This window comes from Lissotriton vulgaris, chromosome 2_1 (assembly GCF_964263255.1).
Source record: "Lissotriton vulgaris chromosome 2_1, aLisVul1.2, whole genome shotgun sequence".
NCBI lineage: Eukaryota > Metazoa > Chordata > Amphibia > Caudata > Salamandridae > Lissotriton > Lissotriton vulgaris.
The window spans coordinates 89309001-89597358 of record NC_141687.1 but is presented as its reverse complement, the minus strand read 5'-3'; the positions used below and the strand labels follow the sequence as shown (position 1 = coordinate 89597358).

Sequence of the window (288358 nt, the reverse complement as noted above, 5' to 3'; positions counted from 1 at the left end):
GCGTGCTTCCAGCTCTCCGGGAAGGTAGCCGTGTCGAAGGAGGTGTTGATGATGTCCCGCAGGTGGGGTGCGATGACAGCGTCGGCTTTGTTGAAGATGTGGTGAGGGCAGGGGTCGGTAGGAGATCCGGAGTGGATGGAGTTCATAGTGCGGACGGTGTCTTCGGTGCTGATCGGGGTACAGGCGCGGAGGGTGGTGGTGGGGGGCGGTGGTTCGGTCGTGGCGTGCGCCGGTTGAGTGCTGAAGCTGTTGTGTATGTCCGCGATCTTGTTGTGGAAGTAGGAGGCGAAGCAGTTGCAGAGGTCTTGCGAAGGGGTGATGTTGTTGTTTCCGGGGTTTTTGGGTTTGGGGAGCTCTTTAACGATGTTGAAGAGTTCCTTGCTGTTGTGTGCGTTGTTGTCCAGTCGTTCCTTGAATGCGGTTTTCTTGGTGGCGTGGATGAGTTGGTGGTGTTTTCGGGTGGCGAGCTTGAGGGCAGTCATGTTGTCCGGTGTTGGGTCTGCGCCAGGTTCTCTCGAGGGCTCGGCAGTTCTTCTTGGAGCTCTTGAGTTCGTCGGTGAAGCTTTCTTGCTACCGGGTCTGCTTTCTTGCTACCGGGTCTGCTAGGCGGGGTCTTCAGAGGGGCGAGGTCGTCTGCGCAGTTGCTGATCCACTTTGCGAGGTTGGTGGCCGCCTGGCTTGGGTTCGTTGCGCTGGTGGGAGGGTTCATGCTCAGGGAGGTCGCGAGCTGGTCGGCTGTGATCTTGTTCCAGCTTCTGCGTGCAACCTGTTGCTGGTGGTGGTGGATCGTGGTCCTTCTGAAGCTGAAGTGGACGCAGCTGTGGTCCGTCCAGTGGAGTCCGGTGGCGTGGCTGAAGGCGATGTCCTTGCTGGATGAGAAAACGGGGTCGAGTGTGTGTCCGGCGTAGTGGGTGGGGGTGGTGACCAGCTGCTTTAGTCCCAGGTTTGCAAGGTTGTCCAGCAGGGTGGTGGTGTTGCGGTCGTTGTTGTTCTCCAGGTGGAAGTTGAGGTCCCCGAGGAAGATGTAGTCAGCGGAGAGGAGGGCGTGCGGGCTGATGAAGTCGGCGAAGTCTTCGCTGAATTGTGTGTGTGGTGGTCCCTGGGGTCTTTAGGTGAGGGTGCCTCTGAGGGTGGTCTTGGGGTTGATGTGGACCTGGAAGTGCAGGTGCTCGGCGGGTGCGAGGGTGTCGTCGGTGTTGGTCGTGATGCGGATGGTGTTCCTGTGGATGATGGCGATGCCTCCTCCGGTCTGGTTGATGCGGTCCCTTCGGATGATCTTGTAGCCGTCTGGGATGGCGATGGCGATGTCGGGCGCTGAAGAGGCGTTCATCCAGGTTTCCGTGAGGAAGGCGATGTCTGGTGAGGTAGTGTCGAGCAGGTTCCAGAGCTCGACGGCGTGTCTGTGGACGGAGCGGGTGTTGAGCAGGATGCATTTCAGGTGGCTGCTGCTGTTGCTCGGTTGGTGCTGGAGTAGTGCAGGTCCGGATGCAGGTGAACTTGCAGGAGTTGCAGCAGAAGGGTCCGTGGGTGCGTCTCGTTGTGGCTCGGTAGCATCCTGGGATTCGGCCGGCGTTGAGTGCGATGAGGGTGGCGGCGTCGTACGTCCGGCGGGTGGGCTGGGGTACTCCGGGGGCCAGGGGTCCTGGCACTGGGCGCGGTCCAGGCCGGACGGGCGCAGACGGGCTTACGTTTGGCGCACCTTCGGCGCTCAGTCGGCGCTCCCGCTACGCGCGTCCAAAACATAGCATAACAAAACACAACACAAAAAGCATAACAAAACATAGAAAAACACAACACAACAAAACATAGCATAGCTTAACAAAACACAACAAAACATAGCATAGCAAAACAAAACATATAATAGCATAGCATACCAAACACAACAAAACATAGCATATCATAACAAAACCTAGCATAACACAGCATAGCATATAATAACAAATCAAAGCATAGAATAGCAAAACATAGCATAGCATAACAAAACAAAACATAGCATAGCATACAGCATCACTCATCACTCAGCACCACCACAGCATCACTCAGGGGCACCACAACATCACCACAGCATCACTGAACGCCACAGCATCACTCGTTAGCCATCACAACATCACTCAGTGCCACCACAGCATCAATCTGTGCAACCATTCAACCACAACTAGTTCAAAAAGGTTCTCTCAATGTTTCAAGCTTTATTACAAATGTAACAAAAAGATGTTAATATTTCACTTCTGTTCTTGGATTTTCGTCACAATACAATACACTGAACATAATCTACACAAAAGTTATTTACAAAAGTTTAAGCTATTGCCATTATAAATTACAATAACTTTTATTTAAGTATTCATTATTAAAAAAAATTCAAAGCCATTGTTATTTGTAATATCAATCCGTGTAAGTCACATAAATACAACACATATTGCATTACAAATGCTATAGGTGTCACATTTGCAAAAGTTATAACCACAAAGCCACACACACCCACACACACAACTACACACACAACTACACACACAACCACACACACAGCCACACACACAACCATACACACACACACAACCACACCCAACCCCACACACAACCAAACCCAACCACACACACAACCACACCCACACACAACCACACACACACAACCACACACACACACACAACCACACACATCTATCTATCTATCGCCCTCACTCTATCTATCGCCCTCACTCTATCGCCCTCACTCTATCTATCTATTTATCGCCCTCACTCTCTATCTATCTATCAATCTATCTATCGGCCTCACTCTATCACCTTCGCTCTATCTATCGCCCTCACTCTATCGCCCTTACTCTATCGCCCTCACTCTATCTATCTATCTATCTATCTATCTATCTATCTATCTATCTATCTATCTATCTATCTATCTATCTATGTATCTATCTATCTATCACCCTTACTCTCGATCTATCTATCATTCTATCTATCTATCGGCCTCACTCTATCTATCACCCTCGCTCTATCTGTCGCCCTTTATCTATCTATCTATCGCTCGCCCTCACTCTATTGCCCTCACTCTATCTAGCTATCTATCTATCTATCTATCGCCCTCACTCTGTCTATCACCCTCACTCTGTCTATTCATCTCCCTCACTCTTATCTGTCTATCTATCACCCTCACTCTATCTATCTAGCTATCTATCGCCCTCACTCTATCTATCTATCTATCACCCTCACTCTATCTATCGCCCTCACTCTATCTATCGCCCTCACTCTATCGCCCTCACTCTATCGCCCTCACTCTATCGGCCTCACTCTATCGCCCTCACTCTATCGCCCTCTATCTATCGCCCTCTATCTATCGCCCTCATTTTATCTGTCAATCTATCGCCCTCCCTCTATCACCCTCCCTCTATCTGTCTATCTATTGCACTCACTCTATCTATCGCCTTCACTCTATCTATCGCCCTCTATATATCTCTCGCCATCCCTCTATCTATCGCCCTCCCTCTATTTATCTATTGCCCTCTGTCAGAACCCAATTGTCTTTGCAGGAGCAGTGGCCGCTGATCCCAACGCCCACCCACCGGTGAAGCCGTGCTTCTGACAGAGCAACGTCACCAACAGGGGGGAAAGGGGAATTGGAAGAGAAAAGAAGAGACACTCCTGGTAAACTGGCTTCCTCTGCTGCTGGCAAAGCTCTTTTCTATGTAGCGTCCTACTTCTGCCACAAAGGGGAAGCCTAATGCACACAGGGAGGAAACCTTAACACCACAACATTGCAATACAGCTACTTGGAATACTCTAAATTAGACTCTTCCTACCAGGCTCTTGTGGGAGTATTGCCTCTCTTCTGAATATTGTATAACCTCAACAGTGTATTGTAGTATTAATCACTATCTGCAATAGAGAGAGAATACTTTAACGAATTATACTCTAGTCGGTTGACTATCACAGAAGACTTTCTCTTGTTAATACCTGTTAACACTGAAGAGGGTCTTTGGGTCGTTTTTCCTTCTATAAAGTAATAAGTCTATCTGCAAGTTTTTACTTAGTTGGTTCCGTGAGAACTGCAGACTTAGTCTATCTGAATCTTCCTTTCTTTGCAAACGCGCAAAAGGGGAACAAGGGAGGTATGAGAGGTAAGGAAAGGAAAGGAAAGGTAAAGCGCAAAGGAAGGACAGAGCTGGTTTTAACGGATAAATTGCTGCGTAGCTTCCATAGAGGAATCTTACTTGAGAACTGCTGAACAGAGTCCGACTCAGCCACCTCACGAACCTTCAGCTTGACTGAACTTGCTATCTCTGCTTCCAAGAATTATATTCTCAAGATGCGGCAACTGAAATTTCGGCGGACTTCGCTGAACGCTGCAAACGTTGAACTTCTTAAATCTTCGAATTGTCGCTCTGAAGAGTCAGGAGATTTACTGACTCTAAATGGTACTCTGAAACTAAACGGGTACACTCACTAAGGGAAACTGAGTGTCACCAAATCACTAACTGAGAAGTCTGAGGAAAACCGAATTCTCACGCACTTCACAAATGCGGAGAAACGGTTTTAACATGCATTCACTAACAAGGCTAAATTGAAGTGCGCATTTAAGTCTGCGCGCGATGCTCTTAAAGACTGGACCGCTCAAGAAACACTAGCCAGGCGAGAACTCTCAGCCACTGCGGCGGCCATCTTAATACGGTTGATTAACATTAAAGGTCGAACCAAGTGTTGACCAGACTTGGTTTTACAATGACCTGGGTCCTTTTCTTGTGAGGCAAAGGTTGGGACTTAATCCTTATCGTAGCCACGGTAAGATTCCTGACAGTACCCCTCCTTAACGACCGATTTATCGGTCCTGGTTTAGATGGGTGTTGAGAATGAAATCATCTCTTTAACAAAGGGGAATGGACATTGTCAGATGGTTCCCACAATCTGTCCTCGGGGGCCATAACCTGACCAGTCAATCAAATAGAAAAGCTTCCCTCTGGAAAGTTTAAAATCTAGAATCTCTTTCACCTCATACTCAGGATGTCCCTCAATCTCTAAGGGGTCTGGGGGCCTGGAGATTCTGACGTGGGAAGCAGCCTTTTTTAAAAGAGAAACATGAAAGACTGGGTGAATACCTAATTTGGGAGGTAATTTAAATTTTACTGTGACTGGTCCCAGAACTTGTTCTATTTTGTAAGGACCTACAAAACGAGGCTGAAACTTCCAAATGTAAATTTTTAGAAGATAGCCAAACTAAATCTCCCACTAGGTACTTTGGTGCAGGTTTCCTACGCCTATCTGCGCATGCCTTATAGGTCTCCTTTGCTTTAATCAAATTGGTCTTTGCAGATTGATGGAGAACTGTCAAATCCCTCACTAATTCCTTCACTGCCGGAATCTCCAGATCCAATGGAGTGTGGAAAGGATTAGGATGATACCCATAGTTCAAATAAAAGGGAGAGTAGCCAGTGGACACACTCTTGGCATTATTAAATGCAAATTCTGCCATCCATAACTAGTCAGACCAATCTCCACCCCGATCCATAAGGTACAGACGGAGATACTGTTCCAATTCTTGATTAATGCGCTCCGTCTGACCATCTGTTTCCGGGTGATAACTGGTGGAGTACCTAGGTTCCACTCCCAACCCCTGTAGGAAGGTCTTCCAAAAATGGGATACAAATTGAGGTCCTCGATCAGAAATGACCAACTTAGGAACCCCATGCACTTTCACAATGTTTTCGCTAAACACTTGGGCTAATTTCTGAGCAGTGGGCACCCCAGTGAGTGGAATGAAATGGGACATCTTAGTGAAGGTGTCGACAACAACTAAAATAGTGTCAAATCCCTGACTCAAGGGTAGGTCCACTATCAAATCCATGGAGATGGTATGCCATGTCGGCTAGACTTACGTCGAGTACACAGTTCACAAGTTTGCACATATTGCTTAACATGTGAAGATAACACAGGCCACCAAAAATAGTATTGTATTAGATCCAGGGTTTTAGTCATTCCTTTATGTCCTGCTAAAGGTTGTTCGTGACACTCTCAAAGGGCCTTTTCTTGTAGGACTTTAGTTGGGAGATATAGGGCATCTTTGTAATATGGCAACTGATTGTGGGTCTTTCTTTCTGTTTCTTGAGATGCCCATTTTTCCAGTTCCTCAGAGGATAAACTATTCATAACTTCCTCATGAAAATGATCCAAAGAGAGGGTACAAATATTCTTGGCTTCCGGAATGATTGGCTGGGGCTCGACCGAATGTTCAACCTCATCAGTATATAGTCATGATAATGCATCAGCTTTGCCATTCTTGGAGCCTGGACGAAAGGTGATGACAAAGTCAAAGTCTGCAAAGTACAAGGACCAGCGAAGCTGTCTCGGAGTCAACGTCTTTGCAGGTTTCAAGAATAGTAGGTTCTTGTGATCCGAGTAGACCGTGACTGTGTGCTTAGCTCCTAATAGGTAGTGTCTCCAGTCTTCAAAAGCGTCCTTAACAGTCAGAAGTTCTTTCTCTGTGATGGTATAATTAACCTCCGCAGGACTCAACTTTCATGAGCGGAACGCAACGGGATGTAACTGCCCAGTGTTGTGATGTCGTTGGGAAAGCACACCCCCAATTGCTTGGTCAGACGCATCGGCCTCTACAAAGAAAGGTTCATTAGGGTCCGTGTGCAAGAGGATCGGAGCTGAAGTGAAACTTTCCTTTAATCTGGAGAATGCTTGTTCTGCTTCTGACGTCCATAGAATCTTGACTCCTTTTCTTAGAAGACGGGTGATGGGTACAATCAATTGAGAAAAGCCTTGAATGAACCGTCGATAGAAATTCGCGAATCCCCAAAACCTCTGGATTTCTTTTACGTTCGTAGGTGACGGCCACTCAGATACCGCTTGCACTTTTCTTGGATCCATGGTGATACCTTGTGAAGATAGAAGGAAACCTAAAGAGGGGGCGTGGTTTGGACGCCGATGGCGGAGGTCGCCTGAGAGCTCGGCTCCGCGATCGAGCCAATCGGCTCCGCGATCGAGCTGATAGGCGCCTGCCGAGCCCTGACCCACAGGAAGGCGTGTAGGAAGGGACACGCAGCTGGCGGCAGACGGTGGAGCTCCCTGGCGAGGCCCGGGGGCACGGGGAGAAGCCGAGCGGGTTCCGACGCCCCAGGATGGAGTGGCGCTTAAAATGGCGGCCCGGCACCATGGAGTCACTACGGACGCCCAGCAGGTACTTGGAGCCTAAGCCCTGCTCCGGACCCCCCAGCCCACCGAAGCGGAGTGCGGAGGCTGCCCGGACACCGGGAAGAGGATCGGTGACCCCGGCGCGACGGCTGTCCCACAAGCCCACAGCGCGATTCGCGCTGAGAGCTGCGCTCCGGGACTGGGGCCCGATAGGACGGGCCGCTGAGGTCCTGTGACGCCGACCCGGACCCCCGACACACGCTGATGGCGGCGGGGCCTTCCCCCCTCCCTCCCCACCTGAAGTGAATTTTGGCAGAGCGGCCCGCCTCCGGGGCTGTACAGACGGTGCGGGGCTCCAGTGAGCCGACTTGCGGTCCCCCGGGGGGACGACCAGCGAGGAGACCGTTGCGGGGAACTGCCGCTATCGGGGCTGAGGTCGGAGCCGGGTGCTGCCGACACACGGGCGGCTGCCGGCCGGGCCCCCCCCCCCCTCCTCGATTGCGGAGCCGGACGAGGCGTGTGGGAGCTAGGGAAGCTCTACAGCCTATATAATGAACTGGGGGCCGTGGTAGAACAAAATGGCGGAGGTGAGCAATCGGCACCCGGTGCCTCATTGAGACCCAGGAGATCGGAGGAGAGAGCCCGAGGTCGAGCGCGGGGTGGAGCGGAGGAGACGGCCCCGAAACTGCACAGTTGAACTCGGCTTGATAAAATTGAAGGCGCTGGATGGGCCCCTGATCAATAGCTGAGCCATGCGTACCTGATGAGAACTATCAACTAGTTTGCTGGTGGCAGTGTCTGGAACGGGGGTGAAAGACACGAGGGTTATAGCAGGTTGAAATCAGCTGGGAGGCCTAGCGCGGTCACTACTGCTGCCTGGCCAACCGCCCTGGGTGGAGATCCCCTGCTGATCGGAGACCTTGACTATTACTGCCCGACCCGGCGCGCTTGTTGAACAAAGTTGATGACTGGGCAGGGGAGCCCTTGTAGTGGATCCCAGCAACTGGAGTAGAACGCGAACGAGAGGTGCCCACACCGGAGAGTGGTGACCCATTGTATGAGGAGAAGCCTGCTGGAATACGCCTGTTTGGTGGCTTTTCCCTTTGCCGGCCGGGAACAACGCTGGGCGCCACATCTGAGATGGGGAAACCGAAAGGCACCAAGGGCAGCACACAATCTACATCTGACGCGGAGATGCCGAACAAGGGGGACCAACCAGACCACGAGTCACCTAGAGACCCGCACCTCCAGCACCAGCTGGACAAGATCTTGACGGCGATAACGGACACGCGAGCGGCTCTTCAACAGGACATAGCACAAGTCGCAACGGGCCTCGGATTGCTCAGGGCTGACCATGGCAAGCACTCTGATAAAGTCAAGGAGGTCGAAAGTGCGGTTCGAACCCGGGAGCCGGCGCAGAAGTCACTCTCGGCCACCATGACGGATGTGCTGGCCTGAATGGACGCTCTGGAGAAAAGGGCAGAGGACTCCGAAGGGCGTAATTGCCGGAACAACATCCGAATAGTGGGGCTACCAGAAAAAATTGAAGGGGGAGATATGGTCCGCTATTTGGAAGAATGGCTTCAGACGGTGGTAGCGCCAGAGGGGCTGTCTTCTTTTTACACGCTTGAACGAGCACATAGGGTCCCATCTAGGCCGTGGCAACAGGGCTGGCCCCTCGCCCGGTGGTTGCGAGGTTGCTGCACTACCGAGACAGAGGCTTGCTGTTACATAATGCCCGGCTGAATGGTCCCTTCCAGTTGGAAAACAGTAAAGTCAACATCTTCCCAGACTATACTTACGACACGCAACGCAAACGAGCTTCCTTCTTGGCAATTAAGCGAGAGTTGAGAAGCGAGAGTATACAGTACTCCCTATTGTTCCCAGCCAGACTCCGAATAATAGTGGATGGCACCACAAAATTCTTTGACACACCAGACGAGGTCTGTAACTGGCTGGAACTGTACAGAGCTGGAAAGGACGGCCCTGGTTCGCTGTTTCCAACTGTCACAGAAGAACGACCACAGCGGAAGTCCAAACGGATACGCAATGGCCGTAGAGGTGTTGGGCGTCCCTCGATACTGGAGGCAGCAGCGGGGAGGAGAGGAGTGTTGGAGGTGGTGTCCAGTATATCGGCCTCACAAGAGACGCCCTTAACGGAGGGCACAGAGTCAGGCAGAGGCGATGACCGCTCGGACACAGAGTACTCCGAAACTGACAGTGTCCACGATCACGCCGGAGACGGCTGAAGGAATAATCGATGGACAATGAAGACTCTTGATGAGCTGTTATTTTCAAGAGGAAAAGACTATTGCGGGAGATTAACTGTGCATTACAAGGGGGGATTGTTGACCGGCTAATAGTTGGGTGGAGGGCGAAGCATCGCGCTGACCATAAGTCAACAGAGCTCGATCGCACACAGGAGACTCGAGCGGAGGGAGGCTTCGCGTCGGCGCCAGACCCCCCACATTGCCCCTAAGGCACACCTGCGGTGCCTACTGTCAGGTTTTCTTGATTGTTTTTGGGTGAATTTGGATGGGAACTAGATTGCGATCTTTAGGTCCTGTTCTGGTGGGGGTGGGGGGAATTGGAAATGTTGTTTTGTTAGAGGGTGGGCACGCCATCGGTGCAAGGGGTTTTACATGTTTAAACCAAATGGAAGTAGAATCGAGAAGCGAGCACAGGGCATCGTGGGACAATGGGTGAAATATCTAACTTAAAATGCATTACCTGGAATGTGTGGGGACTACACACTATGACAAGACGACACAAAGTGCATGCCTACCTGGTACGCAGGGGAGTCCAGATAGCGTTTTTACAGGAAACACATTTAACAAAGACGGAAGGACTAGCATTACAACGCTGATGGAGAGGACAGGTTTACAACACTACATATTCAGCTTACGCTAGGGGAGCGCTGATTTGGATTAGAGCTGGAGTCCCTTTTCAGGTGACCAGACACACAGTAGACCCTGAGGGTCGGTTCGTGGCCATTGCTGGGAAATTGGGAGGCAGGGAAATAAACATTTGCAGCATCTACGCACCTAATGTGGACCAGTTGGCCTTTTTCGCGTCGCTGTCTGGTTCTTTGACCCACTACTTAGTGGGGCCACTACTGATGGGTGGTGACTTTAATTCAGTGGCGGATGTTGCCCTCGATAGATCACACCCCCCATTGGCAGATTCCCCAACACACAGAATAGCTAAGGGCAGACTGGAATGGCAAACAAAGTGGGGACTAACTGACATTTGGCGGGCCCAACATCCGCATACGCGGGATTACTCCTACTTCTCGGGAATGCACGAGCTCCATGTGAGATTGGATGCGCTCTTATGCTCCACAACGATGACGCCCATAGTCACCAACACCGAATACTTGACGAGGACGATATCAGATCACAATCCTCTCTTGATCGAGGTGCGGTGGTTTCCGGGCACCTCTTGTGTTCCTACTTGGAGATTACGCCCCGAAATGCTAGAGGATCCACTATTCCACAAGGATCTGGGGGAGAGGATCACTAATTACTTTGCAGAGAATGATGGTACGACTAGGGAAAGGGCGACGTAGTGGGATGCCTTTAAGGTAGTGGTGAGAGGATATTGTATAGCCAAAAAGGTAGGCATGCGTAGAGTGCTGTTGGATGACCTCAGTAAGGCTGATAAAAAACTCCGAGAGGTGGAGATATTGCGGCCGGGGCACCCTGAGCTTCAACAACAGTGCACAGCAAGAAAGAAGCGGTGGCAGTTGAGGTGGAAAGGCTGCGCAGTTTCGACCATAAGACTTATATAACCAGGTCCCTTGCGGAGGGATACAAATCGGGAGCCTTACTGGCCTGGCTGGCCAACCCCATGAAACGTAGCTCGCCCACAGTCTCGATGTGCACGCCTGAGGGCACCGAAGTACACACCCAACCGGAAATTCTTCACTGCTTTACGAGTTACTATTCAACGCTATATCAGAGTAGATTGACAGCTGATACCTCGGCCATAGATGACTTCTTAGAAGGACTCCCTTTCCCGCAGTTGGAACCCGAGCAAGCGCAAGATTTGGGCAAGGACATCGAACTGGGGGAAATCCAATGTGCCATAAAACGGATGGCACGAAATAAAACCCCAGGGTTAGATGGACTACCCATCGAATTCTACGCTAAATACATAGATTTGTTGGCCCCTCGACTTACGATAATATACAAGGAGGCGAGACAACTGGGTTGCCTACCGCGCACTATGCGCGAGGCATTAGTAATCCCCCTGCTTAGATCCTGATAAAGATAGCAATGACACGGCGTCCTACCGACCGTTGTCGATGCTTACAACGGATTATAAAATTTTAAGCTGTATTTTAGCCTCCAGATTGCTGGAGCACATGCCCATGCTGGTTCATGGGGATCAAGCGGGCTTCATTCCTAAGCGAAACACCACTATGAACATTCGCCGCCTGATTCGTTTGCTAGAGGAGAAACATGGGGAGGCCCCCCCAGCCCATGATACTATCGGTAGACTTGGAAAAGGCGTTTGATAGCCTAGAATGGGAGTACCTCCACAGAGCACTTAGGTGCTATGGGGTGGGAGAGGGATATCTTCAGTGGGCCTCTGTGCTATATACATCAGCATTGGCGCGAGTTAGATCGGGAGGGCTGATATCCCAGCAATATCCAGTGGAAAGAGGTACGAGACAGGGATGCTCACTATCCCCGCTGCTATTTGCACTGGCAGTTGAACCCCTTGCGATGATGATACGCATGGGAGCCCACTGTAAAGGGTTACGATCCTTCTCAGGGCAGCAGTACATCTCCCTATATGCAGATGACCTTTTGCTCTTTTTGGAAGACGCAGATGGAGCTCTAAAGGGAGCCGACACCGTTCTGACCACCTTTGGCGAGATATCGGGCCTACGGGTGAACTGGTCCAAGACGTGATTATTTCCAATGCGCAAGGGTGAAATCCAGCCCACTATGACCAGGGCGATCAGATGGGAACCTAACTGTCTGAAATGCTTGGGGGTAAATATGTATCACACCCCGGCGGACGTCTTGGAGGGTAACATCTCTCGTAGCATCAGAGCGCTCAAGGGCAATATGACCTTTTGGACCACCCTCCCACTATCGGTGGCGGGTCGTATAGTGCTGCTCAAGATGGTGGCGCTACCTCGTCTGCTATATTATTTCAGGACGCTCCCGATTTGTATCCCTCCGGCTGTGTTTCGGCACCTGAAATCATTGATAGTGTCCTTTCTCTGGGGGACGGGCTGCCGTAGAGTGGCACTTGCAACTTTGATGAGACCTAAATCAGAAGGGGGGCTGGCGGTACCCGACTTCGAAGCGTATTACCTAGCAGCGCAGTTACAGATATACACACAAGAAATAGCGCAGGAGTTTCGAGGACCTGAAGAAACTCGGGGCCTGGGAATTCCTAGACATGTGCTCTCCTACATAGCAATGCAGCAGAGATTAGATCTCAGAGACCTCACGCAAGAGGAACGTACACTTAGGCTATGCTGGAACCGAACACAGCGCAAAGCGGGGGTGAACCACCCTTACGCCCCTGAAATTCCGCTGGGAATGCTCACAGCTTTACCGCATGGTGGGGACTGGTCACAACTGCAGAACTGGGAAGAAGCAGGGGTCCAAGTCCTAGGTGACCTTTACGAAGACGGGCTGCTACTGTCGTTTCCAGCGCTAATAGATCGCTTTGACATTCCCAAAGGCGACTTCCTACTCCACGCGGCGATCACACGGGCAATACAGGCACACTGGAAGGGAGGGCTTGAAGAACCAAAGACAACAATGGTATGCCGATATACTATCATGGCGGCTGGGACGGTTAAGGCAGTCACATGCCTGTACACCAGAATGCTTAATGAAGGACTTCCTCCGTTGGAGGCGCTTAGAAGTAAATGGGAAGCAGATATAGGAAAAGAAATCCCTGAAACCACATTGGCTAAGCTGATGCACCGGGCCTGGAAGAGTGCACGTAACGCGCTGTTTCAATTAATACACTTCTATATTTTGCCCGGAGCGTACCTGACCCCGGGAAAAATACAAAAATACTTTGCCATAGACACGGCGGCTTGCCCTAGATGTCAAGCTACTGGAGTGGAGCTTGGCCACATGTTATGGACCTGCCCAAGTCTGACCCTCTACTGGAACTCGGTGGGAAGTACCTTGAATGGGGTGACAGAGCGGGCGCTACAGTTTGATATGACAGTTGGGATACTCCACTGGTTCCCGCATACCCCCAAAAACAAAATCACGAGCAAATTTATAGATATGGGTCTTATCCTAGCGAAACGTGAAATCACGCGGAACTGGAAGGCACGAACGGGTCCAGTAGATGCTAGATGGCGCAACGAATTCCTTAAATGGGCTGGGGGGAGAGCACTCTGAGATTTCAACTAGCGCGGCGACAACAGAATGTTAAAGCTCTGGAGTCTGCGCAGGTGTGGGAGGCCTTAGTACAATCGCTGCAAGATTTTGACATAGGAAGTGACTCAGAGGACGGGGGTAATGACCAGACTGTCTCCCCGTAACACGACAGGTTCAATGCATGATCGCCTAGCTGATAACCCCAGTGCTCCAGACCCACAATGATTATCCTAACAACTATGCACCAATGGCAGAGTCCGGGAGGGAGGGAGGGGGGGGGGGAGGGGAGGTTAATTTTCGTTCACTATTCCTATACGCAGCAAGATACAGTGGACTGGATAACGAAGCCCACCTCTGATTAGTATCCAATTGTCCAGGGGCACCCCATAAGGCACATAAGGGTCCGAGCGAGAGGGGGGAGCAAGTGAGCACAGCTATGTAGATATCTTACTGTTAGACTATAGGGATAGAATGGTTTGCTTGTTGGGGATCCGGGGGGAACAGAAAAGCAGATGCAAAATCCTTAACTGCCAGTTGTAGCAATGATAATATGAAGTACGTGGACATACTACATTCCTGATTATTGCCGCCCGACCTCCGGGTTGTGGGCTAAATGGCTGTGTACACCAAATTTCCTTATGTCGTTGAATCTAAATGACGGTAATGTAAAACCTGACCGGCTTAAATGTGTAACGATCATCTGCAATAAAAATATATTAAAAAAAAAAATAGAAGGAAACCTAAAAATTCTACCCTGGAAGAACTGAACACACATTTTTCAAGCTTCACGTAGAGATGATGATTGCGTAAGCGTTTAAACACAGTTCGTACATGCTCTGGATGATCTTGCGGGTCATTGGAGAAAATCAAGATGTCATCTAAATAGATTACTGCGATCTTATCCAGTAAATCTCCCATCACATAATTTATGAAATGTTGAAAGACTGCGGGGGCATTGCAGAGTCCAAAGGGCTTTACACAATATTCAAACAATCCAAATTTTGTTCGAAATGCCATCTTCCATTCATGCCCTTCTTTCATGCGAACCAGATGGTAAGCCCCACATAAGTCTAACTTCGTAAAAATCTTAGCCTCTTTGATTTGGTCCAACTGGACAGAAATCAGTGGGAGAGGATAGCGATTCTTGACGGTGACCCGATTCAAAGCCTGATAATCTATGCAAGTTCTAAAGGTTCCTTTTTTTTTTAAATGAAAAATAACGGTGAAGAAACTGGAGACTGAGAAGGTCTTATAAACCCATTGGTAAGGTAATGGTTCAAGTATTCTTTGAGATGTTGATTTTTAGCCTCAGTTAATGCATAAATTCGACTACAAGGGAGTACTGCTCCTGGTTCCAAATCAATTGTGCAATCATAGGAGCGATGAGGAGGTAATTGCTCTGCTTCCTTTTCACTAAAAACCTCTTCATATTCCAGATATTCTTGGGGAATTTCAATGGAATCAATCACTCCAATAGATTATCCTCCAAATACAACAGACTCGCTTGAGTTTGTTCAAGGGCAGATTCATCGGAATGATAACAATGTTCCTGACAAAAGGCAGATTGCATTTGAACCGTTCTATTTTCCCAGTCAATAGTTGGATTGTGTACTGCCAGCCACGGTAGCCCTAAAATAAGCTGAAATTGGGGCGCGTCAATCAAGTTGAACTGTAGTACTTCATGATGACCATCAGATTGAGTCAATTCTAGAGGCTCCGTGTGACTGGTGATTGGACCCGAAGATAGATTGGTCCCATCTACTGCCCGAACTGGCTCACTTTTTTCTTTCCGGATTGCTTGTATTCCAATTCGCTGAGCATATTTTATGTCACAGAAATTTCCTGTGGCTCCTGAATCCAACATAATTGCTACTCCTGGGATCTCTTGGTGGCGAAACTTAAGTGTCATATGTACAATTACGTGAGGAGTAAAAGTTTGCAAGGTGTTCATGATAACGTGGGAATCTGGAATCGTCTTTTCTACTTTCGCCATCAGAGCGACCCCTTCTACTGATGGTTCAAGGCGTTTCCCTTCATCGGAGTCTTGGGCCTCTTTGCACATTCTTTAACAAAATGTCCTGATGCTCCACAATATAAACACAATTTCTTAAGTCGCCGTTGTTCTTTTTCTTCTTCACTCAAGGGGCCGCGAACTGCCCCTATCTGCATTGGTTCCACTTCAGAGCTCGATCCTGAAAATTTTCCTTCTTCAGTACAGATTCGATCGAAACGAGGGAAATTCACCTTAAATTCTCTTTTCTTTTCACCTTTTCTTTCAGAATTACGAAAGTCCAGCTCCAAAACAAGATCTACCAGAGCGGACAGCTCAGTAGGACGACTTGGAATCTGAGCGAGGGAGTCCTTTAGTTCATCACGTAATCCTCGATAAAAGAGAGCTGCTCTCTTTTCTCCGTGCCAATTAGTTTCTACTATGAGTTTGTTAAACTGCGTCAGATAGGTGATAAAATCTCTTGAACCTTGACGGACTTCGAGCAATTCATTATAAGTGGCCTGGGATATTCTTCGCCTGTCAAATATGTGAAGAAATTCAGCTTTAAACAAATCTAAATCCGATAGAGAAGGATCATCCCTCTGGACCAAGGGCATTGCCCAATTTGCTGCGTCCCCTCCTAAATAGGATAAAATAAAGGCTACCTTGGACTGTGCGTCGGGAAATAAGGTAGGGCGACACATAAAGTGTAATGAGCATTGGGTCAAAAACAATTGGGTCTTTTGCGGATCTCCTTGAAATCTCTCGGGAGCTGCTAAAGGGATTAACGGGGAAACTGAATGAATTACTTGTGCCACTGTACGGGAATCTTGAACTGGAGTAGACTTACTGGCAATGGAGGAAGAAGTTGCAGGGTACCCCATAGCTAACCCATCCACCTTGTGAGAGAGGAGCATAGTTTCCTGGCGGGAAGCTACCAACTCGAGTTTCAAATTCTTGTTTTCTTCTCTAACTGCTTCAATATCTCTCTGAATTCCCTCTAGCATCTCACCTAACGCCTTTAAATTTAACCCCTCAGCTATATTGCTCAGGCGAAGTAACTACGTGGGCACTTCAATCTGTCAGAACCCAATTGTCTTCGCAGGAGCAATGGCCGCTGATCCCAACGCCCACCCGCCGGTGACGCCGCGCTTCTGACAGAGCAGGAGAAGGCACTGGAATGGATCATTTCCTTCCTCGACGGAAGAACACAGAGAGTCCGCCTACCACCGTACAAGTCAGAGCCTAGCCTAGCGCCTTGAGACCCTACGGGTAAGTAGTGCGCTCTATAAATGTCTTTGATTGATTGATTGATTGAGCAACGTCACCAACAGGGGGAAAGGGGAATTGGAAGAGACACTCCTGGTAAACTGGCTTCCTCTGCTGCTGGCGAAGCTCTTTTCTATGTAGCGTCCTTCTTCTGCCACAAAGGGGAAACCTAATGCACACAGGTAGGAAACCTTAACACCACAACATTGCAATACAGCTACTTGGAATATCCTAAAATAGACTCTTCCTACCAGGCTCTTGTGGGAGTATTGCCTCTCTTCTGAATATTGTATAACCTCTACAGTGTATTGTAGTATTAATCACTATCTGCAATAGAGAGAGAATACTTAAACGAATTATACTCTAGTCGGTGGACTATCACAGAAGTCTTTCTCTTGTTAATACCTGTTAACACTGAAGAGGGTCTTTGGGTCGTTTTTCCTTCTATACAGTAATAAGTCTATATGCAAGTTTTTACTTAGTTGGTTCCGTGAGAACTGCAGACTTAGTCTATCTGAATCTTCCTTTCTTTGCAAACTAGCAAAAGGGGAACAAGGGGGGGCATGAGAGGTAAGGAAAGGAAAGGTAAAGCGCAAAGGAAGGACAGAGCTGGTTTTAATGGATAAATCGCTGCGTAGCTTCCATGGAGGAACCTTACTTGAGAACTGCTGAACAGAGTCCGACTTCGCCACCTCACGAACCTTCAGCTTGACTGAACTTGCTATCTCCGCTTCCAGGAATTATTTTCTCAAGATGCGGCAACTGAATTTCCGGTGGACTTCGCTGAACGCTGCAAACGTTGAACTTCTTAAATCTTCGAACTGTTGCTCTGAAGAGTCAGGAGATTTACTTACTCTAAATTCTACTCTGAAACTAAACGGGTACAATCACTAAGGGAAACTGAGTGTCACCAAATCACTAACTGAGAAGTCTGAGGAAAACCGAATTCTCACACACTTCACAAATGTGGAGAAACGGTTCGAACATGCATTCACTAACAAAGCTAAATTGAAGTGCGCAGTTAAGTCTGCGCGCGATGCTCTTAAAGACTAGACCGCTCAAGAAACACTAGCCAGGCGAGAACTCTCAGCCACTGCGGCGGCCATCTTAATACGGTTGATTAACATTAAAGGTCGAACCAAGTGTTGACCAGACTTGGTTTTACAATGACTCCGGTCCTTTTCTTGTGAGGCAAAAGTAGGGACTTAATCCCTATCGTAGCCACGGTAAGATTCCTGACACCCTCACTCTATGTTTCGCACCACCACAGCATCACTCAGGGGCACCACAACATCACTATGCGCTACCACAGCATCACTGAACGCCACAGCATCACTCGTCGCCACCACAACATCACTCAGCGCCACCACAGCATCAATCTGTGCAACCATTCAACAACAACTGGTTCAAATATGTTCTCTCAATGTTTCAAGCTTTATTACAAATGTCACAAAAAGATGTTAATATTTCTCTTCTGTTCGTGGATTTTCATCACAATAAAATACGCTGAACATAATCTTCACAAAAGTTATTTACAAAAGTTTAAGCTATTGCCATTATAAATTACAATAACTTTTATTTAAGTATTAATTATTTAAAAAAAATAAAAGCGATTGTTATTTGTAATATCAATACATCTAAGGCACATAAAAACAAAACATGTTGCATTACAAATGCTATAGGTGTCACATTTGCAAAAGTTAAAAGTATTGGCATTGTACATGACAAAGCTATTAATTTCGCTATTTTCAAAACCAACACATAAAAAATTTGTCATTTACAAGACCAAAAGCTCAAACTTTGCTAATGCGAGACCTATTGTATTGCAAATGCGTGTTCAAGGTTATTTTGATAGCTGAAGATTTCCAAGTACTGTATTGTGGATTTGTATCGTTTTTGGTCTTTTCTTAAGTAGATACAAATATTGGATATTTTTTTTAACTGGTGTGGTGTCCTTTTCTAGTGCTTACACTCTAGTACTGTTGGTTATGTGCAACTGCTTTACACACTACCTCTAAGATAAGCCTGACTGCTCATGCCAAGCTACCAAGGGGGTGAGCAGGGGTTATTTTAGGAGTGTAACTCGCTTATCATGACTAGAGTGGTGGTTTCTGCTGGCTTTGGCACATGCCTTAGCCTACCAAAAATCCCATTTCTAACAGGGAGGTCCAGGATAAGTCTGGCTGCCGCATTCTGTATGATCTAGAGTCTTCTGAGGAGCAGGGTAGAGATGCCGGTGTAGAGAGCATTGTCCTAGTTGAGGGGGCTGTTCATAAGGGGCTGAGTAACGGTTTTTCTGGTGTTTGTTGAGATCCATCTGAAGCGTCTGCCGAGCATGCGCAGTGTTTGGATGCAGAAGGAGGCGACTGTGTTGCCTAGTCAGTTGGCCATCGAGGATGATGCCAAGGTTGAGTGCATGGTCAGTCGGTGTGGGTCTGCGTTCTGAAGGCCACCAGCTGTGGTCCCATGTGAAGGTGCTCTTCCCGAAGATCAGTACTTCAGGTTTGTCAGAGTTGAGTTGGAGACAGTCGTCTCACATCCATTTGGCTACGATGGTCATGGTGTAGCAGAAGTTGGGTTTGGTATTGGAGTGGTGACGGTCCTCAATGAGCGAGAGGATCAGTTGAGTGTTGTCTCTGTAAGATATTATGTTGAGTCCATGGGATCTGATGATGTCTGCGAGGGTCATGTAGATGTTAAACAGGGTGAGGCTTTGGGATGAACCTTGTGGTGCACCGCATATGATGTCTTTGGGTGCAGAGGTGAAGGGAGGCAGTCCGATACTCTATGTGGGTCTTGTAAGGAAGGAGACGATCCAATTGAGGGTGTCTTGCTGTATGCCTATTTTGTGGTGGCTGTTACTGAGGGTGTTGTGGGAGACTGTCTTGAATGCCACAGAGAGGTTGAGGAGGATCAGGGCCACTGTTTCTCCACAGTCGAGGAGTGTTCTGGTGTCTGTGGCGGCAATCCGTGCTGATTGTGAGGTGTCCAGTAGGTGGTTTTGTTCCAGAAATTTGGTGAGCTACTGGTTGATAGCTTTCTCGAGTACTTTAGCTGGGTAGGGGAGCATGGAGGATCGGACAATCATTTTTGAGATCATTGTGGTCGACGTAGACTTTCTTTAGGCAGGGTCTGACATCTGTGTTTTTCCATCTTTTTGGGAAGGTTGCTGTGGAGATGGCAATTTTGAGGATTATGGTGAGTTTCATGCTGATTGGGTTTATTGCGAGGTTGCAGAGGTGGTGGGGGTAGGGGTTAGTGGGTGCCCCAGAGTGGATGGAAAACATGATGGCTGAAGTGGTCAGGGCGGTGAGCAGTCACCAGATTGTAATGGTTTGGCTGGTGTTCGCTGGTTGATTGAGGTCGCTGGGGTTGAGGGTGGTAGGTTGGAGGTTGAAATGGTCGAAGATGTAGGTGATCTTTCTGTATAATTAGTCCAAGATGGTGTCTATGGCAGTCAGGTGGGAGAATTCTTGGACTAATTTGATGAGTTCCTTTGTGTGGTTCGCCGTGAAGTCGATGCCCATAGTGATGGCTGTTTTCTTGGCTTCTTTGATATGCTGATGATAGTTGCTGGGGACTGTTTTGTGAGCTGCTCTGTCAGCAGGGTTCAAGGTGGCATGTCATTGTTTCTCCAGTTTGTGGCAGTTGTGCATGATGGTCCTGAGTTCTATAGTGTACCAGCTACCATGTTTGGAGGTGATGGCTGTTTTCTTGGCTTCTTTGATATGCTGATGATAGTTGCTGGGGACTGTTTTGTGAGCTGCTCTGTCAGCAGGGTTCAAGGTGGCATGTCATTGTTTCTCCAGTTTGTGGCAGTTGTGCATGATGGTCCTGAGTTCTATAGTGTACCAGCTACCATGTTTGGAGGTCATGTTGATTTTGCAGATTTCAATGGGGCGACTTTGTCGGCACCTTTGATGATTCAGGTGGCAAAGTTCAGGACAGCATGGTTAAGTCTGTTCAGGCCTTGGGTTAGGAAGTGGTGTGGGCCTGTGACCACTGTGAGAAGCTTGCCTGGTTTATGATGTCTACTAATGTAAATGTGCACCTTGCACCAGTCCAGACAACCCTTATAGTGATTTAAGAGGTCTCAGACAACCTTAGAAATCTCTCTAAGTGATAGTTTTGGAGAGCAGCCTTCAGGCTTAGTCCAGAAGGCGTGAAGAGCAACTTGTTTTACCAGAATGCAAACTTATAGTATAGATTAAGTGAACCACACAAGGTATTCATAAAAATATGTATTTATTATATAATAATTTTGAACACGTTTAGATATCACCTACACAGAGATAAACACAATGCACACAATACTTTGCATAGAAATACAGTAAATAGCACAGAATACACAGTGGATCCCAGGGGAGACCAAACCATATACTAAGAAAATTATATAAGAACCACGACTCGGGTCAAGACCATGTCGAGAGTACGTAGAAGTGCTGGGGACCCAAGGAACCACCCAAGGTGAGTGACTAGGAACCCCACGGAGAGTGTGTGCAGTATGGGAACACGACTGCGTGCTCCGTACAACTCTACGTGTAAGTCTCGGCTGGATTTGTAAAACTTAAGGACCCTTCCCAGTGGACCCTGGAGAAACCTTGTGGAAGACAGAAGTTTGGAGAGCCACTCCATCTGTGGATACCTTAGTATCCATGTGGATACCTCTGTGGATACCTTAGTATCCATGTTACTAATTGTGTTGTATGTATTTTTAATTAAATTGCACCCGCTTTTAATTCCTGCACTGTTTTCCCGGTTCCCCTGTGCCCTGTTCCACCGCGGCTGCTCTGTGCCCATTGTAGTGGAGGGCCAGGTCGGGCGGCGCCATCTTGAGTGAGGCCCGGTCCCTGGCTGGTCGGGAGGTAGCGGTCCAGCTCGGGGAGGGGCTTGGGTGTTAAATAGATCCTTTGCTCTCCTGACCCTCGTGGCTGATCATTGTGGTGGCAGCACTTTGAAACGCTGCTGGAGAAAGACGGGCAGACTGCGAGATTGTCTCTTCTGCCCACTCGCTTTTCTGCACTGTTGCTGTAGCGCTTTAAAAAAAATATAATTTGCTCTTTTACACTCAATTGAATTTACTAATTGTGTTGTATGTATTTTTAATTAAATTGCACCCGCTTTTAATTCCTGCACTGTTTTCCCGGTTCCCCTGTGCCCTGTTCCACCCCGGCTGCTCTGTGCCGAGTGTAGTGGAGGGCCAGGTCGGGCGGCGCCATCTTGAGTGAGGCCCGGTCCCTGGCTGGTCGGGAGGTAGCGGTCCAGCTCGGGGAGGGGCTTGGGTGTTAAATAATGGTCCCTCACAGGGCGCGCAGCGGGCGCGCCGTCTGCGCACCGAAGGAGCGCCAAAGGAGGGCCCGTCTGTGCCCGTCCGTGCCCCGGACGGGCCCAGGGCCAGCCACTCTGCTCGGCGACCTTCGGGGATGGCCATGTTAGAGAAACGCAAGTACTCACATAACGATCTTCGGAGACTTGCTCCCCCCGTCAAGGGTTTGCCTTGCCCACGCGCGGTTCCAGACGGTGTTCTGGCCAAATGCCCCAACTGTGGTTTTCACCCCCAACCATCCCTCCCCCCACCTTTAGTCAATAACGCCACTGTTACCAACATTAGGGCGGGATTGATTAATGCTAGATCTGCGGTGAGGCATGCCGCTGATGTTTATGAACTACTGGTGGATGGCCAGTTGGAGGTACTGTTCCTCACGGAGACGTGGATGACCAGTACTTCCGCTCCCAGTGTGGAACTTGCTGTCCCCAGGGGCTTTAAGATAGCTAGGGTAGATCGACCCCTGGGCAGAGGGGGTGGATTAGCAGTTGTTTTTAGGGATGGGTGGAGCTTCGCCTCTGAGCCTCCGATTGCGGATGTAGGGGGTGAGGTTCTTCACTTTTCTATAAAAACTTCCCCCCATTTCACCTTAGGTGGATCTCTGATTTATAGGCCCCCGGGCCAGGCTAATCACTTTCTGGACTCCCTAGAAGAATATATAGTGCCACGGGCCTTAGGCTTCCCCAAGTTTTTGCTGGTCGGCGACCTAAACATTCATATGGACGTTCCTGATTCCCCTGAAGCCCGCAAACTTGGTGAAATCCTCGAGCTTGCTCAGCTCAAACAATGGGTGACTGCCCCGACTCATGCGGGTGGTCATCTGCTCGATTTGGTTTGCTCCAACTTCCCCATTCAGTCCGTGATTGTTGAAAAAACAACCTGGTCCGACCATGATCTGGTCAGGTTTACGTGGGAAATGGCAGAACCCAGCCTCCCTCCTCCCATCTGTCATCCTCAAAAGATTAACTTGCCCGCGTTTAGACAGGCTTTGTCCAGAACTCGCCCAAAACTTAAGACGCTTCTGGACGCTGCGACTTGCGAGTTTAATGAGTGGATTCGGCAGGCGGCTACTGCCTCTACTAAGCAAACCACCCTGACTAGAGTCAGGCGCTCTCCCTCTCAACCCTGGTTCTCCCCTGAACTGAGAGAGATGAAACTGGGGTGCAAAAAATTAGAACGAGCGTGGAGATGTGGATATAGCTCTGAGGCTAAATCCGCTCTACGGCTCGCCCAGAAAGACTATTATGCAGCCATTAAGGTAGCTAAGGGGAACTACTATGCAGGGCGCATCGCTAGGGCGGATAACAATAGCAGAGAGATCTTTGCTATTGTTAAAAGCTTTGTGTCACCTGTTGCTGATGCTGTTTCCCTCCCGTCCTCTGCGCGATGGTGCGAGGAGTTGTCCACCTTTTTTATTACTAAAATAGCGAGGATTCAGCAGGACCTTCTAGCGGCTCTTCCCGCCGACTGCCTTGCAGCTGACTTGGGTCCTTCATTATGTCTATGTCCGGGACAGCAGCTTACGAACTTCGCGCAAATTGCAGAGTGTACTGTTCTCCCTCTCCTCCAGTCTCTGAAGTCTGGCTCTCCAGCCGATCCGTGCCCGGCCCGGGTGCTTTCGGAAGTGGCGGAAACAGTCTGCGCTGAGATCACGCAGATAGTTAATCTCTCCCTGGCCGCTGGCGAGGTGCCTTCAGTTTGGAAACAGGCCAAGCTGCTGCCGCTTCTGAAAAAAACAGGACTGGATGCGTCGGTTCCCGGAAACTACCGGCCCATTTCCCTTTTACCGGCACTCACGAAAATTTGTGAGAAGGTAGTTCTTCAACAACTGGAGAGCTTTGTTGAAGCCTCCAATGCCCTCCACCCTGCCCAATCAGGCTTCAGGGCTGCATACAGCACTGAGACGGCGCTGGTGGAGATGACCGAGGCAATCCGGGACTGCCTAGACGGAGGCGGCAGAGCGGTCCTAATTTTATTGGACCTCTCTGCTGCGTTCAATACCGTCCCTTATGAGCTTCTCCTCCGCCGGCTGTCGGCCATTGGCATTGGTGGGGTTGTTTTAGACTGGCTATCCTCTTTTCTATCTGACAGGACCCAGCAGGTCTGGATGCCTCCTCACGCCTCTGAGCCTAAACCACTGCTCACAGGGGTCCCGCAGGGGTCCACTCTTAGCCCCTTACTGTTCAATGTCTATATTACCCCCCTGGTTTATTTGGCAGAACAGTTTGGGGCTAAGATCATAGGGTATGCAGATGATACCCAACTGCTGTTCACCTGGCCAGATGATAATTTGGATACGTCGGCAGTTCATCTGTGTTTGTCCTCTGTATTTCGCTGGCTAACGCAGGCCCAGTTGAAATGCAACGAGGAAAAATCTGAAGTGCTTTTCTATGGTTCCTTCCCCCCCTCGTTCAAAAACACACTGTGGCCTCCAAACATTCCCAGCCCGAAAGAGATGGGGAGACCTGCCAAAAACCTTGCCATCTGGTTCACAGAGGATCTCAGATTCGAGGACCATATTAAAAAACTTACAGGCACCTGCTTTGCCACTCTGAGAATGCTCCGCAAATTTTTCCCCTTGCTCCCTAGGGATGCTAAGGAGACGGTTGCTCGGGCACTTATACTGGCAAGGCTGGACTATGCGAATGCACTGTTCAATGGCATTCCAGCCTATCTGGTGAAACGCCTGCAAATTATCCAGAATGCGGCTGTCCGTCTATTATTTAACATCCCTAGATGGAAGAGCGTCCGTGCAGAGATACGCACGCTCCACTGGCTTCCTGTTGCACAACGCATTTTGTTTAAATCCCTGGTGCTTGCGTTTCGGCTACTCACGATCAAGGCCCCTTGTATCTGAGAAAGAGATTTACCAGCTATGTCCCTGCACGCACCCTCAGATCTTCCACTCTGTTCAAATTGTACCTTCCCCGTTTCAAACGAGCAAGACTCGGTGGCCAATCGATCTCTGTGATCGGGGCACGGGCCTGGAACGCTCTCCCTCTCCATCTGCGCTCTATGCCTTCAGTGGCTGAATTCAAAAAACACCTGAAAACACATTTGTTCAAGAGTGTAAGCTAAGATGCCTTCTTTTTGTTCTGCTGTTTGCCTCTCCTGTACCCGCGCCAGGATACTCTCAAGTAACGGAGCGCGCTATAAAATGGTTTATACATACATACATACACCAGGGAATTTGAGTGCATAGGTGTGAAGTGGTGTCGGAAACCGCCGTTGGACCCAGTGGAGGACTTCAGGAAAGTGCCCCTGCTGACAAAGGAGAAAGTGTCCGGTGGAATCCGAAGGTGGATTCTTGTTGAAAGTTATCTGCAAGCAGATGGGACAAAGTCTATGTCACTCAAGAGTGACCAGGAAACTTAGAAGATGAATGCCCTCCAATGTCTGGTGTTTCGAGAGAGATGACCATGACCTTGACTCTGCAGGTGTGAGGACCAGGTGATGCTGAGGAAGACCAGGAGCTGTCCAACGAAGGATGTCAAGTGCTGAGGGGTCAGAGTCCAGCAGGAGCACCAACAAGCCTGGGGAAATGCAACCAACGCAGGAGATGATGAAAGAGCAACGTCGGGACCAGCAAGGTCCAGGGGGCTTACCACAAGCAGGGGAGTAAGGGCAGGCCCTGAGCAATCAGGGAAGCCCAAAAGAAGTATAGCTGAACCCTCAAATGGATCCACAGGCCAGAGGCACTAGAGTTGCAAGAGGACCTCACACAGCTCACCAAAAGATACAGCCCACGGTGCAAACGATGCAATGTGACTTTGGTCACTGGAGGAACTTGAGGTTGGGGCTACTTGGAGCCCAAAGATCTTCTTGGAAGGAAGCCAACAAGCTTTTTCACCTGCAAGTTGACTCTGTGCACAGGGGTTCGGTTAGTGCAGCCCCCATGAGGGATACTGGCCTCACTTGGTGCGAGGGCAGGCAGTCCTTGAGAGCTGTGGAAAACCACCACCTGTGTTGCAGAACCTTACAGAGCTCAGGATCAGCAGACCGCTCGACTTAGTTGTGGTGCCTGCGAATGCAGGTAAGTTTTTTTTTTTTTATTTGCGTGTTTATATAGCGCTAGAATCACTCCCGGGGGAGTATCTCCGCGCTTCGACCGCTGCGAAACCCTTCCTGGCTTCCCTGAGAGATGGTCCCTTAATGGGTATCTCCAGGGTGAGACCAGGCATCCCCGGCGGTCTGGTGGGGCCGTTCGTGAAGATGAGGCAAGCTAATGCCCAGAGTTGCCGAGTGTGATCGCTGATCAGAGTGGGCACCGAGGCGAGAGAATTATCAAGTCCGTTGACCCTGGTCCAGAAACCTGCCGCGCCGGGAATCGAACCCTGGTCCCGGGCCGTCCTCTGCTCTCGGGTCTGCCGCCTCTAACCAGTGAGCCACACTACTTCACTTGGTGCGAGGGCACTTCAATGGAGATTCATTCAGTTGTCTTTGATGGCCTTGGAAGGTTCCTGCATGGTGCACAGGCACAGTCGATGCAGCAGACTGGAATGGAGACTAAGTTGAGCCCAAACGAAGTCCAGCGAAGTCCAGAGTCCCCAGACAGTAGAAGAAGTGGTGTCTGATCTGAATTTTGTCCCATGACGAATCTAGGGACCTACACCCAGGTAAGCCCTTAAGTACTGTAAGGAAAGGGTTAGGACGATTCAGGGGACCCTCCCAGGGGAGGGTCTGGACATGGGGGAGGTTACTCCCATGTCCTTTTTCCAGTTTCGTGCCAGAGCGGGAGCCAACGGCTCCCAGGACAGGTTTGAACTGGCCTATGCACGGGGACACCAAATGTGTCCCTTCAAGCCAAATTAGTGGCACTGGCAAGCGCACCCACTTGGTCCTAATACACTAAATCCTGTCTGGGAGGTGGTCTCACCTCCTTATGACAGGATGCCTATTGTTCTGCCTTCCCCTGCTCGAGCTTGGCTCTGCAGCAGGGGGTCAGAATCGTGTCTCTGTTCGGCAGCAACCATTTTTGCTGTCCAGGTCTAGAAAGCTGTCACCGAGAACACTGAGAGGCTAACAGGGTTTTTCCAGTGCTTGGAATCATACCTCCCACACCGTTTAGGGTGAGGGAGGGGATTCCAACATGTTTGATACCAAACATGATAAGATTTGTTGCAGCCAGTTTCGAGATTGTCATCATAATTACGCGGTGCCCCTCTATTTGGTAAATGGCTGCTTTACTGACAACCCGGGAGAATAGACTCCGTAGGCAGTAGGGGTGTCCTACTCATGCAGGGGCCCCCTCCCACTTGTAACCATGCACCCTGCCTTCAGGATTGCAAAGGCCTGCTGGAGAGGTGACATAGGTTTTAAGTGAAGTGAGCCTAGATATAGGAAACATGTATTTTTTAAGTGGTGCTAGCACCAGCTTCCACAGGCTGCAATGGCAGGCCTGTAGTTGTAGTTCGAATGGTCTCCCATGGGTGGCATAATGAATGCTTCAGCCCATGGGGGATCCCTGAGGTACCTATGCCCTGGGTACCTTAGTACCATATACTAGGGACTGATAAGGGTACCCCAGTATTCAATCTGGGATGTACCTAAGCACTAACCACAACAATTTAAGGGAGAAAGCAGATAGACTGGGGTCTTGATTAGCAGGATCCCAGTCAGACTAGTCAATAACAGCTTAGCACCAGGCAAAAGTGGGGGTAACCATGCAGAAGGATCCTACCTTCCTACAACCACTGAGTTTCAATGACCTTGCTCCAGCTGCATTGGGAGAGTTCTGACGTTGGTAATGTTATACTGGGAGTCAGTGATGGTGAAGTGTACGATGGTGTGGTAAGTCCAGGTGAGTATTGTGGTGTGGCTGAATTTGATTCTGTCACTAGAGATGAAAATTGGGTAGTGTGTGTGTCTGGCTTTGTGTGTGGGTACGGTGACCAATTGGGTGAGGCCAATGTTGTTCAGGTTCTCCAGGAAAGCATGGAGATGGCATCAAGGTAGTTGATGTGGAAGTTGAGGACACCGAGTAGAACGTAGAGTTGAGAGTTGATTGCTAGGCGGGCGATGAGGTTGGAGATGGTGTCATAGAATGTTGCTCGGGGTCTGTAGGTGAGGGTACCTCTTATTGTGGTCACAGCGTCAATTTGTAGTAGGAAGTTTAGGTGTTCCATGAGAAGTGTGCGGTAGTCATCGGTGATGGTCCATCTGATGGTTGTCTTGAAGATGATGGCAATACCTCTGCTTTGTTTGTTGGCGCGGTCTCAGTGACTCATTTTGCAGCCTTCGGGAATGGCGATGGTGATGTTGTGGTTCGAGGAGGAGCTGAACCACGTTTCAGTGATGAAGTCAGCATCCATGGAGAGGGTGGGGATGGTGTCCCAGATTTCCGTGGCGTGTTTGCAGAGTGAGCAGGATACAATTGAGAGGTTTGCAGGGTGTTCTTGGTGTTTTAGGCAGGAGTGGTGAGGGATCTTTCGTAGGTTGTGTCGCACGGGAAGTGGTAATGTCAGCAGGTGAAGGGTCATTTGGTGGATTGTGGGGAGGAAGAGATGCAGCTGTTTTGGCATCCGGGGTCCAGGTCCAGGAGTTCCTTGGCAGCGGAGGCACTGGTTTGTGCATTGGCGGTGTGCCCGGTGCGTGCATCCACTGCATGGACAAGCCTCCATTAGAGGTCCTGGTAAGTGGTCCTAGTGGTCCTGGGTGCCAGGAAAGAACCTCGAACTGGAAGTGCTGGGGCAGGGACTGCAGGCAGTGCAGGAACAGTATGCAGCACGAGGGCAGGCAGCGCGAGGGCAGCAGGGAACATAGGTACAGGAACCACGGGCAGCAGGCAGCGCAGCGACTGCAGGTAAGGTGCTGAATTTTCATGCCTGCAAGGACCCCCATTGCGGACCTGCTTGTTATATTGCCAGAATTCTAAACGAGGGCATCTTCCCTGTTGATTTATTTGAGTCAATTCTTGGATTTTCCCATTGAATACAGTTGTATATTGAGTTTCGGGCTGAATCCTTTTCAGCTTCACCCCACCGTGGGGACAACTGTGAATGTTAACTCTTTAGGCAATTATTCTTTGTCCTGAGGATGAACCAATATTGTTTATGGTTCGAAACGTCGTCGACCTAAATGCACTAAATGCATAGTTGATACAAATTTTTCATGCTTATGTGTATGTTTTGAATTATCTGTTTTATGATTTACAATATCCAGATGACCTGCTATTGCCTACTACTTCCCCTTTGTTTGTGCTCCCTCAGTGTGTTAGTCGGACATCGGCTGGTGTCCCGCTTCCATCACACTCTGTGGTTCATTGTTTTGTGATCATTTCTATCAAGTTAATAAATTGTCCGGCTGGACACTTTCTTAAAAATATAGTTCCATTTGGTCTATATTCATTCTCCTTTAATCTTCCCTTGTCTAAGGCCCACTGTCTTTAAAAATAGGTAAGGCAGGAGTGGCAACTACAGGCAATACAAGGGCGGGGGCTGCGGGCAACGCAGAGTCAGGGACTGCAGGCAACGCTGGGGCAGGGACCGCAGGCGGCGCAGGCGCGGGGATCGCAGGCACCGGGACTACAGGGGCGGGGAATGCAGGCAACGCGGGGGTGGGGACTGTAGGCAGCTGAGGGGCAGGGATCGCAGGCAGCGCTGGGGCAGGGATGACAGGGAGGGATTGCAGGCAGGGGCAGCAAGCAGTGCAGGAGCAGCAGACAGCATAGGGACCAGAGGCAGTCCAGGGTAGAGTACAGTACCTTAAGTTGGGGGGTCAGGCGACAGAGCTGGGGACCCAGTGCGCGTCCCGCAATGCAGAAGCTGGAGGTGACTTTTATTCGGTGCAGGGATGTGTGAAAATGTGGATACCAGCTGGCCCCGCCTCCGAGGCTTCTGTGAAATTAAGTCTGGTCCAGACTGCGGTGGTAGGAGGTCTGAGGTGCTCTCATGCTGTAGGCAAGTAGGCTGCACCAGGAGGTGAGACACCTGCAGGGACGACCCGGCGCATTCAGCCATTCTACCTGTGGAGAAGTTTAAGCAGGAAGGAATTCAGTCTTTTGTGGATTTCCTCTAGAAATTAAAATAAAAAAATCTTGAGGTAGTGGTGTGTTTAGTGTTAATAAATTAATGGCAATACTGGATTGTGAGGATGACTTTCAGCATTTTAGTATCCTTTATTTGTATGTAGCATGTGTAAAGGGGTGTGCTGGTCTATCAGAGGAAAACGCAGCATCCTTCAAAGGTGGTTAATACCAGACTTCATAACTGAGGAAGAAGACATAACATACATGATGTACACTCCTGTCCCATCGGCGCTCCACGCTCAGGTTTACCTATGGACATAGTACAAAGAGCAACAGTAAATAACCACATACGCTTGGTTTTAATTTTTTTTTAAACTTCAGGCACAGCAAGCTAACCGACCACTGCCTACCTGGGCTAACAGAAGGGCTAAAACACTTGAAAGTATTATTCCTACAGCCAGCAGTAATGACAGCTGTAAATAGACTTGTTCGGTAAACCCTCTCAGGATCCATCTTTGCTTAAGGGGTGTCATGTGCCAGCTAGTCAGTCAAAAGGATGGTAAAGAGGCGATGCCCCAGGGAAGGGACAAATACAATAAGCAAAAGGCATGCAATCAAAGAACAAGCATTGAAAATGCAATAGGTCTCAACTTTGATTAACTTCAAGCCATTTGCTTTGCTATACAATACCATTAGAAAAACGTAATCAAAGGCGAGGCTTATTGCATTTTCAATGATTGTTTTAAATTGTAACGGGTGTAAACAAAGCTGTGCTCCACAAATAGTCAGCATCCACCGAGAGATCCCTCTGAAGAGAAATCTCATGCAGGATTGTAGACTCGGTATCCTGATGATTTCAACATGAAAGAAGGATAATTAATATACTTAGTTATCCAACAAGGAGTAAAATAGAAGTCTGGGGCATTGTAGTATATTCCTCTTGTGTCCTCGTGCTGTACTCAGCACGAGGGCACACTTCTTATGTAATGAGTTATGTTCTGATTCTAATGGCTCCGTTCTGTTCTAGTACTCTGGTCAACGAAAGTCAGTTGCCTGTGTGTTCTCTCCCTGAGACCCACTGTCCTAAGACAGCACCTAAGCCAGTCAAACTAGCATCAACCATTATGAAACATCTGGCAGAATCTTGGCAAAAGATGTGTTTTATGCAAAAAAATAGGACATTTTCAGGGTCTATGCAGATCTGTCAAAAAAACAGTCAGACCTTCTGTTAATAACATTGAATGTTCTGAAATTGATGATTGCATAGATGAATTTCAAGATATGGTTGTTTCTATTCAGTGCAATTATATTCACGCTCCAAAATTAGTTAAAGGTCCATTCTGCTCTGCACTTTTTGGTGACACAGAAATTTTAGTAATGGCAGATTCTGGATCTCCAATAACCATTTTGAATGAAGTAATGTTTCATGAAAAATGGAACAACTCCATTTCTTTAATTGAATCCGACCTCAGTCCTAAGGCATTCGGTGAATTTGACATTATCATGCTTGGCTATTTTAACTATAGGTTAGAGTGCTTTGGGAGATCAATTGTTACAAAAATGTATGTTGCGATTAATGGTCGCAATATTGTTGGATGGCAAGATCTCACCAAAATGGGTCTTTACTTAATGCCTGGTTCTGACAATCCGATAAGAGTAGGTGACCCTCCTGAGGATTACTCTCCTGCTCCACCTTTTGTGTCTGAATGCCTTCTTGTCAATGATCACGAGTCTGATATTAAACAAATTTTGGATACATTTCCAAAAGTTTTTTCCAATCAGCCAGGTACTGTCAAAGGTTTTCGACATGAGATCAAATTGAAAACATCTGCTCATCCCATAGTCCATAAAGTTCGCCCGGTCCCTATTAGCGCAAGGGATGAACTTAAGTCTGTTCTCACTTCTCTTAAAAATGATGGTATCATTGCATCTTCAGACTCTTCGAATGGGTTTCGCCCATCGTTATCGTACGCAAAAAGAATGGCGAGGTCAGGCTATGTGCCGACTTACGCTCATTAAACAAAAATATTTTGGTTGACTGCCATCCCCTCCCCAAAATTCATGATCTCCTGGCCAATCTGGGTGGTGCAAAATATTTTTCTTTAATTGATTTGCGTTCAGCATACCATCAGGTTCCCCTCACTGAGGCCTCCCAAGATCTTACCACATTTGTGACCCCATTTGGAGTTTACAAATACTTGAAACTTCCTTTTGGACTAGCTAGTGCAGCTAGTGTTTTTCAAAAAATAATGGATCATCTTTTTCAGTCTATGTCTGGTGTACAGGCCTATCAGGATGATATTTTGGTTTTTTCTCCTGATTGGGAATCTCATTTGTCACATCTGACTTCTGTTTTGAGTAAACTCAATGAATCTGGCATGACAGTCAGAGCTGATAAATGTAAATGTGGTTCTCAATCTTTGGAATACTTAGGTCATACCTTGACTCCTGAAGGCATAAAACCCAAGTCCTCTCTTATTGGGGCTATTACTCATGCCTCCCCTCCCAAAGACAAAGATGCACTTCGCTCCTTTCTTGGTTTAGCAGAATATTATGCCCGTTTTGTAAAAGGCTATGCACTAATTGTTGAACCTCTTCGTTCCTTGTTACGCAAAGGTTCAACATTTGAGTGGTCAGAAGAAATTAATGCATCTTTTATTCGCATCAAGAACATGATTGTTGGAGCACCTGCATTACATCCTTTTCAAGATTCTGCCAGATGTTTCATAATGGTTGATGCTAGTTTGACTGGCTTAGGTGCTGTCTTAGGACAGTGGGTCTCAGGGAGAGAACACACAATTGCTTTTTCTTCCAGGAGACTTAAGGATTCTGAAACACACTATAGCACTATTGAGCGAGAGTCCTTGGCTTGTGTATGGGCCATTGAAAAATTCAAAAATTATATATGGGGACGTGAATTTGATTTATTCACTGACCACAAGCCTCTCACTCAACTTCTTAATGGTGATGGTCTGGGGAGAGCCTCTTCAAGACTTGTCAGGCTTTTATCAAAATTACATGAGTTTCACTTTAACATCAAACATATATCTGGTGGTAAGAATTTTCGAGCTGACTGTTTATCTCTCATGTCGCTTAATGATTCATCTGATTTCGAAGAAATTGGTGACATCGAGTGTGTAGTCGCCACTCTTGATGCCACAAAGTTGTGTCCATGTATCACAGAAGAGTCTTCGTTCAAAGCATATGAGAATGATCATAATTTAAAATTAGTTGCACAGTATATTTCTAAAGGCTGGCCAGAGAATAGGAAACTGTCTAATGAATTAAAAGCGTTTGCTATGATCTCTTCTGAACTGTCCCTGGTTAACAATTTGATAATGAGACATGATGTTTTTGTTCCTCCCTCAGATATCAGGCTTGATATCATTAAATTCGCACATCAAGGCCATCTAGGCATTACAAAAACATCTCAACTTATCAAATCCCATTATCGGTGGCCTTCCATTGAGTCTCAGGTAAAGTTTTTTATAGATTCTTGCAATGAATGCTTACTTTCGGATAAGAAATGGAAACTCATGAATACCCCTCTTCATCCCGTTCCTTTTCCAGATAAACCATGGGAAAAGGTCGGTTTAGATTTTTCCGGCCCATTTGATGTCCTTTCTCACGAGATAAAATATGTCATTGTACTAATTGACTATCACTCGAAGTGGGTGTATCACATGTTTTGTGACTCTCCAACTTCTGCCAATGCCATTACATTTTTAAAGAAACTGTTTATTATGGAAGGCTGTCCATCTGTTGTAGTTACTGATAATGGTTCCCATTTCATATCCGAAAAATTTACTTCATTTTTACTTGAACATGATGTTGTTCATTTTAAAGTGGCTCTTTACTCGCCCACTTCAAACGGCTTGGTTGAGCGAGCTAATAGACTTCTCAAAGACGCTGTTCAAACAGCTATTTCTTCTCACAATGACGTCAAGGATTTTCTTGAGGATAAGTTTTGGTCATATAATATCTCTCCTCATAGTACCACTGGTATGCCTCCTTTTTCATTGTTAAGGAATAGGAATGTTCATACTAAGTTATGCCCCAAGTGGTTATCTCAGAAGAATGTCAAGACTAAAGTTAATGAATGTCGTGATGATCATTTGTCGAATAGAGTTTTACAAAAACAGAGTGTCATGAAGGACAAACATGATTTGGGTAAATGTTTCAGTTCAGTTGAGTTAAAGATCGGTGATTGGGTTCTTATTAAAAACCCGAAAAGTGTTTCTAAAGGTCTCTCCAAATTCTCTACTCCAGTTCAAGTAACTTCTGTTTGTAAAGCTTCTGCTTTACTTGGTAGTAGAGGATGGTGGAATAAGAGAGCTTTAGTTCACTTGACCAATTCTCAAGCACGCTCTTTGTTAAATTTGACTAGAGAACAATTTGATCAGTGTGACTGGTCTTTTTGGTTAGATGTACCTATTTCTAGCAATCCTTCCTCTTTGTGTTCTTTTTCTGATCAAACAGATCCGCTGACAGGTTCTTCTCCTCCCTCCATTGCTTCTGAAGTTGGTGGGGAGGTTCTTCATCAAACTTCTGGTTCATCTGTTCGATGTAGGAAGTTACCTGTCAGGTTTAATGATTATGTTTTAGGTTGAAATGTACTTGTTTTTCTTTTTGTTGCTTCCATTTATTCTTTTGGTCTCACTTTTGAAATATTGTGAAGAGGGAGAAGTTGTAGTATATTCCTATTGTGTCCTCGTGCTGTACTCAGCACGAGGGCACACTTCTTATGTTATGAGTTATGTTCTGATTCTAATGGCTCCGTTCTGTTCTAGTACTCTGGTCAACGAAAGTCAGTTGCCCGGAGTCCTGGAGTCGAGCGGCAGCACTTACCTGTGGGTGTCAAGTATTATGCAATAAAGAAGACTTCAAACCACTCATTCTTTCTACGGAGTCTCTTTACAACAGGCATTTCCAAGCTGATTATTTGGTTTTCCACGTGTTAGGATATGCTGTAACCTAGCAGGTCAGTGCTTTCTGGAACAGACAAGCCGGCGTCTAGGTTGCTACGTCCAAGCCACACAAAAACACCAATCTCTTCGAAAAGGTTTTACATGTGTGCAGGGGCCGCCTTTTAGGCAAACCTAAGTCATGCAAATTTTCAAATGTTAAGAGCCCACACTGTGTACTCCATCCCTCAGATATCCGGGAAGAGATGTTGCAATTGCAAGAGAGTGTTTGTTAACTCTTCAGATGAATTCCTCTAAGTTGTGATGCAGCTGTTCGAAGTTTCTTTCCCTTCCCCCTCCCATTTAGGACCTGGGAAGAGCCGTCCAATACAGGTTGAGCAGTAACAATGCGGGGGTGTCCCACGTGTTGCCAGACAGTGACTGCTCACAATTCAGGTCCCAATTCCCTCCTCCTCAGCTAGACCATGATCGTCCAGCCGCGGTCGGCAGTAGGAGTTCCTACAGGGCGGTGACGTGGGGAGGGGGAGGAGCAGGGCGGGGGGTAGTAATGTATGGATTACGGAGTTTAACAAGTAAATTAACAGATAAATAAAACGAATTTCGTTGCGTGCACTGCATCACCAAATGCGATGCAGTAGTCGCAACAAAATTCGTTTTATTTATTTATATGTTTACTTACCTGTTAAACTCCGTAATCCATACATTACTACCCCCCACCCTGCCCCTCCCCCTCCTCACGTCACCGCCCTGCAGGAACTCCTACTCCGACCGCAGCTGTGTACGTCATGCAGGAATCTGTGGTGTGGGCAGGGCACCACAGCACTGGCGAGCTGGGCGTTATTCCTGGGCTCTGGGACGTGTCCGGGGGTGTGAGTCGTGGGTTACCACCAGAAGACAGTAATAGCCGGCGGGCGCCGCACATGACCGCAGTGAGAATTTATCTGCTGTCGGCTATGCAGCAGGAGGCAGAGACTGCAGGAGGCGCGAAACACCTGCTGCTGCCACTGCATCTGGAGGCAGGCACCTGACATCCCATGTGGGGAGTGGGAGGGAAAGGGAGACTAAAGACTCAGAGGATAGAGAACGAAGAAACCTAAAACTGAAGGAAGCAGGGGAGGGGAAGGACATAAGAAGGGAACGAGGTAGGTACGAAGGAGGGAATAATTTGTAGGAAATTTAAAAAAATCTGGTACCTAAAATTTAATAAATCAGGGATAGGAAGGGGAAATGATGTAACGAATGAAAGGTACAAGAAGAAGGAGCTAATCAAAAACTGTTTTGAGGAAGAGGAGGAAAGATTGAGTGACCAAAGTGAAAATGAATGGACTTAAAGAAACGAACAAAAGTCAAAGAAAAACAGGGAAAGAGATAAAGAGAAATGAAGACAAAGCACAACAACGATGACGTAGGGAAATAGGTATTGAATAAAAGAAGAAAAGAGGAAAGTAGAAATATGAAAATGGTATGAAAATCTGAGACAAAAAAAAGAAAAAAATATATATTTATAGAGGGAGGAAGTATAAAAAATGCTAGGAAGGTAAATAACAGAAGTGCGAAAACAGGACGGTGAAAAGAAAAAAATCTCCAGGGAGTATACTAAGTGGCAAGAAAGCACAATCTATAATAATTGAAGCAAAACCATGTAAACAGACAAGAGGCGGTGCAGGAAAACAGCATATCTATACAAGGGAAACAAGCACTGTCAAATAAAGAAAAGAACAGTGGAAACATTAAATTAAGTAAAGTAAAAGTCCTCATTGGATGTAGAGGAAAGAAAGCTAGAAACATTATAGCTCAAAAAAGCAAGTGCTCGGCTTTGGCAAAGGCAGCAGCTTGTTTATAATTGCATTGCGCTTTCACTTTAAGTGAAAGTGTGATACAAAAATACACATGTGGCTGCCTTTGCCAAAACCGAATGATAAAAAAAAGTGCATAGAGGTTAATTAGGAGACACTGTCTCCCGCTGCCAGTAAAAGATGCAATCCCGGGTGGGCAGGGCCAAAAGGAGACAAGGTGGTAACGAGGAGGGACTAAAAACCCTCCTGGACAATCAGAACACCCGGTTTTGCATAATTGGTGATGCAAAATGACTCGCACCAATGCAAATACGGGCGGAGCAGAAAGCGAGCTTCTGGAATTGTATTGATTCCAAGAAGCCCTTGTATGACGAAAGCAGTGCATACGCTGCTTTCGTCAGGCCGAGACCTAAAAAGCGAGTACATGCGAGTAACAATAAAGCCAACCAATTGAAAGCAAGTGCTTGTTGTGGTCCACAAGAGGTTTTCACCAACAGACAATTTAGAGTTACCAGATAGGCGAGACTTAAAAATTGTACCACAAACATTCAGTAACAAAAACGTTGTGAATGGAACAGATACATCTAAGTGATTGTGGGTTAGGTAAACAATTCTAAAGGAACAGCTAGGAAAAAAGTGTTCGGGTTTAATTCAGCAAAGGGGATACATTAAAAAAGGGGGAATAACAAAAAATATAGATCTATGTCTTGAGAGCAAGGGCAATTAAAAAAACAAAAAAATTAAGAGGGAGTGGGTAAATGAATCATCACGACTCGGTAGATGATGCAACATTGCCATCTGGTGGGTAAGTATACAACTACATTGGTTTTGGACCAAACTTTAGCTGATTAAAGCCAAACAAGTATTGAAAATGCAAAAGGTCTCGCCCTTGTGTTTTAAAGCAATTCTGTTTGTAATTTCATGTATATTAACATGCATATGTATGCATATGTGTATATGTATTTGTATGCATGTATTTATATAGATATGCAAATGTATATATATGTATGTATATATTCAGCTCCGAGGGGGATGTCCAAGATTAGGCAGCACTCAAGCATAGCAGAGCTTTCCCCAAAATCGCTTTATTTGGTACAACGTACACGTTATCCAGTACATTAAAACCGGCAGACCACAGCCCTGACGCGTTTCAAATGGCTTTCTTTTTTTAAAGGGATGATTGCAGTCCTATGCTAAGGAGTTGTTTTCTGTGTTTAAGGAAGTATCCTCCCTGTCCAGTTCCGCCGCACCTGTGAAAGGATCAGTGGAATCCTGTGATCGTGTGGCACAGTTCTTTGCGGATAAAGTGGGAACAATTTATTCCTCGTTCCCGGCGGAGGCCAGAGTGTGCGATGGGACAGAAGAAGCCACTATAAAGCATAATGGAACTGAGTCACTTACATCCTTTAGCACTCCCCGCAGGATATCCTAATTGATATAGCGTCTAAAATCAAATCGGGTTCCCCTAATAACCCAGCGCCTGCAAGAATACTAAGGGAAAGTATAAAAATTCTGGAACCCCACATACCCCATCTGTTAGAACTCTCCTTTGGGTGGGGTATTGTTCCGATAGCTTGGAAGGAGGCTGTGGTGCTTAAAAAAACCAACCTGATATTAGCGCAGAGCAACTGGACAATTTGCGCCCAATTTCCCTTCTCCCATACTTTGCTAAAATCGAGGAGAAAGTTGTCAATATGCAATTGACAGAGTATATTGAAACTTGTAAACTACTCCACCCCACCCAATCAGGCTTTCGGGCGTCCTACTCTACTGAATCTGCCTTGCACCTATCAACGGAAATCATACGGAAGTTGGTGGATGAAGGTCAGACAGCAGCACTTATCCTTCTGGATTTAAGTGCTGCCTTTGACACTGTAGCACATCACACCTTGCTGCAGTGTCTAAAAAAAGGGGGAGTGGCAGGTAGAGCTTTGGAGTGGTTTGAGTCGTTCCTCCAGAATCGTAGCTTCCAAGTAGCTCAAGGACCTTAGCGGTCGAAGAACACTAGGCCGAAACAGGGGGTCCCTCGGGGGTCCAGCTTGAGCCCCACCCTTTTTAATCTCTACGTAACTCCAGTAGCAGAGATCACTGAAAGGTTTGGGGTGCAAGTGGTATCCTACGCTGACGACACCCAACTTGTTGTGTCTCTCGCTCAATCAGATGAGGCAGCAGCCAGTAACATTTCGACGTGCCTACAGGAAGTAGCGGCCTGGATGGCTAATAACGGTTTTAAATTAAACAGAAGTAAGCTGGAAGTACTGGTTGTGGGGAAAGCACGGTCTGTGTGGACATTGGCATGGTGGCCGCAGGTGCTGGGGCCTCAACCTACTCCCAGTGAACAAGTCAGAAATTTGGGTATCTGGCTAGACAATAAAATCTCCTTTGAGTATCACACAAGGCGCGTGGCAGGACAGTGCTTTGGTATTCTGAGAAGTATGCGGAAGACACTTGATCTACTTCCCACGTTGGCCAGGAAAACCCATGTCCATGCCCTTATCACATCTAGGCTGAACTATGGGAATGCCCTGTACCTGGGAGCGAATATCAGGTGTATCACTCAGCTACAGCGTATACAAAATGCGGCTGCCCGTATGGTCTTGATGATGCCCAAAAGAGCGTCATCTAAGAAAGCCCTTGAATCACTGCATTGACTTCCTATCAAAGAACGGGTGTTATTTAAAACCCTGTTGATTAGTCATCGCATTAGCCAGGGGAAAGGGCCCTCTTATCTTCTTGACTTGCTGTCCCCTTATACTCCTGCACGCCAATTGAGATCTGCTGGGACAAGGCTGGCTAAGGTCCCTAAGATCAGAAGAGCCTGGATGGTGGGCACTCTTTCCATGTTCGGTACAAAAGGGGGTGGTGATGGACGGATCATCTGAATCAATCAAACACTCACACCCAGTCAAAAGATCTGGGTTTAATCCATCACTGTTCTTTAGCCCACTCTCCCACCCCAGTTCAGACATGGCTATATGCAAATCAGTCTGACCCGGTGCCTCACGGGAACAGTCCAGCCCGAACTGCCAAGCCATGTCTTCCCTGGACCGGAAACAAGCTTCTGAGGACCAGTTTCTGGCATTCCAGCTGTCTTCAGCCCGGCTTGCTTGAATCCAGTGGCAAAGTGAGCAAGGAACTCACGTCTGAGCATACCCGGCCACACTTATGCCCGCCAAAAGCGGTACTAAAGGGGGTGGTGATGGACGGAGCATCTGAATCAATCAAACACTCACACCCAGTCAAAAGATCTGGGTTTAATCCATCACCGTTCTTTAGCCCACTCTGCCATGTTCAGGCGGCTCAACACTGGAACAGACTCCCACCTAGAATGCCACTGGAGACCTCTGAACGTATGTTTCGGAAACAATTGAAAACCCATCTCTTCCCCTCAGGTTAGAGGGGGAGGAGGTCCGTCTCTGAGGATCTGGAGAGAGGGACTTGTTCGCTTAACTGTTGCTAGCCGCACCACAGCGCGGGGACACACTGGCCTTACTGTAACCAGGCGCTCTATACATTTTAATATTATTATTATTATAATATATTTACATGCATTCTATCCACTTCTCCGGTTGTGAGCACACATGAAGTTATCTATTAATTTCACTTTATCAGTCACTGTATCACTTTACTTCTACACACATATACTAAATTACACTTACCCCTTTGGGGCAGAAACATACTTTGGAGTGGAGTCTGTGTTCTAGTGCATTGTGGGTTTCAGGGCAGGTATTACGTGTTAACTCAAAACTGAATTCCTTTCTTTGAAAGATAACAACTGGTAGGATTCTGAGCCCAACACTAGATTGCACTAGTGTGCCAATAAAATAATCCTTAGTACTACAAGCTGCAAACAAAGTTTAAGGTTTCTATGGCAACTGTACCTTTGTAGATTTCAAAAAGCTAGTTGCTAGTCAGCTCATCAACTAAATTCCTGTTGATGTGGGCTCGCACTTCAAAACTGGTCCTTGTCGATCAGAATCTAGCTTGTAACCTTGTTCAACCAAATTCTAATCGAGTCAACCACTTTCAATTAAAACCATGATTTCTACATGAATTAAATATTTGCTTGTGACTATCTTATTAGCAGTGACAATCAAAACCCCCTTTCACCAACCTACTGTCAAAGTATCCACTGTAAACGTATTTCTTGTTGATGACAGAAACCATGCAGGCTACAGAAAGTTTTACTATGTTTATACTAAAGCAATTTTCACAAACGGAAGGACTGACAGATCTGAAACTTTAAGAGCACCAGTAGGAAGACATTCCCCCCTTCACTTTGCTTTCCCGACAACCACATCAAGAAGATTCTGAATAAGGGCGAAAATGCTTCTCTTATCTAGAGACACCTCTTGTTCCTGTTAGATTTTCCTGATTGACTGAGAAAGTTGATGGATGCAGCTAATAATGGATACCCTGAGGCCTGTGTGCTTCCTACAACATGACGTGGCCATTCTGTCTATAGGAAATTCAGTCTAGGATCATCTAGATTTCGGAAACTGTAAATTCCCATGGACCTGGAAGCCACGGTGTCCATGTTGTCTTACCGGCGCAGTCTCCTCCGCTGAGTGCACTGAGTCTTCCATGATGGCCATGCGAATACTGCTTGGCGTTATGGGGCAGGACTAGTTCTGCGACAGCATCACAGCAATGTTCCATACCCGGAAGTAAAATGTCTACAGCTTCTCAGTAACACTACAGGCAATTTTTTTTTTTTTTTAAATTTTTGGAAAACCTTTATTGGAGATAAGGGCAGGTACAATCCATACAAAGCAGAACATCATAATCAGCCATCGGAACAGAGTAAAACAGAGCAAAGCAATTATACCATGGCAGTGCAAGGCTCCGTCCCGCATATGCTCGGTTGCAACCCCGGAGAGCAGTGTTGTGAAGAAACAACAGGAGTGATGAAGGTTTAATTTTAAAATAATAAAAGGAGCAGGATCTGTGGCAATATAAATAGATCAAAACAAATCAGGGAAAACTCAATAAACAGGATAATCACAAATCAGGTGAACTGGCAGCGGGAGACAACGATTTCACACGGTAGCAGGATAGTCAAGTTGATAAAGAATCCCGCAGCCCGCCCACCAACTAGCTCTCGATCGCCGTAACAAAGCAGTCAAAAACTTCCTTAATAATTGAGATAGGACAAGTGTACTAAGAACTACCACCACAGAAACCCGAAGAAGGAAGAATAGAGTTAGCCGGGAACAAAGAATAAGAAGGCCATAGAAACGAAGGAAAAAGAAACCAAAAAGAAGACTGCAAAACCCCTCCCCCCACCCTGCACCCCTGCATGTGGCCATGGCCTACCCCCCAGCAGCGTGCCTGTCGCCCAATATGAACCCGAAATATAGACAAGAGGACAAGAGAAATAAGGAGAAAGAAAGAAAGGAAAGGCAATAACCAGAAAGCCCACGATAGGGAAGGAAACGTGGGGGAGAATCCCAGTACGGGAACCTCAACCCCCCCCCCTTTCACCCACCCTAAAAAACAATCAGAGAGCTATCATACAATATTGAGAGCGCCCACGTAAACAGAATAGAGAAATCGCTACGCAGTCCAAGTCCCGCGGGGGGCATAGTGCACCCCGCCGCCGCAGAAATGGCGCTCTAAGCACATACGACTCAAACAGGTAATCAGGATCAGTGGTGCAGGTCCCACCCGCCCCAAAATGCCGGACCAGGGCCAAAGTCCCAAAGGGAAGAGTCATGGAAGTTCAGGAGCAATCAAAACCTCCCCAGAGTCACTTGAATAAGCACTCAGCCACCTCCGATCTTGATCCACAAAGTACTCTGTCCTGTATCCAATCCACCATTAGCCTTCTGCAAGCCGTCCCAGGGAGCAGGTACGCTGTGCCGCCATCAACAAGTCACCTCCGCATTGAGTCCCAGCTCCGCCGCAATAGGATTAGCCATCACCACAATGGAAGTGACGAGAAAAGTAGGAGCCGGACACAATAGAGCATTGGCGCAATGACAATCGGGACCATGCCTCTCCAGCACCAGACTGTGGGGCCACGACGCCCTAGGGAAAGTCGGTCACCATTTCACGGTCTCCAGCGTATCCAACCGCCCTCCCATAGTGTAGTCCTCAGGATCGCTACTGTGCCATCAAGCAGCGCCACAGCGTGGTATAGGCAAAATTAAAGGTCTTCAGACTCTTCCACTTCAAAATGGCGAATTGCCTATGAGTCACCAATGGGCAAAGCAGGGAGCTCTCTCCCCCCCGCCACTGAATGTCGTTTGCGGGCCCCCCAAGCCCAGTAAGACACATTGATATCGTGCTCACCCCAGCGCCCATGAGCTGGAGACATAACGGCAATGCAAGTCGCAGACATGCAGCTGGCTCCAGATGAACAAAGAGCAGTGCTCGGAGTCCGGCAGTCGACGAGAATTGCTGGGGGGGAAAGGAGGGTGGGGGGGGGAGAAGCAAGCCGCTCAGGAGAAGCGTCCATATCACCTGAAAAAGCATAGCGGCATCGAGGGTCTTCTCAGGCTCCCCAGCGGGGGCCGGCGCTTCACGCGTCGATGTGTCCGCTGTTGTTGTGCTGGTGGCCGGGTGCAGCGAGACGCGAGGTCCCGGTCGCCGGCATCGGGCAGGCCGTCCTGCGCTGGTGAGCGGATCTCCGTCCCCGTAGTCGGAAATTTCGCCGGAGTCGGACGCCTCACCTCGGCGCCCGCTCCGACGCAAGGAAGCACCGCGCTCTCACGGGACAATGCAGCAGATCAGGCGGTGAGGAGAGAAGGTCGGCGGAGCCGGGACTCAGTGCGGCCATCTTGGCCGCCGGCCCGGCTCCGCCCCCCTACAGGCAATTTTTTTAACCTGTAATTAGGATGTTGGTTATTCCATGTCAGGTTTTTGTCATTGGGGAAGGTTTTGCCCTCATCCCTTGTCAATTGAAACTTCCAAAGTAAGATGGCGGGCGACTAATTCCTGATTCCAGGTTCGCTTACTCCTTGGGAGCTATAAAAGGAGATCAGACCGGTTCCAACTTGTTGTATTTACTCTTGTTTGCCTATTGCTCACTTGTTGGCTCCATGGTTATCCTTGTTTCTAGCCTCTGTTCCTTCTTTTGTTCCCCCTGCTGATTGGCCTGACTAGCTAGATGGGAGGTTGTTTCACAGCTACAGTTTATTCCCCTTCAATCTCTTTTCTAATTTTCGTTACACTTTCTGACACCCTGTTACAATCTGGAGCCAGAGGTCGCATCAGGAAGTGGTTGTTTTTTCCTTCACTCCAAGAAGCGACTGCAGCTGTCACCAAGAGACCTGCCATTGATAGAAACTCACTACTAACACACAGATGGGGGAGAGGATGGGGGGAGTCGTGCAGGCAAAAGGATTAATTTTCATCCACAAAGAGTTTTCAGCCTAGATAAACTTAATAGCAAGTCACACCTTCAGACTTCCAACTCCTCAAACACTGCTTGCACATCATCCAAACCTGGATGTTCACCGCCTACCTGAAGCTCAACCCAACCAAGACAGAATCCATGTTGTTTGCCAAGAAAAACATACAAGAAGCAGTACACACCTGGCTCCAAAGCCTATGTCTTGGCGGCTTCCAGCTCCACCTTTCACAGAATGCCACAAAGATTGTGCATTAGCTCCACCTAGAGGAGTTTTTCCGTCACCTCTTGCTTTTATCTGTTTCGTGTATCATTCTGCCTCCTATATGGCACTGCATGAGGCACTATTTTAGATCTGTGGTCCCCGAGGGGCACTTTGAGGCTGAAGAGTTGCACAAACAACTGTAATGTCCTGTGCCTGCTTTGAACCACAGGTAATGCCTATGGGCCTGCAGGACAGGAATGTGAAAATAGACATCCAGCAGGTCCAGTGCTACCATCCAGTCTCCTGGATCTAGAGATAGAACTTGGGTCAATGTGAGCAACATCTTGAATCTGTCAAACATCTGCTTCTGAAAGTCCCTGCAAGGTTTAAAACCTATTGTTTGTTTGTGTGGGACATTTCACTTGCATACTGTGATAACATTTTGAAGATGGAATTGGTCAGAGGATGAGCAAACGTTTTGGGAGCGAACTCTGGATCCATGTCCGAAGATATGGAAAGAAAAGAACTATTGTCAGCATGCAGAGGTGGTGCTTATATGCAGCTCTGATGTTGTTTAAGAGCGGGATGAAGCTGATGCAGCACTACACAATGCCATGCACCAGTGTGTGGGAGCAATGCTATGGAAAATCTCTGGATTCAGTCTGGCACCTGAGGGTATTCAGAAGTTGAGGAATCTGTGGTTAGAAGTATTCATCAGAAATTTGCATTTCAGTGCATAATGCAGAATACTGCAGAGGTGCTCATTTGGAATTAAAAATGGCAGAAGGAACATCTCTTACTAATTAATTCTTAGGAAAACGTCTGGGTGAAAATAATTTTAACTGGCATTAATTTAGTGTGTTGGTTTCTCATTGTGACCCTCATGATAGATCAAGTGAACACCTACTTGTTGATAGTGTAATTTTTTGTAGATAATGAATTTCATTGTTCCCTCCTAATGCTGTTTGCAAAAAATTCCTTGGAAGGGAGGAGCTGTAACAGAGAAAATATGCAGCACCAGTTTAGAGATGCTAATGATCAAAGGCCCTAAACGAGCAGTACACATAACTGTAACAGAATCGCGCTCCCCTGTCCCCCCACCGAAGACAAGTAGCTTGATACCATTATAAGAAAACCTAATTACGTTGTGGTTAAAAACTCACAGAGAAAGTACTTATATGATAGATATGGCAATGCTGCCATCCAGTGGGAAATCTTAGGTTTACAGTTTAAACTGAGTAATGAAAGATTTCAAGCCGGAATATTTCTACCATTTGAAATCGGTAAAAACCGATAACCGGACATTCGATATATAGCCCACTGTTGTGTTAACAATTGAAATGTCATTTTCTATATCTGCTCAAAACCCATTAAAGTCTTAGCATTATTGCACATTTACATGTATTTTAAATGCAGTGCCTTTTTGTTGTCCCTTGCCAGGCGCAATGTTGTCCATTGGGGCGCGGGGGCGTAGCCCCCCTGCCCGCAGCTCCCTCAGCGTTTCTGAAGTTAAGTAAACTGAATCAGTTTACTTATGTTCAAAGACGCCGAGGGAGAACTAGAACTGACAATCATGTCAGTCAGCATGAGGTCAGACCACCCACCCCCTTCAGAGTCTGAAGGGAGTGGGCGGTCTGGCGTCATGTTGACTGACATGATTGTCACCAGGGCAACAAGCAGCAACACAAGTGCGCATGAATGGCGACGGAAGGTGATTTTTTTACCCGTGCCCACTCATGCGCACTTGTGTTTGCGCTTTTTTGCGCATGCCCATTAGGAGCCCTTCGGTCTCCTAATCGGCGTGCGGGGGCGAAGAGTAACCTGTGCCCCAAGCCAATCCTGGCACTGCAGCAGCGCCAGGATTGGCTGAGAGGGGCTGCCAGTCCACACTTCAGTGCCATTCCTGACGTGAAGGCGCCAAGGGGAGCAGAGGTGGCCAGGACCGGCGGTGAGGTAAATTTTGCTTTTGTTTTATATTTAATTCTCCCCCCATGCGACACCCCACCTCTAATCCCCCCCCTGCGAGCCGCGACTGACAATACCTGGTCGTGCTGCACCATGAATCACGTGGTACAAAAGGGATTGCTGATGGACGGATCATCTGAACCAATCAAACACTCACACCCAGTCAACAGATCTGGGTTTAATCCATCACCGTTCTTTAGCCCACTCTGCCACCCCAGTTCAGACATGGCCATATGCAAATCAGTCTGACCCTGTGCATCATAGGAACAGTCCAGCCCGAACTGCCAAGCCATGCCTTCCCTGGACCGGAAACAAGCTTCCGAGGACCGGTTTCTGGCATTTCAGCCGTCTTCAGCCCGGCTTGCTTGAATCCAATGGCAAAGTGAGCAAGGGACTCACGTCTGAGCATACCCTGCCAACTTATGGCGAACAAAGCGGTACAAAAGGGGGTGGTGATGGACGGATCATCTGAACCAATCAAACACTCACACCCAGTCAACAGATCTGGGTTTAATCCATCACCGTTCTTTAGCCCACTCTGCCACCCCAGTTCAGACATGGCCATATGCAAATCAGTCTGACCCTGTGCCTCATGGGAACAGTCCAGCCCGAACTGCCAAGCCATACCTTCCCTGAAATGAAATTTTTTCCGGTCCAGGGGGGCAAAGCTCTGATCCATTGATTTGGCTTGTGATCTTTGCTTATTTTGATACTTTCTGGCTAGTTTTGCATTAAATATTTGTTAGATGTCTGTGTGCTATCACAAGTGTCTGTTTTCTTTTACAAAACCTAGTGCATTACCTGCCCACCTGCCCACATCCCCTCCAGCAAGCGCCATCTTTATTGTGGTCCATTTCATGTATTCGTTCAGGGGTGTAATACCAGTAAGTTGAGATCTTGGTCAATGTTTCAGTGAGCCCCATATGGTATGCTGAATGCCTTGCCCTGTATGATATCTGCTCCCATTCCTTGTGGCTCAGTGACCTGCCTAGCTCCCTCTCCCAACGCTCCCTCCCAGGATTGTAGAAGTGCAAAGAGGGCAGTTGCAATAGTTTATAGAGATCTGTAATTAGTTTCGCATCCGACATGCGGGATAAGAGCCACTTCTCATAAGAGAGCAATGGTCTGTCAGTTGCCTCTCGTACCTGTGGATGTACCGCCCAGTGGCGAACCTGCATGTACCGGAGCCTTTCAGTTTCCGGGAATGAATACACCTGTCTAAAGTGTGTAAAAGGAATGACCCCCTCCGTGTCGTATATATGGCACAGTGCTCAGCATCCGGCCTCCCGCCAGTGGGTGAAGTCCACTTTTTCCATCCCTGGTGTGAAGTCCGGGTTGTCGACCAACGGTGTGAGTGGCGACGGAAATGTAGTAAGACCATGAACTATGCTGGTGGCATCCCAAACCCTCAGAGGCACTCTGGTGATGAAGGAAGCATATAAATTTGCTGGACGGTGAGCTCGGCGCAGGAACGGCACCTCCTGTAGGGGCTGACCCGCCACCGCCTGGTCCTGGAAGAGCCAGTGTTTGTCCGATTCCCACCTACTCCACTCCACCAGATAGCGCGGCTGTGCTGCCTGAAAGTACTTACGGAGGTCCGGTATTCCCAGGCCTCCCGGGCCAGCATGGAGAGCATCATCTTCATTCTAGGTTTTTTGCCCTGCCAGATGAATCGCGCTAAATCTGTCTGCGTTTGTTGAATCCTGGCTGAAGTGGTAAGGCCCGAAATAGATACAGAATCTGGGGCAGGACCGTCATTTTGACTGCAGCTATTCTGCCCAGCCACGAAAGAGTGCTACGTGTCCATCGTCCAAGTTCCTCTCGGATCTTTGTGCTCAGGGTGGTGTAATTAGCCGCCACCATGGCCGGTAAGGTGGGGGCCAGTTGGATCCCTAAATAGGGCACCAGGTCCGATGACCAAAGCATCGGGAACAGGCCTTGCAGATAAGCTCTAGTAGCTGATGTAAGAGACAAGTCCAAGGCTACAGACTTCCCCATGTTCATTTTGAAGCCCGCTACTGCGGCAAAGGCATCCATCTCTTCCATGCATGCCGGAAGCGAGCTCCGGGGATTGTCCAGTGACAGAATAACGTCATCCGCGTAGAGGCTTATGGTGTGCGTGAAGCCCCCAAACCGCACCCCTGTGGCCGCTGTGTTGGTACGGATCCGTTGGGCAAATGACTCCATATAAAGGGCGAATAACAAGGGCTAGAGCGGACATCCCTGCCTAGTGCCCCTTTCGATTGTGAAACTGCGTGAACTGTAACCGTTCACCCGTACTATTGCCGTCGGAAATTTATAGCAATTGAAAATCATGGAGCGGAATTTCTCCCCTATGCCTACCTTCTGTAAGACCTTTTCTAGATAGGGCCAGTGCACTCGGTCAAACGCCAACATCATCCTCTCTCTGGGGACCCGGGAGGCCTTCTCAATGAGATGAACTATCCTCTTCGTGTTATCCACCGTCTGCCGCCCGGGGACGAATCCCGCCTGATCTGGTTCTATAAGACCCGGCAGGTGAGGGGCCAGTCGGGCCGCGAGGATCCCGGTATATTGCTTAAGATCTACATTCCAAAGGGATATCGGTCTGTACGAACCGCATAGTGTTGGATCCTTCCCGGGCTTAGGAATAACCATAAGAGAGGCCTGCAGGAGGTCTGGTGGGATGGCACCGGGGTCCGCGAACGAATTGAACAGACTGGTAAGGAGTGGGGCCAAAGACGTGCAGAATGTCTTATAGAAAAGAGAGGTATAACCGTCCGGCCCCGGGGCCTTACCATGCTTAAGCTTGGCAATGGCGGAGACCACCTCTTCAATCCAGATATCTCTGTCCAGATGTTCTGCCTGTGAGGGGGCTAAGGAGGGAAGGTCAACCGAGGCCAGGTACGCTTCTGTCGCCTGCTCGTCCTGGGGGTCCCCGGCATAAAGATTTGCATATAACTTGCGAAAAAGCAATTTAGGCATCCTCCGTGGCCATTGTCCCCGTGGGGTCAGTGACCCCTTTCACCATCTGTCGTTGGTGCGCCACCCTGAGTCGACTCGCCAACAGCCGACCACAACGGTCCCCCCCAGTATAGTAGGTATGGCGAAGTCGTAGCGCGGCATACTCGGCGCGGTCCATATCCAGGGCCGCTAGGAGTTTCCTCGCCGCAGTGAGTTGCCTCCAGATTCGGGGAGCCCCGGTCCGGTGGTGTATGTGTTCCAGCTCGCGGACCCGTTGAGTAAGTTCATCTCTCTTGCTTTGCCGTTCTTTATTTTCAGCCGAGGAGATGGACAGGAACTCCCCCCTAAGTACAGCCTTAAGAGCCGCCTATTGTGTTGGTAGGGAGGTGTCGCTGAACTAGATTTAGGAGAAGTCTAAAATTGTTTATCTTCTTGTGTTTGATCGATGAGATAATAGACAGGTTGGGTAGGCATAAATGGAAAGAGTCCTATAACAAAAACGGTGTTTGTATACAGTTCATAGTTTGGAGCAAACAAGCTCTAGCAATAGCATGGAAACAGGGAAGAGAGTTACAGACCCTTAAATGATGTGTGTTTTAGAAAGGGGCTCTCGGATCCAGCCACCTGGGGTGCACAACCGAAGGTCATCCGAATATAAGCGGATCTTTGGGAGTGAGTGTACTATACCTTTGCCTCAACCCCACCGACCTTCACAGAATCAGTAAGAAATATATTTCTTTCCCACTCCCCTCCATGGGATGAGCTATGAGTGAAATGCGCTTTCCTGTTTTCCATTCATGGATGAGAGAGCAGGGATGGGGCCAGTAAAATCTAAACAAAGTGAACACTCACTGAAAGGGACTCCTGCCCACATTTTACACCACCAGTGCACAAAGGCAACTTTGAAATGTCTGAAACACTGGCTGGGACTGACTAACAAGGATGGGAAGAAAAACATTCCTGTACATGGTACCTTGGATCTAGAAAGATTGGGGAACATACAGAACAAGTAGAAAGATATTAAAAACAGGAGAGAGGCTGTAGAATGGCCACTCTTTTTACAGTGGCACAAGACCAACAAAGGCAAACATGAATCCCAAGTCCATGGTGTGACACAGACCCAGTAGAAACAAGAATACCAAATAAGCCACCTTATGGTTAGAGTTAGGGTTTGGGCTTCTCCTGCTCTGCCTCCTTCCTATTTATTCCCCCAGATCACTGAACCAAAAGATAAAGAGAAGGAGAGCAAGGAACCATGAGAGGAAGATCTGCTGCATGTAACCACAAGCTGGCTGACGGGTCTGGAGTACAAGGAGGTACCTCATAACCGAGTGCTGCAATGTGAGCCACCAACAGGCAGAAGTGTGCAAATAACTAGACAAGTTTCTACTGTTGAGTGGTCTAGACCTAGAATATGGTCAGTTCCAGCTGGACACACAGATCACCATGCACATAGCCCCACCATTGCCAAAGACTGAACTTTGCTCCTAGCCCGTCAGTTAGCAGTCGTCCTTACAGAGAGATAGAGAGGGGGGTGGAGGTGGTACAGGTACAGACCTCTGCTCACTCCAGCGAGTGCTGTTGTGAATATGTGCCCAATGGAAACAATTGGACTAAAACATTTTTATTTAAAATTACAAACAAAATAATGTATCAGCAGCAGCAGATTATCCTGACAGGCTTATGGTTGTGTTTAAGGGAAAATCGGGCATTGCCCATTCGACGGAGGTGGAGCAGGAAGACAAGGGTGCTGTCGTTGTGCAGGGAATGTTACTCAATGTGAGAAGAAAATGTATGTCAATTTATATTGGAATTCAAAGGAAGACACTGGCTGAGTTTGTGACTGCTTTTAGTCAAAGTAACTTTATTTAGGCACTATTTGAATAGGCCATAAAAGTACATAATACAGATAAAATATCATACAATTAAAAACAACCAATTAATACCCTTTAAAACATTCCTGCCATCAAGACGTTATATCCATGTAGTGGGGAAAAAAGTACAATAAAAAAGTTTTAAAATATGCCACATTTCCATTAATAATAATAATAATAATAATATGAAACTTATAATGCGCTCAGCTTACCCTGGGGCATCCCGGCGCAGACAGACCAAAAGGAGAGACTCAACTAATCCCTACTGTGGAAACAGGTAGGTCTTAAGAAGTTTCCTAAATAGTAGGATCTTGTGCTCTGAGCGAATCTTGAGGGGCAGAGAGTTCCACAGAGTCGCCACCTGCACAGAGAAACGCCTGCCCCCAGATCGAACTCTCCTTACTCTCGCTGACTGCAGCAGATGTTTTTGGTCCGAGCGTAAGAGACGTGGGGGCTTATACGGACGGGCCATGTTAGAAAGGATGGGGGGGCCTTTGCCATGCAGAATTTTGTGGGCCGTGCATAGCGCTTTAAACTTCACCCGCTCCTTCACGGGGAGCCAATGAAGCGTCTTAAGGGCCGGGGCAGCAGACTGTCTTCTAGGAACATCCATAAGAAGTCTAGCCGCTGCGTTTTGCACCTGTTGGAGGGTTTTAAAGGTCGCTTCGGGAGCGCCGAGGAACAGCGCATTTCCATAGTCGAGCCTCGATAGGATTAAACCACGTACCAGAAGCTTCTTTGCTGGATCAGGAAGCAGTGGTAACACCTTTCGGGCTGACCTCAGTAGACCGAAGCAAACCCCCGCGGTCTTCTTGGCGTGGGTCCTGAAGGACAGATCTTCCTCCAACCATACTCCCAAGGACTTGATCTCCTTCTTGGGGGATGGTGGCTCACCAAGAGACCGGGGCCAACAGCTAGCAATAATGGAGGGACTGGAATTACCCAGGAGCATCAGCTCAGTTTTTCCTCTATTAAGCTTTAAGGCAGAGTTAGACATCCAGCGATAGACATTGGCAAGGCAGTCGTGTAACACCTCAGGTTGTTCCGCCAGCTGAGTGAGGCCCACCACCAGCTGAGTATCATCAGCATAGCTGATGATCTTCACCCCCGAAGGGGCGACCACTCTTTCAAGTGGAGTCATATATATATTAAATAAGGTAGGGCTCAGCGATGAGCCCTGCGGGACTCCACATTGAAGGGGAAATAGGGCAGACTGCTCTGCTCCTTCCCAGACTTGGTAGAAACGGTTGGAGAGAAAAGATCCCAACCATTTCAGGGCCGTCCCTGAGACACCTACCTCTGACAGACGTTGGAGGAGCACCTGATGACTCACGGTGTCAAAGGCAGCACTCAAGTCCAGGAGGATCACTGCCACTGACCCTCCTGTATCTAGAGTGCTCCTAGCTTCCTCCACTACTGCCAACAAGGCTGTGTCTGTTCCCTGGCCGGGACGGAAACCAGTCTGGGAGTCTCCCAACAGGTGGTTGGACTCTAGATGGTGAGAGAGCTGGCGGTTAACCAGTTTCTCTGCAACTTTAGAGAACCCAGGCAGAAGTGAAATTGGCCTGAAGTTGGACAAGTTGGATGGGTCCAATCCTGGCTTCTTCAATAAGGCTTTTACCACTGCCTTTTTCCATCGCTGGGGCACTGTGCCATGAACAAGTGACAGATTTAGGAGGTCGGTCAGCGGGGTAGACAGAGTATTGGCCACAAGCTTGAGGTATTTTATGGGCACTGGGTCACTTGGAGATCCACTCTGCAGCTCTAGCAGGACTTTTATCACCTCCTCTTCTGAAAAAGGACCAAAGTGGGCTAGCTCAATTGGGCATGATATTTGACAAGCAGCCGGCTCCGGGATTTGAGGGATATCGGGCAAGGAGGATAATATTTTCTCTATTTTTGAATGGAAGAAGCTAGCCAATTCCTCACATTTTTCTTTGGGATTATCATGCACAACTGGCGGGACCGGGGCTTTCAGAAGTTCCTTAAAAATTTTGAACGATTCTCCTGAAGAATTATTTGCCCTCTCAATCCTATCGCTAAAAAAGTTCTTTTTAGCAACCTTCAGTGCACTTTTATATTTCCTCATCTCTCTTTTATAGTTGGCCCGGCTTCCTTCCGTCTGCTCTCTCGTCCAGGCACGTTCAAGCCTTTTACAGGAGGTTCTAAAACTCCTAAGTTCGGAGGTATACCAAGGGGCAGAACCAATTCTTCTCTCCCTGACAAGCCTCCTTTTATTAGGAATCAATAAGTCCAGAGAGTTAGTAAGCCATTCACCCAAATGCTGATCAGCGATATTGGGGTCATCTACAAGGTAAGGGCAGGTTCTAGCAAGCTCTTCCGCCCAACTGTCCACCGGCAGCTTCGACCAGAGTCGTTCTACAGTATGTTGTCTAGGTGCGGAGTCTCTCCGGTTCCCCAGCAGCCAACTAAATGGAATAAGATGGTGATCCGTCCAGGGGAGAGCCAACATCTGGAGAGCTTGCAGGTTCGCAGAATTAGCAAGAACCGCATCAAGCTGATGACCTCTATTATGAGTAGCTCCCACATTAGCAAGGTGTAAGTCTAGTGCACCAAGTGAGCTTAGCACATCTCTTGCTACTACATCATTGGGGTCATCAAAACTGCTCAGTCTGACAGGGGGCGTGGCCATCCGGTTAGCATGGCGGACGCGATCTGATAGCGCTCCGCTGCACAACCCATAATTATCCTGGCGTTCCACTGACAGAGGGGCCTCCCGCGATCGCAAATAGTGAGAGAGGTGGAGGAAAGCAGCGGAGAGCACGTGGAGTCTGGCGGTTGTCGCCTGGAAGGCTTGGGTGAGGAGGCAGAGGTCTGGCTCGAGCGCAGCGGCGCCGGGGACAAAAGGCGCGAAAGTGCCCCGGGACCTAATGGCTACTAGAGAAACTTGCAGGAGAGCTGGGGCACCCCTAAAGTCACTGCGACCTACCCCTGTGCTGCCTTGAAGATCTGTGACGCCCTGGAGGTGAGACTCATGTGGGGGTTGACGGTCCCGTAATCCCCGGACACCTGTAAGGAGAAGCGCGGCCCGGGACAGAGGCGGGAGCGCGCGGGTGGTGGGACACCAACCTGGGGGCCCTGCACTGCGGCCCACAGATGGATCTGAAAACCCTGATGCCTGAGAGAAGTGACAAAGCGGAGACTGGTGGAGCGGGGTTCTGGCCGGGGCGGTGCAGTGAGCCTGGTGCTGTCGGAAGGGGTCCTGCGGTCCGGGCCCTGCGCTGCCTAAAAGCAGAGGCCTGCGAAGTGCTGCGAGGCCCCGTCTCATCGGCCGCTGGGATCAACGAGGTGAGGAGTGAGACCTGAGGCTCGAGAGTGGTGCAGGTGGCGGCAAGCTGCGTGGAGGGCTCACGGAGGCATCAAAACATAAGACCGGCACTGTGGTGGGGCCCGCATCGCAAGGACTGCAGAGCTGCGGCCTAGGAAGAACTGTGCACAGAGAGGGGAGGGGCCCTGAAGCTGGTGCTGTCCTGAGCCCCACGGAACTGACTCGCTTGGTGGGCAGTGCGGCAGCCCCCGCAGCGTGAGGCCTGGCGGGAGACCCGGGCTAAGACATTCCTGCACAGTGAAGGCGCCCACGCTGTGTCAAAGAGGGGAGGAGTGTGGCGCAAGTGGCGAAAACCCCCTGCCGGTGAATAGGAGGGGAACTGCACTGCATCTGAGGACATTGCCGGGGTGCAAGCCTTTGGTGAGGGGCTTGGGCGCCCATCATGACTAGACCATACCTGTTTGTCTGAGTGGAGGCTGCGGCTGGCGGCGCTGGGACCTGGGAGCCATCTTGGGAGCTACGCCATCTTGAACGGGACTGAGGCGGAGGTGGTGTGCCCTTGGAGCTGGAGCGCAGGGGGGGACAAGCGTGGCGGGAGGTGTCGTTGGAATGCTGCGCCTCCCCTGAGGCGGCGCTGCGAAGGTCCTTGGCCGGAGGAGTCAAGTGGAGCCCAGCGATGTCTGGCGGAGGTGCGTAAATGGCAGTGTGGCACCTGGCGCAATAGACAGAAGCAGGCCCTGGAGCTGTGCTGGGAAGGTGTGCTGCACGCTGAACGGGTCACAGAGCCGGTGGGAAACACAACGCGGCTGGCTCCCTGGCAGAGGCGGAGGCCCATCAGGTGGGGGTCCCTCACTGGCGGACGGCGCTGCGAAGGGACAGTCGCGGTAGAACCTCTTCTAGGCACGGACATTAAAGAGGATCTGGGCTCTGGAGGATTGCAGCTACCCAGGCTCACCCAACTCAACGACTGCGGATGCCAACGGTGCAGCAACTAGTCATGGGTCAGCTGCGAGACAAGGCGCAAAATGGGCAGCCGAGTGCTGATAGCTTGGGACCTCCACTAGAACGCCAGAGTGGAAGCATGGAGCCCCAAATGGTGACGCGCACGGCCAAAATGGACACAGTGCTGGCAGCGGTGGAACGGATTGGCACCACCCTGGAGCAAACAAAGGAATACTTAGAGTCAAGGATCGACAAGGTCACGTCGGACTTCACCCTCCTACATGCTGATCACCGTAAGCTTGCGGAGTCGTTCGCCATGCAGAGCCAGACACTCCAGGAGATCCAGCCTGTGGTACAAAATCACACCATAGCGCTCCAAGATATGATTGACCGGGTCCATGCGCTGGAAGACCGCATAGAGGATTCACTTAAATATTTGTACAGCGCACTTGTTCCCCGGTCCACCGCCAAAAGTTTGGTTTGAGTGGAGGGACGGCGCCACGCCCACCACGGAGGAAGTGATTGCTACTTCCTGTACCCAACCAATCAGCGATCTGCAGCTGACTCCGCCCCTGTCCATTTAACCCATGTGTCCTCGCAGCCTGCGTGCAGATGTCGCGCCGAAGTCAAGCCAAAGTCCTGCCCGTCTGCGCCCGTCCGCGACCAGACGCGGCCAGGGGACACTACCCTTGGATCATCCAACTACACCCCCATTACGTACTCCAAAGAGGCTCTTCTGGCATGTATTCCTCCTATATGCTCTAAAGGCAAATTCATTAATTGCATGTATACCCCTTTCACATGCCCTGACTGCAACCTTTGTCTTCATACCCTACCCTCTGAAATTGATCTGGAAATCGCCGACTTCCCACCGGCACGGCACATAACTCCTACCCCACCCTTAATTGACCTCTCTTTTATCAGTCTGAATTGCAGGTCTCTACCTAAACATAAAAGGGACATCTTTGATTTACTCACTTCGTCACAACCAGCTGCACTTTTCCTCACGGAGACCTGGCTGACTAATAGCTCGGGTCCAGACATAGCAGCTGTGTTACCCGCTAATTACAGCTACATTAGCAAAATCAGAACCCATAAAGAGGGAGGTGGAATCGCTATAATTTTTCAAAACATATATACATGTCAATGGATAGAACTTGACATCCCTAACTGTGAAGCCGGATCCTTTAAGCTCTTGTTATCTCCAAACTTCACGTTATCTGGTGCTTTAATATATCGAGCTCCTGGCACAGCCAGCACTTGGGCAGCCTCTTTTCCGGAACTCATTGCACCGTTTCTGTTAGATGCAACTAACTTTCTGATAGTCGGTGACTTAAACATCCATCTAAATGACACCTCTAGTCACACCAGTACTAATTTTATAGCGGATCTATCTGCCCTAAACCTCACCCTCCACAACGCGGGTCTGACCCATAAGGCGGGCAACCTTCTTGATCCAATTTTCTTCAACCAAGACAACATTGTTTGTAAACCACCGACACCTATCCCCTGGTCTGACCACTACCTAGTGGAATTTACAATAGAAGTGCCGCGACCGGCCATCTTTCATAAGGCTCCACCCGGGCCTAGGATATTAAGGAACTGGAAAAAGCTGGACACTACCAAACGGAATACGCATCTTAACGACACCAGGCCCCTTACAAATATAACAAACATAGAGGAAGCTACAACCATTCACAACTGGCTCAGCTCTGCCATCAACATATGCCTCCCACAGAAAAATAAAAAACAAATTCCACTTCATCCCCCGGCCCCCAGGTATACAGATGCACTTAGACTTGAGAAAACGGCCTGCAAAAATCTAGAGCGTAGATGGCGTGTCCACTATGACCCTGCACAAAAATCATTATATAAAGCAGCCCTTTTGAAATATCATGCTAACTGTGCATCAGCTAGAGCTGAATTTGCCAAAACAACTATTGAGAATGCTCAAAATCGGCCCAAAGCACTTTTCAAAATAGTCCGGGAACTCTCTGGCTCATCCTGCCAACCGAAAGCACCCTCCCTGGACTCTGCACAGTGCAATGCTCTGGCTGAATTCTTCATAAACAAAATTGACAAAATATATGAAGAGTTCAAAGATTCAACCTCTTCCCCATCACTCCCAAATCCCCCAGTAAGCTTATCCAACTGTGAAAATGCTAGTACACACCCTTCCTTAGGACGTTCTGTTCCCCCTCAGCATCTAGCAAACTGGGAGCCCCTCAACCTGTCTTCATTGTACGAAATCATAAAAACTATTAAATCTGGCTCTCCCCTTGACCCCTTTCCCCCCCAAATCCTCCTTTCACTCGACACCCCCTCCCTTACGCTCATTTTAGAGCTCCTGAATTCCTCTTTAAGAGAGGCCAAAGTCCCTAAGGCATGGAAACATGCTATGGTCTCATCTCTTCTGAAGAAAGCCACAGCAGATCCAAAGGACCCTTCTAATTTCCGTCCAATTTCGCTGCTACCCTTATTCTCCAAAATCTTGGAGAAACATATTGTCACCCAACTCACCCACTTCATAGAAACCAATAACCTCCTTCACACATCCCAGTCGGGATTCAGGGCAGGTTTTTCAACGGAATCTACCCTACTTGGGGTTTCCGAAACTATACGCCGGAGAGTTGATGATGGGGAGACCGTGGCACTCATCTTACTCGACCTAAGTGCCGCATTTGACATGGTCTCCCATACCATCCTCCTTAACACCTTGCAAACCTGTGGCATTACTGGACCGGCCCTGGCATGGCTAAAAAGTTTCCTCTCCGATAGAACTTTTCAAGTCTTCTCCTCCACATCCTCTTCCAAACCTCACAACTCACTATTTGGGGTTCCTCAGGGCTCAATACTCAGCCCCATACTATTTAACTTATACATCAGTCCCCTTGCCACCTTAGCCGAAAAATCTGGGTTGACGATCTATTCATACGTTGACGACACCCAGATTGTCTATTCACTTTCGGCGAATGCACACTCCAACCCGTCCTCCCTCCATTCGGGCCTTAACAACATTGCCAATTGGATGTTTGAGAACAAACTAAAACTCAATGGAGGAAAGACTGAACTACTTCTGTTTGGAAAACACACTACCCTATGGGGCCCACAACATTGGCCTCCTCAGATGGGAGAAACACCCACCCCCTCCAAACCCGCTCGCAACTTGGGCATCATCTTTGATGAACACCTGTCCATGAAACAACAAGCGGTCAGAGTAGCAGCCACTTGTTTCAACATACTCAAGTGGCTCAAGAAAATCAGGTGGATGCTCCTCCACAATACACTAAAAACTGTAGTCCAAGCTCTAATTACATCTAGACTGGACTACGGCAACATCTTATATCTGGGGGCATGTAAAGAGGTCACTAAGAAACTGCAAACAGTGCAAAACGAAGCAGTGAGGCTGATATGCATGCTACCAAAAAAATCCCCAACTTCATCTGGTCTTCGGAGTCTCCATTGGCTCCGTATTGAACAACGAGCAAAATTTAAAGCTCTATGTTTCATGCATAGAATCAAGGCTGGCAAGGCCCCTGCCTATCTGAGCTCTCTTGTCCATCAATACGCCCCTCCAAGAATCCTACGTTCCTCGACCCAACACAAGTTCCAGATACCCAGGATCAATCGAGTTAGACAGGGTGGCCGCTCTTTTTCCTATCTGGCCCTCTCCCTATGGAACTCCCTCCCAATTCAGCTTCGCACGAACGACTGTTATCTTCAATTTCGTAAGAACCTAAAAACATGGTTGTTCAACCAATAACTCTGCTCTCAATAACTCATTATTCCCCTCTTTGTTATTTCGCTCATTTTCATCCTCAGCGCCGGGAAACCTTAGGGTAGCTGTGCGCTCTACAAAAATAAATATAATAATAATAATAATAATAATAGAGGATGCAGAAGGATGCTCTTGATGCAATAATGTCCTCATGGTGGGCCTTCCAGAGGGAGAGGAGGGCAGAAGTCCGGAGCAATACGTGAGACCTGGTTGTGTGACCTCCTACCCCAGGGGGTGCTGTCGCCGCAGTTTGTGGTCGAAAGGGCGCACAGAGTGCCAGCACAGAAACCCAGGCCGGGAGCCCGTCCCCGCCCGTTCCTTTTCAAGCTTCTTAATTATCGTGACAGGGACGTGGTGCTTCGCGAAACCAGGACGCTGGGCGATCTCTAGGTGGGAAATAGTCAAGTGATGTTCTTCCCTGACTACACAGCAGAGGTTCAGAAGCGGAGGAGCTCTCACATGGCAGTGAAGCGCCAACTGAGGGAGTTGGAGTTGCCTTACTCCCTGTTGTTCCCGTCGGGAAGTCTCGAAGGAGGGGACCCGCTTCTTCGATGCCCCGTCAAACGTCTGGGATTGGTTGGAAGAGACTGGGCAATGGAGGGGGCCGAGGCCCTCAGGCCCGGAAGATGGCGGCTGGCAGGAGAGAAGATCGAGGAGGCGCAGGCGGAGAGGGGTCCACCGAGGCGCAGGGCCTGGGCCGGCTGCACCCAGCCCGGAGAAGATGAGGCTGGAGCGTCAGGAAGCTTTGGAGGCGGTGGCGACCCTGGGAACAGTGAGCAACCATGGGCGCATGGAGGCTCACGGACGCAGTGACTCGGGAACTAGTGGGCCATCATCCCCATCTACTGTGTTCTCTGAGGAATAAAGTATGCCAGTGGTGACGCCTCAGACGGCGGACCAGATCATGTGATCAAATGATGCTGAGTTGTACCTCTCCATGACTCTCCACTACGTGTATGCTGCACACTGCTATTCATCCCTCTCACCAAAAACACCTCCCCTGCCTGTATGCCTGCATGCATGCTACTGAAATATGATGTGTTAGCGGTGTTCTGCCATCTGTTGTTAACTGGGCGCGCGCCCGCGAGATGCTGTGCTAGTCAGGGGTGCGTTACGCAGGGATCGTGGTTGCCAGGCTATGTTAAGGTGTCCCGCGCCGCTCCTGCGAGACTGGCTAGCCTAAGACTCACCGCACACCACTTACTGGGATGGGAAGCCCGAGAACGGGTCATAGAGCAGACTCAATGCTGACGCACCACACACCCCACTAGCCACTTCACTAGACTAGCTCTTTAGCATAAATGTTTCGTTCAAAGTTTGGACGTATGCCCTTTCGGGGATTCGCTCCCACAGTTACATTGTTTGAGATTGTTACTATGTTTAAGTTGCAGCACACCGACACAACCCCCCTGCAACACGACTCTGGCCCACCCGAAGCGACCCCATTGTTCTGCGCTGCGATGACTTACCCAGCCACATGACACACACTAATGTTGTGACCTGGAACATTCGTGGCATGCACACACCATCAAAACGCTACTCCGTCTTCTACTACCTGCAGAGACAAGCTGTGGGGATCGCCCTTCTGCAAGAGACCCACATGACCCAGACAGAGCTTGACAAATTGCGTAGGCACTGGAGGGGGCGCATTTATGGCACAGTATACTCGGCGCACGAGCGAGGAACACTGGTCTGGGTGAGGGCGGGTACCCCTTTCATATGTGAAGAGGCAAAGGTGGATCGAGAGGGTAGGTACTCCCTAGTGCGGGGAAAACTGAACGGTCAGGAGATATTATTTGGATCCATATATGCCCCAAATGTTGATCAGCCATCCTTTTTAGTGAAGATGTCCCAGGTCCTCCACCCCTATGCTGGGCTCCCTTGGCTGCTTGGTGGGGATTTTAACATGGTATTAGACGTGCACCTGGACAGGTCATTCCCCCCACTGCGAGCTGCGGCGGTAGCATCCAACGCGCAGGTGTTCAGAGTCTGGCTCTCACACTGGGCTCTGCAGGACCTGTGGCGCACGTCGTATCCGGAAGACAAACTCTACTCTTAATACTCCACGGTCCACGACTTACATGTTCGGTTGGACAGGATAGTGGGCTCCCAGTCCCTGCTCCCACTCATTGCACAATCAGAATACCTGGGGAGAACACACTCCGATCATAATCCCCTGTGGCTCCAAATCAGCTGGGAGGTGCAACGCCCGCCCGTCCCTATGTGGAGGTTGCAGCCCGCTGCACTAGAGGACTCAGAGTTTCCCTTGTCTCTGGGAAAGGCCATTCTCGCGTACTTTGATGCCAATGAAGGGACGGAGAGTAACGCCATAGTGGAATGGGATGCACACAAGGTGGCTGTCCGGGGGCACTGCATGGGAGCCACATGGAACATACGCAGGACGCTCTCTGTCTCCCTGACGCGGCTGGAGGCTGAACTCCGCGCTATGAGCGGGAGGGAGAGGGGGGAGGTAGGCACGCATGCAAGCTAGGAGACCTCCGCACTCAGCACGCAGAGGTTCTGGAGAAGCTGCGATGCCACAACTACGCTACACACACGGCCAGAACACACGCCAGGGCAGACAAAGCGGGCTGATTGTTGGCCTGGTTAATCAAGCAAGAAGGGCGGGCGCCCCGATAGGATCTCTCCGCACAGCGGGGGGATGGGGGGGAGAGAAGGTATACACGCAGTGTGAAATCCACCGTGCCCTTACAGACCACTACGCGCAGCTATACAGGGCTCAGGGTATAGGCTCAGGGCGCGCCTTGGAGGGGTTCCTGGATTCTGTTCAATTGCCCACGGCCTCTGAGGGGCAGAAGGAGACGCTTAATGCTCCCCTCTCGCTGGAGGAAATAGGGGAAGCAATCCAGTCCATGGCAACTGGGAAAACTCCAGGGCCGGACGGCCTGCCCGCCGAATACTATAAAGCATACGTGACACTCTGACGCCACTGCTGCATAAGTTATATACCACAGCGGTGAAGGATGGGTCTCTGCCCTCCTCTATGCTAGAGGCATTCCTGGTCTCTCTGCCTAAGCCGGACAGAGACCCCACGACCCTGGGTTCCCAGAGGTCTCTGGCGATGCTCAACGTGGACTATAAGGTCCTCGCTAAGGTGCTAGCAGAAAGATTGCCACAGGTGGTCCCTCATTTAATCCATGCAGACCAGAACGGGTTTGTCCCAGCGAGATCCACGTCATTGAACCTCCGGAGATATTTTAGAGTGGTGGCAGGAGCCGCGCAGGAGTGGCCCAGGGCAGGCTGCCTCATGCTGGATCTGGAGAAGGCGTTTGATTGCCTGGAATGGGGATACTTGTCGGCGGTGTTAGTGAGGTACGGGCTGGACATGGGATTCCTGCACATGGTCGGCTTGCTATACAAGAACCCCGTAGTTCGGGTGCGACTGGACCCCTACATTTCAGAACCAGTGGCGGTGGCGATGGGCCAGGGCACCAGACAAAGGTGTCCTCTGTCCCCGTTACTATTCGCGCTAGGAATCGAGCCCCTGGCCGTAGCGATTCGCGAGACCCTAGGCGATGGTATCCCGATGGGAGATGCGACTCACCAGGTGTAGCTCTATGCTAACGACTTGTTGGTGTTTGTGCGGGACGTGAGCCGCTTGCCCATGCAGCTGGCACAGCTACTGCACACCTTCGCTGACGTCTCGGGGCTCCGTGTAAACGCGGGTAAATCCTGCCTTTATGCTTTCAGGGAAGGAACTGAAGACCCGGGATACCATCTGGAGGGTACAAGGTCCAATGGAAAGAGGACACCTTTCGTTACCTGGCGATACAGATTTACCGTCGCCCAGCTGACCTATTCGATGGGAACCTGGGGAGGGCGGTTACGGCCATTAGATCGCAGATACGCTTCTGGAGTGCGCTCCCGCTGACCATCACCAGTGGAGTGGCACTTGCTAAGATGGTCATGCTTCCCCGCCTCCTGTACTATTTTGTCAACCTACCGTTATTTATTCCGGCTTTCTTCTTTGCCATGCTTAACAAGTTGTTGCGGGACTTCGTTTGGGGCATCGACTGGAGCTGGCGAAGTTGTTCTTGCCGACGGATGGGGGGGTTTGGCTGCCTCTTGTTTTGAGCACTACTATCTGGCCACGCAGTTGCAATGGTTTGCTCGCTGGCTGGCGGATAGAGGTAGAGAAGACACGCCACAGCACGGCCGCCATACTCCCTAGAGCGTATCACCAAACTCTTCCACCCCATGGCAAAGGTCGAACGTCAGTCAGGGCCCGCTCCTCTTGGAGGTGGCGTGCCGGTGCTACAGACAAGCCTTAAACCTTACCCGTGGCACGGTCCCTTATGCGCCTGCAATACCCTTGGAGGGCTCGCCTAGTGGTGAGGGGGTGCTCACGTCCTCCATTCTCGCAGAGTGGCGTGAGGCCGACATTTGCATGCTTGGCGACCTATACAGGGACGGGGAGCTCATGGCATATGAGACTTTGGTAACTGAGGAAGGGCTTCCCCCTGGGGGGTTCTTGATGCACAGATCCTTGATAGCGCAACAGTCGGCTAGACGGGGTGATTTAGCCACGGAGCCCCGGCAGCACTTAACAATGCAGTACCTCCATGTCATGGGGAGGGGTAGACATCTGGTCCGATGGTTTGCGGCGACCATACGGGAGCATGCGGCACTTAGTCTGGACACCCTTAGAGGCAAGTGGGAACTAGATCTAGGCTGGTCACTAACGGATAAGGAATGGGAAAGGGTGCTTAAAAGTCCGGTGCGAATTCTAAGAAACATGCGATTCCGCCAGATACAGCTCTTCATTGTCCATAGAGCCTACCTCACACCCGAGCTGATCAAAAAGTACTTCTGTCGTTTGAAGGCACTTTGCCCCAGGTGTGGTGAGCAGGGGGCGGGATTCTTACACATGGGCTGGAGTTGCCCGGGGCTAGGTACCTATTGGCGGGCAGTCAGCGAGATGTTGCGGAGCTGCACGGGTCGAACCATACCCTTTGAATGGCCCGAGTACATCCTCCATCACTTTAAGAGATCCCCAAAGACAAGGTGGCTTCCCACTTTCTAGACCTGGGGCTGGTAGTGGCAAAGCGCCTCCTCACAAGGCGGTGGAAGGCACACAACCCACCATGCGCACGTGCATGGACTTCCTCATTCCAGTAGTGGGCAAGGGCAGAGTGGACCGCCATACGCAGGGAGGAAACAATGGGGCTCAGGAAGGAACCCATAGCGACACACTGGGAGCGCATGCTTGGAGCACTACAACAAACTAATGGGGAAGGGAACACAGGAGATGCGGAATGGTTGAGAGCGCACGTGAGGGCGGGTGCATGTCGTAAGTAGTTCTCCTACTGGGATAGTCTGGCATGTTCAATTCCTGCTCCTCTGAGACATAAAGATAGGCACACCAGGGTAGCCGTAGTTGAGGAGCGCTCGCAAAAATCGGGCGGGGGCTGAGGGTTGGGAGGGGGAGGGAGGGTACAAGTAGGGGGTTGGAGTCTTTGTGAGGTTTCTGCTGCCAAGTTAATGTTTACTGTTTCATATATAAGACATATGTTTCCAAGCTCAGGATGTCCAACCTGTATGGACTATGGAGTGGCCTACACTCCGATACTCGAAAGGCCTTCTGATGTATAATCTAGTATAGAGCTGGTATACTTGTTTCGCAATATGTCAAATGCCAATGTACCTATGTCAGTTGTATGTCTGCCATCCAATTTCTATGAGAGAAGTTTATACTGTAATACGTGATTCTTAAATAATAATAAAACCAGATTTGACACAAAAAAAACTGTTCAGTCTGGCACAGCCTTTTCCTGATATGGATTGGTTTGCAGATAAAGAAGGCAACACTAAAGCAAAAGTTATTTCTTAAATCACCATAAAACTGACAGAAAAGCATGATATGCAAAGTGTGTTATTTGGAAATGGCGTCACACGGGCAGGGGGGTAGCGGTTTAGTCCAACTGAATTAATCTGGGTATAGAAACGAGGTAATGTACAATACTCAATCCTAATCTGGTCCGGACATAGCGATGTTGATGGCTTGTCACCCAGGATAGATAGGGTTGAAACCCTTCCTGGAAGGTAGAAACTATTTAGGATTTAACCGTGTGTTTCTGTTGTGCATCATTGCATAGCTTCACAGCAACGAAAATGTTGAATCTAAAGGGAAGCCTTTGAAATTGCAGAACATTCAACAGACTGCAAAGGAGAGAAGGTGGGAAGCCTCATAAGGAAGGATCAGAAGAGGAGACAAGGAGGACAGCAAAGAGGGGAAATGATAGAGACAGGGGAGAAGCCCCGGGTGCAGGAGGGTCTTGTTTTGCCTGCAGTTGGGGCATTTGAAATGAGATTGCCCCAACACAGCATCTAATATACAGGGTCTGGCCGATCTGCCAGAGTTTAGACATATCACGCAAAACCTTTATCTTTAATTTTAGGACAGCACGAGAGCCTGTGCCCAGAATACTCTGATTCCTGTAGATCAGATCGGTCTAAATGCTGATTGCATGATAGATGGTAAACTCACCACTTGCCTTATGACACCGGCACCAGTCACTCTGCCTCTGAATTCCCTTCATTACCTCTCTCGGGCTGGTCATTAGATTCCATAGCTCCTTGAGACCCTCACGGGCGAGTAGCGCGCTTTATAAATCCCTGATTGATAGCTATTACAATCCAGCAGTTTCCCCACCAGATTCCTTGGCCCCAATACAGCTAAACATACTTGCTAAGCCCTACCTCAGCAGCCAATCTACCGGGTCGGGCATTTTGTGCAAACTCAACTGCACTGTGTTCTGTACACCCAATGGAGTCTACCCCAACGAGGAGACAACAAGATGCCGGCTACACTGTGTGAAACGACTGTCAACATGCTGCATATAGTATGTAAATAATCCAAGTATTACCGATTTACCTTCTCTGGTGCCCTCCAAGACATGGTCCACAGGGACCTAAAATGTCGGGTACGTCAATTCTATGCACCCAGTCAAAATAAAGATCGACCCGATGCAGCCCCTGCCTGGAATCCCTCAGGACCCTCTAAACCCCGAAACTGAGGCAGAGATTCAACCTGTCATGGCTCTCTTAATTCAGCAGAGGGTTTTGTACCACGCTCATTCCCCCATAAAAAGGCTGGAAAAAACACTGCATACAGTTTTGTTCAGGATTTCCGCACCATTGACAATCTATTTATCCCTAGTTTCCTTGTTGTCCCGATCAAGCCACTGTCTTTTCTTGCATCTGCAAATGCTCAAAGGTTACTGTAGTTGATTTATGCTCTGATTTTTTTTCCACACCCGTACACGAAGAGACTAATTCCTCTTTGCATTTTTATTCAGCAGATCTCCGCTATTGAGGTGAAGGGTCCCTCTAGAATTTACGGAATCTCAGTCTTTTCCCAAGCTTCAAAGAAGGACACTTGGTCTTTCCGGATGGCTCTACTTCGGTGTAGTTCACTGATGATTTATTGTTGGCCTCTGTGACTTTAGAGCACTGAAAAGTTGACCATGCCCATCTCCTCACTGAAATAGCAAAGAAAGGGCATAAGGCTTCAGAAGAGAAACTGCAATTTGGCCTCCGTCAATGTGTCATTTTGGTCATGAAATATCTGCCGTGGTAAACATCCTTTACAACGCATGTGTTACAACGCATGCCATTACCCCACATTTTTTACTCCACAAAATCGTTTACAGCACAGGGCTTTACAACGCAAACCATTCCAATGCATTCCCCAAAGTAACGCCCTGGTGGAGTTGGAATAGTAAATTACATTGTAATGAGGAATGAATTGTAATGGATTGCGTTGTAAAGCCCATGCGTTCTAAAAGCGTGCTGGGTAAAGTGTCCTATTCATCTGCCGCTTGTCAGAACAGAAGGAAGCCATTTGTAAGCCACCTTGTCTAGTGGCATTTTCCCATGTCCACACTTTGTTGGGTGTGGCTGGGTCTTGTAGACGGTGGATACTGGGGTGCACCATGGTGGTAAAGCTCCTGCAAGATTATGTAAGAAAAGGTACCCCCAAACTATTGTCGTGGTCTAGAGAAGCCAAACATGATTTTGTTCAAAAGAAAGAAGCCCTTGTCTTAGCATCCACTTTTGGGGCGCCCGGACTATGCCACACCCAGACGATGCCACACATTTTACTCTGGATTGTCATGAAAGCAATGGCTTTGCCCTTTGGGCGTTGATACAAGACCAGGGGGGCTAAATGTAGGGTCAAACCGTGTTTACCCTGTTGTGCTTGCTTGCTTTGCATGTATTGTTTCTATTTGTTTGTAAAGTGTTAAAGTGCGCTTTAGGTGATGTCCGAGTAGGAGACAACAGAATAATAGAGTGGGTTAAGTGGGCAGAAATGTATCAGACTCTATACAGTATCGCAACTGTCTGTTTTCTTTTACTTTACACATCATGCTACAAAACTCTTTATGAACACAATTCAAATCCACAACACACTAAGAGATGCTTTCTCACAGTCTACTTCTCCACTCCACTTGCATCTATTCAACATCACCCACCAGTACACAACACCAAGGGCACACCACATACCTGCACAGAATACCTCTTCATGCACCTTGCTCCCATACAACATAGGCTAAAAGCCTGTTTGCCTCCATGATACCGTGCAATGCACCACCCCATCCAGCACAGCCTGTCATGCAACATACAGTACTACCCCATCACACCGCCCTTCACAACTCCACACCAGATACAAGCATCCCAACTCGTGAACCCACAATACCCTCAACCCGGCCAGATTAGAAAGTAAATCCCAAATCAACACTTTGGTGACAGTTCACCGTAGCAAAGATGGGATAAACCTGCCCAGAGGCTCCCTCTTCTGTGCTGAAGGAGATGAATCCATATCAAAGGGACTTCTAGGAGCCATTTATGCACATATAATTGGTCCCAGTCTACATTACATTACATCCCTTGAAAACCTTTCAACAAATACAGGTGGTGTACAGCTGAACTACAATAGAAATGACATTGAGCTTGTATGATGTGATGGAATGCCCAGGATGAAGGCTGTGTTACCTCTGAATACAGATGGTTGGCCTTTATTGTACTGCACTTATTTGTACAGTCATGTACAGAGTATTTTAACCTTCCCCTTGCCCATGAGGTGATGTTATTTTTGGGATGTTTAATGCCTGAACTAGTTCTGTGCCATGACTTCTACTTGTCTCATTATATGCAATTCTGATCTGTCTTTGTCTCGCCCTGTTCTTAATGTTTAAGTGTCTTGTCTCGCTGTTGTGTTGTTATAGTTTGGTGCCACCGTCTCCCTTCCTGTTTTCTACTCTCTGACTGTTTACTTCTCCACATGTTCCTTGTCCCTAATTTTATAGAGTCGGATTCAAAATCCAGGGCCACATTTTGATTGCTGCGAAGATATGAGTTTTTGCAGTAATGACGGATTGCTGCTTTTAGCAAAAATGGGAGGAACATAGAAGAAGATCGTTTGGAAGAAGTGAAGAAAAGCTAAGAGTACTCATTTTAATCAAGTTCACATGGCCCAGAGTACACAGTGGTACGTTGCCTAATTTTTAGGGTCTTTGAACAGAGTTTCACAGCTGATGTCAAAAACACAGAAAAATAATTCCTTTGAATATAGTGGGAAATGTACAAGAAGGGAAATTCATGGCAGTAGTTTGTATTTTGGAAATGTTCTATAGCCAACAGTGTTTTAGTTGGGTAAGGCGTTAATAGCTACGTGATCCTCAAATGCCAAGGTTCTGAATGGTTTGCTAGTAACACTGAACGGAATAACCTGTAGATTCGATGTACTTCTCTGGTTCAGAGGTTACAGATACACAGCAAACACGTTACTTACCTTCAGTAGCGCTCTTACTGGCGCATAATCGATCTAACTGCAGATTAATCCCTTTTAGACTATTCCCCATGATTGGATCCGAAAGATTTAAACACCATTGTGCTGTGCACCTTCGTATTGACTTACTTCTGCCACAGAAGTTGTGCTGTAGCCACATTTAAGAACCAGCTTTGCATGCCAATGTCAATTTCTTTCTTAACTCTGTCCGTGCCCCCAGACACTAAGCCCAACTATTATCAGAGGTGCCAGTGTGCCTGGGACCTTTTTGGATGGAAGAAGAGAATATTCCACAGAATGGGCATGAGGCAGTACGGTGAGGAATCTGCGGTTAGATAGAGTTTTCACCATTAAGAGCTTTACAGAAGGTAAGTAACTTGTTTTTCCGATGGATACTTCTAACTGCAGATTTCTCACCTTTAAATTGGACCCAAGATGGTGGGTCTGTGGAACGGCTCAGACCAAAACGTCCTGCAGGACCGAACAGGTGAAAAGCCTTTCCCACTGGTCCTGGTTGTCAAGTAGTAGTGCTTTGTGGATGGGTGGCCTGACACCCAAGTCGTAGGCAGACAGATGTCGAGGACAGGCACTCTGTGTGGCAGGGCACTGGTAGCAGCCTTGCCCCTGGCAGAATGAGCCATACGTCCTCCTGGAGGCAGCTTCTTGGCAACTGCATAGTTGCCGAGGACTATCCACCTGGACTGTCTTGCCTTTTTTCACCCCCAAAAACCCCACACAGAGCTGATTGTCCACCCGATGGTCTTTGGTGTGAGCAGTGTAAAAGCTTAAAGCTCTTTTAGGGTCCAGATGATGGAGTTTTTCCTCTTTCAAAGAATGAGGCAGAGCAAAGAACTTTGGGAGATGGATGGGCCAACGTGAAAAACAGTCACAAGTTTTGGCATAAAAGTTACCTTGATACTCAACACCACGTTATCTGGAAAACAAGTGGTCTTTGGAGGCTTCACCGAGAGAGCTTGGAGGTCACTTAAATGAAGAGATGTAGTTCACGTGACCAAGAACACAGTCTTCTATGTCAGGAGACCTTGTGGATAGCTGTGCATTGGTTCTAAATGGAATGCCCATGAAGTAAGTAAGCACCAAAATTAGATCCTATTGTGGCATTACAAAGTGTTTGCGAGGAAACAAACGAGTCAACCCTTTCAGAAACCTTAACACAACAGGTAATTTGAACAAAGGCAGCAACATAAAAAGACTAGCAAATAAGCTTCCACTGTACCCACTGGAACTCCTAGCTGGCTCAGAGATAAACCAATACAGCACTTTTGCCTGCAACATATCTGTTTTGAGAGTGTCTCACCAGGCTACAAACTTACTCCAGTACCCAGCATAAACAGACTTTGTAGCTAGATGCCTGGCAGCAAGGTTGACATCCACAACTTTAGGAGAAAGATTAAATGCAGGCTGAGGGACAATCTCCATACATGGAGGTGCAGATTGCGCACGTCTGGGTGTAGGAGTCTGTCCTGCTGCTGTGACTGGAGATCCTCTCGAAGCCTTATTGGAGGAGATGCTCATGGCCAAAAGTTCCAGGTACCAGACTCCCCTTGCCCAAACCGTAGCTACTAGGATGGCTTAAGTCCATTTCTGCCTGATCTTCTTCAGAACTCAGGGCAAGGAAGTCGGAGGCGGAAAGGGGAACTGGTGCCCCGTGCTCCACTCTATCTGAAAAGAAGAGCCTTCTTTGAAACACCGCGGAACAAAAGGGGGTGTTGATGGACGGAGCATCTGAATCAAACACTCACACCCAGTCAAAAGATCTGGGTTTAATCCATCACCTTTCTTTAGTCCACTTTGCCACCCCAGTTCAGACATGGCCATATGCAAATCAGTCTGACCCTGTGCCCCATGGGAACAGTCCAGCCCGAACTGCCAAGCCAGGCCTTCCCTGGACTGGAAACAAGCTTCCTAGGATCGGTTTCTGGCATTTCAGGCATCTTCAGCCGCAAGCTTCCTAGGACCGGTTTCTGGCATTTCAGGCATCTTCAGCCGCAAGCTTCCTAGGACCGGTTTCTGGCATTTCAGCCGTCTTCAGCTGTACAGCTTCTTTGAAACTCCAGCGCACAAACATTTTGACACTGCACATTCTCAGCAGTGGCGAAAAGATTTAACCAGGGTTTTCCCAATTGTTAGAAGATGTCCTGTGACACCTGTAATGGCCATTTGAGATTTGCCAGGTGCTGTCAGCTAATTGTATCCACATTAGTGTTCAAAGATTGCGCCTGGTGGTTTAAGACCAGGGAAATGCCCTGACGCTCCAGCCAACTCCAAAAATGGCACAGAACCCAGGAGCACACTCAGCCCTGCTTGCTGCAATACCACATGGCAGTGGTGTCATCTGTGAGAACCTCAACCAGTCTCCCTTGGATGGTTAGTAGGAAGGCTTTCAGCGCCAAATGGTCGACACCTCGAACAGGCTGATGAGTAAACCTCGGATCTCCAACTCTCCCAGATGACCTCATCAACCCAGTAGTGATGCTTCTTCACCAATGTCAGCTATAGGTGGAGTTGTGTGAGGTGTATAATGCTGGTCCAATTGCGGTTGAGCAGCCACCACTTAAGGTCTTGTGCAGTCTCTTCCGCAAAGGATAGATGCCGACAGGTTCCCCTGGTGCTGAGCCCACTGATACCAGGTTCTACTCGAGAGATTTGTAACATAGCATAGTCGATGAGCAGGATGAAGGAGGCTAAGAATTACAGAAGCCTCAAAGCCACTCTCACCAAAACCCACGTCTGAGCTTGAAACATCAGAATCATAACCCAAACGTTCTGGACTTGTTGTGATGAAGGAAAGGCCTTAAACTGCACTATATCCAGGATGTGTCCAATGAAAGGGGGTCTCTGAGGTGTAAGGTGTGACATTGATAGTGAACACAAATGATGTCAGGAGGTTTGCTGTTGTCTAGAGGTGGTCCATGACTGACTGTGGTGAACCAGCCTTCAACCGACTGTCGTTGAGGTAGGGGAAAACGGGTATATCTGCCTCTGAATGTGGGCTGCGACCACTGCAATCACATTTTTATTAAACCCAAAGGGACATTGGTGAGGCAGAAGGGTGAGCATAGCAAACTGAAAGTGCCCTTGACCCACCTTAAACTGCAAGAACCGTCTGTGGGATTGCAGGACGGGCACAGGAAAGAATGCATCCTGCAGGTCCAAAACCACCATCCAGTTGACTAGATAAAGGTCAGATAGAACCTTGGCCAATGTGATCATCTACTAGCGGAAAGACAGAGGGTGGAGATGTTTGGCATAGGGAATTAGCGAGAGTAACAGCCAATTCCAATTTTCGTCTCAGACCCTCTCTAAGGCTCCTTTGTCTAAAAGAGCCTGCACTTCTTGGAGCATGATGTATAGGTGCTCTCTGAAAGATGCTATGCTGTAGGCAGAAGAAGGTGGTGGGTCTAAAAGAATCCCAGGGTGTAGCCTAATTGAACGAACTGAAGGATCCAACTCATGGATGTTATATTTTGCCATCCTTGAAGGAAATGACTCACCCTGCCTCCCACCGAGTGGTTGTGTGCCATGTAGGGCAAACAAAAGTGGCTTGGAAGCTAACGGAAAGTGTGCTGCTCAAGGAGGCCTGGATGCTGCCTCGTTCATCCCTGCTCCTGAAAAACTGGGGTGCCTGTTGCGGGGTAGGTGGGCCTTGATGTTGCCGGTATGCCAACCCCCTGTAGTAATCTCAAGAGGCACAAAACTGCAGAGGGTGCTGTCTTTCAGGGGGTAGGAAGGCCTAAGTAATGTGCTGTGGCTTTCTTTGAAGTGTTCCAACACTGAATCTACTCTCTCATCAAAACGGCGAGTACCATCTAAAGGCATATCCATCAAAGAGGCCTGCACATCACCAGACAAGCTATGAATCTCTTCCAAGTGTGGTGTTGAAGCACCTCTGCCTCAGCAGTCAGTAGTTTCTGCCCAGAGTGGATCCTGTATTTTGTGGCATCCTGACCATTGGGGATGGTATGAAAAGCAGGTTGGCCCTAAATTTCATGGAATCTACCGACAAGATAGAGAAGGTACCGGATGGTAGCTGGGAGCAGACCTCTGCTGTGGGAAATAGTTTATTAATCAATTTGTACATTGCCTTTTGCACAAGCTGTTATTTTGTATTTTTATTTAGCCACGGTTCCACTGTCTGTTTTAAATTTCATAAATGCTTTTAAGTTGAACAGTTAGCCCGGCTTTGCTCACCTGCTTTCTGGGACCGCAGCTTTTCGGGCTGTTTGTGTGGAGGGAAGACCGGCTAGGCTTAGCATTAGGGCACTTTCGTTTGTGGCCCTTTCACTGCGGCCATTACGGAGAGGCGACGCTCTAATTGTTTTCTTGGGCTGTCTTTCTTCCCGCACTTAAACTGGCGATGGCGCCGACGTGCCCGTGATAGAAAAGGTACCGGATGGTAGTTGGGAGCAGACCCCTGCTGTGGGGAATCGTTTATTAATCAATTTGCACATTGCCTTTTGCACAAGCTGTTATTTTTTATTTTTATTTAGCTGCGGTTCACTTTCTGTTTTAAATTTTATAAATGCTTTTAACTTGAACAGTTAGCCTGGCTTGGCTCACCTGCTTTCTGGGACCTCTCCTCCCTGTTCCACCGCAGCTTTTCTGGCTGTTTGTGTGGAGGGCTAGGCTAAGCATCAGCGCACTTCCGTTTGTGGCCATTTCACGGCGGCCATTACTGAGAGGTGACGCTCTGGTTGTTTTCTTGGGTTGTCCTTCTTTCCGCATTTAAACTGGTGATGGCGCCGACGCGCAGCGGACGCGCGCCGAAGGTAAGCTCATCTGCGCCTGTCCGCACTGGGACGCCGCCAGGAACCAGGAACCCTGCCCGTTTGTCCTCAGAGAGTGCCTCTAGGCACTTTTATACATCCTCTCAACTTCTGCAGGTGAGAAACTGTTTAACATCTTGCCCATATGCCTCTACATTTGCTAATCTTGAAGGTCCCTTTGCCTGCTTATACTGCCACTTCCATAGTTGTGATCCTACTCGTATCTCACCTGTCTCACAGGACAATAATAACAGTAGTGAGAGATTGGCAGGGGTTAGTAGGGTGTCCTACAGTCAAGTTAGACCCCATACTTCTAACTGGTTGTGTTCTTGGAAGGGGATCTTAGCAAATATACGCTCGCTACCTAAACATGCCATGGAACTCTGTGATCTGGTGAGCTTTGATTTTCCAGATTTAGGTTTCCTAACGACAACATTGCTTAAACCCACCTCAATCCCAGATATTGCCCTGGCCCTTCCGGAGAATAATATGTTTCTCAGACTTGACCAAGAAGGGAAAGTGGGCGGTGATTTTGCTATAATATACAAAGATTCGCTGAAAGTTTCAATTATTACCTCTAAACATGGTTTACTACTAAGGGATTTTAATATTCATAGGGAAGATAGTGAGAACACAGATGCTGTTAACTTCCTGGCCGATAGAGCCTCCCTGGGCTCGGTGAAGGTCAATTCTGGTCCTACACACTCGGCAGGTCATACCCTGGACATCATACTCACAAATTGATCCTTCATACTTTCGGATCCCCCTTGTCCTCTGATATAGTCGGATCATTTTCTGATTCCATTTCGGATCAATAGTTGCCTTAGAAACCAAACTGACGTATGTCCTCTGAATAGTCTCCGTAGGCGATGGCATAAGGTCACCTATGACTCTTTTAGCAAAATATTTGTTCCTCCTGTTTTTAATGAACAAATGGACAGAACAAAGAAGCTTAGGGTTTTTAATGATGCCATCACATCATTGATAGACATTTTGGCTTTGATGAAACATCAACATAGCAATACTCTAAAAGAAAGTGCAGATTGGTATACTGCCGAGTTACTCGGTGAAAATTCCAGATGTAAACACCTGGAAAAAATTTGGTGCAAATCCCATTCGAAAACTGAGAAGCTTAACTATAAAGCAGCCCTCACCGCTTATCATAAGAACTTTAAAAAGGCACGGAAAGATCATGTGATAATTAAACTCAACCAGGCAGGAAACGCAACTAAAAAACGTTATAAAATTCTTAACTCCTTCACCAATCGCACAGCTTGCTCTCATCAGATTCCCCTCCCAGGGAATATGTGACAGTATAGCTGTGTATTTTGATTATGAAATTAATTTAATCTACAATCAATTCCCTAAAAATTTGTGTCACTCCGAGCCTTCTAATTTTGGAACCTCAACTCTAAGAAATTTGAGTGAAGGCCTTATACATTTCATTGCCATCCAGGTCTCTCAGGTCGAAGCCATGCTTCCAGTAGCAAAATCTGGATCACCTATAGATGTGATTGCACCTCTCCTGGCCCCCTCAAATTGTGAGATTCTCAACTCTTCTTTACATGAAGGAGACATGCCACTTGAGTGGAAAGCCGCTCAAGCGCTACCAAATAAGAAGAAAGCTCAGTTACCTGCAGAAGTGCTCTTTAATTATCGCCCCATCTCACTTCTGCCTCTTATGAGTAAAATGGCGGAGGGTTATGTCAATACTCAGTTAATGGGTTTTCTCAAATCTCAAGGCATCCTTGACCCCTCCCAGTCTGAGTTTAGACCCAATCATTGTACAGAGACTACCCTCATTGGGGTTATGGGTCATATTAAAATGGATCTGCATAATAACAAAGCAGTGCTGCTGGTCTTATTGGATCTGACAGCAGCCTTCAACACGGTCTCTCCTCAGAAATTGTTTTTCCAACTGAGAGAGGCCGGTCTGTAGGGACAGGCACTTAATTGGCTCGTCAGCTTTTTAGACCAGCAACCCAGACTATCAATCTGGGTCCCTACCGTTCCCAAACCTTGAAGCTGGCCAAAGGGATACCCCAGGGCTCTTGCTTGCCCCCGGCCTAGATCATAAGGGAGTACGACTTTACTCCATTTTCCTACGCTGATGATACACAACTACTAATGTCTTTTGATAAGGATACAGAGTTAATCGATCAGCGCTTTGCAAAGGGTATGCTAGCCATTTCGGCGTGGATGACAGAACATTTTCTCCAGCTGAACGCGGACAAGAACGAAATCCTGCTGTTTGGCACGGCTCAAGCATCGTGGTCCCCCAAGTGGTGGCCTGCTATGTTAGGCCCCGTACCTTCTCCTTCTACTGTGGTGAAAAATCTAGGGGTCCGTTTGGATGTTATGCTATCAATGAGGGATCAAATCATGACTACTGCAGGGACTTGCTACCATACTCTGAGGCTATTACGCAGAGTGTTCCAGTGGTTGCCTCTGTCTGTCCGTAGAACTTTGATTCAGGCTTTGATCATTGGGCGCCTGGACTACTGTAATCTACTAGAATCTGCTAATGAATCCCTTCTGAGCAGGTTACACATTGTACAGAATGTTGCTGCACTCTTAGCTCTCAAAAAGCTGCCTCACACCTCCTCGGGCCCTCTGTTAAAATTACTCCACTGGCTCCCTATCCGCCAGAGAATTAAATTCAAGCTCTGCTGTCTCGCCCATAAAGCGCTTTATAGTACGAGCCCTAGCTCCTGGTGGACAAGTTTAAAGGCTACTGCCCGAACCGTCTACTTAGATCTGAAGGTAAAGGGCTGCTAGTGGTGCCCCGCTTCAGGAAAATACGAACAGGCGGCAAAACGGTCACCTACCTTGCCCCGAAATGCTGGAAAACCTTGCCAGAGGATTTGCGCAAATGCCCCAGTTTTCAGCGCTTCAGGAAACTCCTGAACACAGAATTATTCAGGGTCTGATCTTTGCATCTCCTGTACCCTCCCTACGATAGCGCTGAGATACCCCTATGGGGGTTATTCCAGCACTTTACAAATCCCTTACTCACAAGATATCGCCAACCATATCTCATAAAGCATGGAAGTATCTCCCCAGCAAACAGCTGAAATGGCTGACAGAAGGGCTAGGCTGCCCAAGGAAAACAAATGCCTTGATTACTTTTGACTCTCTGTCTAGGGGAGTTGTACTGAAAGAATTGGGGTTGACTCTACTGGTGGGAGCCTGAACCACCAAACATTTTGGTGTAGAGGGCTATGCCAAGAAATCTGGGTTGTCTGGCGCCACCTGGTGCCTGGCATGCCTGGTAACCTGCCTGTCCACTGGTGGACAGGAACAGCGCGTAGACCAGGTGCTCATTAGTGTGCCAGTCAGTGCTTCGAGTGGAAGTAAGAGCTCAGAGAAAGTCTGTCCACGTTACAAAATGTCTGTCAAACCTTAGTTTTGACTTCCATAGTTGGTAGTTGTAAATCCAATACCTCGCTGCACATCTCATTGCTGTGACAAAGGAGGTGCTCTCTACCATTGAAGGTCCAGGGAGAGAACACAAGCTAGTTCCTGGGGAAGTGTCTATCCAATTGGCCTCCTGCAAGTGCAACTTCAAACGGTCATCATCATGGTGTGAAGGAAAATAATCCCGCTCATCTCCATTGGCATCTTCAAAGGCTAGTTGACTCTGATAAGAGTCATATCCAAAAAGTTCTTGGATGTCTGGGTGCGGCTCCAAGGCAAAGGCATGATTCTGTGTGAAGGACTGGGTGCTTCGATTCAAGTTTGCCGGGCATACTCAGACATGAGTCCCTTGCTCACTGCCCCACCAGGATTCAAGCAAGCCGGGCAGACGACGGCTGAAATGCCAGAAACCGGTCCCCGGAAGCTTGTCTCCTTTCCGGTGAAGAATTGGCTTGGTAGTTTGGTCTGCCCTGTTCCCATGAGGCACTGGGTCAGACTAATTTGCATATAGCCAGGTTCTGAACTGGGGTGATGCAGTGAGCTAAATAACGGTGATGGATCAAGCCCTGATCTCTTGACTGGGTAAGAGTGGTCTGCTTAATTCAGACACTCTATTCATCACCACCCCCTTTTTGAATCGATTCAAGTTTGTGGCATGACCTCGGTTAGTGAATGTACTCAGCAACACAGGGTTAATTAGTTCTCAGAGAAGTGACTAGGCGCTCTGCCTCAAGTCTACATGTGTGATTTTAAGAGGTGCAACTGGCGAGCGGGAATACCCTACGACCGCTCAAAAGTATGTCTGTCAAACAGACACACAAATAACTCGTACCATAAATTGCCTATGCACACACTAACACTGATTATTTACATTCGTATCTGTACAAGAAAAATGCAAATTTGTAGAACCAAAGACAACAACATTAATAGATTTCTTGACACTAAGTTTCCATGATGTTCAAGATTTTAATTGTTCCACGACCAGGCGACACGTGTTTCGTCGCGTTAGGAACAGAGTGTTCGCGACTCCTCAGGGCTTACGTATGCAGCGTATACCAATACGTGGACCAATACGTGGACCAATACATGGAACACGGTGACCCCGGGAAACCAGACGCGGCTCACGCAGCATTTTATCGAATTGGGTATTGGCTGACGGTTATCCGCTCCAGCCATATGAGAGGTTTCTTCGAATAGAACCACTAGTTTTAAAGAGCGACATTCACTTTTAGTCGCCCCTAGACTATCGATCCACGAAGTCTCAACTTTTTTCCAGATTGCACTGAGGACACATACATACTGTGAGTGTTATATTTACAATTACCAACGTTTTTCATCGACTAAGGATGGTCACGGGCCCCGCCGGATCGTAAATATCACCGGGGGAGCGACCTATATCGGGTTCACGCTGCATACGTAAGCCCTGAGGAGTCGCGAACACTCTGTTCCTAACGCGACGAAACACGTGTTGGCTGGTTGTGGAACGATTAAAATCTTGAAAATCATGGAAACTTGGTGTCAAGGAATCTATTAATGTTGTTGTCTTTGGTTCTACAAATTTGCATTGTTCTTGTACAGATACAAATGTAAATAATCAGTGTTAGTGTGTGCATAGGCAATTTTTGGTATGACCTCGGTTAGTGGCCAAGATGAATTTGGCTAAGTCAGATAAGACGATAGGGGCAGGGTCTTCCTCTGGCGGTGGCAATGGAGCTGATGTTGATGCCTAAGGGACCTGTTTGGATTGTGGTGCCGGGCTGGAAGGCGGCTCCAGTGTTGAAGCAAAGATGGCATACAGTGCTTGGAGTGGTCGCCCTCCTCAGCAGGGATAATTCCATTGCTTGACGATTAAACTATAGGGCTAACACCTGCTTCCTACAAGTATTTAGTTCCGGGTCACTTTTTATATTGTTTGAGGTGTTGAGTATGTGGTGTACAGTGCTGTTACAAATTCTGAGAGACAGGGTCTAGACAGATTTTGGAATTAAAAGAAATTAAAGGAAGCCTTTCTCATGTAAGCGAAGTCCTCAAGTCAAAGACCATGTCTTTGTGAGAATTGAAAAGTACGCAGATTTGAGAATGGAGAGAAGCAGTGGTAGAGAATAGAAATAGAAAATGAAAAACAACACAGTCCAAATTTACCAATATATAGTTGTCCTCTTTGGTTTATAGGCCTTTCTGTCCAACATGCTCAAATTCAATGGTAGGTGTGCTTGGCAAGAATGGTGGTAGTGAATGAGTGCCGCTGAGGGGCCCAAAAACCTGGCACTGTTCAGCAGATTTTTCTCTGGTACGTTAAGTGTTATAATTGAGGGCAGGGCTGTTTCTGACCTGGCTCCCTTGTTTCCTTATCTCACACCCCCTCTGCTTGTTCTAAAAGAGCCTTTGAGAGAGATTAGGACCTCTATTCCTAATTCATTGGAGGTACCAATGTCAGGTCCTGAATAAAAGTCAGAAAAACCTGCTATTTCGGGGGGAAAGGGGAGGAAGGTGATGTTTATGTTTTTGGGATTTTTATTGCGCGCAACTACCCTGGGGTGTCTCGGCACATATCGGACTTCCTGGGACAGAGAGCAGCCAGATGATCATTGATTAAATAACCAGGTTTTCAGACGTTTACGGAAGATGAGGAGAGTGGGACTGGTTTTGATGGACAAAGGTAGAGAATTCCATAGCCTGGGGGGTTGCTACTAAGAAACGTCTGTCTCCCCAGGTAGTGGTTCTGGTACGTGGGACAGAGAGAAGATGGGTGCAGGATGAGCGAAGTGATCTTATAGGAGCATAGATCCGAAAAGCATCCTTAAGGAATCTGGGTCCTGGGTCATGGATGGCCTTGTAGGCGATACAGAGTGCTTTAAACTTTATCCGACTCTTGACCCCTAGCCAATGCAGGTGACGTATGGCCGAGGAGGTGGGGCAGTGACTAGGGATGCCGAGCAGGATTCTGGCTGCAGCATTTTGGACTGATTGTTGTTTGGTTAAAACCTGTTCTTGCGTGCTGAAGAAGAGAGCGTTGCCATAATCCATCTTGGAAAAAACGAGGGTGGTGATCAGTGTTTTTCCTGCAGCTAGAGGGAGATATGGCAACAGCTTCTTAATCTTCCTCAGCATATAGGAGGAGGATGCGACCACTGCATTCACATGGTCTTGAATAACAGCTTGTCATCGAACATGACACCGAGGTTTCTGACCTTGGCAACCGGAGTGGGAGGTGAACCCATTTCAATGGGCAACCAAATGAAAAACCATTCCGGTGAAAGGTTGCCGAAGGTCATCACCTCGGTCTTGTCCGAATTTAATTTCAAGCAGTTACTCGACATCCATGAGCTAATGGCCGACATCCCCTCCTGGAATCTTGCAGCAGCGGCTGATCCATCCTTAAGTACCGCCATCACCAATTGGGTGTCATCCGCATAGGTGGTTAAGCGCAGCCCGTGTGCTTTTATGACCCTCGCCAAATCCGCCACATATATATTAAATAATGTGGGGCTTAGCGAGGAGCCCTGGGGCACCCCGCACGGAAGGGTGAAGGTAGGCGAGTAGAAAGTGCCCAGTTTCACAGCCTGCGTGCTGTTGGCCAGAAACGAAGCAATGAGGTCCCTGGCAAGATGGGTCACCCCCAAGGATGTGACACGGTCGATCAAGATGGAGTGATCGACCGTGTCAAAGGCAGCGGACAGATCTAGGAGTATAAGGACCGCCGCCCCACCCTGGTCCATTGTAGTCCTAATCTCGTCAGAGGCCTTTATCAAAGCGGTTTCTGTGCTGTGGCCCTTCCTAAACCCGAACTGGGTATCATCTAAAAGTTGGTGACAGTCAATGAACCCTCAAAGCTGTTTGTTCATGACTGCTTCAAATATTTTGGCCGGGAATGGGAGGCAGGCAATGAGTCTGTAACTAGCTGAGTCAGCTGGGTCCAGGGACGTTTTTTTTAACAGGGGCTTAATGACTGCCTTTTTCCAAATTTCAGGATAAATGCCTGTCTGGAAGATGGAATTACATAAGTCCGTGAGCGGGAAAGTAATAACCTCAGTGAGAGCGCTCAGTATGGATGGGGGGCAAGGGTCTAAAGGAGACCCAGATTTAATAGAAGTGATAAGCTTGCTGATCTGGTCTGTCGAGACCAATTGAAAGTTGGAGAAGATAGGTGTAAGTGAAGGGGACAGAGGAAGGGGGTCAGGGAAATCCGAGCATTTAGGGAAGGAGAAAGATGAATAGATATTAGTGACCTTGGTGGAAAAGAAAGTTGCTACCGCGTTACAAAGATCTTGAGATGGCTCAATGGGAGGTCCTGTCGGAGGGTTAGAGAGAGAATCGACTACTTGAAATAGCTTTCTTGCAGAGTTCTGGGCAGATTCAATCTGGGCCTGAAAAAAAGCGTTTTTTTTGTTTAATAATAGATCTCTTGTATAGCGCTAGCGCATCTTTGTAGGTTTGCTTGTCCGAAGACTGTAGTGCTTGCGCCAGCGCCTTTCTAAATTCCTACAATACTGCCGTTGTAGTCGAAGATCCTCTGTGAACCATTGGGCAGATGGCGTGGCCCGGTTAGAAGTGATGGATTTGGCCGGGGCTACTTGATTAATTGCATCCAGAATCCATTTCTGGTACCTGCTAGACAGAAGACTGGGGTGAGGTGATGCCTCGTAAGGAGATCCAGCCAAGATATTGGACAATAAAGGGTAGTCCAGGTTTTTCCAGGCTCTGGTACTAATGGCGGTACGAGATGTGGACTGAGGAGGGTTGGGGTTATGAGCCAAAATGGTGAAAATGACTGCAAGGTGGTCCGACCATACTACGGGAAGAACAGTGGAGAGTGAAATGTTGGGGTTGTTGGTGAACAAACAATCAAGCGTGTGACCTGCTGATGAGTAGGGGCTGCCAGTAACTGCTGTAAACCTACCGCGAGTAGATCGGCAATGTCCCCTGCGACTTCAGATGAAAAGTGAAGTCCCCCAAGATGGTATAGTCTGAAGCACTACGAGGCCTCCGGGTAGCATAGGCGCTATATAAAAATTCTTTCAATTCAATAGTCAGAATGGGCTAAGGAGAGCTCCGTAAATTCATCAAGAGCCGAGAGGAAACAAGTATGTGGGCCAGGGGGACGGTATAAAAGAATTCCTTTAAAAACTTGATTGTGATTAAGTGTGATGGAAAAGGCACAGGCTTCACAATCCATTCGATGAATAGGTTCGATCTTGGAGTGAAAAACCGCTTTATGGATAATGGCTAAACCACCTCCTCTCCCTGTAGTTATGTCCTGTCTTACCACACAAAAACCCTCCGGTGTGGCCGAACAGAAATCCAGGCGGGAGGCAGCATCGCCCCAAGATTCAGTTACAAACAAGATGTCCAGCTCCTGGCTTACTATGAATTCCCTAATGTCCAAGCTATGTTTCGGGAGGGAGCGGGCGTTAATAAGCGCCGAGCGAAAATAGCGCTTAGGTGTGGGGCTGATACCATAAGCAGAAGGCATAGGACATGGGAGAGTGTAGTTACAGCCTGGACATGAGGCAGGAGCGGACACAAGGCAGCTAGGAGTGGGCAAGTGTCGACACCGCGTGTTAATGGTGGGTGTATTGAGTTCCCACAACTGAAAAGAGGAATAGCGCAAAGGGGCACTGTGGGTATCAATGTGCCAGGGGGAGTGGCCCTGGTCCCGGTACAGGCACGGACGGGCACAGACTGGCTTGCCTCTGGCACGCCCGCCCGCTGCGCGGACAGGAAGAGGAATTCCTTTTATCGTGTGTGGGCCCCCAATCGGCCAAACACTAGAGCGCTGTCCTCGTCCTCACCTAAGATGGCGCCCGCAGTTTGTGCCGCAAGGGATCGAGGGCGGAGGTCAGCAGAGCCCCAAATCGGCTCCCTGAGGCCCCGGTAATCCCTAGAGAGAAGCCCCACAGGTAGGGAAATGTGGCGAGGGGTGTGGGGACAGATTAAATTATCAGATGTGCAAAATACAAAAGTTTTAAAATATCAGATGTGCTAAATGCAAGAGCATTTAAAATAGTGCTGGCAGGTAATCAATTTGAATTTTTAAAATCTTAGCCCTAAACTCCCGGCTTCCGCCTCAGGAGTCCTTGTTCAAATGAAGAACGAGGAATCAGCTGCTCTTTTATCGTGTGTGGGCCCCCAATCGGCCGAACACTAGAGTGCTGTCCTCGTCCTCACCTAAGATGGCGCCCGCAGTTTGTGCCACGAGGGATCGGGGGCGGTGCTCAGCAGAAGACCCAAATCGGCTCCCCGAGGCCCTGGTAATCCCTAGAGAGAAGCCCCACAGGTAGGGAAATGCAGCGAGCGGGGGGGGGGGGGTGGGGACAGATTAAATTATCAGATGTGACGTGGTGTCTGACAGGGGTGCTGGCTTTGGAGGTCCCACTGGTTCCCAAAATGGTTCTTATCCATAGCACGGAGGGGACTGCTATGAAAGACACCTACTATTCCTAGGATTTACATTGGCAAAGAGAGACATTACTCAGATGTTGAAATATACTACACCTCCAGCCTTAAAGGCATGGAAGCAGGCGATGGGCCATTGCATGGGTTTTGAGAGAAGTGTTTTTTAAGCCAATTTGCTGTGAAGAATGCAGGTAACTGTGGTGGAGAAATATCTCCTTGCACCTGCAGAGGTACGGAAAGCAGTCCTAGCTTCTGTTCAGCATCGTGCCTTAGTCCCTTCCTTATGCGTGAACAATCAGTGGGAAACATGCACTTTGCAGGACTTTGTAAGAGTCCATGGAATGCAGAGGTTGACTCAGTCTGTCCAAATGCGGGCAATAACTACTACAGCTTGCCTTCCTTCGGAGTGCGTGGTTGTGATATGAAATGCACACACAGCCAGTACATGTGTTTATGTGGATGAGTTTAGTGGGTTTAGAGCACCAGGTGTTAACAGTGTCATCACCTACTTGCTGTGGGGAGTTAGCTGCAGTTAATTGTCCCTTCCTTCATTATTCACCCTCACAATGGGTTATAATTGATGGCCAGGCAATTAACAGGAGTTAAAAACGTACACAGAGAGCATTCCTCACTGTTAATGCCCTAAGCAGAAGGCAGTAATGCGTAATTAATGGATTGTCAATTGTCAACTCAGTGGGTTGCACAATACAAATGATACAGACTTTTTAACATTCAATAAATGCCCAGTGACCACTCAACGCCCAACAGCAGTAGTTATTATTAAACCGGTTTTACACAAAAAGCTTTATAAAATAATGAACACAAACAACACACCTAGAGTAACAAGAATAATTTATTCTCTGACTGCATCAAAAAAGTACTGTACACTTCAAACAGATGGAAGGGGCCTATGAGCAACGTACAGGCCAGAAGCCCCGCATACTTCGGTCCCAAAAATGTACTTTAGAAAAAGACTTTGAAAAGAATGAGAGAGTGAAGTATTTCCAGCTGGGAGATGACAGCAGGTATTGTGCCTCACCAGGATGTCAGTCTCCAGACCCCAGACTGAAATGTTACTGTAGCCTTTCTGCATTTGAAGGTGAACCCAGCTGTATATAAAACTGTATTTAAAATGTTGCCAACATATTTGTGGTTGACTTTGGGCACAACACCCGAGTTAAAGCCTCCATGTTATGTACCCCCTGCGTTAGCAACACAACCCAGCCAGAATTTGAAAAGTAAAGGAAGCTAAGGGAACTTAATGAGTTGTCACACCTCCATTTTGAGGCTGCGAAGCACACTTGCAATCCACAATCACGCCTGCAACAGATTAGCAGCTACAACCTAAAACGCAAACGAAGTATAAAGTAATCTAAAGTTATTTAATAAAAAGCACACTCAAGCTGCAAACACCTGGAATATAAAGAACCTAGCAAGATAGAGTGAAGTTTAATTCGAGCAACTCCAAATACATAAAGGTTCTTTGCGTAATGTTCAAGTACCGGACTGGAATTCAAACTGGCTGCACCAGTTCTACTAAATGGAGATAACTACTAGACTTGTGTTCATTTTTGGTCCTAGAGGAATGGTTTTATTTTCCCTTTTTTTCCAGTAAGGCCATATTATTTAGCAAAAATTGGAAGATAGGCGCCTAGTCATGGAGCCCACTGACTGACATGTTCACTTCTCAAGGCCTGTGCTTGGTGATCCAGAAATGACATTCCAGGTCCAGCAGATGCACTGAAGGTAAAAAGAGCCACTCGTGCGGGCACAGGATCCAGAGGGAGTTGGCCTGCCACACATCCCTGTGAAGTCTTGTATGGAAATGTTCTCGGTCCTCTATGTCCATGTCATTCTACTATTTCTGAAGAATGAACTGGTCGATAAACTCATTCTGCTCGGCTTCTACTTTACACAATGCTTCATACTCGATGCGATACCTGAAAAACAGACAGAAGGATCCTTAAGAGAAGAAAACAGATGCCTGTTCCCATCAGGACCACACCCAAAGACAAAAGCCAGCCATTTTACAACACTAACAGTTACACGAATTTCTTGGGAAGACCACAATTTCAAGAAACGTCAATGCCTCTGAAACTCCAGAAAGAATAGCATTACATAGACCATCCAGAGGTATTGGCACAGCGGTTTCTATGATTCCCATTTGGGACTCATATTTCAGTACAGAAGACACTTACACGCCATATATATCACACTGCGACTCTTTACCATAGGTGGTCACTGCCGAGGCAAAGCAGAAGGTCTACCTTTACACATGCTCAAAGGGCACCGTTGCAAGTGATATCTGTGTCTGAAGGCAAAATCCTGATGCAAGGGTAGCTCACTATCAGGATGCCAAAATAATATACATTTACATACAGTGGATCTGAATGGAATCACTTCTATACTAAGGGACTCATTTATGAGATTTTGGTGCAGGGCAGTCGTGCCGCAAGGAATCTAGCAGCGCAGCCCTGTATCAAAAGAAAAGGGCAGGAATGCACCGTATCTGAGATACAGCACAATGCATCACACATAGAAATTGAAATAAACGAATCAGACGCATTCCCAGGTTTACGATTCCATGAGTTTTGCATAGGAACACCCTCAGCAACACCCATGGAACGCCCCTTTCATGCAGTGTGCGGTGTGAAAGGGGCACATATTTACAACGCCATGGAAAGCCACGCTAAATCGCTTTGTGTGGCCTTGTAAATATGCGGCAGCACTTTGTGCTACTGGAGCGTCAAAAAGTGTGATGCTCCGGCGGCGCAGAAGTGCCGCTACGGTCTCGTAAATAAGGCCCTAAGTCTTGATCCTAAAATTTTACCTTGCTCCGTCCCGTGTTGACCAAACGTGGAAAACCTTGCTGTACATTACTCTGAACTTTTCCTAAGACAAACAAATGCTAAAAGTTGTTTTCTAGAGAACAAAACAAAAGCTTCTGTTCAAACCTCAGTTTCACGGGCTGTGTAGGACCTTGATTTATCGCAAGGTACGTTTCTCCTCTACTACAAATTGCAGTGCTTGCTTTTTCACACATTTCAGTCACAAGATTAAAATTGATTGGTGCATGCATTTCAAAAGTATATAGCAGAGATGTAGGGATGGTGCCTCCACCACAGCTGTGGATTTACTGTGGTGGGCACATTTTGATTTTTGTTCGTAAGCCACATACAGAGTTCAGGATATTGCATCGTGCAGCTCTGAGGATAGTTGTCCAAGAAATGAACAATGATTAGCTCAAGGGCTAGGTTTGTGTTCATACATTTTTGGATACAAATTTTGCAATTTAAAAGGGTATAACATCCTCTTAGATCTGTAGAGTCTGCCTCCTGACAGTCCTAGCACGCAAGGAGAGAATATGACAATCCCATCAACACATGGAACAGTGGGATGCAGTTATTCACCCCTTATCTCTGGGACAAGGAAGGCTGATAAACCACACAGTGCAACGGTCCATGAGTCTGGGATTATTTGTGTATTGTGAATTCTACCCTCTCACAAAGAAGGGGTATGGAGGAGGGGAACCTCAGTTATAGGAGTACAAATAGGATACAGACTACCCTTATTGCACTCTCTACCCCTGGTGGAGACCAGGGGAGAGATGCCTACTGACACCAGCAGATACTCAGGTTAAACATCCTACAAAAGCACCTCGGTTCCTCTGCACATTCTGGACTCAACCCACCTTTCTAGCTGCACTTTCTTTTCTGCTATTAAAGCTTGGAGCTGCTGTTGTTGTGCTTCTCTTTGCTTTGCTATAGACTTCAGAAGATTTCTAGCACCGATTGCCTGCAAAAGCATAAATGGGTCAGAAGCTAGACACAAGTTCAGAAATACATTTTCATAACATGCCTTTGCAGTGGTGTACAGTTACAGTTTCGATAGGTCTCTTGCAACATATACATATTTCCTTACCTCAGTATTTTGTAAAACAATTGAAAACCAGAAAATGTATCAGTCAAATGGAGCCTCAGGTTATCAACATGGCAAATAAACAGTGATAAGTAATATCATAGAACAGAGTACTTCTGGAACCACAGGTGCTTTCGCTTTATCTAAAAACTTATCACAACTCGCATAGTCAGTCCAAAGTGGAAGTAAACAGTAATTACAAAATGGAACCAGATTGTAGCTTTCCAAGTAACACTGTTTCCTAATTCACAAATGATTTCTTCATATTTTTTCTGAAGGATATTGAAAGGACTCCAGGCGAATACATAAATAAGAATAAAAGGGATAAAGAAATAACATATGGAACAATGTTATGCGATCAGAGACGAGTTCCATTTCCTGGATTCTGTCCAACGGGACATTACAAGATGCATTTTCAGAGACCGTGATGGCTGACTAGGACCACCTGGTCCATACATTTTGGTCATTTCCTTGCACTTGTGACATTCTAGATTCTACTAGACACCCCAGCTCAGTATCCCCTCCAACACTGATAACAGGTTCCACGCTCTTCTGAATTCTGCCACTTATTTTCTCCTCCTAGTCCTGAAGAAGGGACTAGGAGTACATTGACCATCCTGTGTTATGTAATCTGTAAGACTCACTCCGGCAGCACATCTGACTTTAGCATTAACTGTGCTAGAGTTGCACATCTGATAGAGCATCCTTAGATCATCTAGTACAGGGTTCTCCAAAGCCAGTCTTGGAGGGCCGGATCCATGCCACATTTATTTGCATATCTCCATTTAGATAAATGTAGTTATCTTAAAAATCTGGCATGGTTCTCGATCTCCAGGAGTGACTTTGGAGAACACTGATCCAATACATGTGAAGCCAATTTAGGATCTTTCGCGTCTGGCCTAAGTCCTAATATTTCCACTCATAACATGTCTGCTGCAGACATTGTACTAACTCAGTAGATTTCCCCTCAACTGTCTGTGGTCTAGCTTTATTTATTTATTTTCTTGGAAGTTTGGCTTGACTGTTTCTTTTCTGCTTGTTAAAGCTTGCGTAAAAAATGATGTTGTCCACACATTTGTTTAAATCTTTTTATTAAGATTTTGCACATTTTAAGCATACAAACAAAGCAGTGCTCGTGCGTCAAGAAAAGGTGGGTTGCCAGCAGTGCAGTGTCTAGTACCCAACAGCACAGCAAGAGACAGATGAGTGTATCACAGTGACCATAAGAGGTCGTAGAGCAGTGTCTAAAGACAAGGTGTATCGATGTCGATGAGTCTTACCACCGGAAATGATGTTGTCCACACATGGAATGACTGGTGCTTCATACAGGAGCGTACCGCGCGATAAGGCATGTCCTGCATCAATTCGTTGTTTTTTTTAATCCTTTAGTACTAATACAGGACCATAACTTCTTTAACCAAACATCCTTTCAGAGCATATAGCATGTTTTGGTAATTGATGCTACACAAATAATAGTTATTTCCAAACGTATAATTTACAGCTATGATGTGCTACTGGTACAATATGTTATAGAATTCATGTTAATTACTTGCAGAAGTTTTAAATTTCAATCAATGAGAAGCCTAGGAATGTTTTGGACTACATGCAATGCAAACAAATAAAATGGATAATGTGTATTCTGGTCCAAGACAGGCCATAGAATCCTTGTTTATCTACATATGGCCTCCTTAAAAAGTAATTTATTTGAGAGTGTTCTGTTTTATATTCCAACAGGGTTTCATTACCTACTCTGCTATAGATGCATTGAGAAGCCAGAAATAACCATGCCAAGCTTGGTACATGAGCAACCTGATTTATCTCCAGGGACCAGAAGCACAAACATTGCTTGCCCTTTTACAGCCAGTGCCTCCTCTGTGTATGTCACATTAGTATTTAGAATACCAGCCTCCTATCTAGGAACCCTTGCTGCTATTCCGATAACTGTGCGAAGCACTCTACTGGGCCACTAGGACACAGTTGAATGTCATCAGTGTAGGTCTGGAAGACAAGTCAAGAGATCTAGCAGCAGCCTAGAGACAGGAGGCATTTAACAATAATCACATGTTTCTAAGTGGCGCTTTATAACACAATTTTTGTAATATCTCAGCAGAATATAAACACGTTTTGCTGGCCCCCAATTTAATGGTACTTAATTTTGCATTCCTAAAAGGCTAAAAGTCTGAGTTAGCCTTGCCAGGATTCACATGTGTGACCCCAAAGACCAAGCAGAGGTCAGCCTCAGCAATGGGAAGTTCTGAGGACTCCTAAAGAGCCTAAGGTACAGGTGAGAGTAAAGAATGTGTATCCCTGTCACTATACGCGAATGGATAGGAATAATGTGAACCACTCCAGGGAGTTGGTGCCAAGCAGTGTTCCACCAGGCACCTAAACATATTTCTGAATAATAATGAAAGCCCAAAGTGCACCAGGTTTCTAAGTGAAAGTGGCCACTGCCCCCTCAACTCAGGCTATGACTTGAGGGGCAGTACCCAGTAGTCAGTGGTTGCAGCTTGATTTTAATGGAGAGGGAGATGCCTCTTTACATGTACCCCTGAGGGGAGAAGGCCAACCAATTGTTCCCCATAAAAGGTGTTCCCAGTCCGACATAGTCGTGTCTGATAACATTTTTAAAGTATGTATGTTGTTATGTGGGATGTGAAGTTCCCAGGTGGACAAGTGTATAGTGGGCCCATTTTGAGGCCTGGTACATGTGGGGGTCCACTTTGTGCAAGCTAGCCATGTTCATCCCTCAAATACTGGCCTGTATGAACTGAATGTTCCCCACCCTGGAGATGTGGTAGGTGGGAGACTCCTATGTCCAGGGTTGGTGTCTCTTGCCTTGAATGAGGCTCACCCATGCACAATTTCCAGTGTTGTGGCCTTATGTCACGGTAACTGAAGCAGATGCACAGTAAAGCCTGAGCCCAGAACACTTCAGTTCCAGGCCCAGTGATGGTCTGACTTGGGACTATGGGCTCAGAATCTAGCCAATGATGACAGAATGTCAATGCCAGACTAGAATAGCAACGTTTACATGTTTTAAATGTTGCAGAACTTCCAGAGGGCTAGGACAGCCGCTATAGATACCATTAGAGCATCAGTAGTATTGTGTTTGTCTTTGTTATCTTGGTACTAGGACACCTGTACACCAGTGCAGGAGAAGGGACGCCAGATGGGAAGTGGAACCTATGAATGTCTGCAATTCTCCTTCCAGGCTTTGCCTAAGAATAGGAAGCTTGCAGCGTTGCATTACTGCTGCGACTGGTGGAGAGAAGGTTAACTTAGCTGCCTGAAAGGAGCTATCCTGCACCTGCCAGAAAATCCCATCCTGATCCACGAGAAGGCAATCCAAATAACTTCTCAATAGGCCAAGACTATTTAGGTTGACACAGCCAAGCTGGCAGAAATAAAAAGAATGATCAAGAGCAGCATTTGGGTTGAGAAAACCCACTGTCTTCTAATATCCAAAGGATGGGCATGAGCGCCCCATGTTGAGGTAGGTCCAGACCAGAGGTGGTTCCAGAGTGCCTTCATCTGCATCCTATGCCAACCTTTTAGACACGTCTGCAAAGGAAACGCTCCATCTAATAACTAAGGGCACAACGACTCCAGAAGACCTGCACCAACCTCCTAGGATAACAATGGCCATGGGATGAATGCTATCCAAAAGTCTAGCAGTTAGAGCCTGATGTACGAAAAGGCTTTATCCAAACGTTTGTGGGGATATGTGTTGATACAATAGGGCCTTAGTGCTACAATGCTGATGTTTGGGATCCTATGCCAAGCCGAGAAAATCCCAACAGTGGAATTAGTGTGGTGTTTGAGTACAATACCTTATTAACAGATCTTCCAATGTAAAATAGGACAAGGGTCGGACTGTGGAGAATAAGCCGTTTAAGAGGGTGCAATAGCTTGATTTTGTGCAAAGGACTACTTTGGAACAGAGCTACTTAACTTCTCGTCTCACATGACTGTTGAAAGGAATGTTTGAATCATTATAAAAGTAAGGGATTTTTGCAAAGCACAGTGCAAAGTGAGAAGCTATCCAGATACATATTGAGGTATAGTTGAAGACCATCCGTATACTGACGAAGAACATGTCAGTTATATTTTGTATAATAAATAATATTCTTGATAAAGCAGTTATTTATAGGGATAACTACACAAAAAGCTTGCCATCTCATAAATGGATAATATTCATGAGAATATTTCACACAGCCCACTTGTAAATGTAAATGTGTTTGTATTTATATAGCGCCTTCAACCCAGAGGTCTCGTAGCGCTGTATTCATACCGCTGTGGAACCCTTCCTGGCTTTCCTGTGAGATATCCACTCCTGTGCACCCCCAAGGTGAAGCCAGGCATCCAAGCGCTGCTGGGGTCGTTGTGGAGATTATGCAAGCTATTGCCCAAAGTCACAGAGTGGGGCTCATGATCAGAATAGGCACAGAGGCGAGAATTATCAGGTCCGGGGAGATTGAGTCCAAGAGCCGCCGAGGCGGGAATTGAACCCTGTTCCCGGGCCAGACCTCTGCATCAGGGTCTGCCGCTCTAACCATTGAGCCACGCTTCTCCACAGGTAGGAAGGTAGGATCCTTCTGCATGGTTACCCCCCACATTTTGTCTGGTGTTTGAATGTTTTTCTGACTAGTCTGTCGAGGATCCTACTAATCAGGACCCCAGTCTCTGTGCTTCTTCCCTGAATTGGACTTGGTGAGTACTTGTGTACCCCTCAGATTGGCTACTGGTGTACTCTTGAAAGCCCTAGTATACGGTAGTAAGGTACTCAGCGCATAGGTACACAAGGGGTCTCCCATGGGCATGTATTATGCCACCTATGAGAGACCACCCAAATTCTGACTACAGGCCTGCCATTGCAGTCTGTGTGAGCTGGTGCTAGCACCACCTACAACAGATATAAGTTTCCTTATATCTGAGGTCACTGCACTTAAAACCTATAAGTCACCCCTAAGGCAGGCCTTTCAATCCTGATGGCGGAGTGCTCCGTTCTAAGTGTGAGGGTGCCCCTGCACTAGCAGGACACCACTGCAACCTTCGGAGTCCATTCTCCCAGGTTGTAAGTGCATCAGCCATTAAGATACATAGAGTGGCCATCTGTCATTACGCAATGTTATCTCCAAACTGGCTGTAACTAACCCTATTGTGTTTGGTATCAAACATATTGGAATCATACCCTCACACCTTAAACGGTGTGAGAGGTATGATTCCATGCACTGTAAAGCTTCTCCAGGAAGCTCTCAGTACTCCCGGTACTAGACTTCTAGACCCGAGAAGCAAACTATAGCTGCTGCCGATCAGAGACACAATTCTGCCCTCCTGGTGCTGAGCCAAGCTCGAGCAGGTGAAGGCATAACAATAGGTTTACTGTCACAAGGAGGTGAGACCACCTCCCAGACAGGACTTAGTGTATTGTGACAGGATGGGGTGCTTGCCAGCGCCATAGAGACTGCTTGAAGAGCACATTTGGTGCCCTCATTGTATACTCCAGTTGAAATCAGTTTGGGGAGCCGTTGGCCTCCGCTCTGACGTGAAACTGGACAAAGGACATGGGAGTATCCTCCCCACTGTCTGACCCCTCCTGTGAGAGGGACCCCTGAATCGTTCCAACCCTTTTCTTAGGGTACTTAAGGGTTTACAAGTGGGTGAGTCACTGGATTCTAAGGGAGGGCAGAAAATTCCGCTCCGCTCGCGGAACTTGCAAAATTTCGGCAATTCTGCGTTCTGAGCGGAACTGCCAAAAATTCCACGATCCGCGGCATAGCGGAATTTGTGAGCATGGTGAGAGTAGAGGTATTGAACAAAACGGTGGTATCTTCTTGAATAAATATGCAGGGCAGGATTCATTCTGGGACGATGCTCCGGTCACAAAAATTAACACTCAACAGGAAGCACTTACAGATATAAATAAAGCAGGTGCCCGGGCCGAGTTGAAGCTCAAATTCAGTAACTCATTAATCAGCCCAAAAAATTGGTGCGCACGGTTGAGGCTAGGCAGGTGTGCTTTCTCCCCATATCTACCGTCAACAATTTTCTGTAATCCTTGATGGGTCTTTGCATCCATGAGTTTCTCGAGCGCAATCCCTGTGTAGTTCCTGGGAGCAGGAGGTTCTTTCTCCTCATCTGCTGCTCTGATTGGTCTCTGACCCTTTATAAACAGGAGGCATGTGAACTCGCATAGAAGCCCCGCCACAAACACACTAGCGGTATACAACGTCTTCCCGCCCTTTCCCCACTATGATGGACAGCTCACTCAAAGGACCAGGGTGCCTTTCAGCGAGGTGGCAAAGTTACAGACACACAGGGTCACTGGAGACAACTTTTCTGGCCCGCAGCTGTAGTGTAGGAAAGGCACTATACATTTACCCAACGAGGTAGCACTTACTGATTAGCCAGGAGTACTCCAGTTCAGTAGAGGTATTGCACAAAACGGTGGCATCTTCTTGTATAAATATATGCTGGGCAGGATTCATTCTGGCATGATGCTCCCGTCACAAAAATGTATTCGGCGCGCTCGTTGAATTACGCCAAGATCTTCGCCTGCACCGAATCCTTTGCCGCTTGGGCCTTCATCTTTTGGTGAGCTGCCCTAGGTCCTCTTGCGACTCCTGTGCTTTCGGCCTGTGGGTCCTCTTGAGGGTCTTCTTTGGCTCCAGAGGGCTCCCCTGCTTACTCAGGGCCTGCTCTGACTTACCAGCTCGTGGTGAGTCACTTGGCCCTTGCTGGTCCTGACACTGCACCTTTTTTTACAACTCCGTTAATTGCCGTTCCCAAGGCTTGTTGGTGCCCCTGCCAGACACTGACCCCTTGGCTCTTGACATCCGATGTGGGACAGCTCGTGAATGGATCCTGGTCTTCCACAGCATCGCCTGGTCCGCACAGCTGCAATTTCAAGGGCACTGTCAACTCTCCTGCATCTCCAACATCAGTGGGCATTCGTTTCCTGTGCCTCTTGGTCACTCCTAAGTGGCAAGACTCGGTCCCCTCTGCATTCAGGTACCTCTCATCTTGAATCCACCTTTTGGTTCCACCAGACACTTTCACCTTCTTCGCCAGCGGCCTCTTTTAGGAAGCCCTACATTGTGGTCTTTGGTGATTTCTGACGTCTTTTCTAACCTATGCACCGGCTTCTCTGGTGTAGGGATCTTGGTTCCTGGGGTATCCATGGGTGGGGTGACTCTCCAACCTACCTTCCATCGTCCACGGGGTACTTCAGGGTCTACTGGGAAGGGTCCTTTTTTTTCAAAACTGCAAACATAATTTACATATTGACAAACATTGAGCACATAACCTTCGTGGGGTTTCTAGATACTCACCTTGGGTGGTTTCTATGTCTTCTAGGTCCATTTTCGACTAGGTCGTGTTTCGCATTCCACTGTTTTAGCATATGGTTTGTTCTCCTCCGGAAGACCACTATGTATTCTGTGCTACTTACATATTCTATTGACAAAGTTTTGTGTGTGTTGTGTTTATATCACTGGTTAGGAAATGATACATTGTGTTAGTGAGTGTTAATAATAAATACCTAAAACGGTGTTGTTTGTTTTCACTTAACCCATACCATAAGATTAAGTACTGGTAAAACAAGCTGCTTTACACTCCTTCTGGACTAAGCCTGAAGGCTGCTCTCCACAGCTACCACTTAGAGAGCTTTCTAAGGTTGTCTAAGACCTCTAAATCACCATAAGGGTTGTCTGGATTAGTGCAATGTGCTACACTTACATAGGTGAGCACCATACACTAAGTAAGCCTTCTACACCACTGGTATCAAGGAAGCAGTGGAAAATATATGGATAATAGCTATGGTGCTTTTTACAGATGTGTCGCCACATCAACCCATCTGTACTGTGGTTCTTCAAATATGCCATTGTTCAACTCCATGCTTGTAAAAGGTAGGTGGATTACTGACTGTATACTAGCACATAGAGTGGTGAGGATACTTTGGTGCATGTAAATAGAATTGTACTATACTTTTAGATACTTTATCAGGTCACCACCCTGATCACAACAGTCAATACATTGTGCTATGCATTTTACCAGTCAGCAACCCATCATCAAAAGCAGCTGCATCACCTACCAAGCTATCATGACTGGCAACCCTGCCTACATGGCTGATAAACTCACCATCTCTGGCGCCTATTTTCACACCTGTTGGCTTTATGCCATTAGAGTGGGGCAAAGAAGCACAAAAAGAAAGAACTAGGTAACAGGCCTCCATCCATGCACCATGGATCTGGAAAGACATCCTGATATCCATCAGAGCCAGCTCAACTCAATTTAGGAAATAGCTAGAGACACATCTACTCAAAGAAAACTACATCACAATGCAGAAACAGTCCACCTCCTCGCTACTCTTCCAGTTGTTCACTGACTTTAGTTTTCCTTTAACCCTACACAGTGCTGCCCTGCATTTTGGATAAGTTTATTCCATACAAATACTGCACACACATATGCAATATTGGCAAAGGTGGTTGAATGTTCGGTGGTAAATAGAAAGAAGTGGCCTTTGGTGAAAGGCAAAGAAAGCAGTGACTCTTCGACACTGCTGTTTGCCATTTGTCTTCGACAGAGGATTTCAGAGGAAAGAGTTCTTGAAAAGTTATCTTTCAGGTTTAGGATGAAAGGGAAAATATTCTTTAATACTAGTTCGAGCAAAAGATGCAGCATACCTCAGGAAGGAGAACTGAAGAGATTAAACTATGGCATAAAAGCAGGGAGCAACAGGATGGAGACTATCTGTGACAACATATGGTGGAGATGCAGCAACAACCAACAAGCACTGGCGTTGCCAATAGGTCTCGCAGTAGGAAAATTGGAGCTATTGGTTTTGTAAATGACATTTTATATTTATATATCGTTATTGGCATTGTCAATAACAATATATAAATTTAAAAAGTCATTTACAAAACCAATAGCTCCAACTTTCCTACTGCGAGACCTATTGGCAACGCCAGTGCTTGTTTTCCCTTTCACCATTCGAAAAATAAAAGATAGCTTTGGTTGGTGGTAGTAATGATGGTACATGAATCCGATTTGTTGAGGTGCGCAGCAAGAAAAATGCCGGATGATGCCCATTGGCTGGGAACCGCGGGAGCTTGTGTGTCCCCTCCTCCCCTCTTTGTGTTCACCCCCCCTGTTCTTAACCCTGATTGGTGGGTTTCCCCTGTTGCCATTGTCCTCTTCTGCTCCCGAGATGCTACTAGGTCCATAGAGCTTACTTTGGGACGGTGAAATCTCTGGTGGGGGATGGGGGTCCAAATAACCCTGCCCTTCAGGTTTCCAAATGGAATGTCAGATTCGCACGGTATCCCATCTTGTTCCACCCAGACACAGACCTCGTACTGAGCTTTGTCATTTTTGGTACATCGTCATAGCAGTAAAACAGAATTGTATCCACTGGTTATGTGACTATTTGATGTGACAAGAAGAATGTGCACTGAGTTGCCCTCTGCGGATGGATATAAAACTATCTACAGAAAGGTGCTTGTAGAGCGCTAGATTCTTCTGAAGTGGGAGTCATGTTGATGCCCACAGAAAGGGATGGATTTTAGCCAGACATTCCCATGCATGTTCTCTGCTCATAATTTTTTCTACAATAATCTGATCGCACTTCCTCGTTAATGTCTAACGTCCTTCCAGTATGAAATTGTAGTAGAAAATGGTTGTGTGTGGCGCCTTCTGCCCATAGACAAAAAGTGGTACCGTTCTAGTGTTCCAAACGGCGTGTCTCCGACACTGGCATTTTATCGAAATTGTATTTTATGACCTGTTCGTAACAAAATGAGATTCTGGAATCTGTGTATACCCTTGACTCGTGTTCAATGTGGGTGGTTATTTTCCCCATTCTGGTATTAGGAGGTCCAGCCCGTATTAAATCACCAGGGCATGTACTGCATGTGAGTTTATTTCCGACGCACCCACCATTTTGTCTTTCTCGTATTAAAAATAAATGCATTGCGGGTTACCATGTTTGTTCTTTTGCAATTTTGTGTAGGTCTGTGCACCCCCCCCCCCTCCCCCTCCGTTTATAAGGCTGAAAGTGCAGGTGCCTCGTTTTCAAGTTGAAGATTAGTAAACACCAAGATGATTTGATGTGCTCCTGCGGCCATCGCTGATCCACAGAATAAACCAAAGGGGTCTGTTCTCATTTTCATTGTCGTCTTGGGAGAGGTGTGGGAGGGAAGCCGGTTGGGGGCGGGAGAGCCTGGGAATGCGAGCGAGGGGAGGAGTGCAGAGGGTGCAGAGGCTGTCTTGTGAGAAGTGTGGAAGGGAAGCCGGATGGGGGCGGGAGAGCCTGGGAATGCGAGCAAGGGGAGGAGTGCAGAGGGTGCAGAGGCTGGGCTTCCATGCGACATGTCGGGCAGGGGAGGGGGCCGAGCGGCAATGAGGGTGTGAAGCAGCAGGGGCCTGGGGGAAGCTGGCTGGGGAGGGGGAGGAGAAATGAACAGATGTCCGTGAGGTGTGGGAGGAGTGCCTGATGCCGGATGGGGGTGGGAGAGCCAGGGAATGCGAGCGAGGGGAGGGGTGCAAAGGCTGGGCTTGCATGCGATGCGCGTGCTTGTTTGTTCACGTGATTCACGTGAACTTCAAGAAAACCGCGGCTGAAAGCCCTTGGTTTGACTTGCATTTGCCGACATGAATTCTCGCTCCGCTCAATGCGCTTGCGCGCATTGATATGTCGCGAGACCTAAAAAGAGTGTACTTTATAAAGTCTCTGGGTGCTACTCATGGCGGCAGGAGTATGTGCAAAACCGTGCTATGTGACTTGAATTTCAGGAGGGAGCCTCTAAAGCTTTGGTAAGCAGATAAATCCATCTACCGACAACTATCTTTACCAGGCATTCATCCCCACTATCCACCTCTCCAACACCTTCCGAACAGGTGTTCCCCGACAGGCCTCGAAGAAGGTCTGCCTGTATGGCAAGTGTACAAGTACATGATACTACTGCAAAAAAAAAAAAAAAAAAGACATGATAGGTTTTGTTAGTAAATTATAGAATGTTATTTAGAAGCGTTTTTTGTGTATGCAAGTAACAGATATGCGCATTCCTATTGTTTAATATACGTTTTGTGTGATATTTCCATTTTTAGAAATGTCATACATTTTTCACACAAATCAATCAATGTTTTCAAGTGCTTATTAATTTAGAAGCATTTACAAATAGGTTTGACTTATTTCTTAGAGCTGTATATTTATTGTAATTTAAATTATAATACATGTACAGCATATTAAAATGTAATATTGAATATATAATTAATTTAAACTTAAACTCTTTTCAAAACATTAATCTTTTATATAATAATATTACAACATGTGTTTATAGTTCTAACCTTATGTAAGAAACTATTAAAGCACCTGCTCTGGGAAAAGGGCTAATTTAGATGCTATTTCCACATGAGGAAAAGGTTACCTAATTGCCTTATAACTTGTGATAGTATAATTGTGTTTCCTCATGCAATTTTCCAGCATGTAAAAATTGCATGCGCTTTTTCTTCACGCGGTTTTACCACAAGGTAAAACAGCACGCAGAAAAACTACACAGGAAATTTGGAATCAGACGAGGAAAATTAATGCATTAAAAACATAGTAATTTTGTTCCCTCTGGCTCGTAATCAGGGCCTTGGTGTTTAACTGCAAGGCTTGCATAGGTATCTTAGTATTGGATAATCTGGAATCCCTTGATATGCTTCTGGAAAGCTCCAGGGAAAATATCAAATGAGATTCCCCTATGTCACAGTGTTGCACACATTTGATGTGTTAGAAGAGAATAGTGATGTCCTCTGGTGAGAACTGCTTGGCCAATGAATAACAGTAAACTGTTGGCTGCTGTCCTCTGACTATTTCAGATATTACCGCTAATTTTCTACTCTGCTCAGGACCAATCCATTCATCTTCATCCAGTGCTCAATGTTGTCGCGGCATCGGTAAGAGCAGCAGATCACACTGGGAGCACGGTTGGGTCAGATGGATGCAAACCTAATTCAAAGGTATCATCAATATGCATAAGCAGGGCCACAAAATGATTACATGGGTGTCCCTGGAATACATGGAACTGCCAGATACTTCGTCCCTGCAGATGAGGCGGCTCCCCCACACATTGCAATAATTGCAATATTGCGCAATACACCTCAAGAATGTTGTTGGTACACACATAAATACCCAGCACGCCTCAAGGATAGTGTGGGCACACAGGGGACGTGTACACTGCGCACCTTGGGGGTAGCACTTTAAAGTATAAGATGGATTCCCAGGACATCTTCAGAATAATAATGGACTATAGGGCAGAATCCACAGCGCTTCACAGGGATGTCTTTGGCAAGCATGAGTAGAGATCTCGAGTGTATGGTATACCAGACATATCTTTTGCAAGCACAAGACTGACCCCAAACTACTACATACGAGACAAAACACCCACACTTTTCAAGGATTGCACAATGTTACCTTTATCTTTTCATTTTCCGCTTCTTTTGCTAGTTGATCCACAAGTTCTATTAAACCTCCAACAATTTTTTGAAACTGTCCTATTTCTGAAGGAAAAATATATTTTGTTAGTGCAAACCGATAAAGCCTTTTTAAATTAAATGAGAACAGAAAAAAACACATTTTTATATCACATTTTCACATATCAGTAATTACAATTCCTACCTATCAAGACCATTGACGGACTAGGGATTCCTGCAGCATTTCATTTGTGTAGAAAATTTATATTTTTGCATGGTGTCCTCAAATATGTTTTGATTTTGGGGACTGTGGATAATTTGTGTTTTGTCATCTGAGCACTTAGATCCTGCACATCAGCTCACAGCTGTACATGTTATTTCCGAAAAATTAATTTGTAATTAAATCGGCATATTTGATATTTTGGCCAGCTGTAATGTGGCACATGCTGCACAATATCACATTCCAGATGTAAGAGAAAGTTTACCCCACTCGTACTTGGAGAAAATGGCATCAACTGCTTTAGCACAGCCAATTGGCAACACTGACTACAACTGTGTGATAAAAGAAAAAAGCAAACCCGTTGTTTTCCTCTTAAAACGCAGGAGCGAAACTCTAGTTAAATCAGCTATGCCAGGGCCCTGATCCGGGCCCTGGCACTTATCATCACTGCAGCTGGCACCACCCATCGCCCCCAGTCATCGCTGCCAAAACAACTACTAACCATCTATCTCTCCTGCAAGTGTGACAGTGGAGATTATTCCATGTCCCCAAAGCTAAAGGAATAGCCGGGGAGGCAGGTATTTGTATTTTTTTTTTGTATTCAGAAACAATAGTTGTTCTGCTCATCTCTAAATTAGATGAGTGGCGCCACCATGTGTCAGACTGTCATTAGTGCAGTGTTGACAATTAAGTGCCGGTGCAGAGCACAGGAAACAACCAGCTCAAATTAAGCACTTCCAGGGATACGTCTTAAACGCTGCAAAATTTGGCAAATACAACACATTATGCACTTGACTCTCAGTGATGTGAACGTATTTTGCAGTTTTCTAATGACAGACCAACCACCATGTTGAATAATCTGCAGCCATTCTCTGTGCCTATGTTATACTAATGTGCTCGAGTTCTCTTGCCGCTGAAAACTCTGCCTCGTTTCAATGCCTGGCACTATGAAGTGAGAATTCCCAATTATGCTAGGTCAGCATCTGAGATATCCATTTCTATATCTCTTTTCAAAGTCCTTTTTCATTGTTCTCACTAGGAACTAAGGCACCCATTCGTATTATTATCTAACGTTTCTGATTAGTGCATGCTGCTTCAATCGCTTATTTGAAGAAAATGTATTGAAGTTGGGGGAAATTAGGGGTGGGATTTGCATTAGATGCTCATTTGTTGGTGAGGTGAAGTTCTGTCTTGCTGGGTAGCAATACAGTATTTTTGCTTATTTTTCCAAAATAAACATGTTTTAGACTTCAAGTATTCTCGGAGAGATACTTTTCATTCACAGTGGTAGAGATGGCAAGCAGTCACAGGCTTCTCAGGGAGACCGTGTAAAGGTGTTCTAGCTCAGAGCTCAAAAATTCAATGAAGGAACGTCCAGCCCAGGGCTTATATTTACTTTTATATGTACTTTATTACACACTAAAATGCAACATTAAACACTACTGTCAACATAAAACATCTGGGTGCTACTCAGGTCGGTGCTGCGCTTCTTCCCTGTTCTCACTTCAATCCACGCATTCTCCCGGCTTGTGTGTTCCTTACTTTTTGTGGGAAATGCAACAGTGGCGTTACATATAGCTCAGGTGATATTAGTCACATCAAATATGTATGTGCAGTCTCAGTTCAAATTTTTACCGCAATGGAAAGGTATCGGCCCTCACAAGTTGGCCTTGCTGCCCAGTGTTTAAACAGGAGAGGCTCGTACATTCGAGCGGAGGCGCGTTGACCCACTAAAAAATGTCCCCAGAAAAGCGACAGAGCTGGAAAAAAATTATAATAAAGTTTATTTATTACTATTTTATTTTTCACCAAGCCATCCCGAACCTAGTGTCAGGACAGGGCCATTGTCGCTGAGTGGCAGCAGCGAGCTGAGCACTTGCGACTGCCAGCTGAACTTGCGCATTTTAAACCTCTCTAACCCAGCTGTCTAAGACAGGACGATCTTCCATGTCTGAGTCATCACAAAACCCCCTCAATGCATGGCGGGAGCCCAATCATGTAGCACAGGCAACGCTCTCCCGGCTTACTCCACCAATGTTTGCCATGTCGACCCTTGCCATCTGTGAAAACACATCTACTCTTAGTTTTTAAAGACAATGGACTTTGCATTCTGGGTCTTAAGTTTCACTTTTACAGTTATAGGTAGGAGCCAAAAAAATACCACTATTCCACGGCTTCTGGTTTAAGACCCAGACCAGACTGAAATGACATGGGGTCACTTAGCAGCCTTGTCCACAAAAACATCAACAGGCGCAGCTGCAGATTTACAGTTGCACATTACTAAGTGGTTCTCTATTCAAATATTACACTACTTATTCCACCAATATATCACCACCTGTACAAGGTGTGTCCAAAACGTTGGGTCACAATGTGTCACCAGCAAAAACAAAATGGGCCTCCATAATAACATTCACAACGGGGTCCCTAGTTAAACATGGTGTGTCTCTAACAAAAAGTAAGGATGTGTAACCATCTGAACAACAGATCTTTAGAATGGCTCAGATGTAGACAGTCGCTGAAGATTAACTTTGAACCAAAGGAGCCCCAGTGCTGTGCATGGCTCTGGCAAGGTTTGAGTGCGGCTTGGCAACACACAGTGGAGGTTTCCTGTGCGACCCAGATGTGATGTTTCTTCGTGTGAATTGAGACATGGAGCCTTATGTTTTCAAGAGTAATTACTGCAGACGATAAACAATAAATAAAAAAAGATTGATAATTGGCAATGAATGCAGATGTCACAGAAGGTTTTGTAAAGAGAAGAAAATGCAGAGAAGAAAGTGCACTGTGGAAGGGACACTCAAAGAGGTAAACGTGTTCCGAATGAGTTAGCCTAGACACAAATAGAATGCAGTGCAATAATTGCAAAGAAGAGCAGAATGACTTTCTCAAATACAGAGGAATATGTATGTTCAAAGAATGATTTGGATTAAGAGCACAAGACGATTTGTAGGGGAACGAGATATGATTCGCGAGAGAGCAAAATTAAACAGAAGGTAGAAGTCTACTCTGTACTGAATGTGACACGTGGGGTACTTCAAAACATTATCAATAGATTCATGCAAAACTTTCCATTCTGCTAATGAGACTAACTCGGCCTAGGTGACAAGCAACACGTGCAAGCTCTAGGTGTCAGGCATTGACTGACCTGCAAGATTTGACAGATGGCTATCACCCCCAGCCAAGTTCTGGTTCACATGCCATATGCTAAGGTGTGTCCCTAAAATGACGTGTCAGTAGCTGTACAAAATGTTCTCATATTGTGGTGTCAAAGTTTGGCCAGCTAAATGATGTATCCGGATTAATGTTTAATGAACTGCAGTCACCCTATACCATCATCATTTGCATTTGTGTTCTACCATCCTTACTATTGAGAGCATGATCCATAAATCAATTTTATACTTCCAATTTATCTTCCAACTAAAACAGACTATTTATTAGTGGTGGGTGAGCCAACCAATTAACAAGAAGATGTGCATCAGAGCTGAGCCAAGGGTTGGCTCTGGCTCTTAAAGCCAGTGCAGGAGCCAAATCCTGAAAATATTTGGCATGTAAATCCTGCCACAAACATGTCAGAATATGGCCTCACCTAGAGGACGATAATTTGTCTTCAAATTTCCAAAAAGTGTATTTCTTTAACATGCGAAAGCATTTCACCTTAGTATATCTGATTCTAACACTGCAGAGTATCTCTTAAACTCGAGTTTTTAAACATGAACTAAGAAACATTCCTGCTACCGCCATGATGACAATACTATTAGTGAACTAAGAGCAAAGTCAGTTGTCCTGTGTACCCTCTATGGGACCTCGATTCTTATTACACACGAGGTAACACTATACTATCAAATCAAACACAGGAGAGGTTTTGTACAGCGCTCATTCTGGACTCACTTGAACTCTGTGGGTTGTGCCGGGTGCTCCTCCATTGGCACTCCATGCCTGAAGTAAGCTTGAGGGCAACAAATCAACACTTACTTCCCGGTGTTGCAATCCAAGTACAAGTGAATTTCTAGTATGGACCCTTCTAACATTTTCCCAATTTGGACCATTTCATCCTGAAAATCGTAGCTTTTATATTCAAACATTAGAGGGCGAATTGTCAGCTCAAACTCTCACATTGTTCTTTATCACGAAGTGTCCCTCAAGGGTTCATCTGAACACCGTCCCTTTTTAACATTTAAATGGAGCCACCTATGACGTTATTTTGAAAGGGGTGACGTCATAATTTATCAATATACATATGATACTCTATTGTACCTGATAAGGTACAATTCATAACACAATGCCTTTCCACATTATACACACAGTTCATGCGGCCAGAGCAACACTAAGCGAACGTCTTTCCTACAACCTTTGGATTTTACGTTAGTTGTTCACTTCCTTGTGGTGTCACACTGATTATGGAAACTCCACTCTGACTGAAGCATCTAAGGGCAACTGAATCCATTAAAAGCAGTTGTTCACTCAGCGGCCAGGTTTGTCTCTGGTACAAAAATGTTTGGTCGAATCACCCGAATATTATGAGAACTGCTCTGGCTCCCATTGGAAGTGAAGATTAAATTCAAACCTGCCTGCATTATTTTCAGGATACTCTCTGAAAAACAACCAGAATATCTAACCAACACACTATAATTATGGGGTGGTCAGGAAGCTCTGAGGAGCAAAGATACTTTCTGGCTGGATTCAAAATAATTTTTGCACCCTGCTGCTGCAAAGCAATATTTCTCACCTGTTGCTCACACACTCGGGTACTCACTATCAGAAGAAATCTGTTAATTTTATTTGCAAAAAAAGCTTAAAACTCATCTGAATTACATCAGCTTTCTTTATAATTCACTTGTAACGTTATTTTCTTCTCAATAGTCCCGTGATGGACCAACCTTTGATACATACCTTACTTATAGTTTTCGTACAAACTTTAAACCTTCATGACTTTGCCAGCTGAACTTAACTAACTACAAACTTGCATGATCAAAGAAACGTGTAATGCCTTAGACAATTCTAGCTGAACCGCTCTCTTTTTAGGTCTCGGCTAAGCGCGCGGAAGCGCGCTCTCGCCGAGAACCTATTGTTGCTGTCTCTGCTTTCCAGGAGACAATCCTCGCCGCGCGCATCGCCTTGGAGGCGATTTGAAACTGCCACGCGCACGCGAACGCGCGCTGTGGCAAGTCGCTGTCTCCTGGGAAGCTCGATACACCACACATGCATGCGCATACACACAGACACACACACGAGCGCCCATGCACGCACACACATACATACAGAGACACACCCCCCCGCACACATACACACACGCGCGCACACACACACACACACACACACACACACACACACACACACACACGAGTGCACCCAGCCCCCCCCCCGCCGTCGCACACATGCATACACACACAATCACACACAAACGCATACACACACAAGCACACACACACAAGTACACCGAGACCCCCCCCAGCCCTTTTCAACTTACCAGGCCAATTTTGGGGGACTCAGCTCTCCGCACGCGGCAGGCACCGGGCATGTGCAACACTTGCGCAACCTCCTTCTGGCGGCCCCGGGGCTCTCCATCGCTCACAGGAGCCCCGGGCCGCGAGACGCTTTCACTCCGCCTGCCTCCTCTTCTGGTCTGGACGCGGCCCCGCCCCCGTCACAGGCGACTTTGCCTGACTTCCGGTGAGGCTGTGCAGAAAATAATGCTGGGCTCGTGAGTGAGTAACAGTGACTTACTTGTTTTAGTAGTTGATAATGTTAATAAACAAATAAGTATATTTGTAATCATAGAACATTTTTCCAAACTCAGTAATGGTAGTTGTGTGCCCCCTGGTGGCACTGTACGGTGCTGCTGCTGGTACGCCTCGATTACAGGAGCAGTAGTGACGGAAGAAGGCCTCAGACCCGTCCATAGTTACAATTTCGTAGTTGTCAGGAATCATTTCTTCGGATTCGGCTTCGTATTGAGGCGGTACAAGTGGCTGTAATCTTCTGTGGTGAAAAAACATCCAATCCCATTTCATTTCACGGCGTGGTGGCGCGCGCAGCTACCAGTCCTGAAGATTAGCATGCTTTCCATGGCTTGCGTCTTCTCACTGGCTGCGTCCTCTGCCTTATCTTCCACGTTTGTTTTCTTTCTGTTTCCTTTATTCGTCTCTGGAGAGGACAATCTTTCATGACCAAAGCTTTGTGTTTACAAAACTTTAGGAAAGAGAGAGTGTGTGTGTGTGTGTGTGGGTGGGTGTGTGTGTGTGTGTGGGTGGGTGTGTGTGTGTGTGTGTGTGTGTGTGTGATATGTGTGTGTGTGTGTGTGATATGGGTGTGTGTGCGTGTGATATGGGTGTGTGTGTGTGTGTGATATGGGTGGCTGTAATTTTCTGTGGTGAAAAAACATATCCAATCCCATTTCATTTCACGGCGTGGTGGGGCGCGCAGCTACCAGTCCTGAAGATTAGCATGCTTTCCATGGCTTGCGTCTTCTCACCGGCTGCGTCCTCTGCCTTATCTTCCACCATCTCCACGTTTGTTTTCTTTCGGTTTCCTTTATTCGTCTCTGGAGAGGACAATCTTTCATGACCAAAGCTTTGTTTTTACAAAACTTTAGGAAAGAGAGAGAGTGTGTGTGTGTGTGATGTGTGTATGTGGGTGTGTGTGTGTGATATGTGTGTGTGTGTGTTTGTGTGTGATATGTGTGTGTGTGTGATATGGGTGTGTGTGTGATATGGGTGTGTGTGATATGTTTTCTATGTGATTCGTTTTGAAGCTGTTAATTTGTGTGGGTGCAAATGCAATAGGTCTCGCATTTGCCAGAGATTAAGTTATTGGCATTGTAAATGACAATGCCATTTATTTATATGTTTTAAAGACAAAAACATGAATAAAAATAATGTCATGAGCAATGCCAATAACTCTAACTTTAACAATGCCAAGACCATTGCATTGTAAATGCTTGTTTTACATCATATGGTCATCCTACACGTGGTACTCCGCTAGATTACATGTAATCAGTTCCACTTCTTCCACTTCCTTGCTCTCTACTAAATCTTCTCACTAACGAACACGTCCACACACTTTTAAAACCTACAGGATTTCTAGGCACTCTTTCTACTAATCCCTCTATTCAACCTTACCTTGCTCTAGCCTCTATTTCAACGCACTCATTCACCAATTATATTTATAAAGAATTCAGCATTTAGTTATTTCTCCTTAAGCCAACAATGATTTTGGATCGGTCTGTACTACAGCATCTCATTCTTTGTATGCGAGAACGTCTCACCATTCGTTATGAGTAAAGCCTGCAGACAGAATTTGGTCTTGCTATGCTATATAAAAATGTAAATAACTGAAATTAATAAATGTTTGGTGCTAGAAACGCCATTTCCAAACATCGCTTATCCATGCTCCATGCATCCCTGCGTTCAGTCAGCACTTAGCTCCTCTGCAGAATGGCTTCAGCACTGCGGAAGACATTCATGGATATACTGTGCACACTTAAGCGAGGGTCAGGCGTGACGCTTCATTGCCGATCTTACCGATAGAGGTTTGATTTCCTTCTCTGCCTACGTGATATATAGCTCAGGAAAAAGTTACCATCCCCAGCCTCACATGGTCACACTCCCTACAATATGCAACAAACCCAGAGCTCTTTCTGAACACAAAAGACGAATGAAAACCATTTCTGCAGTAAACATATCCAAAAATATGCTAACCCATGCTCGGGGCATCGGACTTGCATGGGAGTCAAATCAACATCCTGTGGGCATGAATGGCCTCCTGCCAGAGAATATCTGGATATCTCGGCATCTCTCCCCCCTGAGAATCTGTATTTTCCCCATTAGTTGGGGCCTGTTCTTCACCTTCATTAGTGGAGGGGTCACATTTTCTCTCTACTTTGCATGGATTGAGTTATAATTTTTAAACCTACCATCCCAACTTGTTTGGGCCCAACGTCCAAAGGTTTTTATAAAAGCTGGCCACCAAGATGGTATTTCTATAGACCTTTGGAGACATTCTGCTGCACCGGCACACAGTCATGTCTGATTAAATCCAGGGCAATGGAAGCTACTCTTTTTGTCCCCCAGGGATGCAACAAGACTAGGATACTGGGTAAATCCCTTCTGTGGTGATCTGCCTTGGAATAAAAGGAGGAAGTACTGCCTGATGCATGGAGCAGAGGGTCTCCTGACCAGAAGGATAAAGATCACGAACCAGCTGAATGAACCCCAGTCTAGAGAGTGTCTCATGGAAGTGAGCTGCCCAGAAGCCTAAGCTCTTTCCAATTTAATGTGCCGTCCAGGGCACAACTGAAGACATCAGCTTTGAAAAAGAGCTGGTGACCTGTTGGAGATATGTCAGGACTGCAATTGTGATGAGGCTTGCTGGTACAATTTCATTACAAGACCGGAGGCTACCATTATGCTTACAACTTTTAATGCAGACCCAAGCAGCCGCATATGTCACAAAGTAAAAGTTCTATACTAGAACACAACAGACCAAACAATAGCAGTAATCACTAGGCAATCAGCCTCTTTTAAATGCGGCTCCAAGCAGATAAGTCATGCTTTTCTTATCCTCCTTAACTTTACTGATTTTGCTACTGATTTTGCTTATTGTTCATTTGAATATTTACTTCTAATGTAACCTATGTTAATTAGCAGCCTATTGCCTACAATTGATTTACCTAACAAGCGTTTTACTTTTCAGTGACACTTAATTTAGTTATGGACTTTGTTTCCTCCCCCCTTCCCTGATTCGGGCACCTGTCCTCCAATTTACGGAGGTCGGCTTCCTTTCATGTCGTGTCCTTTCCCCTTACTCTGGCTGCCAATCGCGTTTTCCTCGCCTTTTGCGTGCATCATTCTTTTATTTCTGATTTTACGATTTACTGCCGAATTTATCCTTACTGTGCCCTTTTCGTGAAGCGTTCCTCGCTTCGGCGTACCTCCGATCTTCTTTCAGGATTTCCTTTTACCGGCACTCTGGACTAGAGGAAAGACCGTTAGCGACACACGCGCTGCGTGTTTCGCTTACCCATGGACTTTCCTCAGTCCCCATACACACAATGGGCGTTTCCAGGCAACCAAGTGATCGCGCTCGAGGAGACAGGCAGTTCCCCGACGTGATCGGCTGTTTTGGACCACGATTACCGTTTTTTATTAACGCTGCTGCCAGATTCACCCTTTTGCCTAATAATCCTCTAAAACCATTGATTAACCCGCCCAACCTTCACATTTTAACAGTTTTAACACTGTTTTGTATCCTTTGGGATATATATTAATTTTTAATCAAGAGTCTCTTCGTCCTACTGGACCCTCCCCACCCAATCCCACCATATTAATATATTAAAAAAAAAAAAAAAAAAAAGAGTACTGAATTATAATAAACTATTTAAGCACTATATTTAAAAAAAATAAAAAAAAAATATTATAATTATTATCCCTGAAAACATCAAGGCATCACATATTTATTATTATAATTTTACTCATGTCTGATTCCGACTCAGATCAAGCCAACGCAGCTGAATCTGATTTTAATGATGAATCTATAAGGAATCTTATACATAAAGAAATGAGATCTTGCATGTTCTCTACTCTCTCTCAGGTCATGTCCTCCAAGAGACCATTCCCTCCCGATAGGGATGACCTTAATAACGATGACCTTGACAACGAGAACACAGAAATAAGGGGTAAGAGGCATAAAAAATCTAACAATATTAACTTTACCCCAGAGAGCACGGGAGGTCCTAGCACCTCAAATTCTACAAGAGGTAATCTCACCTCACTTGCCTCAGGTGTCCTTAGCGGCACAAATTCAAGAGGTGTCCTTAGCGGCACGAAAGTTTTGGGTGTCCCCCGCGACACATACTACCAAAGTGCTCAAAATGATACCAATGATCTCAATGATGATGCCTCAGATATTCAAGATGAATATATCCTTGATCTAGATGAAAATGACGAAGATTTTGACTCACTTCTCTTTGGTGGTGGTGATGACCTTCCGTCATCTTCTAAGCATAGTATTTTAGACCCCTTGGGAGAAGAAATGTTTTCCCCTCTTAATATTAAGCACCCTAGAAGTTCTGAATGGACTCCCCATGACCACATTTGTAAGTTTATTACTAAGTGGATCAGGAATCCTTTGGAGAGGGAGACTCGAAACCTTTTGAGAGCCGAATGCTCCAGACCCTCTATAGAGGGTAAGGTTTGCCAAACCCCAAATCTCGACCCCGAGCTAATCACTTATCTGTTCAAGCTCGGCAGGGACCCTCGTAAAGGACTGGAAAGATCCCTAAAAATATGCCAAGATAAAGTTTTAGATATCCTGGGTCCCTTGACTAAAATAATTAACGCAGCTGAGGAAAGCTACCTCACCGACTCCCCTCTTGACACTCTTTCAATCCGTGGTTGGAGTCAAAGAGCTCTAGTCTTGTTAGGCAATGCTAACGCAGGACTCAATTCCGAGAGGAGAAGAGTGGTCTTAACTAAAATTAGCCCAAAACTAACCGATTTGGCCGACAAAGAGCCCTCCCTTAATCCCAAAGGCCTTCTCTTCGGTGAAGATTTGATTAAAAGCCTTGGTAAATATGTCAATACCTTTACCGCCTTGGATAAGGCCCATCAAAACATGAAGAAAGTGTTTAATTCTAATAACCTTTTTGGAAGGGCCGGAAGAAGGGGCCAATCTTTCGGCCGCTTCAACCGACGGCCCTTTTCTAGATCCAGGGGTTATGGCGGAAGAGGATACCAACCCCCCAGCCAACCTCCCTTCTATCCCCCCAGAGGAAGAGGCTTTCGTTCCAGAGGTTTCAGAGCAAGAGGAGCTCCTGCCGACACCAACCCTCAAAGTGAGTACTCCTTCTCTTCCCCTTTCTTCGAATCCAAAAGTGGGAGGCAGGCTGAAGTTCTTTTACCACAACTGGAAACTTATCACACAGGATCCTTGGGTTCTAGATACCGTAGTTGGTTTCCATGTAGATTTCTTTCAAACCCCAGTTCAGAATTCAATTCCGAAAGCAATTCCACTTACTCTGGACCAAGAAAAAATAATAGAGGAAGAAATTTCCTCAATGCTTCGAAAAGGTGCAATCATAGAAGTCCCTATGGAATTTCTGAGGTTTGTAAGCACTCTTTTTCTTGTAGAAAAGAAGGACAAAGGTTGGAGACCCGTTATAAATCTCAGGGAACTCAACAAATACCTTGTTTACAGACATTTCAAGATGGAGGGAATCCATCTTCTCAGGGACCTCTTATTAGAGGGAGACTGGCTAGTCAAGTTGGATCTGAAAGATGCCTACTTTACAATCCCCATGGCCAAGGTTCATCAACCTTTTCTTCAATTCATTTGGAAAAACCATCTTTACCAATTCCAGGCCCTTCCTTTCGGCCTCTCCTCAGCCCCTTGGTGTTTCACCAAGGTGATGAGGGCAGTGACCTCCTCCTTAAGAGAAAAAGGTATTCGTCTCATCATTTATCTAGACGACATCCTTATTCTTTCTCAAGATTACGATCAGATCATTCAAGATCTCAAAACTGTTGTAGACCTTCTAGAAAGTTTGGGTTTTATCATAAACAAGGAGAAATCCATTCTTTCCCCCTCCAAAACGATGGAATTCCTCGGTTTCACAGTAGACACAGAGAATTGTCTTCTTCTCCTTCCTCAAAAGAAAATCTCAAAAATAAGGAAAGAGATAAAACATGTCCTGAAACAACAATATCTTTCCTTGAGAGAACTAGCCAGACTCTTGGGCCTTCTCTCTTCTTCCATTCAGGCTATCTTTCCGGGCCCCTTGAATTATCGAGCCCTTCAAAGAATAAAGACCAAAGCTCTCCGATCAGGTCTCTGGTATGGCGACCGGGTTTCTTTGAACCAAGAAGCGGTCTCAGAACTGAATTGGTGGTTAGACAATTTGGACGCATGGAATGGCAGAGCCATCTTTGGTTCAGCTCCAGACTTTATTTTGGAATCAGACGCGAGCCTTCATGGCTGGGGTGCCTGTCTCCAAGATCAAAACACTGGTGGGACCTGGTCTCAAGAAGAATCCTTTCAACACATCAATTATCTGGAATTGACTGCAGGGCTATATGCTCTAATGAGTTTCAAACACTATCTTCAAGGCAGATCAGTCATTCTCAAAATGGACAACATGTCCGCAGTTGCCTACATAAACCGCTTAGGTGGCACCAAATCGGAAGATCTTTCAAACCTAGCCAAGAAACTTTGGATATTCTGTCTGGAACACAAGATCTCTCTCAGAGCAGAATACCTTCCAGGGAAATCCAACCTCTGTGCAGATTGGAACTCGAGGTTCCTCATAGATTACAGCGATTGGAAACTCAACATTTCTGTCTTCAATTCCCTCAATCACTTCTGGGGTCCTTTCCAAATAGACCTTTTTGCCAGCAGACTAACTTTCCAACTGGAAAATTATTACAGCTGGATGCCCGACCCGGGTGCTCTAGCGGTGAACGCCTTTCTCCAATCCTGGGAAGGGATCATCGGTTATGCTTTCCCTCCTTTTGCAATGATCCAGAGAGTACTTCAAAAAGTGAGACAACAACGCTCCTCAATAATTCTGATAACTCAGTTTTGGCCTTCCCAGGCATGGTTTCCCACTACTCTGGAACTAACTTACGATCTACCGTTCCTGATTCCCTCACTCTTAGACCTCCTTACAGACGTAGACGGTCGAATTCACCCTCTCGTTCAGACAGGGAGTTTGAACCTTCTTGCCTGGAAGGTGTCAGGAGATCTAACCATCTCGCAGGACTTTCGTCAACAGCTTCTACTCTCCTCGGAGAATCTTGGGCACCCGGTACACATTACCGGTACAACAACATCTGGAAGATATGGTTATGTTGGTGCTTGGAAAGGCACCTGGATCCCGTGGAGGCACCTATCGTTGATATAGTTAATTTTCTGGGAGAACAATTTGATAGAGGTCTGAGTTACAGATCTATCAACTGCTATAGGTCTGCAATTTCTGCTGGTCATTCCCTTGTCAACAATAAGACGGTAGGTAAAAATCCTATTATTTGTAGTATTCTTAAAAGTGTAAGAATCAGAAGACCTCCCAAACCAAGATATCAATCGCTTTGGGATGTTAAATTAGTCCTTGACCTTTTCTGCTCCTGGCCTGAGAACTCTCTTTTAAGTAGAAAGAATCTCTCTTTAAAATTGGCAACTCTTCTTTGTTTAATTTCATGTCGAAGAGTTTCTGATGTTAAGGCTCTTGACATTTCTTATAGGTGCTATGATATGTTTGGGGTCAAATTTGAACTACATAGGAGAACCAAAACTATGTCTGATAGTATCTTTTATCCACGTTTTGACATGTGTAATAAACTTTGTGTTGTTCACTGCATGAAAGAATATGATTTAAGGATGAATTCTCTTCGTCCTCTGGGTGTTGATCAATTACTTATCTCCTTTGTTAAACCTCATAAAGGTATTTCTTCCAGTTCTATAGCAAGATGGGTTAAAATTGTTATGGGACTTGCTGGCGTCAATCTGGATCTTTTTAAACCACATTCCATTAGAGGTGCTATGGCAAGTAAGTCTTTCTGGTGTGGTGGTAAGTTAGAAGACATTCTTAAATCTGCTGATTGGTCAAATTCTAGGACTTTTGCTCATCATTATTGCAAACGTATTACTCATATGTCTGATGCTGTTTTACATGACTACCAACAAGCATAATGGTAGCCTCCGGTCTTGTAATGAAATTGCGATTCTCCTATTAACATGACCAGAGAATCTGGATTTCATTAAAGACACGGAGGCTAACATTATCCCTCCCACCCATCCCTTGGGTGGTTGTGTTTAATTTCATGGTTGTATTTAATTCATTTTCTATTGCATTTGTATTTCATTCTCATGTTATACTCACATGCTTGCTTTATCCTGTTTTACAGGTTTTATCTTCAATTGCTCTATGATTTACTGCATTAAATTGTTCATACTTCTGAATTCATTTATACCTTTCTTCTTTTCAGATAACCTCTCATGAGTTTTCTTTATGGCTCCTGTTCTACATCCTTTGGATTTGCTTCCTGTTTTTCGGATTTTCAAGTTCTTCTATCTTCATTCAAGCTGTACTTCGTGGATGCTCCTTGGACTTCCTTTGCTCCACATTTAAAAGAGGCTGATTGCCTAGTGATTACTGCTATTGTTTGGTCTGTTGTGTTCTAGTATAGAACTTTTACTTTGTGACATATGCGGCTGCTTGGGTCTGCATTAAAAGTTGTAAGCATAATGTTAGCCTCCGTGTCTTTAATGAAATCCAGATTCTCTGGTCATGTTAATAGGAGAATCGCAATTCCCTCTCATTATGTTAGCCACTATCTCACCCATACGCAATTGAACTAGAGATATACTCCTTTCATAGTAATCTTTAGGTTGGTATCTGGATGGCAGACACCAGTTGCCCCTTACAGATCCAAAGACATTACATTTTAAAGAAGTGACTGGATCTTAACTACATTTCATGTCCGAAGTTCTTACTCCGTACTACTGGATCCAGTGGGTGTCAAAGAGCGATGTGTCCCCAGCCACCTCAAAAATTATTTATCAAAGTCAGTCGATAACTAGAGAAAACATCAACGCCCAAGAAACAAAATCTTGAAGTAGTCGTCCTCCTGCACAAGACATGTCGACTTAGGACAAAGGAGGCCTTCAAAGAGCCAGAGGTACTACCACACTGTGGGTTATGTTTCATACTGAGCCAGAGTTATGGAATGTGTCCTGACAGATAAAAATTGTTAAGATGGAGATGTGTGACTAGAAGTCTGCGTGCAATGTGATATGTTGCACAGACACTTCTCCAAGCGGGAAGATTAATTTTAGCATGGGAAACCCGATTTACATCTGATACACAGACAATTCACGGACGAGAAATAGCTGTAACTTATGTCACATTTTGTTGCCATGTTTAATCATTCTTCACCCATTGTCTTTATTTCTATCATCACAGGATATTTTAGATAATTAATATAATTCATTTGGGTTCACTAAATAAGTGTTTATGTTGGTGAATATTGCATCTTTTCAATTAATTTCCACAAAAAGTCCTTTAAATTAACATTTAAAATATTACACTAAGAAAATAAATGCTTTGCTTCCATTTATACCCCTCATCTACCTCCTTTCAATAAGCCAATAACCTCATTCATGCCAATGCATAATATAATGCATATGTAGGCACTTGAAAAATAAACTTTTTCACACGTGAGAAACTGACCCTGGATGTTCTATCCACATATTATGTTATTACTGAGAGAATATCTTGTGCTTCTCACCCACAAGAACCAATTTACTTTAACATGCTATTGTCCACATTGTAAACTTTGTTTCAGCAATCCTGCTTGTGCTCTATTAAGAACAGTCTTGTTTTATTTAATTCTTAATCGTATCTTCTGGTCTGTATAAAAGTTATTCAAACACAGGGAAGCAGAAAACTATCTTGGGTAATTGCTGTCCTATTTTACATATATCCGCTTTGATCTAAAGGCATCCTTTCTCTGTCTGAATCAGTTCGATATTTCTTCTTTATTTTTGAAAATCATCGGCTCTCTTATCATTGTACACTCTGCTTAGGCAAACGTGCCTTACCGACCACAAATCCATACTAGAATAAATAAGGGAATGGATTGCCTACAGCCCAACAAAATTCGGCCATAACCTACTAGAAAAAAAACACTGCATAAACGTGATCAGATTCCATTCATAAAGTTATCACAAGAAGAAATTATGCATTTAGTATTAAGAAACCCATGAAAGGTAGTCAAACAAATAGCTGTGCAATCAAGTCTCCTTAATGGTGGCTCGAGAGGTCTATAGGTTTCAGATTAAAGAAGTATTTAATTAACAGAAACATTTTGAATTATATTATTAGATTATCTGAAAATGGCGTGTAGAAAGTCATTCTATGCATATGAAGCATTAGTATGCTTAGAAAACCCTGAGGGAACAGCCCCGTGGATGCTGCAGATACTGAGCCTGTGCACTAACTGGTCTAAATTACGATTATTTCCTGTTGGAGCTTTGACCAAAGTGCAGTTGATGAACTGTAGCGGCTGGGTATGAAATAGCAACCCATATCTCTGAAGTACCTAGATATACATTACACACGATCAGTGGGATGGTATCACATAAAGATTAAATGCTGGTAAGGTATTGGAGGGTGTGCACTGTTCCCTCCTCTCTGCTCTTAATGTGAAGAGTATTGGTAGTGTAGGTATTGATGTTGCCACAATGCCTATGTACTTCAGGAGAGAGTGAGATGGGGGAGGGGAGGGAGCAGTGTTTGCTGGCAAGATCAATATTCACTGATGAAGTTCTTAATGTGGACTAGAACACACCTGGCGATAAAGATCTCCATCCTTAACCCTACATGGTGGACTAGTTCTGCCAGACTTTGGGTGCTTTTTGGTCCTCACTGATGCAACACCTGATGTGTTTTGAAGACTAGTCCATCTGGAAGAGATCCCTGCTAGCTGGGTGTGACGGAGCTGAGCCTTTGGAGTCCCCGTTTGTTTCCTAATAGGTAAGCTGGTGGTCCCGTATTTAAAATCCTTGATGTTCATGGTAAGGGATATGGCAGTAAAGAGCGCACATGCCAACATTGTAGAAGAGGAAAGTGGGAGATATTTAAAAATAAAATAAAAAAGAAGAATGTATTTCCCGCGTTGAGTTCTATTGCAGCCTGCGTCGGAGCTATTGGCATGAATGGAGCTTGCAAGTGCGCTGTTGCAGGATCAGATATCAGAAATACAGATATGCGTGTTTTTTCATAACCTATCAGGAGGATGGAGAAAGCACTAGGGCAGACAGAGAGAGCGTGACAATAACGTGGTCCACTGGCCTACAGGGCATAGTAGGAGCCTCACTAGACCAGTCGCCGTCGGCTGAAACCCGCAGCAATCGAGAGATATGAGACTGGCCTTGAAATAGACAGTCTCCGGTGAGGAATTGAAAGGGTTGGCATGTACACATGTCAGAACAGTCAGGAGGGTGCCTTTTCCATCTGAGACCACTTTCTGCAAATTACCTCACTTTTTTAGGATGAGAGGCTTAAGGTAGATAGAGGGGGTTGATGAGCAATGGGTGAACTGTATAACAGAGATGCTTTTGCAACATTTGTGGAGGCTAAAGCTACATTTGGAGGGCAAAGGAAGAATTTCTGGTGCATGCTAGGCCGAACTAAGAGCACACCCCACATTGGAAGGAATCCCTGGGAGGCCATCCAACTCTACTACCCTGAATGAGCTTCACGTGTTGTTTGAGAGGACAGAGCAATTCCAAAATTTTACAGAGCAGGCTATGCTGATCGTCCTCAGATGCCAGTTCAGGTTACAGCAAAATGGGAGGAAGATATTGGGGAATGGATTCCTGACGTGGACAGTCATAACATATTTGCGTCTAATGATGTGACTAGGAATGCTGTATTCGTGTATACACGATATCAGGATATCTTACCCCTTAGAACATTCTTAGAATCTATCCCTCTCCAGACAGATGAATGTCAGAGTGGAGGAGAACATTTCATACATACGACAGGGACATGCCCAATCATAACAGAATTTTGGAAACATGCTGTAGCAGAAATACGTGTGTTGGTGGGAGAGGGGACACCTTATAGAAATGTACTTGTTTATCTGGGTTCTAAACAATAAAAATAGTTTTAAGAATAAAACATGCAGCTTGTGAGAATGTATGGGTTGATATATGGCAGGGGCATTTAAATTTCTAACAAGAATACACACGTATAAACATACACACACAAAAGTGATAAACTGTTTTCAGCTAAGAGGAATCATACATCTGGACATCACAATATGAAACCTTAGAGTGGACATGAGGGCGCTGGATGACAAATAACATTCAAATTCTCTATGTTTCACATATTCAGGAGTAAATGCATGGATAAGCTTCACAATAGAAGTATTGATACTGTGGACAAAAACATGGATGGAGAGCAGACTAGATGAATTTACTTGTGCCTCTGTTTTATATACTCTGTATGTTTGCCCTAGTTGTGTAGCGCAAATCTAGACAAATGGCAGCAGAGAGCTGTGCAGTGTTATAGGCAAATATACAATTATCTAATTGGACGAGGTGGAATCTGGGAGCAGAAACGTACAGTTACTGAACTGTCATTGCAATGGGGAGCAGCTGGTGTAGGTTAACCCTCACACACATTTTTCTGGGGTGTTGAAAAACTTTGGTTCAGGTCAGTTCAGACTTTACATTTATGTCCTAAGACACTCATAATATGCTTAGGTCATTTCTCACCATTTTTTCCTTTTCTAATAGATCTTGGTTGATGCAGATTCTCATCCAAGTGTACTGCTCTGAACTGCTGGGCACACATCTGGAGAAACTCAAAGTAATTCTCTGCCTAAGGAGAGGGGCCATTTGCTAACTAACTTTTTTTTACAGATTGGGCTTTGATCCAGCTGAATGCATATCCCTTTTCATTTCTGATAGCAGGAATACTGGCGTGAGTTGCATATCTGTATTGTTGTGTTTTTGCGCTGAAACATTAACATAAGCTAATATTAACCCAACGTTGTTTCTGGTCAGTGAATAATTAACTAGGTATGTTATCATTAACAAGGAGCATTCCCTGCCCTCCCTCGTATTAAGAAAACAACTGTAGAAGGGCTGCAGATTTTTCACAGGCCCTGCCACATTGGATACTTTTACTTTGAACAAAGTAGGCCAGCTAAATCCTCCTGAGAAGGGGGGGGGGGGGATCGGATGGTGGCACCTAACCAAAACAGTGAAAGGTAAGTTCGGCACTCACCCCCAATACCTTTTGGGTACTAAAGAAAAAGATGGCAGAATGTTAAGTACACAAAGGAGAGGAACGGATCATTCAAAGATACACGGCTTCAACCATGTGAGACTGATCCATGCACACTTGGCACCCCTGGCTCTGGTGCAGCCTGTCTTTAGTGACAGCGCAGCTCGGTTAGTTCCCCCCCCCCCCCCCCCCCCCCCTCTATAGAAAGCTGCTTGGTGCTGAAGAAAGCACTTACATGAAAAGTACATACACAAGTGCTCAGTATTAGGGAATGTGTTCGCCTCCGCTGTGCACATTAACGGCATGTTGCTCCTCTTTTCTGGGCTGATATTACGTTAGCATATCTTATTGTCGCAGAAGTGCTTTAGATCCTCAATACTGCCCAGTCGGGTGCTGTTAACTGGAGCACTCCACAGAGAATTACGTGCAATTCTTTTCCATTACATTTCAGCAGGCAGACTTTTGGCGATTCTATCAAACACCACGAAGGGAGACCATTCCTTCCTTTACCAGAGACTTCACCATCATTCTGAACAAGCTGTTAGGAATCAATTGTGTCACAAACCAACCAGATCCCCACCAACCCATGAATGGCAGTGTTCTTACTGCGCAGCAACAAAGGCTGAACTCAGTGCTGCGAAGCGGCCAGAAGCAGATATGGTGGCACTATATCAAACAACACAGTCAAATAAAGTAAACACGAGTCTCTGACAAAGAGAAGCTATACAAGGGAAACACTCACTGTCCACAAAATCTCGGCACTCCTCCTTCAGTTCCGTTGTTTGCTGTGCGACTTCTGGGTCCAAAATTCGTAGCTTATTTAACTCATCGAAGTGCAGGCCCGCATCGCCGAGGGTGTCTTTGGCCATAGCTACGCCACAGCAGAGAGAAAAGCAGTAAAAGAAAAAGTGTCATTGTTACCAGAGAGAAGGCCTGGTGCAGCCACACACTACAGGCACAATACATGTGCCACTCTGAACCATACCAAAGAAAAGGGTAAACAGGATGCCCTGCATGTCTCCGGGGGTGCATAAAGAGATGAATAGGATAGCTAAACAAAGAAGAAATAAAAACTATCCCTTGCTTTATAGTCTACAAAACTAAATAGCACAATAATCTTCAATGGCTTCTCATCTGCTTTCACTTCCTACAGGGAAGCCGCTCTCGTACTGCATATTAACGCCAATAATCGTTACTGTGCTTAGTAAAACACCTTTTCTGATTTGTTATCACGAGGTTGGAGATATTTGCAGAGCACCATGGGAGGAGGAGAGCTAAAGCTTTTACTACTATAGCAACCCAGACATCCAAGAGTGCCTTCCCAGATTGATTTATGAATGCTATGAGCAGTGCAAACACTCACAGGACTGAACGGCCTTACTCGATCAGTAAATAGGATTCCATGTGTTTTTAAAGCATAGCCAAAATGTACAAAATAACCAGCCTGCTCTGTTTGAATAGAGAAACCACTGTCAGTGGGCTAATGGACACTCCAGATTCCTGTCCTGTGGAATAATGTCCCCTCCGCAGCCAGTACCTACTGTCTTTGGCTAGCCACCACTCATCCTGATGAAGCGCTTGTACCATTCACCCATTCACCCCATCTTCACAGAGGTAATATATCCCAGTACAAGGGGTATTCAGACTGTAGAGTTCAGGATAAAGGATAAAAAGGCACACCCTTTGATCCGGCTGCTTGTTACTAAATGAGTCAATCAGGAGGAACGTGCTCACGAGTTGTCTCAGTTGTAGTTTTGCATACTCTACGTTGCTACTGGACATGTTGCTAACATGACCTATTGTATTCAAGGTAACATGAATTATTGTGATTCGCTTCAAGTTATCTTATGATCATATTATTAGTACAAAACATGCCAAGGGCCTGCCCACCAAAACTATGATCACCACCCTGTTAAGAGCACATGCTGTATGTCGCTCCCTTTTAAGAGCCACCTTGGATCCCACACTGAGCAAACAATGCAGAGCAGTTCGGGCTGTTGTGAGGAGCAAAAGTGCTGCTGTCACAAGGTGCATCTTAGAACGCAAAAATCAAATATGCCACTTTGATATTTGTTGTAACCTGTCTCTGCCCCTTTAACTCAGATGTAACTTGTAGAGCCTTGGGGGCATCATATGGAACTGTAGGGTATCCTAGACAATGTTGTACCTGCTGTTCAGCCAGTGTGAATGTGGTGTGGAATGTTGGCGCGTGATGATGCTGTGGAATGTTGGATGAGTGAGTATGGGCTGAGCAGCAGGAAGGCTGCTCCTGGTGAGGCTCTCTGTACCTTTTATCTTGAACTTACCATCTTAATAAATACTACCTTAAGCTACCCTGAAGTCGGATCTTCCTTTGCTTACAACAGACAACCAGTGATCAGTTGGTTGGTTGCTTGTCCGGAGGAGGCTGTGCTATCTATGGTGGATGCAATAAAGAGATTTAGTACAAATTCACAGTGTGTGTGTGCTCCCTTCATACTGGCGACTGGTGCATCCACCAAGTAACCCTGCGCACAGTATCTACAGGATCCAGATTTAAGCACGGATCTGACCGCATATATGGATCTGGCCTTCGTCTACATTTTAAAGGAATAACGGGCAGTGAGTGAATTGTTGTGGGCACTCGACAGGCCTAGTTTCAACATAATTTGTTCTGGTGTCATAATTTGTTTCTGGTGTTATATCAATTAGCCATAACATTATTGTTCTTGGTCTTTACCCCATGCAGAGGCTGTTAGAAGTGCAAGCATTCAGATGCACTGTATTTTAAGCGACCCACTAGACAGGTGGGCACTCCAACAAGGAATTGCAGGCATGCAGTGTATATTCTAGCGAAGAACGCAAGCCCTAAGCGTGTGTGCAGTATGCATGTGCAATCTACGGGGTTACGTCACAACTGGAGAAAGGTTGAAATGCGACCGGCATTGTTTGAAGTGGACACTGGCGGCAAGACATGCACAAACATGTAAATCAGGAAGTGCTCACGCAGCGAGAAGCGTGTCAAAGCAGTGCATTCTGTGAGGTCAGAAGGAACTGCATTTGAGACGCGGGTGTAGCAGCGAGCAAATTTACTTCCTCAAACTAAGCCGCATGTGAGACACCCTCTTAACGCTTTGATTAATTGAGGACTTCTCCCCACGCACCAGCAAACTTTGAAATAAAGGAATATTTTGGGGTAAGGTGCAGACTTTGTTGCCTCATTCAATATATTGGATGTTGAAACATTGTACAGAATAGCACAGCAAACCACCACATCCTCTAATGAGAGTACAGAGGATCAGGAATTGAAGATTTAATACTGGAGAATTCATCATTTTAATTTCTTATTTTGCCTTGTCTAGATTTGTTATTTTGAATTGTTGTATTAGTTTATTAATTTATTTTGAGTTTCATGATTGGCAGCCAGCATATGTCAACCTCCTTAATTCTTGTCAAAATGAGCTGAACCGTTATTGCCTTGGAAGCGCCCTTTTGACTCTTACCCAATGGCGATCACAGGGGAAATATTTTCCCCAGCCAGAAAACAAGGAGTCTTTCTCCATAATCTGGGCATAGAGGGATGTAATATCCATAAAAGCTTTGATCCTGTGATGGTTGGAAATGGTAAAAGTGAGGTTAGAGACTTTAAGAGATGTCAGTGATCATGCTGTAAGCACACTTTAGGCCACGCATCAATGTGGTTATGGAAAGAGATATATTTTTCATGAGGCTTCAGGCTAAGGGACAAAGGGTAGGGAATTACGTAGCAGCATTAAAGTCCCTTGCCCAAATGTGTGATTTTGTTGACCTCACTGATTCACTCATCAGGGACAAACTGGTGTGATGTACGAACGATACTAAGACACAAGAGCCTGCTGGCTACAAATCTTTCCTTGAAGGAAGCCATCAACATCGTAGAGAGCATGGAGACCACACCAAGCTGGGTCAAAGAAATGTGCGATACCTCCACTGTTGTTTCCACTACCCGTGTTTCGAAAGTAACTAAATTATTACCTGAATGTAAAAGGTTTGAAGCTTACCCAATGTCAGTACAGGTGACAGAAGTCCAAATCAAAGTTGGGAGTGACAAAGGATTGCAAGCTCAAATGTTGCAATGTGGCAGCACAACCACATGTCGAGATACCCAAATTGTTATGCCCAAAATGGCAATTGCAGAAACTGTGGAAAAAGAGGGCATTTTGCACAGGTTTATTAATCAACATGCAATATTACATGTGACAAACCATAATTATATGGCTAAACAAGTGGGGGATCTAGATGGTGATAGCATAGTCATGTCAAAATGCGATATTGTCATTGGTGGTAGGCTGGTGCCTGTCTTAGCTGACTCCGGGTCTCCATTTACCTTGATAGGTGACAAGAATTGGGATCAAATTTTCGGTAAGGAAGCTATTACCTTATGTCCACTGTAGGAATGTGGCTCTATATATACTGGACCAAAGTAAGGTACAGTGTGTATAGAGTCCCCAGTCCCCAGAGGTTTGGCAGAGGCTAAAGTTAGATATAACCTTACTCTCTAAAGTGGTAGCTTGGTCGAGCAGGTAGGCAGTATCAGAGGACAGTGTAAAGCATTTGTTGCACAGCAGTCAGCAAATGGTCTCACACACTCAAGAACTGAACTCTGGGCCAATTGTTTTCTATCAAAAGATTGCGTTGTTTTATTTTAGAACCATAAAGGTATCAAAATATACTTTCTCAGGATGAGTTACTTTAGTTAAATAGTTTTCAAATAGGCAATAGACTTTTTGAATGCAATAGTTACAATTTTTTTGCAATAGGCAACACAATTTCAAACACAATGCAACATTGAGCTCAATGGGAATTTCTGGCTAAATGCAATTATTTGCTTTGTAGATTACTTTTCTAACAACAGGACTGGATCCTAGATTCAGTCCCGGGACATGAGCTGTAAACAGTTAAGTAAACGCGTTTTGGTTACAGTAGTAATTTTTAAGGAATATTATAATATTTTAAAAGTTGACACAGAAACTTTTTCAGTTGAAATTACCAATGTTATCCTATGGTAGGAAATTCAAGTTGCAGGTAAAGTATGTTCACGTTACTTTTGTAATCCAGTACTAGACTCCTAAGTTCAGCACTGGGACCTCTATCTAAAACAGGTAAGTAATTACGTTTTGGTAGTTGGTACGATTTTTAAAGAATATTTGTAGTTTTCAAGAATCGACATTTTTGGAAAAAATTTCACAGAAAAACAGTCAATGGTTTCCTATGGAAGAAAATTCAATTTACAGGTAAAATATGTTCACGTTACTTTTGTAATGCAGTACTGGACTCCTAGGTTCAGCACTGGGACCTCTATCTAAAACAGGTAAGTAATTACGTTTTGGTAGTTGGCACGATTTTTAAAGAATATTTGTAGTTTTCAAAAATCGACATTTTTGGAAAAATTTCACAGAAAAACAGTCAATGGTTTCCTATGGAAGAAAATTCAGGTTACTGGTAAGCACGGTTAAAATTACTTACCAGGGTTTGTGCTGGGCTAAAAGGTGCAGCACTGAGGTCTCTCCTGATAACCGGTGAGTAAATCGGAATTCGTGGTTCGGCTGATTTTAGATAACTATTTTAAAGTTCCAAACTTAAAAGAATTTCCAAGTGAAAGCAGTCAATGTTAGCCTATGGAAGAAAAGTGAGTTATCAGCTTTTAGGTAAGTACTCGAAAGGCAGAGTTAAGGTTCTGGGCATAGACTTGGGGGGTCTCCCAGGGTCAGGTAGGTACAGTTGGTACGCCCTAAGCGGCACAGTGGCAGCTGGGTGCAGAGGTAGTTAAGCCCAATGTTATCCAATGAGAGGTAGGGAGCCTTCGGTTGGTGGCTGCTGGCTAGCAGGCCACGCGGCTGTGGGAGCTGGGCTCCTGGTCACTTGCTCAGAGCAAATGGGGAAGTAGGATAGGACAAAGGTTGCACTGCCAGGGGCACTCAGGCGGCTGGGTGCAGGGTGCTTTTGAGCCGTCGGGCACTCAATGTTATTCAATGGAGATCTTTAAAAGGGAACAAAGGCTGCAGGCTCGGGGACGGTGGATCTTCTGGAGCGACCAACACTTCAAGGGGTAAGTTGGGACCTTGGAGGGTAGGTAGGCACCACGGAGTTGGGTACAGGAGGCCGGGGGGCGCCGGGTGCAGGGGTGTCTTTGGACGTCGGGAAATCTTACCCTCTGTTGGTCGCGGGTGGAGGGGTCCCTGGTTCTGAGTCTGCAGGCGTCATCTGGGTCGTCGAGGAAGGTCCTTGGGCACTGGATTCCAGGTCAGAATTGCCGGGAGGACGTCCTCAGGGTCTGTGTCCACTCGGGCACAGGCCGGGCTCAGCGGGGGCAGAGTGGGCTGTATTTGAGGTTCCTGACTGGCACCAGGGGTATTGCTGTTTGAGAAGAGCCACTGCTCGTGGGAGTCGCAGTCTCTAAGAGGGTCAAGGCAGGCAGGTCCTCCAGGATCCTTGAGGTTGCTGTCCGCAGGAGACTCCAGGATTTAGCAGGAGCAGGTTAAAGGACCAACAGGCCTGTAGGGCTGGGGCCAAGTCAGTTGGTGTTGTCCTCTTGTTAGCAGCTACACAGCAGGTCTTCTTCTTCTTGGTCTTCTTTCTTGTTTCGAAATTGGGATATGAGGAAGGAAGGTTCAGGGTGCCCCTAAATACTAAGTTTAGGGACGTTACAAGTAGGGGAAGGGCAGGGACCAATAGGTCCCTGTCCTGGGGGGAGGGAGTACCTTTCCTGCTCCTCTCCTGTGGGAGGGGGGCAGTAGCCTATCTCTGATTGGGCAGGGCTCCCTATCCTCAAGATGGCCGGAGCCGCGGAGTTGTCCTTCACCTCGCCTTTTCCACCTGAGGGGTGGAGTTGGCACACCCCCTTTCCTCACATAGGGTTTCCTGCCAGTCTTCCCGCCAGAGTGGGGGTCAGAACCGGTGGGGGCCAGTTGCTGATTACAGCAAGTGGTCAGTAGAAGTTCATAAAGGCGGTATGCCTTGGAAGCTTCTCCCTGCCCATCCTGGGGGAGGAGGCCTAGCACCTCACCCAGGATGTGCATTGTTGCAGAGCCAGGAGAGCGGAGGCTCTCCACCCAGGGGTCCAGCAACATGTCTGCTGTGTGGCAGCGTAGGCAGCCTCTCAGACAAGATGTGGATTGTAGGTTAGGTTTCAGGGGGCATCTCTAAGATGCCCTCTGTAGTGCATTTTACATTAAAACCCACACTGGCATCAGTGGGGGTTTAATGCGCTGAGAAGTTTGATATCAAACTTGTCAGTGTAGCCATTATGGTGTTGTGGAGTTCGTAATGACAACCTCCCAGCACCATATACTATTAATGGCATCACTGCACTCACAGTGCCCAGGAATGGCCCTGGGTACTGTAGGGGCACAGGGCTCATGCACCTGTGCCCACACCACTGGCATAGGGCACCCAGCTAGAGGGGTGACTGATGTATGCCAGGGCAGTGGGTTTGTGGGCATGGCACACAGGGATGTGTGCCATGTCGACTCTTTGTTTAGTTCTGCACCAGGACACTGAGTCTGCAAAGGCAGTGTGTGAGTGTCAGGGTGCAGGGCCCCCAAGGGTGGCACAATAAGTGCTGCAGCCCATAGGGGTCACAATGCCCTGGGTACCTAGGGTACCATTTACAAGGGGCTGACATGTGGCCAGAGATGCCAATTGGGTTTTAGCTTCAATACAGTTTTAGGGAAGGAACACAGGCCCTGGGCACCCGATTGGCTGGAGCCCAGGGCACACTCAGTCAAAATACATCAGCAAGTCATAAAAAAAGTGTGGGCATACCATGCAAGAAAGATGGCACTTTCTCACATCCACCTGACAACAATCCAATAGGCTAGAGGGGGCAATTGAGGTGGTTCATTACACCATTTTGACTATAAATTTCAAGGGACGAGAGACCATAGGTAAGGTGTATAATGCCAAACGGGGGGACAACCTCCTGAGTTGGCCTAACCAGAGAGCTCTAGGGATACTTTAAATCCTAATTCACCTAATCAGGTTATGTTAGTGTCATACATCCGTAACGATTCAGACATAGTGGAGGAATTATGTTTTTAAAGAGGATTTGGACTCGCTGAAGGGTTCAAGCATCAGATCATCTTGAAAGCAAAGGCCAAACCAGTAGTATACAAGGTGAGAAGAGTACCATCCCTAAATCTTGGAAACATGCTAAGGTAGTCCCTCTTCTAAAAATAAACACGTTGGACCCCGCCAGGCCGGATAGCTTCAGACCTATCTCCCTACTTCCGTACCTTGCTAAGGTGGCGGAAGCTCATGTGAATTCCATTCTGACCACCTACCTGGAGTCCAAAGGAATTCTGGACGAGTCCCGAAACGGATTCTGTGCTAAACATAGCACGGAGTCTGCCTTACTGGCCGTCACGGAACACCTAAGGGAGGTGCAGGACCAGGGCGGGACCTCGTTTTTGATTCTACTGGACTTGAGCGCGGCCTTTGACACAGTCTCCCACAGGATCTTGCTTAAGAGACTGTGGGAGATCGGAGTCAGAGAGAGTGCCTTGGATTGGTTCGCGTCATTTCTATCCGACCGTTCCTTCCAGATGCACGCCCCGCCATACTCGTCCAGCAGGCACCCTCTGGAATGTGGGGTTCCGCAGGGTTCTGCACTTAGCCCCACATTGTTCAATGTGTATGTTCGCCCCCTGGCTATGTTGGCCAGAGATCGTAAGAATAAATTAATATCGTATGCGGATGATACACAACCCATTTTCACCTTCTCCAAAAACACTGTGGTGGACCAAACCAAATTCCAAGAAGATATTCTGGCCATATCAAACTGGTTGTCTCAGAACTGTCTTCAGTTAAATTCTTCCAAAACGGAGGTACTTTTAATAGGCAATGAAACTCAGAAATGGGACAAACACTGGTGGCCCCCCACACTAGGACCTCCCCCTATTCCTAAGGAGGTAGTTAAAAATTTGGGTGTGATGTTGGATAACTCACTTTCTCTAGAGACTCATGCCAAAAGAGTGGCAGGCACCTGTTATGGTCGCTTACGCTCCCGTAAACCCATTCTTGGCTTCTTTGAGCCTCCCACTTGTCAGATCATAGTCCAGGCTCTAGTCTTATCCCATCTAGACTACTGTAATGCCCTTATGCTTGGCTCTAACCTGACAGTGATAAATAGGCTACAAAGAGCTCAGAATGCTGACGCTCGTATTTTGTTTGCACTACCTAAAACTTGTCATACCTCCCCGATTCTTCGACGCCTGCATTGGCTGCCGATCAAACAACGCATTCAATTTAAAACCCTATGCCTAACCCATAGAATTCTGTATGGCGCTGGACCCCAAATTTTGCAGGGACTTTGTTTCCTTTATGCCCCCACGCGCGCCCTCCGCTCGGCGGATCTATCTCTTGCCCACACAATTAAGATCCCGAGGAGTAGAGCCGGTGGCCGCTTCTTCAGGTATCTGGCCCCGAAGCTTTGGAATTCAATCCCCCTAAGGGATCAGGCCACCACTAACCACATGCTCATCCGAAAACAGATTAAAACCTGGTTGTTTTCTTCCATTTAACATACTTTCACTGGCTGCGCTGTTGTACCTTCTGGCATGTCCACAAGCGCTGGGACGGCCCGTTGCTGGGGTAGCCTTGCGCTATATATGCAGAATTAACATAACATAACATAACCTAAGCCGTGTGCTGAAACCGCTAAAAGAAGAGTTAGACAGGATTACAACTCTTAGGTGTAATAGAGGAAATAGAGTCCTTAGAGTGGTTGTTCCCCATAGTTTTAGGCCCTAAAGACAACTAAAACAAAATAAGGATGTGTGTAGACTTAAGAGAACTCACCCAATGTATTTGGGTTGACCGCCAACCCTTACCAAACATTAATGAGGCATTGACAATCCTGGTTGGGACAACCATTTTCAGTGTAATGGACCCGTCAGCTGCCTATCGCCAGGTGATGCTGTATGAGGAATCCAGGGCATTAGAAGTTCCTTTGTTACACCTCTGAGAGCATTTAGATTTCTCAGGATGCCATTAGGGTTGCTTCCAGAGGTTGACAAAGGAAGTTTTATATGGGATCAGCTCGGTCATGTACTTCCAGGGCGACATCTTGGTATATGGTAAAGACAGATCAAGTTACGGTGCAATACTAAAGGAGGTACTGTCCAGTTTAACCCCTTCGATGCTGATGACGAGCTCAGCTCGTCATCACCCACGGGTGGCGTGTGCTGATGACGAGCTCAGCTCGTCATGTAACGCGGAAAAGTGAAAAAAGACGTGCAGCGCAAAAATCGCCGCAGCAGCGATGCGGTTAAAGGAATAGCGGCTCACTCTCAAGAGGTTCATTTGCACATTTAGGGTAAAAACAATCTCATACCTAAGACACACCATCTCAGGAGATGGTATTAGCCCTTAGTTCGAGTTGGCAAATGTTATATCATGTTTTATCACAGATGACCGCCTGTGAGAAGGTGGCCTGATATGCAGTGGTCACTATTCTAGTGAACACTATGTATCAGTCCAGCAACCCTTATTGATGATTGGTTGTAAGTCAACCTTATAGACCAGCTATCCTAGTAGCGTGGATACGAGCAGTCTAAGGCTAAAGACTCGAGAGGGCGTGTTAAGCCAGCTGTTATACCACATATACCCCTTGAACACCAAGTGAAAGGACACCACACAAGTGTTATGAAAATAAACAGTTATTTATTAAGAATCACAACAGCCCTGTACTCTTTATGAGGACAGGGTACTAAGCACAAACCAAAACTCTTACAAAAATACTTATGTTAGCACAGTATATACAAATGCCCGAGGGGCACGGAAAACCATATACTTGAAAAGTGGAATGCGAAATTACTAGCAGGTAAGTACAGTACTAATAGGCTTTGGAATCGCTAGGACTTGACTATAGAATCGTTAGATTACTTCTAGGAGACCCAGGGGACTCGGTGCAGTGTGTGCACTCTCACGCGAGATGCGGGACAAAGTCTATGGTAGCTAGAATTTGCAAAGTTAGTGTTCTCGGGCGAACCCGACCTGGTAGGGAGAAAACGAAAGTAGATTCTGACCCTTGGATAGTGAGGCTATGCTGGGGCACCGAAATGCCGAAGTTACCTAGCCCAGGGGCTGCAGCTGCATAGGACTCAAAAGACGTCGGGAATCCTCGTTGACGGACCAGGAGCCTGGAAGAAAGAAGTTGCTGGCAGGCGACCAGTGAAGAAAGTTCGGTGGATCCAAAGCCTGGATCGATGGAAGATGACACCTGAAAGCAGAGGGGACCAAGTTCGAGACTACTAGCCAGTAGTCAGTGGGCACCAGGAGGGCACCGGATGGTAGCCACCTCGACAAGGCATGTGGGTGACGCTGGGCTCGGAGATCTCACGGACCAGGAGGCGTTGTCGGCGACCAGGAAGGAGGATCGAGCTGTCCCACGAAGATAGAAGCTGTCGGCGTCGCTGGACCCAGGATTGGGCAACAAAGCCTTGGCAAATTCAAGCCCACGCGGTGGACCTAAAATGGCGTCTGGAGTGGACCAGGAGGGTCCGGGGTGCCTCTCTTCAAGAAGGAAGCAAGGGCCAGTCTGGAGCAACCAGACCAGCAGCAGTGATGTCGTCGGGCGTCGTTCAGAAGGCCACAAGCCAGCCGGCTAGTAGCCAAACAACGCGGTGCACAGCAAACAGCAGAAGGGCCCCACGCAGATCGTGGAGATGCAGGGAGGTTGACCTTGGGTGCTGGAGCTGCGCAGGGTCGGGGCTTCTCGGACCCCAAAGCACTCACCCGTGGAGGACACGGTGGGCTTGTTGTAAAGATGTCGTGCAGTCTTGGCGATCGTCGGTCCCTCGAGGTCTCGTCGCACTCACGGTTCTCAGCTTGGCTGTAGAGGTGAGTAGAGGTCAGAGGTGCCAGGGAAGCCGGGTCTCGTCGAGCTGGGTCGTCGGATTCGTGATGAAGGACTTGCAGCAGACCGCAGTGTTCTTTAGGATGGTGCCTGCGGATGCAGGGTGACTACTCCTTAGCCACAAGGGAGAATCTTGATGAAGAAATCGTGAAGTCCTTTCGCAGAAAGTCGTGTCTTGATTCCAAAGATGATCTAATTTGAACAGTGGGCCCGCTCCCATCTTTATACTAAAAAAGGGGGCTGACCCGGTGACTAGGTCCTGCCTATGGGTGGGACTAGGAGGGGGGTGGTTACACCCCTCTGCCATGCCGGACTTCCCCAGGCCAGGGGCTGGTGTGCCCCTGGAACTGGTTCAGACCGGCCTATGCGTAGTGAGCACCGGGGTGCCACTCAGCAGTCACCTTCCTGTAAAGCCCTGCCTACCCAGGATACACAAAACCATGTCTGGGATGGTGCTAGCACCGCCCCGGACAGGAAACCCTTTGTCCAGGCCTCCCTCGCTGGAAGGACTCCCAGCAGCAGGAGGTCAGACTCGTGTCTGTGGTGGCAGCATCCATTTTGTGGAGCTGAGGCTTCAGTTAACTTTAACCGGGGTTCGCAGTTACATACATGTCGTGTCCCTCTAGAAGGGTGGAATGCTAACCCCGCCGCCAGAAATGGCGAGGGGTTAGTATTCCAATTCGTATGACACCTTACTCGACACGTTTTGATAAAGCAATACCAAAGTTAGCATTTAACCGCGAGGATTATAATGCACTTAAGAGTATATGGTATGCGATATCATGGAACAGCTATTAGGACTTGGTTTCGCAAGCTGCAGACAGGCTCAGCTCATGCCAGAGCACCATCTCACACGATTCCAAGCACTCTGCCTTCAGGATTGTCAAGGCCTGCCATAGGAGTGACTGATAGGAATCTGTGTGTCCATTTTAGGGTTAGGTATAGGTATACTACACCTACAGCAAAGGGTGATTACACGACTTTGCCCCAGCTGTCATGCAGCCAGTTGTGTCAAATTTAGGAGGCCAGCCAGGGGTGGCATAATACATGCTGCAGCCCCTGGCAGCCCTGGGTACACCTATGCCCTGAGTTACAGGGTCTGATAAGGTGGCCCAGTACCAATTGGTAAATGCACCTAGGGTACATGTCGTAATTTAGAATGAGAACAGCCAGGCTGTGGGTCTGATTAGCAGGCCCACAGCCAGAGAAAGTCGTAAACCAGTGAAATAAAAGCAAAAAATCTGGGTGATCATAGGATTGCAGACCCTACTCTCCTACACCGCCCAGGTGACAAAGACCAAGTTAGATAATTTTTGGGTCTGTTACACAAAGTTTATTTGTTACTTTGGCAGTGCGGTGCAAGCTTTGAGAAGGTTACTCAAGAAAGAAGTGGAGTTTTCATGGTCCCCAGAATTGTGAGGAGGCTGCTAACAAAGTAAAAAACGTAATAGCTTGGATGCCTACCCTAGACGTGACTAGGAAAACGGCCATAACCACAGATACCAGCATGAAGGGATTAGGTGTAGTACTTTCTCAAATGGGTGAAAGTAAGGAGAAGGTTGTAGCGTTGGCCTCACGTTCACTGAAGAAGGCTACTCAGTGATCGAGCATGAGGCATTAACCTGCATCTGGGCCATAAACCACTTTAAATTATTTTTATATGGTTAACCATTTACGAGAAAAGCAGATCACAGGCCTCAAGTCCAGATATTTGCATGCAGGCATGTAGGAAACACCACCTCCAAAATTAAAAGATGGGTGTAGGGATTCATGGAGTTCAATTTTAAGTACTAGCCTGGGGTACTAGCCTGGTGCAAGAAATATACCTGCTAACTATCTGTCTACGATGCCCTTGGACAAAGAGGTGGTTTCCATTGTTGTGCCTTCTGTGATGTGGATCAAACAACGAGTCCTGAACAAACCAGATTGGGACACTGAGGTGTCCAACTATGATACAAACAAGCAAGTATTGGAATTTGTAGTGAAAGGTTGGCCGATCGTCAGTAGTGTACCTGAAGGGGCAGGGGCATTTAGGAATGTGTTTGATGAATTGAGTATTGTCAGTAATGAACTTTATCAAGGAAAGAGGTTGGTTTCCCCAGTGGGGCTACGAGATAAAATCATCAATCTTTCCCATGAAGGTCATCTAGGCTGGAACCTAGCCAAAGCGCGAGAATTGTACTGGTGGCTGGGAGCGGATTAACAAGTGGAGGAGTTGGTCAAAGATTGCATACATTGTGCTGGCAATTATAAATTCAGGTCGGTCAGAACAATTCCTTTATCTCCTGTGGAAGTTCCTGATGAACCATGGTGCAAGCTGACACTAGTTAAGACGATTCATCGCAGTGGGGGATGCACACCAGTTTTAACCAACATTTTTAATTCATCCAGTTAATCCATCCTTCGTTTGAATTGCGTGCAAATGAGATTTATAGGCATGCCCTGCTGCCATCAGTTAAGAAACATATGAGAAGAGGGACTGCGTTGCCCCATATCCAAATGCAAAAAGTTTACCTAGAGGAAATAGTCTTGTTGTAATGGAAGGCGTTAGGACCACGGGGGAATTGGGAGGGAGAACACAGGGGTGGAGGACTTTAAATAGCGTGGGCGGGAAACGATCTGTTATACCGGTTCGAGTAATCAGGATGAGGACGGGAGACGTTAGCAGTTCGTTGAAATGGGTAAGCGTCAGGGAGAAAGAGCACTTGTTTTACGTGGCAATCTGAGTAATATGCAACAGTAAAAATCGACTTTACAATTTTCAGCATGTTGTTGATAGTGAAGCATAGCTCACGTTGAACAGTTAAAACCTTGGCATCAAGCAGCGCGTAAAGTTTCATTAACGGAGGCATCGCTTTTGCAAACAGAGGGGCAAAGGAGGGTTTCTGTTTGTGCGCACGTCAGATGGGAGAGACAAGAACTGGCATAACCAGCAGGAGAACTATTATGGTGGACATTTGGTTTCACACCCCGCACATTGATAATCAAGCACATGATGACTAAGGTATAAGAAGGGTAAACACAGGAACGCAGCGCATCAGGGAGAAATGTTACAATTATTGTGAGTTAAGTGCAGTGTTATAAGTGCATTGTAACATGAAGTATTTTAGATACTCAATGTGATTAATCTGTTTGTATTGTTATTGATTTGTAGTGACCCCCGAAGAAGGGCACATGGAGGCCCGAAATGCATTGGGTTTTTGAACTACAAAATAAACGACCATTTGTGAAGGACTTCTTGCATTTATCGCATTCTTTCATGAAGGCCTGGAATGGCACAGTTTGAATGTTAAAGATTGAAAATTAGTACCTTACCCGATCGGTGGATTGAAACAATGAATCAAAATGTCACATAAAAGAGTCAAGATATGGATGAAAATGGTTTAAAAATTTAGAATGGACTAAGGAGTGTGAATACAAAGTGCACGCAAATTCAGCGGCACATAGCTGTGCATTTGGATATGGGGCTGCGTAGTCCCTCTTCTCATATGCAAGCTGACACTAGACATAGTGGGCCCATTTGAGGTATTGTCACCAAGCGAGAGGTTTGTATTAGTGCTGATGGACTACACTTCTAAATAGGTCTCAGCATGTTGTGTGAGTTCTATTGTGACACAAAATGTATTAGAATTCCTCGGGCATGTCTTTGCATGCGACGGTATCTCTAAATCAATTTGAGGATTTGTCAATCATGAATCATCACACTGCACTATATGCGCCGAACAGTTTGGTGAGAGCATGTGTGCAAACTGCAGTAGAAAGCGCTGTACCATTAAGAGGAATCTTGCATGTGACGTTGTGGGCACATCACAATATATATCTACTAGTGTGATAGGAATCTCTTCTTTCTAGAAACTTAAAGGTAGAATTACCAGATCCAAAGTAAACGTGGCATGGTTAAATGGTAACAAGGGTTGGAGAGCATGTCATCACATAAGGTTAAGAAATATCAAAAGACATATAAGAGGAGTTTTGATGAAAAACATGGTGAGGCAAAATAAATGTTAGGTAAGCGAAATGGTTTATGTGAAGAGACCAGTTTGGACTCTAAAGGAAGAAACAAAGTTCATGGTGCTCAAGCAAATAATTGAGGTCAAGAAAAATGTTGTTGTGCTAAGTAGGGGAGAGGTGTGGAGGATGTCAAGGTTATCTAAATGCAATCACAACACTGGCATGATCAATGTAAAAGGGAGTCATGACCCAAGCCATCACAAGGATAGGGGTTCAAGTTGTCAACGGAAAACCCTAGACTCAAGAAGCTACCCGCTTACCTCAAGAATTATGCTTTATATTTGTATCCCCATGTATGCACCTTTTATGCTGTAGGTGTATTCTATTTTCCATTACTGAAACCCAATATAGTATTATAAGTAAACTCTTAACTTTTTATGTGTCGTTTATCTCCTAAAAACATTATAGCCTTTGACTTCTAACCACAATGAGTTTTGTAAGTCATATTTTCTGTTATATTTTTGTAACTTTAACTTTTCTTTCATTATTACATTTGGCTAGTTAGTGTATGATGGGGTGTGGGGGGGGGGAGATGTGTTGTGACCTGCCTCTGCCCCTTTAACTCTGATGTAACGTGTAGAGTCTTGAGGACACCAGATGGAACTCTGGGGTGCTCAGGACAACCAGTGATCAATTGTTGGTGGCTTGTCCAGAGGAGGCTGTGCCGTCTGTGGTGGATGCAATTTCATAGTGTGAGTGGACTCTCTTAACAACATTTCAGTTTAAAATGATGTGGTAGCAAAAGTATCAATATTTTATTTTCACCTAAAAAGCTCTCTATCGCTGTGGAGCACACAAATCAGAGCCCTTGTCCAGTACACACTCGCAAAAGTAGCTACAATTGGTGACCACAAAGTCCATCAGAGATGGGCGATTAGCAGGCTCTAGGCCATCTGAAATAAGTAAATTGGCAGTAAGAACTGAGCACTCTTTCAAACCAATGGTCCCCTCACAAGCACTTTTCCACAAGTAACTCATTTGTTACCAACTGTCTTGCTACGTTAATGGCCACCTCATTTACCAGATCTTGTCCTCCCCACCACTGCACAGCCATTCTTTGTCCTCTTTCCACAAACCTATATCTGATTTATGTCTCTTGATTCACTCCATGCCCCCAAACTACTAATTGTCTGATTTAGCTGTTAGTCCCTTGCTTCATTCTGCTCTTCCCTGCCCATACAATCATACTGTTAAGGCCTCTGAAATTATGCGATCACTAGTGTCTTCACCCTACCCGAGGTCAGGCCACTCTAGTGTGCTTCTTGATGTCCTTACTTACGTCTCCCCTGATTGTTGCTTTACTGATGCCTTCCCTGACCACTTTCCCTAATCCTGCTTTTAGCCGCACTCATCTGTTCCTTGTCCTTGCAATACTTCATTTATGGTGTCCACACCCCTCCTTTCTAAAGCCTAGTACTTGCCGCCCTCCCACCGCATCCCCGATTCTTCTTCTCTGTCATAGTACCTTTGCTTAGTCTTTTCCCCTGCTCAGTTAGTTGCCATCCTAACGTGCTTCGCTTACCTGCTTCTTGCCACCCGAACTGTTATCCTAACTGCTTAGTGGCACCCTCGCTTGATCCCGTCTTTGCACTCTTATCTTTTCCCTAATCCCTTCATCCTTATTTATCGCGAAGGTACCCGTGGGATCAAATTAAAATGTTAACATGTTTATCCCGTTTAGAACGAGTGCCTCTACAGCCCTCTGATGAGATGCACTTTTTTGAGCTGTTAAAAATGTGTGTATAATGAGACCAGCGTAACATACTGCCTGATAATGTACAGCATGCTTGCCAGCTCATTCCCATATGGGGCTTGTCGAAATGTTCTCATTTATGTTCATCATCCATACATTTGAATGAGATCACGATTTTTTTAAAACCAATATGGCTCTCCAGTGAACTATTCTTCCTCCACTCGCCCTCTTATACTTCTTAGTGCTTCCATTCTGACAGGTATGCCGGCACCCTCCGAATGACAGCTCATGTTGTGGCCGCTATGCCTCATTTACGGAGACAACGGACACTTTCGAATGCAGCATTAGGGTGGGGGTATTTGCATGATTCGATTGTACACGTTAATAAGAAGGCTGTGGCCCCGCTTCCCGCAGCTCTAGCTCTGCCCCTCTGCCCCTGCCCCTCATCTCACCTGTCTCTTGCCGGCTCCTCGGCTCCCACTTCGGTCCGGCTCAGGCCGCTGCCACGGAGACAGCTTGTTTACTGACGTCACTTCCGAAGGCACAAGAACTGACTGACGTACACGGAAGCAAAAAAAAAAAGAGAGAAAGGACTCTAAGGAGGCGGCATTGTGGAAAATGTTCACGTTTTTAGGTGCCGTGTCAGAAGCACGTGTCCGCCCTCTATTTCCGCGATTCATAGTCCGCTCTCTATAACTATTTCCCCTAGTCCGCCCTCCATGTCCATGGCACCTGAAGCTGATGCTGAAGCGAGAAGCAGGAAATGAGCTCATGCGATCGGGATGAGAGTCTAGAGAATGACCGACAGGTACTACGCCCCCCTCCGAAGTTAGATAGGATCCCTCCCCTCGGCCCCCACCTCACCGGATTGAGTCAGTCGCGGGGGGCTGTGTAAAGAGTAGAGGGGGGTAAACCTAAGCTCTATAAGTGAATCTGGCCACTCATCAGAGTTGTCCGGTGCTCCCCGCCCATATGTTTAGGGTTCCCCAGAGGTGGATGCGGCCAGTCTAGGGGGGCCCCCGCAGAGCGGGTACAGTCTGTTTTAAGTGTAATCGCTTGTCCGGGTTCTAAGCTTGTATCTCTTCCTTGTGTGACTCTACGATTTATACATTTGCACATTTTTTTTCTGTTTCTATCTCTTCCTTGTGTCACTTTACAACTTGTACATTTACAATTTTTGTATGTTTTATGTAACTCATGTCATACTAAGTCCTTATGTATCGCAACTGGTTCTTAAGTAAAGGTCACTGACACCTTCGGGTAATGTTCGCGCTATAGAACATCGCATTAAATAAAAGGAGTGGGCTCAACATAGGTGAAAACATACTCTCTGCGGTATCTGTGTGTGTGAGGTCCAGGGGCTGCGTAGGCACTCTGGTCCGAGCCGTAGCATGGGGTGCCCGGTGGCCCTCAGGTTGGGCTCATCGAAGCTGAACAGGTATTTCTCTTCTGCAAGGTGTGGGGGCTTCTGAGGCGGAGCAGCCACACTACGACAGATCGATAGCACAAGGAAGTCTTGACCGTTGTGTGGAGTAGAGTAGGCGACACCCTCCCTGCGTGTCAGGGCGCAGCACACAGAGTTTCTCCAAATACTTCCTTTTTGCCAAAATGTAGAGATTGGTCAGGCTGACTAGGCTCCCTGCTCCGTAGTAAGGGGGCTTTTCAGTCATAATATTTCTATGCAGAGGGATTTCTGATGCGACAGCTGGGTGGTCCCCAGAGATGAATAGTAGCCCCTTCTCGTGTATTGTGCGGGATTGTCCCCTGAAAATCCGCTTCCGGCACTAAGGTGTCTCTTCCTAGAGAAGGGATGGATACTCTCCTCCTGCCCGTGTACTGCGCATTTCACACCAGGTGCAGTGTACAATGTACAGTCTCCCCATTTGTCGCACTGACCTTGATACTGAGTAGAAACGCAACCATCACGGTGTCTCTCTTTCCCTTTTGTTTAGAGTTCTTAGTCTTTGGTGTGGGCACGTGTCTGTCTGGGTGTAGGTAGGCAGCCCTGTGTTAGTTGCTTTGATTTGGCAGTGCTAAATCGAGTCCTGTATCATGGCTTTACTAGTGTCTGGACCATTTTCTCCTGATTTTGGCCGTGTCTAGACCCGCATCCCTGATTTTCACAATTAATGGACTTGCTTGCTCTATTGCTTTTGGCGCAGCTCTATACTTATCTCTGCAAACATGGAAAAGTGCTACTGCTAGTTTGGTGTTGTCTCCTTGTTTGTAGCCGGTTTACTTATTTCATTCCTATAGTTGTCATGAAACAGTTTCCTTTCATGGCAGTCTTTTAATCATAAGGAAATGATAACACTTTTCCAGACAAGGTGATGCACACGCCTATTTCCTTTTTGTGTAAACAGCAGAAATTGTTAGGCTAATACTACAATATATTTTGCAAAAAGCTTTTAAAGATTTGTTCTAGACCTGTATTAACAACATACATTTAAAACAGTTATAAGCGGGCGAGTCATGTGCTATCTTGAATATAAGCTCCATAAGAAAGCTCTTTTATCCAGAAATTACTAAGCAGGGTCAAAGCTCTACGTGAAAAAATGTTGGCACAGAGAATCCAGGTTGTGTGACTTTGGGTTGGTTGGGAACACTCTTGCAATTTATTGAGTTGTGTGACTTGACCCGTTTCCTGCCAGTCCACTGTCATGCGTTACAGAAGACATTGTGCATAGTATTCTGTAGAGCAACTTATGCAATCCAGCAGATAAGTAATGGTAAGCTGGAAAACCTATTTTTACAACAATTTATCTAGCAATACAATCTAAGCGAGAATTATTAATTGTGTATCTCGTCTTTTGTTGTGTGGATCCCAAACCAGCTTGGTGGACCACGAGCAGACTTTTATTGGAGTTCTTGTAATTGCTGCTGCTGAGGTAATCATCTGCAGACTAGTACTAGGGTAGCCTGCTTACACCATGTATCTCATCTTGAAACAACCTTTCCCAAACTGCAGTGGGGGAACTCTTGCTCTCTACTAGAAAACGCACAAATCTGCCCCGACCCGTCCAATGTGATTGCTGCTTCTATAGGAAACGCCTGCTGACAGCACTGTTGCTGCAAGGGGTATTGTTTACAAATGGGGGCTTGGGCCCCACCCATTGCTTACTATTCGTTGCCTGTCTTATTTGTTGGTTTCTAATTAGCCAGTGCTTGCTGATGTCACCTCCCGTTATTTCTTTTGGAGCTTGAACCAAGTGCTGATTGATTTTGATTAATTAGTTTCCTTCCGCTATTCATCCACTGCTTGTGTTGTGAATCCGGTAATTTTTTTAATTCTTTTGTTTTCTTTATTCTTTCTCTGTTGCTTCTGGTTGCTATCCTGTCCCCGCTTGCTCCTACTCATTGCTTACGCCCACCCACCTCCCATCTTGTTTTTTCCCTTCGTCTCACCATCCATCATTACAGCAGACACTAAAACACCTGTGCTTCGACTCAGTGAAAATGATTTTAAAAAATGATAGAATTACACTGTTTATGTTTACTGTTAGCAGACGCGAGTTAAAACTGTGTAATGAAAATAGAGTACATTGTTAAAAGATATCATGTATATTGACACGATATTTCAAATTTTAATCCAAAACTGAGTTTTTTAATAACCTAAAATAACACGTAGACATACTTTTATATGCATGTTATCTTTTGCATAATTTTAGTATGGAAATTAAAAATTATTCTAATAATTTGTCTGTACAATCACATATGCATTGTTTCTATGTAGTACGCTCGCTGATCGGCTTAGAATTTCTTCCTTTCAAATGTGCCGTCCGGTTTTGTGTGAGCCATGAGACGGTGTCACACAGGGCCTTAAGATCTCTGTCTCCTCCATGTTAGTGGCTTGTCCCCAGTGGGTTCCATGTACAACTGTCTGCAAGTTGACAGTTTCCCATTCTGTGCAAGGGGACTGTGCTGCAAGGTATGCTCTAACCCTGTAAATGGACTGTTCTATTTTTAGGTGTCGCTTAGAGCAGTGCTTGCGCTGTCTCTTCGAGGCATGCAGTATTCAGTATATGTGCATTAAGCTCCGCCCGCGTTCCGCCCATCTTTACAATTAGCTCCCCTTCCATTGTATTGTATTGTATTGCGATTTATATAGCGCACGTATCACCCGAAAGCATCAAGGCGCTTGCCTTGGGAACCCGTCCTGGCTTTTCCCTGTGAGATAACCCCTACTGGGCATCCCCAAGGTGAAAGCCAGGCATCCCGCAGCGGGTGGGCCGACGTAGTGGAGATTAAGCAACTATTGCCCAGAGTTGCAGCGTGGGACCCCATGATTAGAATCGGCACCGAGGCGAGAATTATCGAGTCCGTGGACATTTTGGGCTCAGGACCCTGCCGCGTCGAGAATTGAACCCTAGTCCCGGGCCAGACCTCTGCATCAGGGTCTGCCGCTCTAATCAGTGAGCCACACTCCTCCATTCCTTTGGAAATTATGGCTTTTTATTCTTCATTAGGCCTAGTAGTCACTCCTTAGTACCTACTTGTCTCTCTTTGTAACCTCCCATGAGGACTGGCCCTCTTACTGTGGTGTTACTCTGTATGTTTTATTTACGGTCTGTGGGCACTGTTTTCATAAATGGCTTTCTCCTATCACACGCACAACATGCTTTCCTTTAATCTGAAACGGGTTGTTTACAATTTACAACTGACAGAGGCTCCCTCCTTCTCTTCGGCTCCCTCTCTTCGGCTGCCTCCTCCTCCCTCCTGCTTCATTAATCGATGCTGTCTGCTGCTAGTTTTACATTGACACCCCCCACCCCGCTCTAATTAGAACCAACATCCCTCCGTCTTGCTACTTGTTTAAATTGCCCTGTAGAAATGCGAGCTGTAAACTGAGTGTTTAGTAATACATGAGGGCAGAGAAGGATTAAATGTGAAAAAATCACTTTTTTGTCCAAGCCACATTAAATGTAGTTTTCCCCACAGTCGCCTTTTCTTTCTCAAAAAGGAGAGTTTTGCATCCATTCCGATGTTAAAAACAACTTCCACAAAGGTGCAGTGTGGCACTTTTCAAAGAACAAGATTATTTATGAATTGCCCTCCATCTTCCAATGTCCACAGAGATAGTTTAGCAGTACATTAAAGTCACATTGTGTCCAAAGTGCGCTGTCTCTGTGGACATAGGAGGAAGGAGGGCACTTTATATGTAATCCTGTTAAAGTAACATTCAGCGTACTTTCGGAACACATGTTCACCCCACAGGATTTATTTGTCCTAAACATAAATTAACAGGAAGGATTGCTGTTTCGCTTTTAAATACAATCGAAAAACTCTGTAAAAATGCAATCCATGTACCGACATAAAATGCATTTTTACAAAGCATCTAAAATGTTTCCTTTACAGTGAAACAATCTTTCCTGTTAGTTGACAGATTATGTATGAAGTGACCTCCCCCCATTTCTACAGAGAGAGTTTTGCAATGCATTAAAGATGCATAGTGTCCAAAACGCGCTGTGCCTGCGGACATAGGAGGAAGGCGGGCACTTTATAAACAATTTTGTTATGCTTATATGTGCAGTAACAGCCACTTGAATCTTTCATTATTTACTGTCACTTAATGCAGTTATCTGGCTTTAATGCAAAACGTAGTGTTTTTCTTTAGGGCACATTTTAGTTGCTAAAACACAAAGCTTTAGAAAATGAAAATGTCACTGCTCTGTGAGAGACAGTCTTTTGTTATTCTTAAGTAGCGTTTGTTGCTAAGTGTTCACACTGCTACTGCAAGCTTTTTATGGGTGCTCCAGGAAGGAGACAGCCCTGATAAGATATGGCTCAGCAATCAAAAGCTATGTCTGTTTAGGTCGAGCTGGTGAAAGCTATGCGAAGCATTGCGTCCAGCGAAGTATCTATTGTTGGCCACTTTCTGGGAATTTGAGACAGGGGATGGGCACACGCTCTGCTGTCTGAGATTTGATCGTGTGTGCGCGCTTTTGCTGCTGGCTGCTCGCGTTGGCCTGTCGGAGATTTCATTGTGTGGGCCGCTTTTGCTTTTTCTTATGTATTTCGCATCACGTGCACTGCTGGGCGCTGGCGTTCTGCTGTTCGGAGCGCGCTTGTGAAAACATACAAAATGCTTAATACAAAATGCTTACAGTTCGTGAAAAAAACATATGCAAATTAAATGCTTACACTTTTAGACTTGTCTCGAAAATGCGTGTGGCGCCATGTTACGTTCATTCTTTTGTTTGTTATTCATAGTGGACAGCGAAGTACGGTCACATCACTCACCCCGGCCCCTGTCGACCCCACACATCTCTGGTCGCGGCTTGGCTGACGGCTGCGACGGCCATTCATCTACGGCGACGCTTTGTCTCCCCCCCTCGCGGGTCCCGCACTCTCCCAGAAGCAGTGGGGCCGTTTGTGCACTATTGTCTCGTGAACGCATGCGTATGATTGTACTATCCATTTCTGAGCTTCCAGCACGGCAGCAGTGTACTATGATTGGGCCCCGGTCGTGCGTCAGCAATGTCAGAGCTGGACGCAGGGTTTACAGCGACAGGCGTAGCCGGGTGAAGGGTGCCACGTGGAGGTAAGAGAAGAGCCCATATATGAGGGAGTGAGAGTTGGTGTTCAGCGCCCCTTTTCTCTCATCAGCGGCGGTAGGTATCCCTTATGATTTGTTGCGTGTAGGACCAGGGGATGTCGTAGGAGCAGTTGTGCTTTCCGGTACTGTGTCCGCAGTATGGGCACCTTCTGTGTTCCCCTGACTGCCGCTCCTACCAGAGGCCCCGCACCCCTCAGGCTCACAGAGTCCTGCAGTCTCAGGCTTCCAAAGCCAGCCTGATGCCTCTCGCAGCGTAGCTCTCTGACCAGTTCCTTCAGACGTCTGCAGTATGGAGACCTGACCCTGTTGACTCTGGGGAGCATTACTGGAAGAGGTTTGTAAAATATGAAGTGACTCTGGATGGGGTGCATCTGTACAGTACAGCTTCACCCTCGGAAACGCGCACCACCTAGAAAAATATTGTGTGAGGAATTCAGCTCACTAAGGTTTCATTTTGCAAATATGTATCGCTTTTCTTTGAAGTGCCTCCAGTTGCGAGGTAAATTAGAGCTGGAAAGACCTCCTTTAACCCCTCCCCCTATCCTTGCAGCTGCGGCAGGATGGTAAGTTCATTAGTCCTCGGCCTGGAATCCTGGGTGTAAACAGCTCAGTGGCTGCCTCAGCCCAAGGTAGACCCTGGAAACTGCTGGTTCAGGCGATGCAGTCTATTTTCTATCTATTTAGTGTTGTAGCAATGGCGGCAGGTCACACTTTAGCTTCAGATGTTTAAAGTTAAAGCGTGATGTGCCGCGATTGCAACAAAAGTAAAAAGCATTTGCAATGCAATAGGTCTCGTTTCTGAATCTGAAAGTTAACATAGATTTACAACTGATTTCACATGGTTTTTGATTTAGAGGCTCGTACAGCATTTCCCCTTGCTGCAGTTTCCTTTGTCTAGGAATTTAAAAGAAACTTCTGGCAACAGCAGCATTTGTATCACAGGAGCATTGAGCCTTGTGTTTTGCCAGAGAATAGCATTTTGCACCCTTTATATCTCATTAGATAATTCAGGGGAAGGCCTGACTATCTGCCAGTATCTCCTCTTAGAGGGATTCGCTCATTCACCTCCAATTCTGGAAAACATTGATTATGATCCTTACAACTTGATAGGTTTGTATGTAAGGCTGTGCCTCCTCACACTCCTTATAACACTTTATGCGTATCCACTGACATGTACCCCGCACCTCTTGAGTAGGTCTTTGAACTTCAGACACCTCACCCAGCATCTCCCATATAGATCATTGTACATCCAACACCCTTCACCCACACACATCTGAAAGGGCGCTAAAGTACTTCATCTGCAGTGTAACACACTATATTAAAGTTCCAATACAGTAAGCTGAGCCAACACTTGGAAATAACCAAAAAATTGTGTCCAGCCTACCGAAGACTTCTGGTAAAAAAAATACCTCTTATTGCCAACAGAATTAGGCAGAGGTTTTCGGTGGCCCTCGACACCAAGCCCTGCCCAGAAATAAATTTCTAATAAATGTCATCATTGGCAAACTAGCATGACAAAACCCCAAAAGTCCTTTTCCTTTAACAGGTTTAACTAGCCAATCATCACGTACACCACCACCATCTCCACCACCACCATGTCTACCATGTCCACCACCACCATGTCTATCTCTGGCAGACTCCTGCAGGATTACAACCACACCTACCTCCACGACGTCCACGCCAACCACCACCATGTCGTCCACCACGTCCACCACCACCACGTCCACCACCACGTCCACCACCACGTCCACCACCATCACCACGTCCACCACCACCACAGCCTCACTCAGGGGCACCACAAAATCACTACGCAACCACAGCATCACTGAATGCCACAGCATCACTCAGCGCGACCACAGCATCACTCAGCGCCACCACAGCATCACTCGGCGCCACCACAGCATCACTCAGCGTCACCACAGCATCAATCTGTGAAACCATTCAACAACAACTGGTTCAAATACATTCTCTCAATGTTTCAAGCTTCATTACAAATGTCACAAACAGATGCTAATATTTAACTTCTGTTCTTGGATTTTCGTCACAATAAAATACACTGATCATAATCTTCACAGAAGTTACAAAAGTTTAAGCTATTGCCATTATAAATTACAATAGCTTTGATTTAAGTATTAATTATTAATGAAAAAAATAAAAAAACTATTGTTATTTGTAATATCAATACATCTAAGTCACGCAAATACAACACGTATTGCATTACAAATGCTATAGGTGTCACATTTGCGAAAGTTAAAACTATTGGCATTGTAAAAGAGAAAGCTATTAATTTCTCTATTTTCAAAACCAACACAAATAAAAAATGTCATTTACAATACCAATAGCTCAAACTTTCCTAATGCGAGACCTATTTCATTGCAAATGCTTGTTTTGTGAAATGTGCTGCTCTTCTGTTACTTTTCAATTTATAAACTTTATTCGGTTCTTAAAAAGACACCATAAAAGCACAGATACAACATACACAGGTAAAAATGCAATGTTAAAAATATTTAGTCTAAAAAAAATATAAATGTTTAAGATTTTATGTACTTGATGGGAGGGCCAGGATAGTTTTGGTAAATTTAAATGTCCAATGCAATTTTTTAAGGGACAATGTCTCTGGTAGTCCTCAGTCTTGTTGCGATCCGAATGAAATTTATCGTGCAGAATAATGTGTGAGCGTCCTCTGCTTCCATTAGGAATCTCAACGCCAGTTTCGCTTGCTTAAATCTTTGCTCCTTCAGGATACCCACCAGGAACTTGCGTCTTGGCATCGCGTAGAGTGGGCACAGTAGGACAAAATGAAGGGTATCCTGCGGAGATCTATGATCGCAGCCGCAGGTACCCTTCTCCTCCACTGTGCGGGTAAATCCAGATGGTACTGCAAGGATGTGATGTAACATATTGATTCTAAATCGGGTTATGAGGTAGCGATCCTGCGCATTGTACATAACCCTTAGATAAGGTTCCATACCTTGCTTCGGGGTGAGATTGTTGTAAGAGAGATTGGTAGATTTGAGCCTCTCTTTTTCTGCCCTTGTCAATTTCAGCTGTGCGAGCAAAAGTTTTTTGACCGAGGTTTTACACTCCGGGGTTAAAGAGTTGGGGGCTAAAAAATATTCAGAGCAACCAATCTCTGTTAGCGAATCTTTAACAAATTTCAGCCAGGGGATTGCATGGCCCTTGTCTCTTTTGAGGCAATCCTCGATAATTTGTCTGGTTAGGGCCGCCTCGGGGTTGGTCCATACCTTCATCCAAGCCAGAAGGGGTTTAATTTTAATTTTATCCTCCAGGAAGGGTTCTCCCAGCTCTTCGTGTATGATGTGGGCTGAAACACTCTGTGGGACTTTTAGTATTCTTCGTAGAGATTTATTTTCTTCCGTCTGGAGTGGCTGGGTTTTTTTCCCAAAAAGCCCCACACTTCCGCTCCATAACTTACTTTTGCACAGCAAATGGATCTATATAAGGTCAAGATTTGTTCCGGGGACCATTTCCCTAGTCTCTGCCCGAACCCCATGATTGCTCCTACTGCGGCCGCCAGTTTGGTCGAGTGTTTTTCAATCAGGGGTTTAAACGATAGGTTGTGGTCGAATAATACCCCCAGATATGAGAAGGACTTGACCTGGTCTATTTTATGTGACCCGATGTTATAAGAGAAAGATCCTTTTGTAGGTTTCCCTGATGTCATAATAAAGGACTTTTCCAGGTTTGTTGCCAGGTCCAATTTGTCCATGAATTTGACGAACCCATCGATTAATCTTTGTAGACCCAGGGGTGTTCTCGAGAGCAAAACCGCGTCATCGGCATAAAGTAGTACGGGTACAGCTCGATGACCGATTTGGGGTGAGTCAACTTTAAGTTTAAGAAGGTCCTGTTCCAATGCGTTGATATAAATGGAGAAAAGGAATGGGGCGAGGATACACCCCTGTCTTACTCCACTATTGCAACTAAAGGGGTCGGTCTTTTTTCCTTCCTGACTGTATCTCACGCATGCTGAGGTGTTACGATGTAGATTTTGTAGGGTGTCAACTAGGGAGTGATCCACGCCTAGATCCATTAGCATAGCCCAGAGTTTTTTCCTGTTTACGCGGTCGAAAGCCGCAGAGAGGTCCATGAACCCCATATGTATTGACCCCCTCCCGGCGATGGTATATTTTGCGATCAGGAGATATAAATTTAGGCATTGGTCGGTGGTAGATCTGCCTTTCCTGAAGCCATATTGGGTTTCAGATAGGATTTGGTGCTCCTCTGCCCAATCTTGCAATCTTGATAGGATGACTCGACCCAGGACCTTAGCTGTTACATCAATGAGTGAGATGGGTCGATAGCATTGGGGGTCATCCCGATTGCCTTTTTTATAGATAGGGACTATGGTCGCCGTTGACCAGGACTGGGGGAGGCCTACCTCCGCTGCCTCATTTAGCACCCTCGTGAGTAACGGAGCCCATAGCTCTGGTTTGCTTAGGAATAAGTCTGGTGGTATTCCGTCCGGACCCGGCGCCTTGTTTTTGCTTAGTCCGGTTATTCCCAATTCGACCTCCTTTAAGGTGAAATTTGGTTTAGTGGGCTGATGGACCTTCAGAAACTCCTCTTGGGGTGCATGATTTGAATGGTTATACAGACTGTGGAAGTGTTTCTGCCATTGCTCCGGCAAGATGGTATTCAAAATTTTTGGGGCTCCTTGGTCCTGAAAACATGGGGCATTGATCACTTTCCAGAAGGCAGTAGAGTCCTTTCTTTCTGCAGCGTCCCTTAGATCTACCCAGGCCTGGTTTTGTATACTCTGTTTTCGTGCCTTCACGGCTTTTTTGTATTCGGCTCTGTTCCTTATCACCTTTATTTTGTCCCTTGGTTGGGCATGTAGACTGTCCTTCAGGTTTTTCAGCGCCTTTGTGCAATTGGAGTCGAACCAGCGGGGATTTGTGGAGATGTTGTTATTCACTCCCTTGGTTCGAAGGGCGTTATTTACTACCTGCGCGATTTCTTCAAATGCTTTCACCACCGCACCTCCAGTTACGCAGGGGTCGAGACATTTGTCGATCGCTGCTGAGGCTTCACATAACAGTTTTTTATAGAAGCAGCTCCCATCAATTTTGGCCCATTTGATTCTTCTACCCTGGTCTACCACTCTTTCCAATGTGACCTTTCCCTTTACCGCTTCAAAGAAAAATCCTTCCATTTTAATGATCACCGGGTTGTGATCGCTGAAGCTACTGGCCTCTATAAAATTTGTGCTGATAAGTCTTTTTAGATGAGCAGAGACTAATGCGAAGTCAATATAAGAATGACAGCCCCTGCCTTTGAATGTTGGGGTAAGTTCTCCTCTCTCATTTAAAATGGCAAGATCCATGGTGTGGGCGAGATTGTTCCTTTTCATTAGTCTCTCTAGGTCCCAGCCCTCTGGTGAGTGGGTGAAGTGTGGGCCTTTCATGATTGTGCAATTTGACCAGTCATTATTGGCAGGTAACAGATTTTCACAGAGGTGACAATTAAAATCTCCCATTAAAATTAAATTCATGGGCTCTGGTGTCTTAGATAAAAAGTTCAAGCAAGTCTCAAGTTCTTTTATAGCTACTCCCTTCTCCGTTATGGCCGGTGTGTTATACCAATTCATTAACAAGAAGGTTAGGCTTGACGAAGTGAACCTTAGTACCTGAAGGTTCCGTGTGACCCATTTGGTGTTGGACCAGGTGCCATCAATGTCTAGATGGACATAAATCGCGAGCCCCCCGCTCGCTCTTCCTGAGGTAGTTTTTTTTGCAGGTACAAAAAAGCTTTTATAGCCCTCCATGCTATATTCGTGCGGTTCAGTGGCCCAGGTCTCTTGGAGGCATAGGATGTGGAATTTCCTTATGTAGCTGAGCCAGTCCTGAGATGTGAACTTTGTCGCTAGCCCTGCGATGTTCCAGGTAGCTATAAGTAGGTTATCATTAGTTATTGCCTTGAGTGTCCCTCTACCTTCGCCTTTCGGTGGACTTAGTTGTTTGTCCTTAGCGGGTACGACGGCCCTGCTTGGTTGCGGCCCGGGGGGATTAACGATTTTATTCTCGTAGTGTGTCCCCTCCCCTGTGCCCTGGGTACTGGGTGGTGGTATACTCCTACCTTCTGTGGTGTACACAGGGTCCATAAAGTCCAGTTGTCCGTGGATTGCTCCCTCTTTATCCCCTAATGGAGTAAGGCTTGGCTCGTTCCTGCTTTGGTTTAATGATGGGAAGCAAGTCATTCTCTGTCAGTCCACCCCTTCGAGTGTACTGAACCTGTTCCAATGGTTGTACTGCATCAATGAGGAATCATAAGTAGGAAATACTGGGAATACAGGGTTTGGCCTTTGCCATTGGGGGGGGCCATATTGGAAACCCGGGTGTGGTGTTCTGTTCTGAATGAAATTCTGCCTAGGCCTTTGAGGTGCCAGGGGATAAAAATAAGATAGGTGGACCGGGTGGATTTGTGAGCGGGTATAACTCTGGGGGGCATTGCAGATGAAGTTGACTGCTGTCATGTCTCTAAAATTCACCGTAATAATGTCTCCTGCGATGGTCTTGGTGCCTTTGCCAATCCACTCGCCCCTTCTCACTGAGAGGATTTCCCCATAGATGTTTGGGGGTAAGGGCCTATGTATTTGCAGCCACTGAGCACATTTGTTTTTTAGTTCAATTTGTGATTCCCTTTGGCCCTCCTTTAATGGGGGCACTCCTGTAAGGACAACCACAAATGGCAATGCCTCAGGGGGGAGATTAATTGTCCGGAAGCGTGTGGCTGTTTTCTTGTCGTTGTTAGTTGCCACGGTAGGAGTGGGGAGGGTCTTGGGGTCTGCCTTCGGAGTTTGGGCCTTGTTTTCTTCAAGTGTTAGTGAAGAGCTAGGTAAAGGTTTATTGTTACCGATTAATGATTGATTTTTGTTTTTATTTTTACCTGCTTGTGGGGTGGAGGCGGCCTTCTGTATTTCCTTGGCTCCTTTCTGCATGACACTGGTATTATTAGCATTATTGGGTTTGGGGGCACCATTTTGCACTAAGGAGGCCTTATCTTTCGGTAGGTTTGTTGTAGCGGGGGCCTTGGGATTTGTCACATCTCGTTCTTGCACGGGATGAGATTTCGGGTTTATCCCCTTGTTATTGACCAATGATGTTAATCTGTCTATTTTTGCTATCAGGGGCTTTAACAGTACCGTGATGGAGTGCTCTAGGTCAGATTTCAAATCCGCCACCATGTTGGTTATCCAGCATGGTATGCCCGGTGTGGGCGGAGTAATGGGTGTGACCAAATTATGGTTGCTGGACTTTACATGACCCTTTTTCTTCCCTTGTTTGCGGCCATCCCTATGCGACGTTTTCTCCTCCGTATGTGCATCTAGGTCCTTTATAGTTGTTTGACTGCTTACTTGTGCACCAGGACTGTCCCTGCTGGTTTCAGTGACCGCCTGGGCACAAGGAAGGTCGGCGAAAGATGGTGGAGTTATGGGCCGGCTGGTGTAAGTCTCCTCTACCGAGTTCTCTGTTGCTTCTGACAAGTTGAAGAGTGATTCCTGAGTGTCTTGGATGATGGTAACAGGTGGTAAAGACAATCTTCTCTCAGTATTAGCTATGGCATCGGAAACCGCCCCTATGGTCTGTTTAAGCCTTTTATCAATGGCAGTTAGGGTCGGTAGGGATGGTGGATGATCCGATTTAGCTTTCGTGCTCGATCTTAGAGTGGGCATCCTGGTCTTCTTCGCAGTTTTCCTCATTGCATGGGGTGCTGTGTTAGATGGTAGTAGCCGGTTGTGAGGTATTTGGGGGCGCAATTTTTAGGGGACTGGCCCAGCCCGGCCTCTTCTGGCCCCTGAGGGCCACAGAGGGCCCGCCCTTTGCCCGGGCTTCGCTCCGGGCGTCCCGCTCGCGTCCCGCTAAGCGGTGTTGTGCTATTCTTAAGAGGGGCGTTGCGGCTGGGGGCGTGTCTTGCTGTGGGCGCGGCCGTGCACACCTGTGCAACGCGGGGACTCCTGGTCTTTGGAGTCCCTGCACCACGCGCTCACAGTCGCCTCCCGCTGTTCTCTCTTCCTCCCGGGTGTAGTTGTCTGGTGTGCCTGCAGCCTCAACCCCACACCAGTCGCCGCGCAGCGGCACCCGCGAAGCGGGTGCTGCAAGTTGTGAATTGGCGAACTGGCGGTCAATCCCTCCTGGGACACAGGGAGGCTGCAGGGCTAGAAGGCGCTTACCCGCTCTGCTTCTTGTTGTGATGGCGATGTCCGGAATAACGTTCTGGTAAGGGTCTTTTGCAAACTGAGTCCCACTGCCCTCTGGACGTGTGTGCTTTTACCACTGATTGGCCGGCTGGGGGCGTGTCTTGCTGTGGGCGCGGCCGTGCACACCTGTGCAACGCGGGGACTCCTGGTCTTTGGAGTCCCTGCACCACGCGCTCACAGTCGCCTCCCGCTGTTCTCTCTTCCTCCCGGGTGTAGTTGTCTGGTGTGCCTGCAGCCTCAACCCCACACCAGTCGCCGCGCAGCGGCACCCGCGAAGCGGGTGCTGCAAGTTGTGAATTGGCGAACTGGCGGTCAATCCCTCCTGGGACACAGGGAGGCTGCAGGGCTAGAAGGCGCTTACCCGCTCTGCTTCTTGTTGTGATGGCGATGTCCGGAATAACGTTCTGGTAAGGGTCTTTTGCAAACTGAGTCTTCTGTTACTATAATATGATACAGCTTGAAATTTGTGTCAAAATCGTCCATTTCTTTTTATTTTTTTAACACACATTTACACGATAATCACAACACTACTAGCCTATCATAAAATATTTTTGATATCTTTGTTGGAAAGTGGGTTATTGGTAGGGGCAAATGTAGGTCTGCCACTGGCAATAAGGCCACTAACCCATGACAGGACTCAGCATAGGTCTTCCTTTGCTCAACACTTGGTAACGTGGCTGCGAGCAGACAGGCTGAACTTCAAAAACAGGTATGTAAAGCATTTAAAAACACAATTTCAGTAAATAATTAAGACACAACACAAAATAAAAATCCAACACCAATTTATAAAAATAGGTAATATTTTTATCTTGAAATGACACCAAAACGAAAATAATCCACTGTAGGGAACATGATATATGAATTTTTAAAGATTAGTCACTTTCTAGTGCTTAGAAACCAACAGTGCCCCTTTAAGTCTTTTTGTTTTCTCTATCAGGGACATACCTTTATAATATAAATTGTTCTGAAGAATTCACACCACTGTAGTGGGCCGCCTTCTTCAGCAAGCGGGGTCCAGTAAGAACACCTTTCTGGCATTCTGCTTGCAGGTCCCAAAGTATCCAACACACAATCCAAGGTTCTGGAATTTCCAAGAGGGTCCTTGAAAGTGTGAAACTTCAATGCCGCAATCCACTTGAACAAAACCCTTTCAAAAATCCACTGTACTCCAGGCTTGAAATTCTTTGTGGGGCTGTCCAGGTGAGCTCTGTTAACCTGTAGCTTGCAGGGAGTCCACTCTTAGTCCTTTGGCAGCAAGGTAATCCACAGGGCTGTAGTTTTACTTGGTGCAGTCTTCAGAGGTCAGGCCTTAGAAATCTTTGCACAGCAAACTTCGCAGCAGGGCACTTCTTGCTTCAGTAAGTTTCAAGCAGCAGATCTGGAGGGCTCTGCCCCACTCAGATACTTATTCAAAATTCTCTGGGTCAAGCACCAGGTCACTTCTGACCAATGAGAGCAGGGCAACTCCTGATAGTTATGACCACATCCTGTGAAGTGTGGCATTAGTTTGTCCCAGAGTGCATCATCCTTCCAAATCCATAATGGCTGATTTTCCAGCAAGGAGGTAAGAGCTGGCTAAACGCACCCCCTGGGATATCTCATTTCCATGGACCATCCCGTACCATCTGCACATACCTTTCTTAAGCCTAGCCCTGACTCTGGGTCAGGGCTGTCGTAGTGGACTGAAACCCAGGCTTCCCCTCTTGCCTTTGAAGAGAGTAGTTTACGACGCCACCTCCTGGCCTGGCATTCCTATAGAACAGCACACTGGCCTCCCAGCAACCTGGCTAATCCACTTAACTCTGACCAATCGGGGCAGACCACTTAAAGGGTGAATTTGGACTTACAAACAAGAAAGTCTCATAACTTATTGTATGTACACTTTAGGAGAAATTCAACAATATAATATTGTTGGATTTACTACTACCATTTTGGGAAGTCTTTGAATGGTCCGGCTAGTCCTCTCCTATCAATATTTATTAATCAATCACTTCCTGCCATGTTAACCTATGGGCCATGGGGTTTGCAATAGGGAAAATGACCTGGGCCACTTTTCAAGAACCAGGGCTTATGAAACCATATTTAATAAGTATTTCCCTAATTTCTACAAGACCCCCCCCCCTGTGCAACTAGGGGAGACTTCAGGGGTTCTGAATCTGCAGAAATATTGCAGATCATCCTTACCCAATCCTTCTAGCATCAAAGTCGAATTTGAGCAGGTCTTTAATACAATGTGGGGAGTGAAATGTAAAATTTCACTTTACCCAGGCACATAAAACTTCGTTTTATAAGGGCGCTCCTTATAGATAACTGAACCCCCACCCCTGGGATATCTAGGGGGGACCCTGGGGGTCCCTAATATGCAAAAACATGGTAGGTTTTTCATTTGTAAGTGCCCCTACCCCCAAAGTCGAGTTTGAGCACAATTTGAGGTTTAAAAGCTGTCCTGGCCACCAGTTCTGCTTTTAAACTGACCTCAGGCTTCAGCAGTGCACACATGCAAGTGCAGAAAATCTGATGGCCTCTAAACTGCCATGCCCCAGGATACTGGAGACTTCTAGGTAGTTTCAATCCCCTGCCCGATTACATACTAGGGGCTTATGGGGTAGGTCATGCCAATTACAGGGGGTACCATACCATAGTGTACCCTAGTATATGTTGGGTGTCTTAACTGTATTCTAATGTGTTCCTTTTGGCTTGGCACTGGCCCTGGGCCTGGTTAAACAGAGCCCAGGGTCAGTCAGAGTCAGTTACCACCAGTTCCAGGCATCAAAAAGTTGGGGGGTGCCCAGGGCACAGGATGACTTTGCAACAATCTTCAAAGGCCTTTTTTCTTTCTTTAATATGAGATAGCGTGCTGCTTTTGTAAACCTGTTCCTTTTGTAATTTCTTTATTTTCTAAAGCATCTACAATATAATCCAAGGGAATTCAAGGACTGTAAACAGGGTATATTAGATGTAACCAATACATCTGGGCTATTTGTAATAAGCAAACAACCGTAACCCACAGGTTTCTACAAAAGGACACCTCCTTTACGTGCATAAAAAAAGTCTGCTCACTCAGGAACTTTAAACAGGGCAGCTTTCTTTCTAGAAATTGTAGGAATGTAATCACTGTTTCTTTAGAGCTTTTGGGTGATGTTTACACTGTTTTTAAAGCAAAGGCTTTTTTATGTACTCAGTCAGCACTGCTGTAGGTAGACAACAAGCATTCAGCGCCACATAAATCAACACAATGCCACACAATTCCACACAACATAATTTCAATCTACATAATACCACTCAACATCACATAATTCAACTCCACACAATTGCATGCTAATTAATACTACATAAATACACTCCACAAAAATCCGCTCTATGCCACTTAACAATCCACCTAAATACACTCCACTCATGCCACATAATTCCATTCAACATATTTTCCCTCAACACCACCCTGTTCCATGCCACACCATTCAACTCCACACCACATAATTCAACCCCAAACCACATTATTCCACTCCACAGCACAATTCCACTGCACACCACATATATTAAATTTAGAACACAGATTTCAACGTCATATCACAAAATTCAACAGCACACCAAATATTTAAACTCCGCTACATAACAATCCACAAAACAAAATGCCATTCCACACAATTCCAATACAGTAAAAAGCACAAAATTACTATTCACATAATACAACTGCACACCATGCTACATAATTCCTCTACACAAATCCACGCCACACAACAATGCCTCAACTAACAATTCCAATCCAACCCACATAAATACCACTACACACCCATACATCCACTCAATCCATAACATATAGGTAAAATATTTACAATACCAATAACTCAAACTCTTTCTTTTTTTTAAAACACCCAAACACGTGCATCTGGAGCTTAGCTCCTACCTATTTTTATTTTTCTTCACCAAAAACACAACGCTATCAACACAGTTCTACGCCACACAATTCAACTTTACACATTTCCAATCCACACCACATAATTCAACACCAAACCACATTATTCCAGGCCACTATCACTACAACTCAACAACAGTTACACAACATACCAAGTATATACAATACACACCACACAAATCCAATCCACACCACACAATATCGTGCCACAGAATTCAACGGCGCACCACATAATTAAACTCCTCTACATACCAGTCCACAAAATACCAATCTACATATTAACGCTCCATAACACAGAATCCTTCACCACATGATTCCAGTACACTAAATACCACATCATTACTATCCACAAAATTATACAGTATGCCATGCTGCATGCATAATTCCACTACACAAATCCAATCCACATCACACAATTCCACAACTAAGCAATCCAGTACAATTCACATAATTCCACTACAGCCCATACATACACTCCATAACACATAGTTAAAAAACATTGTCATTTACAATGCCAATAGCTCTATCTCAAACTAATGCGAGACCGATTGCATTTTTTGGTAAAGAAATACGTCCACAGTAGCATAAGTAAGGGTGCATTACCTTATATGGCTAATGGAGGTCCCTTTACTACTCCACAAAAACACCTAGTAACAGCCTGTGATACTGCACAATTTTCTTGCTTCGTGGTTTTTCTTGTATTACTTATGCTACTGCTGGGATATTTTTTAACAAAGTAAAATCTATCAAACCTCATTTGCTACACGAATAGCTGAAACTTTCAGTAAGACGAGACCTATTGCTTTGCAAATGCTTGTTCTCCAAGTTGCTTTGTCTGATGTATACCTCTCCCGGAAGGCATGATACTCAATCTTTGCAGTGCACAGAAATGCTTGTTGGCGGTGTTTAGGTTATATTATTGCATAATTCAGTAGAACAGTAAGGATGAATGCCTAAATCAATTCAAGCAGGTTTGAACGTGTGGCTATTGCTTTCAAGAGGCCCCATGTTATGTGTGACACAATAGGTGAGGAGCACTTTGAATTAGGAAATTTTGTAGTTTTCGGTTCTCACCTTAAATATGGACTCGCACGTACCCGTAATCGAGGGCTGTTTACTTGGGGGAGGAAAAAACAGTGCACCTATTCCTCCATTATCAGTGTAGTAAGGTGTCCTGCATAATAGACTACAATACTTGTGACGGGCAAATTCAATATAGATTTCTGCAGCCGGCACTTAACTCCATGACATATTAAAAAATAAAAAAAGATCTTATATGGTGTAATGTAACTAGTTCTTAAAGCACGCCACTACCCCGGCCGAGTTCACGCCTTTTAAAGCGGCAAACATCTAGCTTGCCTACAGCAGTGACCTTAAGACTTGTGCCAGATAGCAGTAACTTCTGATTAGGTCTCACCTGCCGACAGCTCATGTGCTGTCACTGCAAGTGGTAAATTCTTTACAATAAGGGCTTGCGAGTGGGCCATTGCTTTCTGTACGTTGGCTTCACTGTCACCCTTAGTTGCTGTCTCCAAATTTAGGCGGTGCTTACCGACGTTGTTTACTGTTCTTTTCTTTGGCGAATGGACCAAGCACTGATTAGTTTAGTTTGATAAGTGTCTGCTTGCCTTCCATCCACTGCTTGTGCTGTAACTCGGGTATTGTTTTCTTTATTCTTCCTGTGTTGCTTCTGGTTGCTACCCTGTCCTTGCATACTCCTAGTCGTCGCCTGCCTACCTCCTGTTTTATTTTTGCGATCCCTCCTACCTCCAGGCCTTTTTTTTTAAACTATTAGAAAGATTAAAATTCATCAATTATGCTTCCTCGTAGCTTGAAAGGTTTTGTTTGTTCCTTCAGGTGCGGTGCTTTGGCTCGACTTAAACCCTTAAACAGGGTGGCAAGGAAATGCACGTCCTGTCGGTGTGAGAGGTGGGTTAGACGTGCACATTTCGTATAGCATTACAGTGGCCTGCAGTACATTTAACTTAATTCTTTAGCAGTGCATAAGGCCTGCTTTGTTTGGGAGGATCTCTCTAATATTATTTTCATGTACCAGGGCCCGTTATATTTGATGGTAGGAGAGGGTTGTGTTTGATTTCAGTACACATCTAGTCTTGTTTAAGCATTCATTTGGCATATTACTAAATATATGTAGATAATTCTACTTAACTTTCCTTTTTTGTTTGAATCGCTGACTGTTGTTTCCGAGTTCATACCAGTCACAATTATCACTTTTATTTTTATTTCTTGATCAGAGGAAACAGTCTGCATAAAACATATATACATATTATGAAAGCCATCAGGTCTTGCCTATGCTAGGACTGTTGGCTTTGTCAATGGGTTTTCGCCATGTTGTATAGCAGCACAGTTGCTGTGTAACATGGCTAAAAATACATTTTTTTTTTTAAAGTGCTAGGATGTGTCCAGTGCAAACTGCATCACAGCGTTTTTTTTGTTTACATTCACCCATTCTTCAAAGCAGCTTTGCTACTATACAACATGGCTAAAACACATTGAAAAAGCCAACAGCGCTCACATATGCGAGACCTATTGACTTTGCCAGTGCTTGTCATATGGTCTAGCTAGTAGCCTGATACACCAGTGTTTGCTATAGTATGATTTCACGGTTCCATTACACCTTCATTCTCTCTTAATTTTGGCTTCTTTAATTATTTTCCACATACAACCTCTAAAAGCCATTTGACAACCAGAATCCAACCTGCCAGTTAGCCAGTGATCTTTGACCTCATAATATTTTGGTAACTTTTTAATATAAAAGAGTCTTAAGGGACTATTTACGTCACTGTAGAAGCCCACCATAACATATTGATGAGTGAGGGAATGTGGTCATCACGAGAGTGTGGTAATATCCTTCTTCTCTTTCTCTGTTGGAATTTTAATATGTCACTTCTGGAATTGTCTTATCTTTAGAGTGTTACCTATGTAATGGAGAATGTGTTGTGAGCTGTGTTCAAAATCAGAGAAGCGGTTGAAGCTGATCTGATTTAGACGCTTTGCTCTGTGCTCCAGTGGGTCCTTGGATTTTACTTAAAATAAATCCTACTTTAAACTTCTCTTGCCTCCTCCGCTCTTTACAGAGAGGATCACACAATTGAAAGAAAAGCCCTTCAGTGCAGAAACCTTTTATTCTCTTCTGCCTCTATAGGTTTTATGTTTGTAGTGAATAGACACCCGTTAAAAAGTGAGTATTTCCAGATGCAATGATGAGCTGACTTCATGTAAGTTGAAAGTAGAATTTATTCTTGTAAAATAAGCAGGATACAACAGCTCACCCAGCCAACTGTCACAAGCTCTTCCGAGATCTCCACATTAGAACCTCAGCTAAATTCTACACCCTCAATTCTGTCCCAGAACAGAACTACATCACAGGCAGAGCTTGGCTAAGCAAATAAATATATAAATAAGCACATAACAATATATAAATAAGCACATAACATATCTCCCTCCTTTGTGAAATAAAAACATAAATATTTGACTGTACATGTACTAAGTAGTATAATTCTATAAATATGAAGGACTACGGATAACCCTAGAAGATTTTCTTCCTGCAGGTACATTTTTATCAATAAGAACTTTATATGAATTATTAGGAACATTATTATACGGAGCAGGGGCATTTTGTCAATAAAAGGGTTAGAAGAAATGTTAGGAACCATTTCCCCTTTATATAAAGCAACACAGTTCAGATTTCAAATCCTATGATCAGAGGTTTTTACAGCATTGCTAAAAACTTTGATGACTTTACACGGTTTAGAAAATTTAGAACCGGTAACACAAAAACCGGGTTTCTTAATCATCACAAAGTCACCAACATTAACTTTGGTAGTTTTCACAGCATGCCTTAAATCATAATAATGTTTACTCTTTAAACACTTCAAATCTTCTTTTTTTTTTCCATGAGTCAGACTCTATTATGTCATTTCTTTGAGAAAGAAATTTATTAACCCAGGGAGGATCAAGAAAAGTGTCAGCTTGTCTTCCACGAAACAAAAAAAAAGGAGCCTTACCAGTAATCGAGTGAGGTGTAAAACGATATATGCCAACTCTTTTAGAAACCTCTTCTTTCCAATTAAACCCATTTTGTTTCGCTAAAGATATTGTTTCTTTTAGCACTCAATTAAATCTCTCCACTGTGCCATTAGACTCAGGATGATATAATGCACATTTCTTATGAACAATCACACAATTATCCAGAAAATTCTCCATCTCATTTGAGACAAGCTGTACCCCATTATCAGTGAGTAACTTCTGAGGTATCCCTTCCCCTGAAAAGAGTGTTTTGAGAAACTCTATGGCAGTATTAGTATTGTTTCGCTAAAGATATTGTTTCTTTTAGCACTCAATTAAATCTCTCCACTGTGCCATTAGACTCATGATGATATAATGCACATTTCTTATGAACAATCCCACAATTATCCAGAAAATTCTCCATCTCATTTGAGACAAGCTGTACCCCATTATCAGTGAGTAACTTCTGAGGTATCCCTTCCCTTGAAAAGAGTGTTTTGAGAAACTCTATGGCAGTATTAGTATTGTTTCGCTAAAGATATTGTTTCTTTTAGCACTCAATTAAATCTCTCCACTGTGCCATTAGACTCAGGATGATATAATGCACATTTCTTATGAACAATCCCACAATTATCCAGAAAATTCTCCATCTCATTTGAGACAAGCTGTACCCCATTATCAGTGAGTAACTTCTGAGGTATCCCTTCCCTTGAAAAGAGTGTTTTGAGAAACTCTATGGCAATATTAGTATTTACATTCTTTGTGAACAAAATCTCAGGCCATCTGGAATACAGATCCATTGTTACAATTATATAGGTCTCAGAACCGTCACCATGAATGGGTCCCAAAATATCCAGTGCAATGTCCTTCCAAGGACCACTAGGACGAGATCTCTTTTCCATAGGTTGTATCCTTATTTTAAGACTTATTTCACTCAAAGAACACTGGATGCACTCCCTGACCAATCTTTCAATTTGTAAATCTAGACTAGGCCACCAATAGCTGGGACGAATCCTCTCCTTGGTTTTCGAAATTCCCAAATGAGCCTCATGAGCCAAATCTAGTAAATCCTGCCTTAAAGACAAGGGAGGAACTAGCTTATGTCCCCTTAAAAGTAGCCCTTCACAGCAAGAGAGTTGATCTTGAACACCCCAAAAGTCTTTTAAATCTGAATCAGATTGATCTTCGTAATTCCAACCAGCGTGAATGCGTTTAAAAATGTTTTGAATGACCGTATCTTCACTACATGCATCCAACCATCTTTTATGAGAAACAACTTTATAATCTATTTCACACACAAAGTCATGAGAATCATTAGAAATTGTATCTGATGGGGAGTATGAGCCATCAAGAGGAACTAATCTCGAAAGTGTGTCTGCCACGAAATTATCAGAACCAGGAACATGTTTCACATTAAAATCATAACCCTGCAAACCAATGATCCATTTAGAGATCCTAAGAGAAATAGCATCAATTCCTTTATTAACTAAAATCTCACACAGAGCTTTGTGGTCTGTTCGGATACTAAAGGAAGTTCCCCACAGAATTTTTTTTTAGTTTCTTGACCGCCCAAAACACAGCAAGGGCCTCCCTCTCAATCACAGAATATCTGGATTCAGCTCCCTTCAGACTTCTCGAGATGTATTATAGTATTGTCAGGGGCAGTCCCACCTTGATACAAAACCACTCCAAGCCCCTTTTCACTTGCATCAGTTGCGACAATTGAACTTTTTGTGGGATCAAAGTTTCTCAAATTAGGTGCATTTTCCAATTTCCTTTTAATCTCCACAACCTCTTTTTCACATAACTCATCCCATAAGAATTTGTTACCCTTCTTCAACAAACTTCTCATCTGAAAAGTTGCCTCTGCAAAATGTTTAATGAATTTATTATAATACTCGGCCATACCCAAGAAACGCATAAGTTCTTCCTTTGAGATGGGAGTATTCAAGTTTGCTATGGTGTCTACCAAATCAAGTTTTGGAACTACACCTTGAGCTGTTATTGTGTGACCCAAATAATCAATTCTGTCTAATCCAAATTTACATTTCTCACGTTTAATAGTGAGATTGTGAGAGGTAAGTCTCCTCAAGACTTGTCTAACTCTGTCTCCATATTCAATTTCATCACACCCATATACCAAAATGTCATCTTGATATACAGAGACACCCTCAATCTTTGCTAATACCTTCTCCGTAACTCTTTGAACAATGGAGGCTGCGGAAACCAACCCAAACGGAAGCCTAACAAACCTAAAAGTACCAAAAGGTGTGACAAATGCCGTCAAATCTTTGGAAGACTCCTCTAACAGAATCTGATGATATGCGGAGGTCAAGTCGATGGTGCGGAGAAGTCTTGCACTCCGCACCATGATTACAATCGCAGAAATATTTGGAAGAGGATACTTGTCAACCAAAACGCATTTATTTAGTTACCGAAGGTCCACACAGAGCCTCCGGGACCCATCAGTCTTTTTGGCTGCCACAACCGGGCTAACCAAGAAGTCCCTTCAACCTCCTCTATAATTCCTTGGGATTTCAATCTATCCAGTTCTTTCAACATCTCATCCCTTACAGTAAAAGGAACATTGCACACTTTGCTGGAAACAGGAATCGACCCAGGGATTAACTTTATCTTATGACTGTAGCCCTTGAGTCATCCTAGCTTCTCACCATACTTGAGGAAATTCCTTCATTAACTGTGTTTGTAACAACATTTGTTTTTCTGTAACTAATGACTTGTTTATTGATTCCACAGAGTCTTTAGAAGGAGTAAGAGAATGTAAGGATTCCTTTAGTATGATGGGTGGTCTGCTATTGGGCTCTAGCATGACACCCAGATCTTTAGAACTAATAATGCTATCACCCTTCTTGGAGACATAGATTTTACCTGAAGCATAACGTCCACCATATTCAATTAGACCCTCAAAATAACAACTAATTTCTATCTGGTCACCACCATATGCAGTAGGTCTAATGTCAGGTTTCAAAAGTTTTATTTTGGAGCATAAGTGGTCACTAAAGAATTTGTTAGAAACAATAGTAATTTTGGCCCAGAGTCAAAAAGAACTTTAGTCTTGTGACCCTCTACAAGAATAAAATCTAGAGGACCATCGCCACCAACTTGAACGACAATTTGTTCCCACTCAAAATCATGTGGAGTATTTTCCCCATCATGTGAAATGTTCTAACACTTAGCATTGAAGCCTTGATTCTACATGCACTTACAAAGTGACCCTTTTTGTTGCAAAATGAGCATGTGACATTCAAAGCTGGACAGTTCTCGTCATTGGCCCAATGTCCTGACTTGTTGCACCTGAAGCATCTATTCTCTCTTTCAAATTTAATATTAGATCTATTAACAACCTTCTTTTTTGCATAACTCTTAACTAGAGGTTCTTTATGCTTGGATGACATACTTGCATTAACAAAAGACACATCTTTAGATGCATCCTTATTTGTCTTTTTTGATTTCCTTAACACATTCTAAAGCATGTTCAATCCTTTTGGCTATAACCAAACCTCATCTAAAGGTGGTTCATCCTTAAGCCAAAGTTTATCACGTATCTTTTCAGAAACACATCAAGCATAAATTGGTCGCGAATCCTTTCTTCAATTAAAGTATCAAACTTGCATGTAGAAGCAAGACGTCTAAGATCCGTCACATAGTTCTCAATGCTCTCCCCTTCTTTTTGCAAACGTCTACCAAAGTGATAGCGTTCTAAAATTGTTCTGACTTTTGGTAAATAGTGAGCATCAAGTTTATAAATGCATAGCTCAAATTTGTTTAAAGTTGTTGCTACGCTATCCGGAACATCAGCAAGATGATCAAACACGCCCTGCCCCTCTGAGCCCAATCAGTGCATGAGTAACGCAGTCTACCTTTCAACACTAAGTGAAGGGCTACAGACACGTGCATAGTATTCAAAGACTTTCTTCCACTTGGACCATTTTATTGGAGGATCTCCAGATGATTGAAGGAAGAAAGGAGCAGCTGTTACATTGTGCATGTTTAATAAAAAAAATAAAAATCTAACTGTGTAGTTCAAAAATGCACAACAGAGCGTGTATGGAAATAAAAACAAGTGAATTTTGTTTAAGAAGTATGTGAGTTTTTAATTACTACCTTAATGGAATCTGACACCTCTGAAGAATGTGTGCACATCACAGAAAACATGCACTATACGATCACTATAATCACAAAATTATGTGCGCTTAATGTAACAATGTGAGCGAATCACAGCTGAAGTATGCGGTACCTTTGATGTAGTGAACATAAACTTAATATGTGCACATCACAGACGATGTGCACTAACAATAAAAGCAGAATTTCGTCGTAGTCCATATGTGTGTGCATCACAGACTATGTGCTTGCACTTAAAATGTGTGCACATCACAGAAGTGGTTTATTCAATTGACCGGTGGCTCGTGTGTAATGCTAATGCAGAAGAGTATCGAGCATAAATATGTGTGCGCATCACAGAAGATGTGCATGTATTTATCATAAATATGCAAACATCAGCCTCAATGTAGTGGATCCTTGGCCGCGATCATTAAAATGTCAAGTAAGCAGCGCCGCAATCGCTGAACTGGTAACTAAAGACGTGATCGCGTAGTGATGTTAATCTATCAAAGATAGCCGCTGAAACGTCTTTATACATGAAGCCGTCAAAAATGCTTTACTTAAGCAGCACAAGCACCCCCAAGATGGCCGCTGAAAACGTGCTAGCGCGTGGTGACATCACATAACAAAGTCAATGAAAATTGCCGTAGGGTGAAGTTGACGTTATACTCTTCATCTGCCTCACAAAACAGAACAATGGCTTCACGAGGCAAAGCGTTTGAATTCCAACGAACAGTAAGTAAAAATGCGACAACTTTAATAATGATTATAGCGCACTCATCAATGTATCTTAACCCATTTAGCGCGTCGAACATTCCGCCCCAGTGCGGACGTTCGATTGCGCTAACGGGATTCGGACGTCCAACGGTCATGCACAGCACTAGCGAGGTAGTGCACGCGACGACCGTTGGACGTTCGCAGCACTGAAAGGGTTAATATTAGTTCCAAGAAACATGAGATTATTTATCCAGTCACAGTTTTACCGTTTCCAAGCACTTTGGTGTAGCCGGTGTTTACAGTTTCAGAGCAATTTTTTAAATGGTCGGCACGATTTGACTTAAAGTCTTACGACACTTGTCTCTTAATCGAAGTTTAACAAGTAGCAGAAGAGCTAGTATCAAAGTTAAGTTTATTGTAATAACTCAATGAAGGAACAATTTTACTTGATGAGAGAAGGCTCGAGTGTAGAATTCTTCTTGAGTGTTGTTGTTGAGCTGCTGGACCAAGACCCAATCGTCGCCAGTGTTAAAAGTGAGTATTTCCAGATGCAATGATGCGCTGACTTCATGTAAGTTGAAAGTAGAATTTATTCTTGTAAAATAAGCAGGATACAACGGCTCACCCAGCCAGCTGTCACAAGCTCTTCCAAGATCTCTACATTAGAACATCAGCTAAATTCTACACCCTCAATTCTCTTCCAGAACAGTACTACATCACTGGTAGAGCTTGGCTAAGCAAATAAATATATAAATAAGCACATTACAACAACACCTGATGCCCAAAAGAACTGGAGGGTAGTAACTGCTCACTATAAGTAAAACTCTCCCATTAGAGGTAGGTCTCATTATTCAGGTAATTTTAAATATTTGCTGGCATTTAGATGGGGTTTGTTTGTCTACAGGTGAGTTTCAGTCCACGTATTATGCTTTTGTATGTTGAGCTGTTCATAGAGTAGGATGCATTATCCACAAACACTCCTTCAGTCAGTCAGAAGGAGTTTGACCTGACTGTCATTGGAATTTGCAATACATTTTGTATCATCCACTAACTGCAGGAGAGCTACCATCCGATTCAAAATGGTAGTTGCCTGCAAGTGCTTGTGCTATCCTGCCTTTGACAATGCTGGGACTGATTTTCATGTATCCTGGGATGAACTCCCTCCACTGTCAACAACATTACGGTTTTTCCAGAGTGGCATAATCGTCTCTTCTATCAGCATATTAATCCTCTTCCCCCCTGCCCTGTCAGACTGTTTTTTTACGCCTGTGATCATTCTTAAGATGTTTGGTACATCTACATGTGTAACAATCCCATTCCATGTTTCTTGACTGAGAGGCCACTGACCTTTTTAGGTCGAAGCCTGCATTGCAGGGCATGCCCTGCTGCATGCAAAGAGATATTGTGAGCAGGGGATTTCAGTATGGCGTGAAGTCACGCCCCTTTTTTCCATTGGCCGGCATCTGGAAACGGAGGCCTGCCATTGGAAAAAGCTCCTGTTTAGCAGATTTGTCTGCTCTGGATCCCGCCTCTCGAGGACTCCATGACCTGCCTTACGGTAGCACAACAATATTTTTAGAAATATTGCCTTGGCAACCATGAGGCAGGTCAGGGAGTCCTGGAGGGGCGGGATTCAGTATCCTGTTCCCGCCCCTTTTTTTTTTTGTGTGCGTGTGCTTTTCGTCATTGTTGCATCTTTCTCCTTGGTGGAAGGAGGCATTGCAGTGTACGCAAATGAGGGCTTTCACGGCCGCGCAGCGTTACTGCTGCACGGCCAATGCTTATTGCATCTTGTTTTTTGATCAAGTCTCTAGGGTCATTGATCACGGTTTGTCACCCGTCTGATGAGGTTTGGACAAATTATTGTTTTCCTTTTCTGTACACAACTACATGAGTGCAGCACATGCACAGTCCTACGGCGCCCATGATGCCTTTGTCCTCGATATATGAAGCTTAATAAACTTACTTGAGCCGCTCCGTGTGAGGTGCCTGGAAGACATGCCTGCCTCGGGCGTGCACCGTTTGAATACATCTCTAAACCAAGGCCGAGCTACAGTGGGGTAACATGTGATGGGGTTCTCCTGTAAAAAATAAATGTTTGCTGGCATTTCACTTTGTATGAATGACCCATAAAGAGCCAGGAACTAATGGGGACCCGCCAGGGGTGGCCCCGTTTGCACACAGAGAACTAAGTTGTGCCACTGCCAAATGCCCATCCCTCCCTCCACGCACCCCGGTAGAGAACAGTCCAGCTATTACAGCCTAAGAGCTGTGTGGGCGAGCGGTGGGCACCATGGGTGCAGTGGGCCTTCCTGCAAGCTAAAAAACACGTTGTTCTAGTCAGCCATGTTTAAGATCTGGGGTCTGGGCCCTGGTGCCGCTGCACCTGCAACAATATCGATACTACGCACCTACGGCAGAGAGGAAGCGCTGTGTCTCTGTAATGTTTGCAGTGATTGCGTATGAGGCGTGCAGCTCTAGGTGCTGCGCCAGTGCTCAATGATCGGCAATGAGGGGGGTCCTAGGAAGAAACGTCTGTTCCTTTGGTTCACATTGTACAACAGTCTCGGGGTCTCTACGACGAACACACATGCCCCTCCACTAAGAGCAGACTCGGGTAAAGAAACTGAAGTAGGAGCCCCCTGGCGTTATTGGATTTCTAAATGGAGCCAATGGGGCCCTTCGTTGTGTCTTCTGCGGCACGAAATATGATTTGCTTGTTGAATGCGCCTCGCGGATTCCTTGGTGTAAGGTTTATGCGATCAACATTCTCAACACGTCCTGCATGTGTAAGGGCTGTTTACTGTAGAAGCAAGTCTAAGTCCTGATTATGAGTGAACCGGAAGGAGGCGAGGTATTTGCATATATGGTAAATACCACTCCCGGGAGTTGTCAATTGCATGGTTGTGGCATAGACCACCTTGACATGAAGCATAACACATGGAATCATTAATATCTACCATAACAAACGTTGCACTTTTTTTCCTTTTCCAGGTCTTTCCCCCGATTAATCCCTGTAGGTTGGACCTGCCAAAACCTGCATGGGGAAAACGCCAGGGGTGCAGTAATGACAGCCTATCTGAAAATTCTGGTCCGAGCGAGAACTCGTGTTATCACAGAGATCTGAATAGACCCTGTCTTGTAATCCGTGTTTTTAGGCCTGTTCAAGTCATCGCTAATGTGCAGTTATCCAGGACGAGGAGGCCGCTTTAGACAGTATGTATGGATTCTAAGTTATAATGTAATCTGACAAGGCCTCCACTTCTCTCCTTTCAGTTGGGCTTGGTGAAATTGCCAAATGGATGGACCATAACCTTCTCAAGTTGAATGGGGGTAAGACCGAGGTCCTTGTCCTGGGTCATAAAGCTGACCTATGGACTTTGAGGCACTGGTCTATTGAACACGGCCCCCTTCCAGCACATGTGGAACAGGTTCATAATCTCGGTGTTATTGACGGGGATCTGACAATGCAATGCCAAGTAAACAAGGTATCATCCACATGCTTCACCATTATACGTTGGTTGAGAAAGATCTTGTGGATGTTGCCTGTGGTTACCCGGCGTTCGGTCGTGAGTGCCTTGGTCACCTCCCGTTTGGATTATGGTAACATACTTTACCTGGGGGCGGCCAAGGCTGTCACGCGCCGCCTCCAGTTGGTACAAAACGCCGCAGCGCGCCTGCTTAGCGGATGCCGTAAAACCGACCATGTATCCAGCCACCTTCGTAAACTTAATTGGCTGAAGGTGGAAAACCGTGTGAAGTTTAAGGCGCTTACCTATATGCACAAGATCAGGCAGAAGGTGGCCCCAAGTTATCTTCAGACCTTGGTGAAATCGTATTCTCCTACCCGCTCCCTCCGATCCTCCTCCCAAATCCTCTTTTCTGTGCAGAGGGTAAAACTTTCAAGAATGGGAGGCCGTTCTTTTGCCTATCTGGGGCCTAAGTTATGGAACTCTCTCCCTTTGATCATTCGGTTGGAGGACAGTCACACTCGCTTCCGCAAAGCCGTTAAGACCTGGCTCTTTGATCAATAATTGCATCCGCCTCTACCTGACTCTATTAGTTGCACAATCTTAGCGCCGGGAAACCCTTAGGGGTAGCTGTCGCGCTCTACAAACTTAAATAATAAATAAATAAATAAATAAAATGAGTGCATGAATCTTTTCATTAGGGGACATGCTGGTGTAGCTTCTGGATTCCACTGTACACATTGATGTTATTCATGCAGAGCCCTGTGCACGCCCATGAATGAATGATCTAATGTGTAAGCAAACAATTGCCCCCAAAGGCTTCCGGGCGCTAGCCAAATCACTCACAGCAATAAAAGATTAACGTTTACACTGTAGTGAACCAGCCAGATCAGTAGGTCATTAGTCATTAGCTTCCTAAAGTGATCCTCTGACTTAACGGGCGAGTGGCAAGAGGAAGATCACTCCATGTTTCAGCCGCTCAGTAGGAGAATGACCATCTTCCCTATTTTCAAGGGTGATCTTTGGGATTTTTACTAATAGTTCTCTGCCCTTCTGTAGCTCAAACATGTTTCTTATTCAGCAGTGCACTAGGCAAAAGCTTGGAGAGACTATTGTAGTTTCTCAATATTGATGGATTTTTTTAATTGAGCAGTGTATGGTATACAAATAGAAACTTCAATAAACACATTTCATCCCTGATGACATTTCTAAGCCATAGATCAGTAGAATTAATTTAACTGCATCATCACTAAACAGCACCTACAATTCAGATCACATAATAACCATTAGAACAATATCATTAATTAACATTATAGTGCTCAGTCACTGCTAAACACATTTTGTAGTGAAACAGGTGAATAGAGTACTTTCACTTTCTTAAAGAGGAAATAATAAAGAAATTGTAAAAAAAATGATTCGTGCTAAAATGTCTAAACTCAGGCCAGCCTAATATAAATTGTAATGTTAAGACTGTGTCCTGAAAACCCCATTAGGTAGTATTAATAGTTGATCAGTCCCTATTGAAAGTGCTATGGTACCATGCAGACAATATAACCTTTAGTCTCAACGATTTCATTTCGAAATATCTATAAAAACACAACCTTAAGATTCCTGGACAGACTAGTTAACAAAGTGCATTGTGCTCAGAACAGTCGAAAGCCCACCATATTGCAATCGGTGGAATATATGCATTTTTTTATTTGTATACATATTTTAAACGGAATTGCGTGTGACACAAGGTATTTTGCCATTATCATACACACAGACAGCAGCGATCTGGTGGGTACATCTAAGCCCACCCAAGACCCATCCATCGTGGGGCAAACCTCGCTATACCTTAATGCGTGGGCTGGTGTTCTTTGGTTTTTAGTGATTTTACCTGTGAGATAACCAGCAGTGACCTGGACCGCTTTAAGTCTCTTTGGATATGTGAGAGTAAGCAGGGATTAAAGCAGATGTTACCTTATCCCTCCCTACAAACCAGTACCAGAGGGATTACTGGAACACTCACTCACACTCCACCGCAGGATATAACGCAAGCTCCCATCACAACCCATAAATCAATATATTCTATATATATAATTCTGCTTGTTGTGTGTTTAACACTGATTTGCTGGATGTTTTATCTTTTGCAAGTCGGCTTTGACTGCATCTTGTGCTGCTGATCTGCTACCTGCACTGTATGCTGCAAGTTTGCTGCATGCTTCAAGTCTGATGGTTATGTGTGTTCCTCTGTCTGCGGCATGTGTTCTGCACTGCAGCCAGGTGCGTTTTCTGCAGTTTCTGCCTTTTTGGCCCAGGTACCATCATCACATGCAAACAAATTTCTGAATTATGATGCCAAGAGAGACATGCAACCTCATTGAATCTACTGTCGGCCAGCTCGTAGGGGTGTAGCTGTGGCGCAGGAGAACCCCATTCCTTGAGGGACACCCCACCCCAACCCTTCAGAGGGGCTTCTTTCATGCCAATGTGAATGAATATATGTGAGATTTGGCAGACTCTGGCCGGGGGCCCTCATTACGTTCTGCGGGGGACATTATTTTGCGTTATGCCATTGTCAAGGCTCTGACACAATGTTTGCTTTCTCCAGACACGGGGGTATTTACTACCACCAGGCTTTAAATTACGTTTGAATTCTCTTCATGGCATGCAGCTCACTAAACAAGTATTGGCATAGCCCATAGGTCTCGCTTTTGGGCCCATATAAGTATTTAGTTATGCAGCACAATATCCTTGGTGCATCAACACCAACCATTGCATGGCTAAATACTTATAAGTTCCCAAAGGCGAGACTTATTGGCTATGCCAATGCTTGTTCTTTTTGGATGTGAAGCTTCTGTCCTCTGGGAAGTAACAGTTTTCTTTTCCTTGGCTTTTCAGTCCTACTTTTTGGTTTATCCTGGTTTCTGGGTTGAAATTTTATTAGATAAATATGATGATCAGTCCCATAACCTGTTTTCTGGCCTCTTCAGTTTAATTCCATACTTCCAGAGCCTACCTGCTGAGGTGACCAAACAGCTGGAATTGTAGTTTGGCAAGCTGACGCAGGTAGATAAAAACACATTCTTGAACAGTTGCAAGTATGGGTGTTGTATATTGTGGCTAGTTTCACAGAATATTCTACACCAGAACAGTCCTATCTGCACCAGGAAAAGCCACAGTAGAGGAGTGGGCTTCCACCCTCTCTACGCATAGCACCAAGCACACTAGCAACTTGCCAAAAGCCAACAAGAACCTCAACAGCCTGATCTCCACATGCATCGATACACCGACTTACCCTAAGGCACAACCCAACAGCAAAAGCCCAACCACTGGCCAGCTGGAACACAGAGGAGTTCAGGCCGATCAAAACACCACTGCAAGTAACTGGAGAAGAAATTGAGAACAGGCCAAGACACCACAGATAAAGACATCTTCAAATACGCCCTAAGCACCTACCACCAGTAGAAACGGAACATCAAACACACGGCTCCAGCAGATCGCATCAACACTGGCACTAGCAGCAGTGGGGCATTGTTGTGCCTAAGGGGACGTTCCCCATTGAGGGGCATACATCTTACATTTACTAGCAGCAGCATGGATATTTTCACCATCAAATATTTTACAGTGCCTCATACTGTCTCTGACAAAACCTTTGCAAGAAGTTCTCAGAATTCTTTTGCAACAAAATCACCTCCATATATGTCTACTTTGACCCTCAACTGGACCCTGTCACTGTTACACTTACCATCATGGCCAAAGAATGAATCCTAACCGTGTGGTCTGCCATCACCACTGTCACTGCTAACTTGAAGACAATCCATTTGTGGTCCGCAGCTGACCCTTGCCCCCGCCATGCCTTCATCAATGGACTTCTACCTATCAGTGTAGCACTTACACCCATCTTCAATGCTCCATCAACTCGGCCATATTCCTGGACCTCTGGAAACATTCTACGATCACACCCCTGCTCAAGAAACCATCTGCTGACACAGCCACACTTTTCAACTATAGACTCATTTCCTCCCTACTCTATCTGGCAAAGATCTTACAGAAACGAATCAACCTCTGCCTGGCTGACCACCTCAGCAGCCCCCAGCTCCTTGATGCCACCCAGTCTCTGTTCAGGCCAAACCACAGCAAAGAAACCGCACTTATTACTGCCAAGGAGGACATCTGCATGATCTTTGACAGAGGAGACACGGTAGCCCTCGTTCTCCTGGACATCTCTCGCGCATTTGACACGGTCTCACGCTCCATCCTCATCTGGCACCTGCACACGATTGGCATCTAGAACACAAGCTATCAGCCTGGCACTTTACTCCTCAGAAGCATGCATACTCATCAGCACAGTGCCTTAAGGCCCTGCCCCACCCTCTTCAATGCATATATGATCCCACTAGGCAGCTTCGTCCTCTCACACATCATCATCCTCTCATATGCTGAGGACACGCAACTCATTCCTTCCCTCATGGATAAGATGCATAGAAGACGTCGCTAATGGCATGAATGCCAACTATCTCATGCTTAACACTGACTAGACAGAAGTAGTGATCTTCGGCAAGGATACCTCACAATCGGACTCCAACTGGTGGCCATCTGAACTTGGACCCACACCCAGCACTAACACCTTGAACCTTAGAATAACCATCAACAGCAAGCTGGACATAACTGCAATAGTCAAAGCCGTCACTGCATCCAGCTTTCACACACTGAAGATGCAGAGGAAGATCTTCAAATTTCCCCACAGTAACACTAAAAATACTGTCACTCATGCTCTAGTCACCAGCAAGTTGGATTGCAGGAACAACCTCTAAGCTAGGATCAGCAAGTAGTTCACTAGAATGTAGCAGACTCAACATCACCTCCCACACAGAGCTTACAACACACCACACCTCAAAGATCTCCACTGGCTCCTGATACTTGCTCATTCTTACTCGCACATTCAGGGCACTTCATGACTTTGGCCTCACCTACCTCCGCAGTTTCATCTTCTTCCACCAACCAACCAGACACCTCTGCAGGACCCCTACTTGCACACATGCCACCCATAAACAGAACCAGATCGGGAGGACAGCCATCCTCTTACATGATGATGAAAGGTTTTGTAGAATGCTTGTATGTTCGGAGGAGTCTTGGTGCTGCCTATAATACAAAAATAGAGGCCTAGTTAGTTGCAGTAAAGCCATATTTGTAAGGACTTTCTAAAGCTCAGAGGGTTGTATCAGACTTTACAGAATGAGAGAGACAATTTCAATGTTGAGCGTTACATTTGATAAAGCTTTTGCCTCCACAGGTGACTCGCTTATGGAGGAAGCTTATCCGATACATGGCTGGCCATAGAGATCTGGCTGAAATATACCATTTGTGTTTTTTCTTTAGAAGGTCAGGAGCGGTGCCATTTAGGCCTTTGAATATTGTACATAGTGCTTTAAAAATTATGCTTATTTTGATGGGAAGCAAGTCCAGCGCAATTAAGGCTTGGGTTGTTGAGGGAAATTTGGGGATGTTCAGTAGCATTCAGGCAACAGACTTCTGCATGATTTGCAGTTTATTCACAGAACACCTTTGTAAGTTTGAATAGAGCCCGTTCTTCAGAGAACTAAAGCTGTTACCACCCTCCAAATGCAAGAGTATGAGGTCTTGAACAGCAGCTCCTAAAGAGTGGAACAGCCTCGTACTCCACATCAGACTCTCCTCTTCTCTTTTTTAATTCTGCAAGAAGCTGAAGACTTGGCTTTTTAATTAACCTGTGTCCTTTAGGGAGGGCTAGATACGCACATCTGCTCAGTACCAGGATACCCCTGCATGTAGTAGTATTCTTTCCAAATGCATATAACATAACATGATATTTTGATTTGTGATGTACAACTCTTGTGAATTATATTAAGTCATTATGTATTGGCAAGAGGGGCAGACCACTTGATCTATATCTATACATTTGCAATGAGCAGAAATTACTTGTCTTTGTGTATATGTATATTGTATTCGTGTAGCGCAAACCTAGCCAATCCTAAAGTCAATGAGTGAGAGCAGAGGCGGCTGCATTGTGGACTGGTATTGCTCTGTGATGTAGCCCTCTTTAACCCCTTCGTTGCGGATGACAAAGCCAGCTCGTCATGGGTGTTACCTGCGCTGTGCGGATGACGAGCTGGCTTTGTCACGAACCGCGCGATTTTCAAAAGTCAGCGCACAGCGGGAAAACCCGTAGCGCGCATGCGGTTAAAGAAGTCCATCTTCAACTTTTTCCTAAATTGGAGCAGCATTGGATATGGGGATGTAGTTCCAGATCCTGGGTGCATAGATGGAAAAGGGCTGTTGACTTGTTCTTTCTTATTTTCACTTCTTTCTCTGCAGTCCTAGCCTTCTTAGTCTTTGTGCAGATGTGTTGTGAACCACCAGAGATGGTGAGGGTGTCTGCAAGATGAGCGGGAGTGCTAGTCATGATGGCTTTGTAAATGAAGTTTACAATGGAGTTCCATCAGGATGCTGAGATCATATTTCTACAGGCCCAGGATGACACATGTTGCAGTATTAGCATGCCAGTAAGGAGTGCTTGTGTGCAGTCTGGGATGCTGTGGAGCATGGTATTACCACCGTCCAAATGTAAGAGTATGAGGGCTAGAACAGCAGTTCGGTAGTCCCTTTCTCAAAGTAATAGTTTCTCTTTCCTTTTAAGAGAAATCTGGTCTCAGGCAGTCTTTGTTTTTTTGTTAGTGTGTTTCTTGTGGGTGAGGTTGGTGTTCATGGTGAATCCAAGTGACTTGACATTCAGTGAAAGTTGGAGTTGGAAGCCATCATTGGTCATGTAATTGAGGCAGGTTTGTACTGTTTCTTGTTTGTTTTGTTCTTGGCAAACAACAGGAATTCTGCCTTGGTTGGGTTGAGCTTCAGGCTGGTGCTGATGGAAGCTTGACCAACGTCGATCTTGTATAAATACAATAATAAAACACAGTGACCACATGTCGGCCTGTTTTGTTGCCATCCTTTCCAGAATAGCCACTTCCAGGCCTACCTATTAACTACTGTCGGAAAAAGCGTATCCCTTTGCTATCTTTGCAAACAATTCTGCGGTTGCTTTTTAAAGATGGCTAGTCTCCCAGAGTATCCAAAGGAATTTATGGAAGCATTATTGATCATACCTAGGTGGATGCTATGTCCAGGTGGTGTACGTATGAGCATTTGGTATTTACACTTTGGGACATTTACTTTGTATCAAAGTTAGTACCGAACAAAACACAACTAGAATTGGGTGCAAACATCTAGCAATAGTATGCAAGTGTACATTAGTGTAGAGAAGCGGTGTACATTTCTTTTAACTTCACGATGTGTGTTTTCCTGATATGATTTGAAGACTATATGGAAAGAACAAGAGAGTAAATGAAGTCACATATACGTTTTTAGGTACAGCAATGGTCATGAGAATCATAGGCGAAAATATATGAAAATATGTCATTGCTTGGTTCATTTTCACGTGGTACAAATAATAAGCAGGAGTGATCATGCTAACAAAACGACGCTTTGTTGCCATTTGGGACACAGTGGAGTGAGAACATACAATAATAAAGACGTAACACAAGACTTAGTCTGTCACATTTAGCCTTTAGCAATGGAAACCACCTATTATTCAAACATGGTAATATGATTCAGCCCTTTTGGGACAGGATTTGTGACTGTGTCCTTTATGGGCATACAGTAGTCAATACAGGAAAGAGAAATGGCAAATGGAATGGAAACCTGATTCACAATTTCAAAGATGGTTATGAATCTGGAATAAGGTGATTACAGCTAGAGGATGATGGGGTTCCGCGTGCTCCTGGGGAGACGCCTTTTAGGAGCAGGTCGCAGGAGGGACTGGCGCAGCATTATGGAGACAGCAAGTGTTGCAGCTGGCTGCTGTGCTGGCAGAGGAGACTTGGTGACCAGAGAGGCTGCACAGTGATCAGCTGCTGCTTAGACTGCTGCATAGCAGCAGAGGTCCAAGTATCCCTATTTAATGGGCACGTGTCTCATACAGTAAATATTTAGTTGCACATTCAGAATTGGAAGTACAAGAATGGTCAGAAAAAATAGGACAGGATGAACAACTCATAAGATTTGAGCAATTGTAGAGCTCTGTAGCATTCAACTGGCCCCACGTCTTTTCCTCAAGTGCATACATTTCATAAGTTCATAAATTGTTTGGTATATGCCTGGAAATATTTTGAAGAGAATCAATTGATGGATGGAATGCTGGACAATGCAAACATTCACCCCCAGTCACAAGGATCTGTGTCAAATTCTTCATTCTTTTGCTCACCATTCCAGTTTGGACCCAGCCATATGCAAATCAGTCTTGACCCTGTTCCTTGTGGGAAAAGTACAGCCCGAAATGCCTAGCTAGGTCCTCACTGGACCGGAAACGCGCATCCTGGGACCAGTTTCAGGGTATCACCCTTTATCAGCCAGGCTAGCTTGAATCCAGTGGTGTAGTGAGCACGGGACCCACGTCTTGGCATACCCTTCCCACTTAGGGCGACATATGCAAAAGAAACAATTGATGGACAGAATGCTGGACAATGCAAACATTCACCCCCAGTCACAAGGATCTGTGTCAAATTCTTCATTCTTTTGCTCACCATTCCAGTTTGGACCCAGCCATATGCAAATCAGTCTTGACCCTGTTCCTTGTGGGAAAAGTACAGCCCGAAATGCCTAGCTAGGTCCTCACTGGACCGGAAACGCGCATCCTGGGACCAGTTTCAGGGTATCACCCTTTATCAGCCAGGCTAGCTTGAATCCAGTGGTGTAGTGAGCACGGGACCCACGTCTTGGCATACCCTTCCCACTTAGGGCGACATATGCAAAAGAAACAATTGATGGACAGAATGCTGGACAATGCAAACATTCACCCCCAGTCAGAAGGATCTGAGTCAAATTCATCATTCTTTTGCACACCACACCACAACTGTTTGGACCCAGCCATATGCAAATCAATTGAATTGTCTGAATGAATTTTAGAATATCTAGTAGTGGAGAAAGGCCAGTACAAGCTATATCATTACTGTTGAAGGTTTATTTCTAAAATTGTGTTCACGTCCGGCTTGGACACCCTAGAGGTATGCCACGCTGGGCAGTGCAGCACGCCTCCTAATTGGCTAATTTTCACACCGGACCTGGTGCCACAGGGGCCCTGGACAGGATGGTGGATATCCCCTCACCTCTGAGGAAAGCCAGATTCGTATTACAAAGGCAGTTGGCTCGTTGAAGCTCCCTGCCTTGGAAAGCTAATTCTCAGGTCATCCTGTGTGAAGGGGTGTAAACACCCTCTGCCCTAACCGGCTTTGTTCCTGACCTCCTGAGAGCAAAGTGTCACCCCTGTGGGCAGAAACTCGTCTGTGGTGGCAAGCTGGCGAAATCAGTATTTGGTAGGTTTTCAGGGGGAACCCTTGGTGCCCTCTGGGTGCATGTATTAACAAATCCATCACTGGAATCCGTGTGAGTTTCTTAATACGAGTTGTTTGATACTATCTAGTAATCACACTAGACATCACAGGGGCATATCTGGTCATGCAGCTATGTTCTCACGTAAAATATAATGCACCCTGCCTAAGGGCTGAAAGGCCTGCTGTAGGTTGGGGTCATGCTGTGGCTTTGGCATGATATACAGGAGGGTAAATATTGTTTACCATGAAAGCTTTTCCCCGCAGGGAATTACAACGTGGTCGTTACAGCAACCGCGTTGTAAGCACGCATACCATTACTACGCAAGTCGGAACAACGACTTGTGGATTTGAAATCGAACACCTTCCCTACTGTCCGCACAGACTGGAGTTGAAATAGTAAATTATACTATTCCAACATCAGCGCCTCCCCTCCGCAAGTCATTGTTCCAACTTGTGGGGTAATGGTATGCGTGGTTACAACACGGTCGGTTTAACAACCACGTTGATTATCCGCAGTGTCATATTTTTCCTCATGGTTTGCACCATGCCATGCAGCCTACAATGGTAGCGGTGTGGATTTTGTATGTGGGTATATAAGTGTCTCTAAGATATGCTGCAGCCTTTAGGGACACTCCTTCGTACCTATGCCCTAGGTAACTGGGGTACCATTTACTAGGGACTTACATGGGGGATAAAGTCCTTAGCCAATTGTAGAACAATTAGACTTCACCTTGTTTTACGGAAGGAACACCGGCACTGAGGTCTGGTTAGCAGGCCGTAGTGCACCGTCCGAATCGAAAATCAGCAACTAGTAGCTAAAAAGGGGGGCAAAAAGTGGGGGGCCAACTGCAACAAGAGCCCAGTTTCTTACAGCTACTAACATTCGGAAGGCACCATGAAAATAGTAAGATGAAATAAGACCCATTTTCAATAGCAAAGCCATTATTTTTCTTATGTTCTAAGTAATTGGAACTGTCTTAAAATGCCTGTGTTGTTTTTAAGTTTTTATAGGAATAAACTCCTTTTCTCATATAGAATGACACATTTATTTATTTACAAAGTTTTATATAGCGCGGACTAGATCCCGAAGGATATCAGAGCGCTTTACAGTTATAGGGAAAGGTAACAATCAGATCATGAATCAATAAATATCAATACTATAGTAAACCCTAAACATCAATTATATGGGGCTTCTACTAAGCATTGAATCAAGCTTTATTTTTGCTGCTTAGCATATTCTCAGTCTAAGCCCAGTTACTAACTTCACTATTTATGCTAACCATATTTTATTGCAACCATCCTGTTTCATTTTTCTGGGACCTCATTAAATTGTCTGGTCTACATTCTGTACCTGTTCTTAATTTGAGGAACCACAAGTATCGGAGCATGCACATCGTAACTCCATTTTGTTTTTATTTTTTTTACTGTTAGTATCCTAGCCTTCAAAATGTTATGTTTACTATTTATCAGGAATTTGAATTCAGGTATTTGGTGATTGTTATTTTACCTTTGCGGTGATGTTTAGCCTTGAAGTGAGCCCTTAACTGATTGTTTTGATTATCTGTTTTTCCTAGGTGTTATGTGAGCTTCAGCCCATTTGATCTCACTCCGAGTCATCTGGCTTCACTGTGCAGCAACCACCACGGCGGCATACATCAAGCCTTCTATTTGCAGAGTTGTCATCTATTTACAGAAGGACATGTCCGGAGACACATGTCTCAGTGCCCTGTGCCCGACCTCCGGTGCCAAGCCCAAATCCTGCAGCATGAAAGGGCTTGGAAGCTTCGGGAATAAGTATGTGCGCTTGAACGTCGGTGGTTCCTTGTGTTACACCACCGTGCAGGTGCTGACAAGACATGACACTATGCTGAAGGCCATGTTCAGTGGGAGAATGGAAGTGCTGACCGACAAAGAAGGTGAGATCGTTGGGGCAAGCTTATCAATGTGCACATTACCCCTGCAACTATCTAGTAGGATTTTGCCCTCATCATTGATTGGTTTTAATATACTCTGGGCCACATTAACCATTTACACCATGCTGGCAGTGCAGTCTGTACGGTTTGGAAGAGCTAAGCACTTATTGCATAAATGTGCACTACGCTTCGCTCAACATTTGTGCACGAACACAAACATGAGCCACATTTCAAGAGAAGGTTTTAATCGAGCATTTGCTACTCTTAATGGACACTGAAGGGTTGATTCATAAAGGGCCTCCGCATTCGTGGTGGAGGTCATGCCGTTGTGGGGGGCCAGGCGGTGATCCAGCACCTGTGGCGAGACCTCCGCAATGAGTAACTGCAGTGTGGCGGTCCCGCCATTAGTGCGGGCCCTTACCAAGAGTGCGGAGACCCTCTGTGCATCGGGCCCTCAATCTTATTCAGGGTCTGCATGGCTCCTCTGCTACAGGTCACGGCCTGCATTAGAGGCCTGGCGGACCCTTACCAAGAGTGCGGAGACCCTCTGTGAATCGGGCCCTCAATCGTATTCAAGGTCTGCATGGCTCCTCTGCTACAGGTCACGGCCTGCATTAGAGGCCTGGCGGGCCCTTACCAAGAGTGCGGAGACCCTCTGTGAATCGGGCCCTCAATCGTATTCAAGGTCTGCATGGCTCCTCTGCTACAGGTCACGGCCTGCATTAGAGGCCTGGCGGGCCCTCACCAAGAGTGCGGGGACCCTCTGAATCGGGCCCTCAATCTTATTCAAGGTCTGCATGGCTCCTCTGCTACAGGTCACGGCCTGCATTAGAGGCCTGGCGGGCCCTCACCAAGAGTGCGGAGACCCTCTGTGAATCGGGCCCTCAATCGTATTCAAGGTCTGCATGGCTCCTCTGCTACAGGTCACGGCCTGCATTAGAGGCCTGGCGGGCCCTCACCAAGAGTGCGGAGACCCTCTGTGAATCGAGCCCTCAATCGTATTCAGGGTCTGCATGGCTCCTCTGCTACAGGTCACGGCCTGCATTAGAGGCCTAGCGGGCCCTCACCAAGAGTGCGGAGACCCTCTGTGAATCGGGCCCTCAATCTTATTCAGGGTCTGCCTGGCTCCTCTGCTACAGGTCACGGCCTGCATTAGAGGCCTGGCGGGCCCTCACCAAGAGTGCGGAGACCCTCTGTGAATCGAGCCCTCAATCGTATTCAGGGTCTGCATGGCTCCTCTGCTACAGGTCACGGCCTGCATTAGAGGCCTGGCGGGCCCTCACCAAGAGTGCGGGGACCCTCAGTGAATCGGGCCCTCAATCTTATTCAGGGTCTGCATGGCTCCTCTGTTACAGGTCATGGCCTGCATTAGAGGCCTGGCGGGCCCTCACCAAGAGTGCGGAGACCCTCTGTGCATCGGGCCCTCAATCGTATTCAAGGTCTGCATGGCTCCTCTGCTACAGGTCACGGCCTGCATTAGAGGCCTGGCGGGCCCTCACCAAGAGTGCGGAGACCCTCAGTGAATCGGGCCCTCAATCGTATTCAAGGTCTGCATGGCTCCTCTGCTACAGGTCACGGCCTGCATTAGAGGCCTGGCGGGCCCTCACCAAGAGTGCGGAGACCCTCTGTGAATCGGGCCCTCAATCGCATTCAGGGTCTGCATGGCTCCTCTGCTACAGGTCACGGCCTGCTTTAGAGGCCTGGCGGGCCCTCACCAAGAGTGCGGGGACCCTCTGTGAATCGGGCCCTCAATCGCATTCAAGGTCTGCATGGCTCCTCTGCTACAGGTCACGGCCTGCATTAGAGGCCTGGCGGGCCCTCACCAAGAGTGCAGGGACCCTCTGTGAATCGGGCCCTCAATCTTATTCAAGGTCTGCATGGCTCCTCTGCTACAGGTCACGGCCTGCATTAGAGGCCTGGCGGGCCCTCACCAAGAGTGTGGGGACCCTCTGCATCGGGCCCTCAATCTTATTCAAGGTCTGCATGGCTCCTCTGCTACAGGTCACGGCCTGCATTAGAGGCCTGGCGGGCCCTCACCAAGAGTGCGGAGACCCTCTGTGAATCGGGCCCTCAATCGTATTCAAGGTCTGCATGGCTCCTCTGCTACAGGTCACTGCCTGCATTAGAGGCCTGGCGGGCCCTCACCAAGAGTGCGGAGACCCTCAGTGAATCGGGCCCTCAATCTTATTCAAGGTCTGCATGGCTCCTCTGCTACAGGTCACTGCCTGCATTAGAGGCCTGGCGGGCCCTCACCAAGAGTGCGGAGACCCTCAGTGAATCGGGCCCTCAATCTTATTCAGGGTCTGCATGGCTCCTCTGCTACAGGTCACGGCCTGCATTAGAGGCCTGGCGGGCCCTCACCAAGAGTGTGGGGACCCTCTGTGAATCGGGCCCTCAATCTTATTCAAGGTCTGCATGGCTCCTCTGCTACAGGTCACGGCCTGCATTAGAGGCCTGGCGGGCCCTCACCAAGAGTGCGGGGACCCTCAGTGAATCGGGCCCTCAATCTTATTCAGGGTCTGCATGGCTCCTCTGTTACAGGTCATGGCCTGCATTAGAGGCCTGGCGGGCCCTCACCAAGAGTGCGGAGACCCTCTGTGCATCGGGCCCTCAATCGTATTCAAGGTCTGCATGGCTCCTCTGCTACAGGTCACGGCCTGCATTAGAGGCCTGGCGGGCCCTCACCAAGAGTGCGGAGACCCTCAGTGAATCGGGCCCTCAATCGTATTCAAGGTCTGCATGGCTCCTCTGCTACAGGTCACGGCCTGCATTAGAGGCCTGGCGGGCCCTCACCAAGAGTGCGGAGACCCTCTGTGAATCGGGCCCTCAATCGCATTCAGGGTCTGCATGGCTCCTCTGCTACAGGTCACGGCCTGCTTTAGAGGCCTGGCGGGCCCTCACCAAGAGTGCGGGGACCCTCTGTGAATCGGGCCCTCAATCGCATTCAAGGTCTGCATGGCTCCTCTGCTACAGGTCACGGCCTGCATTAGAGGCCTGGCGGGCCCTCACCAAGAGTGCGGGGACCCTCAGAATCGGGCCCTCAATCTTATTCAAGGTCTGCATGGCTCCTCTGCTACAGGTCACGGCCTGCATTAGAGGCCTGGCGGGCCCTCACCAAGAGTGCGGAGACCCTCTGTGAATCGGGCCCTCAATCGTATTCAAGGTCTGCATGGCTCCTCTGCTACAGGTCACGGCCTGCATTAGAGGCCTGGCGGGCCCTCACCAAGAGTGCGGAGACCCTCTGTGAATCGGGCCCTCAATCTTATTCAAGGTCTGCATGGCTCCTCTGCTACAGGTCACGGCCTGCTTTAGAGGCCTGGCGGGCCCTCACCAAGAGTGCGGGGACCCTCTGTGAATCGGGCCCTCAATCTTATTCAAGGTCTGCATGGCTCCTCTGCTACAGGTCACGGCCTGCATTAGAGGCCTGGCGGGCCCTCACCAAGAGTGCGGGGACCCTCTGTGAATCGGGCCCTCAATCGCATTCAAGGTCTGCATGGCTCCTCTGCTACAGGTCACGGCCTGCATTAGAGGCCTGGCGGGCCCTCACCAAGAGTGCGGGGACCCTCTGAATCGGGCCCTCAATCTTATTCAGGGTCTGCATGGCTCCTCTGCTACAGGTCACGGCCTGCATTAGAGGCCTGGCGGGCCCTCACCAAGAGTGCGGGGACCCTCTGTGAATCGGGCCCTCAATCTTATTCAGGGTCTGCATGGCTCCTCTGCTACAGGTCACGGCCTGCATTAGAGGCCTGGCGGGCCCTCACCAAGAGTGCGGGGACCCTCAGTGAATCGGGCCCTCAATCTTATTCAAGGTCTGCATGGCTCCTCTGCTACAGGTCACGGCCTGCATTAGTGGCCTGGCGGGCCCTCACCAAGAGTGCGGGGACCCTCTGTGAATCGGGCCCTCAATCGTATTCAAGGTCTGCATGGCTCCTCTGCTACAGGTCACGGCCTGCATTAGAGGCCTGGCGGGCCCTCGCCAAGAGTGCGGGACCCTCTGAATCGGGCCCTCAATCTTATTCAAGGTCTGCATGGCTCCTCTGCTACAGGTCACGGCCTGCATTAGAGGCCTGGCGGGCCCTCACCAAGAGTGCGGGGACCCTCTGAATCGGGCCCTCAATCTTATTCAAGGTCTGCATGGCTCCTCTGCTACAGGTCACTGCCTGCATTAGAGGCCTGGCGGGCCCTCACCAAGAGTGCGGAGACCCTCAGTGAATCGGGCCCTCAATCGTATTCAGGGTCTGCATGGCTCCTCTGCTACAGGGCATTAGAGGCCTGGCGGGCCCTCACCAAGAGTGCGGGGACCCTCTGTGAATCGGGCCCTCAATCGCATTCAAGGTCTGCATGGCTCCTCTGCTACAGGTCACGGCCTGCATTAGAGGCCTGGCGGGCCCTCACCAAGAGTCTGGAGACCCTCTGTGAATCGGGCCCTCAATCTTATTCAGGGTCTGCATGGCTCCTCTGCTACAGGTCACTGCCTGCATTAGAGGCCTGGCGGGCCCTCACCAAGAGTGCGGAGACCCTCTGTGAATCGAGCCCTCTATCGTATTCAAGGTCTGCATGGCTCCTCTGTTACAGGTCACGGCCTGCATTAGAGGCCTGGCGGGCCCTCACCAAGAGTCTGGAGACCCTCTGTGAATCGGGCCCTCAATCTTATTCAAGGTCTGCATGGCTCCTCTGCTACAGGTCACGGCCTGCATTAGAGGCCTGGCGGGCCCTCACCAAGAGTGCGGAGACCCTCTGTGAATCGGGCCCTCAATCTTATTCAAGGTCTGCATGGCTCCTCTGCTACAGGTCACGGCCTGCATTAGAGGCCTGGCGGGCCCTCACCAAGAGTGCTGGGACCCTCTGTGAATCGGGCCCTCAATCTTATTCAAGGTCTGCATGGCTCCTCTGCTACAGGTCACGGCCTGCATTAGAGGCCTGGCGGGCCCTCACCAAGAGTGTGGGGACCCTCTGCATCGGGCCCTCAATCTTATTCAAGGTCTGCATGGCTCCTCTGCTACAGGTCACGGCCTGCATTAGAGGCCTGGCGGGCCCTCACCAAGAGTGCGGAGACCCTCTGTGAATCGGGCCCTCAATCGTATTCAAGGTCTGCATGGCTCCTCTGCTACAGGTCACGGCCTGCATTAGAGGCCTGGCGGGCCCTCACCAAGAGTGCGGAGACCCTCAGTGAATCGGGCCCTCAATCGTATTCAAGGTCTGCATGGCTCCTCTGCTACAGGTCACGGCCTGCATTAGAGGCCTGGCGGGCCCTCACCAAGAGTGCGGAGACCCTCTGTGAATCGGGCCCTCAATCTTATTCAAGGTCTGCATGGCTCCTCTGCTACAGGTCACGGCCTGCTTTAGAGGCCTGGCGGGCCCTCACCAAGAGTGCGGGGACCCTCTGAATCGGGCCCTCAATCCTATTCAGGGTCTGCATGGCTCCTCTGCTACAGGTCACGGCCTGCATTAGAGGCCTGGCGGGCCCTCACCAAGAGTGCGGGGACCCTCTGTGAATCGGGCCCTCAATCTTATTCAAGGTCTGCATGGCTCCTCTGTTACAGGTCACGGCCTGCATTAGAGGCCTGGCGGGCCCTCACCAAGAGTGCGGGGACCCTCTGTGAATCGGGCCCTCAATCTTATTCAAGGTCTGCATGGCTCCTCTGTTACAGGTCACGGCCTGCATTAGAGGCCTGGCGGGCCCTCACCAAGAGTGCGGAGACCCTCAGTGAATCGGGCCCTCAATCCTATTCAAGGTCTGCATGGCTCCTCTGCTGCAGGTCACGGCCTGCATTAGAGGCCTGGCGGGCCCTCACCAAGAGTGCGGGGACCCTCTGTGAATCGGGCCCTCAATCGCATTCAGGGTCTGCATGGCTCCTCTGCTACAGGGCATTAGAGGCCTGGCGGGCCCTCACCAAGAGTGCGGGGACCCTCTGTGAATCGGGCCCTCAATCGCATTCAGGGTCTGCATGGCTCCTCTGCTACAGGTCACGGCCTGCATTAGAGGCCTGGCGGGCCCTCACCAAGAGTGCGGGGACCCTCTGTGAATCGGGCCCTCAATCGCATTCAAGGTCTGCATGGCTCCTCTGCTACAGGTCACTGCCTGCATTAGAGGCCTGGCGGGCCCTCACCAAGAGTGCGGAGACCCTCAGTGAATCGGGCCCTCAATCTTATTCAGGGTCTGCATGGCTCCTCTGCTACAGGTCACGGCCTGCATTAGAGGCCTGGCGGGCCCTCACCAAGAGTGCGGAGACCCTCTGTGAATCGGGCCCTCAATCTTATTCAGGGTCTGCATGGCTCCTCTGCTACAGGTCACGGCCTGCATTAGAGGCCTGGCGGGCCCTCACCAAGAGTGCGGAGACCCTCTGTGAATCGTACCCTCAATCGTATTCAAGGTCTGCATGGCTCCTCTGCTACAGGTCACGGCCTGCATTAGAGGCCTGGCGGGCCCTCACCAAGAGTGCGGAGACCCTCTGTGAATCGAGCCCTCAATCGTATTCAAGGTCTGCATGGCTCCTCTGCTACAGGTCACGGCCTGCATTAGAGGCTTGGCGGGCCCTCACCAAGAGTGCGGGGACCCTCTGAATCGGGCCCTCAATCTTATTCAAGGTCTGCATGGCTCCTCTGCTACAGGTCACGGCCTGCATTAGAGGCCTGGCGGGCCCTCACCAAGAGTGCGGGGACCCTCTGAATCGGGCCCTCAATCTTATTCAAGGTCTGCATGGCTCCTCTGCTACAGGTCACGGCCTGCATTAGAGGCCTGGCGGGCCCTCACCAAGAGTGCGGGGACCCTCTGTGAATCGGGCCCTCAATCTTATTCAAGGTCTGCATGGCTCCTCTGCTAGAGGTCACGGCCTGCATTAGAGGCCTGGCGGGCCCTCACCAAGAGTGCGGGGACCCTCTGTGAATCGGGCCCTCAATCGCATTCAAGGTCTGCATGGCTCCTCTGCTACAGGTCACGGCCTGCATTAGAGGCCTGGCGGGCCCTCACCAAGAGTGCGGGGACCCTCTGAATCGGGCCCTCAATCTTATTCAGGGTCTGCATGGCTCCTCTGCTGCAGGTCACGGCCTGCATTAGAGGCCTGGCGGGCCCTCACCAAGAGTCTGGAGACCCTCTGTGAATCGGGCCCTCAATCTTATTCAGGGTCTGCATGGCTCCTCTGCTACAGGTCACGGCCTGCATTAGAGGCCTGGCGGGCCCTCACCAAGAGTGCGGGGACCCTCTGAATCGGGCCCTCAATCTTATTCAAGGTCTGCATGGCTCCTCTGCTACAGGTCACGGCCTGCATTAGAGGCCTGGCGGGCCCTCACCAAGAGTGCGGGGACCCTCTGTGAATCGGGCCCTCAATCTTATTCAAGGTCTGCATGGCTCCTCTGCTAGAGGTCACGGCCTGCATTAGAGGCCTGGCGGGCCCTCACCAAGAGTGCGGGGACCCTCTGTGAATCGGGCCCTCAATCGCATTCAAGGTCTGCATGGCTCCTCTGCTACAGGTCACGGCCTGCATTAGAGGCCTGGCGGGCCCTCACCAAGAGTGCGGGGACCCTCTGAATCGGGCCCTCAATCTTATTCAGGGTCTGCATGGCTCCTCTGCTGCAGGTCACGGCCTGCATTAGAGGCCTGGCGGGCCCTCACCAAGAGTCTGGAGACCCTCTGTGAATCGGGCCCTCAATCTTATTCAGGGTCTGCATGGCTCCTCTGCTACAGGTCACGGCCTGCATTAGAGGCCTGGCGGGCCCTCGCCAAGAGTGCGGGACCCTCTGAATCGGGCCCTCAATCTTATTCAAGGTCTGCATGGCTCCTCTGCTACAGGTCACGGCCTGCATTAGAGGCCTGGCGGGCCCTCACCAAGAGTGCGGGGACCCTCAGTGAATCGGGCCCTCAATCTTATTCAAGGTCTGCATGGCTCCTCTGCTACAGGTCACGGCCTGCATTAGAGGCCTGGCGGGCCCTCACCAAGAGTGCGGGGACCCTCAGTGAATCGGGCCCTCAATCTTATTCAAGGTCTGCATGGCTCCTCTGCTACAGGTCACGGCCTGCTTTAGAGGCCTGGCGGGCCCTCACCAAGAGTGCGGGGACCCTCTGTGAATCGGGCCCTCAATCGCATTCAAGGTCTGCATGGCTCCTCTGCTACAGGTCACGGCCTGCATTAGAGGCCTGGCGGGCCCTCACCAAGAGTGCGGAGACCCTCAGTGAATCGGGCCCTCAATCTTATTCAAGGTCTGCATGGCTCCTCTGCTACAGGTCACGGCCTGCATTAGAGGCCTGGCGGGCCCTCACCAAGAGTGCGGGGACCCTCTGAATCGGGCCCTCAATCTTATTCAAGGTCTGCATGGCTCCTCTGCTACAGGTCACGGCCTGCATTAGAGGCCTGGCGGGCCCTCACCAAGAGTGCGGGGACCCTCTGTGAATCGGGCCCTCAATCTTATTCAAGGTCTGCATGGCTCCTCTGCTACAGGTCACGGCCTGCATTAGAGGCCTGGCGGGCCCTCACCAAGAGTGCGGGGACCCTCTGAATCGGGCCCTCAATCTTATTCAAGGTCTGCATGGCTCCTCTGCTACAGGTCACGGCCTGCATTAGAGGCCTGGCGGGCCCTCACCAAGAGTGCGGGGACCCTCTGTGAATCGGGCCCTCAATCTTATTCAGGGTCTGCATGGCTCCTCTGCTACAGGTCACGGCCTGCATTAGAGGCCTGGCGGGCCCTCACCAAGAGTGCGGGGACCCTCTGAATCGGGCCCTCAATCTTATTCAGGGTCTGCATGGCTCCTCTGCTGCAGGTCACGGCCTGCATTAGAGGCCTGGCGGGCCCTCACCAAGAGTGCGGGGACCCTCTGAATCGGGCCCTCAATCTTATTCAGGGTCTGCATGGCTCCTCTGCTGCAGGTCACGGCCTGCATTAGAGGCCTGGCGGGCCCTCACCAAGAGTGCGGAGACCCTCTGTGAATCGGGCCCTCAATCGTATTCAAGGTCTGCATGGCTCCTCTGCTACAGGTCACGGCCTGCTTTAGAGGCCTGGCGGGCCCTCACCAAGAGTGCGGAGACCCTCTGTGAATCGGGCCCTCAATCGCATTCAAGGTCTGCATGGCTCCTCTGCTACAGGTCACGGCCTGCATTAGAGGCCTGGCGGGCCCTCACCAAGAGTGCGGAGACCCTCAGTGAATCGGGCCCTCAATCTTATTCAGGGTCTGCATGGCTCCTCTGCTACAGGTCACGGCCTGCATTAGAGGCCTGGCGGGCCCTCACCAAGAGTGTGGGGACCCTCTGTGAATCGGGCCCTCAATCTTATTCAAGGTCTGCATGGCTCCTCTGCTACAGGTCACGGCCTGCATTAGAGGCCTGGCGGGCCCTCACCAAGAGTGCGGGGACCCTCAGTGAATCGGGCCCTCAATCTTATTCAGGGTCTGCATGGCTCCTCTGTTACAGGTCATGGCCTGCATTAGAGGCCTGGCGGGCCCTCACCAAGAGTGCGGAGACCCTCTGTGCATCGGGCCCTCAATCGTATTCAAGGTCTGCATGGCTCCTCTGCTACAGGTCACGGCCTGCATTAGAGGCCTGGCGGGCCCTCACCAAGAGTGCGGAGACCCTCAGTGAATCGGGCCCTCAATCGTATTCAAGGTCTGCATGGCTCCTCTGCTACAGGTCACGGCCTGCATTAGAGGCCTGGCGGGCCCTCACCAAGAGTGCGGAGACCCTCTGTGAATCGGGCCCTCAATCGCATTCAGGGTCTGCATGGCTCCTCTGCTACAGGTCACGGCCTGCTTTAGAGGCCTGGCGGGCCCTCACCAAGAGTGCGGGGACCCTCTGTGAATCGGGCCCTCAATCGCATTCAAGGTCTGCATGGCTCCTCTGCTACAGGTCACGGCCTGCATTAGAGGCCTGGCGGGCCCTCACCAAGAGTGCGGGGACCCTCTGTGAATCGGGCCCTCAATCTTATTCAGGGTCTGCATGGCTCCTCTGCTACAGGTCACGGCCTGCATTAGAGGCCTGGCGGGCCCTCACCAAGAGTGCGGGGACCCTCAGAATCGGGCCCTCAATCTTATTCAAGGTCTGCATGGCTCCTCTGCTACAGGTCACGGCCTGCATTAGAGGCCTGGCGGGCCCTCACCAAGAGTGCGGAGACCCTCTGTGAATCGGGCCCTCAATCGTATTCAAGGTCTGCATGGCTCCTCTGCTACAGGTCACGGCCTGCATTAGAGGCCTGGCGGGCCCTCACCAAGAGTGCGGAGACCCTCTGTGAATCGGGCCCTCAATCTTATTCAAGGTCTGCATGGCTCCTCTGCTACAGGTCACGGCCTGCTTTAGAGGCCTGGCGGGCCCTCACCAAGAGTGCGGGGACCCTCTGTGAATCGGGCCCTCAATCTTATTCAAGGTCTGCATGGCTCCTCTGCTACAGGTCACGGCCTGCATTAGAGGCCTGGCGGGCCCTCACCAAGAGTGCGGGGACCCTCTGTGAATCGGGCCCTCAATCGCATTCAAGGTCTGCATGGCTCCTCTGCTACAGGTCACGGCCTGCATTAGAGGCCTGGCGGGCCCTCACCAAGAGTGCGGGGACCCTCTGAATCGGGCCCTCAATCTTATTCAGGGTCTGCATGGCTCCTCTGCTACAGGTCACGGCCTGCATTAGAGGCCTGGCGGGCCCTCACCAAGAGTGCGGGGACCCTCTGTGAATCGGGCCCTCAATCTTATTCAGGGTCTGCATGGCTCCTCTGCTACAGGTCACGGCCTGCATTAGAGGCCTGGCGGGCCCTCACCAAGAGTGCGGGGACCCTCAGTGAATCGGGCCCTCAATCTTATTCAAGGTCTGCATGGCTCCTCTGCTACAGGTCACGGCCTGCATTAGTGGCCTGGCGGGCCCTCACCAAGAGTGCGGGGACCCTCTGTGAATCGGGCCCTCAATCGTATTCAAGGTCTGCATGGCTCCTCTGCTACAGGTCACGGCCTGCATTAGAGGCCTGGCGGGCCCTCGCCAAGAGTGCGGGACCCTCTGAATCGGGCCCTCAATCTTATTCAAGGTCTGCATGGCTCCTCTGCTACAGGTCACGGCCTGCATTAGAGGCCTGGCGGGCCCTCACCAAGAGTGCGGGGACCCTCTGAATCGGGCCCTCAATCTTATTCAAGGTCTGCATGGCTCCTCTGCTACAGGTCACTGCCTGCATTAGAGGCCTGGCGGGCCCTCACCAAGAGTGCGGAGACCCTCAGTGAATCGGGCCCTCAATCGTATTCAGGGTCTGCATGGCTCCTCTGCTACAGGGCATTAGAGGCCTGGCGGGCCCTCACCAAGAGTGCGGGGACCCTCTGTGAATCGGGCCCTCAATCGCATTCAAGGTCTGCATGGCTCCTCTGCTACAGGTCACGGCCTGCATTAGAGGCCTGGCGGGCCCTCACCAAGAGTCTGGAGACCCTCTGTGAATCGGGCCCTCAATCTTATTCAGGGTCTGCATGGCTCCTCTGCTACAGGTCACTGCCTGCATTAGAGGCCTGGCGGGCCCTCACCAAGAGTGCGGAGACCCTCTGTGAATCGAGCCCTCTATCGTATTCAAGGTCTGCATGGCTCCTCTGTTACAGGTCACGGCCTGCATTAGAGGCCTGGCGGGCCCTCACCAAGAGTCTGGAGACCCTCTGTGAATCGGGCCCTCAATCTTATTCAAGGTCTGCATGGCTCCTCTGCTACAGGTCACGGCCTGCATTAGAGGCCTGGCGGGCCCTCACCAAGAGTGCGGAGACCCTCTGTGAATCGGGCCCTCAATCTTATTCAAGGTCTGCATGGCTCCTCTGCTACAGGTCACGGCCTGCATTAGAGGCCTGGCGGGCCCTCACCAAGAGTGCGGAGACCCTCTGTGAATCGGGCCCTCAATCCTATTCAAGGTCTGCATGGCTCCTCTGCTACAGGTCACGGCCTGCATTAGAGGCTTGGCGGGCCCTCACCAAGAGTGCGGGGACCCTCTGAATCGGGCCCTCAATCTTATTCAAGGTCTGCATGGCTCCTCTGCTACAGGTCACGGCCTGCATTAGAGGCCTGGCGGGCCCTCACCAAGAGTGCGGGGACCCTCTGAATCGGGCCCTCAATCTTATTCAAGGTCTGCATGGCTCCTCTGCTACAGGTCACGGCCTGCATTAGAGGCCTGGCGGGCCCTCACCAAGAGTGCGGGGACCCTCTGTGAATCGGGCCCTCAATCTTATTCAAGGTCTGCATGGCTCCTCTGCTAGAGGTCACGGCCTGCATTAGAGGCCTGGCGGGCCCTCACCAAGAGTGCGGGGACCCTCTGTGAATCGGGCCCTCAATCGCATTCAAGGTCTGCATGGCTCCTCTGCTACAGGTCACGGCCTACATTAGAGGCCTGGCGGGCCCTCACCAAGAGTGCGGGGACCCTCTGTGAATCGGGCCCTCAATCGCATTCAAGGTCTGCATGGCTCCTCTGCTACAGGTCACGGCCTGCATTAGAGGCCTGGCGGGCCCTCACCAAGAGTGCGGGGACCCTCTGTGAATCGGGCCCTCAATCTTATTCAAGGTCTGCATGGCTCCTCTGCTACAGGTCACGGCCTGTATTAGAGGCCTGGCGGGCCCTCACCAAGAGTGCGGGGACCCTCTGAATCGGGCCCTCAATCTTATTCAGGGTCTGCATGGCTCCTCTGCTACAGGTCACGGCCTGCATTAGAGGCCTGGCGGGCCCTCACCAAGAGTGCGGGGACCCTCTGTGAATCGGGCCCTCAATCGTATTCAAGGTCTGCATGGCTCCTCTGCTACAGGTCACGGCCTGCATTAGAGGCCTGGCGGGCCCTCCCCAAGAGTGCGGGGACCCTCTGAATCGGGCCCTCAATCCTATTCAGGGTCTGCATGGCTCCTCTGCTACAGGTCACGGCCTGCATTAGAGGCCTGGCGGGCCCTCGCCAAGAGTGCGGGACCCTCTGAATCGGGCCCTCAATCTTATTCAGGGTCTGCATGGCTCCTCTGCTACAGGTCACTGCCTGCATTAGAGGCCTGGCGGGCCCTCACCAAGAGTGCGGAGACCCTCTGTGAATCGAGCCCTCTATCGTATTCAAGGTCTGCATGGCTCCTCTGTTACAGGTCACGGCCTGCATTAGAGGCCTGGCGGGCCCTCACCAAGAGTCTGGAGACCCTCTGTGAATCGGGCCCTCAATCTTATTCAAGGTCTGCATGGCTCCTCTGCTACAGGTCACGGCCTGCATTAGAGGCCTGGCGGGCCCTCACCAAGAGTGCTGGGACCCTCTGTGAATCGGGCCCTCAATCTTATTCAAGGTCTGCATGGCTCCTCTGCTACAGGTCACGGCCTGCATTAGAGGCCTGGCGGGCCCTCACCAAGAGTGTGGGGACCCTCTGCATCGGGCCCTCAATCTTATTCAAGGTCTGCATGGCTCCTCTGCTACAGGTCACGGCCTGCATTAGAGGCCTGGCGGGCCCTCACCAAGAGTGCGGAGACCCTCTGTGAATCGGGCCCTCAATCGTATTCAAGGTCTGCATGGCTCCTCTGCTACAGGTCACGGCCTGCATTAGAGGCCTGGCGGGCCCTCACCAAGAGTGCGGAGACCCTCAGTGAATCGGGCCCTCAATCGTATTCAAGGTCTGCATGGCTCCTCTGCTACAGGTCACGGCCTGCATTAGAGGCCTGGCGGGCCCTCACCAAGAGTGCGGAGACCCTCTGTGAATCGGGCCCTCAATCTTATTCAAGGTCTGCATGGCTCCTCTGCTACAGGTCACGGCCTGCTTTAGAGGCCTGGCGGGCCCTCACCAAGAGTGCGGGGACCCTCTGAATCGGGCCCTCAATCCTATTCAGGGTCTGCATGGCTCCTCTGCTACAGGTCACGGCCTGCATTAGAGGCCTGGCGGGCCCTCACCAAGAGTGCGGGGACCCTCTGTGAATCGGGCCCTCAATCTTATTCAAGGTCTGCATGGCTCCTCTGTTACAGGTCACGGCCTGCATTAGAGGCCTGGCGGGCCCTCACCAAGAGTGCGGGGACCCTCTGTGAATCGGGCCCTCAATCTTATTCAAGGTCTGCATGGCTCCTCTGTTACAGGTCACGGCCTGCATTAGAGGCCTGGCGGGCCCTCACCAAGAGTGCGGGGACCCTCTGTGAATCGGGCCCTCAATCTTATTCAAGGTCTGCATGGCTCCTCTGCTGCAGGTCACGGCCTGCATTAGAGGCCTGGCGGGCCCTCACCAAGAGTGCGGGGACCCTCTGTGAATCGGGCCCTCAATCGCATTCAGGGTCTGCATGGCTCCTCTGCTACAGGGCATTAGAGGCCTGGCGGGCCCTCACCAAGAGTGCGGGGACCCTCTGTGAATCGGGCCCTCAATCGCATTCAGGGTCTGCATGGCTCCTCTGCTACAGGTCACGGCCTGCATTAGAGGCCTGGCGGGCCCTCACCAAGAGTGCGGGGACCCTCTGTGAATCGGGCCCTCAATCGCATTCAAGGTCTGCATGGCTCCTCTGCTACAGGTCACTGCCTGCATTAGAGGCCTGGCGGGCCCTCACCAAGAGTGCGGAGACCCTCAGTGAATCGGGCCCTCAATCTTATTCAGGGTCTGCATGGCTCCTCTGCTACAGGTCACGGCCTGCATTAGAGGCCTGGCGGGCCCTCACCAAGAGTGCGGAGACCCTCTGTGAATCGGGCCCTCAATCTTATTCAGGGTCTGCATGGCTCCTCTGCTACAGGTCACGGCCTGCATTAGAGGCCTGGCGGGCCCTCACCAAGAGTGCGGAGACCCTCTGTGAATCGTACCCTCAATCGTATTCAAGGTCTGCATGGCTCCTCTGCTACAGGTCACGGCCTGCATTAGAGGCCTGGCGGGCCCTCACCAAGAGTGCGGAGACCCTCTGTGAATCGAGCCCTCAATCGTATTCAAGGTCTGCATGGCTCCTCTGCTACAGGTCACGGCCTGCATTAGAGGCTTGGCGGGCCCTCACCAAGAGTGCGGGGACCCTCTGAATCGGGCCCTCAATCTTATTCAAGGTCTGCATGGCTCCTCTGCTACAGGTCACGGCCTGCATTAGAGGCCTGGCGGGCCCTCACCAAGAGTGCGGGGACCCTCTGAATCGGGCCCTCAATCTTATTCAAGGTCTGCATGGCTCCTCTGCTACAGGTCACGGCCTGCATTAGAGGCCTGGCGGGCCCTCACCAAGAGTGCGGGGACCCTCTGTGAATCGGGCCCTCAATCTTATTCAAGGTCTGCATGGCTCCTCTGCTAGAGGTCACGGCCTGCATTAGAGGCCTGGCGGGCCCTCACCAAGAGTGCGGGGACCCTCTGTGAATCGGGCCCTCAATCGCATTCAAGGTCTGCATGGCTCCTCTGCTACAGGTCACGGCCTGCATTAGAGGCCTGGCGGGCCCTCACCAAGAGTGCGGGGACCCTCTGAATCGGGCCCTCAATCTTATTCAGGGTCTGCATGGCTCCTCTGCTGCAGGTCACGGCCTGCATTAGAGGCCTGGCGGGCCCTCACCAAGAGTCTGGAGACCCTCTGTGAATCGGGCCCTCAATCTTATTCAGGGTCTGCATGGCTCCTCTGCTACAGGTCACGGCCTGCATTAGAGGCCTGGCGGGCCCTCGCCAAGAGTGCGGGACCCTCTGAATCGGGCCCTCAATCTTATTCAAGGTCTGCATGGCTCCTCTGCTACAGGTCACGGCCTGCATTAGAGGCCTGGCGGGCCCTCACCAAGAGTGCGGGGACCCTCAGTGAATCGGGCCCTCAATCTTATTCAAGGTCTGCATGGCTCCTCTGCTACAGGTCACGGCCTGCATTAGAGGCCTGGCGGGCCCTCACCAAGAGTGCGGGGACCCTCAGTGAATCGGGCCCTCAATCTTATTCAAGGTCTGCATGGCTCCTCTGCTACAGGTCACGGCCTGCTTTAGAGGCCTGGCGGGCCCTCACCAAGAGTGCGGGGACCCTCTGTGAATCGGGCCCTCAATCGCATTCAAGGTCTGCATGGCTCCTCTGCTACAGGTCACGGCCTGCATTAGAGGCCTGGCGGGCCCTCACCAAGAGTGCGGAGACCCTCAGTGAATCGGGCCCTCAATCTTATTCAAGGTCTGCATGGCTCCTCTGCTACAGGTCACGGCCTGCATTAGAGGCCTGGCGGGCCCTCACCAAGAGTGCGGGGACCCTCTGAATCGGGCCCTCAATCTTATTCAAGGTCTGCATGGCTCCTCTGCTACAGGTCACGGCCTGCATTAGAGGCCTGGCGGGCCCTCACCAAGAGTGCGGGGACCCTCTGTGAATCGGGCCCTCAATCTTATTCAAGGTCTGCATGGCTCCTCTGCTACAGGTCACGGCCTGCATTAGAGGCCTGGCGGGCCCTCACCAAGAGTGCGGGGACCCTCTGAATCGGGCCCTCAATCTTATTCAAGGTCTGCATGGCTCCTCTGCTACAGGTCACGGCCTGCATTAGAGGCCTGGCGGGCCCTCACCAAGAGTGCGGGGACCCTCTGTGAATCGGGCCCTCAATCTTATTCAGGGTCTGCATGGCTCCTCTGCTACAGGTCACGGCCTGCATTAGAGGCCTGGCGGGCCCTCACCAAGAGTGCGGGGACCCTCTGAATCGGGCCCTCAATCTTATTCAGGGTCTGCATGGCTCCTCTGCTGCAGGTCACGGCCTGCATTAGAGGCCTGGCGGGCCCTCACCAAGAGTGCGGGGACCCTCTGAATCGGGCCCTCAATCTTATTCAGGGTCTGCATGGCTCCTCTGCTGCAGGTCACGGCCTGCATTAGAGGCCTGGCGGGCCCTCACCAAGAGTGCGGAGACCCTCTGTGAATCGGGCCCTCAATCGTATTCAAGGTCTGCATGGCTCCTCTGCTACAGGTCACGGCCTGCTTTAGAGGCCTGGCGGGCCCTCACCAAGAGTGCGGAGACCCTCTGTGAATCGGGCCCTCAATCGCATTCAAGGTCTGCATGGCTCCTCTGCTACAGGTCACGGCCTGCATTAGAGGCCTGGCGGGCCCTCACCAAGAGTGCGGGGACCCTCAGAATCGGGCCCTCAATCTTATTCAAGGTCTGCATGGCTCCTCTGCTACAGGTCACGGCCTGCATTAGAGGCCTGGCGGGCCCTCACCAAGAGTGCGGAGACCCTCTGTGAATCGGGCCCTCAATCGTATTCAAGGTCTGCATGGCTCCTCTGCTACAGGTCACGGCCTGCATTAGAGGCCTGGCGGGCCCTCACCAAGAGTGCGGGGACCCTCTGTGAATCGGGCCCTCAATCTTATTCAAGGTCTGCATGGCTCCTCTGCTACAGGTCACGGCCTGCATTAGAGGCCTGGCGGGCCCTCACCAAGAGTGCGGGGACCCTCTGTGAATCGGGCCCTCAATCTTATTCAAGGTCTGCATGGCTCCTCTGCTACAGGTCACGGCCTGCTTTAGAGGCCTGGCGGGCCCTCACCAAGAGTGCGGGGACCCTCTGTGAATCGGGCCCTCAATCTTATTCAAGGTCTGCATGGCTCCTCTGCTACAGGTCACGGCCTGCATTAGAGGCCTGGCGGGCCCTCACCAAGAGTGCGGGGACCCTCTGTGAATCGGGCCCTCAATCGCATTCAAGGTCTGCATGGCTCCTCTGCTACAGGTCACGGCCTGCATTAGAGGCCTGGCGGGCCCTCACCAAGAGTGCGGGGACCCTCTGAATCGGGCCCTCAATCTTATTCAGGGTCTGCATGGCTCCTCTGCTACAGGTCACGGCCTGCATTAGAGGCCTGGCGGGCCCTCACCAAGAGTGCGGGGACCCTCTGTGAATCGGGCCCTCAATCTTATTCAGGGTCTGCATGGCTCCTCTGCTACAGGTCACGGCCTGCATTAGAGGCCTGGCGGGCCCTCACCAAGAGTGCGGGGACCCTCAGTGAATCGGGCCCTCAATCTTATTCAAGGTCTGCATGGCTCCTCTGCTACAGGTCACGGCCTGCATTAGTGGCCTGGCGGGCCCTCACCAAGAGTGCGGGGACCCTCTGTGAATCGGGCCCTCAATCGTATTCAAGGTCTGCATGGCTCCTCTGATACAGGTCACGGCCTGCATTAGAGGCCTGGCGGGCCCTCGCCAAGAGTGCGGGACCCTCTGAATCGGGCCCTCAATCTTATTCAAGGTCTGCATGGCTCCTCTGCTACAGGTCACGGCCTGCATTAGAGGCCTGGCGGGCCCTCACCAAGAGTGCGGGGACCCTCTGAATCGGGCCCTCAATCTTATTCAAGGTCTGCATGGCTCCTCTGCTACAGGTCACTGCCTGCATTAGAGGCCTGGCGGGCCCTCACCAAGAGTGCGGAGACCCTCAGTGAATCGGGCCCTCAATCGTATTCAGGGTCTGCATGGCTCCTCTGCTACAGGTCACGGCCTGCATTAGAGGCCTGGCGGGCCCTCACCAAGAGTGCGGAGACCCTCTGTGAATCGAGCCCTCTATCGTATTCAAGGTCTGCATGGCTCCTCTGTTACAGGTCACGGCCTGCATTAGAGGCCTGGCGGGCCCTCACCAAGAGTCTGGAGACCCTCTGTGAATCGGGCCCTCAATCTTATTCAGGGTCTGCATGGCTCCTCTGCTACAGGTCACTGCCTGCATTAGAGGCCTGGCGGGCCCTCACCAAGAGTGCGGAGACCCTCTGTGAATCGAGCCCTCTATCGTATTCAAGGTCTGCATGGCTCCTCTGTTACAGGTCACGGCCTGCATTAGAGGCCTGGCGGGCCCTCACCAAGAGTCTGGAGACCCTCTGTGAATCGGGCCCTCAATCGCATTCAAGGTCTGCATGGCTCCTCTGCTACAGGTCACGGCCTGCTTTAGAGGCCTGGCGGGCCCTCACCAAGAGTGCGGAGACCCTCTGAATCGGGCCCTCAATCCTATTCAGGGTCTGCATGGCTCCTCTGCTACAGGTCACGGCCTGCATTAGAGGCCTGGCGGGCCCTCACCAAGAGTGTGGGGACCCTCTGCATCGGGCCCTCAATCTTATTCAAGGTCTGCATGGCTCCTCTGCTACAGGTCACGGCCTGCATTAGAGGCCTGGCGGGCCCTCACCAAGAGTGCGGGGACCCTCTGAATCGGGCCCTCAATCTTATTCAAGGTCTGCATGGCTCCTCTGCTACAGGTCACTGCCTGCATTAGAGGCCTGGCGGGCCCTCACCAAGAGTGCGGGGACCCTCTGTGAATCGGGCCCTCAATCGTATTCAAGGTCTGCATGGCTCCTCTGCTACAGGTCACGGCCTGCATTAGAGGCCTGGCGGGCCCTCACCAAGAGTGCGGAGACCCTCTGTGAATCGGGCCCTCAATCGCATTCAAGGTCTGCATGGCTCCTCTGCTACAGGTCACGGCCTGCATTAGAGGCCTGGCGGGCCCTCACCAAGAGTGCGGGGACCCTCAGTGAATCGGGCCCTCAATCTTATTCAAGGTCTGCATGGCTCCTCTGCTACAGGTCACGGCCTGCTTTAGAGGCCTGGCGGGCCCTCACCAAGAGTGCGGGGACCCTCTGTGAATCGGGCCCTCAATCTTATTCAAGGTCTGCATGGCTCCTCTGCTACAGGTCACGGCCTGCATTAGAGGCCTCGCGGGCCCTCACCAAGAGTGCGGGGACCCTCTGTGAATCGGGCCCTCAATCTTATTCAAGGTCTGCATGGCTCCTCTGCTACAGGTCACGGCCTGCATTAGAGGCCTGGCGGGCCCTCACCAAGAGTGCGGGGACCCTCTGTGAATCGGGCCCTCAATCGTATTCAGGGTCTGCATGGCTCCTCTGCTACAGGTCACGGCCTGCATTAGAGGCCTGGCGGGCCCTCACCAAGAGTGCGGGGACCCTCTGTGAATCGGGCCCTCAATCGCATTCAGGGTCTGCATGGCTCCTCTGCTACAGGTCACGGCCTGCATTAGAGGCCTGGCGGGCCCTCACCAAGAGTGCGGAGACCCTCAGTGAATCGGGCCCTCAATCTTATTCAAGGTCTGCATGGCTCCTCTGCTACAGGTCACGGCCTGCATTAGAGGCCTGGCGGGCCCTCACCAAGAGTGCGGGGACCCTCTGAATCGGGCCCTCAATCTTATTCAAGGTCTGCATGGCTCCTCTGCTACAGGTCACGGCCTGCATTAGAGGTTTAGCAGAAAATATATGCTCCGCCTTGCTTGCCGTTACACAGTTGCTCTAATCTTAGTTATGAACTTTAGTAAAAGTTTTGTTTTTCCCAAATGTAATTCTTCTCGAGCATGAGCTGTTGCTTATAATCGATATAAATTGTGTCATATTGTTCAGCGAACCTGACCCTGCGCAATTGTTTTGTCTTGGCACTGGTTGAGTTTTGCAGACCTTTTCATACTTTGTAAACTTAAGAACATTTAATGGTACCTCTGATAAACACAGACTCTACCAGGAAAACAGATTCTTTAGCTTTTTTGTGCCTTATCCGTCCATAGAAAGTGATGCTAGAAGGCAGAAGGTTTGGAGGAGTACCAGTCACTGCATTGTCATTTGGCTTATGTCGTCATTACATCCTGCATGAAGGCACAAAGTGAGCAAGGTAGCGCTATGCCTATTAAATGTTGAACAGATAAAGAATAATTGACCCACAAACACATTTTTCTTGTAAGATGCTTCCATCTAAAGTATTACTTCGATGTAGCAAAGTATATATGTATTTCTATATGTATTTATATATATATTCACTGAAAAAACCATAGGTTTCACACCAGTTATAGTTAGGAATTAGCATTTAAAAAACCTATTAAATTCACTGAAAAAACCATAGGTTTCACACCAGTTATAGTTACCTGGAAATGTTACTGACATAAAACCATTGAAATTCCCACGTTATAGTTAGTTGGACTCACTATAACTTGCGCGCCAGCAATGCACTGCTGATGACGTCAAATATTACATCACTCATGACATGGTCAGTGACATCACTGATGACACCATCCAGTGAATGTGTGTCTTTCTGAAAAATAAATATGTTTTATATATGTATTTGTAAAGGACGATGGAAGAATAAATGGTTAAATAAGTGTGTAAATGGATGTTTTTTAAAAAAAGAATTGATTGGTTAGCTGCCTTATTAAGTGTATCTTAGTGAATACATATATTAGCGAGTAACTTTTAAATATTGTAATATATGTATCAGTGTTTCACTTTGTGTATAAGTGGCTGCATGGGTTGGTGACTGACTCACTGTTTGTATGTGTTTTGAAGACAGCATATGTGCAGGACTGTATGGGTGGATGAGTGTGTATATGTGTGTGTTAGTGAGTGAATGACTGTCTTACTAGTGTCTATCAGTAACAAGATATGTTTTAATCTAGTATATGTGAGTATTGATGTATATAAGTGAGTATATGAGAGAGTGAGAGATTGTAAGAGTTCCTGTTTAAATTAGTATGTGTTTCTATAAGTGATTGTTTAAGTGAGTAAGTATGTGTAAGTTTCCTTAGAAGTAAGGTGGTAGTGTGTGTATGGGAAACGGCCACTACAACGAGGCCGTTTCCACGAAAACCATAACCACGCATGCATTACACCGCATGCGTGGTTACAACGAAAGCCTTTACCACGCATACGTTTACTACGAGGTACGTAGTAAAGGCATGTGTGGTAAAGGGTACAATTAAAAAAGGGGGGTTAGGGGGGGAATCCCCCCCCCCCCCCCTACAAAAAATAAAACTAACCTCAAGTCGAGATGGCCTGGCAATCGGTGTCGTAGAAGAGGAAACGGAAAAAGAAACCGCTTCCTCTTTACGACGTATGACGTCACTACAAAAAAATACGTGGAGAAGGATTAGCGTGGAACTACCATTCCGTTGTAACGCATGCGTGGTAAAGGCATGCGTTACAACGGAGATCGTTGTAAGAACATACAACCTGTGTGTATAGTTGTATATGCAAAAAAATGGATGTTCATTAGTTTATTTGCATGTGTGAGTAACTTTTGGATGACTGTCGGTGTGTAACAGGATGTATAGGTGTATCACTGCATATGATGAGTGAGTATATGTATGAGTGACTATATAGAACTGTTGGTGAATGAGTGGATGTGTATATAGATGGTGGAATTACTGAATTGGTTGTTGTAACTGGTATGGGTATCTCCATTTTTTTGAAAATGTTAGTTTCTATTTTTGAATATGTGTTTCAAGGGTTACATTACACTGAAAGGATATCGGTCACTTTCTCACAAGGATGGTGTCATCAGTGATGTCATGAGTGATGTCACTGACCATGTCATGAGTGATGTAATATGTGACGTCATCAGCAGTGCATTGCAGGCGCGCAAGTTATAGTGAGTCCAACTAACTATAACGTGGGAATTTTAATGGTTTTATGTCAGTAAGATTTCCAGGTAACTATAACTGGTGTGAAACCTATGGTTTTTTCAGTGAATTTAATAGGTTTTTTAAATGCTAATTCCGAACTATAACTGGTGTGAAACCTATGGGTTTTTCAGTGAATTTCTTAGGTTTTTTAAATGCTAATTCCTAACTATAAGTCTCACTGGATCTATGACGTTACAACGCGTTATTTTACAACGCAGACCGTAACATCGCAATTTTTACAACGCAGGAACCATTACAATGCATGCCTTTACAACACATGTCATTACATAGCAGATGCTATTACAACGCATGCCATTACAACGGAAGTATAGGTAAGTATATCTTTTAAAAAAAAAATGTAATTAAGTTAATTTAATTAATTTAATTTAACTAATATAATTAAATTATTTTTTAAATTGTAATTAATTTAATTAAATAAATTTAATTCTATAAATTTAATTTAATTAATTTGAAAAATGTAATTAATTTAATTTAATTAAATTAATTTAATATAATTAATTTTATAATTGTAATTAATATAATTTAATTAATGTAATTTAATTAATTTATAAATTGTAAATAATATAATTTTATTAATTTAATTTAATTTAATTAATTTAATTAATTTAATTTATTTAAAGTTGTTTTTATAAAAAAACTGAACCCTAAAAATACCCCTGTACCCCAAAACACAAACCCAGCCCTGAAACCTAAAAATACCCCTGTACCCAAAACCCAAACCCAGCCCTTAAACCTAAAAAAATACCCCTATACCCCAAAACCCAAACCCAGCCCTGAAACCTAAAAATACCCCTGTACCCCAAAACCCAAACCCAGCCCTAAAACCTAAAAATACCCCTGTACCCCAAAACCCAAACCCAACCCTGAAACCTAAAAATACCCCTGTACCCCAAAACCCAAACACAGCCCTTAAACCTAAAAATACCCAAACACCCCAAAACATATACCTCAGTACCCCAAAACATATACTCCTATACTCCTACTTATTTTTAAAATTACTTAAATTAATATATTTAATTTATAATATAAAAAAACATAAATAAATATATTTATTTATAATTAATATTAATTAAATTAATTAAATAATATTAAATAAAAAAAAGTTATATACTTACCTATACTTACGTTGTAATGGCATGCGTTGTAATAGCATCTGCTATGTAATGTTATGTGTTGTAAAAGCATGCGATGTAATGGAACCAGCGTTGTAAAAGTTGCGTTGTAATAGAAGTCCGTTGTAAAAGTTGCGATGTAACGGTGCAATACCGTCTCACTTTATAAGTAAGACTGTTAGCGCTCTAGTTGTTCTTTAGAACACTCTGGGACATTCTGTCATTGGGCTATAGTTGGGCTACATCTGGCTGATGTTTGGGCTACATTTGTTTTTTTTTGTCTCTGGTGGCCATCTTTGGGCTACATTGGGCTACATTTGGGCTCTAACATATATATAGCCCAATATATATTTTTTCAAAGTTAATTTTCGTAAAAACCACTGGAGCATATATCTTGAGACATAGCAAAGGCACATTGGGCTACCAGTCCCTACAATTTTGCCAAGTTTGGTGGAAATCCATTCAGCCGTTCGGGCTAAAAGTGAGGTCGACCGCCCTATGGAAATTAACATGGGGAAAACATGTTTTGGGACCCCCCTTTTATCTTGGCCCCCGCTTGACGAATTCCCCCCCCCCCCCCCAAACTTTCAGGGAAGGAGCGGAGCGCCGCGAGGCAAATTTGAGGAAATTTTCAGGCCGATTCCTCAACCGGCCCCAAAGTTATTCCCAATAGAATGTTGAGATTTTGCATTGAAAAAAATCCTAACTATAACTACCTACTGGCGGTAATATATATATATATATAACTATATATATATATATCTTTTTAATGTTGTAACCAGCATGATGACCCGTTTCGGCGGAGTTTGCCTTCATCTGATGCCTCTAGTCATGGGATACATGCCTCCACCCTCCTTTGATTGAGGTGCGACCCTCCCATTGGCCAGAGTCCAGCTATTCCTAGTCCGTTGCAAACTAGTTTACCTGTTGTTCTTTGTTGAAGAACTGCAAATCCCTGCAAGCAACACAGCCGGGTCGGTACCTCCAACGTGGCCAACCTGCTCCTCCAGTTGGCGCTGATTTTCCTGGCAAAGGGGGACGATCGTAGATGGTAAGTCCCGGTTAGATTAAAACAAAGCGCTTCCTCAAGTCCCCAAACGCCCCAGCCACGATGGTCTATATCCACTGGGCTGTGGGGTGATAATACAGTGATCTCGCCTCCTGTGTGCAGTCACAGACTGCACCTGACACCAGCCCTATGCCCTACCTGCTCTCGTGGCGGTCCAGGGCTTTGGAGAACAACACAAAGATGCCAGCATTGCCCTGGACGCTTCATAGGAAGTTATAGCTGTTAAAGTGACGTTACTGTTGAGTGTTAAAATAATACTTACATTTAGAAATTCACCTGTTCTAGTTTACTGAGCTAACTAAAACTTGAGGCCCGTGCCATGAACTGTGCCCAAACCCCACAGCGCATGCAGCCATGTGTAGCAGGGGGTTGCCCAACCCCTGCGGGTAGCCAACCCCTCAGATCCGCACGTCCTTTGGCTGTGTGGATTTTGGTTACAATAGGAACATTTGGAAACCGAAACAGAAAGGTGAAACGTAATTACATAAACTTTGGCAGAAAGTCAGAACTTTTTTGGAAAATGTACATTTCTTCTTTCCATCTTTAAAATGATTTATTCAACCGTGAGCAGCCATAAAAACACATAAGCAGCAAGAATCAATCCGAAAAATGCATTAAAATTCAATAAACTAGCAAATTAAAATGCAACACCAGCAATAGAGCTGATAAATTCACATACCACATTATAAATGTTTTAAAAAAAAGCATTGATTCCCGTGAACTAACGGCTGCATGAAGGAAAAGCCCCATGCACACGCAGGATTCTTTGTCCTCAAGTTGTTTGAGGAAGTTATAGGCTCTACCACAATGTCTGAACTTTCTTGCCCTCAGCAAGGTAAAAGAAAAACCTTTTTGGTAAAAAGCTGATAAAAGTCATAAAAAATAAAAAGTGCATCATTGTTTGTTTTGAGGTACCATTACATGGGCATATCCTTAAATCGAGGTTGTGTTGCAAACCAACTGGGAAACATAATGAGTACTTAAGCAAACCAGCCCTAAAGCGAAATAACAAAGATCGCTCCCAGTTACTCCTTGGCTCCCATATATATCATGTGTAATAGCCCTGGCTTCTTCACTTAGTCTAAAGTAAGTTGCATCCATTGGTTTTAATAATTCAGTCTTATTCCTGGCCTCCTCAAGCTTTGCCAAGAGTAACAAGCACACCCATTGTTTGTCCAGATCTAAACCAAAGGTAGGATCTGAAAAGGCATTCCCAATTCCAATTCCTCCCAGTGGTTTTTTGACATAAGCTAACCAAGGTATTAGTAAGCCTTTATCACATGCCACGTTTATATCTTTTGTGAGTGACAGTGCCTTCGACTGTCAAACGGACAACCATAACATTACAGGCCTCGTGCAGATAAAATTGCTCAAATAGGTCAGTTCTAGCTCTCTATCGCAAATATAGTGAGGGGTTGAAATAGGGACTGGCAACATTCTCCTGCAAATTCTATTTTCCTCACTTTGAAAAACAGAGCAATCTGAGATTCCCCAGATCGCTGCTCCATAAATTGCAATTGGTAAGCATTGTGCCTTATTGATCTGCAGCAGGGGGCTCAAGAACCTTCCAACTGCAGGTCTAGGTTAATTCAATAAGGAACCTGTGGCTCACACGAGTTTTAGCCTATTTTGGGATGCACGAGTAGCCCAGGATTCTGAAGCACTATTAGCAATGCCAAGTATGTGAAATTCTCAATATTTGTAAGTCTCTTAGTACCAACAGTAATGCCAGGTAAGCATGAGTTTTTCGGGCTACAAGACATAATATATGATTGTGTAAAATTAGTCAGCAGATCGTAATCGGCCATACAGTCCACAAATGAATTAACCAGGCATCGCAAGGCATTCGCTGTACGAGCCATAAAAATGACATCATCCGCATAAAGTAGCGTGGGAAGAACGCTGTTGACCTTCAGTACATCCTGCATACAACCAATTAAATATGAGCTACGGTTATTGATATACAGTATAAATAGCAGGGGTGCGAGCACGCAGCCTTGCCTTACTCATCGTTAATGACAACATGACTCCAGAAGGAGATCCAAACCAATTTAGTAAAAATAGAAAGTATCTTTATATATGTTTAGGCATCACATAAAAATCGTTCATGCAAGTACTTTATAAAAGTGGACACAGTGCAATTTCTGAGTTCTATGGAAGGAAGAACAAGTTCTGCAAACAGGTATAGTACAGCGACTAACAAGACCAATCTCCGGGAGTTTAGGTGAGTGGTGGGCAAGTTCCAAGGCAACACCAGTGGCACAACGGTGGGCACGTCCATGACGCAAAACAGTATTGGGTGCCTAATGTATTTTAATGGAGATCGGTCACTGAGGAAAAAGGCTGCAGGCTCTGGCCAGGAAGACTGTGGGCTGAACCAACAGGGGTGCTCAGACCTCACGATGCTAGAGTATGGGGGGATACCTTTGGTCCTCTTCTCCAAGTCCCTCGGGCGACGGGTGCAGAGGTGTCTATAGGTGTTGAGTTTTCCTTACCGAGTGTCCGAAAGGGTCAACGTGCAGAGGCTGCAGCTGATGTTGGGGAATCCAGGACAAGTGAACACATGATGGCCTCTGGCTCTGGAGGGCTGGGAAACCTTGTTGGCATCAATGATCCGCTTCAACTGGGCCCGGAGGCGACCGGTGCAGTGGTTGCTTCAGGTGTCTGGGTTTGGCAGTTCCGGAGGACTTGGAGTCTCTTCTTTGGAGTTTCTTGTCTGGTCCACTGTTCATGGGAGTTCTTGGTCTTTATTGAAGACAGACAGTCCTCCCATGGTTTTGGAGTCAACGGCTGCAGAACGGGTTGACTTCGGTGCAGTTTTCGGCTTCTGCTGCAAACAGGAGCTCTTTTCAGTCTTCTCTGCTTTTGCGGCTCTTCAGTATCCGCTTTCGTCTTAGGTCATCCAGATCTATTTCTCTGGTGCCAGGGACTCTCCTAAATACTGACTTTATTATGGTTAGGTGAGTGTAGGGTAGTAGTCAATGGGCTACTGACCCTTGGGATCCTTACGCCCCCTATATGACCACTTCCTTTGGGAAGTGGGCATAACCCATAATTCTTAGGTTTGCCATCATAAAGAAGGTTACTTATGAAAATTTGTGTCCACTATGCAGTTAGCTCACCTTAGGGATGTTACAAGCTTGGGAGTGGCACAGCTATCTGACCAGCTAATTTTCCTGCATGTCCAAGTGCCAAGTGGGCTCTGGACCGGGGGGGGGGGTGGCTCCCTCTCCTGTGAGGGGAGCCAGATTCGCATTCCGAAGGCAGCGGCTCCTTTCAAGCTCGCCAGCCCAAGGAGGCTAATCAGCAGGTCATCCAGACGGGCTTTTGTTCTGGGTCGCCTAAGAGCAAAGACTCTCCCCTTAGGAGGCGAGAACAGTGTCTCTGGTTGCACATTATTTAACATACATTGGCTTAAAACTACAACCTACATCCAAACATACCTCTGTAATGCACATTATGTGCACTCAGCCTTTAAAATTTAGTACTTTTGTCTCCCCAAAGATTTTTAGACCGTGCGCAATATTACTTTTAAAATGCGCATTTATACTTGTCTCCAGGGCTTACACTATTTCCATGCTTTCGACCGAAACGTGTATGCTTAGTAACTCTATTCTTTACATGATATGGTGTTATCAGTGATGTCATCTGTGATGCCTTTGAGATGTTATCAGTATTGTCATCAATGATGTAATTTAGCATGTCATGAGTGATAATACAGGAGTTTGTGTCCACTATGCAGTTAGCTCACCTTAGGGATGTTACAAGCTTGGTAGTGGCACAGCTATCCGACCAGCTAATTTTCCCGCCTGTCCAAGTGGGCTCTGGACCCGGGGGGGGGAATTGGCTCCCTCTCCTGTGAGGGGAGCCAGATTCGCATTCCGAAGGCCGCGGCTCCTTTCAAGCTCGCCAGCCCAAGGAGGCTAATCAGCAGGTCATCCAGACGGGCTTTTGTTCTGGGTCGCCTAAGAGCAAAGGCTCTCCCCGTAGGAGGCGAGAACAGTGTCTCTGGTTGCAGGCTGGCAGACTCCAATCAGCAAGCACACTAGAGGCTGGTAGGTGTTCAGGGGGCACCAATCTAAGGTCCCCTCTGAGTTCATGTATTGATAAATGTAACCCTGACGTCCGTATGTGTTTGTCAAGACGAGATCTTTGGCTTGGCACCAAACAGCCCATATTTTCAGTCAACACGTCATGGAGCTGGGGAACTTGTTTTCACCAGTGTCCAGTACATGGTTTAAAATGTCTTCCCTGGTCACTTGCTCTGGCAGCTTTAGGGCTGACCAGCACAGGGGCATATTTGCTCATGCAGATATGTCCTCAGACATAATATTAAGCACCCTGCCTTAGGGATGCCAAGCCTGCTGTAGGGGTACTTACAAATATCGTATGCAGTGGTAGGGAACATGGCACACAGGGATGTGCCACATGTTCCGTTTTCACTTTTGTCTGCACCAGGATGCGCAGCCTGCAATGGCCACCTTGCATGTGTTTTTGTGAGGGGTCCCTTGAGGTGGCACAATTCTTGCTGCACCCCTTAGGGACCTCTTTAGTACATCAGGCCCTGAGTACCAGATTGTGCTAAATGTTTTGCAAATTGGGGGGAACAATTAAACAGTTTTGTGAAAGAGCTCTGGAACTGGGGACCTGATAAGCAGGAACCCAGTGTACTTTTAGTCGAAATCACATCCTGTACGAGGCAAAAAGTGGGGGCAACTACGTAAAGGAGGGGCACTTTCCTGCACCACCATTACAGGCCTCGGGGACTCTGTCATTGTGCCCTGAACGATAAGTTTAGAAAATCTATAAGGTGGCATGGAACGGGTGCCCTGAACTCCTGGCACTTTCCAGGGGCCAAAATAAAAAAATAAAAATCATGGCACAGGACCCAGCACGCCTCCCCCATGCAGTACATAACATAGCATGTGTATTTGTAAAGCGTACGTTCACCCAGAAGAGTACCTTGGCGCTGAATAACAGATGTTTATTTTAGATGTTTACAGCTGTTGGCAGTTCAGCTACAGCCCTGCAGTCAGCCATCCCCTGCTGTGCACAGCCTCGCTTGTGGCCAATCTGTGCGCCATGCACCCCATGGGCAGCAGTTCCCCTCAACCCCTACCACCCCCACATCCCAGCCGTGCTCAGTCTTTGACTAGCCAAGGCATGTTGTTGGGCACAGGCCCCTGCAGCCAACACCAGGCTGCACAGGGTAAAATGGGATACCCAGTAGTGGAGTTGGGTGGATATGAAAATTCACTGAAGACCAAGCGTATGTATGATAATATCCTATTGTATTTTTTTTTTAAACGCAGCAATTAACTGAAAGGTTAAAGTGATGTTCTAGTCTAGTTCCGTAAGGTATTAAGATTTTAACTTATGGTATAAAAAAAAAGAAATTCACTGAAAATAAACCCAAGGTTAAAGTGACATTATAGTTCGATTCTGTAATAATATAAAAGTAAATGTTTTAAAAAAAAACTAAAAAACACTGAAATACACCAGTTATAGTTTACTGAGCTAACTATAACTTATGCCCCCATCGTGTACTGCTAACGACCTCACGTTACATTACTCATGACAAGTTAAATGGCATCACTGATGACATCATACTGTCAATGTCACACCATCCTATAGTTGTGTGCTTAAAGTAATTCAACACTCTACACCAATGGACATTTTTCTATTCTCCTTAATAAAGTTATCATCTTAAAGACTTCACATGCCCCAGTGTCTTAAGTCAAGAGGTTGAGAGGTATATATTTGCCACTGTAAAGCCACCTTCCGGTAATAAAATACACCACAAACATTCCATAATGGCATTCAACCTTATAACCATGTTTACAATTCCAGTATTAGATAAACCACCTCTAAGTGGACACCCTTGCCTTCTAGTTAATCAAACTGTAATGCTGAAAAATAGTTAGTAAAGTTGTAGAAATAAACATGCACAGAATATAAAATGTCTAACGCAGTATTACAAATATTTAACATGGACATGTGCCTAGATATCCACTTGTGGTTCATGTATTGTCAATAGCAGCTTTCGCCTTTCTCACAGAATTTTTAGAACATACATTGGCTTAAAACTACCACCTACATTCAAACATACCTCTGTAATGCATATTATGTGCACTCAGCCTTTAAAATTTAGTACTTTTGTCTCCCCAAAGATTTTTAGACCGTGCGCAATATTACTTTTAAAATGCGCATTTATACTTGTCTTCAGGGCTTACACTATTTCCATGCTTTTGACCGCACCGTGTATGCTTAGTAACTCTATTCTTTACATGATATGGTGTTATCAGTGATGTCATCTGTGATGCCTTTGAGATGTTATCAGTATTGTCATCAATGATGTAATTTAGCATGTCATGAGTGATAGTACGTGAGTTTATAAGGAGTGCATTGTGGGGTTGCAAATTCTAGGTAACTCCGTAAACTGAGACTCCAGGTTCATATCATGTCGGCGTCGTCATAAGTGAGGAGCATGGGAGAAGTGCATACCCTATGAATACCACAAGGTATGAACCAACACAAACTCTTCATGTATTCTATTTTGTTTTACAATAGCTTGAATAAATCAATGTAAACATCAACGTATGTCCTAGATGCTTAGTATGGAATGCAGACCAATCTGTGCAAGTAACCAGTCACATTGCTCCTATTGCAGGTTGGATTCTTATAGATCGCTGTGGAAAACATTTCGGAACCATTTTGAACTACTTGCGAGATGACACTATTACACTTCCAAACACTGGACAGGAGATCAAAGAACTAATGGCGGAAGCAAAATATTACCTGATCCAGGGCCTCGTGGAGATGTGCAAGGCAGCATTACAGGTAGGAGAACTGTAGGTGAGCCTGATTCTGTCTCTGCAGCATGCTGCCGTCGAAGTGTATATCATTGTCTGATCACTGGCCTTACATTAACTGAGGACTGAACCTTGAACCTTGAAACTTGGTGCACTGTACACGGCGAAGAGGTACAAACACCCCACAACACCGGGGGAGACACCTTTCAATGCCAATAGAGACAGGGTAAGTATACTGTTATAAACAACAAATTCTCTTTTGTGCTGCAACTTTACCTGCAGTATGAGAATACTATAGAAAAGGATCAGAAGATGCACTAATAACTTATATGGACCATGAAAGAGGCCTTATCCACAAACTATTACCAATTTCTACAATTCACAGGTTTTTTTTTACTACATATGTGAAAAATGCATTCAATTTTTTATTTATTGGTGTCAGATTTAGTACATATTCTTGAAACAAAATCTACATATTTACAAAAATTCTCCACATTTAATACAAAATCCACACCCTTTATTGTCTCTAAGAGATTTGAATGATACAATAAGGGATGTGGATTTTGTATTGAATGTGGAGAATTTGTGTTAATATGTAGATTAATATATTAAAAATGGTCTAAATCTTAGAGCAATAAATACAAATTGAATGTATTTTTCACATATGTAGTTATGTGTTGCAATTTTTACTAATTTTCAATTATTTAATAATATTTGGATACGTCTTCTTTCGCGGTCCATAGAAGTGATTAGTGCATGTTCTGATACTTTTCTATAGCATTGTCAAACAGCAGTTGCAGCACCAAAGGGAATGTGGTGTTTATAGCACAGTGCACAGGAACATTTCACAGGCTTAGGGAAGAAGTAGCTGGAGGGATGGTAAGATGCTAGGACCGAGGGAAGGAGAGGTGAACAGCTCAATAGACGATAGCAGTGAATACTCCTGGGGAAAATACTGCATGCTTCTGCAGACTAGAGGTCAGACTTTAATAAGGTTTGCTTGGAGGAATGTCTTTCATTTGCATCTTTGAGTAAATGCTGCAGGCCGGTATTGCAACACGGAAAATGCCCAGATCAGAGCGCTGGAGAAACACTGCAGGCGCTTGGCTCAGGACGAGGTAGTTACCTCAAAAGTATAACTTTGAGTAGAGTGTCAAAGGGACTGCTTGGCAAATGGTAGCATGCTTCTTTGGTGAGTCAGAGTGTGTTGATCAAGTGTGTCCCTGTCCATAAATAGTCCCATCCTCAATTTTTTATAATGCATAATGGGATGTTTTTGTTTCTGCATCACCATTACCCTTTTGTGTGGGCAGATCACTTTCATGCTTGAATTAAGTTTGCGACAAAAGGGTAGAAAGTGTTGAATCTCCTCTTGCCGTTTCTTTTTACCAGCACTGTTCTAACCCGTCACATTGAGAATCATGCCCCAAACACTGCAGTGTTTCCAATTTTCAACCTTCAAATGTTAAAATGGCAAAACCCGGTTCAAATGTAAAAGTAATTTCATTTGTGAAATGCAGTTCACTAAATGCATACCTAAACAGATTATCTGGAGTTCAACGATTCATGCTGTCTAGCTGTGCACGCCAGAATCCTATCATGTCGGCGTTGAATGCTTTACCCAGGCTACCGTGAAACAGAGAGTGCACAATTCAAAACCACATGCTTGGTCTATTTGCTGCTTCATTAATGTGCACAATTCAGAACCATGAGCCTGGGTCACACCGTCCCTCACTGTGCCCATGGCTCATCCTTGAGGGTTCACAGCCACATACCCGAGGTTGAACTCCTTCATTGTGCTCGGATATTACCAGACCATGTTCTGCAACGAGTACCTCTTGAGCCACTGATAGCTCTCCAGCTTCATTTAAATAGCTCTCCTGTGTGCATTCCAGTCTACTAAATTATAAACGTTTGCTAGGCTCAATAATTATATGTAAACCAAAATGGAAAAGTGTGTATTCGAAATATGCGTATTTTCAGACCTCCTAAGCTGATGTTTTGTGAAAAATAGTTGAATTTCCAAAATATATTTAAAGCTGATATTTAAGTGATGAATCGTGGCGTTGGGGGAGTGGTATTACTAATATTACTGCCTTGCTGCCCGAGGCATTGCAGCTATGGCCGCTATAACTTACCCATGTAAAGACATTCCAAATTGACAAAACATTTTATACGTTGCTTCATGCAACCGTGCCTGACTCACTGAAGTGATCCCTGTGGACAACCCTGCACAGAGATCACCACTTCTGGTAATCATGCATAGGGTGCCACTAATGTAATCTAGCCTGATTTTATCATTATTACAGCACTGAAAATATTAGTAGCTGAGGATGATTGAACATAAGTAGCTCATATTACAGAAGGGCTGGAGACCACTTTGCCAGACAACAAGGTTCTTTAAGTCTCAGAATTGAAAGTCCCTGCTTTAATGTTTTTCAGAGGACTGCAAATCAGGCCTGCTTTCTCCCAGTGTCAGCTGTCTACACCATATTGGTATTATGGACCTGGTGCTATGAGTGCATACATCGGCCACATTTTAGAGCAGCTTTTTCTTTCCCTTTTGGATGCCTACCTCTCTTTGTGGTTTCCATTGCTTCTTTGGTTTCCCGCCCTCCCTCTTTTTTGATTTTCTGACCTTGTGCTTTTTGGAACTCAGGACTTGTGCTTTTTGGTTTCTGAACCTTTCTCTTTTGAGTCCCCCAGCTTCTTGTGCTTTTGATTTTATGTTACTAGTATTGTTTTTCCCTCTTGTGTTCCTTTTTCTCACTTGCTGTTTTTGTCCCATGTGTGCTTCTTTGTACGCCGCACATACCTTTCCTTCTCTTGCGGTCTTTACTTCTTGTATTCCTGTGTTCTTCCTTGCTTTAATTCCCTCCAGTTAAATGTATGTTTTCCCCACTGTTTAAAACTTTTTTTAGGACACGAAAGAAACTTATACTCCAGTATGTAATATCCCTATCATCACATCTCCAAAAGAGGAGGAGAAACTAATAGAATCGTCTACCAAGGTTAGTACTTTTTATCAGGTTAATGCTCTATAATATTGCCACCCGATTTACTCTTGCCTCTGTTAATATTTGTGTTGTACATTTGTCAAGCTTTATAGACTATTCTTTAACATATATTAAAACCATGGGGATGGGGTCAGTTATGCCTTTGTTTTGTGTTTTTTTTTTAGTGCTAGAATTTCTAATTCTTTGGAATAAAGATGTGCATCTTTAGAAATAAAGTTATTTTAGTAAGTCTGGCCATTGAGGCCGCTTTACATGTTTTTCCAGGCAATTCTTTTTCTAGAAAACATACATAGTGTGATTACAAAGCTAGTTAAAAATGTTAATGTTAATGTTAATATTCATTTATTAAGCGCTCGTACGCCCAAGGGCTTCATGGCGCTATAGGAGGGAGCACAGCACAGCAGTTAAAAATAGAAATAAAGCAGCTCAGTAATAAGCTTTGGAGAATAGCCAGGTTTTGAGAGAGTGTCTAAAGCTCAGAATATTACCGCTCAATTTTAATTGAAGAGGAAGGGAATAAAAATGTGCTTTTTATTTTTTGATTTTTCAGTAACCTTATATATTTTTTCCTGCTCATCGGGTAGCATATTTTATGTCTCTCTATTAAGTTATTATCATAAAGTAGGATACTGACATTGCAAAATATATCTGCCTGTGATTTAAGTGCATGGTTAGGTTTTCATTCTTTTTTCTCCTTCACAAACAGTAATGTAATCCAAGGCACAACTGGAATGCTTCTATTTTTAAAAACGTCACTAGTAAATCAGTCACATCAGTGAATAATTTTTCAATTTAAAATTCTTTATTTGAAACATATGGCAGACACGCGTGCTTGTAATAAAACATAAAAATAATAACCATTTTGCGAGCTTGCCAATGCTTGTTGTTGTTTTCAAGGCTGATGGCAGAAGTATGAGAGTTTTTGAGGATTCTGACTTCTAAACAATACATATTATAAGAGTGAAGTAATATTTTAAGCTTGACTGAAAATAAACATATATTCAATTATTTTGCGTACTTGAATTTGATAAACCACCGGCTGGTTGTCCAATCTCCTTTAGGATACTTAGGAAGCCTACTAAATAGATACAGCTGTGACATGCCATGAAAATTATCATTTTTATAAGACACACCTTCATACTGTATCAGTTTTTAAAGAATTATACAAGATAATACAAACAAGCCACATTTTGGGAAGAATATAAAATAAATGACAATTCACAGGCGTAGACTAACTGCAAGGCAGGCAAGAATAAAAGAAAATGGAAACTTATGACAAAACCACACATTATTGCGTGAATAAGCAGTCAGTCCTCACACCTGCATAGTAGCATCTAAGGCGGCATTCATGGTAAATAGGATAGCAAAGCTCAGCGTAACTCTTGCAGTGGTGACCTATCATCTACACAACTTGGAAAAAGACCCTTACCGAAACATGTTTATTATCAAGTAGCATACCCGTGTCGCATGGACGAATCTGAGTTTTTTTAAGAGCTTTGACTCAAACCATCCAAGGAAGCGAGAATTTCCTTAATCGTACCAGTTGTAGTAAGCCATATGTAAGAATCTAAAATGGACAAGCCTGTGTCTGATATTAAATAAAATAGATTTATTGTATTTACTGGCAAATATAGATTGTCGTACATTACATGTCTTGTGGCATGTAGTAATGCTCCAGCCCTCCCTTGCAACTGATGAAACCTTTATATTGGAAGGAAGGACTTTGTGGGAAACAAAATGCTTTCTATTGGTTAGCTGTAGAAGTTTACTGAGGAGAGAGTAGTCTGTTAGGCCTTGAGGGCATTTTTACATAGTGCTTTCATTGCGCTCTTTAGTGTGAAGTACAAAAGCAGAACAAGGAGGCGATGTGCCACCATTTTCCCTAAAAGCTACTGCAGCAATAAATTGCCTACAGAGAATAGGTCTGTAAACAACAGTAATTGCATTGTGAGAGAGCACGTCCTTGGTCTCTTTAAACTCTAATTTGTGTGACCAGGTTTTTCCACAAATAAAGAAACACGGACTAGGGTCTATACAGACTCGTAGTAGCACCCAGTTTATATCATGCATGACCGGTGTTATTCACAGCATCAAAACCAGCAACTCACCTGGAAGCTATTCTGTAAACTTGATTCTCCGACATCTGAGTTGCCATACCATAATTAGCTTAAGAATTTCCACTAGTATAATGCACCCACAGTATGTCACTGAGGCATCCCTCCATACTTTAGGAAAATCTGATTTCACTAAGAGGATATATCTAACATCTAGAGAAACACTAGCACCCTGTGACAAACAATAAACAATAAACAATAAAATTGGGACATTGGGAAGTTCCTGCTACCAAACCTCAGCCCCATGAGACAAATGCTGATGCAGGTAGCACACTAATTCATATTTCAATAGCAGCCAGTAGGTTTGGTAGTAAGACACTCTGCCAGGCTCCTCTAGTTATTGATACATCAGTTGAGATATTGCCATTAACACTCCTGCTAGCAGACACAGTCGTAAAGTAAGCTTGAGGAAATATGCCCCTACTCTCATTCTCCGGAGCACTTAAAAAATAGACCACTGGAGTGTATCAGTTGTGTTCTTTACCTCACCACTTCTGCATTATGCTCTGGGTTTATTCAATGGCATTGTGAGGGGTGTACATCTGCTGTCCATGATTTCTGCAAATACTTTGTTGTCAGTGTCGAGTGATAATGGCCTATAGCTGGAGCAGCAAGTGCTCTCTTTATTTGGGTTTAGTATGATTGTTATAACCACTTCTGTAGAAGTACATTTCAGAGAAACACCCTCAATCTTCATAAAGGCTTGCGGTTAGGAGTCAAATGGTTGAGTTTTTTAAGGACCTCCATATTAAGTCCATCAGTAATGTAAACCCTCCTACTGTCCCATGCACTTTGGTAGATTCAGCAGCAGTTCCAACTAAGTCAACCTATCCTCCGAATGGTTCAGTTCCTTTGTGATTGATTTTTAGATCACCAGCATCCTTGATTATGCATTCTACTAATGTAGTCCTTGAAGCCTCTCAGCTTGAACAACCTTGTTCAGATTTAGCCAAATGATAGATTTATCCACATTGCTGTTCCCAGTGCCCTTGCACCATCAAAACCACTAGCAAACATGCTACACATTTCTCCAGCTTCTCCTGTAGAATGCTGGACTTAACTGGGTCGGAGCTATTCCTCTGTTGTGATAAGTACAGTGGGTACTTCTTCCTTGCCAGACTTTGGAGAGGTTGAAGGATGGTGGCTATCATTTTATTTGCATCACTTGCAGAAGGACGTACACGCGCTCTCTGTCGAATTCACCGTCCCGTACCCCTGAATTTATAGTAGGGATATGGGTATTCGTGTATATTAAGCTGGTATTCATAAAACGGTGATTCCCCATGCAGGGGTCCATCCCGGTAGATGGGATTATTTTCATATTGTAACCCATGATGGCTTCCCTGGGAGATTCCCTAGCTGTTTTGCAACTGTGTGACTTGTGATGTCCAATAAATACAGTCCGCTTCAATTTGTTTTCTCACTTGCAAGATGTCTATGGAGAAACAGCTGATGTGGTGGGCTGTGAGCTCTGAACAAGGAGAAGACCTCTATTGGACCTTTGCTTCTCGTGAGTGCCCTGACCATTGGCTACGTATTGTCCCTTCAGATCTATGTTTGCAATCGCTGTACTGCTTGACTGTCTGGGAATTCGGGGTCTTATCCAAAGGAGTGCCAGCATAGAAAACTGTGAGGGAGCAGCCAGCTGTAGAGTGCATTACCCAAGGACAGCGCAAGAACCAGCAGCCAAAGGGACAGGATTCTGCCGGCAAGATTCAGGCCCCTTTATCGTCCCTAGAACGGACTCTTACCACCTACGTTGAGGTTGGTAGTGAGCGGTGAGCCTGCATGGACGTGTCTGCTTGGGCTGTGGCTGGATGCACACCTCATACCCTTCATCTCTCTGCCAAGTCCCATGATGAGAAAACGCCTCCTGGCATTTGATTATTTATGCCAAAGAGCAAAACTAAGCTGCACCATGGTTATGCATAACTCTGGTGTGCCACGCATTGGGTAGGCCAGCCCAAGGCGACTGTGGGACACTTTGAATAATCCATCTTCATTCTAAAGTTGTTGCTCGGTAAAGGTTTGGTGCCACTGAGCCTCTGTCAGTCTGCTCCTACTGGGCACTCCTAGCACTGGAAAATATTAACAGCAAATGGTAGGAACAAAGATCGTAGCAGTGAACGTCTGTTAAGAGTTGCGTGAGCTGCCTATTCCATCACTGCCAATACTCTGATACCATGAACTGAACTGTGCCCAGTCCCTTGAATCCTTGCTTGATGTTCCAAACACCTCCCACTATCCTAAAGACTCAACTACACCATCCACACTTAAACCTTTGCTCTTTCCGAGTCTTATAGGCCTCACTATAGTCCTGATGTCTCAATTTCATACTTTCTGATTCTTTTCTAAGACTTTGCCACTGTGCCTTAGATGAGGGTGTGCACTAGTAGATTCCATCGCCCTGCGGGGGAAATAACTGTGTTTCTACTTCCAGGATTATTCTATATTCTTCCTCATACATACATTCTGACCCATTATGCGTTGAGGCTACTGCAATAAAATTAAATCTGAAGAGCTGAATCTGGAGTTTCTTCACAGCAATTTTCCTAAAAATCCGGGAGGTGCGCAAAAATATAATTACCGTTCAGGTCAATGAGGTGTCTTGCACAGCTGAAGCATGGAATTAGGTCCTGTAAAAATGAAATCTTGTTCCTTTGTTGCCTGATGAACAGACACGTAGGTTAGTATTGAGTTTCTCTGATGACAATATACTCAGTGAACACTGCAGGCACATTGGGTGCTGTACTCTAAAGATATGATCACAGATGGTGAGCCTTGCACTGAGTGTCCAATGAGTACTTGTCATCCCTTGCAAAGTTGATCATGTTTTTAAGGGGATATGTTGTTTTTGGGCATTAGCTGCATTACCTACCAGAATTTCCTAGCATGTGGTGACTTGAGAAACAGCAAGCCCTGAGTACATGATTTGTTCAAGTTCAAGTTCCAGTATTTGTATAGCGCACTACTCACCCAGAGGGTCTCAAGGCGCTTGAGGGAGGGTGGGTGCATTACTTATCGAAAAGCCAGGTTTTTAACTGTTTTCTGAAGGAGAGGTGGTTCTGTGTAAGGCGGAGGTGAGTGGGGAGAGAATTCCACGTTTTGGCCGCTAAGTAGGAGAAGGATCTTCCTCCCATGGTGGATCTATGGATGCGCGGGATTGCGTCGAGGGCTTGATTGGATGATCGTAGTTGTGGGCGGGTGTGTAGAAGGACAGTCGTGTGAGGCATTCGGGTCCTAGGTCGTAGAGGGCTTTGTGTGCGTGGGTGAGGAGACGGAACGATATTCTCTTGTTGACGGGGAGCCAGTGGAGGTCTTTCAGGTGACCGGAAATGTGAGCTTGACGGGGGATGTCCAGAATGAGTCTGGCTGAGGCGTTTTGGATGCGTTGAAGTTTTTTCTGTAGTTTGGCTGTGGTTCCGGCATAGAGGGTATTTCCATAATCCAGTCGGCTAGTGACCAGTGCATGGGTGACTGTCTTTCTTGTTTTGGTGGGGATCCAACAGAAGATTTCTTTGAGCATGCGTAGGATGTTGAAGCATGAAGATGAGACGGCGTTAACTTGTCTGGTCATCGAGAGGGAGGAGTCTAGGATGAAGCCTAGGTTGCATGCGTGACCTGTAGGTATGGGTGCTGTACCCAGGGCCGGTGGCCACCAGAGTTGTCCCAGGCAGAGGGGGATGGTCCTAAGATGAGGACTTCTGTTTTGTCCGAGTTTAGTGTTAAACGGCTGTTTTTCCTCCATTCGGCTACTTCTTTCATTCCTTCGTGTAGATTGGTTTTGGCGGTGTTTGGGTCTTTGGTGAGGGAGAGGATCAGCTGGGTGTCGTCTGCGTAGGAGATGATGTTGAGGTTGTGTTGTCGCGCGATGGATGCAAGGGGACTCATGTAAACGTTGAAGAGGGTGGGAATGAGTGATGATCCTTGTGGTACGCCGCAGATGACTTCGGTGGCCTCTGATTTGAATGGGGGGAGGCGGACTCTCTGGGTTCTTCCGGCGAGGAACGAGATGATCCAGTCCAAAGCTTTTCCTTGTATTCCGACGTTGTTGAGTCGTTGTATGAGGGTGCTATGACAGATTGTGTCGAAGGCGGCGGAGAGGTCAAGTAGGATGAGGGCAACTGTTTCTCCGTTGTCCAGTAGCGTTCGGATGTCGTCTGTAGCAGCGATGAGGGCTGTTTCGGTGCTGTGTTTGGCTCGGAAGCCGGTCTCTGAGGGGTCGAGGAATTTGTTGGATTCGAGGAAGGCGGCGAGCTGACTGTTGACGGCTTTTTCAATGACTTTGGCAGGGAGTGAGATGGGGCGGTAGTTCTTAAGTTTAGAGGGGTCTGCTGTGGGTTTCTTCAGAAGGGCGCCGAGTTCGGCGTGTTTCCAGCTTTCCGGGAAGGTAGCAGAGTTGAGGGAACAATTGATGACATCGCGGAGATGTGGTGCGATGATGGAGTCTGCTTTGTTGAAGATGTGGTGAGGACATGGGTCGGTTGGTGAACCTGAGTGGATGGAGTTCATCAGGCGGATGGTGTCTTCAGTGGTGATTGGGTTCCAGGCGCAGAGGTTGTGAGAGTGCTGTTTTGGGTCGGGGTGGGTGAAGTGGTCTGTTCTTCGGACTGGTTTTCAAAGCTGTTATGTATGTCGGCGATTTTGTTGTGCAAGAAAGAGGATAAGGAGTCGCAGAGGGCTTCGGAGGGAGTGATGTTGGTGCCGGCGGTGGGGTTGGTAAATTCTTTGACTATGTTGAATAGTTCCTTGCTGTTGTGGGCGTTGTTGTCGAGTCGATTTGGCGTTGGTTAACTTCTTTATATGCACACTGACCTGGAAAACGTTGATTATTTAGCTGTTATTTGCATCTTTCGGACCTGCAGTCTTAACATATATTGTCTTTCCACAACCAGCTGTGAAGTCGGCTGCTTTGGATATATGATTTTCGTTTTTTTTTTTTATGTTTGGCCTATACCACTTGTATAACACTTCTTGATGAATTTCACAACAATTTGTGTTTTTTTTTGAGCATTGGTGTTTAACAAGCTCTGATCGCTCAGCATTGAGACTTGTAAGAAGAGGTAGCTGACCACTGTATCGGGTGTATTGTGACCTTAACTGGCGTGCATCAGATCCTAGGTCAAAACTTCTTCAAGCAGAAGCCTTGCAAGGAATGGAGGGGAGTCTAGTTATGGTGGTTTACTTCTTTAAGTAAAATGAGACTCCTCTGACCTAGTCGTTGGAATTGTGGCAGGCAGGCATCCAAAGTCATACAGCACAGCAAGGACCGACTAATGGCTGATTTCCTGAAAGGCAAATCAATTTAATATAGCATAAAATGTAAGGTATCCAAATGCCCTGCAGCTCCATATAGGGCCGGGTTCTAGGTCTTACAGCTTTTACCTTGGAAGGTGTTGGACTCATGAAAGAAGGGAGAAATCCTCACTAGTTAGCTGTGGGAGGTACAGTATAGGCAGACTGAAGCCCAGTATTAGCCAGTACTCAGAAAGACCTTGAAGTGTCTGCTTCTAGGTAGCATTTGGAACCCTTTGTGTTGTAAGCCAATCTAAATCCAGGTCCTAACAATACTCTGGGACTGATAAAGTACCAGCCATAATGTATCCAGGACCTTGTGGGAATCGGGAACTGCTGACATGTTGACCAGTCTGAAACTGATTACAAATAATTTTCCTTATAAAAGTCCAACTTACTTTCTCGTTTTTTTTCTCTCACAGCCTGTGGTTAAGTTACTGTATAATAGGAGCAACAATAAATATTCCTACACTAGGTATGTATCCCATATTAAAGTTGCATGTAATCTGCAACCCAGGGTTGTTCTCCCTACTTCAGAACTATTATTTATGTGCACAGTAAATGCATAAACTTTGTAGAGTGCTCTTCATAGATCATCAGGGTTATGCATAGTTTGCATAGTATTGATTGTTTGTAATGTGTATTCGATGCCGAGTGGAATGCTATCACACACCATCGATGTGCACTATTCCCGTCATGAAATATCCAAAATTGGCATCTTGGGCACAATCGGAGATTATTAGAGAGATGTATATTTTATGTCCTGTCTAGATCATATGTGACATAAGTAGTATGCCCAGTGTATACCATTAGACAAGTACATTGTATTTCAGTCTGTGGATGATGTAGATTTTATTGCATGTATAGGCCATTAGAGATGCACTATATCTTATGTGGTGTACAGATAACTGAAAATGTGAATTGTATGGGCCATCTGAGTAGTACATTATGCTCCCAGTAGGAGACCATCAATGATATTCACTCTATGCTGAGCATCGACCACTGGAGACTAACATTGTTTACAAACTAGAATACAACAGAGAAATACCTTAGGTGCCTAGTGTAGAGACTGTCAGAGAAATACATTGTATGACGAGTCAGGTTTAAAAAAAAAAAGACACCCTTCTCAACTTTATCAATAACACTCATTGTGTTACAGCACTTCACCCAATAAGTGCAGACCGCAGGCCATCTTCTCGACCTAGTCTTCTCAACATTACCCACAAGCAAATTCAAACCACTCTAATACCAGGACTGAATAGACTATTTTGCCATCCCTGCCTCCCTGATCAATGTATTATCAACAAACTGAAGTTAACTCAAGCGAACACCAAACCATCAGACACTTAAAAAATGTCTCTATCGACAAACCAAACATAATGCATGAATATATATCTCGTCCTACAAACTCCACTTCAAACACCCTTTTAATAGATTTTAACACTACGTGAACATCCACACTCCAACTAAAACATATGAGTGCAAGCCAAATCTTTCTCCACCCTGGTACGTTGAACACCACTTGGACAATAAACACTCCATCCACAGATCGGAATGGAAATGGAATTTCCTCTCTGCGGTCCTTATCATTGCCCCTGCAATAGGTGGGCGCTTGATCCCCCGGTGTCTATCCAGCAGCAGGGCCCACGGGCTGATGGCTCCGCGCCCATCTTGTGGGTGCTAAATTTAAATGCCAGATCAGTGGCTAAACATCATCAAGCCATCTTTGACCTAATTGAGGACGAGTCCCCCGACGTCTTCGCTATTACAGAAACTTGGCTTCAGGATGCGGATGCGGCCATCATCAACTTAGCCTGTCCTCCTGAGTACTCTATGTACACTCTGAATCGACCGACGAGAGGTGGTGGCATAGCCCTCATAGTCAGGTCCTGTTTTACCTGTAAGTGGAGCGGCCTTAACATCGCTGGTTGTGAAAGCGCCTCTTTTAAGATCTTAGTCAGCCCTCAGTTTACGCTCTCTGGGATGGTTGTCTACCGTCCTCCTGGTAGCGATGTAGTGTTCAGAAACACCTTTCCTGATGCTGTTTGTACACTAGCCATGGGATGTGCAAACTTTTCCATCTTGGGTGATCTGAACCTGCATTTTGATATTCAGACCAACCCAACGGTGAGCAGTATTCTCGCTGACTTAGAGGCTCTTCAGCTCTCCCAACAGGTATCTCAGCCCACCCATGAAGGGGGACACATTTTGGACCCCTTCTTTACCAACCTGGACGTGGCTAAGGCTACATCCATCTCTCCTCTAGGATGGACAGATCATTTTTTGGTGACTATACGGTACCCTCTGCTTGAGACCCCTCCCACTCCATCGGTTAGAAGGGTCGCTAGGCGGCATTGGAATAAACTTAGGCTGGACGACCTGCACCGTCTCCTAGCGGAAGAGCCGCTAGGCCCACTGAATAGTGTGGAAACGGGCTACGACCAGTTCTGCACTTGGATTTCTAAGGCATTGGACTCTCTGATTCCCATTGTCTCAAGTAAAGTAAGAGCTAGAGAGTCGAGTCCCTGGTATGATAGTGCGCTACGTGCCTTGAAAGGTATTTGTAGACGGGCGGAAAGAGCATGGCGGAAGTCTTATGGGGCTGATTTAAAAGCTGCATTTGTTGCTTCCATCAAGACTTACCATCGGGCTATTTGTAGAGCTCGTGCGGCATTCTATGCCTCGGAATTCCGCAACAGCTCTAACCCGTCCAAAACAATATTCAAGGCCGTTAAAGATCTTTTGGCAAAAAGGACTTCCTCTGTGGCTGTGGGGTCCATTTCCCACTGTGAGTCCTTGGCCTCTTTTTTCTTGGAGAAGGTCCAGGCTATTTACCGGGCCTTCCCGAGTACGGGGACTGTCTTGGGAGTCCTAGATGGGGTTCAAGGCGATGCTACCCTGCACTCTTTTCCCCCACTACTTTTGGAGGGGTTTAATAAACTTGCCTCGCAGATCAAATCAGGCTCTCCGTCGGATCCAGTAAGACCCGCTCTTTTTAGAGAACAGTCCTTTCTGGGGCGCTCGGCAGTGTGTTCCTTAGTCAATCTTTCACTGGACTCAGGAGGGGTTCCAACTAAATGGAAGCAGGTCGTGGTCTCTCCAATCATCAAGAAGCCTTCGTTGGACCCGAAAGCTACCGCCCCATTTCATTGTTACCCTGGCCGGCAAAAATTGTGGAGGCTCACGTCAACCTGGCCTTGTCAGAACATCTTGCCCGGACCAATGCCTTGGACCCTACGCAGAACGGCTTTCGTGCTGGGCACAGCACGGAAACAGCCCTTCTTGCCATGGTAGAGCATCTACGTGCAGTGTTGGATGCTGGTCAGATGGCGGCGCTGGTATTATTAGACCTCAGCGCCGCCTTTGACACTGTTTCTCACAGCATTCTGTTGCACCGGCTAGAGGAGATCGGCGTAGGGGGACAGGCCTTGCAATGGTTCCGCTCCTTCCTCGACAATCGTTCTTTCTGTGTGGCTATCCCTCCCTTCAAGTCCAAATTCCAGCCTCTGGCCATGGGGGTTCCGCAGGGATCCTCGCTGAGCCCCACGTTATTCAATCTGTACGTGAGACCGCTGGCTGAGGTCGCTAGGCAGTGGGGCCTAACTTTGGTCTCATATGCCGAAGACACTCAGCTGGCGGTTACTCTCAGCGGGGATGCGGAACAAGGCGCCCCAAGGTTTCAGAATGGACTGAAGGCGGTGGCCAGCTGGTTGACGGCGAACTGTCTCCAGCTTAATGCCACCAAGACAGAGATTATGATTGTCGGCAAGAGAGTGGATCTCTGGGGTGACAGATGGTGGCCCTCAGAACTGGGACCGACTCCGACTCCGGTCTCGGAACTAAGAAACCTGGGAGTCTGGCTTGATACTGGTCTCACCTTTGTTGGCCATACTAAGAAAACAGCAGCTTGCTGTTTTGGCGTTCTTCGGGGTTTAAGACCCGTTCTTAAATTTTTTGATGCCCCAACTAGGCAGCTGGTGATTCAGGACACAGTCATGTCTCGCCTAGATTACGCCAGCTCCCTCCTGGTGGGTGCCAATCAGGCAGAAATTACCCGCCTACAGCGGGTACAAAATGCCGCTGCCAGAGCGATAGTCGGCCTGCCCAGATACTGTCCTGTGTCCAATGTTCTTCGTTCCTTGCATTGGTTACCAGTGAGGAAGAGAATCCATTTTAACGTCCTTTATTTGACTTTTAAAATTTTGAAGGGCATAGGCCCCCAGATTTTGTCTAATCTCCTGTCTTTCTATGTTCCAACACGCGCTCTGCTTTCCTTGGGCCAGGCTCTCGCCGTGGTCCCTCGATTCAGGCTTTGTCGTGCCGGTGGACGCTCTTTCGGTGTTAAAGCAGCAACCATCTGGAACTCCCTCCCGGTGGAAATTCGTCTGCTGGAAGATCTCATGCTTTTTCGGAAAGCCATTAAAACATTCTTGTTTTAGTCTCTCCTTTTGGCTGTTTCGACCATCTGCTGTGTTATGTTCTACCTTGTTAGTGGCGCCAGGACGCTCCTTTGCTGGAGCAGCTGTGCGCACAATAAATACCAATAACCTAACATAACATAACAATAAATACAGGACTCCTGATGACCTCCCAGTAGGAAGTCCTTTTACGCATCACGCAGAACTCATCTTACAGCAGGTAAATTCAAGTACTATACTAACACCATAAATGTAGCCACTCTTCGAGAAAATTGAGCACTGCATCAACAGCCTGCTTTCCTCTTCTATCTCACACTCTACAGACAAGTGCAATGTCACCAACCTATTCTTCAGAGAAGAATTAAAGATAGAACACGTTTGTTCAAACCCGTGTTAATTTCTGCAACTAAGTTTGCACCCACCACTCGTGGAAGACAGTCCTCCGTATTTAATACTATTTCTGTGAAGACCTTCCTTATGTTACAGCTGCACTGTTGCCTTTCATGTCTTTTCTCCCATAGCACAGTATCTTTTAGTGGTAATGAAGGACCTCAACAAGATGTCTGCTGGCTCCTTCACCCCGACCCCACATTCTTCACGATCTTCATAGTGAAACAAGCCTGCTGTGGATTCCTGTATCCAATAGCTTTCAGATATTCTTCTCATTAGTGGTATACGTTTGTTGTTTTTGCTTCCCTACTACTGAGATTGTGAGTGTAGTATGTAGTTCTAAACTTTTAATTATTTTTCTACTTTTGTTGACTTCAGCTCTCTCTGGTCTTCTCCTGTTTCCAACTCCACACTGTTCTCTTGTGAATAACTGTATGTCTTTTCAATGTTGCTGACTTTCTGCATTAACCTAGTGTGCGGTCAATCTGATTTGTTGCATTGTCCAACTTTTCTTTTAGTACACTGAGCCCGACACTCTCTCACTAGGTACATTGCACATACCATTAACAACTAAAAGGACTCTGTTAAAATAAACACAACCTCAAAATGGGAGCATTGAAGCCACAACATTGTTATGGTATTTAAGATTTATACACTGTAGATATTCATCCACAAATGATATCTTGGTCCACTCTGGCAAAGGGATGGTGAGAGGCTAGTTTTGGAATTAACAGATGTCTTTGGGAACTCTGACCGTAGGGCAGGTTTTTTTTCTGATGCAACTGAACACCTTTCCAGGCCTTGTTCACCCTAAATTCTGTTGACCCTTTCTATAGTGTAGTTACCATTGAATAAAACGATTTACCACAGTTTGTCATAGCGCATTTAGTCTCTAAGTCTGTGGATATGTCTGCATTCCTCTACGTTTCCCCCAAACTGATTTCCCTCTTACAAAGCAGTACCATGGTGGGTGGGTGTGAAGGGTGCTTTCAGAAGGGCTGATCATGTTCAGTGGTTCCTTTACACGTGAGCCTGCATTGACTCTAGCAGCTGTTCGATACCCCTGATGTTCCTTTTCTTTCTTGTGTTAAAGCAACTCTGATGACCATTTGCTAAAGAACATTGAACTCTTCGACAAGCTTTCCTTGCGCTTCAATGGGCGAGTTCTGTTCATTAAGGATGTGATTGGGGACGAGATCTGTTGCTGGTCGTTCTACGGACAGGCGAGGAAACTGGCCGAGGTCTGCTGCACGTCCATCGTCTACGCCACTGAAAAGAAGCAAACTAAGGTAAGGGCTACGAGCAGGACACAGGGATGAGCCAGCATGTGTGTGCTTGGCATCACTGTAGAACTTCCTTTTCACACCAACGCTTTGGTCAGAGGATGCATCTTTTTCAGAGGTACCCAATGTATGTAAGTCTTTATAGAAGAGCCAGCATAGATGAGCCGGCCTCTTTTCAGGTTTTGAAAATTTTGGCCCTTGTCGATTGAAATTTCAATGTTTATACTCTGTCTATTGTGAAATGAGATTTTAGTTGGGGATGATAAATGTTTTGTTGATATGCCACGTTACTTATCAGCAAACTATACCCTCAATAAAAAACAAAACAGGATGCCTCTTTTTCAAAATAGCTACCCGACCTGGCCAGCTTCCTGCGTTTCATATGCATGTTATGGATTGTTTGAGTAAATGGACGAATCGTTTTATACACTGAAGCAACCTTCAAGCACCACAAGTACAAAGTTTATTTGTCAAAATGTGGCCTAGTTAATCAGGAGGAGAATCTTTTACATTTGAAGTACATGGACGGGAATAGAACATAACATCGTCAGGAGTCGTCGTATTAACCTATCTGGTAACAAAAGATTTTTTTTAAGGATTTTTTTCATAGGTGTATCTTTAAGGTGCAGGTATTCAAGATTATAATTTCACCAGAAATGTTTCTCCAACAGAGATAATCTTTGCCCCTGAAACAATCTCCTGAAGTTAAGAAGTTTGTAAAAGTTTGTCAATGGCAAAGTATCCCGTTTGTTTTTCAGAAGGATTTTCCTGCTACAACATGTTTTGTATGAAAATCCTCACAAAAGTGGGCCTTCCATGCATTGTTTTCCATAAAATACACTGTTGCATGACTTTATCCCGCGATGCAATTTTTTTTATATGTCTGCAACACAAGTAAAAAAAATAAAATCATGAAGGCTGCTAATGACAACCTTTCCTCACCTCTGCAGTTACGGCTTTGCAGAAGGTGGTGAGAGAAAGTAGGTCTCTAAAGCTGGGATACTCAAAGTATGGCCCGGGAGCCGTATGCAGCCCTCCTGACCTTTGTATGCGGCCCCTTGGTGAACAGCAGAACTGGATTGCCATTTATTTGACAGAGCAGGAACATTCAGATAGAAGCAAGCAGTTATTTAAACTTTAACTAAAGTAATGGCGAGGCAGCAAAGAATGTCTCCTGTGCAACTTACACCAAATAAAGTTACATCTAGTCCACCCACAGAGAATGTGGAGTCTGAGGTGGAGGGAAATGTCAGCGGCCAAGACATGTCAAGGAGGTAGCATATTGTTCTGTGCATCTGGATATGCTACATGTCCCTGAATGTGGGGAGATGGACTTATATGAACAGGAAATCTTCCAGGAGTATTGGGATCAGCCACAGATGCTCGTAGCTGACAATTCTCAATCTTATGGACCTCGTCATTACTATTAGAAACTGGAACTCATGCAGGTGCCGGATGTGGTTTTGACAACATTGCTGCAGATGATGGCTACCTTGCAAAGGTTGCTTGATTAAGAGTGTGCCGGGCAGCCAGCGTCTGCCCCATTGTTTACTCCATCCATGCCTCCTCTACCTCCAACCCTGCCACTTCCTCCGCCTCTGTTGTCTTCTGTGCTGCTTGTGACACCTCCCAGAGCGGTCTTCCACCCACTGATCCCATCAACACTCAAGGACATGGTGGATAAAGACTCATCAGACTCATACCAGTATTCACATTTGAAAGATGAAGGCAACGTCCACAGGGAGACCACGTAGGCAATGAATAGTTTGTCGACTATATCGTACCCAAAGAGAATGACACATCTGTCATTCAACCAGAAACCCTCTGAACGATCTAGCATGCTGTAATGCTTGGATGGAAAGGGTTTCTTGAAGATTCAGTATTCCAATAGCTCCACATAGTAAAAATCTATACTCTCTTTTGTATGGTCAGAAGACCTTAAATTGATGAAGATGGAAGCTTCGGTTCTGATAGTGGTACCACATTTGTAAAATAGGTGCACAGCCCCCGATTGGGCCCAGCCTACCGTATGTGCCAGATTAGCTGCCCAACAGGGATCTAAAAACCTAGTCACGCCATTGTTGGCACCTACTGACGGATATGGCCACTGATAGATGATTGAGTCCAGAGAGTTAGTCCAGTGGCAGCAACATTGATCAAAGCTGCAAATTATTTAGCAGGTTTGGGCTGCTGTGACCACCAGATGTGACCTTACATCTCACCATCTCACCACTGATCAACCTCATCCCAAAATGGCAAGAGAGGCTGCCAGGGCGTTCGTCAAGTAGGGAACACAAACTCCTGCAGCCATCAACGCAGCAGTGGATGTAGGATGGCAGGAGCATCTGTTCTTGTGAGACCAGAAAGAATTTGGTTTACAGTTTTCCTTCCAGAAGATCCTGACATGCCACTTGACAGACTTATCCTGTTTGGGAAGCACAGGGACGATGCCCTGTAAAACATTACAACAGACACTACAAATGCTATTGGGTTTTTGCAACATTGGTTAACACTGTTCACTACTTTTTAAAGTTACTGGGATTCCCACTCTATTCAAGCATGTGAATATATGAATGATGTCAAGACTGGAGAACTAGAGTTAAAGTAAGTAAGTCATTTTTCTGATGGATACATCTGCCAGTGGATTCCTCACCTTGTGATATCCATCTGGGTCAGCAACATTCGGAAATTCTTTTGTAGCTCTTCACGCCGACGTTGATGACATTCCAGAACCACGGCATCGCGCGCGGCTCCGCTGACGTCACTGACTCCATAATAGGACTCCGTCGGCGTGATGACATCAGTTACCTTTTTTCCGCGTCATCAACGCTAACGGTTTTTCTTGTGATCCTCAGTAGCTCGTTTGTTACTCTGTTACTGTTGATTGTTTCCAGTGATTTCTTGTTTCCTGTCGAAATGTCTTAGAAGAAATCTGGGTTGAAGCACTGTGGGGAGTGCGGGAAGTAAATGCCCATAACGGATCCGCACGAAGACTCTGCATGATGTCTGTCTTCTGACAATGACGTCCAAGGATGCCCATGTTGTAAGAAGATGAACCCCAAGACGCTGCGAGAAAGAGAGGCGAAGCTTCTTGTAGCGAAGATGAAAGGCAAGAAAGATAGGAAGAGTTCGAGCTCCCGCTCGAGGCGGTCGAGCTCCCGTTTGAGGTCGTCTTCGGGGCATGCTTCTCGATCCAAGAAGAAGCAGCACGGGTCTCGGCGTCATTCCGAGAGAGAGTCTGATCCGAAGTCGAAGTCTCCAAAACATCGACATCTGAAGGACTATGTGTCTCCTTCACCTGTTGGACCGGATCCGGAAGGTGAGCCCTCGTCTGTGGATTCTCCAGAGCAGTACCCGGCACCGGCTTCGAATCCTTCGCCGACGCACTCTCCGCCTAGAGAAGAGGAAGAGGCTTCATTGCCTGAAGGATCTGGAACTCCGGGCATCATCCCGTGGATCCGGTTGACCCGATTCCTGTACCTCGACAGGAGCAGCCTATGGGTCCATACCCTCCATTTCCAGGCTTGGGACAAGACCTGACGCATTATTTAAATGCAATGTATGGGGTCTTTTCAAGAGCCATGTACCCCTCTGGAGCACCGGCTGGTCCCATGAGTCCGATGGCTTTTAATCTGGGCGTCCCTCGGACATATGCACCGGTGCCGTTTATGCCTTTTAATGCCAGCGCCGGCTCAATCTTGGCATTTCTCCGTGCCGAGGTCATCGACGCCCATTCCATCTTCACCAGCTCCGGTCTCGACTCAACCTTGTACGCTCCAGAATGATCCTCCGGCTCAGAGCACGACGCCGGCGCCGGCTCTGTCGGTTGTGGCTCCATCGACGCCTATCTCGAAGATGAGGTCTAGGCGGGAGGCTCAAAGGCTGCTGGAGGAGCAAAGTTATTGAGCAGAGGAGAGGGAGGAGGGAGAACTGCAAGAGACTGATGATTTGTTTGATGACCTTAAAGAAGCAAGTGGTTTGGAGTTATCTCTGGGGTGGGAGCTTTTCTCGGCTCTTGATTCAAGGTTCAAGGACAGTAAGGCGACAGCTAGGTCTTTAGGCCTTCAGTCCAGAGGTTCGACAAGTAAGAGATACAGAGGATTCGGAAGATCTTCCTTTCGCTCTTACAAGAAGCCACAGCAGCAGCAGCAGCAGAATTCTCTTTACAAATTGTACAGGGGTAGAAACAGGGGCCATCCTCTAGGCAGTCAAGCCTCCTCCTCTTCCCAACCCCCTCCTACCACAGCAAAGCAGCCCTAGATCCGTCATTCCGGATCATGCTGGTCCTGTGGGGGGTCGGCTTACAAATTTTCTACAGGAATATGAATCTGTCATCAGATCTTTTGGGTTCTCAATTTTGTAGAGAATTGGTATGCTCTTCCCTTTCGGCAATTTCCCCCAAATTACCCTCCTTGTCAAGGTTTTTGCACGGAGGACCACCTGCTTCTCCTGCAGGAGTAAGTCCTGGCGTTACTGAGAAAAGGTGCAATAGGGGTGGTTCCGGAGCAGGAAAGGGGTCAGGGGTGCTACTCCCGGTATTTCCTGATACCCAAGAAGGATGGCAGGCTTCGTCCAATCCTGGATCTCAGGATCTTGAACCTCTTTCTGAAACAGGAGAAGTTCAAGATGCTCACCCTTGCGCAGGTTCGTCAAGCGCTGCTGGAAGAGGTCTGGATGGTGTTGATCGACTTGCAGGATGCGTATTTTCACATTCCCATCCTGAAGTCACACAGGAAGTATCTCCGTTTCATGGTGGGGTCGCAACATTACCAGTTCGCGGCCTTCCGTTTGGTCTTACTACTGCACCTCGAGTCTTCACCAAGGTGATGGCTGTGGTGGCAGCACATCTCAGAAGGTCAGGGATACCGGTATTCCCTTATCTGGACGATTGGCTGATCAAAGCTGAGTCCCCAGAGAAGGTGCTCCATCTGCAAGTCACAACTCAGTTGTTGTACAGATTGGGCTTTTCGATAAATGAACCCAAATCTCACCTGGTGCCTTACTAGCGCAACCTGTTCATAGGTGCTGTGCTGGATACCACTGTGTGTCGGGCATTCACTCCTCCGCAAAGGATTCTCGACATACAGGAAATGATTCCTTTATTTTACAATGGAGCGGTCGTTCCAGTTCTGAAGGTCCTTCGTCTGCTCGGTCTGATGGCTTCCTGCATTCTGTTGGTCGACCATGCACGCTGGCACATGAGGGCACTGCAGTGGTGCCTCCGCAGGCAGTGGTATCAACACAACGGAGATCTTCGGGAGTAGGTCAGGATCTCCAGAGCAGCTGCGGCGGATCTGTCTTAGTGGAGTGTGGAGGGTAATCTGTCTCAAGGAAAGCCTTTTCATCTGCCGCCATCAGTGGTCACTGTGATAACTGATGCATCCACCCTAGCGTGGGGTGCTCATCTGGGGGATCTGGAGATCAAGGGTCTTTTGTCTACAGAGGAAAGGTAGCTTCACATCAACCTTCTAGAGTTACGGGCGATACGTTTGGCGCTCAAGGCATTCCTCCTTTCCCTTCGCGGTCAGTCTGTTCAAGTCCTAACGGACAACACGACCGTGATGTGGTATATCAACAAACAGGGAGGAGTGGGGTCGCAAAGTCTTTGCAGGGAGGCACTGCGTCTCTGGTCCTGGGTTCAGGACCGCCAGATTTGTCTGATGGCAAATCATCTGGCCGGGGTTCTGAACGTGCGTGCAGACAGTCTCAGTCTGCAGTTCTTGGCCAACCACGAGTGGAGGCTTCATCCAGAGGTGGTTTGTCACGTCTTAAACGTGGGGAACTCCTCGGGTGGAACGGTTTGCCATTCACGAGAATGCTCACTGCCCGTCATTCTGCAGTCTCCAGTTTCCGATGCAGGGAGCTTTGGGGGACGCGTTTCAGTTGAGTTGAGTCTCAAAATTCCTTTACGCGTTTCCTCCCATACCCTTGATTCCTCGGGGACTGAGGAAGATATGGCAAGACCGGGCCCAAGTCATATTGATCTCCCCAGATTGGCCAAGAAGGATGTGGTAGACAGATTTTCTCCACCACTCCTCGTGCCCTCCGCTCCGTCTCCCTCTCAGGGCAGACCTCCTCTCGCAGTCGCAGGGGCAAGTTCTACACCCCCACCTCCAGACATTACACCTTCATGCCTGGAGATTGAATGGGGCAACCTGAATTCTTTTTCTCTCCGACATGACGTGGTGGATGTCATTTTATCAGCCAGGCGACATTCCGCCAAGTCTATCTATTCTTATAGGTGGTCTAAGTTTGTTGCATGGTGTTGAGAGAAGTCCATTGACCCCTTGAAGGCTCGCTTGTCCGACTTTCTTCAGTTTGCACTCTCTTTGGCTCAGCAAGGATTTGCTGTAGCGACAGTGAAAGGTTATCTTTCGGCCTTGTCGGCATATCTTTGTCTGCCGGACCAGCAGTCCTTATTTAAGTCTCCTATTGTTTTAAGGTTTTTAAAGGGCCTTACAAATACATTTCCTCCTACCCCTTTTATTGTACCTCAATGGGACTTGAATCTTGTGCTTTCTTTCTTAATGGGTTCACCTTTTGAGCCTTTGCACTGGTGTCCCTTGAGGGTTTTATCTTTTAAAACGGTCTTTCTGATTGCGATTACCTCAGCAGGGAGGGTACGTGAGCTTCAAGCCTTAAGTTCAAAACCCCCATTCTTGACCATTCATGCTGAAAGAATGGTACTCGGGACCAGGGCTGCTTTTCTGCCTAAGGTGGTAACTCCCTTCCATCTGGGGGCAGTCCATTACCCTCCCTACCTTCTATCCTCCCCCTCACCCTTCCAAGGAGGAGCGGCTTCACCGTCTGGACCCTAAGAGGGCGGTGAGCTTCTACCTTGACAGAACCAGGGAGTTCAGAATTGATGATTAACTCTTCGTGGGTTTTGTTAGCTCCAGGAGAGGCAAAGTGGTGCACAAGCACACGCTGTCAAGACGGATCGTCTTGTGTCTCAAGATATGCCACTCTTTGGCCGGTAAGGAACCTCCAGATGGTTTGAGAGCTCATTCTACTAGGGCAAAGTCATCTACATCTGCTTTGCCTAGGGGTGTTCCTGTGGAGGATATTTGCAGGGCGGCAACTTGGGCCTCCCTTCACACTTTTGCAAAGCATTATTGTTTGGATGCAGAGGTGAGGAGGGACGGACACTTTGCTCGTTCCGTCCTTCATGACTTCTTGGCATAGAAGGGTGGACACCCTCCTCCGGGAGTGGGACTGATGTGGTAATCTATTCACAAGGTGAGGAATCCACTGGCTGATGTATCCATCAGAAGAACAAGCTACTTACCTTCGGTAACGCTTTTTCTGGTGGATACAGTATCAGCCTGTGGATTCCTCACTGGCCCACCCGCCTCCCCATTGTCCACCCTTGTATACCTGTAATAGTGACAATGTTTTAATGTATATATTACTTTCAAAGGAAGTGTATTATTATAATTGCTTTTCAGCATTGTCTGCACAATAAGTGTAATACCTTGATTATTTTGTACTGTGTATACTGTGTATATATCTACTGTTGTCGGTCCGTCTGTGTGCCTCGAAGGCACGGAAAAAAGTGCGGAACTGATGTCATCACGATGACTGAGTCCTGTAATGGGGTCAGTGACGTCGGTGGAGCCGCGCTCGATGCCGTGCTTCTGTGACGTCGTCCACGTCGGTGTGAAGAGCTGCAAAAGAATTTCCGAATGTTGCTGACGCAAGGGGATATTCACAAGGTGAGGAATCCACAGGCAGATACTGTATCCACCAGAAAAAGCATTACCGAAGGTAAGTAACTTGTTCCTTTGTTCCAGGTTTTGCAGATCCTTGTCTTAAACGGCCTTTAGAGACGTCTTTGGAAAGAATGTAATGCTTTCTTGTGTTTTTGCATTATTATAAGACTAACAGTGGGCTTGTCGATAAACTAAGATAGGTGTATGTCTAAAAGATTAATATAATTAGTGCCGAAAAAAAAGCTTGATGTTGTACAATGCTTGTGATTTGAAGATAACTAATTGTATGAAGAGTACAGTGAAGCCATGATTTGATGTGAAACGATTACAGCTGAATCGTAAAGATAAATACTGTAGATCCTCTTTACATTTGTACATTGGCCCTTTATTAGTGCTACTGTAGTAAGACACACTCCTCTGTGTGTTACTGAAATGAAAACTGCATCTGTGTGTTTAATTTGTGATGTACTTAATTCTATATTGAAAGAAAATAGATGCGTTGTGTTGCGCTCTCTCTTTCAGTGAGATGAGATTTACTCCTTGGCAACTTTTAAGATCTGATGGGGATTGTCGTGTTTAAAGTCTAAATGTTTGCCCTTGACCCGGCCAAATGCAACCTGGGCACAACAAATAAGACGTCCCGCCATCCACCACTTGCTGGTTTTGGCTCTGCCATTACTTGTTGCTGCACAGGTTCTGGCATAGGTAATAGTGCATCTTGGAATTCTATTTTCTATACATTCTATTCAATCAATCAGTCATTTATGAAGCGTGGCAAATCACCAGTGAGGATCTCAAGGCGCTGGTGCTATCAGCTGCTTCGTGGTGCTCTGTTCAGTCAAACAGCCAGGTCTTGAGTCATTTCCTGAATTGCCAGAGTGATTAGGTGTTTTTGATGTGCACAGGAGGGTCGTTCCCGGCTTTGGCTGCCAAGCGTGAGAAAATATGTCCACCGCTGTTGCCTCGGCTGATTCCAGGGTGTCTCCAAGGAAGAGGGAGGTGGATCGTAGGTGTCTGGTTGCTATAATGATAACATTCCACCATGGCATTACGTTACATTTATCTGGATTCTGAATGCTCTTTTTGAATGAGGATGGTGATTTCCATATTTAATATGCAGATGGCGATTGCAATTTTTAACATGAGGATAGCAGTTGCCGTTTTTAATACGAGGATGGTGATTACGAATGTTTACATGAGGATGGTGATTGCTATTTTCAACGCAAGGCTAGCAAACCAAATCAGTGTTCATTCTTCTCAAACGGCTGTCACATCACATCTGCAGAAGCGAAGGGGCACACTGAGGGAGGCTCCTCGTTTGTGAATTGCACATTTGTAGGTATTTTATGCTATTGCCTCCTTTACTGGGGACAGTCTCTTCTTATTCGTTGTCATGATTTTCATTTAGGTATCTGCCTACGATTGTATCAGCCCAGATGTCCGACTGTCACGGTATCTTGGGCATCTCTATTTTTATTTTCCTGATTTGGTACTAGTTTCAAAATGTGGAAAGTCTGCACAAGATATATTTTGAAGCACATTCCCTGTCTGTATGCTTTCTATCTGGAATCAGATAAGATCCTAAACTGTCCTGATAGTTTGGCATCTCGCATCTTTTTTACCTGATCCCTCTGGTTATTCTCACCTTCCAAAATGGCCTCCTGCCTTCACCTGTATTTTCCATGTCCCCTTTAGACCTGCCCCTTGTAGACATAGATTGTACCCTTCAGAGTTTGTGCTAGAAAGCTCTACATTTTACTTGTAAGAATAATGGTGTGTCCTCTACCTTAGCCTTCATTATTGGCTCCTACTATTTCTGGTATCTGTTGGTCCATATTTTCTTAGATCTTTGAAATAATTGAATATTTATAAATATATCTAAAACGAAGCTTAAAGTATACAATGTTTCTGCTTAGTATTAGTCTCTACGCTCTAAAACAAATGTTCCAAAATTCTTTTTAACTAACAATTTTTTTTAATGTTTGTGAAATTGTTGCTGATTGAATTTTTTCTCCTGTTTTTATTTTCGTAACATACTCCAATGAACCTGAGGCTTGGTTTGAGTTTAATTAAACATCTAAAATAAATAGAACATAAAATGTGCTGTCTTTTCATCCCCAGGTGGAGTTTCCTGAAGCTCGAATCTATGAGGAAACCCTGAACGTGCTGCTGTACGAGAGTCCTCGAGTACCAGATAACTCCCTGCTGGAGGCTACCAGCCGCAGTCGAAGCCAGGCATCGCATAGCGAGGAGGACGAAGGGCTGGAAATTCGAGACCGGGTGCGCCGGATCCACGTGAAGAGATACAGCACATACGATGACAGACAACTCAGTCACCAGTCTGCCCATAGAGACTAACAGGCACTGGCTTTTTTTTTTGTTGATCGGTTTTATTTTAGACGAGGTGAAATCACCTATGCACAATCTGTTTTAGAACACTAAGGCTGATTTCCGGTAGCATTCAGGATTTGTGCCAAATCAGTCTTTTTGGTGCTTTCTGGTATTCAGTTGCATCCTCTCCTGCATTGAGGTGGTACCTCTGAGGCCAGCAAAGCAACTGCTGCCTGTGCCTGGAACCATCTAATTAACTTGGCCCATTGGCCAAAGTCCTTGCTGATGGGGACTGCTTTTTAATGATTAAGATCATGAAACACAGGTGCCTTTTGATGCCTTCGAACAATCTTGCAGCGACTATCAATGTTCACCTCGATGTTGATCCGCCACAGGGAAGACTGCTATTGACATTGATTGGGGCAAAAGGGACTACACTATACAATCCTCTCTCAAATGGGGAGCTCCTAGCTGACAAACTGAAAGCAGCGTTCATAAGTAGACATTTTGTGAAGACCTGTCGGAGAATAGACCCTGTAGCTGCAAAGACTTGACTGGGCTCCTTTGACTAGTTTTGTGAATGCATAACACTAATATTTAAACCAGTCTTCCAGAATGTGCAAAATTGTTTACTATTGCAAAATATTCCCAGCAGTTGTATACTCTCTACTGCTGTAATAATGAGCATAGTGCAGGACATTAGTTGATGATGCCCAACTGAGCATCTTTGTATTTGGTCCGAATCCTACCAAGGCATTATCCAGCAGAAATACCTACGTTTGTCATTTTTTTAATTGATTAAACTACAAAAGCTGAAAAACAGCCAAAGTAGGTTGCATTTTAGTTTCCTTAGCTGCCTGCTAAACGCATTCTGGGCAGTTTCTGCCTTCTGAGTGCTAGTCTGTTGCCTTGGGTGTTGGTTCACTGCCCCTTGTGTCCTTGACGCTTGTTGTGTACACAGGAATGCAAGTGCATGGAGTGAACACCTGCCCGGAGTACACTCCAGCCACGGTTAGAAAACTCAAGACTACATTTGGGCAACAAAGAATTATTTGAGCTTCATCTGCTGTGCATCATCTCGATTAGGGTCCGTATGCAATCTTGATTACTTGAAATTAAATTTTGGGGCGCTTGGCTATCACTGTTGTCGAAGTAGACCATTCATAGTGACAGACAGGGAAGATATGTCTCCCGTGTTTTACCAGGCAATGTAAGAAAGAGACAAATGGGGCACAGTAAGGCACCAGATTTGTAAATGCTTCGAATGCCAAATTATGCTTGAAGAGGGCGATTACTGGTTTGAGCCAGTATTCAACGGGCTTTGAGTAACATAACAAAGACCACATTGTAGGGCAGAAATGCACTTGGATCAGAACAGCGTGTGCCATTGGCAGAAAGAAAGTGTTCACTTCTCTTTTGAGCAAAAAATGTGTTCTAACTGTGTGCTATCTGTAACAGTGCATGCACAGAAGAACATGCAAGCCACACACAAGGAACTGGGGTTACTACTACCATTCTTAGTGTGTCTGATTTTGCCACGCTCTGACACTTGAGTTGTAGACTGCTCTGCTCACCCACCCCTTCCACCTTCCGAGGGCCAAAGGCAGGCTGCCCCGATGAAGCTACATGCCCACTGCCATATTCTAATTTCCTGTGCAAACAAACCACAGAGTGCAATGGTTGGGTCTCATAGGTTGCTTTTTCATGTGTCTGCCACTGTACCTGCTTCAGAAGTGTGGAGTCTTGAAATAGCAAAGGTCGACACCAAATTAAAGAAGGAACCTTAAAAGTGCTTTTGGGAAGGTTAGACTCCCCCCCCCCCCCCCCTCCCCCCCCCTGCATGCCTGGGACATTGTTTTCACACGGTCGGCTAGGTTTGTTTTCAGGTATATCTCCCATTAATGACACACTGCCTACATTTCATCTCTTCCTCCCCTGGCCTGAAGTAAAACCTGAGATTGTGCCAATTGCTGTTAAATATCTAGTTTCTGCACCTTCATTGTCTTTTGCCTCAATATTTTCCAAGAGGGACTCCTAAGGAAAAGAAGTTGAAGTCTTGAAGATCATGGCCGGCCCCTAGAACTCGAGCTGTAAGATTTCGACACTAATGTTAGGGATTAACCACTTAATAATGGGTTGGTTCCCCACTATGTGGATGTGCAGGTCGTGCAGTGCATGCTGGCACACTTCATGTTGTTAATACTCCATTTTAGTAAAGATAACAGAAACAATAGAGTTGTGGTTTCAATGTTTGTGGACTGCCTTACCTTCAGGCTCACTGTGAGGAGCTATTTATGTTGAGCCCTGTGAACCTGTTGTCTCTATTTAAGTGCGCTGTTGGAATTAATGCATTTGTAGAGACTTTGCTGACACAAAAGAAAAGTTTGCAGTAAGTTAAAACTTGTATCCCTGTACTTGTAGCTGCTAGTATCCTATAAAAAAAGAAATAGGACTAGAATTTTCCTAAAATCTGATTACAGTAATGTAGCCTTTGTGGATGCGCTCCCCACAGCGGATAAGACTTCTTCTGTTGGAAGACTGATTAACTTCAGTGCTGTCTTTCAGCCTTGTGTCTTTGGGGGCTCCGCAGCAGTACATTACCCATGTAGTTTGAACATTTGAGAAAACAGTCCAGTTTGCTTTTACTATCTGTGAAACCAGTTTAAAAACATCCACCTCTATTCAAGCCGGTCTACCATAGCATCAGCCCACCTTACCTCTGAGGTTTTCTCCCATGCACCAAAGCTTCACCTCTCTCATAATGTTGCCACTCCAGAGTTAACATTACAGTGCCTGCTATCTCTACAACCATATCTTTGAGTGCCATTTTTAACATTGAAGTGAGTTGCATCAACCATAATCTGTCCTACCCATTTTATACATAGCAATGTCTATTGTCGCGACTATCAGGGCGTCCCCTCTCCATTGTTATCAATGCACTGTCTGCCAGTGTACCTACCACAATCTCTTCTGCCCATTCTTTAAACTACATCTGTCACCGCCTTCCATTACCTAGTTTTTTTCCTTCCTCCTAGTTCTTTTGGCAATATTTTAGTCTTTAAAAGCACACTGCAATTCTCAATTGTTTAGTTTTTTAATTATAATAGTCTCTCCCTCAAGGCACTGTAGTTGTCCCTTGATTTGCGTCCCAGCTTCTTGAGATCTACAAAAATATGGAGCTGTGGGAAAAAGAACCTAGACCAAGACTTTAAAAAACATAAATAAATAATTGTGGACATATATCCTGCCATCCCATCTGCTACAGGGTGATAGTGTGCACTTATTTTTATGCCTAAAACCCTATTCCTTTAAAAACTCCCCCATCTCTGACTAAACTAACTGGACAGCATAGTTTGTTAAAATGGTGTTGGACAAGTATTCTCTACGATACACCTCTCAAGATCCTTGTCAATTAACATAATGAAATCATGTTATCCTTCGCTGCCTACAATCGACCCCACCATGTCCAGAGAGAGCTGTGTCTTCCCAAGGCTTCTCAGGCAACCTCATTAGGAGGCAAAAGATACCCCCTACAAGTAATTATAAGGTCTGGGAGAAGGGGGAAAAAACAAAACTATACATAGGAAAACGCTCCCACTCTACCTATATCTATTTATCAATGGCTATTATTAGCTCGCTGGGCTACCCTTTGCTGTGGGAATCTATGGATACAACAAAATTACATTCATTTCCATCCTTGTTTATTATTATCTTGTATTTACAAAAGAATAAACTATTTTTTTTAGAAACACTTAAAAAAATACATTGCTTTCGTGCTCATTTGTACAATTCAATTTATATTCAATTCAACATTTGTACAAACAGTAAAGCATAATTGTGCTTATCCCCATATAGTGATCAACTTCACTTCACATCACAACCTATCATGCCCAACTCACGCATACATACATCACATACTTGTCAATTCCAGCTTTGTTTGGCATGCAGCATTGAAATCATGTGAAGAGCCCTTCATTAATGTCCACAATTATGCTGACACCTAGGAGTCCATTAGGCCGACGTACGTTTCGGTGGATAAGGGTTACATAGATCCACCTTCTTCAGGACCGCTTCTTTTCTATATTTTTACAGCGGAGGATAATGGGGAATCGTTGGATCAACATGTCTTCATGCTCACAGGTTAGGGCAGGTGTGTGGAAAACCTTCCCAATGGTAGGGGTATATATAGTTCCACTGATCATTCTTAAACCCGTTTTAACTTTGGGCTATAAGAGCCATCACCAGTCTTTTTTGTCTTTAAAAGGTAGGCAATACCAACGATTGGTTCGCTATATCCTTCCTTGTGCGGAGTGGACCAGATCTGTGTAAGATACGGGCAAATTCTTCCTAATCATTCATTGCTGCTTTCTAACTCGCCATAGTAACGGTCCGCCACCATCACACCCTCTCAGGCAACCTCCTCACAGTCATGGGCTGAACCTTGATCTTACATATCTTGTCACTGTACAGATGCTCTATGCAGCTCCTAACAGTTCTCTCTACCCGCATATCCAGCACCATTTAAATTCAGGCCTTTCTTTTGTTTTGCAGATCGGGTAGAGTCCTTGCTGCACCAACTCTATGAAAGTTTGCCTGTCTGTTTCAGCCAGTACTAATTTGGTGCCCATAAATTCCAGTCTATCATGTTCAGGCAACTGTTTCCTGATGCTCCAAAACTCACTGCACTCTTTAACACAGCTGGCTTTAGATTTCCAGCCCAGCCTTCTCTCAACCTGATTAGAACTTCCTTCAATGTCTAATCTCCAGCAACCAACTCTGTCCACTCTTTTTCTCTTATGGCACCATCCAAGACTTGGCACACCCTAAATTATTCCTTCTCCTCTTAATTATCCTCATCTAATTCTAAGCCATTATTTTGACTAATCTGGAGAAACAGTCTGCTGTCCAGTTGCTTCCCCTAGAAAAATACATCAAATCAAACTCCTACATCAAAGCCACCCATGTGCATATTCTGTTCGATGCTGCATCAATGCCGTTTTGAGTGAACACTTCCCTCCGAGGCTTATGGTCAGTCAGTCACACTCTGCTACCCCATAACATCGTCTGCAACTTCCTCACTGCCCAAAAGATGCTTAATGCTTCTTTTTTCAGTAATGGAATCATTTAATTCTGTGCCTTTCAATTAGATAAAAAGGATATAGTCCTCTCCTCACTTTCCCATTGTCTCTGCACAGCTCGCAATCCCTTTAAGCAGGCATCTGTAATTAAGGTAGATTTGACTCTCTGATCAAATCTCTGCAAACTGGGTGCTCATGCTGCACTGCTCTTAATGTCCTCTCTGCCATAATCCAGAGACCACATCATTTTTACTCTCCCTTTGGTAATCATCTTCTACTATTCGTTTGATTAGCAAACTGTGACACAAACTGGTGAAAGTGCATGAATTGGTCATACTTCACCAATTCATCCTGTCTGGCACTAGTAGATCCAAGAGGCTTTTCACTAGTTTTACCTTTTATTTCATGCACCTTACCTGTAATCATGTGACCTAAGTACACAATCTCCTTTTCGTTAAAAGGAGCATCTCTTTGCAACCTATTTCAGTGTATGTAACCTTTTAAATAACCTAGCTGGTCACTAAAACCTCCAGAACAGCAAAATACACTGCCTCTTCATGTCCATAGTCACCGTATATACTGTTGATACCAATCACCTTTAAAATTACCGGTCAAGCTTAATTAGCTGTTGAACGCTAGCTTGAGGTCTGCGGTTGGATTTAAACAATTTTACTCTACATTACTTCTTTGTGAAAAAAACTCCTGAAGGGTTAGTATAATTTGCGCTTCCGGACATAAGTCAAGCTTCATACTTCAAAGGCCTAATTTTTGCTGACACCGTTCACCTGCAAAACAGTCTCTCTGCAATCCAGCTCACCACCCCAAGAGTTTGTATTTATATTCACCTCCTTAACATTTCCCTTGTTACTTTTTTGGCCTACAGTTTTTCCCAGTGTGTTTTATTTCCATACACCTTGCACACTGCCTTCCAAGCAGGAAATACACTGTTAGAATAATGATCAATGTTGCCACATCAGTAGTACTTTCCTTGAAACCCCCCTTATGAGTGCCTTCTGCTGGATACTGGTACTTTCTCTGTTTGACCATGGTCCTTCTTTATCTCCTTAGCACAGGTTAGAAAGCGTTCAATTTGGTTTGCAACGTCCAAAACCTCACTCAAATTATGGTTGTCTTTCTACCAGAGTAATCTCTCACATTTTCAATATTGCACCTAACAGAAATTGGTCCCTTGTTCTTTCCTCTACAGTCTTCTTAAGCTTGCAGGAGGATGCTCATTTTTGTAGTTGTCACAAAACTGCCTCTCCACATTTCCACACCCTCTTCCCAGAGTGAACTTTTTCCATCACCGTGGTCACTTTTGGAAGGTAGTGCAGATGAAGCTTTCTCATGTAGACTTCATACTCATTGAAACCTTGCACCTACTCACCACTGAGTTCAGAAAGATGGTCAAAGACCTCTTGACCTTCAGAACCCGGGCAATGAAGCAGAAGAAAATACTTCCTCTCCACACTCCAGGTCCTCATACTCTGGCACAATGCCCAAAGAACTTTTTTCAACTATGTCCATGATGAAGTGAGGAAAAATGGAGACACTGTTCAATTCTGCATGGTGCAGTGTCTTGCAAAAAGTAATCAAGACAGTTGCAAATGAGCTTGGTGAAAGACAATAAATAGATTGCATGTTCAACTAACTAAATATGCACTTATAATATGTACAGAAATTCTGCTGGTGCCAGACCATGCACTCGAGTTAGCCCCACCGGCAGCAGACCAGCTACCCGAGATACCATGCTGATACCCAAATGTAATCTGTGAAAGGAATACAAAAACACTCCCATGAAGAGTACTGCCACAATTGGCTAATGTACAAATGTTAAAGTCATGGTTATGACTTTCAGTACAAGTTATGAGTCACAACCAGCAAGTATCTTCCCAGTTTACCTGTACCTCTAACCTTTAACCAGGAATTTGTTGGTAACTTTTCATCCAAGTAGCATCATCAAGAAATTAATCTGCTGTCCAAGATGAAATGATGGTAAATTACATAGTTCGGTTTCTGTAGACCACCAGTGTAGAATTGCCAGAGGCACCTCGGAGTCTCTTGTAAATGGTTGTCAAGTGACCACACTCCACTTAATGCCTTTGCATGCATTTGATGCTGCAGGCACCATGTGATGCCAGTACGCTTGCCGCGTCACTCCTCTGTGGCCTGGATACTCCTCAGAGAACGGAATCTTCACAGCTACAGGATGGCGCTCAACCTATGTTTGCAGGTTGGAAACCTCACTCGCATTAGTAGGCACTCGGGAAAGTTGACGCTCCCTGAGTACTCATCGTCTTAAGTCTGATCACTGGCACCAGAGCTGGTAGTGCAGTGGCACGGGTTGGCACTTGAGCGCAGGGGTGGCGCTGGTAAGTTCTCGAGCACAGGAACGTTAGTTGAATGGAAGTAGACACTATGACGTGGCCAACACTTGCACACTTATATCCAGTGCCGTTCGGTCCTAATGTGAAAGGGCCCTCACCCAACTTACCACAATAAGGATCCTCAATGGTACCTGCATTTAAAGTGCTTGGCAACATACGTGGTAGTACCACCAGAAGTTGTGCTTCAGTGGACTATTTGGGTGAAATATACTGTGTAATCCAAGCAGGACGAAATGTCTTCTCTTTGTAGACCAAAATGGTAAGGGGCATTACAGCGTTAACTGTTAGGAGATGCTATAAGCATACTAGCTCTTGAAGACTCCAACAAGTTCTTCTCCACCACGCTCGCCACCAGTGTTATGAGGTGTAAATCCCACGAAGGAAAGTGACTCACACAAGTGTAAACTTCAAAGTAAGTTATTTTGGGGGAATACTACAGCCTCCTGACAGCGTGAAGACTATTCATGCCACCCATCACCGCCTTCAGAAGACGCAGTGTACATTATTTTACATCTCCAAATTCGACCTAAGAATTTCCAAAGGATAGAATACCACATTTAAGTAATTGGGAATATACATTCTATTTCATACAACAATGCACCCAGTGTAAGTGATGTTTAGCAAAAGCTTCAGTAATGAGATGCTGAATCTATAGCTGGGTGGAGTGAACATGTGGAAATTCAAGGGATAAAGCAACATTTGCCATAATAAAGCATAGGATTAAGAGAGGCTCTAAACAGGGCCACATTTCGGCCTGATTTCTATTCAGTTCTGATCTTCAAGTTGCTTAACGCGATTACCAGTTGTGTAAGTGCCATTCAGTCCTTTGCCATTCATTCATTTGCTAAAGTTATCATCTGCAGTTCCTTGATGGATGCAGTGGTCATTCTAATTCTATGCAGGACATTTCTTATTTGTCTGTGTTCTCAGTCTTCGCCTTCAAGTTGTCTTGGTTGATGCCCTGGGCAGCCTCCTGCATCTCGACTATTCCACAGGCACGAACTGCAAGCTCTTAAATCTGCATTTATTGCCAGAGACGAGCCCTCTCCTGATTTTTCGGAGCACAAAATTCCAGGGAAGTGTTTAAGATTGAGTTTGCTCTGTTCATTGTTCAGCAGCAGTTTGTAGGTTGTGGTATCATGCCTTCTCATCTTCATCGTTGGTGAATCCGTTTCAAGCAACTTTTACCCCCTTCGAGATTCACGTCTTATATGGCTGCATGCCGCATGAGTGTCACTCACTACGTAAGCTTCTCACAAGAAATGCCTCTCTCCATTGTCTGCATCCCTCATCTGTCACAGTGCATGTAATGTCACAGTCCCATCCAGCAGCTTGTGCAGTTCAAAACGACCTGAGATTACCACGGTGTCACAGCTTAATGGGCGAAGTGACTTGCCCACTTCAGAGTTACGCAGTCGTCCACATCAGTTCAAATATCCCAGCTTTGAACATGGTAATCTTCCCAGTATATTTTTATTCCAAACACTAAATTATTGTTTGGCAAAAAGTATGAGTCTCGTTTCCTTCATCACTGCAGTTGTTTTACGAATCCAACACTGTGCATGCTTTTGTGACTTGCGAAATGCCACCGTGCTTCCACAGCAGTGGTTTGCCAGGAATTTATCTTTGGGTAGGGGCAACCCTTCAGTCCGGGCGTCGGTGCTCTGACCCCCTTTTCCAGTGCATGGGTGATTGGTCAGCCGGATAGATACTCATTCTGTCGAGATGAAACACTCATGCACTTCATATGCATTAATACACCAGTACCTGGTGGCGTGAGCTAATGTGTGCTGGGCTGAAGATCTCACTGCCCTGAGGGCAGTGACATCATCAGCCCAGGAAAGCCCTGCTTGATGCTCCCCCTGTTGAACATGGGGAGCATCAGATAGCACTGGGCGATTTAGGTCTCTGCCCTGAAGTGCCCAGGACTATCAGCGAGGCCTTGCACCACACTTTTTCCAACTCTTCACAGGGTGGTGTGGGACAAGCAAGTCTCACTGATCCTACCCCACCCTGTAATAAATTAGGAAAAATCATCCTCCAGTCTTTGAGTGACACTAAAGGATACCCAGTGAGAGGAGGCCGCAGGATCTTCCTGTTGTCTACCCAAAGCCTCCAGCTGCATTCCGGGCCACTTTGTTTCTCTCTCGCGCCTACCACCCTCTGGTTCCCAGGTTGGTGCTCCAATGAAGGTGGGTCTGTGTGTACATATGAGTGTGTGTATTTGCATGTGTGTGCTGGGCTTGTGAGTGGGTTGGTATGTGTCAGTGCATGTGTGTGCGTATGGAAGGGTGACCGTGGATGTATATGCGCGTGTGTGCTACGCATACCACTTATCCCACTGCTTTTGGGAGATGTTCTAGCTTGAGCAACCAAAGAATAAGCGTGATCGTGATTTTTCTGTGGAGACCCCTGGACATGAGAGCGACTGAGAACTATAGAGCAATGCGCTTTGAGGACCCACATTTGGTCTGATCTCCATATACTCCACATTGAAGCTGGGAGAGTCCTAAAGATGTGCTGTCAGAGGGACCCACCACATACATTAAAGAGGGCGGCAAACTTGAGATCAAATGCAATTTTATGTCTAACTTTTAAAGACACTTCATGCTGCCCATGCGTAAATTGAATCCATCTATTTCTGTTGCTAAATTATGATTTGACATCTTTTTGATTTTCTGTTAATTCTGTTCTTCAGAACTCATCAAAGAGTTCGTGCACATTCCATGTTCATTTGAGTTTGTAAATAAAAATTACGTTTAATACTTTTCATCGGAATTACGCCGTATTATTGAAGAAAAGACTCATTTTTTGGGGGAGCAATAAAAACACGTATAATGTAGAATTTCCCAAGAAATGTTGTATTTGTCTGTTTGAGATAGCTTTGTAATACGTTTTTAAAAATGAATTCACATGAATGATTAGTCCATTCTGTGTGAGCCTTTTTTTTTGTTGCTTACTTTTCTGGTCGCCCAAAGTTACAATTCCAAATGAAGTTCAGCTCTATAGTTTGGCTCAGAAAATTGTCAGCGTTGGCCAAGTTGTCCTGCATCATCACTTCCATCCATGTCCGCACAGCTGCTGTTTCACCTTTTATCTCTGATTGTTTTTAAAAAGAAGTAATGTTATATAAAGGCAGGACTCCTCCCATTTCTATTTCCAATCCCCTCTACGCTCCATCCTCCCAGGACAGCTTCTCGTCGCTCTGATGCTGCTCAGATTTGGACACATCATTTCCACATTTGTAAGAATCTAGGAACAGGAAGCCCTGGCTTGTCCGAGAACTGCCAAATATCACTTATTTCATGAGAAAGCAGGTTAATAGATGGTGCAAACTCCAAAGGTACGCAACGTATTGATGAACACAATGTTCCATTTATCATAAGCAAGTTCACTTTAGGAAAATGCAGTTCATTCCTTTTGGTTTGGACTGTTCTAGACTATAAACAGTCGATTTATTTTGAACCCAATCCTTTTCTGCTTATTAGTGTTCTGTTCCTTTTTTTTTTAATTTAAATGTTTTATATAGTGGGAACTGGACCCGAAGATATCTGGTATCAGAGCGCTTTACATGAGCACCAATTTCGTCACACACGGACACATTCATTAGGTTTTGTCTGGCGACGCAGCGCGAAGGCGCTGTCGCCAGCGAGATCTATTGTTGCTGACTTGCCTCGGAAGGGAGACGGGAGATGGGCACGCGCAGGGCGAATGGAGGTCGTGAACGCGCTCGTGAACACGCACGCACAGCCACGTGGTGTGCACATCTCCTGTCCCCCTTACGTCCTCGCAAGCCTCATGCAATTTCACTTTCACTTTTTATTTTATGCGCACGTGCGCTCAGTTTAACATATTTACCAGTTTACACTGTGCCCTCTGGCCCCCACAGGGCTTTTAAATAAACCCGCCCATCGTTGGAGCGGCTCACAATGCCGGGTCCACTCAGGAAATAAACCTGGACACTGTGCCTTCATCGGCACAATTACTGGACAAACGGAGAATCCCCCACTCACCCGGTCTGCGAGGGAAACTCCTCTGGTGCCATCCTCCTGAACGGCAGCTGCGCGCTTCCGGAGCACTCCAGCTCCTCTGTAGATCTGCCAGCAAGACGCGGGGCTCTCTCCTCAGTCATAGGAGCCCCGTACTGCTATCTGGCACTCGTCACCTGGGACCCGGTACTTTAGCTCCCGCACTTCCTCTCTGGCACCAGGGCTCTCTCTTCACCACAGGATCCCCGGAAGGAGACAAGCGACAGGCGCTGCCTGCACAGGCCGTTTCTCTCCCCGCTGGCACTCTACTTCTTTGCCTGGTCCCCCTTCCTGGGACCGGGACTCCACGTGGAGCCTGCGAGGCTCTGGGCCGCTTCTCCGGCGGGCGGGACTTCCTCTCCCTGCCCCGCCGGACGACTCTGACAGCCCACCCACAGTCGCGCGTTTGACACCTGGCTTCCGGTTCGAACCAAGCTGCAGCGGTGATTTCTTCTCGGTGGAAATGAAGGGTAGGCTCCCTCGGGATCTAAACATATAAAGCGGGGTAGGCTCCCGCTAGTGCGCATAAAAAGAAGGGGCAATCCCCACGTCGGGATTTCCTCTGCGCTACATGCCGCCAGCTCCTCACTCTCTTCTGGTTTCATTTTTGTTTTGACGGCTTGAAAATAACTCTTTTACTTAAAGGTATTTTCAGTTTCGTGTGGGTTAAGAGAGTTTGTTTGTTGCATCCAGGTGGTCAAGTTTGGTTTCATTGAACGATCTGTGCTTTCATCCTGGGCACTTCTGCAATGGAACACTTTAGCATGTCTTTTATACATAAAGTATACTTTAGACCCTCCTCCTGTCTCCAATGTATCTGAATGCGTCTGCGTTTGAAAATAAGTTTTAGCGCAAGCAGTCTATATATTGTATCCGTTTTCCCTATGCTGTGTTTTGTAGGCCTAGTGTGCATCTTTTGAGTCCCATTACTATCATGCACCTCGCTGTTCAATTTAATTTATCTATAACTCACCCAGACGTTATTGACTATTGGATTTGTCCACATCACATGAAGGAGGTTTTGTCTCTCGGCCTTGTATTAGGGCAATTTGAACTCATGCCTTTTTATATATTTTTCAAAGTACTATTATTCTTTTCAGTTTTATATAGCGCTAGCTAGACCCGAATGTATCGAAGCGCTTAACATTCCATGCGACACCGTCTGCACTGAGGGGGCAACAAGGGCCCTAACCGAACAATACAGCATCAAGTGGTCACAAAGCCACACATGTACAACACGTATGTTGTCGGTGCCAGTGATACCCTGTGTAAGTATTTTATATGCCTGAGGCGAAATCGGGGGTTACCGGATACTCTGTGAGTCTAGTCAAAAGTATTTTTCCAGCGCTGAATTGTGAGGTGAATCCATTGGATGCAAGTTTTTATTGTTCAAAATGTTATCGTCTGATTTATCATTTCATTGCAAAATGGGCAATCACACGGGCAAAATTGTTTGCATCCTTAACCGCACCCACTTTGCCCATGGCTCCACCATCAGTTTATAGCTGATGGTAAACTGAAGTTAAAACGAAAAAAATAATTAGGAAGTGCGATTTCCACCTAACATGCTTGTAGTGAAAAGTATGGACGCAAAAAACACTTGCATCAAACCTTGCTCTAAATCTTCGTTATTATACAGTACAAATGCACATATTGAGGAAATCATACCTTATTGGGTTCCCCTTGCTCTTTTTTTAAAAACTGAATTTTAGACCTTATGTGCTGGCTGCAGACTGCTGAAAAAGGCGTCATGTCATGTGCTTTACTAAAATGTCATAGCTTTGCCTTTATTGTGCTGTCCCAACTATTGTCAGAATGGTCTAAATCCATACCAGGCACAAGGCTGTCTCAGAAAACTTGAAAAAAGTAAAAAAATTATCCAGTTGCAAATAAACACTGATAAAATACAAATGGCTGTCATATTACTTAGAGCATGACAATTTAATTTCACTATTAACAAGCATTTGCAATGCAATAGGTCTCGCGTTTGCGAGGGTTGGAGCTACTGGCATTGTAAATAACAATGCCTTTTATTCATTTGTTTTGAAAACCTGCAAGCGGTGCATAAAGACTCACTTTGTACGTATAGTCCTTGCTTAGGAGAAGCAAGGCTTGCAGTAAAAGAAACTGACAGCCTTGCTTCTCATAAGCAAGGACTATAAGTAAAAAGTGCTTGTTTACGCACACCTTGCAGATTTTCAAATGCATAAATAAAAGGCATTGTCATTTACAATGCGAAAAGGTAAAACTTACGCAAATGCGAGACCCATTGCATTGCAAATGCTTGTTTTTGTTGGGCATGGGGAGATACATTTATTTGCTCAGGATCACAGGATGTTGAGCGTCGTTGCCGAGACGAACCCGGTTCCTCTGCTTCGATGTCGCGACCGCTCTAGCCTTAAGGCTACATCCTCTCAATCGTTCGTCAGTCACGAATCCTGACTTATTCACTTTCCTTGTTTGAGCATTCACATGCATGGTGTGCCTCATTGCAATATCAGGCACTAGTCATCTATCCACCTTCCTCCCAACACACACATACACACACACATCACAGTCTCATTATGCTTGGAGACAGCAGAATTATGCTGCAATGATGGAGCAAATTATGCAGCATAGTTCACTAAATAATGCAGCAACAAAAGGCACGTTATGCGCCATAATGTGGCACGTTCTGGGCCATAATGTGGCACGTTCTGGGTCAGTGTTGTGACTTTAGTTTGTCATTTTGATACAATTAATGCTGTTTGGGTAAAAGTTATATTTCGTTAGCACAGAGTAACACCCGAACACTGCATAATCCACTAAAAGGTGACCAGCTAACTTGTGCTCAGGCTCTGCCCCTGCTTGGCACAAGTTTAGTACTTTGTTTAGTAACATTGGATTTTTTAGCGTTAGATAAAAAAAATTGTAAATTGATACTTGTATAGCGCACTACTCACCCGCAATGGTCTCAAGGCGCTTGTACGAATACCGCTCTGGAACCCGTCCTGGCTTTCCCTGTGAGGCGTCCACTCCTGGGCACCCCCCGGGGTGAAGGCCAGGCATCCTTAGCGTTGTGGGGGCCGTTGTGGAGATTAAGCAAGCTATTGCCCAGAGTTGCAGAGTGGGACTCCATGATTGGAATAGGCACCGAGGCGAGAATTATCAGGTCCGTGGAATTTTGAGCCCAAGACCCGGCGAGGCAGGGAATTGAACCCTTGTCCTGGGCTAGACCTCTTCATCAGGGTCTGCCGCTCTAACCATTGAGCGTTAGATGCATTCTTTCTTTTATTAAAGTCTACAAATTGTGCAGCAGATGGGGGTTTAAGTGATAAGTATGGCAAATCTATAATTATGCAGAAATCACTACAGAATTGCAGAATTCCAGTGCCCTGCCCATGATGTTTAGAAAACGTAAGTTTCTCCATTATACAAGTAGTCTTTTTTTTATTTTTGTTTCTCAGATATGTCCACCAGTATAATTTTGGTAGTTGTGGCAAGTTGCACCTGAAATGTACTTATTTTTCCAAATATTTCCCTCCAATATTGCTGCATAAGATTGAGGATGTGTAGAGTTGCATCTGTAGCATGATATTGATCCTTTCTGACCCCTCATTGCGAGTTCTAGATTCCCTTTGTCGATAAGTCTGCCCGATATCAATGATACCACATCTTAAATCTGAGGGCGATGACGCATATTTACGTGGCCATCAGTGTGTGTTGCTGGTGCGGATTTACTCCTGGTTATATCATGTGTGGTAATACATACATTAACAGCACTGCCCTATTATAGACCGCTTATGCACCATCCTTGAGTGCCAAAACAGAGAGAAGATTGATTTCCCATTTCTGAGCCTGCACAGTAACCAGCACTTGTACGAATCTACGGCAGACATTCCACTACTAGCTGTATTATTTTGAAAACTGATAGAGAAATACTCTATCTCGATTACCAGTGCCAGTTTGGTGATTTCAAGTGATGGTGAAGCACTTGTCCATCACCAGGGCCAGGACCAGTTTGATGTTTTCAAGTGAAGGGGAAGCACTTATCCATCTCCATCCTCAGGGCAAGGTTGGTGATTTCAAGTGAAGGTGAAACATTTATCAATCTCCATCACCAGTGCCAGTTTGATGATTTCAAGTGAAGGTGAAGCACTTATCCATTTCCATCACCAGGGAACAGTGTGGTGATTTCAAGTGAAGGTAAAGCACTTATCCATCTCCATCACCAGGGCCAGGTTGGTGATTTCAAGTGAAGGTGCAACACTCATCCATCTCCATCACCAGGGCCAGTTTGGTGATTTCAAGTGAAGGTGAAGCACTTATCCATCTCCATCACCACGTTGGTGATTTCAAGTGAAGGTGCAACACTCATCCATCTCCATCACCAGGGCCAGGTTGGTGAGTTCAAGTGAAGGTGAAGCCCTTATCTATTTCCATCACCAGGGAACAGTGTGGTGATTTCAAGTGAAGGTGAAACATTCATCTATTTCCTCCATCACCAGGGCCAGGTTGATGGAAGGGGAAGCACTTATCCATCTCCATCACCACGTTGGTGATTTCAAGTGAAGGTGAAGCACGTATCCATCTCCATCACCAGGGCCAGGTTGGTGAGTTCAAGTGAAGGTGAAGCCCTTATCTATTTCCATCACCAGGGAACAGTGTGGTGATTTTAAGTGAAGGTGAAGCACTTATCCATTTCCATCACCAGGGAACAGTGTGGTGATTTCAAGTGAAGGAGAAACATTCATCTATTTCCTCCATCACCAGGGCCAGGTTGATGGAAGGGTAAGCACTTATCCATCTCCATCACCACGTTGGTGATTTCAAGTGAAGGTGAAACACTTATCCATTTCCATCACCAGTGAACAGTGTGGTGATTTCAAGTGAAGGTAAAGCACTTATCCATCTCCATCACCAGGGCCAGGTTGGTGATTTCAAGTGAAGGTGCAACACTCATCCATCTCCATCACCAGGGCCAGTTTGGTGATTTCAAGTGAAGGTGAAGCACTTATCCATCTCCATCACCACGTTGGTGATTTCAAGTGAAGGTGCAACACTCATCCATCTCCATCACCAGGGAACAGTGTGGTGATTTCAAGTGAAGGTGAAGCCCTTATCTATTTCCATCACCAGGGAACAGTGTGGTGATTTCAAGTGAAGGTGAAACATTCATCTATTTCCTCCATCACCAGGGCCAGGTTGATGGAAGGGGAAGCACTTATCCATCTCCATCACCACGTTGGTGATTTCAAGTGAAGGTGAAGCACGTATCCATCTCCATCACCAGGGCCAGGTTGGTGAGTTCAAGTGAAGGTGAAGCCCTTATCTATTTCCATCACCAGGGAACAGTGTGGTGATTTTAAGTGAAGGTGAAGCACTTATCCATTTCCATCACCAGGGAACAGTGTGGTGATTTCAAGTGAAGGAGAAACATTCATCTATTTCCTCCATCACCAGGGCCAGGTTGATGGAAGGGTAAGCACTTATCCATCTCCATCACCACGTTGGTGATTTCAAGTGAAGGTGAAGCACGTATCCATCTCCATCACCAGGGCCAGGTTGGTGAGTTCAAGTGAAGGTGAAGCCCTTATCTATTTCCATCACCAGGGAACAGTGTGGTGATTTTAAGTGAAGGTGAAGCACTTATCCATTTCCATCACCAGGGAACAGTGTGGTGATTTCAAGTGAAGGAGAAACATTCATCTATTTCCTCCATCACCAGGGCCAGGTTGATGGAAGGGTAAGCACTTATCCATCTCCATCACCACGTTGGTGATTTCAAGTGAAGGTGAAACACTTATCCATTTCCATCACCAGTGAACAGTGTGGTGATTTCAAGTGAAGGTGAAACACTTATACGCCTCCATCACAAGGGGCTAGTTTGGTGATTTAAATTGAAGGGGAAGCACTTATCCTTCTGCATCTACCTCACCATGCCACGTTGGTGATTTCAAGGGAAGGTGAAGCACTTATCCATCTCCATGACGAGAAGCCAGTTTGGTGATTTCAAGTGAAGGTGAAGCACTTATCCATCTCCATCACAAGAGCCAGTTTGGTGATATCAAGTGAAGGTGTGAAAGGAGATATGTTGTAAGTGGAAATTATTTGGTTGATGCAGAGAGGATTCTCAGAGGAATTTATTATGTTTGTGTTAAGACTGCCAACTTTAATTTACTGCATAAACTGGTTTGTGTGAGAGAATGGGTTGTTGGTCGAGGGAGGGGTGCAGCCTTCTCAAGCAACAGCCACAATCCTTGTCATGGTGAACCACAAAAGTCACTCAATTAATCTGTTCTTAATAATCACGTAGCTTGACACAGAAGCATGCAGGCTTAACTTAGAAGCAATGTGTAAAGTATTTATGCAGCACTCAAACAGTAAAAAAGTGAAAACACAAGCCATGACAAATGGCACACCAACTTAGAAAAGTAAATTACATTTTAATAAATTATTTGACAAAAACATGACAAAAACACAATTAGTAGGACTGAAGATATGCAATTTCAGAGATTTAAGGTAAGAAGAGCACCTAAAAGCACAAAGCGCCACTCGCGGGTATCTGGTCTTGTGAGACCAGGTGAAAGTCAAGTTCGACTGACAACGATTGAGCATAGACCGGATACAGGTACCAGGATAGGTCCATGAAAGGGTAAACTTCTAAAGTCTAGCACTTAGAATCTAGTTTGCAGTGGAGTTCGCCACGGGAGAGCTGGGAGAGCATTGCGAGGTAGTCGCTGTAATGTGAAGAGTAGGCTGTTGCGTGAATTGCAGCTCTTGCGTTGTCTCATCACTGGCGGATGTCATAGCATGAACAGTTGAGTTCAACAAAGCTTAGTGTTCGCGGTCGGCAAGATCTTGGCGCAAATTAGCCCATTCGCGATGACTTGAGAATGTATTCCTTTCTTCATGGACAAGCTCAAGTGATGCATCATCAAGGGTCCTGGACCTGAGGGGCACCTCTCGTGGGACAGAAACTGAGAAATTGGGTTTTTGGTTGACTGGAGTGAATTGTTCCAGGAACAGCTTGAATCCCTTTTAGGGTAAACCACAAATGTCACTAAATTGGCTTGTGCTTAACCCTGGGTAGTTTGGTACAAAAAGCAGTCCGGCTTAACTTGGAGGCAATGTGTTAAGTATTTGTGCAGCACACAAACAGTAATAAAGTGAAAACACAACACAAGAAAAATCCCACCCAATTTTGAAAAATAGGAGTAAATTTTAATACATTATTTGACACCAAAACAATAAAAATCTAATCGGTAGTAGCAGAATTATGAATGTTTAATGTCTTTAGTAAAAACTAGCCAACTGCAGACATCAAGTAGCGTGAGACTGGGTAAAAACAAAAAATATGACCGACTGCGATTGAGCACTATTCGGATATAAGAGGTGTATTGGGCCCAATCAGCCCTTACCTTTGAACTTGGGAAGTGTTCTGAGAAGGTAAAGTTCAGCAGGGCAAGGCTGCAGGGTGTGTCCAAGGAGGGAGTGTCATCATCGGGGAGCTTTGTGTCGAAGCCATGGTGTAGATTTCTACATTTTGACTGTCTTTTTTAAATTTTTTTATTGAAAATCTCATGTGGGACGAGAAAGAGGACTGTTGCACGAAGACAGTTACACAAGGCCAGATACCTCTTTGGTGAAAGACAGCTGAACATGATTTACTGCTGCAGACCAGAACGTAGCGAGAGAAGCTGAGAAGACCTGAGTACATGTGCGGGTTCAAGATGGTGGGAGCTTTTTGTGTCCCTGTGGCTCTGAACAGGAGGTCAGCAAACAAGCCCTTGGAATCCCTCTGGTAGTCCTGGGTTCAGGTGATGATGCAAGGCTCAACAGCAGGGATGGCCTCTGAGGGTTGAAGGTGCGCTCCAGGCAGCAAAGCAGTCCTCCTAGTTACAGCAAAGCTGTCTTGCAGAGTGCCCCGCACATCACAGCAGAGGAGCAGGCAGACCTCTGAGAGTCCTTCCGCAGGTCGAGGAGCAAACGGAAAAGCTGGGGGCTAAGATCGTATCTTTATACCCGGATGCCATTCTTCTGAAAAGTGTGGGAAGCTTCTAAACAGTGGCTTTGAAGTGCATGGAATTTCTTGACTCACCTACCATGGCTTCAAGCTGGCTGCAGTAACAATGTGGAGGTGAGAAGTCCTTTGTGTAAAGGCAGAGCACTCCGTATTCAGTTGAGAGTGAGGTTGTGCTCCGCTTCATACTCCCATCATTTGGCCCATTGAGGCACACTCAATCCCTCTAGTGAATAACTGCTGTTTGGGAGGAACTCAGTCTGTCAGTTATATCCAGTCATGTGACCCAAGACAGGCTGCAGGGACAAATTTGTTAAGAGCAGGATAATGCCAGCTTTCTAACTGTGGCATTTTCCAAATTGTAAAAAATTAAAACGAATATACCATTAAATAGGTTTTTTCATTATAATTCCAAAGACACCAAACATGCTAGAACTACCTGCTCAAAAATGGAAATTACTGCTTATTATATATAATAAGGAATTCCCAATGTTAGCCAATGGAGCGGTAAGCCTCAGAGTATTGAAAAATGAATTTAGGAATTTTCCACTACCAGGACATTTAAAACTAAGAACATACATGCCCAGGCTTTCAATTTCAAGGCACCCTGCACTATGTGCTACCTATGGCCTACCTTCTGGATGACTTGTATGTAATAAAAGGAGAGTTTAAGGCTTGACAAGGGGGTGTTATTGCCAAGTTGACATGGCAGTTTAAAACTGCATTCAGGCTGAAGTGGCTGGCTTGGGACATGTTTAAGGTGCTACTGGTGCATTTAATTTACAGGCTCTTATCTGGTATACCACTCTACAAGGGATTTTTTAAGTACATTGTTTGCCAATTTTGTATAAACCAATTTTACTATGTTTTAGTGGAGTGAGCACAAGCCCTTTAGTACTGTTAACAGTGGTAAAGTGCACAGTGTTCTAAGGCCTACAAAAACGAATTCAGCAAAAAGTGGAGGGAATACAGCAAAATGTTTGGGGGTCACCCTTCAGAGAGGACTAGGTTCAAAAGGAACTCACTCCAGCAGACGCCAACAGGGTTCATGCAGTTGCAGGTCATGGCAGCAGGTCAGATGGACCGATGCAGGGCTATCTCTGGAGCTTGTTATATCCTTGTAACTTAGAACAGAAGTTCTGTCAGCTGACCCTTGGAGTCACTTCATCCTGGGATGAAGGATGCAGGCCCAGCCTTCCTTCTTAACAAGCATGGCAGGCCTCAAACAGCATGGCAGCTGGGTGTTCTGTCTTACCCACATGTCCAGGAGTGTACTGAAGAGTGGGTGTGAAGATCCCCTTTTTATATCTGGTAACCACTTTGAAGTAGGAGACTTCTTGAGTTTCCCCCCTACAGAGGTGTGTGGAATTTCCTATTTCGCTACCCTGGTCTCAGTGTGTCTGTGGGCACAATAGACTAATGTGAAGCCCTTGTTGGTGAGCTGAGCCAGTGCTTTTGAAGTGCAAGTGTGAAAGGTGACAGCTCATCCCCCCCAATACTGCCAGAGATTGCCTATCCTGCCAACTCTATTGTGATACTGTCTGGGAGGAATACACAAATGCCAACTACACCTAGGTATGTAACCCAGGACCGGGCTGCAGAAACAAAATTGCTAGGACAAGAAAATGCCGAAGGGGCATTTTCAGAATTGCGACTTAAAATCTGACTTTCTCAGTAGTAAAGTTTTTAAATTACAATTCCCCAAACACCAAACTTTACTTTCCTACCTGCTCCCATTCAAATTGTATCACTTATTAAATGTAATAATGTATACCAATGTTAACCTATGGGAGAGGTAGACTTTGCAATATTAAAAACCAAATATATAAGTGTTTCACTAACAACACATGTAAAACTTAAATGTACATGTCCAACTTTTCAAATAAATACGCCCTTTCCCATGGGCTATGTAGAGTCTACCTTAGGGGTGACTTGTATGTATTAAAAAGGAAGGTTTGGGTCTGGCAAACGGTTACTTTTGTTGATCAAAATGGCAGTTCAGAAACTGCACACACAGGCTGCAATTGCAGGCCTGGGACAGGTTTAAAAAGGCTACTTATGTGGGTGGCAAAATCAGTATTGCAGGCCTTCTAGTAGAATTTAATTTGCCAGCCCTTGGTATCTGTAGTACCACTTTACTAGGGACTTGCAAGTAAATTAAATATGCCAAATGAGTGTAAGCCAGTGTTGCCATGTTTTAGGGAGAGAGCACAAACACTTTAGCACTTATTAGTGGTGGTTAAACTGTGCAGAGTCCTAAAGGCCAAAAATGCCCTCCTCGTAAAGTCTAGCAAAGCGTCAGGTGTTGCAAGTGTGAAGCCCCAATGAGTTAACATGACCTTGATAGCTGCACATGTCACTTTGAACCACAATGTCAACATTGTGATTACATGTAAATGGAATGGAGGGGGAGGAAGGGAGAGGGTGTTCTCTCCTTTGAAATATGTAAGGAAATGTATGAAGGGTTTACAACCTCTATGCCAGCCTGCGAGGGACGGCTTCTACTCTGTGAATGCAAAAGGCACACAAATGATGAATGGGTTGCGGAACAAATCAGACATTCACCCCCCAGTCAAGATATCTTGGTTAAATCCATTCTTAGCTTGGCAGTGAGGCTGGACTGTTCCCACTGGGAGCAGGGTCAAGACAGATATGGCTGGATCTAAATTGGAATGGTGTGGCAAGCAAAAAAATCGATGAATTTAACCCACATCTGTGACGTGGGGTGAATGTTTGATATGTTCAGCATTCTGTCCATCCTCTGTTCTTTTTGTCTATATCGCCCTAATTGGTAAGGGTTTGCCCAGACGTGGGTCCCGTGCTCGCTGTGCCACCAGAATGAAGCTACCCTGGGTGATCCTCCGAAACATGTCCCAGGATGCTTGTTTCTGGTCCAGGGAGGGTCTAGGCTGGCAGTTCGGGCTGGACTGTTCCCATGAGGAGCAGGGTCAAGACTGATTTGCATATGGCTGGGACTAAAGTGGAATGACATGGTGAGCAAAAAAAGATGGATTTCAGTCAGATCTGTGACTAGGGGTGAATGTTTGACTTTTTCAGAATTCTGTGCATCATCTGTTCTTTTTTGCATCTTCTCTGTGAATGGCAGGCGTGGGCATCTGAAGATGTAGCAGACCGCGATCTCATGGTCTTTTCCATACTGCCGCTGGTATCTCTTTCAGAAAGTGCTGTCGCTTCATGGGAATTGCCAAAAACACTGCAGGGCGCCCCTCGCAGAAGGCTGATGTGGCATAACGGGCAGATCTGCTGACTTTGGAGCTGAGGAATCAGGTTCGATCCTCTGTTTCGGCTCAACATCCTGTCATTCTGAGAAAATTACTTTGTCTCCCCGTGTCTACCATTTATTTATATATTTATTTATTTATTTGGCGATTTTTAGAGCGCGCAAATACCCGAGGGTGTCTCGGCGCTAATGTTGCAGAACTCTCTGGCGGATAAGGGGGGAATTAGGCTGGGAACAACCAGGTTTTCAGTTTTTTTCTGAAGTTGAGCAGAGTTGGAGCACATTTGATATGGAGAGGGAGTGTGTTCCACAATTTAGCTGTGGCAACAGAGAAGCGTTTGTCGCCCCAGTTAGCCCTTCTTGTGCGAGGGACTCTTAGTAGGTGAGCCGAGGATGAACGTAGTGTTCTTGGGTGTTCAAGCGGGCGGAAGGCTTGTATTAGGAATAGAGGGCCGTGGTTATGGATAGCTTTGTAAGCTATGCATAAAGCTTTAAATTTAATGCGGCTCCTTACCGGCAGCCAGTGTAGCTGTCGGATGTAAGGGGAGACAGATGCAAATTTGGGAATGGATAACAGAGTCCTGGCTGCTGCATTTTGCACTGTCTGTAATTTGTTAAGGACCTTTTGTTGAGCGTTTAGTAGTAAGGCATTACAATAGTCAGTTTTAGAAAAGACTAATGTGCTGACTAAGGTTTTGCCTGCGGATGATAGTAGGTACGGGATTAATTTTTTGATCCTTTTTAATATGTGGAAGGAGGATGAAACCACCGAGTTGGCATGCTGCTGGAAGGACATCTTGTTATCAAAAATAACACCTAGGTTTCGTACCTTAGTTACTGGTTTTGGGGGTTGTCCCATCTGATGGGGCCACCATTGTGGGGACCAAGTTGGTTGCAGTCTCCCGAATGTCATCACTTCTGTCTTATCAGAATTAAGTTTAAGACAGTTGGATGACATCCAGGAGCCTATTGCCTTCATTCCAATTTGGAAATTTGCAGCTACAGAGGTGCCATCGTCGTATACGGACAACACCAGTTGGGTGTCGTTGGCGTATGTAGTGAGGGAGATTCCGTGGGATTTGATGACCCTCGCTAAGTCAGACACATATATATTGAATAGTGTCGGGCTTAGCGAGGATCCCTGTGGTACTCCACACGGCAGGGAAAAGGTCTGGGAGGTTTATTGGCCTAGCTTCACCGTTTGTGGGCGGTTGGACAGAAATGAGGCGAGAAGATCCTTAGCTTTGTCTTTTATTCCTATGGCCGCGACACGATCGATCAAAGTGGTATGATCGACCGTGTCGAAGGCTGCGGACAGATCTAAAAGTATCAGGATTGCGGCTCCTCTGTTGTCCATAGTGGACCGTACCTCGTCCGCTGCTTTTAGGAGTGCAGTCTCAGTTCCGTGGCCCTGTCGGAACCCGAACTGGGTATCATCCAGTAGGTTGTTATTGTGGATATAGGTTGACAGCTGAGAGTTCATGATTTTTTCAAAAATCTTGGCCGGGAATGGGAGGCATGCGATGGGCCTGTAACTGGCAGGAAGGAGAGGGTCTAGGCTGGGCTTTTTTAGTAGAGGTTTGATAATAGCTTCCTTCCAAACCGAGGGGTAGGTGCCGGATGTGAACATTGCATTACAGATGGTAGTTAGTGATGGGGCAATAGCTTCTGGGATGAGATTAAGAACGCCTGGAGGGCAAGGATCGAAAGGTGAACCAGATTTGGTTCGGGCGATCAAGGGTTGAATGATTTCTTGCGTGATGTTTTCAAAGGCTGCAAATTCTGGGGCATTATCGGCGATAGATTGCACGGTGGAAGATAGAGAAGGGTCAGGGGAGAAAGTAGTAAAAATAGCTCTGACCTTATCTTCAAAGAATTTGGCCAATGCGTCTGAGAGGGCCTGAGATCCTTCTGAACGGGGTGCAAGAGGATTGGACAGGTATGTTACCAACTGGAATAGTTTCCCTGTAGAGTTTTTGGCCTGATTGATTTGGTTGGTGTAATAGGTGGTTTTCTCAACTGTTATGAGTTTTTTGTAGTTGGAGAGGGCGTTTTTGTAAGTGATCTTGTCAGTGTTATTGAAGTGGCGACGCCACTGCCTTTCTAAGTTTCTGCAGTATTGACGCTGTAGTCGGAGCGACTCAGAGAACCAGGGGGCTGAGGGGAGTTTTCTGTTCCGGTGAGAGGTTTTCGTGGGTGCTAGCTTGTTACATGCTTCGTTCAGATTCTCCAGGTAAGTGGCCGAAGCTGCTGTAGGATCCTGTTCGTTGGACATAGGGCTGTCCTGCATGATCTGGGTAAGATGGTCGAGATTAATGTTCTTCCAGTCTCTGAAGTTGGTAGACAGAGAAAGTGTTGGGGGGGGGGAGGGGGGGGGGATTGGTGGGGATGGAAAAGCATATTGCAAAGTGATCTGTCCAAATTAGAGGGATAAACCTAGTGATAGAAATCTTAGGGTTGTTTGTAAAGAGTCCGTCCAGAGTGTGTCCTGCTATATGGGTGGGTTGTTTAACAATTTGTAGGAGACCAGCTGCCTCTAGGTCGCCGAGTATTGTTGCAGTGTCGGGGTCATCCAGAGTTTCTAGGTGAAAATTGAAATCACCCAAGATGGTAAAGTGTGGGGATCCAATTGACATCTCGATGATGTTATCTAAGAGCGAGAGAAATTTGGATCTGGATCCTGGGGGGCGGTAGATTAACATGCCTTTAAATGTTGTTTTGCTGGAGAGGCATATAGTAAAAAGGAGAGCCTCGCACTCAGCGAAGGTTGTCTCAGTTGTAGTTAGTTTGAGGTGATCTTTATAAATAAATATGGCATTGTGTAACGGAACTGGTGCTCCTGAATTGCGCTGGTCGAGTTCGCGCTATACAAAACTGCAAAAGGCAAGCATGTCTCTCTTGATCACTGACACACTCGCACTTGGCCCTTGTATATGTTCACTTCCCCCAACCTTGATCAGTTTGCCCTCTGGCCACTAGATGTCACCAGTGCTTTTCTTCCCGTGTAGTGCTAACTGTACACAGTGCTTCCTAATTAATGTCATGACAGTCAGGAGCTTAGCTTTAAAAGCTGCTCTGGAAAATGTTTCAGTAACAGACGGCTTCGTGGGGTGGCGCGCAGAAGATGGGGGTCGCGCCCTACAATATTATTCTTTTAAAAGGACCCCAGACAATGTACGTTGTAGTGCAGTGTTCCAGGTGTATTGGCTAAAAGCCACAGGGTGCGGTTAGCAAAGGATGCCTGAGTACCTGAGACGGAAGCTCCCCAACTGGGCCTGGAATTACCTAGGGTTTTTACTTCTTTGTGTGTCAGGCCCTGTCCTGGTGAACCGGTCGAGGTTCGAAAGAATCACAAACATTTTTTTCTCCATAGTATTTGTTGTTTTAGTAAATGCCGTGAAAAAAGAGATGCTTATCCCTGTTGCAAAATTGAATATATAGGTAGATTTTTTTTAAGTGAATATTGTTATGAAAATGGATCTTAACTTTCGTGGTAAGAACTAAATCAAATTCAAAATCTTAATTTGAAAACCTATACAAACAGTTCTATACATCTCTCATATGCACTTGCCCTCAATGCTTAATTTGAGCCGGTGGTTGCCGGTGGAATCACTGCACTCTTTTCGGGGACCGGGACCAATTTTTCCTGATCAGACCTTTCGCGAGAGCGAGGAGGAAAAACACACAAAGGGGCAAGAGGGGAGGAAGACAAAGACAGAAAAACCATGACAAAGAGAGAAAGCAGGAACCTGCAAGAGTGAGATAAGGGGAAGGGGGTGTGTGGTAATGGATTAAAGAGGCCTGAGGTGGACTCAAGAGACTGCAGCCTTGGTATTCAGCACGCTGACATTTAATCGCGCCGGCCACAGGCTTCTGAGCACAGATATGATTACGGGAACCTATTAATTACCAGATTAAGCACTGCTTACCCTATGTCAGAAATGTGTATTTTTGAAATTACGCATTATCCGCTTATGAACTTCCTGAGCACCTGAATACTCTCTTGGTTAGTTCAGGTCCCATTTGTTTCTCAATTCATTAAGCAGTTAGAGTCTGCTTCTCTTTCTTTCAATCCTATCCATGAAGCAAAGACTATTCTGGTGTGCCCTTGCTATGTTGCTGTCGAAATATTGAATTACAAAATCCCACTTCCACTATGTCAAATTTATCACTCTGTCGCAAACTAAGTCTTGGCAGATGGGTGTGGATTCACGAATATTAAGTATACATTTACAGCGATGGTGTAGTGGTAGGCGATGTAGTGAACCTGATATTTTTGTAGGTTTATATTTCAACAGAAATCTAATGACGTATGACCCTCTATTTACGATATGGTTTAGGACAAGGGTGTCCAGTCTTAATCCAGGAGCGGGATATGAACATAAGGTGAATTTACACACAATAACTCTAAATTGAACACATTTTCATTGTTTGTGGCCATCCTAAAAACTGCCATCCGTCTGACCCACTCAACGCCCCGGGCGCTGTTGATCTGCCAGTAATATTTAAGTCTAACGTTAGCGAATACCTTTTGATTCTACTAAGATTCTTTAGATAGTATACATACTTTTAGGGGGGTTCCTGCCAGACCTCTTCATCCATTGGTCATTCACTTTTTAAATCCGCCCACTGCAGCCTACATGATGGGGCAAAGGATCAGCCCACTGTAGCCATTGGCTAACTTCACTGAGAGTGATGCATTCAGCTCTTTCACTAGGAGCACATCTGCATACAAGCCAGTTCCCTTCACTGCCAGAAACTTCTGTGACAATGTGTGTTTTTTGAGACCTTGTGGCACATGTACCAGATACTGGTGGAGCGCAGTGTTACGCCAGAATTAGTAATGCTGTGCTCCGTCAATTTCAAAGCGCAGGGATGTGCCGTATTTACAGAAATACAGTGCACCCCTGCATTACCCCTAGCGCTGGTGCTAAAGAAGCTGCCTAGAACCAGTGCAGTCACCCTTGTATGTTCCAAGGGTGTTTGCGCTGCAAGGGTGATTGTTTATGTACACCTTCCTTCACATAAACAATCTTTACAGGCGATTTGATGTTTCTGTGTGTGCCGCAGAATGCAACAATCATGGAAAAAGCAAAATATGCAGAGAAATAAACAATTTCCCCTCGTATCACTTGTTTGAGACACGGTATTTCCTGGTCTTATTTTTGACACTTCCCCATATTTTATGTTTGCTTTTTGCCAATATTTGTATTTGTATTGGCTACGGTCGAACAGTTCCATCAACAACAAATAATTAACAAAAAATGTCAAAACAAAACAGGCATTGAAAAAGCTAAAAGGCTGGCAGCCAACACTGGCAAATTGGCTATGCCAATGCTTGTTCCAATTTAAGGTTATTATTCAGGTGGCCGTAAATATCCAATAATGGAATTGTTACCAATTCTAACCGTCTTTTTATTTATTAAAACCCCATTCTCCCAAGCATCTTTTTTAATGATAATAGAATCGTGACACAAGGGATTTCTTCAGTAGCTCCGTACACTCTGCCACAACTAGCGCCTGCCCTGACACAGCTCCATGTTAGCTAATATACTTTGGTATGCATTCGAAACTCGTACATTTTAGAGCAGAAACTGGTTAAGCAAGCTTGAATCCCTCAAGGACCCGAGCACCGCTGTGTTTGCAGAAGTAAACAGCTGAAGGCACCTGGAAAATGAACCAATTTCATTCTCTGACTCTTGCTGACAGAGATCCATACATTTAAACGATTTTTACTGAAACACTGTCAAGAAAATAAAACAGGGAAACAATATGAACAGAGACATCACAGTAGGGGGAGGGTATTATTGGCACATCTGTAGCACGTAGAAGGATCTTAGAAACAGGGGTGTAGGAGTAAGCTTGAGGATGAGTAGAGAATGAGTCCTTGCTGTAGTAAGGGAGGCTAAGGAGGGGTTGAGGGTTGAGGAATTGGTGAGAGAGGATTGGAAGGAGTGAAGGAACCAGGCGAGTTGACTGAGGACCCCTTTGGGGTAGTAGTGATAGTTGTAGGCAGACACGTGCTAAAGAGGTCTCTACAATGAGGGGAGGTTTCACTGCATAGAGCTGAGGGGGGTTGCTTACTTCTTCGTTGTCTCTGCCCAGGGCCGGACAGGACTGGCTCTAGCGGGGACGGGAGTTTTCCCGGGAGGCTGGAAGGGTGGGAGCAGTGGTGTAGCTCGGTGGGTGGAGGGGGTGGCCAGCCCCGGTCGGCACTGTTTTTAGAGGCGGCCGAGTTGAGCAAATCGTGTCGTTCGACTACGACCACCCCCCCGCCCCTGAGAACAAGTCATCCATCGGCTGTCCCCCCCCCCCCTAACCTGCACTGGGCGGTAATCTTAGGGTCCACCCCAGGTGGTAGTAGGTCTAGCTACGCCACTGGGTGGGAGGCCGTTTTGCAGCAATGGGGGCCGGTTTTGTTACTGGGGGCCGAATTTGCATCAGCTCTGCAGTGCCCCACAGTAACAAATGCAGCAGGCGTTTCCAGCCTCCCGGGGTCAGGCAGTGCCCCCCCAGGGGCTGGTCCGAGAAAATTGCCAGGGGTGCTTTGGATTCCCAGTCCGACCCTGCCTCTGCAGTGTTGTGCCCTGGACAAGGGCAGTAGGACCCTGGGCAGAGGCCAAGGGACACTGGACACCACGTCCGGTGTAGGGGAGGAGCCAGGAGGGGACAGGGACAGTCGAAGGAGGACCTCGGTGCAGGAGGTCACAGGACAATGCATCTGTAATAAAAAACTAATAAAAGCCTACCCCAAAAGCATCATCGTGTCCAGCGCATCTGTAAGAAGGGGAATACGACAACTGGCGACGAAGGGTGTGTTATCACATGCCGGAAATTGAAGAGAATACGAGCTGCTGTGCGTTGTGAGAAAGACGATGACACAATCAAGACCAGGAGCCCACCCTGTCTCGTGAATAGAGGAGGAAGTGGCGCGGGAGTCCACCCCGACCGCCATAGAAGAAAAGAGCACTCTCTGCATCAGCTGGTAAGCAGACTAAAAGTGTGTGAATGAGCGCGCGCTCGAAAACAAAGGAAACACAAGATATCGCGAGAGGAGAAGAGTGGCGGCCATCTTAGACTAAGGCGGCCAGAAACAATCACAGCGAGTGAAACGCGGACGGCCATTTTGGAACCAGGCAGAGCGCTGATTGGCTGAGAAGTCTCGCGAGACCACCAATGGCCAACTTTAAGTCAGGCGAACCAGCCAATAGCAAGAGAGAACAGCGTGGCAGCCATTTTGAGATTCAGGCAAACACGAGGAAAGGCAAAAGAGTGCCGATTTGGGCAGCAAAAAGGAAAAACAAGCACAGGCAAAGGCAAGAAAAAGTGCAAGAAAGCAATTAAAAAAGAGGAAATAAGAAAAAGAGGACATAAGTAAAGGAAATAGAGGAAAGTAACAAAATAATGTCAGAAAGTGCACAGGAAAGACAAGATGGCAGACCCGAAGCCAGAAAGACAAAGTGCACAATACAGGCAACCACTACCATTCAACTTGTCTGAACCGCAAGTTTGAATTAGATGGGAGAAGTGGATCAGACGCTTCGAGAGATACATGGAAGCGACAGATGTGTTAGACGCAAAGAGATTAGGGCTGTTCCTGAATCTGGTAGGGGATGACATTGAAGACCTATTAGTGACATTGCCAAGTGAGGAAACTGCCACCTATAACAAGTTAAAAAAGTGTTTAACAGCGAAATTTGACCCACAGAGAAATGTAGATTTTGTACGATACACTTTCGCAATCGCGTTTCAACAGCTAAATGAGACGCTAGATGACTTTGCGACCAGACTGAGAAAGCTAGTGACTCACTGTGAGTTTGAATTTGAATTTGAATTTGAATTTATTTTGCATAGTTAATAAAAACCATTGCAATTTCTCCATTTTAAAATACATATACATACTGTACATTTTCACCGTAAACGTAATATTGCTTATAAAACGATATAATTCATTTTTAAAATCTTCTAAATTAAATACAAATTTGCAATGATGTTCGTCTTAGCATCGATTTTCTTTGTGAATCTAAAAAAGGTTGGGTTCCAGTGTCCTCTATCCGCCGCCTTCATTGATTTGATAATGTTAGACAACATTTTACATATGGTTCAACCTAAACAAAAAACAGCAAGTTAAGTTAAGCGTCAAGTTTCTGCATCTTTTTCTCCACCTCTTTCATATACTTCACAAGGCCGCAGTTTAGCTGCGGATCATCGGGTGTGAAGCAGGCAAGGACTGCATTCCTTCGAGTGCGTATTCCTCGTTGGTTAAACAAAAATTTCAGCAAGCGTTTTCTTTCCTCTAGTAATTTGTCGCAGGAGCACAACAAATGTGGCATATCCTCCTTTGCCTTACTACATAAACGACAGAGGTGGCCCACTTTATCCCTCAGCCAATGTGGAAGGTGGGTTCTACAAGGTAACAGGCCCAATCTGAATTTTAAAAATTTCAATTTCATGGTCCTTGAGTATCCTAGATCGAGATAACTCTGTTGTCCTTGTTGAGAATAGGAGTTCAAAACGAACCAGCCATGTGACCTCTTGGCAACTGTCGCCTTATCCTCAATCCATGAAAGGTACTTTGTTGTTCTCTTTACCAGCCTTTTGACTGTGGTGTGATTAGTTAAAGTGTTCCACAGCTCCTGTATGCCTAGGTTCGACAGGCTTTTTTCCAAATACTTAGCAGCTTGCGAGGCCGGATTTCGCTGCAGTTCTGACCATAGTAAACTATTTAAGGTCCCCTGTTTTGCTTTCCTGATTTTGTCCCACGTGATTATATACGCCCCCTGTCTTGCGAGAGACTGCTTCTGGCCACCAAACTCTAATCTAAGTTGAGCCGGGGAGGTATATTTTGGCAAGGCGAAGATGATTCTGTATGCTAATGTCACAGCCTTGTCCAGAGATACTGCATCTCTTCCTCTTTGTACCTCGCTGCCGTAAGTAATTGCGGGCAAAAGTTTGGCTCGTATAACTTGCGCCAGCGGAAGAAGAGATGGGCTGGTGAGTTTGCCATTTAGTTTTTTTAGCGAGACTGCTATCGCAATGCCTTTTCCTCTGATGCTTTCTTTTTGAATAATAAACTGGCCACTGTTATCAATTTTGACCCCTAGGTACTTATACAGTGTTGTGTCTTCTATGCGGTTGTTATTCCAAAACCAGCTATGTGGTGTTTTTCCTTTCTTATTGATTGACATTGTTTTGGTCTTTTCCAAGTTTATTGTCAGGTAATTCTCATCAGAGTATCTTTTTGTTGCATCCACAAGATTTTGCATCCCTATTTTTGTGTGGCTGATTAAAACCAAGTCATCCGCATATAATAGCGTGGGCAGTACTTGGCCTCCCAGTTTGGGTGCATGAGAATTGCAATTAATAAGCACAGGAACAAGGTCTCCCAAGAACAGGTTGAAAAGCGTTGGGGCCAGAACACATCCTTGTTTGAGGCCTTTGTTTGTTGGAATGCGTCCTGACAAATGGGAGCCGTCGCCCAGCTTTACCTGTACCCATGTCTCGCTATGCAAGTTAATCAATAGGTCTAATAAGTGCTTTGGTATTCCCCAACTCTTCAGTTTTGACCATAAAAGATTCCGATTAATATGGTCGAAGGCTGCCTTATAGTCTATGAAGCAAAAGTGTATTGGCATTTTTGTAGTTTTTAATTTGTCAATTAGCAGACCCATAGCCAGAATGTTTGTTGATGTCCCCACAGATTTAGAAAAGCCAGTCTGATTCGCAGGAATTAGCGAGTTTTCTATAGCCCAGGCCTGCAATTCCTCCAATAGGATCCCAGCAAAATATTTTGCTTCGTTATCCATAAGGGCAACCAGCCTGTAGTTGCATGGTAACGATTTGTCCCCTGCCTTAAAAATTGGGGAAATAATAGAACCCTTCCAGGAGGCAGGTAATACATTGAAGTGTTTGATTTCCAAGAACAGTGGCTCGAGGGCTTCAGTCCATTCCTTTTCATTCGATTTGTAGAGGATGGGAGGGATTCCGTTGGGACCTGGTACCCCCTCTCTCCTTCCTTTTTTAATTTGGAGCCCGATTGTCTTTTGTAATTTTGTCGTGCCTGTGTTCATGATTTGGCCTGTTTGTTTGTGTTGAGAATCACGCAATGGTATTAGTCCGTTGTCTTCGATTTCTGTCGCCAGGTTGTCGATTGTATGTTGTGTGAAATGACCTTTAAGATAGTTTACCCATGTTTGTTCGGAGATATAAGAAGAGATTCCGTCGTGCCTGGGGTTTATAAAGGAATTAATTGTTTTCCAAAATTTTGCCCCATCATTCTGCTTAGTATCTGAATATAATTTTGCCCACAGATTATCCTCCATTGCTCGGTTTGCTTCCCATTTTGTTTTTTTTAAAGATGCTTTTAGTTCTTGCAGATTGTTGTTTCTCGTCATGTTTTTTGGGAGATGCCTAAATTGGCGCATGGTCTGAGCAATGCGTTTTTTTAAGCTTTTTATCTTTAATCTGTGATTGTTTGTAAAAGAAGTCATATTGCTATTCTTCAATGCATATTGATACTTTGGGGTTGTATTGTAACATGCCATGCTGGTTGTGAAGCTCTCCCATTTTTCCACCTCACTTACTCCAATTCTCTCATCGAAATGACGTTTCGCCATTTCTTGAAGGTCTCCGTCCATGACTGCCGAATACTTGATCCTTTTATAGTTGATAGTGTAAATTAGGTCATTCGGTACCAACGATTGTTCGAATTTTGGTTTGTTGATGTTAAGTGTGATTTCCTGGGGACAGTGATCACTGTCAGCTTTTTCCCCTATTTGGAATGAGTCAATATGGCGAAATAAGGATAGTGATATAAAAGTGTAATCCAATATTTTGCTAAATCTGGCTGTGTGAAAAGTACATGCTGGTGGAATATCTCCCTTAAATCTCCCATTTAGTCCTCTAAGATTGTAGCACTCTAGGTTCTCTAATACCTCCTCTCCTAACTTTGAATATTTGGAAGTTTGTGGAGCCTCTTGATCTGGTATTTTCCAGGCTGTATTATGGTAATGATTCTCATCGCTTGTTGAGCCTCCCATCAGATTAAGATTAAAGTCCCCAGTCATCATAACGTCCGTTGTCGCAGTATCGTTCATAATTTCCTCTAGGCTTTTGCATAGGTCTTTCACCACTTTTCCTTTCCTTTTTGGGTGTATATAGACGTTAATCAGTGTGAGATTTGTGCCCTTGTTGCCTAATTTGGTGGTTGATAAATTTATTATATTTAGGTCAGGAGTATTGGATCCCAATTCCTTGATGTCATAGACACTTTCAATTGAGACGTAGGTTACTAGGCCCCCTTGTAGGTGGCCATATTTTGCTGTTCTCACCGCACTGGTGAAGAAGCGTAGAAATCCATGCAAGTGCGGAGGCTCTCGTTGCCATGTTTCTTGCAGGGATATAATGTCGAAGGATCGTAGATAGCTTACAAGTTCTGGATCAGATGATTTAGAGGCAAACCCATTGATGTTCCATGAACATATTTTCAGTTGGTTTCGCCTACTTAGTTTCGGGAGGTTTTCCGTTGGTCAGTTTAAATAGTTATTTATTGTTCTCGAAATCCATCTTAGGTCGTGAGAACCTAGCGGTGCTCCCTCAGAGGTGCAGCCCCTTACATTAAGATCTTCCACGCTTCTTGCTTCTTCTGCCCCTTTGGCCCCTCTAAGAACTGTAGATCCAGTCCTATTGGTGGAGTTCTGTTTCCCATCTTGTGCTGCTGGAATTAATAGATCCGGGTATTTTGGCTTTACGTATGGGGTAATTGTTATTCCCCAGTTTTTAAAGGTTGTAGTTTCTGCCAGTATGTTTTGTGCAACTAAAGGTGTTGCCCATGTTGCTTTTGTTTTCTCAGCCTTCATTCCAGCTTCTGTTATAAATTCAATAGAATCCAAATCCTGAGTTGTCACACCTGCTAGGGATGGAATGTGAACTAGTAGCCGTAAAATGTTGCCTCTATTCAATATGTCGTGCTTTCCTTTTGAGGTGTAATCCGGTTTGAACCATAGAACATTTGTTGCATCTATTATTTTATCCGTGCTGCTGGTTTTTTTATTGACATTTTTTCGTCCTTGTGCAAGTTCATTCCCTTGCGGTGTTCTCACTAGAGCTAGATCTGGACTGGTTGTTTCATCCTCCCACCCTCCGTGACTCTCAGTTTGACTTCCTGTGGTTGACTTTGATTTCTCGCCTCCCTGGTTGCGGAACACCGATTCGATTCCTGACCCCCTTACGTGTGTGTTAGTGGCCTTTCTTGGAATTACTCTTGAGTCAATAGATTTTGGTGTTTGTCTGCTGGCTACCAAGCCATTGTCGTATGATTCTATAGATTCCCCGTTCGTTGTTTCCTGCTGTAATTTCTGTGCGTTTTTTTTCCTTTGCTTTGTTCCAATTGATTCCGTAGAGATCATTGCAGGGACAGTGGTTGATAAGTCTGTGAAGTTCTGCTTTACTAATTGATTCAGGGCTGGCTCTTTAGTTGTATTGTCCTTCACTGTTGGCGGTGATGATCTATTAGTCTCTCTTTGGTGCAAAGCATTTACTACTACAGTTTTATTTGTTTCTTTTTCCGTCTCCCCTTCTTCCTTTTTGCTAGTGTTGTTCAAGAGATTGGGTTCACATTTGTCTGGTTGGGACGTTGATCCGAAGAGGCGCCTAAAGCCCTCTCTAGCCACGTTTGGCTTTTGATTTCTGCCTTTGCGTTTTTTCGCCCGCCTTTGCTTTGCGTTGAGTCGCTCCTCAGCCTTGTCTTCCATTGAATCTACAGATCGTTGATCTTCTGATGTTGTTTTATCTTTAGCTTCTTCGTTTTGGTTTTTAGAAATCTGTCTATCCATCGGCCCCTGCCGCCCGTTTTCCTTAATAATTATTGTTCCTGTACTTTTTGTTTTGTCGGTTGAGATTGCGGTACAGCTATCAAGGGAATGCTTAACCGCTTCTACGTCTGCTTGTCTGTTGCACGAATAGCTGTCATTTCCTTGCAAGGGCTTTTTTATTTGCGTGCATAGATCGCTCAGCATTGATGGTAGTGTGGCCAGTTTATCAATGATGGGGCCGCATCCACAACCCTCGTTCTTATTTTGGGCTTGGTCCTGTTTTTTTTGTAGCAGTGTATTTAGTGAGCCTAGCTTCCCGTCGATAGCTACCACAAAGACAGCCAAAGTATCTAAAAGGGTCAGCTGGACATCCATCTTATCTGATTGATAGTGGAGTGCTTCTACCAGTAGTTGCATTGTTTTTAGCAAGCTGGGCCATGCCGTGCCCGGACTAGCGTTTTTTGGTGAGTCTTCAGCACAGGACGGGGTTGTCGTTTCCTTTTGATTTTCCTTTGTCTTTCCTCCATCAAGGAAATCTTGTACAAAATCAGTTGTGTTACCTTTATTTTTGGTATTAAGCCCATTCCCACTGGTATCTTGGTTATAGGCTGCCATAAGGCCTTTCCATTCTTCTGTTCCAAGGTATGAGGAGAACTCTATGTCATCTATTTCTTCAACTGTGTATTTTACTGTGAGCCCATCATTAGCTCTTTCCTCCCCTTTGGTTGGCTCTAATTGGTGGTTTTGTGATTCATTATTTGTTGATGTAGTAGGCCGCGACGTTTTAAGACCCATGTCTTCCTGTGCCTCACCCAACCTTTTTTGCCTGTAGCCGATTTTCTTGAGCAATGATTTTTCCCCCGGGCTTATTTGAATGTTGTTTATTGAAGTATTAATTATGGCACAGTTACCAGTTTTGTTTTTGCTATTTGTGGGTCTGCTGTCGCCATTCGAATCATAGCCAATTTCTAGTATGTCACAATTTTTTCCTTTGGCGTTATTGAACATCTTGTCATTTTCTTCATGTCGATGTACTTGGACTGACTCTGTATTTCCGATTAAGTTTCTACCTGTAGTTTCACCGCTTGTCCATGTTTTGCTATATTGAGGTGTTGGTGTTGATGTTATTTGTGAAGAAATAGTAGCTACTGTGCTTTTTGTGTCGGGACTTCTCCTTACCTGAAATAGTTGTGGGTCTTCGGTAGCTAGTGATAATTGATTTAGTTGTAAAGGCTGAAGAGGCTGAAGAGGTGATTGTAGACCTGGGACATCTGTTTTGTTTGAAAGTAGGGTGTCCCCTGCATTTTTTAAGAAGCAAAATTTTGTGAAGATTTTTGGTTGGTAGGAGAACTGCCTTTTTGTTGTATTTTTGCTTGTCTCCAAAATTTGTGATTGTCCATTCTTTCCTGTCTCAGAAATGTTACTGACTTCTGGTATTTCTGATATTTCTATAAGGGAGCAATTTTTCTTGGTTGCCAGAACTATTTCTAATGGTAGGTCAGTATTTTCCTCATCCAGTGTCATGATTTTCCGCTTTCGTTTTTTCATCTCTTTTTTGAATGTTGAACTGCCCCGTACGCGTCCTGACCTCATAATGTCCTCAGCTTGATTTTTATGGTTTCCACACACACACACAGTACCACAGTAGCTTAAAAAGCTAGGTTGCTCTACAGCTCCAGTTGAGCCCAAGTCACAAATTCACTTAGCGGCCTGCAGTACCCCCAACAAAGCAAAGTAAAGTGAAGCAAAGTCAAAGCAAAGTCAAACACAGAGAGCTCGTTGTTCCTCCCCTGCTGGCCCGACTGGCCTTGACCTGCACAAGAAGTGGACTTCCGAGCACAAAAAGAGCAGACCTGATGCCTCCCAGTATTATAGAGCAGTATATAAAGCAGCTTTTTTTTTTTTCTTTCTTTCCTTTCTCTTTAAGCTCCCAGGGCTGAGCGAGGATGATGATTCCAACGTATCTGTGAGTGCCCTGCACAGCACAGCACTACACTTCTTTCTGCTCTGCTGTTGTAGCAAAAGACTTTCCTCTTTGCCCTTGTCTTGGAGGCGTGCAGAAGAGGAAGTACCGCCCCCCCTTCTCCTCACCTCTGCCGCCTCTGGCCCCGCTACTCCGCGCTCCTCGCTGCCCCACCTTCGACCCTGTCTGTTCCTGTCCCCGGGCGTGGGCGAGCCACGCACTGAACCCACCGGCCGCCGGCCGCCAACCCGCAACAGCACAGGAGAGTCAGAAATGAGGTGGGGTGGGGGGCGGTCGTCCGAGCAGCAGCCGTCTCGAGTGCAGGAACAGCCTTCAGCCGTCAGTGTCGGGCCGTGGCTGTGGCTGTGTGCAAGAGTAAGCGTGATGATAGTGATGACAGTGCAGAGTGCCGAGTGCCGCGGCCCAAAGCGTCCAATTGACCCTGGGCGAGGTCCTCCGATAGCCTTTGGCAAACCTGGCACGGCACAACACGGCACAGCGCGCCTTCCAACCTCACAGCCTCCGGGCGTCCTCGCAGCTGCAGCTGCTTGTCTCGTGACTCCTCCCACGCTCTCGCTCACAGGATTTCTCTACTCTACACTGTGAGTTTGATAAATTCGACAACGAACAAGCAATCAGGCTGCGCATCATTGAGGGCTGCCGCGACACGGAATTCCGTGCAAGGATATTGAAAGAGCCAACATCATTAGAGAACATCTTGTCACTAGCAAGAGCGGAAGCAAGAGCAACAGCACAGGCAAAGGAAACGGAGCGAGGAAAAGACAAGCGAGTGGAACAGGCACACCGCATAACCAATAACAATCGCGCTGGCGGCTGGAAAAAAGACAGAAGTGAACATGGAGCGAAGAAACAACCTGAAGGAACATGCTACAGGTGTGGACTAGAATTTCCACATCGAGGCCCATGCCCAGCATTTGGCCAGACATGCAGAAAATGCCACGGGAGAAATCACTACGCCAGTGTAGGTCAAGGTGTGCAGTTCAGGAACGACAGGGGAAGAACAGGAAGGCCACGAATGTTGACAACCAGACATGTCATACATGTCGAAACAGGAACTAGAAGCTCATCACTAGAATCAGGTGAGGAAGAAGAGGAAGAAAAGACCGAATGACTATATCTCCTGTCGGATGTTACCACCGATCAGACTGATGAAAATGACAAAGAAGAAAGGATATGCCTGATAGATAAAAGCAAAATGAAGAAGAGTCTGTGACCATAGGAGTAGGACCACACATAACAGCGATGCAACATGTAACATTATGTGTGTATCAGAGTAAGAAAAGATGAAGACCAAGCGAACATTGAGGCCGTCCTGAGTCGAAGTATTCACATGGGGATCACGTACAAAGACCAAAAGATCAAATAAGACATTCATTTGCTGAAGGGAGACATCCCAGCACCATGCCTACTGAGCAACATCCCAGCTCAGATAATGGGTCTCATGGCAATGACATACAACATGTCAGAGAAAAGAAGCATCCTGAAGGAATACCCCAAACTGTTACAGGGACTAGGAAAACTGAAAGGGCGGCAAATAACGCTGCACGTTGACGAAACAGTTAGGCCAGTAGCGCAACACCATCAAAGAGTACCGATACATCTGCCACCACAAGTAGAGGAAGAACTGGAAGCACTTCTCAGGCAAGACATCATAGAGCCAGCAGAAGGACCAACACCATAGGTGTCACCGATCGTGGCTTTACCAAAGAAAGACACAACAAAGATTAGAATATGTGTCGACATGAGGATACCAAACAAGGCAATTGAACGCGAAAGACATCCCGGACCACACCTCGATGATATGATCAGCTGCCTAACAGGCACAAGACGATTTGTCAAAACTAGATCTATGCAAGGGATATCACCAGCTAGAATTGGATCCTCAGTCACGATACATCACAACGTTTTCCACGCACTTAGGTCTCTTCAGGTATAAACCGCGGAGTTTTGGAATATCGTCCGCAGCAGAGATCTTTCAGGAAAGGATAAGACAGATAATAAGGCCAGTAAAAAACAGTCTCAACTACAGTGATGACATTCTAGTTTTTGGAAAATCAGACGAGAAACATGACAAAGCACTAAGGGAAGTATGCTCCCACCTAGAGCAAGCAGGTCTGACACTAAATGAAGACAAATGTGAGCTGGAGAGGGACGAATTAGTGTTTTTTGGCCACATCTTCTCGAAGAAAGAAATGCGGCCAGATCGCAACAAGGTCAAGACACTGGAAAAAGCAAATGAACCGAGAGACGTGGCAGAAGTCAGGTCATTCCTCTGCCTTGCAAGCTACTGTGTAAGATATATCAAAGACTTTGCCACGGTAAGCGTACCACTGAGGGAGTTAACAAAGCAAGGAAAAAGCTTCACATGGAATGAAGACTGCAGCAAGCCTTCCAAGAAATTAGACATGCCGTGACATCAGTGGATCACCTGGCATATTTTGACCCGAGGCTATGCACGGAGCTGACTGTAGATGCCAGCTCAGTGGGGCTAGGAGCAATATTAGCACAACATCAACCAGGAAAAGATTCCCCAAGACAAGTGGTGGCATATGTAAGCAAAAGCCTATCAGACTTAGAGAAAGGATACTCCCAGCCGGAAAAGGAGAGCTTGGCGGTAGTATGGGCGTGTGAACACTACCACATGTTCATCTACGGAAAGCCGTTCACAATCATAACGGATCACCAAGCACTGATAACGATATATGGTAACCCAAATGCAAAGATACCGCCCAGGATAGAAAGGTGGGGGATAAGACTGATGGACTACAACTTCAAGATAATCCACAAGCCCGGGAAGGAGCACAATCCCGCGGACTATGTGTCAAGACACCCCCTGCCACAAGCATCACAAATGACAACCATGGCGGAGGAATATCTAAGTTTTGCACTCAAACACAACACACCGGCAACCATAACGATGGAAGAGCTAGAGCAGGAAATAAAACAAGACCTCACCATGCAAACGATAATGAGAGTGACCAAGCAGCAAAGGTGGAGGCACGTAAACAGCAACAGCAGCTGGGAAGAAGGAGTACTGAAGGAAGAGCTGTTAGCGTTTAAAAAGATCAGCGAGGAACTATCAGAAAGCGAGAACAGAATAGTGATGAGAGGCACCCGGATAGTAATGCCCAGAACACCAAGAAGAAGGACAGTAGAACTAGCACATGAATCACATAGAGGGATTGTAGCAACCAAGAAAATGCTACGAGAAAAAGTATGGTTCCCAGGACTAGACAACATGGTAGAGGAAAGTGTGATGCACTGTCACTTCTGCCAAATAACATGGCCACCATCAAAACCGGAGCCACTGCAAATGTGCACTTTCCAAAAGCAGTGTGGACAGAACTGGCAGCAGATTTCTTTGGGCCTTTGGAAAGAGGAAATTACCTACTGGTAGTAATAGACGAATTCTCCAGATTTCCAATAGTGAGACAAGTAGCGGCAACATCAGCAAACGCAACGCTACCAGTCATGGATGACATCTTCGCAGCATGGGGCTCACCACAGACACTAAAGACCGACAATGGCCCGCCATTTTCTGGGGAAGAATTCAAAAGATTCATGGAATACTTTGAAATACATCATCGAAGGATAACGCCTCTGTGGCCACAAGCCAACGGAATGGCCGAACGGTTCATGGAGACAATCAAAAAGGCAATACAAAGAGCAAAGCTAACACAGATCTCGATTGGGCAAGCACTATGCCAAGTGCTGAGGGATTATCGGAACACACCTCACAGCTCCACAGGAAAGTGCCCTGCAGAACTGGTGTTGGGGCGATCAAGTAGGATGAGGTTGCCGCAATTGAAAGAAGCGGAAAGAGTGGATCAGAAAGACGTAGCAGAGAAGGACAAGGAAGCAAAAGCAAAAATGAAGGCGTATGCCGATCGGAGGAGACATGCCACAGATGCGAAAGTGAAGGAAGGGGACACTGTGGTAGTACGGCAAAGACAACTACGAAAGTCAGACAGTGTTTTCTCATGACCCATTGACAGTAACAGAAGTGAAGGGGCCAATGGTAACGGCATCAGCAGGACAATATCAAATAACCAACACAGCTCCCACTTCAGGGAACTGAAAACTAAACAGGAAGAGTTGCCGACACATGGGCTGAAGGGAGACGCCCAAGAGGAAGCAGCACAAGAGGATATCAGAGAACAATGACCAAGAAGAGAATGCAAGAAGACCAAGAGACTGATTGAGGAGATGTAAAGAGTGGGAGGCTGTGGAAACTATCTCTATCTCTCTCTCTCTCTCTCTCTCTCTCTCTCTCTCTCTCTCTCTCTCTCTCTCTCTCTCTCTCTCTCTCTCTTTTTCTTTCTTGTCTTTCCCCTATCGATCTATCGACGACCACACGTAACGTCAAGCGAAATGTTTGTTTCGCAACAAGGGGGGGAGATATCGTGCCCTGGACAAGGGCACTAGGACCCTGGGCAAAGGGCAGAGGCCAAGGGACACTGGACACCACGTCCGGTGTAGAGGAGGAGCCAGGGTTCCAGAGGTGAGGGCCAAGGTACATTACTGTCAAGTCAGGTTTAACTTCTAGGAAAGCCCGCATCAAATTCCACCAATAGCAGCTGAAGGAAGGGAGGTCTGCAGTTTCCCATCGAGTTGTTGTTTTTGGTAGAGAGATTAGTTGTAGATTTAGTCATTGTATTTCGATCTTGTAAATGTGTGGGTTTGGGCTCTGATTAAGAGGCATAAAAAAGAAGAGCCTGGCCGTAGGGCACACCCTGTGGCCAACTCTCATTGCTCAGGCTTTGCACAGGTAGGCATGGCCACCTGTGGCGTGTTGGGGGCCGATAAACACCACTGCTCACGACCAAAGGCTGTGTAAAGAGGGCACTGTATAACTGTGGTGGGATGGTTGTAGGAAGCTAGGCCACGTGCCCATCCCTGCTGCACATGGCTGAAGGCTTGAGTAGTGTGGATTGGCTGTCTACCGGCATGATGAGGGTGGGGTGCAGGAGCTGACCAGAGGGGAGGGCGTGTGGCCCACCCCTGCGGTGCCGGCAAGGGGTAGGTGACTGGGCAGTGTACAGCACAGGTTGCACACCTGTGGTGGGGTGGCTGCCGGAGGGCGGGTCATGCTTCCAATGCCACTGGACATGGCCAAAGGCTTTTGGACTGGTAATTGCTTGCCAAATGGGCGTAGGAAGTGTGGGGAACTCAGGGGTATATCACCCCTTGATTTTGAGGTGCAGGGACACGGGGGACTAGGGTGGGGGGACGAGGGTGGGGGATGAGGGGACAAAATCATTTCCCCTCTCTCTTCCGTTGCAGGGCCATTGGCTTGTCAAAGCACTGGTGCTTCAACGTGCAATGACCCTGCCCTTGACCGGTGACCTTCCCTTTTGTTGTGCCGCAAAACTCCCCGCCCTGGCTGCCTGCAGTCTCCACTTCCAAGACAAACGGAAAAAGGTAGTTTGTTGATTGCTGACGGCATCCTGACCCTACCGCATTTGACTGTTTCACACCAGGCAATACAGCCCCTCAAAGCCTAATGTTTTGTTGAAATGTTTATTTTGAATGTTTATAATCTCGTCCCAGAACACAAGAACAGTTAGTATCAGACATAGTCTCAGCAGACATCTTGCGTTACGTTGTGTGCCACACGTGTTGGTCTATCCTCATATATACACAAATAACAATTTAAATACCACTATTATTATTTTTTTGCGATACTCAACCCAATCCAGCATGTCCAATCTGTTTACATCACACATACACATTATACATTGACAGTAAATCTTGTGTGTGTAAATCAATTTACAGGATGTGTTACATAAGATAGTGAGGGTTACAAGGTGTAGGAGTTACATGTTCTTTCCTTTATAGTTCACTGTGTTATATTAGAAGGGCTACAATTTATGAACTGTAAGTAAGTAAAGGATCTCTGTGTTAAAAGTAATAACCCACTTACCCCTCTACATAAAATAAAAATCCGTCATCTGTGTGTGACATGATGTGCTTTGCAGGAGACATATTAACACTCTATGCTAATTTGATTCAAAACAGTTACTAGACAAAACACCTGTCTCTCCAGCACGTGCATTAACCTCCAGAGGTATCTTACCATTATTATTTCCTGAGATATACTGGGTACTGGGTCTATGCAGCAAGTGCCTTAACCCCATAAGATATTTTAAATTGTAGCCTTTGCAACCAATTAAGCCGAACAGATATACTGCCATGTTCTCCTTGTTTCCAATTTTTTTCTAGCAGAGCTTTAGTAAAGAGATGTATAAGTTGAGCCCTAGATCTTGTGGCGGGGTTGCATCACTTTTTTGGCACAACTCTGACGCCAAATCTAATGTATTAAATATTGTAATGCAGTCAAATGTACTCATGATAGACCTACTTAACAAATGTGAGGGCTAAGAATCTGATGTCCTTTTTTGTGTCACTTACATACTGCCTAACTTGGTTAGTGCCCCACTTCTTTTTTTTAGGACTTGTGCCCTGGTGGGAGAAATATAATGGAGAACTGGTGTTGGTGGTTGTAGGAGGCTGGCTAAGTATATGATGCACGCCCTCAGGAGTGATGCCCCTTATGCTAATCCAGGCAACCTTCTGGTGATTTTAGTGGTCTTTGATAAACATAGAAAGCTTGCAAAATGGTAGCTGTGGAGAGCAGCCTTCAGGCCTATCTTGAAGGAGTGTAAAGCAGCTAATTTTACCACATTTATTCAACAGTGTAGGTTAGATGAAAAGGAATCATACAGTGTTTATAAAAAGAAGTCTATTTATTATGCAACACAATCACTGACACATTGGTATATCTTCTTCCCAGAGATATCAAAAATACACACAAGAATACTCTAAAAAAAGAAGGTAAGTAGCAAAAATATACACCGGTCTCCAGGGGGAGACAAACCATGTACAAAGAAAGTGGAATGCGAAATGCAAAGGAGAACAGGACTTGGACTAGAAGACTCAGAGGAGCTGGGGACATAAGGAGCCACCCAACGTAAGTAACCAGGAGCACCATGAAGGCTGTGTGCATAGTGGAAACACAGCTGCATGCCCAATGGAAGTCAAAGTGGAAAATGCAGTTTTAACCACTCCCATGCTGATGACGAGCTGAGCTCGTCATCAGCCACGGGGCTCGTGTGCTGATGACGAGCTGAGCTCATCATGGATGTTAGAACGCTCACACGTGGGGATAATTCCCCCGCTGTGCTGAGCGTTCTAAGGAAACGGGTGTGGCCGTGACAAACTCAGCTCGTCATCAGCACACGAGCACCGTGGCTGATGACGAGCTCAGCTCATCGTCAGGACCGGGGCGCTGAGCGCGCCCCCGCCCCCCAGCACAGTGGGGGAATAACCCCAGCAGCCAAAGGGTTGAAGAAGAAGGACCCTTCCCACAGGACCCAGAAGAAACCCTTTTGAAGACGGGAGGTTGCAGAGCCACCCCACCCATGGATGTCTCAGGAACTAGGTTAGTAATGGCTGGGTCTGAACTGGGGTGGCAAAGTAAGCTAAAGAACCATGATGGATTAAACCCAGATCTGTGACTGGGGGGTGAGTTTCTAAAAAGTTTCAGCGCTCCGTCATTCATCTCCTTGAGTTTGCTTTGGTCGCCTTAAGTTGGCAGGGTATGCCCAGATGTGGGTCCCTTGCTCACTTTGCCTGTGGATTCAAGGTAGCCTGGCTGATGAGGGGTGTTACCCCAAAACCGGAACCAGGATGCTTGCTTCCAGTTCAGGGAAGATATGGTTTGGCAGTTCAGGCTGAATTGTTTGTGTGAGGAACAGTCTCAAGACTGATTTGCATATGGCAGGGGCTGAACTAGGGTTGCGAAGTGATGATGGATGAAACCCAGATCTGTGACTGTGAGTAAATGTCTGATAAGTTTTAGCTCTCCGTCCATCATTTCCTTGTTTTTGCTCAGGAACTAATTTACCTGGACTTTGCCCGCCCCCCATCCTTGTGGTATTAGGGACCGCCCGCCATAAGGGCGGGGGTCCTGTGGGGGGGTATTAGGATGTACCCGCCACAGTGGCGGGCACATCCCGTATTTTTAGCATTGTGGCGGGCGGTGCTCTCTGCACCGCCTGCCACAATGCTAAAAATGCATTTCAGCATTTGCATTTACAAAGCGGCAGGCACCGCGCGGTGCCTGCCGCTTTGTAAATGCAAATGAAGGGGGGTACCACAGGTACCCCCTGTGTGCACCGCCCACCTCTCCTTCACTCTGGGGGCCCATAGGGGGCCCCCAGAGTGAAGACCGCATGCCTTTCCGTGGCGGCATCGCCGCCGCGGAAAGGCACCTAAATACAAACATCATAATATGGCTGGCGGTGTCTGATAGACACCGCCACCATATTATTCCTTTTACGCCCCAGCCGCAATGCGACCGGGGCGGAAAAGCGGCGGACGGTCTTTCCGTCCGCCGAGGTCCCCTCCGCCATACTAATATGGCGGGGGGGGAAACTAGTGTGGATGTCGGGCGGATTGCCTCTGCCAGGACGGCGGTGGCTACCACCTGCCTGGTGGAGGCAATCCGCCTGACATCGTAATGACCCCTAAGGGTGAGATTTACAAAATCCCCACGCAACGGAACGCAGTTCCCTATGAGACTGTGCTGCGTTGCGTGACAGGAAGGGTGCCATATCTTCAGAGCTAAGGGTCTCTCCTCCCCTTTCCCTTGCGCCTGCGCTGATTTCAGCTGCCATGTGCCATGCACACACCTCAGCGCCATAGCGCTAGGGTGTGGGCATGAGTGTAGCTTTTTTGTTATACAGGAAGGGTACCCTTCATGTATGCTAGGCACCATGCAAAGCTCTTTCCACTTTGCATATGTGCTGCACAATGCAGCACGTATGCAAAGTTGGAAAAGGAAGGAGAAATGAAAGCATTTCTCCCTTCTTGTGCCTAGTTGAAAAGAGTGCAGTTTTCTCATGCTAAACCCAATCTACTGTTTTTAGTAAATTGGGTTTAGCATGAGAAACCTTGGGTGGTTGCATGGGAACGCCCGTGAACCACCCATGGTACGCCCAAAATTATGCAAAGCAGGGCAATGCGCTGCTTCTCATTATTTTTACGTTATTTCCAGTGCTAAAAAAGTTCACCACTGGAAAATTAATTAGGAAAAAAAGATTTTGCACCATTTTGCGTCACTTTTGTGACATAAACATGGCACAACATCTTAGTAAATCTCCCCCTAAGACATCCCATTCTTGCCTCAGCTTTTCTGGGAGTCCCATTATAATACCTTTGAGGGTCGTGTTGAACATTTCAACAAGCCCATTGCCCAGCGGATGGTAGGGTGTGGTGAACTTATAGTTTATTCCACACCACATAGCAGTTATGTAGCTAGACATGAAGTTAGTACCTCTGTCTGATAAGACCTTAGGGAACCTAACTCTGGAAAAGATTTCCACGAGGGCCCTGCCCACTACAGCAGCTGTAGAGGTCCTAAGGGGAATAGCATCTGCATGGTCCTCAACCACTAAGATAAAACTATGTCCAGAAGCTGTGTTGGAGGGTTTAAGAGACCTACAATGTCTATCCCTACCCTCGCAAATGGGAAGCCCAATCACTGGTGGGATTAAGGGTGCCTTTGTAGAGCCATCTGTCTTACCACTAGCTTAGCAGGGATCACTGAAACAATATCGATGTCAAGAATATCGATTTACAAAAATATCGAGGAAAAAATATAGAATACCAAAATATCGACCTAACTCCAAACAGGTAAGTACAAAAATATCGAATCAAAAATATCGATGTAAAAAATATAGTTAGTCAAAATATCGAACTTTTAAAAATGCTTTAAATTAATTAAAAATTATAATTAACTTAAACATACTTAAAATACTTAAATAACCTTAAAAAAAAAAATTAATGTAAGTAAAAAGGAAACATACAAATAGATTTGTTAATACATACATATATATATATATATATATATATATATATAAACGTAATATTATGTAAAAAATTACAATATTTTTACCGTAGGATAGCGGATAGGGTAAAATTTACTATTACCACTCTAGTGAGTGCAACAGTAGGGAAAGCGTTGGATAGCGTAGGGGTAAAAATTACTATTCCAACTCCAGAGAGTGCAACAGTAGGGAAAGCGTTGGTTAGCGTAGGGGTAAAAATTACTATTCCCACTCCAGAGAGTGCAACAGTAGTGAAAGCGTTGGATAGTGTAGGGGTAAAAATTATTATTTCCACTCCAGAGAGTGCAACAGTAGGGAAAGCGTTGGATAGCGTAGGGGTAAAAATTACTATTCCCACTCCAGAGAGTGCAACAGTAGGGAAAGCGTTGGATAGCGTAGGGGTAAAAATTACTATTCCCACTCCAGAGAGTGCAACAGTAGTGAAAGTGTTGGATAGTGTAGGGGTAAAAATTACTATTTCCATTCCAGAGAGTGCAACAGTAGGGAAAGCGTTGGATAGCGTAGGGGTAAAAAATACGATTACCACTCCAGAGAGTGCAACAGTAGGGAAAGCGTTGGATAGCGTAGGGGTTAAAATTTCTATTCCAACTCCAAAGGGTGCAACAGTAGGAAAAGCATTGGATAGCGTAGGGGTAAAAATTACTATTCCCACTCCAAAGAGTGCAACAGTAGGGAAAGCGCTGGATAGCGTAGGGGTAAAAATTACTTTTTCCACTCCAGAGAGTGCAACAGTAGGGAAAGCATTGGATAGCGTAGGGGTAAAAATTACTATTCCTACTCCAGAGAGTGCAACAGTAGGGAAAGTGTTGGATAGCGTAGGGGTAAAAATTACTATTCCCACTCCAGAGAGTGCAACAGTAGGGAAAGCGTTGGAAAGCGTAGGGATAAAAATTACTATTTCAACTCCAGAGTGCAACAGTGGGGAAAGCGTTGGATAGCGTAAGGGTAAAAATTACTATTCCCACTCCAGAGAGTGCAACAGTAGGGAAAGCGTTGGATAGCGTAGGAGTAAATATTACTATTCCAACTCCAGAGAGTGCAACAGTAGGGAAAGCATTAGATAGCGTAGGGTTAAAAATTACTATTCCCACTCCAGAGAGTGCAACAGTAGGGAAAGCGTTTGATACCGTAGGGGGAACAATTACTATTCCCACTCCGGGGAATGCAAAAGTAGGGAAAGTAAATATTTCATATATAAATAAAGAAAAATGTAATATTAATACCAATTACAAATTAATTAAAAGTAATTAACAATTTTAAATAATATAATAATGAATCAATTAAAAATCATTAAAAATGATTACCTATTAATACAAATTATTTACCAATTAACAATTAATTAACAATTATAAAATAATAAAAAATTAGAACACCAAAAAAACAATAAATAAATTAAAATATTAAATTAATTACAAATAAATTACTTCCCACTCTATTCCCCTATAAACACACAACCCGCAACAGAAAATAAATTAATAAAATTAACATAATTATCAATTAATTAATTAATTAACATTAAATACCTATTATATTTTAATTAATTACCAGTTAAAAATTTAAATAACAAATAAATAAAAATAAATACCAATAAATAAATAAAAAAATTAAATTATTTATAATTAAATTACTTCCCGCCCTATTCCCCTATAAACCCACAACCCGCTACAGAAAATAAATTAATAAAATTAACATAATTATCAATTAATAATCAAATACAATTAATCACAAATTATATTTTAATTAATTAACAATTAACAATTAATTAACAATTAATTCAAAATAAATACCAATAAATAAATTTAAACATTTTTATTAATTATAATTAAATTACTTCCCACCCTATTCCCCTATAAACCCACAACCCACAACAGAAAATGAATGAATAAAATTAACATAATTATCAATTAATGAATCAATAAAATTAATCACCAATTATATTTTAAATAATTACCAGTTAATTAATTTACAATAAATAAAAAAAATACCAATAAAAAAAAATTCAAATTCAAATTCAATTCATTATTCTTTATTTCGGGTAAACAACCTTAAAAGAATATAGTACAATACATTTTAAAACATTACAATATAATAATCTACTCAGTACCGGGTTAAGAATTAAGAGAGAACTAGCAGCAAGGTCCATCTAAGTTAAATCAACACACATATATTCGAGGAACACTTAATAAATAGCAATTCATAAAATTTAAAATAATATTATAGAACAATAAAAACAAGGCACCAGGGAACACTAAGATCAGGCCAATTCCTATTGTCATTATTCTAGTTTGAGTTACAATATAAGTCTAGATCATATTCAATTACATGCACCACTTGGTAGTAATAATATCGGTTGGATTACATTAATAGTTACATATTGCACACACGTTCCAATAAAGATTACATATGTATAATTAGTTCAAATACAATAAGGCACAAGTCAGAATACATTTCAGATGCTAGACTACAATCATGCCACCTCTCAGATTACATTTTATGGCCTTTTCTCTTCCTGACTATCGCTACTGATAGGAAAAAGCGGCTCAAACTGAATACTATTGGGCGTGCAGTATCTCCTTTAAACACTCTTTCGCCATCTTTGATGTGGCGAATACCCAGGAGTTGGCATATAGGTTTTAGCCATGTTTTCCTCGCATGTAAGTAAGCAGGGCATATGAATAGCACATGGGACTCATCTTCCCTCAGGCCCATCTCACATAGTTCGCATAGATCAGATCCAGTACTACCTCTTGGTCCTTTATTGCAGTGCCATTTCGAGGTCCTAGATTTAATTTGAAGGGCACTATAGCGAAATTTTAAGTATAACGATTTGGCCATAGGTGGGTAGATTTCGTCCATAAAGGATTCTAGTTTCATATCCATTTTTAATTCGAAGAACCTGAGGGTCAGAGTTCCCAGGTTGGGATTTCTCAACACAGAATGTTTAATATATTCCCAATACCTGTTCTTTAACAATTTCTTGGAATTATTGGTAATTGAATCCGTGTCTGACCATAGACTACTTAACCCCAGCTTTATAAACCATTTTTCGATGTAGGCCAACCATGTTAAGCATGTGGAATTTTTTATTGCCATTATCTCCTTTAGAGCCTCTCTGTAGTCCACTAATTCGTCAATGGACCAGAGACGAACCCAGTATAACAATGGGCGCAATGCAGCGGGGTCATCTGATCGACGAAAATTGAGATCCCAAACAACCGGGGTAAGGGGAGTAGAGACTGGTACACCTAGCAGTTGTCTGATGAATTTGTTTTCCTGGACTAAGAACGTGCCTTTCGAAATATGTCGCCAAAGTTCTGCACCATAAAGGGAAGCAGATTGTGCTTTATATTTGAACAGACTGATTGCTGGAGTAACTGATTTATAATGACTATTTTGTGTTTCCTTAAAATAGGAGCTTGATTCTGAACTAGTCTGATCTTCGAGGTTTCTAATTGAGATTTCCAAGATATTTTACTATCTAAGGTGATGCCCAGGTACTTAAAACTTTGGACTTCTTCAATTTTTGTTAAAACCTTTATGTGGGTTGATTGTCATGACCTTAGTTTTGGACGAATTAATTTCGAGCTTCTTGTCCTGACAATACAACTTAAATTTATTAAGAAGGTTCTGGAGTCCTTTAGGGGTTTGGGGAATTAAAATGGTATCATCCGCAAATAATAATGCCGGAACGGCTTGACCACACAGCTTGGGAGAGTCATGCTCGCAGCCCAAGCGGGTGTCAGGGATGTCATTAACATAAAGGGAGAATGACACATCCTTGCCTAACTCCTCTCGCTATGTCTATTTTCTCACTCAGCTCCCCATTGGGCCCCCATTTGACTCTTGCAAAATTGTTTTCATGCAGTCTGATCAGTTGTTGGAGAATGTTCCAAGGGACACCAATATAATTTAGCGTTCTCCAGAGGTTCCCCCTCGGAACAAGATCAAAGGCTGCTCTTATGTCAACGAAGGCCACATACATATGGGAGTTCCTTATGTTAATATATTTCCAAACTAAATATAAAAATCTAAAAACCTGGTCCACTGTACTAATTCTAGGTCTAAAACCAGCCTGGTACTTTGTAAGAATAGAGTGGTCCTCGACCCATGCATTAAGCCTACTAAGAAGTTGGCGGGAAAAGATTTTTTGCAGCACATCGATCAAGCTAATAGGTCGATAATTAGATGGATTAGACCTATCGCCTTTCTTAAATATATTCACGATTTCTGCACCCCTCCAGGTCTCTGGAATTCGGGCCCCTCGAG

At 46.3% G+C, this 288358-nt stretch overlaps 2 protein-coding genes across 3 annotated transcripts; one reads left to right on the top strand and one right to left on the bottom strand.

Moving 5' to 3' along the window:
• Positions 1 to 84358: 84358 nt before the first annotated feature.
• On the bottom strand, positions 84359 to 137036 carry IFT20 (intraflagellar transport 20). Of its 2 annotated transcripts, XM_086954511.1 has the most exons (6): positions 136939 to 137020; positions 122927 to 123065; positions 119650 to 119778; positions 99902 to 99987; positions 87215 to 87318; positions 84359 to 85463 (listed from the first exon to the last, which is right to left on the bottom strand). In XM_086954511.1, the coding sequence occupies exons 3-6, from the start codon at positions 119774 to 119776 to the stop codon at positions 85382 to 85384; spliced, it is 399 nt and encodes a 132-aa protein (XP_086810637.1). In that variant the 5' UTR covers positions 119777 to 119778; positions 122927 to 123065; positions 136939 to 137020; the 3' UTR covers positions 84359 to 85381. The 2 variants fall into 2 exon arrangements, with proteins under 2 accessions (XP_086810637.1, XP_086810635.1); XM_086954509.1 differs by lacking the exon at positions 122927 to 123065 and having other exon boundaries at positions 136939 to 137036.
• Positions 137037 to 137191: 155 nt separating this feature from the next.
• On the top strand, positions 137192 to 246884 carry TNFAIP1 (TNF alpha induced protein 1). The gene is made up of 8 exons (XM_086954508.1): positions 137192 to 137294; positions 178496 to 178837; positions 209948 to 210117; positions 213011 to 213100; positions 220938 to 220990; positions 226417 to 226612; positions 236440 to 240363; positions 244995 to 246884. Exons 2-7 carry the CDS (start codon positions 178621 to 178623, stop codon positions 236674 to 236676), a joined length of 963 nt encoding a protein of 320 aa, XP_086810634.1. The 5' UTR covers positions 137192 to 137294; positions 178496 to 178620; the 3' UTR covers positions 236677 to 240363; positions 244995 to 246884.
• The last annotated feature ends 41474 nt before the right edge of the window (positions 246885 to 288358 follow it).

Excerpts from the sequence above, each read along its gene's own strand:
- IFT20 (XM_086954509.1), bottom strand. The coding sequence starts at position 119,776 with ATGGCCAAAGACACCCTCGGCGATGCGGGCCTGCACTTCGATGAGTTA. Across the intron at positions 99,988-119,649 it reads GTGCCGAGATTTTGTGGACA|AAATAGGACAGTTTCAAAAA; the intron begins GTGAGTGTTTCC and ends TTTTTCCTTCAG. Across the intron at positions 85,464-87,214 it reads AAGAAAGTGCAGCTAGAAAG|GTATCGCATCGAGTATGAAG; the intron begins GTGGGTTGAGTC and ends TCTGTTTTTCAG.
- TNFAIP1 (XM_086954508.1), top strand. The coding sequence starts at position 178,621 with ATGTCCGGAGACACATGTCTCAGTGCCCTGTGCCCGACCTCCGGTGCC. Across the intron at positions 210,118-213,010 it reads TGTGCAAGGCAGCATTACAG|GACACGAAAGAAACTTATAC; the intron begins GTAGGAGAACTG and ends AACTTTTTTTAG. Across the intron at positions 213,101-220,937 it reads TAATAGAATCGTCTACCAAG|CCTGTGGTTAAGTTACTGTA; the intron begins GTTAGTACTTTT and ends TTTCTCTCACAG.